The 271,817-nt window shown below is 39.6% G+C and overlaps 3 protein-coding genes and 1 long non-coding RNA gene across 10 annotated transcripts; 2 read left to right on the top strand and 2 right to left on the bottom strand.

The window, feature by feature from the left end:
* Nucleotides 1–41,907: 41,907 nt before the first annotated feature.
* On the bottom strand, nucleotides 41,908–58,286 carry LOC140595970 (uncharacterized). Its single transcript, XR_011997988.1, has 3 exons — nucleotides 58,246–58,286; nucleotides 42,879–42,957; nucleotides 41,908–42,035 (listed from the first exon to the last, which is right to left on the bottom strand). It is a non-coding gene; the product is annotated as an uncharacterized lncRNA (long non-coding RNA).
* A 1,735-nt stretch (nucleotides 58,287–60,021) lies between these two features.
* LOC140595969 (uncharacterized) lies at nucleotides 60,022–132,800 on the bottom strand. 3 transcript variants are annotated; one of them, XM_072742588.1, is made up of 5 exons: nucleotides 132,791–132,800; nucleotides 132,350–132,475; nucleotides 130,648–130,768; nucleotides 129,389–129,453; nucleotides 60,022–63,503 (listed from the first exon to the last, which is right to left on the bottom strand). In XM_072742588.1, exon 5 carries the CDS (start codon nucleotides 62,708–62,710, stop codon nucleotides 61,733–61,735), a length of 978 nt encoding a protein of 325 aa, XP_072598689.1. In that variant the 5' UTR covers nucleotides 62,711–63,503; nucleotides 129,389–129,453; nucleotides 130,648–130,768; nucleotides 132,350–132,475; nucleotides 132,791–132,800; the 3' UTR covers nucleotides 60,022–61,732. The 3 variants fall into 3 exon arrangements, with proteins under 3 accessions (XP_072598689.1, XP_072598690.1, XP_072598691.1); XM_072742589.1 differs by lacking the exon at nucleotides 132,791–132,800 and adding an exon at nucleotides 110,957–111,090; XM_072742590.1 differs by lacking the exon at nucleotides 132,791–132,800 and having other exon boundaries at nucleotides 60,022–62,542; nucleotides 63,322–63,503.
* On the top strand, nucleotides 132,393–176,468 carry LOC112929131 (sulfotransferase 1C1-like). Its single transcript, XM_072742591.1, has 8 exons — nucleotides 132,393–132,532; nucleotides 147,364–147,539; nucleotides 149,487–149,615; nucleotides 168,349–168,446; nucleotides 171,625–171,751; nucleotides 172,764–172,858; nucleotides 174,494–174,674; nucleotides 174,905–176,468. Exons 2-8 carry the CDS (start codon nucleotides 147,368–147,370, stop codon nucleotides 175,015–175,017), a joined length of 915 nt encoding a protein of 304 aa, XP_072598692.1. The 5' UTR covers nucleotides 132,393–132,532; nucleotides 147,364–147,367; the 3' UTR covers nucleotides 175,018–176,468.
* A 19,856-nt stretch (nucleotides 176,469–196,324) lies between these two features.
* On the top strand, nucleotides 196,325–219,160 carry LOC112929150 (sulfotransferase 1C2). Of its 5 annotated transcripts, none has more exons than XM_072741527.1 (9): nucleotides 196,325–196,525; nucleotides 201,649–201,897; nucleotides 203,506–203,683; nucleotides 204,140–204,265; nucleotides 210,676–210,773; nucleotides 214,918–215,044; nucleotides 215,495–215,589; nucleotides 215,722–215,902; nucleotides 218,352–219,160. In XM_072741527.1, the coding sequence occupies exons 2-9, from the start codon at nucleotides 201,808–201,810 to the stop codon at nucleotides 218,477–218,479; spliced, it is 1,023 nt and encodes a 340-aa protein (XP_072597628.1). In that variant the 5' UTR covers nucleotides 196,325–196,525; nucleotides 201,649–201,807; the 3' UTR covers nucleotides 218,480–219,160. The 5 variants fall into 5 exon arrangements, with proteins under 5 accessions (XP_072597628.1, XP_025866820.2, XP_072597629.1 ...); XM_026011035.2 differs by having other exon boundaries at nucleotides 217,021–219,160; XM_072741528.1 differs by lacking the exon at nucleotides 201,649–201,897.
* Nucleotides 219,161–271,817: the final 52,657 nt, after the last annotated feature.

The following is a 271,817-nucleotide window of genomic DNA, read 5'->3' as shown; positions in this document are numbered from 1 at the left end:
TAATTCATTTGTTCTGTTCCAGTTGGCAGAACTGAAAGAATGATTCTTAGAGCTAAGAAGAAATGAAATCCCTGAATTTTCTGCATTTTTTTCCTTTTGAAGTTCAACTAGACTAGTCTAACTTCACTATGCAATCCCATCTAGTGAAATATGCCAGTGAACATTAACACCTGCTGCAAATTGATGAAGCTCTTCAAAGTGTAGTGCCCTGGACAATAGTTAATTCAAAGTAAATGTTAATTGTCAAGGCAGACACAAAAGATTCCTTTGTGAATCTGCCTCCAGATCTGTCAGCTTCAATAGCATTTGTTCTTGAGATGGAAAAAATACATAGACCAGTAGGAGAAGGGAGATGAAGAATGATTTAAGAATTCCATACTTGCGGGATGAATCATGCTTACAGAGAGAAGGACATACTCTTCACTGCACTGTGAGATTAATGATATTAAAATTCAATATTAAGTTGCATGATCAAAATACTTTTCTGTTCATCACAATTAAACATATACAACTTTTAAAATTGAAAGTGAACTTTTATAATTGAACTATAAGCATACTAATGTTCTCTTCAATAAATAGAATATCACAAATGAGTGAAATATTTTTGAGGCATTTATCTTTCATTTATATGATATAGATTGCACTTTTGCCTTGAGAATGTAATCATCAAATGGCTTCATTACATCTCTACTTGATTAATGGATGTATTTCTTTCTATTCAAGGTCATAGTAAGACAAACAAGCCTGTGGAGAGCAGTGAACATGAAATTTGCCCTATGTTAAAATAAATTGTTTGTAGTTTTCTGGTTTAGCTCAGTCAAGTAAAGCATCAGAGAAAAAGAACAGTGAATATCTAAACAGGGCAAAAGACGGAACCGATGTCAGTCAAATGTCCTAGCCTCATAAATATAGATAATGCTGTCTCCAAATATAAGTTTAAAAAAAAAACTCTCTACTTAGGCATTGGCAAACACCTTCTTGAGAGAGTAAATCTGGTGACCTGAGACTAGAGAGATAACGACAATCATTTTAAAGGAAAAGATTCTATGACAGTTCTAGTCTGGTTTTTTCTTCCTTCAACTCTATTGTAACTTTTAACAGGTTGAAAGGAAATTATTTATTAAATAAAAATTGCCCTTCTTTTATACCTCATCTGGTCTTCAGAGCAGCAAAATGTACAATTCTGTCTTCACACATAAAGAGAATTGTTAAATATTTTAAGCTGTTTAGTAGAAATCTGTCATAAACTATAGGAGGAAATATGAAGTGGTTTAAAAAGTGCTGGAGTACTTAGAGTAAGACATACCTGCATCTGAAACAGGGACTCTCACAAGGTCACTGCCAAGGAGTCTTAACTGAAGGCCTGACTGTGGAAGGATCTATTACCAAGCTGATGTGGTTGCTGGCAGAATTCAACTCTTTAAGAGCTATTAAACTGAGGGCCTCCATTCCTAGCTGATTTTTGCCCAGATGCTACCTTCCATTCCTTGAGACATGAACTCCAATATGGCAGCTTACTTCACCAAAGCATGCAAGCCAAGAAGGCAATAGAGAGAGTCAACTAGCAAAACAGAAATCATAATCTTATGTAATTTAACCACAAAGTGACATCCCATTACTTTTGACATATTCTGTTGGTTAGAAGCAATTCAAACTCAAGGGATGGGATTTCACAATTATAAGTACCAAGTGGTAATCAATTGGGACCATCTTAGAGTTTCCTTGCCACAAATGGTTTCCTCCTTCAAGGGATTACCGTGGATATTAAGTCATATATCTCATAGTAAGCATGTGGTAAATGTTAATTCCTGCTTATTGCATAGATACTTTCTCTTCCTTGTCATTGTACCCAATTATTTTTGTTAGGGTTCTGTACCTACATTGTCTCAACCATATGGGTTTCCATGAATTATGTTTCATAGATTGCTTCAGTCAATTGATGAACTTCTTTCCTATAGATAACATTTGCCCTGATGCTTTCCATAGATTGGAAAGGAAGCTCCTTAATGGATTGGAGAAGAGACAGTGGACAGATCATGAACAGAGACAGAAAGAACAAAGAGCTTATAATATCCAGAGGAATGGTAGTCATGCACTGCAGGAGAATATTTTTGGAAGGCAGAGGTTTTAAGTAAGGAAGAATACAAAGAATAAGGAGAAAAGGGAGGAAAATAAAAGGAAATAAATAAAAATAAATTTTAAAACCATATCTGGATTTGTAGGTAAATCTACCACTTAATAATTATATTCTTGGGCAAATTTTCATTTAACTTATGTGAACCCTTAGTTTTTTCATCTGTAAAAAAAGATATAATAGAACTTCCCTCATTTATAAGCATGCTATGGAGCTCAAATTGAGATCATCTTTGTAAAGAGCTTCAGTAGTACTTGGAACATGGAAAACACTCAATAAATTTTATTATTATCATCATCATTGTCATCATTATTAGTAGTATAAAAAGACAAGTTGGGATTAGATTAGAGGAAACCTAAAATGCTGAGCCAAGGAAAAATTTGTATTCTTATTTAAAAGATGATTGCTAGTGGGCCTCAAAAAAGTCATGGTCTAAAAGGAAGTGCAACAATATTTTTAAATATAAATAGCAAAAACTTAATTCAAGGGAGAATCATCATTTTTATTAAAAGGCAGAGACTAGAGTGGCACTGAAGAGAACCCAGTTATAATATTTGAGTTAATAAATAATTGCCCACTGGCATGGTTTATGTCTGCTTTTTGTCTTGCTTGTACATCCTCGTGGACAGTGAAGGAAGACTTGGAAAATGTGAAGTGGATCAAATGGTCAATTCAGTCATGCAGAAAAACAAATAAATAAACAGAGTCAAACTTCATTTATTCTGAGTCTAAAAAGAATATTTGTTCAAAAACACAAACAAAACAAAACACTGTGCTGAGTTGTCTCCAGGTTTGTGAATGGTGGCAGAGGCAGATATAATGGAAAGCAGAAGAAAGTGACAACTCTGAGCAATTTGTCTTGGAACAAGCTGCTTTAGAAAATAATTACCACCCAAACAGATAGGGATACTCAGAGGTTGCTCATCTTCTCTCAAGTACTCTGTCACCATGTTTCTTTTTTTATATCTTGTAATATGTGCCAGAAATTATTAAGAAAACAGTGTGTGCCAGAAATTATTAAGAAAACTCATGCACACAAATGAAGGCTTGATTCTGTTCCTTTTAGCTTTAAATCCACATGGTCTAGACTAATGAGAGATCACAAAGGCTACCTTTCCTCTGCTATAAGGGAAAATGGAACTGAGAAACACTTACAGGAATGGGGCACTTCTCAGGAAGTAACTTTAGAGGATTTAGATTCAGTAAGGTCTTTTGAGAGATCTTGAGCTAAGATTCTACCATTTGCCTGAAATCCCTTTGCAAAATCACCAAGTGGAAAGCCCATTTCTACTTAAACACATAAGGTAAGAAATCTGCTTCCAAAACAGCCAATTGCATTTCCAGGCAGTTAGGCTGTTAAGCAGACCTGCCAGGTACTGAGCTAATAATGGGCTCACCTACAACTTCCACTTCCATGTTCCTGGTTATGTATTTCAGAATCAAACAGTTTTGTGTTATTCTTTGTCACAGTGCAGTGCCTGTGTTCATTTTTCACTGCCATTTTTTTCTAGAATATCATTTATATTTCCTCTATTTATACTTCCATAATCCTTTCATATCATCCATATAAGACACTTACTTCTGAGAACAAGGAAGAAAGTAAAAAACCTGCCCTGGAAGCTGGCAACTAGGAGCAATGTCATCTTTCACAATAAATGTAAACAATCCCAACAATAAACAGACAAGGTCACTCTGTGACCATGATGAAACAAGCCAAAAACAAGACCACTTTGTATTTTTGTCTGAACATGAAAGACAAGGCTTCTATAGCACCACAAAGTAACCAAAAACTCCTCTCCCCCATGAACATAAGTGATTATTGCTTTTTTTTTTAAAATCAAAGACAACTCTAGCCCCACATTATTCATTCTGTCTCCTAAGTAAAAATTAAGATGCCTCAATGTTGGCATCATCCATGTCTATTAAAGGGCAAATGGAAAAAAAAATAAAGGGCAAATGGATAAACAAAATGTGGTTTATCCACACAATGAAATAGCAATCAGCCATAAGAGGAATGAAGTACTGATACATGTTACAACATGGATGAACCTTGAAAACATTCTAAGAAACCAGAAACACATGCATATATATGATTCCATTCATGCAGAAATCCAGAATAGGGAAATCTATAGATGCAGAAAGTAGATTAGTGGTTGCTTAGGAGGTGGGGAAAGATTGAGGTATGGAGGTGATAATTAAGAGCACAGGGTTTAGTTTAGTTTAGTTTAGTTTAGTTTAGTTTAGTTTAGTTTAGTTTAGTAATTTTGTTTAGTTTAGTTTAGTTTTGTTTTGTTTTGTTTTCAGGGGTAGTGGTGGTAATGAAAAAGTCCTAAAACTGATTGTGATGATAGCTACCAATATCCACTGTGAAAGTAAATGAAGACCAACCAGATTAAAATGGACAAAGACTATTTATAGAGCTTAATAGAATGAAGGAATCAGCCATTATTGCTAGTGTTTGGTAGAGACTCAAAAGTAGTCAGCGAAATGGGAAAGCTTTATCATTAAGAGAAAGGGTGGTAGGCCAAATGGAGGCTGCTGGCTTAGGGCAATTATAGGTGAACTAAGTAGAAGTGAGACATATTATATGAGTGGTTAGGGGTGCATATTTGGCTTTGTCTTGTTGGTCCTGAGTTGGAATCGCACAAAAATTAGAGAAGCTACCAGTTACTAATTAAGTTCTGGCCATTTGTGGATGATTTTTAAATTTGGCTTTATGCACTGTCTACTATAGATAGTCACTTGATTTCCTACAAATCTGATATAGAGAGAAGGGTGACTTTCTGGGCTAGTTACTAAAGATAATGGATTGCCTTCCTGGTTGTTGAAAACTGTGAGCCAAAGTTTTATTTTTATATATGGTCTGAAATATGGCCCACTTGTATGTTCAATCTCTTACTGTGTGTATACTAAAAGATTTTGAATTGTATATTTCCATGGGTGAATTATATATTATGTGAATTATATCTCAATAAAACTTTTTTAAATTCAAAAGATATCCTGATCATCAAATTGCACCTGCTTCCTGCAACACTCAATCCAAAATGAACACTTGCCTCCCTAAAATCACCCAGCACACACCTCATCCCTATAGTATACCCATCCTTCCTTCCTCTTGTTGAAATGCCCATGATTTGTGTTCTATCTTGCTATAGCAAGTTAACTAAACTTTTTACTACACGTGTATTCCTGAAACTCTTTTGGCACTGGGCTTTATCCCTACTCAGTTTCTCTCCTGTAATATCTAGGTCTGCCCACACCATTCTTGCATCATGTTACTGAGAAATCCTTATGTATGGTTAGATCAGCACAAAAGCAAAAAACATCCTCATCTTGCCCATTATTGTCACTGAATTTTCATTATAAGAATGTAATGTGATTATTTCTCCGACTCAAAAAATGCAGAAACATCTATCCTCAGAGGTAACAAGCATCTCAAGGGAGGGAGAGGCTGATTATTTTTCTTCAATAATCAGACTCCTCTTTCTGAAATTATTAGAAGAACACGTTATACACACACACATTTCTAACACATATGTATCTATGTATGTTTTTGATGTGCATATGGATACATAACATTAACATACATATGTGTAATATAAAGCTATACCTCAGAATTAGCTATGAGCCTGTATTAACTCTCTTCAAACAAGCATTCATATGGAAATAGTCAAACATAAGGAAATTCGGGATCAATACTGAATAATTTTAGTAAGTCATTAACTTTATTATATCACCAGTAACACATTTATTTCAATTGTTGATCTAGTCTACACAGAGTGAGCAAAGCTTCTTGTATTGGTAACAAGCCAATTGGGAGAAGAGGAAATTCAGAGAAAGGAAAATATTTTTTCCATCAGCATTACCCCTTCAGGCTTTGTACTTGAGAATTTCACTTTTGGAACCATCAAGAGCTCCATCAGTTTTTCGCATTCAAGCTATCAGCAATATTTACTCATGAAAAGAGAAGCCCATTGTCACTGTGCTTCCTATATTTAGTGTCCATAAGCAAGATGTTGTGATATCCAGGCTATAAATGTTGATATCAACTAAACAAAGCAAGGGGTAAGATACTGAAAGTGTGAACATTCACATTCTACCTAAATTCCCCTTCCCCTTTGTACCCCAGACCAAACTGCTGTTCTCACAGAAGATCTGCAGATCCACATTGCTTCAAGTCCCAGCCCCATCCCATGCCCTGGACTTCAGCAGAGCTGCTAGGCTACAGGGGCATCTGAATTCTAGAAGTGGGAAGAAGACAACAGAACACAAGTGTGTGCACACATGTACATGCACACATTTACAACTATACATAACAAAACCTTAAACATGAACAAGATTAAGTTTCTAATGAAAGGGAGCTCCTAAGTCCAGACTGTCTCTAGCTGACCCTTGAGCCACAGATGTGTGTGATAAACTGAAAGCAACTTGCAGCTCAGGCTTAGAAAGCTCATCTAAAACCTGAAAATCCCACTTTTTTCTAATCCTTGCAGGCATTACACGTTAAGGATGTAAGGAGGCTAATCAAGGCATTTACCTGCCTAAAACAATTATTAATATTTTAAAGATTATAACAGAATCCAGAATTCTATTCCCTGACACTCAGAAGGTCAGGAATTCAATCCAAAATTTCTTAAACAGGATGATCAAGGAATATGTGATCCATCCCAAAAGAAAAGAAAATCAAAATAGTGAAGCTTGAGATGACTCTGATGTTGAGTTTATTAAACAAAAAAACTATAGGAGCTATTATAACTATACAAATAATGTAAGAAAAAAATATGTCCCAAATAAACAAAAAAATAGAAAATTTCAGTAGATTATTAGAAAATAAGAAAAAATAAGACAGAAATTTTATCATTAAATATTATAAGATCTGTTTGTTTTAAAACTCTCAGGTGTCTTTAATCGTGAAAGGAAGGGGTGCCTGGGTGGCTCAGTTGGTTGTTTGCCTTTGGCTTGGGTCATGATCCTGGATTCCCAGGACAGAGCCCTACACTGGGCTCCCTGCTCAGCACAGTCTGTCATTCCCTTTCTCTCTTCCTCCTCCACCCCCACCCAGCTCACCCTCTCTCTTTCTCACTCTCTCTCAAATAAATAAAATCTTTAAAAAAATAATGAAATGGATATGATTGAGAAGAGACTCAGTGAAGAAAAAGACAGATAAACGAAACCATTTACTCTTAAGAAAGAGGAAAAAAATTATTTAACTAGCAAAATCTCAAGCATTAGTGGGATTTTCAAAGACCTAACATATTCAATTAGAATTCCAAAAGGGAGGATAAAGATAATGAGACAGAAATTTTAAAAGATTGTAAGAAACAATGGTCAAAACTTCCCAAATTTTGTGATCAACATAAATTTACAAATTTAAGAATCTCAACCAAACATAATCAGGATAAATTTGAAAAAAAAAAAAAAACATGCCTAGGCACATTATAACCAGCTGTTACTAAAAACAAAATAAAAAAAATTATTAAAGTGAAGAATACTACAAACAGGGAAACAATGATTCAAAAGTTCACTTACTATTTATCAGAAACTATAGAAATCAAAGCACAAAGAAACAATATCATTAAAGTTCTTTTTTAAAAAGTTAATCCAGACATCTATAAGCAGCAAAAATATTCTTCAAGAACAAAGGCAAGGAACACTTCTGGAATAAATAAATTAAGGGCCTCCAAATATCTACCCTTTCATAACACACACACACACACACACACACACACAGGAAAAAATTATTAAAATCAACTTTTTAAAGAAAAGATTTTATTTATTTATTCATGAGAGACACACAGAGAGAGGCAGAGACATAGGTCAAGGCAAAAGCAGAGTTTCTGCAGGGAGCCCAATGCAGGACTCAATCATGGGACCCCAGGATCATGCTCTGAGCCAAAGGCAGATGCTCAACCACTGAACCACCCAGATGCCCCTCAAAACAACTTTTATATAACTCTGTAAATTAAACCAAGGTTTGCAACAATCTAAGGAGTCTTTTTTTAAAAATGGCAGCCAAATCTCAGTAAGAATATTGAGCTTTCTGACATTTTAACTTATCCTGTTCTTATCCTCTCCCCTCCAACTAGCCTTGAAAGTTGACAGCCTGGCAACTACAAGAAATTGCAACTACCAGGAAATCAGTAGCTTAGCAAGCATTGGAGGGTACAAAAGATGTTTGAAACCGACCAAAAAGCCCTACCCCAGAGAATTCTAATTATTTGAAGTCTGGTAGCCCCTGAAAACTTCATTCTCAAATCCTATATTTTATCTTTACCTGACTTAGATCTCAAAAAATGTGATGAGCTCTATTTCCAGAGCAACTATCAAAAAGGACCAGAGGCAATTGTTTAGCATTGCTGCTACCCAAAATGGTGTTACCATTTTAGACTAAGAGGCTGACAAAAATTAATAAAAGTAAAAACTGGGGAATGAGGTGTCCATAGGACACTTTGAAAAGCTCTGACATGTTTCTTGGGATCTAGAAGACCACATTCATCTGCCAAGCCATCCATGTGATCCAAAATACCAACAGAGCCCAAATCTCTCATCTCAGACTGAGCTTGAGGCTCTGCACAAACAGAAAGTGAAGGCTAAGGCAGAGTTGTAAATCACCTGATTGGAGTGTTGAAGTAATACCCACAACAAACATATAAGTTCCTAGACAAAGGAAGAACTATTCATTCACAGCATTAAAGGAAATCACCATAGCTGACCACTAAGCTGAGCAGAGAATTCAGCAGTTGCAAACATCAAAGAATATGAATCTTACAAAATTGGTTGATGAAAGTCACTAAATAAATATCACCAAAAACAAATATAAGACCAAACAAGTACAATAAAAACCCTAGGGGACAGGAGTGGCTCTCCCCCAGAGATGCCATATTACATTATCTTCAATGTTCAGGCATCAATGATAACAATTTAAAAAAAGAAAAAAAGAAATGCAAAGAAGTATGGCCCCATGAGGGGTGGGGGGAACAGGCCATGATTACTATCTGAGAGCAAGACCAGACAGTGAGCTTATTAGAAAAAGATTTTAAATCAATTCTTGTAAATATAGTCAAAGAACTAAATAAAATTATGTCTAAAAAGAACAAAATGTGAAAATGATATCTCATGAATTAAAGAAGATCAATTAAAAGACAGAAATTATTTAAAAAAACAAATAGACAAATAATAAATAACTTACCCTGAAAACTCTAATTACTAAAAAGAAAAATTTACTAGAGGACTCAATAGTAGATTTGGAGTGGCAGAAGAAAGAATCAAGAAACTGGAAAATAAATCAGTGGAGGTTGCCCAATCTGAAAAGAAGAACAAAGAATGAAGAAAAATGAATGTAGCCTCAGAGAACTGTGGAACAACTTCAAAAGAACTAGCGTATGATAATGGAAATCCTAGGAAAAAGGGAGAGAGATAAGGAGATAGAAAGAATGCTAGAAGAGATAATGGCTCCAGATTTCCCTCAAATTGATGAAAACCTTGCTCAACACATCCAAAAAGCTCAAAATTTCCAAATACAATAACCTTAAAGAAATCTACACCTAGATATGTCACAGTCAAACTACTAAAAGCCAAAAACAAAGAGAGGATCTTGAAAGCAGCAAGAGAAAAGCAACTCATCACATAAAAGGAATCCTTGATAAGGCAAACAGTTGATTCTTCATCAGAAGCCATGGGACTCCTAAGGCAGTGGGAAGACATAGTCATGTTTACTAAAGGGAAAAAATTATATTAATCAAGAATTCCATATCCCATAAAACTACCACAAATTAAAACAAAAATAAGATATGTCCATATAGGGACAGGCCTGCGTGGCTCAGTGGTTTAGTGCTTAGTGCTCCCTGCATGCAGCCTGCTTCTCCCTCTGCCTGTGTCTCTGCCTCTGTGTGTGTGTGTGTGTGTGTCTCATGAATAAGTAAATAAAATATTTTTTAAAAATATATGTCCACATAAACAAAAATTGAGATAATTCATTACTAGCATAACTGCCCTACAATAATAATAATAATAATAATAATAATAATAATAATAATAAAGGTTGTTCAGACTAGGCACCCACATGCAAGTACCATAGCATGTATTATTCTGTTTTTGCTGCAATAAATTAGCATAAATTTTGTGGTTTGAAACAATACAAATTTATTATCTCACAGTTCTGGAGGTCAGTTTCACTGGGTTAAAGTCAAGGTGTCAGCATGGATGGTTCCTTCTAGAGCTTCTAGGAGCACACTTTCCAGCCTTTTTCAGGTTCCAGTGGCTACCTATATTCCTTGGCTCATGGGCTTTTCCTCAATCTTCAAATATGTTCTTTTAATCTCTGTTTCCATCATCATATTGTCTTCACTTCTAATCTGATTCTTTTTGTACCTTCTTATAAGGGCCATTGTGATGACATACAGCCCACACAGATAATCTAGGATAATCTCAAGATTCTTAATTTAATCACCTCATCACAGTTTCTTTTTCCACCTAAGGTAATATTCAAAATTTAGGGAGATTAAAACCTAAACATATTTAATAATAAGTATTCCACCTCTTACACAATATATCACTTTGGGGGATGCAGTTGAAACTGTACTTAAAACTTTGCAGCTCTAAATACTTACATTAGAAAAAAAATATCCAAATACAATTTTCTAAATCTTATACAGCTGGCCATATAAGGCAGACTGATTAATTGCTATGACTAAGTAAATGGGTTGCCATGACTTCCTTTGTAGATAGAAATGAATGTCATAATAAAATCAAGTCATTCTCCCTACCACACTTCTTGCCTACCCCCCACCTTCAGAGAAAAACAAAAAGAACTCAAAATGTAGCTCTCATAAACCAGAAGGACCATAAAAGCTCTTTAAGAAACAAAAAATTTTGAAACCACTCTTGAATTGTAGTAAATACAATCCCAAAATATAGTTACATGCATAAATAGATTTAAATAATGTACACACGTGAACCTAAACAAAGTATTCACAAGTTTCTCTGAAGAGAGAAGAGACACTCAGGGTAGACCATACCTCCCCCCACCTCTTTAGAGAGCACTTTGGAAACGCTGGGCTTAGGATTCCTAATTTCACTTCCAAAGAATTTTGTATATGCACTGCTGAAATAATGTTATGAGCCAAGTTTTAATATAGAAAAGTAAAGACAGATGAGAGTTTTAATGAAATAAATTATAACTTGGAGGATGATCAAGAATTCAGTCTTGCTCAGCCTTTGTTGGGACCCTCTTTTGACCTTGTCCAAGGAAACCGAAAAGGAGCAAGCTGTGATGGATAATTTCTTTCAAAACTAAGAAATGGGGTCATTATGCAATGATAAATCAAGGGAAGAGTCTTTTCCAGTAATGTGATCAGTAATTCCAGGGTCAGAGCAGAGTACCGAGAAGAGAATCTAATGACGTAAGCGTATAACCTTCATGGCCTAATCATGTCTGCTACTAAAGTAGCTCAAATGGTATTATTTTTTATTATACTAGCAACCAACCAGCTGGGCCAAAAAGGGCAACAAACAAACCCAGGGCAATCACGTTCAGCCAGAAAGTATCTTATTTGGTTTCATGGCAATTGAATCTCTAACAACATCTCTGGTGAGTAGCTAATGAAATCCTATTCTCTTAACATCTAATCAAAATTCACAGCCAGAAGCAACATGGAATGAGCGTCCTGGCTAAAACATTAATTATTCTGGTGATAAAACTGTCTCAACAGTGGGCTTCAAGCAAACACATTTTTTTGTGACCAGAAATGCTTAAAGCATCATATTCACCCTTTGATGTTTGGACATTTCAAATTAGGTAGGAGGAAGGGCAAATAAGCTATCTACTTCCCGGCAGGTCCTACTGGGCAGCATAATAATCAGAGGAGAAAACATGTGAATTCACATCTCTTGTCCTTCACATTCTGAGAAAAATGGGACTTGGTCTCTAAAGGTCATGAGCATAGGAGCTATGCCAAATTAAAGAGATTAATTGTTTCAACCCCATTTGGTTAACAATAAGACTGTAGTTTTACTGCAGAATTTATCTGACAGAATAACAGTATTTGTTAAAATTAGAACGTTGGACCTATTCGTCTACTGTAATGTTTTCTCTAAATGTGGAAGTGTCATTTGCAAGGCCATGAACATAAAGTACCACAGACATCATCATCATCAGAAGAAGAAGAAGAAGAAAGAAACCAGTTCTTCACACTTAGTACTTGCAGAGTTCTGGGCGTGGTGATCTGAAGAGAAATCCAATATATTTTGCCAACTATATGGCCTATTTCCAGCTTGTTTTCTTACGGCAAATATACATGGCCTTCAACTGTCATTTGTCAGCAACCAACTTCTAAATTGTAAAATGTAAGGCTAATGAGCAATCTTACTTTTTACTGGTTGGCAAAAGTTTAGGTTAATATGACTGACAGTCAATATTAATAACAATACTTTACATTTACTAAGTGCAAGATACTTTTGTAAACACTTTCCATGGATTTAAGCCTTTTAATCCTCTGAGCCCTGTGATATATTATTGTACTAAGATATACTATTGTAGTAAGTTTAGAGATGAAGAAACTTGATGCTTAAAGGAATGTGTGACTTCCCCTAGGTCATATAACTAGTAAATTGAGGAGGAGGATTAGTAACCCATGGCCATATAGGTTCAGATCCTTTAATCTCTATCACCTTGGCAAAGAAATAGTAGCACAAACAAATCTAAAAGGCATTGAACTAAATATAAGTACACTCTTCCAAGCCCTTTAAGTAACTTAATTCTCACAACCCTATGAGATAATTATTACTTTTATTATTATCATTATTGTTATTGCTATTGTTATTTCTATTTTACCAAGCAAAGGAAAGAGACACAGAGGGTCTGTTAAGTGACCAAGGTCACACAGCTTTCTAGTGGTGGTACTGGAATTTTACAACTTTTCTGGCTCTAGAGTCTACATTCTTAATCATTCAGTGCACTGCTCCCAACACGATTATTCTTTGCTTCCTCCTGAAACATCTCTTGGCTTTTTAGGCAATTAATTCCCTTTTAGTGTGGTATGAATTGTATGATAATCTATAACTGGATTTTATGAAGAAGAAAAACATGGAAATCAGAAAATAAAGATCCTTATTCTGATGTAGTAAGATTAGTTACAATTAGTCTATATGATCTTGAAAGAGCTTTTTAATATCATATGGACTTGATTTCCTTGATTATAAAATGCTGGGGTATACTAAGTAATTTATGAGACCCTACCAGTAAAAACTTCTATTATTTTTGCTATTCTTTTAAGTGTATGAGTCTATGAGCACTCAACCTGCTATGAATCTTCTATTATTCTGTCTAAAATGAAAGCATGATTTACCATTTTTTTAAGATTTATTTATTTATTACTTATTTATTTTTAGAGAGTGAGCATGGGGGTGGAAGTACAGAGGAAGAAGGAGAGAGAGTATCTCAAGGAGACTGCCCACTGAGCACAGAACCCCATGTGGAGCTTCATGCCTAACCCTAAGATCATAACTTGAGCCAAAATCAAGGGTTGGATGCTTAACCAACTACACCACCCATGTGCCTGGACAATTTTTTTCTTGAGCCGTCTTCAACTATTCTTGGAGACTAATCTGGTATGTTTCTGAATAAATAAAGCTTTAAGTTTTCCAGGTAAAGTTGTAGTAAAAAACACAAATCACCTTTCCTGGGAATTAGTTCTAGCATCATTGTAATAAAGGGGAAGTCAATGAACCATTCTCTTCACAAATCTTGGAAGAAACCATTAGCATTCATTAACTATGGAAAAATGAACTTTCCAACATGAACTTAAAAATACCTTCCAAGCATGCCATAATTATGCAGACATCTTTAAATTTCCTTCTTCTAAAAGATAATTCTCAACAGGAAACTCAGAAGACATTCCTCAAGAGTGAGTACCAAAAGCAAGACATAATTACCATATTTCCTGGTCCTAGGTAAAACAACAAAGACAAAAAAAAACAAAACAAACAAACAAGCAAACAAACAAAAAACAGAATAGGAAGAATGGGAATGTGTTCGGGACAATGAGGCTATACAAGTTAGAGTTCTATCTGTGGAAGAAATCCACCTCTGAGAAGAACTATCCTCCAAGAGGGAGTTAAAGACACTTGAAGTAAAGAATCATCATTTTTTTTTTTAATGACAAGGTATACAAAAGTCATCCATGGTAACACTTCTTTTAAAAGCCTGTTTCTATTCTGATATCATTCCTGGAATGAAGTAAATGTTCATATTTTTGAAGGCAGTCCAACTAAATAACCAAAATATATCAAGACAGGATCGCTTGAGTAAATGTGCCACATCTGTACAATGGAAGGTTGCACAGTCATTAAAAATAATACCTTGGAAAAACTTATGGAACAAAAAAAAATACAAATTATGTATTTTGGATTTAAAAGTTATTCTCCAAAACAATAACTTGATTATGGTGCAATTTTGAAATGTGAAAATGTGTGCATATATCAGTGTGATAACTGATTTCTTCTGAATTATAATCATTATCTTTTTAGTTATGTGAATTTTCTGATTTTTTCCATAACTAACATGTATTAATCCCATAAAATAAGCAAATATATTTTTAAAGTATCCTAAGAGAAAAAAAAATATCCTAAGAGGACAGGCCTGTGTGCAATCAATAAGACACTATATGTCTTGCATAGCAGAATTGCTTAGCCTAGGGATTTATTGGTGCACATTAGACCTTCCCATGGGAAGCTGTTCTGCACTCCAGATCACTACTATTAGGCTGTCAATAAATAACCCTGGCTCAGTAAGCTTAATATGATCCACCTGTGGATGCACACTAGCTGAGTGGGACCAGGTGTTCATCTAAGCAGAGTCTTACACTGCCCATAGCTAACCATCCATTAGCACTGTGGAAGCTCTGGCATAAAGGATTGGAAAGCCATGGGCTTTTCAAAATGGCATCAGTAAAATAGCAATATGAAACCACCCATGAAATTTGACCCTGTCACTGGCAAGGTCAGATTTACAGCTGAGGCCAAAGAGTCTGTTGTTTCTCTCCTTGATTCACTTTTTAAAAAGAGAAAGCACATTAAATAGATCAAGATAAATTAGTGGCAGAAGTAGTAGAAACCAGGATAATAAAAGAAGCCAAGACAACAGCCACCAAACTAAAATATGCCCTAAAACAACTTTGATTCCTTTAAAATAAGTTCCTAAATGAAAAAAAAAAGGTGGCCTGAAAAACTCTTCACATGTATTTTTCTAAAAAATTATGTTTCCAAATGCCTTCAAATTTTCTAAATAAAAACAGAGGACATAAAATTCACTTATTACTGAAGATATAAGACATTGTCTCTTTCTTTATGGAGCTTGTAATCCAATCCAGTGGGGAGTATAAAAGAGTATAGTAGATTATAGTAAATATTGCTGAGAACTTTTACTTTTTTTAATAAGCAAGACAGAATTTATGAATGCTCAGTGTTTACTTTCTGAGTCTCTGATGCGCAAATTAAATTTTATGCACCATTATGTCACACTAAAACACACCAACAAGTTTTACTGAAATCGAGTAATTACCACTTCTTGGCTAAATATATAATTCCCAAATAAAGAGAAGACAACTTAGAGCAATGTTAGCTTGATTTCCAATAAGTATCAAAGAAAAAAATAAAGTTGTCTGACCCATAGTGATTGTTTCATCCCTGTACATATGACAGATACCACATAGCTTAGTTTAACTCAGGTCAACTCAATAAGTATGTATTGAATGCTAAATGGCTAAATTGCATAAAGGGAGGAGGAGGAGAGTAAAAAAGGTAATAGTCAATACCTATACCAAAAGTGAAATATAAGATATCTAAGTCATTATTTGTTATAACATTATCTTCTCTCAGCGTATTCCATGACAGGCTCTGCTTGCTATAAATTCCTTCTTATACCACCTTGACTAAATCCCAATTTTCTTAGGTTTATTAATATATTAAGTACTTAATATAGTAAGAGTATTCATTTTTCCAGGCTGCCTTTCCAGACTAACTGTATCCCCCCCAAAAAATTATTTACTTTGAATTTTATTCATATACCATATTCAAGCATTCACTCCCTCAGATTGGCCTATTTGGTGCTTCAAGATTTGTCTCTAGTTAGTTTGTGTCTGTTCATTTTATAACATCCTTATACCTGAAAGAAAACACAAAAGAAACTTCTTGCTCCCTGTGCCGAAGGTGCCTTGATCTGTGTGGAAACAAACCAGTTCTTGATTACATGCATACTGGAATGAACAAGAAAGTGAGTAAACATGTTTCTTGACCATCACTGTTATTCTCAACACGGTGTGGCTGGGTCCATATGCAAATGACCCAGACCTAGTCATTACCACTCCCTGCCCTCTGTTGACACTCCTATCTGCTTCCATAAACATAGTCCCTGACTTTACCATTTTCATCAGTTTCTTTATATTCAGAGACCAACAGCATCTATCAAAAGCAATGATGCCTTAACAATTAACTAATTGCTGATTAAACATTCAGGAAATTATTTTATTTTTGAACAAATATGTTACCATCAACTAGACTTTCTGTTTCCTATCTCAAAATCTTCTGAGTTAAGAACATCTGTTGGAAAATAAATTCACAACTCCTTAAGACATCATTTATTGCAGTTGCTATTTCATGCTGATCTTAAAGTCACAATCTTTCCTTTGGGTATAATCTTATAGCCATTGCACATCCTAAAGCTCCACTGACAATTATTTTTGCAGAAGAAAAAGCAGTAACTAGACTGATTCAAATCATTCAGAAAAGCATCTGTTACCAGGAGCTAAGGCAGCCACCTAATAGTCTCAGAGCCCAGGAGCAACATGTGGGCAATCAAATTTTGTTATTCTCTACCAGGTGGAAAATTGTATTTGAAATCTTTTTGAGGTTTGGACTGTAATAATGCTTCCCAAAAGGAGAATATGCCCCCCTAGATTTGAGTAAGTTCATGCTTACAATTATGTTATACTTTCTTGATGATGTGATCTCACTGAGTGCACATCAAAGTGGAGTTTGGAAGTATGGCTTCTACATCTATTTGGTTCTGATATAGGGTAGAGGCCACAATGTCATGAGATGTCCCTAAATTATAAATTCACATGATTCTGAAGAAAATCCTAATCATAATAGGGAAAAGAGATAACATCAAAAGCTCTTGAATCATACTCAAGTTTAGAGGCCTGAATAGTGGGGGTAGGAAGATGTGGGGTGAGAAAATGAGGGGAAGGATAAAGAGAGGAAAGCAATGGGGAGAAAAGCATTTATGATGGATCTGTTGCCCTAATTGCAGAACTGTGAGATACTTAGGAGTGTCATTGCTCCCATTATAAAATCCCAAAGGTTCTTTAAAGATTCTGCAAAGAAATTCACAGCTCTCAATCCTATACTGGCTGTTTCTCAAAATGTCCAGGACTTCTTTCTCTGGCCCACAGAACCTCTTAGGGCTTTTCCATACTGAAATGGAAGTCAATACCATATGAAGACAGATTTACACATCCGACCCTTCTTTCCCTTTGTACAGACAACACAACACCATCAACCATTCTTGTTCCAAATAAGAAATCAGAAGGATGACCCCCATGACCTTCAAAAATATTTCCTGGATAAAAACCAAGTGCCTGATTATTTGGGACCAAGAATTAATTTGCTGTTCATCCCAGCTTCAGTGTCTGCTCCTACTGCCCCAGTGTATTGCTTTAAAGGAGAAAAGGGTTGGGGGGTAATGTAATGAGAGACAGCATATCTATGAGACGTGCTTTCAGCACCTTGGACAGTTACCCAGTACCTGTGAAAAAGTATTTAGGAAACTGTCACTTGCCATTTCCTTTAAAGTTCTTCTTTAAAATCATTTAATTCTTACCCTACTACATTCAGGAATCCTTATGATGAGCATATGTTCCAGCAACATATCAGTAGTGTGAGAAAGTTTGTTTTCTAACAAATAATGATTAACTGATTTAACAAACACATTTTGAGTACAGTATTATTTCCTTTCAATAAAATTGAATTCCTTCTGTGACCTTTTTAGTCATAATTTGCTTTATGTAAAGAAATGTGCACATACATTCCATATATGTACGTTCAATTTTTGTACTTGCTAGAACACTAATAGGACACTGCATGCTGCAGCCAACTGATTAGCTTCACATTAAATTATTTAAAAATAGAGGTTATAGAATAGAGTCAACTAACTTGGCTAGAACTTTGAGATTAACTTTTGGGGGCCAACAATGTTTTTAGAAATACCACAGGAGCTTGTCAAACTCACCACTCTACTCAGATCCTTGTTAAGAGTATATAGTTTATTTTAGTTCCAAACATGGCTATTGGTCATATATTGTTAACTGTCTTGGTCAAAGAGAATGGATGTCAAACAAAGAACAACGAACAGGGAAAGAAATTTGGAGTTTTAATCTTGGAACTGATACTACATGGCCTTGGTGAGGCCCTTAATTCCTTGGATGTCAATCTCTTGAGACAGAATGTTTTAAATTAAATTTCTAAGTTTCCTTCCAGCTGAAAATTGGCGTTTATACCTATCTTATAATAGCCAAACAAACCACCTGAAATTAATAGTACTCATGGTTTTAAATGAGTCTACCATCAACTAGAGTTCAAGCAACATTTCAGTGTCCTATAGCTATTTAATGTTTCAATTTTAATGCAAATTATCATCATGACAATTTTCAATCCAGATAGTTCTATTTCCTATGATAAAAACTAGTCCCAGTTAATAACTTCTTAAACAAAAATGGAGGAAATACGTTTTTATATTCAACCTAAGGATTACACCTATTAAAGAAAAAAAAAACCTAGGGGGTACCTAGGTGGCTCAGTCAGTTAAGTATCTGCCTTCAGCTCAGGTCATGATCTCAGAGACCTGGGATGGAGCCTCCTGTTGGGCTCCCTGCTCAGCAAGGAAGTCTGCTTCTCCCTCTCATTTGCCACTCCTCTTGCTCTCAAGCTCACCCTCTCTCTCAAATTAAAAAAGAAAACATTTGAACTGACCAAACACAGTTAGAGATAAAACTCCCCAAAACAAAAATATCCATCACATTTTCCAGAAGACTCAGTTTAGATCTTTGAAGCTATTGCCCAAAAGCCAAGCCAGTGGAACTCATTAATTTGTCATTTTAATTCTGTTCTTGTTTTCTCAAAAAAATTAACTGAAGTATCATAAGACATTTGAAGATAGAAATTATTGCCCCTCTTTCCTTACGAATGCCTAGAAAAAGAGTTTGCTATGCCATACAGCACTTTTTTTAACAACAAGCTCTCTCTGTGGCTTCTACATGCAGGTGAGAAAGGTCCTCTCAATGGGGATCTGAGGGAGTCAGAGCTGCCTTTGTGGAATCCAGGGGAAGTCTGTCTGAGGGGTGGGGAACTTGCACAGAGTGTGTCCTCAATAAATGGCTGGGAAATTACAAAATCCTACTCAAATTTAAAACATAGTCTTCTGGGCAAAGATAGCCAGTTACAAGTTCTACTAAGAATTTTGATAAACACTGAAAGACATTACTAGTGCCAGTTGAGAAATCTGGAATATCATCACCGTTTTCTAATGAAACTTGGTTTATTTCATTTTTTCATTTTCATCCTTGTTTGGTTGTCTTATAAATTTGCCCATGAACTATTCTGCCAAAGCTAATCATGAGCCATACTGTTGTCACATTATGTTTCTTTGACTTGGGTATAAGTTAAAAAGATATTATGACCCAAAACAACAGGATACATGCAGCACCATACTGGAAACATTTTAAGTATTGAATAGCTTACATCTACACCAACTCTTTAATATGAAATACTATCACTTTTATGGGCTAACTTTCCTAAGTCGTTGGCACACTGTCAGGATACTTGTTAATCTTTTATTTTCAATGTTACTAAAATCACCATGAAAATTCCCTTACATAGATTAATAAGTCCAACATTAAGAACAGTAGAGTAGAACAACAGTATATCTATTTAAAGATTTCTATTTTTATATTATCTTTGCTCTACACATTCAGTCTGACTTTACTTAGCATAGTCATACTTCATTAGCGTGTTTGTGCATAGGTTTCCAAATTAAATGCAATTACTTAAAAGGAATCAATAGCACAGCTAAGACAGTTCAGGCCATGGTTGGTTCCTAAAATAATTCTCAATCTTTTTCACCACAGAAATGTTTAGTCAAGTTGGAAGAATATTTTAAGAGGCCCTAAATCAGATTAAGTGCTGGCTTTCAGGTCCTGATATCTCGGAATGCTGCCAGGTAGCAATCTCTGCAATTGAGTCATTTTGCATTAGGAGAGCTTGTTCTGATGAGGCCCAAATGACTCATGGTTTCTAATTCTTTTAAAAAGAGCCTTGAGACCTCCAATGTTAATTACATTATGGAACAGAGTAGAGGAGTATTGAATGGAGATGGATCCAAATTATGCATCTCAGGCTCCTGTCTGCAGAGTCACTGTGGAGTACAGCTTTGTCCTCATAGTGAAGGCATCTTGCTTAATGGCACCCACAGTTGTTGGTTTTTTTACTTTGCAAATATATCTTTAACAAACTAAATACTAGCTAAAATGACCTGTGTAATTAGAATGTATAACGTTTGGCCTCATCTGGCCCAGGGAAAGTAACAATGTTGGGAAGCAGCTGCAAGGTTTCTAAATGGAGTCTGGGATATAGATCCATTCTGAAGGAGGCATGTTATAAGAAATGGTCATTTCCCCTGAGTATAAATGATAAATCTGGTGGACAGCTTGCTCCAGACATCATTTGTCTGATGGAAGGAGATTTTGTTATGTTTTAACCAAACAGACACCATCTACATTAATCAATGATTGTTTGATTTTGGTTTTCTTAAGAGAATGAAATAAAGGAGTTTTGCTTAGTGAAATTTGTCTGGAAATACTGAGCTTTATCCACAAGAAAATCTCTTCGACTTCTCATTTTATACAACCGTTTTAGCAAGACATGTACCTTTACTGAAATAAAGGAATCAGATTATATCAATCCAAGACCTATATTCCCAGTTGCTGTGTAGACCATGCAGATGTTGGGCTTTATTTTCCATTTACCCAGAGCATGCTGGGATTATAAATGATCGAATGCATTGGGAGGGTTTTGGCTTTTTACAAGCTGCATAGAATTTAATTCTGTTAAATAATGAGGGCAACCCATACTGGCCACTCTAAGTTCTAGGAGCATCTTAGAGACAGAAGACAATATGAATATGAATTAGTACCAACTAATTAACTGGAATCCTTATAAGTCAAAAGGCTACCCATCTTAGGTACAAACCTGTAAAACCAGAGCCAGGATGCTCATAGCTGTGAGGAAATGGGCCCAGCACCTCAGACTTTCTGAATAACAACAAAGGGAGGGAGCTGTACAGAATGGTTTTCTTGAAGTGGGGAGACCAACCACAAAGGGAGAGAACAGCCCAGCATCTAACATGGCAGAGAAAGGAGAATGAGAAGTGGAATGGTTGAAAACAAAATAAAACAAAACAAAACTAGTGCCTGGGAATTTTAAGCCTCTTTAAGCCTATTCTGTCACAGATTCCTTTAGCCCTTGGGAATATCACAATAGTTTTATTTCATTTTACCTAATGACACAAATAGTTCATAAAAATATTCAAATAATAGTAAGTTAAAGCAAAAATATTCCTTAACTATCTTTCCTCAAATTCCATGAACCTCTCCAGGGGTCACCACCCAGACAAGGTTCGTACACCTCTATGACCCCACAGATGCTTGGGGATGGGAGGAATGTCGTATAACATCATCCTTTCTATCTCAGTATCCTTACTCTGCCTGGATGGCAAGATCAGTTAAGCCACCAGTTCTAGATTTCAGCTCAGGCTGGGATCTCTAGGTTTGAGATGGAGCCCATGTTGGGCTCTGCACTCAGTGCAGAGTATGCTAAATTTCTCTCACCCTCTGCCTCTGCCCCTCTGCCTCCCTGGCTTTCTCACTCTCTCTCCCTCTATCTCTAAAATAAATAAATATATTATATATATATATATGCATATATATAGCTCTAGACATATCATACAAAGAATAATACTGATTCTTTGTACTGACACCTAGTGGATATTGAACATTAAACTATCATTAGTTTACTTTTATGAATGTACCTAGTCCTATAAAAATCTTATAAAGTAATATTTATAAACTATTATAATTTTATAAATATTAACATTCCAAAAAATTATATATAAGCATTCTAATATGCCATTTTTATTTAAAAATTTGGTACATAATCATTGTAATTTATACTTTACCATTTAATTTTAATAACTATTTTGAATGCTTAAAAATACACACAAATTCTAATGTTTACATTTACTTTAGCATTTTATGAAATATATTTAAGTTTTATTTACTTTTAATCTATGGGCAGCCCCATTGGCTCAGCGTTTTAGCATCGCCTTCAGCCCAGGGCGTGATCCTGGAGACCCGGAATCAAGTCCCACGTTGGGCTCCCTGCATGGAGCCTGCTTCTCCCTCTGCCTGTGTCTCTGCCTTTCTCTCTCTCTCTCTCTCTCTCTGTGTGTGTATCTAATAAATAAATAAATAAATCTTTTTAAAAAAAGTTTTATTTACTTTTAATCTAATTGCATTTTACTTTTAATTTATTGCTTTCAATAAATTAAGTGAAATCTTAATTATAACATGGTGATTTCATTAAAATAAAGATAAAGACAATAAAAGTAAATTTATATTATAAATATAGTAGTGTGTGGATTACATGTGTCTATTTTATTACTCATCTGATCATTGCTGGTCCATCGACAAAACACCCAGGCATGTGCAATAAATAACAGTTTACCCAAAGAATACAAAAATTCTAGTTCAAAGGGACACATGCACCCCAATGTTCATAGCAGCATTATCAACAATAGCCAAATTATGGAAAGATCTCATTGTCTAATGAATGAATAAAGAATATAGATATACATATACCACATTTATCAAATTATATACCATATAAATCAAAAAAGAATGAAATCTTGCTATTTGCAATGATGTGGATGGAGCTAGAGAATATTATGCAAAGTGAAATAAGTAAGTCAGAGAGAGATAAATACCATATGATTTCTCTTATATGTGGAATTTAAAGAACAAAACAATCATGGGGGGGGGGGAGAGGAAAATCAAGATACAGACTCTTAACTATAGAGAACAAACTGATGTTTGCCAGAGGGAAGGTGAGTTGGAGGGATGGGTTAAAAAAGTGATGGGAATTAAGGAGTGCACTTGTTGTGATGAGCATTGGGTGTTGTATGGAAGTATTAAATCACTAAATTATATACTTGAAACTAATATTATACTGTATAAACATAAGTGTAAATGCAAAAAAAAGAATCATTAAATTCAGTTCTCTTTGATATTTTTGCAGACTTTCAGTTATATATACACATATTGTTATAAAATATGATTTGTAAAGGCAAAAGACTCCACATGTGTGTCTACATGTGCATGTATATATATATATGCAAATATACGTTCACTAGCTTGATTCATGATTCATGACTTTTAAATGTTTAGATACATGGCACATAGGCCTCCACTTGAGTTCATCTCAGATCCTAAAGTGTGCTGGGCCTGCTTGGCAGTGGTCATTTCTTACATTAGATTTTGTTTTATTTTGTACATTTATATTTGTATCTCACCCATTTGCAAAAAGTTTGAGGTAATACATAATAAAAACATGTATGTGTTCTTTAATGTAGTCAAAGCTTCTCATTAGGAACTTCATAGTGTGTCTGCCAAAAATACTCACTGTGAAAAAATATTGTAATATAAAACTTTATAAAAATATAAAAGTGCTAGAAAGGCAGGCTCAAAGAAAAGAAGAATCTATGAAATTCAACAATTTTTTTACTTTGTTGCTGGGCTTCTTACTAGCCTGTGCCCATATGAAAGCAATCAATTATTCATTTTTCCTTAAACAGAAAGTGCAAAACACAAATTTCTCAAGAAAAGGAAAATTCTAAAGGAAATTCCTCATATGGAAGTCCAGAGCAATATTTTTATAGCAAGTACTACACTAATATGTAGGACTAGCTACACTAGCAAGTACTAATATGTAGGACTTTTATTTTTGCTGGAAACTTACAATAAAAGAAGAAGTAAGTTAAAATGCAAGTTAAAGGAAATTCTTCTTACTATCCAGCAGGTGACCTTCTTATAATCCAATCCAAGAAAGATCCAAGTTAGTTTTAGAAAAATCCAGTTTACCATTGCCCACAAACTTGATGGTAGTTTTTTAAGTCTCTGATAAATAGGGCAAGGTTATAGTTATTTACACATTGCTTTTGACTGTTCTTGAATGCCACATGCAGATAAGGAACTAGAAATTGCTAGATTACAATAAATGCCCAATAAACAAATGCAGGGATGAATAAGATCAGTCCCCCCAGGACATAAATGGACATGGAGTGAATGGTCTTTAGCACATGCTGGAGGAAACCACGGAGGTCCTTTTGCTGGAAAGCTCTTTATCCCAACCTGGACCTCTGGGAATTGCTGGCTGGTCTGGAAAATAGTGTCCCACCAATTTGTGCATCATTATTTTCCTTCTTTAATTTTCCCAAAGTTCTTGTCTGGCTCCTGAAGCAAAATACTTTTGTGATAAATTGAACTTAATTAAGCCTAAGTTATATTAAAAGAGCATTTAGTTGCCAGCAAATCCATTTAGAGACTTAAAAATATTTACCTCTTGCTAAATATGACAGGTTCTGCATATTTAGTCAGAATGATAAAGTTTTCTCAGGAGTTGCAACCAGAATCAATTTGAGTGGTTTTCATAGTATGAACTATAACTTAATATTATCTACGGAACCCTGGGAGATATTTATCTTTCTCTCTCCTGCCCACTTCAGACTGACTCATCACACAGGACCCAGGTTAATCCTGACATGAACTTCCTGACTGTTCTCCATCCTCTCTCAGCAGGGCCTGGCCATGCTACATACTTAGGAAATTTTGATTGAAGTGCTGCCTTTTTATACAACTCATTTTTTATGGGTAACAAATAGGAGAATTCATTTGGGGATCAAAATAGAACATTTTGATGCTAGTCTCGACATTATCGTTGTAACTGTCAAAACAAAAACTGACGGGATGGCAGATCATCTTGTTAAAAAAGCTTCGCTTCAGCGGGTTGACACTGACAGGCAATTTAGTCCCACTGGACACTAGTTCCATCTCACATCAGGGCATCATCCAAAACTACATGTACTCATTCAATGCACTTTTTGTTTATGAAAGAATCTCTACGAGCTTATTCACACAAACCGGCAGTGGGTCTCACAAGTAAGATCACTAAGTAAGATAACTTTTAACGTTAAATCTATACAGATATAAAATTGTTCTTAACAAAACTCTCTTCCATGATTCAAGGAGCTCATATAGGATACAATTTATTTTACCACTGGAAATAACTGTTGAAGTATAAAAAGTCACCTTAGTATTTCATTTTTGCAAATTTACAGTCATCTTAATCTTAATTCAAACTTTTTATCCTATTTACAGATGTTATAATAAAATTAAGTAAAGATTTCACAACGAGACCTTATATACATGGGCCAGCTTCTCTTTTCACATGCAAAAGAACAAGTAAAATAGGAGAATCATCTCAGGCCAACTACTGTGCATAATGTCATAACAGTGTGAGTAGATATTTGTATTTCATGAAGCATATCTGTAAGAATTTTCATTTATTCAACCCACAAACATTTATTGTGTGCCAATGTTACAGGGACTGTGGACAGAATTCCATGAGACTGACCAGGGACAATATTATGCATTAGGTATCAGATTTCAGAATTCCTCAAATCTAAGTATTATCTTCAGTTGATATTAATTACATTTCAAAATTAAAATTGGTTCATTATTATGATAGTACAAATTCAGCATTGAGTAAAAAATAAATCTTTTTAGTGCTTAATTTGCCTTCAGTAACTCTTGGTTAAAGCTCCCAGCCACTGAGACCTGCACTGTGGCTTTTCACCTCAAATACTTCAATGAATTGGTCTCTAAGAAAGAACATGTGATGCTGATGGGTTCAGGAACGTCATACAAACTGCTGAAACAATGATCTTAATTTTTTAAAAATCACTCCTCCAAGGTAATAATGAATTGAATAATGGAGAAGTCACTAAATTAGATACCTGAGCTGGAAATATGCATAAATGGCTGTCAGGAAATCTCTAACAAGAAAGATAGTAATTCCACAGAGGCAAGCCAATAGCCATGCTCTGTCTTATTTTTCTACTTTAGCCAAAAGTCAGAGGATTATTGGCAGCAGAAAGAGCTTGGATTCTGGGCTCACCGAGACCCGGGATCAAAGTCTGATTTTACCTTGGTTTCCCCATTTATAACATCAGGAAGTTAAATCCTACCCTCCCAGGGCTGTTTAGAGTCACAGGAGTTGATAATATATGCCTGACATAATGTAAGACACTGAAAATACCCGGTTTCCTTCTCTCTCTCTTCTACAAGCCCAACTCAAAAAAAAAAAAAAAAAAAAAAAAAAAAGATTACCATCAGCACGCCCACTCTCCCTGCTGAGCATGCTGCATGCTGCAGAGTTGGACCTTACCTCACTGTGGAGCCCCTAGGAATTCCACCTCCAATTTGAGGAAATAAAATTTAAATGTGGAGAAGTGGAAAAACACTATTTAGCAGAAACTGTTTTAAGCCTGTCTTATAGATCATTTCATTTCATTCTAATTGTAACCCTCCTAAGTAGAGGCTCTAGTGACAGAGGAGGAAACTGAGGCACAGAGAGGTGTTCTGGGTCCCAGTCAGAAGAAGTTCTGGAATTGAGGGTAGAGAGCACTGCATCTACTCTGTGGAGAGAATATTAAAACTATCATTAAAACTGAAAGAGAAGCCAATATTTAGAGCCTCAGACACTGAAAAACACTTGAGTTAATTAAAGGAACTGTCTTACCAAAGCATCAATATATCTTTAACTCTTAAACTCATTAGTTTTTACCTGAGTTAGAAGATACTATCCAGTATTTCCACAAAAAGGTAGCATGTTGATTTTTTAGTAATGACCAATGGATTAGAAACATGCAGTCTTCATCCCTTATTCTCAGTTGGTCTCCAACAGACAAGCAAGGCTGGTCTGACCTCAGCAGGGCTGGAGCATCTGGTGGGCTAAGATGGCTCACTCCTGACCAAGTCAGTGGTACTTTCAGCATAATGGATTAAGCAAAGCTGAAGGCTGCAGAAGACTCAAGCCCATGGGAGAGCACCTCCTTGGGAGGTAAGATCCTCAAATCAAGTTATGGAGGAAACTTCAAACCCAACCTCTAAATGTTCTCAGTCTTTTCAATATTTGCAAACAATATAACTATTCTGAATGTCCTGTAGAGAAACTAGCACAGAAGCATTTAAGTCTAACATGTACATCTGAAAGGAGTAACCAAAACACGCTTTTATGGCCTTTTCCTTTGTTTTTCCAGCTTCTGCAATCAGTTACCAGTGGACCACCATACTTGCCACACAGCAAGCACATCCTAATTACAGCTGCCATTTTCACTGCCTAAAGGAAAAGCCTCCTAAGCACAATATCCAGCAGGCAGCCAAGTGGAATTCAACCTGGCATCACAGGAGTCATTTCTCTGCAGACTCTGGGGAAAACAAGCTGTCCTTCCCAGCACCATCCATTTTGTCCTAAAGCAACATTGCAGAGCTGGAAACTTAAAATAATCCAGTTAATGCAAAATATTTCCTCTGCCCCTCACTGAGCCTACTCTGAATGTGTGCCAAAATAGCTATTAGCGGTGATTAAAATTGTGAGACTACCTAGTGGAGATTCTCTCAGGAGCAAAGAGAAGTGCCTTTCCACCCCAAGCTCATCAACGCTAATGAAAGATCAGCTGAGAGCCCAGCCAGGCGTGGACTAAAGAAACCAGGAGAGAGACAGCTCAAGAACATTTCTTCTGATTAATTTACCAGTAGTGTATTGTAAGAGAAAGCCAAGCAGAGGTTCTGTTTTTTTTCATGTTGCTCTTTTTGATGAGAGCCAGAAACAAAACAAAGCAAACTCTAACTCTATTATAAACAGACTTCATCTCATTCTAAAACAAAGCCTGTTTAAACTATCATCACTTGCATGTGAGCAATCCTAGATTCACCCAACCGTGAGTAATAACCTATGCTTAGAATTATAAAACTAAAGAGCCGTCAAAAAATAAATAAATAAATAAATAAATAAATAAATAAATAAATAAAGAGCCATCCAAGATGGTGCCACCTCAGCTCTTCCTGGGAACATTCCAGATTCTCTGTTATCATACAATTATAGCTAGAAGACAGAGAGGGCAGCGCACCTCCCATATTTCCACCTAATTTTGTTTGGGTCCTAATAGCATTAAAATAAGAATCAGGCTTAGTATTCCTGGATAATCAACCCAATCCTGGGAAAAGGGTTAATATCAGACCTAGACCAACCTCTTTCACAGTAATATTTGAAAATGGTGTTCAGGAAAGTATAACATGTTGTATCTCTCTTATTTGTTGTGAACATTTTTTTTCTATGATATGGTACCTGAATTTGGGGACCATGAGTTGACAGGTGAGCCTTGGGCCTATGTAAGAGAATCAGGTAAAAATGATGGGAAACTTAGCCACAGCTTCTCTGTCAAGGTGACACACATACTGACTTTCATCTATAGCAGATGCACATGCTCCATAAATATGAAGGCACTAAAGACCCAGAGTACTCACTAATACTGTGCCACCCAATGAGACTGGGATGCTATGTAGACTGTGTTTCCTATTGCATGCTTCTAGAAACTATGTGCTGTACTAACTTATACCTATTGCATATTTTTTAATTTGATCACCTTTGGACCTTTACTCATTGCAATGCTATTGACCAGTTTTCCTTTGGTCATGGCAACATCTGAAGGATCTAAATGATCCTTATCAATTAAATTTTGTCGTTTAAGTTTAAGTTAGCCCAAAGCTGACTTGGAAATCCTAGATAAACTTGATATCCCTATTAACTCTGAACTAGCCCTATTTTCATAGGAACCAGAGGCACCACAAAAGACTTAGGATTTTACAAATTTGGTTGGATTCTCAGTCAAATGTTCAGAATTAAATAGTGACACAGAGAAGACACATACTTTTTATTAATAACAAGTTATGAATCTGTCATTTTGAATGTTTTTATATTATCATTATCCACAGTTATCCTCGGACTTATCAGACAATTGTCTCTGAAGTCAAAATCATCATAACTGTTGTGCATATACCTGGCTAAAGGGAGTGGTCTTCATAAGAGTTGTGCATATACCTGGCTAAAGGGAGTGGTCTCAAGTATAAAATAGTTAATAGCTTCTCTGAAGAGGAAGCCAGTTTGCACAACAAAGATAGTACATTTAATATTATCTGACATCCCCATGCCATATCCTATGCTGTAAGCTTCATGAAAGTGGATAGAAAACTCCATTAGCCCTCAAAAGGGGCTAAGTGTGTCAATCAGTGGTTAGTCAGGAAAACAGAAAACAATTTGTGTATTTTAGCTACTTACATTATCAAAGAATGTGATTCACAGGAACTTATTTGGAAGTCACTGCAAACCTTGCATTCCCATCTGCCTATGGCCTATTAGCAACTGCCAATGGAAAAAAATAGCTTCCTTTTTTCCCCTCCTTTTTTTTCCTACTCTCCAAACGTCATTCAGGTGACTCTTATTGGTGAAATGGAGGCTAGAAATATCAAAGGAACATGGAAAATATAGTTTTCATGTTTCTAGTCATTGGGATACAAATTAGAATTTAAAATATTTGAGATGGTATTAAGTATCAGTGAACAACATCTAGCATACTCAAAAAGATTAAATAAACTGCCCTAGAATGGACAAGAAGGATGCTGAGAAGTATTTACCTATCCTATAGCATTGAAAAGTAAAGTTGTAGAAATGGCTGCCAATTATAATATGATGAGATGATAATAAATAGCATGGCAACTAGGTAAACAAATGAAAGAAAAATAGTAGAGGAAGGAAGAAGGAAGCAAGGAAAAAAAAGGGAGAGAGATAATAAAAGAAAAATGAGGAACTAAAAACTCATTCTAGAAAAAAATTACCCAAGATGTGGAATAAACCTACAAATGCTTTAAGCTATAGAAGAATGCAGACTCAGTAAAACTTGAAAATTCCAAATCCAGATGATTAAACAGAAGAGTGAGATGGAAAAAAAAAAAAACAAGAAAGTGGGTTAAACATTAAAAGACCATTAAGATGAAGAGAAAGGGGAACCCTCTTATACTGTTGGTGGAAATGCAAAATGGTACAGCCACTCTGGAGAACAGTATGGAAGTTCTTCAAAAACTCAAAAATAGAGCTACCCTATGACCCAGCAATTGCACTACTAGGTGCTTATCCAAAGGCTACAAACATAGTGATTCAAAGGGGCACATGCACCCCAATGTTTATAGTAGCAATATCCACAATAGTCAAAATACGGAAAAAGCCTAGATCTCCATGAACAGATTAATGGATAAAGAAGATGTATAATATATACAATAGAATATTACTAAGCCATCAAAAAGAATGAAATCTTGCTATTTGCAATGACATAGATGGAACTAGAGGATATTATGCTAAGCAAAATAAGTCAGAGAAAGACAAATACCATATGATTTCACTCATATGTGGAATTTAAGGAACAAAACAAATGAACATAGAGGAAGAGAAGGAAAAATAAAATAAGATGAAAACTGAGAGGGAGGCAAACAAAAAAAGACTTAAATATAGAGAACAACTGAGGGTTGCTGGAGGGGAGGCAGGTGGGAGGAAGGGATAATTAGGTGTTGGGTATTAAGGAGGGCACTTGTTATAATGAGCACAGAGTGTCATATACAACTGATGAATCAGTACATTCTGTTTCTGAAACTAATAAAAAAAAAAAGAAGTTGTTGGTTGAGAAAAAAGACCATTAGAGATTCAACTGCTGTATTAGAAAGAGCAAAGCTATATATAGATTTGCTAAGAATCCAATTATTGGAAGTCAAGAAAGGCCTAAGGTAATAAAAGTAAAAGTAGAAAAAACATCTAAAGAAATCAGATAAAAAATAACAAACACATGAGAAATTTCAGGTCCAGAAAGCAATGGCAAAGCTTGACCTTTAGCCTCCTAATCACTCATGTTCCCCCGCCCCCCCCAAAAAAACATGACACCAAGAGGGAGGACAAATCCAGCATTTCTAGACACTAGGAAAATACAATCTTCAAATTACCTGTAACTAGAGAGAATAAAAAAGAAAGGAAAAGGAAACCTAGAGCTCTTAAGACAGCTCTAAGTGTGAAGCATGCAGAAGGGAAGGCTTAAAAGATTCCATGTGAGAAAGCAGAAGACTGCCCCCAAAAAGAGAAATTGCACCAATAAATACTTGAATAAGGAAAAAAGGGCCAGAAGGGGTAGCTTAGAAGAATTATGGCTTTTAGGAAGAATAGATATAAACAGAGGTAGTAGACCTTAAAGATAACTCAGTGAGGAAAAGGAGAAAATGACAGGGAAAATTAAGAATTTTGCAGAAATGAAAGACATGCTAATCCTTTCCCCCTTATGCACCACCAACATCACCATCTATAAAATAAACTGCACAGATGGGGCATAGTCAAACTAAAAGTTCTGTTCATGAAATGAGTAGGAATAAAGAAGAACAGATCACCTTCAAATAAAATGACTGCAATATGTCAGAAAATGTAAGGAAACGAATATGTACATAAATAGAAAAACTTTTCTGCTAATGAGAACACTTAACTGACAAACTAAACATTAAATTAGAGAAAACTGTACTAGAAAACTTCAAACTATATTGAATATCCTCAATCATTGTGGGGACATGGCAAAATGTCTTGAATCAAATAAAAAAGCAAAGAACAAAAATGCATATAAAAGCAGAAATAAATGAAATGGAAATGGATTTGAATTCAAGAAAGAAATAAAAGATAAAATAAAATCATACAAAATTGGGCAATCCTCGTGGCTCAGCGGTGTAGGGCTGCCTTCAGCCCAGGGGATGATCCTGGAGACCCGGGATTGAGTCCCACGTCGGGCTCCCTGCTTGGAGCCTGCTTCTCCCTCTGCCTGTGTCTCTGCCTCTCTGTCTGTCTGTCTGTCTCTCTCTCTCTTTCTCTCTCTCTGTATCTCTTATGAATAAACAAAATCTTTTAAAAATCATACAAAATTAAGATTAAATTACAAAATATCCAGTGGAGAACAAATTGAAATAAAAATAGAGAGCATTAAGAAATTTTTTAAAGAACAATGGAAGAAATATGACATAAAGAAAGGAATAAAGTGTCAGAAAGAAAGTGGAAAGAAATGGAAGATAGGCAAAAGTCGAACCTATATATAATGGGTGTTCTTAAAATGTATATAGACAATCAAGCAGAACTAATATTTAAAACTATAAATTCAAGAAAGTCTTCCAGAAAAAAAAGAAGCTCCTCAACATACATTCTAGCAAAACTATTACTTTAGAGATAAAAATAATAAGAATTTCCATCGTCTCCAGGCAAAGAAGAAGGTGGAGGTGCAAAGAGGAAAGAAAAAGGAAAAGAAAAAATTTACAAAGGGACAAGAATCAGACTGAGATATTTCAAAATAATATATAAAGAAAAACAACAGAGTGTATAATTTTGAAGAAACCTAAAGAATTTAAAAATTTTAACATTCATCCAACAAAACTTTCTAAAAGTAGTAAGGCCATAGACAAAGAGTTCCTCACATGCGAGAATGAGGGAATACATGAGCAGTTCCAAAAGAATCCAACAGAGAATGGCTTTCATCTAGCCAAAGAATGGCCCCAAAAACTACACAAAATGACTTACAGTGAGCATTTCATATTTTTAATTGAAGAACTAAGAACATGGTCATGTTTAAAGATAATATGTAAACATTATGTTCAGGCAAAGTAGAAAAAAGCAACTAAAAACAAGAAAGAACAGAAGAGGAAAAAGAAAAAGTAAGTTGTCAACAGGAGGGAAAGGGTACCATTTCAAGCTGTCAGAAGATGAAAAGTTAAGTCAGAAAAAAACATTAAGGGCACTATAAGTATTAATCCAAAGGTAACCACTATAATATTTTTACCTTCTTAAATATCAAAAGAAAAATTTTAAGAAACAAAATCACCACACCAAATAAAGAAATGGAAATAGTACATACAACAATATACAAATAAATATCTGCATAAGATGATGGACAAAATTGAGACCATACAAATTAGTCATATCAATAAATATGAACAAAATTAATGTGCTTGTGAAAAGAAAAAGATTTTCAAAATGGGTCATAAACCAACATACAACCTTCTAATATATACAAGATATACTTAACATTCAGTGATTCAAGTAGGCTAAAAATAAAGGGATTAATAAATATCTACCAGGCAAATAGAAGCAATAAGAAACCATGTGCTGGAATCCCAATACCAGACTAAGTAGACTTCAAGGCAAAGAGCATTAAATGAGACAAAGGACACTTTATAATAGTAAAGGGCACATTCCACATGAAGATCTGATGTTTATGAATAACTATGCACTAAATAACACAACAAACTCTAAGTGATGCAAAAAGAAATAGAAACACAGTAATGATAAAGATTTTAACATACCACTCTTAATAGGAGACAAAATAGATAAAAAATAAGTAAGGGTATAAAAGATTTGGATATATAGCAAACATAATTTGCTGGTAAGAAAGCATATTATTTCTTTTCAACTGCACATGGAATGTTTACAAAAATTGGAAATATACTGGGCACTAGTAGGAACATTTAGGAAAGCCTTTCTAAAAAAAACTAAAAGGAAAGCCTTTCTAACTATCACTAATATTCCAGATTCAGTAAAACATTGATAACTTTTACTACATAAAAATGAAAAGATTGCATAGTAAAATATACACCATAATCAAACGCAAAGGACATGACAGATTGAGAGAAAATATTAGCAACATAATATTACAGATAAGAGACTAATGTCCCTAATTATTTTACAGTGATATTTAAAAAAAAAAAAAAAAAAAAAAAAAAAAAAAAAAAAAAAAAAAAAAAAAAAAAAAAAAAAAAAAAAAACACTCCTAAGCAAGTTAGAGTAACAGGGTATAATAGATTTATCTTCCCCTGAAACAACTTTTTAAAAGCATAAAAAGCATGTGAGGGGAAAAAAGACAGTCATCAAGCAAAAAGTGTAGTAATTCCTGATATATGAGAAACAAATGAGGTAGGCCATAGGATAGTCCCATTTTATAGCCTTTAGCAAGTTTCCAAGACTTGGCACAAAGAGGAAAAACATGGATGGAGCTGACAGATTCCCAGCATTGAGTAAACAGAGCTCAGAATCAGGAACCAAGACACCAACAGTTTGTAGGGTAGAGTACTGGGACCAGAGAGCTGCACCAAGACAACTGCAAGGATCTGCAAAGTTCCCCTCAAGTATTCAGCAATAGTGACCAATATATGCTTGCCAGGGAACTATCCAAGGCCAAGAATCACATGAGAGGACTAGAAAGAACAATGTCTGGCATTCACAGAGGGCCAGAAATAGTGCCTACTCCCACAGACTGGACTAAGTAATCCTATAATTTACAAGGTTTTGAGTAAAGAACTCAAGAATTGCCTCAGTGTGTGGGAGAATAATAAGTACTAGAATAAGCTCTGCTGCAGATCTACCTAAGAAATCATACAAATGAGAGCAAAAAGATCAAGGTGTTTCTAAGTAACTTCACTATATCATTGAATAATGAAAGAAAAAATAAACTCAAGATTTACTGAAAAACAAACATATCCAGAAACCAACCAGGTAAAACAACCAGATAAGATGTATAATGTTTGACATCCAATCAAAGATTATCAAACATGCAAAAATCAGGAGAAGATGACTCAATATGGGGAAAACAAGCAATTGATTGAAATCAAGCCAGAACTATTACAGATACTAGGATTAGCAAATAGGACATGAAAAAGGTTCTAGTAGCCGTATCACATATGTTCAAAATGTTGAGTACAGACATAGAAGGTAGAGAAAGGCCCCGAAAACACTTTTAGAGATGAAAACTACAAATTCTAAGATGAAAAATTTACTGATGTAATTAACAGCCAATTAGACATGAGGGAGGGGGGGTATGGATCAGTGATCGTAAAGGTCTACCATTATAAACTATTAAAAATAAAACTCAGAGAGAAAAAGGAAGTTTAATAAATAAATAAATTTTTTTTAAAAAAGAAGATCATACACCAAGATCAACAGGATCAAATGAGATTCATCCCTGGAATATACGGATGGTTCAACATATGCAAACCAGTAAATGTGATACATTACATTAATAAAAAGATCGCAATCATATGATAATCTCAAAGAGATGCAGAAAAAGCCTTTCAGGGACCCCTGGGTGGCTCAGAGGTTGAACATCTGCCTTTGGCTCAGGGTGTGATCCTAGAGCTCCGGGATGGAGTCCCACATCGGGCCTCCTGCATGGAGCCTGCTTCTCCCTCTGCCTGTGTCTCTGCCTCTCTCTCTCTGTGTCTCCCATGAATACATAAATAAAATCTTTGTTTAAAAAGTCTTTGACAAAAGTCAACATCTTTTCAGGATAAAAACTCTCAACAAATCGGGTGTGGAAGAAACATACCTCAAAATAATAAAAGCTATATATGACTATGCACAGCTAACATCATCTCAACAGTGAAACGTTGAAAGCTTTCTCTCTAAGATCAAGAACATAATAAGGGTGCCCATTTTCTTTTTTTTTTAGGGTGCCCATTTTCACCACCCCTACTTTTTTTTAAATTTTGATTTATTTATGATAGTCACAGAGAGAGAGAGAGAGGCAGAGACACAGGCAGAGGGAGAAGCAGGCTCCATGCACCAGGAGCCCGACGTGGGATTCGATCCCGGGTCTCCAGGATGGCGCCCTGGGCCAAAGGCAGGCGCCAAACCCTGCGCCACCCAGGGATCCCTTCACCACTCCTACTTAACAGTTCTGGAAGTCTTAGAACAATCAGGCAGGAAAAATTTTTTTTAAAAAGGCATCCAAATCTAAAAGGAAGAAGTAAAATTGTGTCTATTTGTATAGGATACCCTAAAGAGACCACCAAAAACTATTAGAATTAATCTACTACTTTTAGTAAAGTTGCAGGATACAAAATCAGCATACAAAAACCAGTTATATTTCTATATACTGACAATGAAATATCTGAAAAAGTAATAAAGAAAATAATCCCATTTATAATAGTACCAAAAAGAATAAAATACTTAGAGATAAATGTAATCAAGGCAGTAAAAGATGTTTACACTGAAAGCTATAAGACATTGATGAAAAAAATTGAAGACAACACAAATAAATAAGAAAGATACCCATGTTCATAGACCGAAGATTTAATATTGTTAAAATATTCATACCACCCACAGTCTTAGGTTCATGTAATTCCTATCAAAATTCCAATGGTGTTTTTCACAAAAATAGAAAAAGCAATCCTAAAATTTATATGGAACCACAAAAGACATTAAATATTCAAATGAATCTTGGGAAAAAAAAACAAACCTGGAGACATCACACTTCCTGATTTCAAACTATATTACAGAACTATAGTAATCAAAATATTATGGTATTGACATAAAAACAGACACATAGACCAATGGAATAGAACCAAGAACCCATAAATAAAGCCACACTTATATGTTTATCAAATATTTGACAAAGAATCAAGAATACTCAATAGAAAAAGGATAGTTTCTTTGATAAATGGTGTTGGAAAAACTGGATATTCACATGCAAAAGAATGAAACTGGGCCCCTACTTTATACCGCTTATAAAAATTAATTCTTTTTTTTAAGATTGTATTTATTTATTCATGAGAGAGAGAGAGAGAGAGAGAGAGAGAGGTGGAGACACAGGCAGAGGGAGAAGCAGACCCCATGCAGGGAGCCAGACGTGGGACTCAATCCTGGGACTCCAGAATTACACCCTGGGCTGAAAGCAGGCACCAAACCGCTGAGCTACCTGGGCTGCCCTAAAATTTAATTCTAAGTAAAGACTTAAATGTAAGACCCGAAACTGTAAAACTCCTGGGAAAAAAAAAAAAAAGGAATAAGCTCCTTGACATTGGTATTGGCAATAAGTTTTTGGATATAACATCAAAAAAAAAAAAAAAAAACAAGCAACAAAAGTAATAATCAACAAATGGGGCTACCTCAAATGTAAAAGCTTCCCCTAACCAAAGAAGGAATCAATAAATGAAAAGACATCCTAAAGAATGGGAAAAAAATATTTGCAAGCCATATATCCAATAAGTTGTTAATATTCAAAACATGTAAGAAACTCACACAACTCAATAGCAAAAAGCAAATAATCCAATTAGAAAATGGGCAGAAAACCTTAATACACATTTTTCCCAAGAAAATATAAAAATGGCCAACAATACATAAAAAGTCACTCAGTGAAATGCAAATCAAAATCACAATGAGCTATCACCTCACACCTGTGGGAATGATTATTATAAAGAAAAGAGATACAAAGTTCTGGTGTGGATTTTGTAAAATGGGAACCTTTGTACACTGTTATTGGTGGGAATATAAATTGGTACAGCCACTATGCAAAGTAGTACAGCAGTTTCTCAAGAAATAAAGAAGAGAATTACCAAATGATCTAGCAATTCTACTTTAGGTATAGATGTAAAGGAAATGAAATCACTCTCTAGAAGAGATATCTGCAACCCAATGTTCATTGCAGCATGATTCACAGTAGTCAAGTCATGGAAATTTGGTCAATAGGTGCCCATCAACAAATGAATAGGCTATGAATATATGACAAATCTGGACAGTGGGATATTATTCACCCATAAAAAAGGAAATCCTGCCATTTTCAACAAGATAAATGAACTCTGAGGGCATTATACAAAGTGAAATAAGTCAGACAGAAAAAAATACATACTATATGATCTGTACTAGAAAGAAAAAAACCACTAGTGGAAACAGAGTAGATGGTGGTTGCCAGGGGCAAGAGGGTGAGACAGTGAGGGAAAGAAGTGAAGGTGGTCAAAGAGTACAAACCTGATGTTATAAGATGAATAAGTTCGGGGATCTAATGCATACATCAGTGATTATAGTTAACAATTTGGATTGTATACTTGAAAGTTGCTAAGAGAGCAGATTTTAAAAGTTCTCACCACACACACAAGAAATGCCATGTGAGGTGGTAGATGTGTTCACTAACCTTATTGTGGTAATTATTTCACAATTTATATGTATATCAGATCAATACTTTGTACATCTTAGACTTGCACAATGTTATATGCCATTTATATCTCAATAATTCTGGAAAAAATGAAAAACTCAAAAATGTTTTAAAAATAAAGCCACTTAAGGGACACCTGGGTGGCTCAGCAGTTGAGCATCTGCCTTCAGCTCCGGGTATGATCCTGGGTGTAGGGATCGAGTTCCACATCGGGCTCCCTGCGAGGAGCCTGCTTCTCCCTCTACCTATGTCTCTGCCTCTCTCTCTGTGTCTTTTATGAATAAATAATTAAAATATTAAAAAATAAATAAAGCTGTTTATTGGCCCTAGATGAGGGAGAAAAATTGAACATACCCTGAAATACAAGTCAGACATCAGGAATCCTGGAATTACTTATACCCAGACAGATGGATATCTAAAATGCTCATAGTAAGTAAGAATTTTAGTATCTTCTATTCAATAAAGTTTTAAATTTATAATGGGACTAATGTATGTTTTTATCTGAAGTCTGAGAGCCAGATTCTTAAATCCAGTTAAAGTACTTTGAAGTCTCCGGAGTATACATACTATGCAAGCACAAATGTCTTTCCCTGAGTAGCAGCATCTGCTCAGAAAGAGATAAATTATGTCATGTATAAGACCTTTAAATGAGTGGAAATTGATATAAACAGATATCATTGTAAAAACATAGAGCATTGCCATAATGTCACAATTTATTAGAATTGCTTTATGATTTATTCTCATAAAAACAATTACAAACTTAAGGAAGATGTTAATTAACAAGACAGACTTAAATACATGTTAGATAACTAGATTAGAAAAAACAAATATGGAATCCTGAAAAAAAATGCTTTTGATTGAATTATTTTATTTATTTGATTAAAAGTATTAGGACATGAAGTTTGAGGCAAGTGATATTAACCAGCAGAATCTTTCTCTATAGGACAAATGTGTTAACAGTACACTTATTTCAAGTCATTTTACTTTTGTTTTGACTTTTTATTTTTTAATACCTGGAAAATCTCAGGAGCACATTCATGCAACTGTGCAAATAGGAACTCAAATTTAAGACTCAAAATGTAAAGAGGAAAAAGCATAGATCTTATCTAGTTTCAAAAATGTTTTTCACGCATTTCAAAATACTTATTCCTAGCTTAGTGGAAGCCATTATCTCCCTGCTAAATATATTTTTTAAGTTAAAAACAATGAGGAAAGAAAATATGGTTTCGATAATCTCGTATAGAATTGCGCCCAAGACTTTCTTTGTAGTTTATTCTAAATAGCAATGGGGACAGTGTCCGGAGCCTGGGAATTATTTTGCCATCATTGACACATCATCACACGATGTGTAACTGGAAAATACTAGCAATTTCAATGTGAGAATGTGAACATTTGTACTTTGAAACTTCTTTCCTTTTTTGTTTTATTTTTGTTTTGCTATTTTTTTGTTTCTTGTTAGAATCCTTAATATAAGATCTACTTTCTTAACAGATGTGTAAGTATACATTATTGTTATCTCCAGGCACAGTGTTACATATCAGATCTCTAGAACTTATTCATCTTGCATAACTAAATTCTATACACATTGATTAATAAACCCATTTACTCCTTACCCCAACCCCTGGGAATCACCATTCCCTGCTTTTATGAGTTTGACTATTTTAGATATATCATAAAGTGGAATCAGAAATTGGATGTACACTTGGTGGGAGTGCAAAATGGCACAGCTGCCATGGAAAATAGTATGGGTTCCTTGGAAAATCAAAAATAGAACTAACATAGGATCCAAGAATCCTACTTCTAAGAATTTCTCCAAAAGAATTAAAATCAAGATCTCAAAAAAAGATATTAACACTCCCGTGTTCATTGCAGAATTACTTACAACAGCCAAGATGCGGAAACAACCATCAGCAGATGAACGGATAAAGAAAATGTGGTGTATGCATAAAACGTAATATTATCCAGCCTTAAGATAGAGGAAAATCCCGTACTGTGTGACAACATGGATGAACCCTGAAGATGTTATGCTAAGTAAAGTAAGCCAGTCATAAACTTCCCTTTTTTACAGAAAGTTTCCATCTCTTTCCCCTCCCTCTCCCCACCTCTACTCCTTTCTTTTCTACTTCTCTCTTCAGGTCCCAAGTCCTTCTCCTACAGGGCAATTAAAGTTTTGCTTAGAATGCAAGGCCAACAGATGCCCAAGTGCTAGCACTGTACTACCTGCCCCACTTCTGTTGTAACTCTCTCAAAGGCAGTTCAGTTGAACACAGGAGCAGTGCCTGGGAGTCAGGAGAAGTTCCTTTCATACCATCACTGCTCTGTGTTCCCTGAGTGACTTTAGTCATTTGAATACTAATGAGATTTAACAGGAGAATCAAAGACATCTTCTAGTTACTAACATCTCAAAGTCCAGTGTTCCTGAGACCAACAGGACTTCACAATGTAGAAACCTAAAGCTTATGGTGGAGCTCCTAGGGCCAAGTAAAGTCTGGGACTTCGTCATCCTAGTAAGGAAGGAAGAACTAGAAATGGAGGCAGAAAAGGGTAGAATGGCACCAAAGACACAAGCCAGCCTAACCACTTTGAATGAAGGAGGTCATGAGGGGAAGGGAAGAGAAGGAAACCAAAGACCCAGAGGGAGAGGAGGCAGTTAGAGACAGCTTGGCTTCTTTCCAGGTTCAGGAAATTCAGGAAACACGGCTAAAGTTTGTAAAGAGTTTCTAAATTAAAATGTGAGATATAGAAAGTGTAAGAGGAGGAATATGTGGAGAAGTTCAGGGACCCAGCCTGGAGAAAATACTTGTAGTGCAAGAGGGGATTAGCATGAGATGCCACCAATTCAATTCAAGTCACAGCCTGGAATTTTAAGTGTCTTGAACTCATGTATTCATTAAACAAATGATATCATGTATTCAGGGGTCACTCTGGGTCCACCATTGTACATGGTCCAGGAACATGATAGTGAACAGAGTCATGTGTGTTTACCCTGAAAATGTTCCTAACACATACCCTAACAATGTCTCCTCATTTCTGTAAGGACCTCAGCAAAATGCTAAAGATTGCACAACACAGAGGGCTTTTACTGGCTGAAGCCTAAGCCTAAACATAAGGACATTATTAACAACTAACAGAAACAATCAACTAACAGAAACAATGAATAGGAAGACATTTTCCTCCCCACTCTGAGCCTTGTACCTGGTGATACTCCGTGGGGCAGAAAGATGAATTATTGCGGTGTAGTCAGTTGTAACTGGGTAGAATTCATTCATGAGTGTGCCCAGAACACTTTCCCACAGAAAACAGGCCTCTGACTCTGTAAGCTTCCCTTTCTGGCATTAGAATCTTCCAGTGGCACAAACTGCACTTACAGTACAATCACAGATGCTTGTGATTCTCTTATTACTTTCAGAACTTCTTTTTTTAACATATTTTTTAAAGATTTTATTTATTTATTCATGAGAGACACACACAGAGAGAGAGGCAGAGACACAGGCAGAAGGAGAAGCAGGCTCCATGCTCGATCTGGGGTCTCCAGGATCACGCCCTGGGCTGAAGGCAGAGCTAAACCGCTGAGCCACGGGGGCTGCCCTTTTCAGAACTTCTTAAAGGCTAAGACTAAATGACCAAATGCTAAAGAGAAGAAAGGAATTATTGGTGGCAGCTTGACATCTATAAATTCAACACAGGAAATTTTAATAATTTAAGATGTTTACTTGCAGAACTCTCAGGTTAAACTACTTCAAATTTGGCAACTTTAATTCCCTTTCCAAAAGAAAAGGGAAATATTTTACTTGTGGACTACTTCAGTGAAAACAAAATCCAAAAAACCCCACCACTCCCCAAGTCCCCACCCTCATTACCTATCGTCCACACTAGCTGTTGGAAGAGACTCAAATGTTCAGTGAATTCTGTTAGCGATACCCACCTCTTGAGACAATCATGGACATAATTCTCTTAAACCAATTTCTTTTAGATTTCAGAGACTGCATATCTTGGCACCTAACAACTGTGGGAGTCTCCTAAGCAGCCTTATCACTAATCCTAGCCACCTCTATCATAATACACTTAATAAACCCAATAGGTAAAAAGCAACTTTTACTACATCTCTACCTTAAAACATATGTGCACACCGGGCAACCATATTGATTTATGATTATGTGCTTATGCTTTAGACAAATAGTGCAGCTGCATCTTTCCATAAAAAACACTCAGGAATACAGAGAAAATTTTATTTCAGTCAGCATTGCCTTGAAAATCTCCAAAAGAGATTGATAACATGTGACTTTGGAAGTTAAATTATTAATGGTTGACACAGGCTAAATAAAATGTTAAATCAGGGGGAAAGCCTACAGTGAAGTCAAGTTTACAGGAAGTATTATCAAATTAAAAGAAAAGTACGGCATCAATAATTCAACACCTGGTAGATTAAACATGCAACCCACACCTGCAAGAAAAATCATACCTGGTTTTTACCTTTTAGGGTTTTCGAAAATGATTTTTTTATTTGAAAAAGCAGCAGGGACATGTCTGTCTTAATCTTGTTCCTCCTGCTCTGGAATTAAAGAGAATAAGAAGGGAGAAATGGTGAATTTCAGAGATACCAAGAAGGTCATTTTCTCTCTCAAGAGGGCACTAGCTTTGCTAAAAATCAGATAGAAAGATTGAAATGTACAGAAAATTCTGACTTTCTACCCTAAAATAGAAATAATCATTTTGTTAGAAATAGTACAATCATTTTTAGATCTTTAAAGAGTGGGCTCTGGAAGGAAAACATGAAAAGTGAAGTATAAATATAAATATTACAACATTTTTGAAAAATTCCTTCCTAGACATCCAAAGCCAATACATACTATGCTCTCCTCCCACTCTGCTTACACTGGGACTGAGACCAGACAATGTACAAAAGTGAAGGCACAAGTGGGCAGCTTGGTCCTATGCATGGGCTAAACCCCCCCACCCCCCGCCACACACACACACACACTGAGTCTTCACAGTAGGTTCCCCCTGAACTGACGGTCACTTTCTATATTCTTCTGTGGACAGGGCCACCACAGCAAATGGCTTAGGGCCTCAGCGAAAACAGTTTTTTCCACTCTTCAGCCAGTACACACTGTGTAAATACCTGAATACCAGTTTCCTATCAATATGTGGCATAGGGCCACATCTCTGGGCCTGTCTGAATGACCGGGCCAGGAATGTTCACTGCCTTCCATCAGCTCTGATCAGAGTCACTAGCTTTATGCCCCCCTGGAATTAGGAATTCTGCTCCAGCTTCTTCTTGCTTTGTATTTGCCTAAGACGTGTCCCGTATCACCTCCATGACTCTAAACTCCTATATCAGAGCCATTGGGATTATATTCTTATTAAAATAAATGCTGAATGAATGACTATATTCCTTTCAGTAGCCTTATACCTACAACTGGAATATTTAGCAGTCACTCAAGGACCAAAATAAGAGAGGTGATTGGTATCTGCTTATCCCTCTCTGGGCTTCAGTTTCCTTGTCTTAACAGGAAAGAGGTTGAATTGGACACTTGAATGTTCTGAGCATGGCTCCTCCCTTCTACTTGGTACCTCTCAGCCTTACACACCAGGAAGCCTCACCTGCTTGTAGCTCCCCAACTACATCACACTGCCCCATACTTCCAAGCAAATGCTGATGTGGCTCCCCTGCTGGATGCACCCCAGCCCACTGAAGATGCCATCCTCCACCTTTTATAGCCTTGTCCATAATCCATACTTTTATGACTCAGCTCAGACATCAAACCATTCTAGAAATTTCATCCCTTCCCCTCTTCCAGCGTTAGTGCTCTCAGTCTGGATTTTGGCTCCTCTTCCAAATTCTCATAATATACTGAGTATGTTTTAAGCATAACGTGTGCCATCTATGTAATTGTCTGCTTTCTTGTACACCTGCATTAGACTGTCATCTTCTGGGCAGCCGTCTTATTCATGTGTGCATTCTTGGCACCCAGAAAACTTCCTGGAGGAAGGTTAGAACCAATGTCAATTAGAGGAACTGAAAGGAAGCAATAATGAGAAAAGGTATAAGTCACACTGTGTCTATTCAAATGCTTTACTTAACACTAGTCTCAGACTATGAGGATGGTTCTCATCTGTTAGAGCAGTGCCTGGTACATAGAAGGAACTCAATGGATATTTATTTCGTGGATGACAGAGGACTTTCTAATAGTTATCCTGGATGCTGGCATTGTCCTCTTCTTGGAGGAAAAACTGGTATTTAACAAAAACACATGCGCGTGCGCGCACACACACACACACACAATCTTTTGCATGAATGAAGACTCTACTTCGGTAAGGATAAAATTCAACACTAAAATTTACCCTAAACAAAGTGAGGAAACTTCTGTATAGGTCAATTGTTCTAGAAAATCACCCTTGTTTCTGGAAAACCAGAAAGGGAAAACACAGCCGTTAGTTACAGATTATTAAGGAATTGAAGTATTACTCATCTGAGTGCAAAACACCATTAATAACTGTTATAATCGTTACACTCTGAAATTTTAATATGTTGATATACTGAGTTAAATAAAATATTTTATTAAAGTTAATTGCACTTTTTATTTTACTTTTTTAATTCGAAATGTTAGAAGTACCTGTGGCTCACATTCTATTTCCATACGATAGCACTGGTCTAAGACCTGGTAAACATTTCTTATTCTTTATTTCCTTATACTATTTCATTTTTGGTAACAAAGCTTTGGAATTCATGACAACAGAATCTTCAAAGAACTACTCTGTCACCTTTCCAAACTAACTCAACCAAATCCTATTCATTCAAAACAGTGCCATCTACCGTGAGAAAACAGTAACAGCTCTCGACGTAATTTTATTCTGTGAGCCTGGCACAGCTAGTTTCTCTCTGGCTCATATTTACAATGAAACAAACATGTAGGAAAGGCATCAACTGTTTTTGTAAGTGACACTAGCACTTTTCATTGGCTATATCTTAAAAGAGAATTATTACTTAATAATATCCTGCTTAATTGTTCTTAAGACACCAAAAGTTAATGCTGGCCATTTTGGTTAATTATGTATTGCGTGCATATGTATGTATGTAGTTGTGCATGTGCATGCATGACTCTGCATGCACGCATATACTCATACTCATTTTCACTCCAAACATAAAGCATTCTTTCTGTGAAATGTGATTCTAGACACTTTTGATAATATCCATCTTTTTGACTTTCCATATTTTCCAGTTTTTCGGTAGAATAAGGAAAAGAAGGAAGAAGTAGAGAAAGAATAATAGGGAGGGGGAACAGAGGAAAGGAAGGGGGAAGAGAGAAATGTCTCAGAGCTGCTCCTTTTAGCAAAGAAATGTCAGTCAGGATAAAAGCCCTTCTGTCAGATAGCTTGGGGGAAGCATCTAGGAAAGTTCAGTAATGCACTTGCAGGATCACACATGCCCTGTCTCATACCTCTTACTAAAGACATTTTCCCCTGGAAGGAATGGATGGCATAGCATGCAGTAAAGGCCATGTTTTCCTTTACATTCATTCAATACAAAAGCTGTTTAGGAGTCCTCTAATATTGCCTAACCTAAAGTCCAGCTGGAGACTCCTTTTTGACACTGATTTTAAAGCTGATTCCTCAGGTCAGCCTTCAGATGTTCAAAGGCAATAATTTAAAAAAGAACAACAGAATTAATAACTGAGTTCTGCTTCATTTCTTCCTACCAGCAGGTACGCAGAGATTATTTTATGGCCATTGAACATCACTGCTTTCAAGAATGATATTTGCATACATATATTTCAGGTTTCAAAAAAACGCACTTGATGTAGGAGACCCCATTGTGCATGATGACCTATTTCTGGACTAGCCATCTCAACACAAAAGACAGATTTACATTCTGAGGATCTTACCAACCCAAGACCAGACCCGTGGGCTGAGCACTTCTTTATGTTGATTGATGGCCTTTTGCCACTCTACCTTATAGGCCGTGACCATTTGAAACTTCAAAATAGATGCAGTCAAACATAACAGGCTCTCCCGTTCAATGAAGCAGAGAGACAGGACTGGAAGTCAACCATTTCTTTCAGAAAAAGAAAATGTTCTGTCCAGACTAATCCTTCAGATTTTCAAACCTTCTGACACGATGCATGCCCAGTGCATACAAAAGTATCTGTGATGAATGCAGATAAAACTAACAATATTTCTTCTATACTGAAATATACAAATTTTAAAAATTAATAATCCAGCCTATTCTTTTAACTCAATAATCACTCATAATTAATTATTCTAAATAAAGAATTGTATTCCAAAATTCAGGGATTTGTTGCAATGTTGTTTACAATCTTTAAAAATAGAGAATTGGTTAGTAAATTATAACAAAGTAATGAAACACTATGAAATAATTAAAAATCACATTTTAGATTAGTTAAAACATATATGGATAATATGTCACATGAAAAGGGGTTTCCAATTTGTATGATATCAATTTCTTATCAAATACATGTATCAGTAGATTTACAGATTTAATGAGACTATGAATACAGACAGAAACGAATATAGCAAAACAAGACACTAAAATTCTATGCCTAAAAATGTTAGTAGTGGAATTAGGAGAGGCTTTTTTTAGTTCTCATACATGTTACTATATTTTCCCCCAATTTCCTGAAGTAATAAGTAAAGTTTATATAAGAAAAATATTCATAATTACAATCTACATAAATTTCTATCTCAATTTATACCTGTGTTTATTGAGTGTTAGCATCTTCTACTAATGTTTAAGAAATACTGAATCAGGGGATCCCTGGGTGGCGCAGCGGTTTGGCGCCTGCCTTTGGCCCAGGGCGCGATCCTGGAAACCCCAGATCGAATCCCATGTGGGACTCTCGGTGCATGGAGCCTGCTTCTCCCTCTGCCTATGTCTCTGCCTCTCTCTCTCTCTCTCTCTCTCTCTCTCTCTTTCTGTGTGTGACTATCATAAAATAAATAAAAATTTTTAAAAAAAGAAATATTCAATCACAGTATTGTTTAATTCTGTAATTAAGCACATATCTTACTATAATACATTTTTCATGTTTGAGGTGGCCTAAGCTCCAAAGGGCTAAGAGGTCAAGGCCTTGTTTGGATAAAGTATCAGCAGAGGGCTGCCTGGGGTTACAGAGCAGATAACAAAGGATGCCAGCCATGCTTTTTATTAAGCTTAGAAGTTCCTTAGGCTGCAGGGCTTATGAAAATTACAGTATCTAAATAAATTTAAGTTTTCAATTACCATTAACAAGCAGATAACTCTTAATCACAATTTGATGAAGGATGAAAAAACTGCCACTTCCAGGAATGTGCTTTTCAGCAGGTGTAGATTTAAAGAAGTAGAAGAAATAATGAAAATTGTCCAGGAAGAAATTACTTCCCCGATGCATCTCTTTTTTCTCTCATCCCAGTAAGCATGTCAGAAATGGGAAATGGCTAAAAATGCCAGATTAACATCTTTCCAATATATCAGAGGATAGATCAGAAAGTTTATAGCTGCAGCATAACTTATCCTACCTTAGTAATGGACATGAAGCAATGAGGGCCTTCCTTGGTTGGAGTGTAACTTTACAAGTCTTTAACAAATTCCAAACATATTTCATGTTTTACCAATGAGAATTATAATTTATGAGGCTCTAAAATTTAAACACAGGATATCTGTTTTTTTTTTAAATTATTTATACTTTTTAGAGAGAGAGAAAGTGCACAAGCAGGGGAGGGAGGTGCAAAGCGAGAAGGAGAGAGAGAATCCCAAGCAAGCTCCACACCCAGCAAGGAACCACATGAGGCACTTGATCTCATGACCCTGAGATCACGACCTGAGCAGAAATTGAGAGTTAGACCCTTAACCCACTGGGCCATCCAGGTGCCCCAGGACCTTTTATATTGACTTTGGGGCTTTTTGTAAGAATTGCTTGTCATTCTCCATTTGAATACCCCGTTTCTGAAACATTCTCCAACCTCTTCTATCCTGCTCTGTGCCCTGGGAGCAATCCACAGAGGACATCATCAGGGTTCCCTTGCTGACTTGTTTCCTAGTGGTTTCAGCCAGTGAATGACATCACCCAAAGGTCAAAAGACAGAGGAGAGAGATCAGGGTATTTACTTCCTATCTGTCCTGTACTCTAGAAGTAGCTATATAGTTTTATAACTATAGCTGCCATAAGGGGGCCCTTCTCCCATGGCTTCAGCTCTTACAGCAATTCTCTGTGTCTCTTTGCTCTAGGATTGTCAGCAATTTTATTCTAGTGCTAATTTCTCAGGGCCTAATCACTCCTTCTGGAAGTGGAAGGTCTTACTAATTTATACCAATAGATATTATATATAATAATATGCACATATATCAATATATATTCTTATAATATAAATGTATTATATTTATATATATAAATATATATATAAGGGAGCAAGCGAGGCCTATATTGTATATTATAAATATGATGTGTATTATATTACCTTATATTAATATCATATAAATCTCATATATTCTTATATACATATAAAAAGCATTCTAATAGTGTTAGATCAAGGAGTAAACTCTTTGGGATTTATCATGTTAGCACACCTTGCAGGGGGAGTGGTTCTGTTTGACTAGTTGAAGCCTGTTTCTAATAGTGACCTGAAAGCAATGAGTTGAGACATGGGAACTTCTCTAGCATATTATAATTCCAGGAAACTGGAAGCTAAAATAGAAATATGGAAGTGGGCCTCTAATGTGCAAGATTTGTAGCTACTTCCTAACCTTACCCCATAACGAAGCAAAAAGAAACACATTGATAAAAGGCATCAGCATACCTGAACTTCTCTGTATGGCTGTCCTATGCAGCCTTGAGATAATGATGAGAGATTTTGCTATCGACTGGGGTGTTCTAATTTCAATGAGAATAATGACAGCACAGGGTGGCAGAGACCCAGTTTTAAAGCTAAGCTATCAGAGACAGGGGGATCCTGGGTGGCTCAGCGGTTTAGTGCCTGCCTTTGGCTCAGGGCTTGATCCTGGAGTTCCAGGATCGAGTCCCACATCAGGCTCCCTGCATAGAACCTGTTTCTCCCTCTGCCTGTGTCTCTGCCTCTCTCTCTGTGTGTCTCTCATGAATAAATAAATTTTTAAAAAATCTTTAAACTATCAGAGACAAAGTTGGTCCCATTAGCATAACATACCACAATAAAGATATGGCAGTCAGGGTATACTGACACTTGGAAAAGTGTTTGGATTTATTATTGGTTCTTTATTAATTAAATAGATGGATGACTTTCTAAGGTATTCTTTGATTAATATAATCTGGAAATCACTATGTCTGATGACCAAAACAAAACAAAACAAAAAACTGAGGTGCTGGTATGAATCAACACCCAGATTCTAGACCAGTCAGTTCACATATTGTCAGCCCCTTGAGTGAAGAGATAGTCAGGGAGCCGCTAGGGATAGACCCAAACATACTGTAAATCTTCTTCAGTTCTTTTTCAGAGAAACCTGCAGCCATTTAAAAGGGAGACTATGGGAGGAGACATGCCCAGATCTTCAGGGTATTAGGTATTACCTCAGAAATGTTAGTTCTAGGGGACACAAACCGCATGGTGATCAAAAGTTTCTAGAAGGGCTTACAGAAATGGAGTTTTGCCCTAAATTTGTCTCACAGAGTGTTCTGCAGGCTCACAGACCCACTCTGTGTTCATTTCCCTCATTTCTGAACATGTAATTGGAATAAATATGCTTAGAACTGGCATAGTTACCACACTGAACACTTGACCTATGGAGTAAGGACTAGTGTGGTAGGAAGGACCAAGTGAAAGCTTCTGGAAGCATCTGCTCCACCTCTAAACAAAATAATAAGCCAAAAGTAACACTGAATTTCTGAAGAAATAGCAGAGTTTAGTGTTACAATAAAAGGCATTAAAGATGCAAGAATGATGAAACTTACTAGCACTTTTAAAATGACTGTGAATTATAAATAATAATTTATATGTTTGTGATTACAGATATATTTATTAAGAAAACTCCTGGCATCTGTTATGCAGATATTGACTTGGTATATCCTCTCTTTATTCAATTCCAATAAATCAGAATAAATTAGAAGCAGTTTGCCTTTACCTGGTAGAGACAGAAATACACCCTGATTGGTTATGACAACTCTCCTCTACCATTATATAGTTGACAGAGATCCTGATCATCTGATCCAGTATGTTAATAAATATGAATAGCAACAGGAAATAGTGTAAGAGCTGAGGTACCATGGTGTAAGAATGAGAATGAGAATGAGAAAACCCATGAAATTCAGCCACCTTCTCTATTTCTTCACTTGACAAAAATATCAGAAGCCTGTCTGGTTCTTGGACAAATATGAAAAATATCGCACACTGGCACAAAAAGCAAATGCAAAAAATACAAGACACCTGGAAATGTGTGGGAGGCCCTATGGAAGTCAATGTGGGAAGTGCACATAGCACACACACAGACCAATCTGGCCACTGGTTGGCCCTGTGATCTTAGCAAGTTTCTTCCTTTCTCTGAGCCAAGTTATCCTCATCTTTATGGAGAGAATAAAAACCCCTGTAGTTTAATGCTGATGTCAGGATTAAATGGAATGGAAAAGCAACATCATATAGAGGGTAAGAGGGCAGACCCCTGATATCAAACATCTGGACTTCTCTCCTGACTCCATCTCTTACTAGCTGTGTCACTCTGGGCAGACTACTCAATCTCTCATCATAGTTCCTTCATCTGTAAAATGGACAATGGTAGCATTTATCTTTAAGGTTCTGGTAAGGATTACATGAGTTGGTCCATGAGAACTCTGATTTCAATGCCTCACACATCCCTAATGTTCAATAAATGTCAGCTATGAAGTTGTCGATGATCTTGATAATGAACAAGAATAAAAATAAGGACTATTGAAATGCTCAAAACATAAAAGAGGCTTTTTCATGTATAACTCTTCCCATAATTCAGTGATCCACATCCTCAACCACCCTTTGAGATTAAGACTTCAACGTAAGAAAAATGATAGCACATACCAACAGAATTGTAAAGACATTCATATAGAAACTAGTCTCTGCCAGTCTAGTCAGAACCTAAGGTAATCAGATATGTTTATATTTTTTCATGGTTCATCATGCCCTAAGCCAATTCATCTCAAATTTTTCCAGAAATAATGCAACTATTTCATTTTTTTGAGACTGTTAGAAGTCTATTCAATACTTTTACTATAAAACTCTGCCCTAAATATCAGATCCAGGAGCTAAAGCATCACCAAGCCTTTCTGTAGGGTTTGATGACAAGTAAGAAAGATCTGTCCAGACCCATGAAAAATCACTATTTTTACTAAACAATATATTTCATATACCACCCTCAGACACTATGGAGGGAAGAAATTGACAGCTCTATGTAGCATGATTTAAGCATTCCAGAGATGTTGGCTTTATCATGAAACATAAATTTCTTGGCACTTCCATATTACTTTTTTATGTTGTAATATATTCAGAGAAAAATAACACGATAGACTGGGCAATAATATATCATACACACAAAAACACACATATAAACACACTTCCTGCCCTCTCTAGTGTGTATGTGTGTGTGTATGTGTATTGTGTGTGTGTATATACTAGTATATACATATATGTGTGTGTATATACACACTTGGAAGAGCTCATAGTCCATTATTGCACCTAGGTAATAATGCTGAAACTGAAAATATACTTTTATCTTTGTAATAAATCACAAGAGAAGAGTGGCTTTTTAAATAGTGATACCTCAAAATGAAAAAGTGAATACATATTTGTCCCAGGGAAAAAGTATGTATATGTGTATATATATCTGTCTCGATTATTACCAAAAGATCCCTGTTCTTCTCTTCTTTTTTTCTTCTTTATATTTCCTTATAATCAGGTTTTCCTTACATGCCTGCCTTGCTGTGCAAGAATATATGAGCCAACGTAATACCAGTGGTTCTCAAACTTAATCATGCATTAGAATGTCTTGGAGGAGAAGGTTGTTTTAACACAGATTCTTACACATGACTCCAAAAGATTCTGTCTCAGCAAGTCTGGGGTCAAACCTGAGGTTTTGGATTTCTAACCAGTTTCCATGTAATGCTGATGCTGCTAGTCAAGGCACCACAATTTAAGAACCAGCAATGTAGAATGATCACCAGCCTTACTTAGAGTCATGGAATCAGGGTCCTGTCTCAGCTTGCCTGTGTGACCTGAGGCACATTACTTAATATTCTTGGAGCACAGTTTCTCAATAGTGAAATGATGAGTTTGCAGTAGATGAACATCAAGATCTCTTTCAACACCAAAGATCCATGAATGTTATACTTTCATTGTGGCCTCTGACCCAGGTATGTTTCCACATCCTACTGGGGAGCTGCTCCTCCATCACACTTCGGAATTGTTTTGTTGGGGGACACTTGGGTGGCTCAGCAGTTGAGCGTCTGTCTTTGGCTCAGGTCGTGATCCCGGGATTTCAGGATTGAGTCCCGCATCGGGTTCCCTGTGAGGAGTCTGCTTCTCCCTCTGCCTGTGTCTCTGCTTCTCTCTCTGTCTCTCATGAATAAATAAATAAAATCTTTAGAAAAGGGGGGGGGATTATTTTCTTGGGATCAGTCTCCAGCAGTGGTTTGCAAAGGTGTTCAGAAGGAACAAGAGCAATTAAATATACCTATTTCCTATTTCTAAAAAGTAAAATGTTTTGCAACTCTCTGACTCCTTTTCATATACTTAGCAGAGAAAGGGTATACTGCAGGCTTTGGTTTCAAATGGCCAGTCCTTCTATTAACAATCAGAAGCAATATCCTAAAGATCCCCTTTTCTGTGCTGGGAGATGTTTGGTTTGAGAATAACAGACAAGCACTCTCTGTGCAGCAGCAAACCAGCTCAGGGAAGGTGTTCAATTTCGGAGTCTCCAGATTCTTATACCTCATTGATTTCACATCCAGAGGGCGCTCATGACTCTCCTGCATTGTCCAGTACAGCTGCACCCTATGCAGTCATAAATTACAAGTTTACCTATAATAATCCAATCAAATCAAGTAGTTCTGCTAAAGCATTTTTAGATAAGAATTTATCATATAGCATCCCTCAACAGTCTCTCTGGAATTATCCATCTAGGAAATCCCACCAATGTGTTAACAGAGATTTGTTTCAGGTAAAAAAAAAAAAAAAAAAAAAAAAAGGCTGTTGAGACAGTCAGGGACCTTGGGAACAAGCTTCTATGCACCCAGGGTATTCTTGATGTTTGCTACAGCTGTTCTTGCAGAGCAGAGTATGGACCAAGGAGGTAATCCAGACCAGTTCAAACTGATGGGAGACAGGATGGCACAGAATTTAACCTTTTATGGACCTTATTCCTCATTTTAATGCTAAAACACACACCCAGAGGTGGAGACTTAATATGCAAATGAGACTGAAGCACGTTCTGTCAACTGCACCTGCAGACTTATTTTTCTAGGACTCCCTGACCCTTCATGCTAAATCATCTCTCTGTCCTGGTCCCTTTAAAACTTGCCCTGGCTATTGTTCCATGAGCCAGTCTGATAACTTTGTGTGACTGTGTCACCATTCGGCTGCAGCTGTTATTACCCCAACAAAGCCTTGCCTATGCCTTTAAATTTGGGGTCCAGCACCATCTTTGCCATTGCTGGGTCCAAGGACCCGAGTCCAGTAACACTATGAGAGTGGAGAGAGTGAGTTACAGACCCACTACTGATTCTTTCCCACTACTTCCCACCATATGCAAAGATCAATTCCAGATGAATTGTAGATCTAAATGTGAAAAATAAAACAGAGAGCTTTAGATGACCTAGGCAAAGATTTCTCACCCAAGATACACACTGAAAAAAAGCCACTGATTATAAAAGAAAAATTAATAAATTAGTTTGCATTAAAATCGGTAACTTCCATTCATCTGGAAAGACACTGTTAAGACAATAAAAGAGCAAGCCACAGGGTTGGGAACAATATGGGCAATACATATCTGCAACAAAAGATGTCAAATCCAGAATATATTTTTATTTTTACTTTGTAAAAGATTTTATTTATTTGAGAGAGAGTGATCAAGAAACAGGTAGAGGAGGAGGAAAAGGTACAGGCAGACTTGTGGGGCTTGATCTCAAGTCCCTAAGATCATGACCTGAGCAAAAGCAAGAGTTGGCTACTTAACCAACTAAGCCACTCAAATGCCCTCAGAATATATTTTTTAAATGAACTGTTATAATTTAATAGGAAAAAGAGAAATCTTTTTATAAGCCAAAAAAAGGGAGGGGGGCTGTTCTTAAAACAGACTCTTTTCCACAGAGGGTATCCAAATGGCCAATAACTATATATCCAAAAAGCTCAACTTCATTATCAGGGAAATGCAAATTAAAACAACATAAAATAGCTTTTCCACCCACCAGAATGGTCAGAATATAAAAGATGAAAAATACCATCAATTGGTGAGTCTTATATGGAGCAGCTAGAGCTCCTGAACATTGCTGGGAGGAGTATAAATAAAAGGACCATTATGGAAAATTGGCAGGATTTCATAAAGTAGAAAATATGCCAGTACTATAGCCCACCAAACCCACATCTATGTACACAGTTAACTTAAATAAATACATATGTGCACTAAAATAAGTGGACTGGACTATTCATAAAAATGCTAGCACTATTTGAAGTAGGCATTAACTGAAAACAACCCAAAAGTCCAGACATGAACTGAATAACTACGTTTCAATATATTCATAGCATGGAATATAGTCAGAAATAAAAATGAACAAATTATAACTAAACACAACATAGAAGAACCCCCCCCAATACAAACTGAGTGAAAGAAGGTAGACACAAAACCTGTCATCTATTTAATCTATTTTTATTTCAAAACCAGAAAAAAATCAATCTATGGTGTAAGAGTACAGAATGGTAGTTATGTTTTAGAGGTGGGAGCAACAAGACAGAGAGGATATGACTTGAAGGAGCTGAGGAAGACTTCCGAAATGCTAGTGATATTCTGTTTCTTGATCTGTATATCAGTTACACTGAGGCATTTCCCTTGAAATCCACTGAACTGTACACCTTTCAAAATTCTATAAAAATTTACTAAAGAATGCAAACACTGAATTTTAATGTATTTATTTTTTAAGATTTTATTTATGTATTCATGAGAGACACAGAGAGAGAGGCAAAGACATAGGCATAGGGAGAAGCAAGCTTCCTGTAGGGAGTCTGAAGCAGGACTCAGTCCCAGGACCCTGGGATCACAACCTGAGCCAAAGGCAGATGCTCAACCACTGAGCCACCCAGGCATCCTAGAATTTTAATGTATTTAGATGAAGTCTATACTGTCTAGACCACTGTGATCCCCATCTCTGTTGTCCTGCCCTGGATCTGCCTCACAGTTAACTCCTGGTCCCTGAGGCATTTAAATTTGAGTCATGGGATAAGTTAGCTAAGGTATCTTGGCCCTTTCTCACCTCCTTAATCTTGTATTGTATATCCGATACACAGATATTATTTTCACATCAACTTCTTAAAAACAAACAAACCAAAAGTACTTTTTTCATCTCTGGGTGGACAAAGCTATGAAATGGGACATGGTCATCCTGTTGGCTGAAGCTTTGATTTAAATTTTGTGAGAGGTTATTCACATAAAATACCAACCCATTGTGTATATTCTTCTATCACATGATGCTGGAGAAAATTGCTGAAAATACAGCCCAAAGTTTCTCAGGTCACCAGGTGGTTCCTGAAATCCATGTGTACATTAACATTCATTCATTCATTTAGCAATTTCAAACAGACAAGATGAGAACAGAAGCAGACATGCCTTGGTTGACTAAGCAAACATCAATATCTGAAGTAGTAGCACAATGAGGCCCCAGAGTGAGCATCTGACTCCATATGAATGTTCCAGATATGATCTGTGACTTCATGGCTCATGCATGTCAAGCTTTCACTCTGCAGAAGGTGTCTGGACATCTACCCTATAACTGAGCATGTGTCTCTACCTGAACTGTATTCCTGGCCTTAACGTTTCAGGGTCTTGGTTAAGAGTACAAATGGAGGCTCCTATATCAAAAGTATAAATATTTCAAAATTATACATCAATTAGGCCTAGCCACATTTCTACATGGTTCTCATGGCTTGGTTCCTGAGGATTGTCCTTGTGACCTAGAAACCAGAGGAGCCATGGTGTCCCTCTGCTGCTTGAGAAGTTGGGGGTGGACGTGGAAGGGGTTACCTGGAGTGGAATGGATGAAAAGCCACCCCAGGACCAGGACTCAATGACTGGACTAGCCTAGCTTAAGGATTAAAACATGGTGAACCTCCTCCATGAACCAGTCAGTAGATTTCCCTTCACCATGCCTCATTTTTCAGATAAGGAATTTCCAGGCAATTCTAAGTGCCCTCAAAACCACATGCTTTGAACAATTGAAGGAAGGCACTCAATTATACAGGGTCCCAATCTCTCTAGACTTCCACTTAGTGTGATCTGGGATAGTCAAGTTTCAAAAATCTAGCAACTCTTTCTTAATTTCCAAAGAAAGAAGCTGCAATTTTCTCCTCCCACTGGAATCACTCAGGAGCATCTAGCCCTGCATTCTGAGTTTGGAAGAATAATCTCAACCAGTTATCCAGCTTTCAAAATGCGTACTAACAAAAACAGGGGAAAAAAATGTCTAAGTATAAGAGGAATTTGCTCAGGGCCTGTCTGATGGCTTACAGAATTGATGGGAGGAACAAAGAAGGTGGCAAGAAAACAAACAAAGTCATTCATAAAGACCATCTGATGAAAGTTTTACTCTTTGTCCCATGCTGTTAATAATCTCATTAACAGAATAAAGGAGAAAAATATAATCATCCCTACAGCTGCATAAAAATAACGTGAAATTCAAAACCAATTCACAATTTAAAATAAAAATATTTCTTAAGAATAAAGGGAACTGGGTAACTTCATAAAGGATAACTACCAAAACTCAGAGGCAAGCAGCATTCATAAAAGAAAAATTTTGTATTTAAAATTAGTAATCAAAAACTTCCCAACAAAGAAAAGTCCAGGATTCACTCGTGAATACTACCAAACATTAAAAGGGGTAATTCTGGTGCACCTGGGTGGCTCAATAGTTGAGTGTCTGCCTTCGGCTCAGGTTATGATCCTAGGATCCTCCCCTTCAGGGAGCCTGCTTCTCCCTCTGCCTATGTCTCTGCCTGTCTCTGTGTGTCTTTCATGAATAAATAAATGAAATCTTTTTATAAATAAATAAATAAATAAATAAATAAATAAATAAATAAATAAGGTAATCCCAATCCTCCTCAAATTTTTCCAAAAAAAAAAAAAAAAGATAGAAGAGGAGGGAACATTTCCAAACTCATTTTACCAGGCCAGCACTACCCTAATACCAAAGCCAGAAAAGGACACTCTACCAGAATAGAAAATAACAGACCACAATTCCTAATAAATATAGATGCAGAAATTCTCAATAAAATACTTGCAAGCCAAACCCAGCAGCACATTTAGAGGATCATTCACCATGATCATGTGGGATTTATCCCTGGGATGCAGAAATAGTTTAATATATACAACAATCAAGGTGAACACTATATTAATAAAATGAAAGAAAAAAATCATATCATCTCAGTAGGTGCAGAAAAGCATTTGATAAAATTTAACGTCCATTCATGACAAAAACTCTTAACAAATTAGATGTAAAAGGAATGTACCTTAACACAATAAAGGGAAGCCCACAGCTAACATCATAATCAGTGGTGAAAGACTAAAAACCCTTCCTCTAAGATCAGGAAGAAGACAAGAATGCCCACTCTCACCACTGTTACTCAACATAGGACTGGAAGTTCTCACCTCAAAAATTGGGCAAGAGTAGGAAATAAAAGGCTGTCCTTGATATGAATGTTGGCGATGATTTTGGGGATATGATACCTAAAGTACAAGCAACAAAATCAAAAATAAATAAGTGAGACTATCAAACTGAAATCTTCTGCACAGCAAAAATACACAATCTACAAAATGAAAAATAACCTACAGAATGGAGAAAATATTCACAAAACATATATCTAATAAGGGTTTAATATCCAAAATATGCAAAGAACTTCTACAATTCAATAGCAAATCATCATCATCATCCAACTGAAATGGGCAAGGAACCTCAACAGACATTTTCCAAAGAAGATTTATAATTGCCAACAGGTACATGAAATGATGGTGCTCAATATAGTTGATTATCAAGGCGATGCAAATCAAAATCACAATGAGATATCATTTCATACGTGTTGGACTACCTATCATCCTGATGAGGATGAGGAGAAAAGGGAAACGTTGTTGGTGGGAACATAAATTGATGCAGGCACTGTGGAAAACTAAAAATTAAAAATAAAACTACCATATGATCCAGTAATTTCACTTCTAAGAATATATCCAAAATGCTATCTGCACCTCTGTGTTCTTAGCAGCATTACTGACAACAGCCAAGACACGGAAACAACCTAAGTATCTATCAACAGATGAATGGATAAAAAAGATGTAATATATATATATATATATATATATATATATATATATATATATATATATTCACAAAATATTATTCAGTCAAAAAAAAATCATGGGTGAGCTTTGAAGGCATTACATTAAGTAAAATAAATTACAGGAAAGACAAACACTGTATGATCTCGCTTGTTTGTGGACTCCAAACACAAACAAACAAACTCATAGAAAAAGAGATCAGGTTTGTAGTTACCAGGGCAAAGAGGGAGGAAATTTGGATGAGGTGGTCACAAGGTACAAACTTCCTGTTAGAAAATAAACAAACTCCTCAGGATGTAATGCACAACATTATGACTATAGTTAGCACTACTGTATGGCATATATGAAAATTGTTAACAGAATACGTCTGAAGAGTTCTCATCACAAGGGAAAAAACATTTTTTGTGTCTATATAGATGATAGATGTTAACTGAACATGTGATCATTTCATAATATACTTAAATAAAATCATTATGCTGAACACCTTAAACTTACATAGTACTGTGTGGCAATTATAGCTCAATAAACTATTTTTTAAAAAGACAACATTAGGGACATCTGAGTGGCTAAGTTGGTAAGAGTCCAACTTTTTATTTCAGCTCAGATTTGATCTCAGGGTCATGAGATCAAGTGCTACATTGGGCACCACACTCATCACATCATAGAGTTTGCTTAAGATTCTCTCTCCCTCTTCCTCTCCCTCTCCCTCTACCCCTACTCCCACTCCTGCACTCTCTTTCTCTAAAAAAAAAAAAAAGATAATATTAATATCTAGTGTGTATATATATGTATATATGCCTATGCCTATCTACAATGGTTTTATATATATATGCCTATAAATAATACTGATACAGTTTGTCTTCAAAGGTAAATACTTCAAATGTCAAGTGCTTTGCAAATACTAGTTTATAATGTTTATGCTTAGGTTAGCATTCTAAGAACAATCACGGCATGTTGGTAGGTTCCTAAAATTAAGAGAAGCATCTTTCTCAGTGCAGAAATTCTTAGTACAATAGGGTCTGTTAGCTTCTGATCAAAATGTTACTTTTTTTCCTGCCTAATAGCTAGATGACTTTAATTGTTTAAATATCTGAATTACACACAGTTTGTTGAAGTTTATTTGAAGTTTCAATCTGCATGTGATAATTCTGCTCTTTGGAGATACTCAAGCCGATCCACTACATCCTTCATATAATGGGTTTTTTTTTGTTTGTTTGTTTGTTTGTTTGTTTGTTTGTTTCAAACACACGAGGGGTTATTTACAAGCTCGAGCTTGGGTCCAAGTATACCAGTCACAGCGGAGCCTGAGGTGGGTTTCAGCTTACTTTTAAGGGCTGTTCTAGGAGACATCCAGAAGGGGTGGAGGAATTTCTCAAGTTCTGTTTACATTCTGATATGGGGCTTTCCAGCGCATTGAGCTCTGTTCTCATTCTAATAGGGGCTTCCTGCCCTTGGCTTGGGCTCTGTTCTTATTCTAATATGGGACTTTCTAGGGTGTTAAGCTGTAAACTGTTTTCTTCCTGTAACTGAATAATGTAAACTTCAGCTCTTATTCACAGGGGCATGGGATGGTTGTACTTGTGCTAACGCTGAACTTAAAGTGGAATGGCCTTAATTTTCTCAGCCTCCACATTTCCCCCTCTCAGAGGAACCTAAGGAAGGACCCAATCATGGGTCCAGATTGCTCTCAGAGTGAGCCAGGGGGAATGATTAAACCAGGATTCCACCAACCTTGTTGCTGTTCTCGCTCCCATTTACATCTCAGTGAAGAAGCAACATCCCATGTTTAAGGCAGCGCATAACCCGCCCCCCACCCTTTGCTGTAAGAAGACGAAGTCTAATCCCCTTCTATTTTGAAGGACAACCTCAGACTAGGGAGTCTTGGAGGTGGGAAATAAGTGAGAATGGAGCAGTCTTAGCTTTAGGGGATTGTCCTTGTCCGGTTGGCTTTTCCATTCTGGAACAAAGTCCTTGAGAATGGTGTGTGGGTCAGCTGGCTGGATGTGGGTGTAGTGGACCCAGGGAGTAATCCCGTCGACCTTGAGAGCAGTGGGAGTGGTCAGGATCACGATGTAAGGTCCCTTCCAGCAAGGTTGAAGTGTCTGGTGTTGGTATCTCCGCATGTACACCCAGTCATCTGGCCGATATCGATGGGGGTCCGGGGGTGGCCCAGTCTCATAGAGGGCCCTCAGCTTAGGCCACACCTGCTCATGGGTTCATTGTAACATTTGGAGGGAGAAAAGAAGTTGGTGATCATCAAATTCAGCAAGCACCTCAGGTTTTAAATTGGGGATAATAGGTGGAGGAAGACGGAACATGATCTCATAGGGAGTCAGTCCCATCTTATATGGGGAATTCCTCACCCTATATAGGGCAAAGGGGAGGAGAGTCACCCAGTCCCCGCCGGTCTCCAGGGCTAATTTAGTTAAGGTCTCCTTTAATGTTCTGTTCATCCTCTGTACCTGTCCTGAGCTCTGGGGCCTATATGCACAATGTAATTTCCAATCTGCCCCAAGTATTTGTGCCTCTCCCTGTGTTACCATAGAGATGAATCCTGGGCCATTGTCTGATCCAACCCTAACAGGAAAACCATACCTCGGTCTTCCAGCAGTTTCTTGGTCACGGTCTGTGCCGTTTCATGTTTGGTGGGAAATGCCTCTGTCCATCCTGAAAAAGTATCTACAAACACTAGTAAATACTTGTGCCCCTATTTTCCAGGTTTTACCTCAGTGAAGTCCACTTCCCAGTAGACTCCTGGGCGGTCCCCTCGGAGCCGGGTGCCAGGTTAGATCCACGGCCGGAAGCATTAGTTAGTTAACTGGCATGCGTGGCAGCTTGCCACAGTCTGCTCGATCTTTGCTCGAGAGTCTTTAATAGTGATCTTTGCATGTCGTATGAGGTCTTCCATCTCCCTTGTCCCCATGTGAGTACTCCCATGTATTTCGGATAGGACTCGCCGTCCTAGTTCCTCTGGCAGGATGATGCTGGAGTCTGCGGCCCTCCACCAGCCACGCAGGCACTGGGTCATAGGCAAGTGTTTGATCCAGTGTAAGTCCGCATCAGTATAGTTGGGGGTGTCCGGCAGGGTCAGTGCCCCCGGATCGGGTAGCGTGGTTGCTAAGACCTGGGTCACCAAAAGGGTCACCTCCTTTGCTTTTAAGTCAGCTAGCCGGTTTCCCCTGGCTACTGGTGTGTCTGCCTTTTGGTGTCCCGGACAGTGGATGACAGCTAGGGCCTTGGGCAGCGAGGGGGCCCTCAGGAGTTCAAGAATCTCCGTTTGGTTTTTAACAGTCTTTCCCTCTGCTGTCAGAAGCCCTCTCTCTCTGTAAAGGGCTCTGTGGATGTGAGTGGTGGCGAAGGCGGACCTGCTGTCGGTGTAGATGTTTATTCGTTTACCTTCCCCCATGGTCAGCGCCTTGGCCAGTGTGGTCAGTTCTGCCCATTGAGCCCACCTTCCAGCTGCCAGTGGCTCCTCCCAGATGGTCTCCGTTTCCATGGTTACAGCTGCTCCCAAGTATCTGACTCCTTCTTGGGCAAAACTGCTGCCAACCGTGAACCAGGTGGCATCTGCATTCAGCAGTGGCTGGTCCTGGAGATCAGCTCTGATTTCATGCACCTGTGCCAAAATTTCTAGACAGTCATGCAGAGGGGGTTCCCAGTCTGGGTTAGGGAGACGAGAGGCATGGGGTATTGGCGGACCCTGACAGGGTCTGCCCCCAGCTTTAGTTCTATGCGTATGGCCGGTCAGTGCCCAGCCAGCCCGGTTCCCCCAGCTTCTGCCCATGCTTGGGGAAATTCCTGCAGCCAACGGTCACTGTCAGTCATTGGGGCTGAGGGCATTTGGTGGAGACGATATACGTCTCCTAAACTCAGGACAAGCACCTGAATCGGGTGCCCCTCCTTGTTTAGGACTTTTGCCCCTTAGGGGTAGAAGCAAATTTGTGCCCCCATCTTGGTGAGCAAATCCCAACCTAACAATGGGTAGGGACACTCAGGGATGACCATGAAGGAGTGGGATACCCAGCCCCTGCCAAGATCCACAGTTCTTCGGGTAGTCCATGAGTACTGTTTGGTGCCCGTGGCCCCTTGCACCCATGAAGTCTTGTTTGCCAATTTCCCTTGGGGATGTAATAAAACCAAATGTTTTTCCCCAGTGTCCACTAGGAATTCAACAGGTTGCCCTTCCACTTTAAGAGTTACCCTGGGCTCGGGGAGGGGTGCCAAACCCCAAATCCCCTAATCGTCCCAAGTTCTCCATTTGTGAGATCTTGGCAAGAGCCTTAGAACTTTTGTTAGGGCAGTTTTTCACCCAGTGGCCCTCTTCTTTGCAATAAGCACATTGGTTTTTGTTCAGCTTAGGGCACTCCTGACAGGGACCAGGGCCATCCTCCTTACCAGTCCCTGAAGCCAGCTTCTTGAGGTGCCTCCATCTTTCCTTCAGCCGAGTTGTGCAGTTTGGGGGGTAAAAAGGGTTTTAGCCAAGGAGGGGAATTCTGGATCATGTCCTGCCAGGCCAGGATGTTGGGCACCAGGTCAGGATGGCCGTTCAGTTTGTCCCTGAAGATCACGGCCTTAACCTGTAAGATAATAGGTAGGTGGAAAGTTCCTTCTCAGGGCCATCCCACATCAAAGGTTGGCCATTCTGATATGCAATAAATTTGAAATCTCCCTCTCCTTACGTAAACAGTTATGACAGTTAACAAAGACACAGTAACACAGACAAATGCGCAAACAGTTAACAAGGACATAGTAACACAGACAAACGTTCCAGTGCAGTCGCGGAGACAAAACAGACAATAACCCGAAGGGCTGGCAGCCAGCCCTCCTTACAGATGAGGACCTCCTTCCTCCTTACAGATGAGGACCTCATCCCCCTTACAGACGAGGACCCCCGCCCTCCTTACAGACGAGGACCCCGTCCTCCAGGCGGGGCAAGGGACGTCTCCTCAAGACCCCTGATCAATGGCCCGCCAGCGCATCCGCCTAAGCCAATGCCAACCCAATACAGATTGGAATTCCTACAGGTAAAAGTACAGTTTAGAGCTCTCAGAAAATATGTGCGCAAAAGGTGGGAGAAGTTGAGTGCACTCACCACGTATGAAACCCTCTGGATGGGGTCCTGGGGGTTTCTCGGATCCTGGACAAGCCCCCAAATGTTGTGCCCAAGATTGCAAATCTGAGAAACCACCGAGGAGCTGACACCGATGCAAACACATGAGGGTTTATTTACAAGCTCGAGCTTGGGTCCAAGTATACCCGACACAGCGGAGCAGGGACTTGGACCCATATTATGGTTCTTAAAATATTTGAAGATATCAAGTTCCCCCACTTGACCCCCTTCATCAGAGATTTTGAGACACCTATAAGCAACTTTGTTGCAGGTCAAGTCTATAAATTTGTTGTTCAGGCATAGTGCCAGCTTTTACTAATTATTGACCTTGTTACTCTGGACATGATCCTTGAATTCCCTGAACTAGAGAAAAGCAAAATGGTGTAGAGGCTGAAAACAGACACTGCAATGACAGGATCTGGATTTGAATCCTAACCCTACCTCTTGTTAGTTGAGAATTACTGAACACCACTCTACCTCTAAAGTTTCTTCACCAATAAAATATATGTAAGAATAACACCAATATCAAATACTTCTTGAGAGGCTTATCAGACATACCCATGTAAAATGTTTATCCAGTGACTGCAACATGAAAGCACTCACAATGACTTACTGTCAAACATTTTATTCTTTTAACAATAATTATTTGTACACAGAATTTTTAGTGACTGGTTATTCATTTAACAATTCCTAACAATGAGATAATTTTGCAGTTTTTTAATTTTAATATAACAGTGCAGTAAATACCTTTGTACATAAGCCTTAGTCTCTAAGTGAGTTAAAGTTTGTTTCCAGATATATAGCAACCAGTTCAACGAGCTTAAACTCATTAAGTCTCATACTGCTCAATTGTTTTAAAAAATAATACACCAATTTCCCCTGCCATCAACAATGGGTGAGTTATGACCATTTAACTGCATCTTCAGTAGTATTCAGTTGCTAATTTTTTAAGTATTTGCTGATATTTAGGAGCCTATCATTCTTTTTCAGATAGAAATAACTCAAATTTCTTGTAATAATTTAAATATATATTATATATATAAATATACATACGTGTATGTATGTACACACACACACATATTATACGGGTATATATCTTTGACCACCTGTAATCTCATACCCCAACCTTATTTAACTATATGGCAACTATTTGCCTTTAAAAAACCTTAAAAATCTGTTGAAATTCCTTTAGCAAATTCTTTTCTGGAGACATTCTTCCATATATTATCTGAATTTCTAGAATTCCTATCTTCTTTGGATTAAGGCAGAGGAACCCTTGAAATTACAGCTACAAGTGATGTGTATATATTAATAACCCTCTACGATAATTCTGAAGTGATTTTACCTCTCCTTCCCTCAGACAACATGGCCTAAATTAAACAGATTCTTATTAAAATACATATATTGCACATAGTATTAAATATACACATGACATACACTACATAAAAATACTTAACCATGCAAATTACTAATTAAAACTCAGGCAGAGTATCATTATACATTGTGTGTCCTAAAAATGGATTAAAAGCAAAGTATATGTAAAATTTTTTATTGATTCATAGTATACTCATTGAAAAGTCAGTAGGGAAATGCAAATCAAAACCACATGACATACGACTTCACACTCACTAGGACAGCTATAATTTTTAGAATGGAAAATAACAAGTGTTGGCATAGATGTGGAGAAATTTGGACTCTTCTTCTACTTTGCTGCTGGGGAAGTAAAATGTGCAGCCACTATAGAAAATTGTTTGACAGTTCTTCAAAAAGTTTAGCACAAAATTACCTTATGATCTAGCCATTCCCTTCCTAGGCATATACTTAAAATACTTGAAAACAGGTACTCAAACAAATACTTCTTCGCAAATGTTTATACCAAACCTAGTCACTTAACCAAAAGGTACAAACGAAGCAAATGGCCATCAGTGGATGAATGCATAAACAAATGCTGCATATACATACAATGCAATATTTTTCAGCCATAAAAAGGAATAAAAGACTGATACATATCATGATGTAAATAAATATCTAAAAACATTATGCTAAACAAAAGAAGCCAGACACAAAATATCACATAGAAGGACAATCATCATATGGTTTCACTCATACAGGGAATATAAGAAATAATGAAAGCGGGGATCCCGGGGTGGCTCAGTGGTTTAGCGCCTGCCTTTGGCCCAGGGCATAATCCTGGAGTCCTGGGATTGAATCCCGCATCAGTCTCCCTGCATGGAGCCTGCTTCTCCCTCTGCCTGTGTTTCTGCCATTCTCTCTCTCTCTCTGTGTCTCTCATGAATGAATAAATAAATAAAATCTTTAAAAATAAATAAATAAATGAATGAATGAATGAATGAATGAATAAATAAATAAATAAATAAATAGTGAAAGGGATTATAAGGGAAAGGAGGGAAAATGAGTGGGAAAAATTAGAGAGGGAGACAAAACATAAGAGACTCCTAACTCTGGGAAATGAACAAAGGGTTATGGAAGGGGAGGCAGATGGGAGGATGGGGTGACTGGGTGACTGGCATTGAGGAGGGCATTTGATGGGATGAGCACTGGGTGTTATACTATATGTTGGCAAATCAAACTTCAATAAAAAAAAGAATTATATGATTCTAATTATATGAAATAACTCAAATAGTTAAATCTATAGAGGCAGAAAACGAATTGGAGGTTACCAGGAGCTGCTGGCAGAAGGGAATTGGGAATGACATCTTATGTTGGGGGAGGTCATTGAAAGGACATGACCACGGGTTGACTGGTGAGCTGGCCCTCAGAGCTCCTCATGCCCTCCCCGTCCTTGGAATGTGGGTTCTGCTCGCCTTTTCCACTCCCAGAGACTGCTCCAAGTACACAGCCTTGAGTTAGTGATATGGTGTTGAGAACACCTGCACAGTACATGTGACTGAACCTATTAAGGTTTCTATTTAACTTATAAGATTCATTAAGCAGGCAGGTGAGGGTATCCATTTGTCTTGCTGTTGCCCAAGGCAAACCTCTCTTGTAAGTCCCCTTTGCTTATTAAAACTGCCACCTACCAACCAACCTGGAGTGACCTGCCTCTTTCTTAGTTCTCTCCTTGCCCTCCGAGTATGGGGGCCAGTTTCAGATTATACACAGGAAGCTGCTAAAAGGGTTGGGAACAGACACCTGAATGGATATAGAGTTTCTTTTTGGAGTGACAAAAATGTTCTGAAATTATATGGTAGTGATGGTTGCACAACATTGTGGAATGTACTAAATGCCACTGAATTGTTCACCTTAAAATGGTTCATTTTATGTTATGTGAATTTCAATTTAAAATTTTTTTTATTTTAATTAAAAATAATTTTTATCAATTTCTTAAATTTAACCAAGGAGGTGAAAGACTCATACTCTGAAAACCATAAGATGCTGATGAAAGAAACTGAAGATGAGACAAAAAGATATCCCATGTTCATACTTTTTAATTCAAAAAATTTAAAAATTACAGAGAAAAGATGATATATGTCCTGTTAAAGGTAAACATGATTCTCAACAAAGAATATGGTGTCCCTTGTGACACCAGGATCTATATCTTCCCCCCATAGTTTGTCCTGTAATTCTATAATCTTAAAATTATTGAAAAGTCAAAAAAATAAATAATCCAATGTCAATTTCACACTTTTATTTTTCAGTGTTCAGTTAATTTATGGTAATAATTTGTAAAAAGTACAAAAAGAAGGGCATCCTGAAGCTTGCAGGGCGCGGAAGGGGTAACACAATGACAAAAATTCCACTTTGTTGAAAAAGAGCATACTCTTCCCAGAAATGCATTTCATCAGAAAAATTTATTCAGATACATACTTTTTCCTTAAACTGAATTACTCTAAAATGTTTCCCAATATGTAGAAGAGAAAGAAAGTCACTGGCGGAACAAAGATCCTATTCTACATTTGACAAACATACTGAGAAAATGTATTTATTATTTGGCATGATTTATAATGTTCTCAATGTTCAATTAGTAAATATATTTGGAGCTACGTGCATGTTTGTATCCTGTTCTGCTTCTGTGAATTTCTAATGACTGAAAAATGCATCAGGTGACACCACCCTCAGTAGGGGCAACTTTGCATATGATGCTACACCTTTGGAACTGGAAAGAAAGCCTATTTGAAATGATCTCTTTCTCAATTATTTGTAGATTTCTGCAGATTATAATCATAAATCTATATATTTGACAAAACCACAAATTTGTACATCTCAAAGTGTCAAATACATTGCCACAAAAAATAACATTTTTGTTAAATTAACAAAGTTAGTATTGTCCATACAATTTATTTAGCTGAACAGAATACATTGAGAGAATAATAAATTATTTCTCTAACATACTATATAACTATTAAGACTAGAGCTTTAGGAATCCATGAAAAGTAATTACATTTTCAATACCGCAGTTGGATCAGAGATGCAGTAAATTAGTAGTTCCCAAAAGCTAATCAGTGTTGAAGATACTATTTCCATTTCTTCAAGAAGATATTCAGTTTTCTCTTCCTGTCTTAAAGTCTTTCATAATTTAATCCCTTCAGTAGACCATTAACTGAGCAAATATTCACGACAAATATTCATGCAAGTGTCTTGACTCATAACCTCTCCCCAAAAGAAGAAAGGAAAAGCAGTTTTTTTTTAAAGATTTATTTATTTATTTATGATAGACATAGAGAGAAGAGAGAAAGAGAGGCAGAGACACAGGAGGAGGGAGAAGCAGGCTCCAAGACGAGAGCCCGACATCGGGACTCGATCCCGGGACTCCAGGATCACGCCCTGGGCCAAAGGCAGGTGCTAAACCACTGAGCCACCCAGGGATCCCCCAGGAGAAGCAGTTCTAACAGCAAAATCAACTGTTATGTTCCACAGGGGAAAGCTTTTTTATTTTATTTTTTTTAAGATTTTTTATTATTTTAGAGAGAAAGAGCACAGCAGGGAGGGGGAGAGGGAGAGGGAGGAGAATTCCAAGCAGATCCTGCAGACTGTGGAGCCCAACACAAGGCTCAATCTCATGACTCTGAGATCATGACCTAAGCCAGAATCCAGCATCCAGTTTAACTGGCTGAGCCACCCAGACGCCCCAAAAGGAAAGGTTTTTTACATCTTCAACAAACAGACCTAGGCAGACATCAACTTTATAACGACAAAATACACAGTAAGTATGCAGGTCTTAACTTTTGTTTTAACACTTGCATAATGTTTTTCTCTTTCTCTCTAATAAGTCAATAAGTCAGTGTTTGTGAGTCAAAGCCGCTCTGTCAACAGGATTAATCTGAGTTAGCCTTTAACAATTTACTGAATAATACAAGGAAGAATAGTAATAGGATTTGCAGGCTTTATTGAAAGCTTTGCAGTACCCCTAAAATAGATCATGTTTACAATGTACATAAAACAGGAGAAGGAACACAGGACAGAGGGAACACAGGACAGAGGATCTATCAGCAGGTGATTATGAATTATATGAATAAAATACTGCTTCTTGAACTTTGGAGACCCAAAGCCATCAGTTCAGCACTCAAGGTAAAAATAATATTAATCAGCATATATATTGCTTACTTTGTTCTGGGCACTACTAGAAGTGTTTTACATATAAGTCACTTAACCCTTTGAAACAATTTGCCAAAAGTTGGTGTAAATCTTAACAAGAATCCATAACATGAGAAGACACTGAGCACAGAAAGACTAAGAAACCTCCCCAAGGTCTTAATTAATAAATGGAAGAGTAATCTGTGTACCCAGGGCACTTAGCTTCACAGATGGTGCTCTAATAGGCTTTGATCTACTGCTTCTTAATTAAGAACTAAATTTTAGGGGCACCTGGTGGCTCAGCAGTTAAGAGTCTGACTTCCACTCAGGTCGTGATCCTGGAGTCCCAGGATCGAGTCCCACATCGGGCTCCCTGCATGGTGCCTGCTTCTCCCTCTGTCTGTGTCTCTGCCTCTCTCTCTTTCTATCTCTCATGAATAAATAAAATCTTTAAAAAAAAAAAAAGAACTATATTTTAGAAAGAGATAAAGAAGCCATGATTCTGTCCCAAAGGTATAACTGAAGTTGTGGTTTGGGATGGTATCCAGGAGTCTTGCAAAATAGAGGACTGAGAGACATATTCATATGGAATTCTAATAATTAACTCTGCACAATTTTTTTTAAAATATAGGATGCTAGGAAGCATTGGATATAAAGAGTAAAATCAGCAATTAAACAGAAATTTAAGAACCAGGTGAGGGGTACAACACCTGAAGCTCTAGAGACTGTTCTAACCTCCTCACCCCCAATGACAGCCATAAATTTGTCTCAACAAATTCCTGCCCACTGACTCCAATATTCTTTCCCTGGAAATATACACACATACACAGGGAAATGGGGTACCTATGATTTTGGCACAGACCTTCTGATTCCCTAAAATGGACTTTCTCCTCAACCAGGTTGGGGAAGAAAGAGATGGATGTGTTTGCCTCAAGGGGCAGAGGACATGAGCTGCAATTGTTGCAAGTTCATGTCTGAGGGTGCCATTAAGGCCCGTTAGTACAATATGTGAGGCTCCCATCAAAGGTTGTCACTGTAATGTATAATGGATCGTTGGCTTTTATTTGCCCATTTATACCCACTCATTCACACTCTTACTAGCTGTTTGCAGAAGCCATGTGGGGAAGCAGGACCACTAAAATTTGTGGTCACCAAGGACAGCAGAGCTGGGACTTGTATTGTAGCTAGGGGCAAGTATATCAGCATCTGGTGGAGGCAGAACAAAGCCATTTGATGCAAAGTGCTCCTCTGAATCCGTAGTTCAAGACTGTAAGCCAACCCAAGACACAGCCTCCATCTACCTTCAAAAGCTCTGAAGAATCAGGAGTATTCCTCACCTGTTCCCCACCCATTAGTCATATAAACACATGTGTCTAAGTCAGATTCTTTGTTTCCGTAGCTGAAGCTCCATCTAGTGTACACCTGCTGTGCCCTTGCACAGTGTCCCCGGGACTTGGCTCTGGGTTCTACTGACTTGACTTTAACTGAGATCAATGTGCTGCTTCTGGTCCCTGATTCATCAGGGAAGCCTTCCAGATTTCAGAAATCTCTCTGGTACCTGCCCACCATGAAGACACAGGAATACGTGGGGACACTCAATACACATTCATCACACACACACACACACACACACACACACACACACACACACAAATGGCTCAGTGTTTGGGATCTTCAGACTGAGGGCTCTAAATAAAGCAATTATTTCATAGAGTAGACACCCAGGTGAGACATGATCTGGAACACAATGTTCACCTTCACAAGTTCGTCAATAAAATCTAACTCGAAGTCTCCCCAGCAGAATGAAAGACATTTGAAGAATAGTTGTGTTCTAAAATACTATTTTGCTGTGGCAGCAGACTACAGCTACTACCAGTGATGGAGAGCTTGACCTCAGGAGGGTGACAGACCAGGATTCAAATATCAGCCTTGTCTCTTTATTAGGTGAATGACTTAAGCTCTCTAAGTCATAGATTCATTGTAAAACAGGTACTTTTTACACTTGTTACTTAAGAATTAAGACAAGAACTTCTAAAAACCTCAGCACAGGTTATGCCATTAAAAAATGATACCTACTGCATTGTTAATATCAATAAGCAAAGCAGCCTGACTTGGAGAAGAAATTTCTATCATTTAGTGAAAACATCCAATTACAAAGTCCTCGTGTCAGGGCCATTGGGACACCTGATAGCAATAAAGGGAGAGCTAACTGTAGAGGCCTCTGAAGCTCTCAGCAGCTAGCAGGACTACTGTGAATTACCCAATTCCCATTGCAGCACCATTAGAAAACTCACAAAGGAAAGGTTGGATGGGGTAAATGCCCACAGAGCACAGCTGCATATTAACTTCACAATATAATTGAACTGAAAGGCTATTTAATTCAAGAACAAGTTTCAATGTCACATACATTACATATATTAAAACAAACTAACAAACCTTGGCTTCTATTATTTATAATAGCTTCCTGGGGTCCAGCTGGAGGGGTGGTTCCTGAACACTGACTCAGGACAAACCAGAAGGAGTCAGGCTGTCAGGCAGCCCTGGACAAGGGCCAGAAACTAATATACCTAGGCAAGTTCTCATGCATCAGGGCTTTGTCCTGGGAGCTCAGGTTCATCCTGTCGGGTTGGCCCATCCCATGCAGCTCTCTGGGCCTTGGAGCACCTTGGGGGGAAAGCGACCCAGGGGAGAAAGCTGTATTCAGAGTTTGGGCCAGCTGTGAGATGGATCTGACCCAGGGCAGGACAGGGCTCCACTTGCCAAAGCCCAGAGGTTCTGAGTCTCTGAGTATCTTCCTCAACTACAGCATTGCAAGTCAGTGCTTTAGGACTGCCTCAACCCAATGTCTAACTCTAACTATGATTTTGATGGGTCATCTATCCTGACACTAACTTTATTTTAAAATCAGTAAAACAGGGGGATCCCTGGGTGGCGCAGCGGTTTGGCGCCTGCCTTTGGCCCGGGGCGCGATCCTGGAGACCCGGGATCGAATCCCACATCGGGCTCCCAGTGCATGGAGCCTGCTTCTCCCTCTGCCTGTGTCTCTGCCTCTCTCTCTCTCTGTGACTATCATAAATAAAAAAAAAAATTAAAATCAGTAAAACAGTGGTAACACTAGTATCTGTTTTGAATTTCAAACCAAATAAGACAAGAATGCTGGAAAATATTAACTATGTATGAAACATGATAATTATAATTACAGCTGTCAAGCACAGGAGGCCCCACACATCTCTATGTATTGTCCAACAGGTTACCTATACTTTAAGATGCTTCCCCACACAGTAGCTCACCTCAACCTCACCTCACCTTAACCCTGAGAGTGTCCCAAGCAGGTCAGCATCCTCAACCTCACCAGTACTCTAACACTCTGGACTCTGCAAGAATGTGCAGGCTCCTCATAACTCCTCCTGACATGGCCTCCATGATCCCTCCTTCCTCCTCTCCTTTCTGTGATGGTCCTGGTAAGTGTCCTCTTTGGGCACCTTCATTCTCCTTATACTTCTTTCCTGATTCCCAGGAGACAACCACCTCCATCGCTCCCATTCACCCTTCGGACTTATGAATCAGTGTCCCCAAAGCAAGGCACCTTCCTAACATCCAGAAAATGCCCCCTTCATGTGTACACTTTTCTGAAGGCTCCTCACAATGACACACCCCCAACCCCAGCCCTCTCACACACCAGGATGCTTCATGGAGCCTCTCCATCCAGACCATTGTCTCCCACTTTCTAAACTTAGCTGACATATGCTTTTTCTCTCTAGCTGGAGAATTACCACCTCCAGCAGACACCTCCTTCAGGTCAGCTCTAACTGCCTTAGGATTTTTTCCATCATGTCATGGATATACCTTTCCATAGATATCATTTATCACTTTTATACAGTGTTGTAAAGTTTTCACTCCATTTTCATCTTAAAGAACTAGGAATAAAATTCAGGGAAATCTATCAAGATACATAGCAAAAGTTATTTCTTTACTTGTGCTAATCCCTCACCAAAACAGCATTTCCTTCATTCTATTATGAATGTATTACCAAAAGTATCTGTGACTTTGCCTTGAACAGAAAACACAGATTTTTCTTATTCCTTTACAGTTATAAAATATTATTTATGTTTATGACTACTTCTAGATGATGGTAGTTCTCATAGACCTGCATCTAGATCTTATTTAATATGTTAACAGAGAAGCATTTAGATTGCTATGTTCAGCACATTTGTTTTTGAAATATTTTTCCAGTTTTATTGAGACAAAATTGACATACAGAGAAATGATTTGACTTACATATGTTGTGAAATTATTATCACAGTGAGTTTAGTTTACACCCATTATCTCATGGACACAAAAAAAAAAGGAAAAAAGGAGAAACAAAGAATGAAAGAAAGAAAGAAAGAAGAAAGAAAGAAAGAAAGAAAGAAAGAAAGAAAGAAAGAAAGAAGAAAGGAAGGGAAAAAAATATTTTGTCCTTGTGATAAGGACTTTTAGGATTCACTTGTTTAACAACTTTCATAAATACCATACCACGATGTTAACTATAATCACCATGCTGTATATTACATTCCTAGTACTTATTTATCATATAAATGGAAATTTGTACCTGTGACCACTTTCACCTAATGCTAAAGGAAGTTCCTTGAGTGGAAGCAAAGGGGTGCTACTTAACATCATAAAAACATAAGGTATCAATGAGATCATTTGCAATTGTATTTTCCTGTGTGACTTCTCTTACTTGGTATAATTCCCTTGAACACTTCTTATAAGGCAAGTCTAGAACTAATGAACTCCATCAGCTATTGTTTGTTCAGGAAAGTCCTTATCCTTCCTTTGTTTTGGAAGGACAGCTTTGCCTACTATATGATTCTTGGTTGACGGGTTGTTTGGGGTCTTTAAATATCTTGAATACATGCTCCCATTCTCTCCTGGCCTGAAATGTTTCTGTTGAGGAATTTATCTTATGGTAGATTATGGAAGTTCCCATATATTTAATTTCTCTGTTTTCTCTTGCTGCTTTCAGAATTCATTCTTTTTGACCTTTGAGGATTTTCCTCTGATGTGTCCCAATGTAGCCCTATTTTGGATTCAGCCTATTTGGAGTCCTTTGGACATCATGGGGCTAGATATGCATTCTCTCCCCAGGTTTGGGAAATTTTCATCCAGTATTGCTTTAAATATAACTTCTGTCCCTTTTTCTTTCTCTTCTCCTTTTGAAATTCCCATACTACAAGTGTTGTTCCTTTCAATCATGTTCCATAAGGCCCATAGATATCCTTCAATCTTTGTCATTCCTTTTTCTTTTTGCTCCTTTAACTGAAAATTTCAAATGCCCTATCTTCTACATCACTGGTGCTTTCTTCTGCATCATTTAATCTGGCTGCTGACACTCTCAGTTGAATTCTTCAGTTCACTCATTGTGTTTTCAGCTTTAAGATTTCTGTGAGGTTTTTTCTTTTAAATTCTTTATGAATCTCTCATTTTTTTCATGCATTGTTTTCCTAAATTTGTTTGGTGTGTTTCTGTAATTCACTGAATTTTAAGAGGATAATTCTGAATTATTTGGCTAACAGTTCATATATCTAAATTTTTTTAGGGTCAGTTATTGGAACTTTGTTAGTTTCTTTTGATGCTGTCCTGTTTGTTTGTTTTATTTTTTTATTGTTTTTACTTTTTTTAATAGTAAATTTATTTTTTATTGATGTTCAATTTGCCAACATACAGAATAACACCCAGTGCTCATCCCGTCAAGTGCCCCCCTCAGTGCCTGCCACCCATTCACCCCCATCCCCCACCCTCCTCCCCTTCCAGCACCCCTAGTTCGTTTCCCAGAGTTAGGAGTCTCTCATGTTCTGTCTCCCTTTCTGATATTTCCTACCCATTTCTTCTCCCTTCCCTTCTATTCCCTTTCACTATTATTTATATTCCCCAAATGAATGAGACTATATAATGTTTGTCCTTCTCCGATTGACTTATTTCACTCAGCATAATTCCCTCCAGTTCCAACTACGTTGAAGCAAATGGTGGGTATTTGTCATTTCTAACGGCTGAGTAATATTCCATTGTATACACAAACCACATCTACTTTATCCATTCATCTTTCGATGGACACTGAGGCTCCTTCCACAGTTTGGCTATTGTGGACATTGCTGCTAGAAACATCGGGGTGCAGGTGTCCCGGCGTTTCATTGCATCTGAATCTTTGGGGTAAATCCCCAACAGTGCAATTGCTGGGTCATAGGGCAGGTCTATTTTTAACTCTTTGAGGAACCTCCACACAGTTTTCCAGAGTGGCTGCACCATTTCACATTCCCACCAACAGTGTAACAGGGTTCCCTTTTCTCCACATCCTCTCCAACATTTGTTGTTTCCTGCCTTGTTAATTTTCCCCATTCTCACTGGTGTGAGGTGGTATCTCATTGTGGTTTTGATTTGTATTTCCCTGATGGCAAGGGATGCAAAGCATTTTCTCATGTGTGTGTTGGCCATGTCTATGCCCCAAGATTGCTAGAATTCATAGAGCAGTTTGGCAGTGTGACAGGATACAATATCAATGCCCAGAAGTCAGTGGCATTTCTATACACTAACAATGAGACTGAAGAAAGAGAAATTCAGGAGTCAATCCCAAAGAGAAATTCAGGAGTCAATCCCATTTACAATTGCACCCAAAAGCATAAGATACCTAGGAATAAACCTAACCAAAGAGGTAAAGAATCTATACCCTCAAAACTACAGAACACTTCTGAAAGAAATTGACGAAGACACAAAGAGATGGAAAAGTATTCCATGCACATGGATTGGAAGAATTAATATTGTGAAAATGTCAATGTTACCCAGGGCAATTTACACATTTAATGCAATCCCTATCAAAATACCATAGAGTTTCTTCAGAGAGTTAGAACAAATTATTTTAAGATTTGTGTGGAATCAGAAAAGACCTCGAATAGCCAGGGAAATTTTAAAAAAGAAAACCATATCTGGGGGCATCACAATGCCAGATTTCAGATTGTACTACAAAGCTGTGGTCATCAAGACAGTGTGGTACTGGCACAAAAACAGACACATAGATCAATGGAACAGAATAGAGAACCCAGAAGTGAACCCTCAACTTTATGGTCAGCTAATATTCGACAAAGGAGGAAAGACTACCCACTGGAAAAAAGGCAGTCTCTTCAATAAATGGTGCTGGAGAAATTGGACATCCACATGCAGAAGAATGAAACTGGAGCATTCTCTTACACCATAGTTGAAGGATCTAAATGTGAGACAAGAATCCATCAAAATCCTAGAGAAGAACACAGGCAACACCTTTTTTGAACTTGGCCATAGTAACTTCTTGCAAGGTACATCTATGAAGGCAAGGGAAACAGAAGCAAAAATGAACTATTGTGACTTAATCAGGATATAAACTTCTACACAGCAAAAGAAACTGTCAACAAAACCAAAAGACAGCCTACAGGATGGATATCTTCTTACAGGAAGATATTTGCTAATGACATATCAGAGAAAGGTCTAGTATCCAAGATCTATAAAGATCTTATTAAACTCAACATCCAAGGAACAAACAATCCAATCATGAAATGGGCAAAAGACATGAACAAAAATCTCACCAAAGAAGACATACACATAGCCAACAAGCACATGAGAAAATGTTCCACATCACTGGCCATCAGGGAAATACAAATCAAAACCACAATGAGATACCACCTCACACCAGTGAGAATGGGGAAAATTAACAAGACAGGAAACAATAAATGTTGGAGAGGATGTGGAGAAAGGGGAACCCTCTTGCACTGTTGATGGGAATGCAAACTGGTGCAGCCTCTCTGGAAAATAGTGGGGAGGTTCCTCAAAAAGTCAAAAATAGAGCTACCTTATGACCCAGCAATTGCACAACTGGATATTTACCCCAAAGATACAGAAGCAGTGAAAAACTGAGACACCTGCACCCCAATGTGTATAACAGCAATGTCCACAATAGCCAAACTGTGGAAGGAGTTGTCCATCGAAAGATGGACATCGAAAGATGAATGGATAAAGAAGCTGTGGTCTATGTATACAATGGAATGTTACTCAGCCATTAGAAAGGAGGAAGACCCACCATTGGCTTTAACATGGATGGAACTGGAGGGTATTATGCTGAGTGAAGTAATTCAATTGGAAAAGGACAATCATCATATGGTTTCACTCATAGGTGGAATATAAGAAATAGTGAAAGGGATAAGGAGGGAAAATGGGTGGGAAGAATTAGAGAGGGAGACAAAACATGAGAGCCTCCTAATTATGGAAAATAAACAAAGGGTTTTGGAAGAGGAAGTGGGAAGGGGGAAAAGGGTTAGGGTAACTGGGTGATGGGCACTTGATGGGATGAGCACTGGTTGTTATACTTTATGTTGGCAAATTGAACTTCAATAAAAACAAATAAAAAAACAAAAAAAGGCAAAAAAAATATAAAGTATACATATTGTGATTTCCTGAATGAGAAGGCATAAGCCACCCACACAGCACTGGCAGGCAGCTCCTTCAGCATCTGAGTTCCCACCCTGGGGAAATGAAAACCCTAGAGTAATTTTGATTGAAGGTGCAGTTCCAGTACACCTTCATGAAGGAAGTAAGCCTAGAGATCTCAAAAATGAAGGAGCATAATGAGCCAAGGAGGGACATTCCTCCATCCCAGGTCACTACCAAGCAGAAGATCGAAAGCAGGGTAGGAGGCTCTTATTACTTACAAGGTGGTTGGGGTGGAGGTCACTGACTTTTTGTGGGTTAGTATTACTAATATAATACTAAGTATTTTGTATTTTATTTTATTTCATTTTATTCTTCTAAGTGTTTATTTTAAAAGGTGCTTTGGGAAAAGTAAAGCAGGATTTAGGATGGGGATCCTAACCCCAGGTCCTTATCTGAATTTCAGACCCTAGGTGTATAAGCAGGTTGTCATACTGTGAAATGCCTGGGCAGCAACTCGAAAAAGCTGTTTTCTCATCACAGCAGGGCTGTTGGATGGGCTACCTGGTTCCTCTGTAGCTCTGGTTAAGTTTCCTGGTCCAGCAGGCTGTAGGCTGTATTCAGCAATGAGCGAGGCTATGAATTAGTTTCTCTGCCCAACCATGGTGGAAGAACCAGCTGCAGGCCAAAAGGCTCTTTGTTGTGTTAAATCAGGGTGACCTGTGCCCAAGTTCCCTAAATGAACAGGGCCACTGACTTTGCTTTGCACATTATCGTGCCTGTCTGCTTGATAGTCCATTTAAACATTGCTAGGCTATGTAGCTTTTCAAGTGTTCTGTTCTGTTCAGGCTTTGTAATTGGGAAGGGCTAGAAGCTTTACCTAGCAGTGAGCAGGGCTATGACTCAGCTACTTTGCCTGGGCAGAGAAGGAGAACCTTCTGTTCCCAATACTGGCTTTGCTCTAGGGCAATCAACTGTATTTGCCGTGCTTGACCATTGCTGGGCTGCAGCACATCCAGGTATTCTTGCCAGTCTTTCTGGTTGGATGCAGCCAAGAGCTACATCCATTAATGGGCTGGGCTATGACTCAGCTCCCTTTCTTGTATGGAGCATACCATGTTCCCAAGCTAGCAAGGTTCTGTTTGAAGACCTAAAACAGGCAGACCTGCAGCCTGCCAAGTTCCCTAGTCAGATGGAACCATTGACTTGATTCAGCAGATGAGAAAGAAGCTGGTTGAGATTATTCCTTAGGCTCTGTAGGTATGAACTTGGTCTACCAAGATCTGAGTACTAGTTGTTGTGAACCTCTGCCTTCTTCATAATAACCACATTCCAGTGATCAAACCCTGCCGATTCCTCTGCAAGCCCCATGAGGTAAAACCAAAGTAGGGGCTCCCAAGGAATGACTCACCATGCTGAGGGAGCTGGATATCCACCCTGGACTATTTTTCCCCACTGGAGGACCAACAGGCTCAGGAAAGACCTCTCCCCATGATACAATGCCAACCTGGAGGAGGGGCTCTTACTCTTCTGATGTGGTCTGTCATGGTCTCTGTGGTGCAGGGGATGCTTCATCATCACCTTCATGCTGTAGAATTCTCTCCATGGTGTCTTGTCTGTGAATATTTGTTAGTTGTTCTTCTCATAAGGAAGTTAACATCAGAAACAATCTATGTTGCTATCTTGGTGATGTAGGCAGAATGCTCATGTACACGTTTTAACAACTATTTCCAAAGGATGGGGGCTTGAAGGCCTCTGATCCCTTCACTTACTTGCCCAGAGCAAAAATTGTTGGTACATTAAACCCTAATCACTATTCCGTTTACTAAATAGAAGTATAGAAAACTAAGTCAGAGAATCTCTCAACAAATAAAACCCTTAAGAGATTGGCAAGCCACACATTCTCCGCCTGTTCTGCAGTACGTGACATATAGGAGAGGCATACAGATGGGGGTGTACCTTGTCTGTTTAATGATAATTATTATAGTCTGTTACCTTCATTTCCTTCCTGTGAAAAATGGGAACATAATTATACACAATGGCAGAGGATCATGGGATGCTTACTAGTGCCTGGCAAAGTGTAGATCCTCAGTAAATAAGTAGTTAGGAAATAAATCCTTAGGAAAAAGTAAGACTGACTTCTGGCTCCTAGATCTTGACAATCTAGATTATTTGATCAGCGCCCACTTTAAGTTCAGGGAAATTTATAACAAGTATCTCTGCAAGAATAGCTAGACTCCTGGTTTCCAGTTCTGCCTGTAAGGAGTTTGGAAACTGCCACTTCCTTTTAACAAATAGAAACCTGAACAGACTGAACAATCAACAACTCTTCTTGGATCCATAAGATAGGCAAGGACACAGGGAAAACTTCTGCCTCAGGTGAGACTCGCAGCAGTAACCACCGTGAGAATCAGTGCCAGAGTAGGAAAGCTGGAATTGAAAATGGTAAGTTACTGGACGCTCAGTGTGGATAAGCCTGAGAGTTAAAAAGCCCAAAGACCCAGCTGGGGGGGAGATGGAGTATGCAATATTGTGAGATTTACCACCAAGAGCTCAACCAAGTTCTCACAGTATAGATCAGAAAAAAATCCCCTTGTGCTTTCAGCAGGAAAAGTGGAAATGGAAACATTTTGAAATACGTCAGAGTATTCTGTTCCTCTTAATAAGTTCTGCACTCAGGGGAAACTAGTGAACCAGAACCTAACCTGCCGGGGTTACAGCAGAGCCTAACCTACCTAGGGAAAGAAAATACCCATATCTAGTCCACTCTGGCCACCAAGCCCCACCTAAGAGGGGAGGAAAACTGAGAAATGAATAATTAACCTCAAAGGGTCTATGTTCCAAGAATATAGAAGAAGAAAAAAAAACCACAATGGCAACTGTGCAATATGCTTCTGAATCTGCCCCAGTTGGGAGAAGAAGGGGGTGTGGAGTGGAGATTCAGAGTCACTACTTGTTTTCATCATCTAGACCAGCACTTCTCTAACTTTAAGGTGTCTTGAACCCCAAAGAATCTCATTAAAATGCGAGCTCTGATGTAGTAAATGAGACAGGCCAAGATTCTACATTTCCCAATAATCTCCAAAGTGGCTAACTTTGAGTAGCAAGGTTAAAGGCTTGGGTTTTAATCACTGTACAGACAAAGGAGATGAGGCCTTAGGCCCAAGCAGTCCAGAGTTCAGAATTGAAACCCCTACATAGTACTAGAATTCTTTAAAAATGTGCACACTCAGTGAAAGGGTGGGCTAGTGGGAAAAAGTCTTACCAGCACAAAGAGGTGGCTAACTATCTGTAGATTACTTGTTATGTCTTTAACTTCTTTGATTTCTTGGCTTTCTCAATTTCAATCTTGATGTCATTCCTCAAAGATTAAGTTCTGAAATTCCAATAAGTGCCCCCCTTGATCTTTACCCTAGTGATGTAAAATTTATCAACTATTTTTTTTTGCCTCTCCTAACGTTCTAAGTTGCTTGCTAATTAAAGATTTTTATATCCATGATTTTTGCATCTCCCTTTTGTTTAAAGTTAATATCATCAACAATAAGTTATTCAGCAAGTGATAAAGTTTGCTTAACATTTGCTATGTGCTGATATTGCCCTAATTTCCTTGTACAATTTACTCATTTTTAGCAACCCTATGAGAAACAATAAATATTAGTCCCATTTACAGATAAGAAAACCTAGCCTTGGAGAGCTATGGAGGACTTCAGTGTCCTGTTAAACATGGAAGCAGCTTGAAGGTTATCACTCCCATCAGCATAAAGACAAAGCTGAACAAACTAAAAATTTACCACTCTTCCTAGAGTCATCAAAGAATTGAGGTCAGAGGGAAAAGTACTACATCAAAACTGGACAGACAATTATAGCTTAATGGCAACAAAGCCTCAGGAGCAGGAACTGCCGCAGGAGCCAAACTGAAGTGGAAAGCTTAAACAATTGCTGAATAACCAGAGGCTCAGTGTGGACAATAGCAATAGTTAAGACCTCAAGGAAGCCCAGGTTTAGAAAAATACCCCCAAACTCATATGAATTTTACCTCCAGGTACCAACATATCAGGTCTTCACAGTGAAGACTAGAGAAAAGCTCCTGTGTTTGCGGGGGCGGAGGGGGGGGGGGGGGGGATATGACTTTTGAAATATGCTCAGAGCTCTCTGTTCTCCTTTACAAAGTCCTGCCCTCATAGGAGACTATTTCTCCAGAGCCTACCCAGGATGGAAAGTTGAAAATACCCAGCTCCAGACACTCCACCCATTCACATGGGGACAAAGAAATCCTTAGCTACAACCCCTGTAGCCTTTCTGCCTCCTCTAAGGAAGTAGGGAGGAGGTTGAGAAGCAGTTAAAAGGTCACTGGAAGTTTCACAAAAAAATGAGACCTAATTATAGATATATAGAACACTTCCCCTCTTCCAACATTTCACTACCACCTTAGTTGGGTTTCTGTATAAACACAGGATATTAGAGCTAAAAGAACTACAAGCCTTAGACTCTATTCAAGGAGTCTCTAAGAAAAAGCAAAGACAATGGAAAAGATAGAAATGAAGACACTATATGAAACTGAAGTCTCCATTAAACTCAGCCACACTCTTAGCCAGATAAACATAAAACCTCACATTAACATGCTATTTACAATAGTTCCTTTTACCTAATACATCATGTCCAATTTTCAACAAAAATTTCCAAGGCATACAAAAGACAAAAACCACAGTCTGAAGAGAGTAAGTGAGTTTCAGAACCAGATCAGATATGGCAAAAATTCTGGAATTATCAGACTGAGAATTTAAAATAATTGTGGTTAAGGGGCTCCTAGCTGGCTCAGCCAGTTAAGCCTCCAACTCTTGATTTCAGGTCATGATCTTAGGGTTGTGAGATCAAGCCCCATGTCAGGCTCTGTGCTCAGTAGGGAGTCTGCTTGAGCTTCTCTCTCTCCCTCTCCCTCTGCCTGCACCCACTCTGCTTGTTCTCTCTCTCTCACACACAAATAAATAAATCTTTAAAAAATAAATAAAATAAAATAATAAAATAAAATAAATAAAATAAAATAAAATACTGTGGTTGATAAGCAAAGAACCCTCAAGGGAAAAGTGAGCAACATGCAAGAACAGATGGGCAATGTAAGCAGAGAGATGAAACTCTAAGAAAGAATCAAATACTAGAAATCTAAAATTAAAGATGAATAGCTAAGAGAAGTCAATCAGACATTTGAACACAAATCTGCCTAATTGTAAAGAAAAAACATAATCATCATATGCTAGAGTCTAACCCTCTTTTGAAAGTTTAAGTGAAGGGTGCTCCATCTGCTGGCACCTGAAGAGATGACACAGTGCAGAACAACTGAAGGATCCCACTCTTGGTATGTTTGCAGACTGCTATGATCTAGAACTTATCATTATATTTCTGCATAAGTTGTGTATTCTAATAACAAAATTTATACTGAATGACAGATGCCTTATTTTTCTGTTTCAGATGGCTCAAATCTCATAAACAAAAACCAGACAGATTTGGGTTTTTTTTTCCTTCTGTGCTAAGTGAAAGGTTCAGTTCCTTGGTGTGGAAGATGCCTTCCAGAACCAAAGCCCAGTAACCATAGACCTAGCCCCAGTAGCAAGAGCTACTGTATCTGAGCACAGAGATCAAACAACTCTCCAGGCATCCAGAGATGCTCCACCCTCTCATTAGTGCCTTAGTAGAATCAGGTTCCAGCCTCTGTCCTGACAACATCTGAGAAAAGGCTTCCAAGTGAGAAAAATATAGAAGAAATCCAACTAATAGAACAAAAAAGAAGAGGAAGTGAACTGAAGGAATTTTAGGGTTTTAAGCATATACTTCTTCACCACAAGTCCTACTGTGGTGTCTTAAAAACCTCTTTACTACCTCTGTGCAATTCAGCCCTTTTTCCTGTTTTCTGTAAAAATTGTTTTTAAAAGAATTTTAAGCTCTTTTAGGGAATATGCATGCATTCATCCAAACCACTTTCCTTATTCTAAGAAAATATTAAGATAGCATTGGCTCAGACTGTGCACATGGAATCCCCATGGTGTGTGGATGAGGTGCAAATATCTTTCTGACCCAAACCTATCATTTTTGTAAAAAAAAAAAAAAAAAAAAAAGCATGATAGCCACTTACACATAGCTCATATTTCTTTGAGAAAAGGCAGGGACAAAGATGTGTTACAGGGACAGGAATTTCTTGGAAAATGCAAGGGCAAGAGGTCTCAAACAGCTGACTGTCCATGCCCTTCTCTGAAAAGCTGAGAGGTATCTTTTTTATTTGTTTCTCACAGTTATTTACACTTTTTAATTGGATAAATTTTAATATATAAAAGTGTAGTTAAGAAATTTAAAATTCACCCACAATCCCAACACCTAAATATAAGCATCATCAATATTTGGCAACAATTATTCCAACAACTTCTCTAAGGGTACAGAAAGCTAGAAGAAGAGCTACAAATAGATACAATCTTTATTCAACATTTAGTGAGTACCTATGATGAGCTAGTTAGGCACTGGAGAAGAGATTTAGTAGAAAAGAGAGCCAAGAGTTTGCCCCAAATAGTTTACTTTAGCAATAATAAATTAACAAATGCATATGATATGTCAAGAGGTAATAAGGAAAAAAGAATAAGCAGATATTAAAATAAATGAGGGTAAAGCAGTGTTCTAAGCCAAAACAAAAAGACAAACAAAACATTTCATCCATAAGTCTTAAGATTGGAGTATACAGTGTCCCAAAATAGCCAGAAGGCCAGGGTAGTTGGAGCAGAGCAAGCAGAGGGGAAAGATGTGTGAGAGAAGGTCAGGCAGCATAGCAGCTAGGCACACAATATCATGAGCACCCTGAGGGCCTTGACTTTAACTCAGAGTGAAAACAAAGTCACCAGAAATTTTTAAGCAGAAGAAAGACATAAATTGACATATATTTTCACAATTATTTCTGTTGTTGCATGACAAATAGCTCTAAGGAGCAAGGGTGGGGCAAGGTGATAGGTCTTGAGGCTATTCCAATTCAGGGGAGAAATACTGGAGACTTGATGGGAAGTGACCATGTGATCATTTGTAAATATATTCGGGCAATATTTTGGGAAGAAAAGAATCTGCCAGGGAACACTAATATACCTCCAGCCTCAGAAACACCTGAGGATTTGACTAGCAGTTAAATTCTTTACAACACTAAATTAAAGAATGCAGAAAAGCTTAACAGATTCCAGACAAGTGAAAGTTTTGCTGCGATCACTATGTACTGAGCACAATATCAGACTGCATTATACTGACTTCAGAACAGTTATTTGTATAACTGATAAATTTTGAGACACAGTTACACTGATGAATGGGTATAAATCACATGCAAAGTATTAAAGCTAAGGAACCCCAGAACTTATGGCTTCACTGAGCTGAAGTAGAACACATCTACTTACTCAGTCTCATTTCTCATGACAACACACACCCATGCATAATGACTGGGATCCTTGGAAACTTCCCAGGAATACAAGACTTTACTATGTGGCATCTGTGTATACTCTGTCTGTCCTGTGTTGTTTCTTAAAGCTTAGAAAACTTGGTACTTGGAAAGTCTTTTGTGTCTTGGGACTTTCTCAGCCTGAATAAGAACTTCTTTGATTTTACAGGTAGACTGGACAGTTTGATGATGGATTGGATGCAGGGTATGAGCAAAGGAGAGGAGTCAAGAATGGCTCCAGGATGGAGAAACATTTTTCACTCAAGTGGATGTCAAAAGAAAGCCAGAGCAGCAATACTTAGATCAGACAAACTGAACTTTAAAACAAAGACCATAACAAGAGATAAAGAAAGCTACTATTTCATAATAAAAGAGACAATTCAACAAGAAGATATAACAATTGTAAATATTGTGCACCAAAAAAGAAGCACCCAAATATATAAAACAATAATAAACAGAAAGAAACTTATTGATAATAATACAAAAATAATAGGGGACTTTAACATCCCACTTCAGCAATGGACAGATCATCTAAGCAGATAATCAACAAGGAAACAATGACTTTGAGTGACACGCTGGATCTGATGGACTTAACATATATTCAGAATACTTCATTCCAAACCAGTAGAATACACCTTATTTTCTTTTCTTTTTTTTTTTTTTTTATTTATGATAGTCACAGAGAGAGAGAGAGAGAGAGGCAGAGACACAGGCAGAGGGAGAAGCAGGCTCCATGCACTGGGAGCCTGACATGGGACTCGATCCCGGGTCTCCAGGATCGTGCCCTGGGCCAAAGGCAGGTGCCAAACCGCTGCACCACCCAGGGATCCCTACACCTTATTTTCAAGTACACATAGAACATTATCCAGAATAGATCATATACTGGGTCACAGCTCAGTCCTCAACCACTACAAAAAGACTAACATCATACCACACATATTTTCAGAACACAATGCTATGAAACTTGAAGTCAACTACAAAAAAAACTTTGGAAAGACCACAAATACATGAAGGTTAAAAACATCTTACTAAAGAGTGAATGGATTAACCAGGAAATTAAAGAAGAAAGAAAAAATACATGGAAGCAAATGAAAATGAAAACAAGACAGTCCAGAACCTTTGGAATGCAGCAAAGGCAATCATTGGAGAAAAATATATTGCAACACAGGCTTATCTCAAAAAAACAAGAAAAGTCTCAAATACACAAATTAACCTTACACCTGAAGAAGCTAGAAAAAGAACAACAAATGAAGCCTAAAGCCAGCAGAACACAGGAAACAATAAAGATTAATTGCAGAAATAAATTATATAGAAACTTAAAAAAAAACAATAGAACAGGTCAATGAAACTAGAAGCTGGTTCGTTAAAAATTTAACAAAATTAATAAACCTCTAGCCAGACTTAACAAAAAGAAAAGAGGAAGGACTCCAATAAATAAAATCATAAATAAGAGAGGGGAAATAATAATCTATACCACAGAAATACAATTATAAGAAAATATTATGAAAAATTATATGTCAACAAATTGAACAGCCTAGAAGAAATGGATAAATTCCTAGAAACATATAAACTACAAAAACTGAAATGGAAATAGAACATTTGAACAGAACAATAACCACAAAAAAATGGAATCAGTAATCAAAAAATTCCCAATACAAAAGTCCAGGACCAGATGACTTCACAGGTGAATTCTACCAAACATTTAAAGAAGGAGTAATACCTATTCTTCTCAAACTATTCCAAAAAAATAAAATAAGAAGGAAAACTTTCAAATTCATTCTGAGGCCAGTGTTACCCTGATACCAAAACCACTAAAAACAAGAACTACAGGCCAATATTTTTGATGAACATGGGTGCAAAATTTCTTAATGAAATACTAGCAAACCAAATCAAAAAGTACATTTAAATAAGTATTCACCACAGTCACCTGAGATTTATTTCTGGGTTGCAAGTGTGGTTCAATATTTACAGATCAATCAACATTATACACCATATTAACTTTTAAGTATAAAAAAAACATATGATCCTCTCAGTTGATACAAAAAAAGCATTTAACAAAGCACAACATCTATTCATGTTAAAACCTTCAATAAAGAAGGTTTAGAGGGAACATACCTCAACATAATAAAGGCCATATATGAAAAACCCACAGCTAGTATCATCCTCAATGAGGAAAATCTGAGAGCTTTTCCTCTAAGGGATATCCACTCTCACACTGTTATTTAACACAATATTGGAAGTCCTATCCACAGCAATCAGATTACAAAAAGAAATAAAAGGCATCCACATCAGCAAGGAAGAAGTCAAACTTTTACTTTGCAGATGACATGTTATTCTGTATAGAAAACCCCAAGACTCCACCAAAAATGTACTAGAAGTGACGCATGAATTCAGTGAAGTCTCAGGATACAAAATAAACATACAGAAATCTGTTGCATTTCTATACACTAATAATGAAGCAGCAAAAAGAGAAATCAAGGAATCAATCCCACCTACAATTACACCAAATACAATAAGATATATAAGAATAAACCTAACCAGAGAGGTGAAAGACCTATACTCTGAAAACTAAAAAATACTGATGAAAGATATTGAAATGACACAAAGCACTGTAAAGACATTCCATACTTATGGATCAGAAGACTATTATTAAAATGTCTATAGTACCCAAAACAATCTACACATTCAATGCAATCTCTGTCAAAATACTAACAGCATTTTTTACAGAGCTAAAACAAAAAAAAATCCTAAAATTTGTATAGAAACAAAAAAGACCCCAAATGTCCAAAGCAACCTTGAACAAGAAAAGCAAAGTTGGAAGCATCATAATTCTAGACTTCAAATTATGTTACAAAGCTCTAGTAATCAAAACAGTATAGTACTGGCACAAAAATAGACACATAGATCAATGGAACAGAACAGAAAACCCAGAAATGAACCATAACGATATGGCCACTTAATCTTCAACTAGGTAATAAAGACTATCCAATGGGGAGAAGACAGTCTGTTCAACAAATGATGTTGGGAAAACTGGACAGTAACATGCAAAGGAATGAAACTGGACCCCTTTCTTACATCATGCACAAAAATAAATTCAAAATAGGTGAAAGATCTAAATGTGAGACATGAAACCATAACAATCCTACAGAACACAGGCAGTAATCTCTTTGACATCAACCATAGTATCTTCTTTCTAGATGTGTCTCCTGAAGCAAAGGAAACAAAAACAAAAAAACAAACTATTGGGACTTCATCAAAATAAAAAGATTTTGCACAGCAAAGGAAATAATCAACAAAACTAAAAGGCAACCAGCAGAATGGGATAGGATATTTGCAAATGAAATACATGATAAGAGGTTAGCATCCAAAATGTATAAAGAACTTATAAAACTCAACACCCAAAAAATTAATAATCTAATTTTAAAAATAACCAGAGAGATGCCTGGGTGGCTCAGCAGTAGAGCGTCTGCATTTAGCTCAGGGCCTGATCTCAGATTCCAAAGATCAAGTCCCACATCAGGCTCCTTGCACAGAGCCTGCTTTTCCTCCCTCTGCCTGTGTCTCTGCCTCTCTCTCTGTGTCTCTCATGAATAAATAAAATATTTAAAAATTTAAAAATAAAAAATGAGCAGAGACATGAATAGATGTTTTTCCAAAAAAAGACATCCCAATGGCCAATAAACACATGAAAAGATGCTCAATATCTCTCATCATCAGGGAAATACAAATCAAAGTACAATGAGATATTTCCTCACATCTGTCAGAATGACTAAAATCAACAACATAAGAACAAGTTGGTGAGGATATGGAGAAAGGGGAACACTTGTGTACTGATGGTGGGAATACAAAGTGGTGTAGTCACTGTGAAAACAGTATGGAGTATCCTCAAAAAGTTAAAAATAGAGCTACCTGACAATCCAGCAATTGCACTACTAGGTTTTTACCCAAAGAATACAAAAATACTAATTCAAAGAGATACAAGCAACTCAGTATTTACAGCAACATTATCTATAATAGTCAAATTACAGAAACAGCCTAAGTGTCCATTAATAGATGAATGGATGAAGAAGATATGATACATATATAATATATATATATAATGAAATATTACTCAGCCATAAAAAAGAATGAAGTTTTGTCATTTGCAACATGGATAGAGCTAGAGAGGATAATGCAAAGTGATTAAGTCAGTCAGAGACAAATGCCATATGATTTCACTTGTATATAGAACTTAAGAAACAAAACTGAGCAAAGGGGGAAAAAAGAGAAGCAAACCAAGAAACAGATTCTTAACTATTGAGAACAAACACTGATGGTTACCAGAGGGGAGTTTGGTGGGGGGGATAGGTTAAATAAGTTATGGGGATTAAGAATTACACTTGCTGTGATGTATGGAATTATTGAATCACTATCTTGTACACCTGAAATTTATGTTACACTGTTTGTTAATCTAACTGGAATTTAAACAAAAAGAAAAAAATAAGGAATGGCTCCAAGTTTTTGGAAATGAGCAGCTAAAAGTACAAAGTTGAGATTCACAAATACAAGAAAGATTCAAGAGGGATAGGGGAAACGAGGGATGCAAATCATGAGTTCAGATCGGGATGTGTTAAACTCGACACTTACTATACATCCCAGGGGAGTTGCCCAGTAGTAGCACTGGATATATGAAAACGGAGTTCAGAAAAGAGAAGGTATTTCATATTGAGTGCTTAGGTACTTGAATATTTAAATGTCAGGAAGAAGAAAATCAGTAAAGAAACTAAGAAGGAATGGCCATTGGGAACAGGTGACAACATAGCCTAAGAACTAAAGAAGGAGATTCAACAAGGAGGTTTCTCTGAGATTATCTCTGTCAAATACTGCTGATTGTTTAAGAAAATGACCAAGAGCTAAATGGCCTACCTAACTACTAGAAATTGCTAGGTGAAGTCATAGACAATACTTGAAGAGAATGGTGAGAATAGATGGAATGTCACAAAAATGGAATTTTACTGCACCACAAAATGTACTATTTATGTCCATTGTTCAGCTGAAGTGAAACTAGAGGGCTTGCTGAGCTTGAAGAGGATGCTTGTCACAGTTAGTAACAGTTATTTAAAAGCCAACCGGTAAAGTCAAGAAACAAGATTACAACAAACACTGAGCAGTTGGAGTTTTCGCTATTAATTACATATTCATTTTTTGTAAGTCAATTTTTGTTGGGTATATTACTGATTTTGTAATAGAAAAGGATATAACACCTACTTCTTTACTTTTAACTGTAGTTCTTACAGTTACTTAGTCTTGGGTCTTTACATAAATGAAGTAATAATGATCAATACCTGTCCTTTTACCATGGAGCCACCATACTCAATTTAAATTGATTTGCTGAATTTAATCATCAGAGTGTTGTTTGGTTTATTTGTTTTGTATTTTTGTTCTGTTTTCATTTTTTAAGAAAGGTTCAAAGCTAAGTTTCCTGAGTTCCTCTATGCTCAATCATTTTGTTTGTTTCTTTTGTTTTTGAAATGCAAGATGACTTCACCATCAAAAAGAATGAAATCTTGCCATCGCAATGATGTGGATGGAGCTAGAGAGTATTATGCTAAGTGAAATAACTCGGTTAGAGACAAATACCATATGATTTCACTCATATGTGCAATTTAATAAACAAAACAGATGAATATAGGAAAAGAAAGAAGAGAGAGAGAGAGAGAGAGAGAGAGAGAGAGAGAGAGAGGCAAACCATAAGAGACACTTAACTATAGAGAACAACTTGAGGGTTGCTGGAAGGGAAGTGAATGAGGGATGTGCCGAATGGGTGATGAGTGCTAAAGTGGGCACTTGTTATGATGAGCACTGGGTAATGATGAATCATGAAATTATATTCCTGAAACCAATATTACACTATATGTTAACTAACTAGAATTTAAGTAAAAATTTGAAACAACAATAGAAATGCAAGATGGCTTCATACAAAAAAATTTTTTGCTGCATTTTCTTCCTTTTAAAGTTTTATAGACATTGCTCCTTTACCTTCTGGAACTAGGTATTAGAATGAGAAAATCTAATACCAGCCCAATTTTTCTTTTCTCCAAAAGACTTGTTTCTCCTGACTGGGATCTACTTAGTTCATTCTTTATTTTTGACATTTGGTAATTTTACTAAGATACTAGTAGATATTGTTCTATCATGCTCCTCTCTGACCCCTCTCTAGATAATGCCTCATCTCAACTGAACATGTTTGTTTCTTGAGAATAGCATGCACCTGGTCACACTTCATACCTGGAAACTATTTCACTTTCATCTCCATAAAACAAATTCATCCTCCACGTTTCAGCCCAAATGTTGCTTCCTCTAGCAAAACTGCCCTGACTCCACTCTCAATGTTTTGTGCCCCTGCTATGTGCATTGCCAAAACATGGTGCTTCCATTTTCATGATATTCCTCTCACTTTGTGCAATTACTTTTTCATTGTCTGTCTTGTTCATATATTCTGTGAAGGCAATGACCCTGTGCATCTTGCCACCCATTCATCCTCAGTGTCTTTCATAGGCCTATTATACATCTAAGTTTGCACAGAGTAGGTCCTTCAAAGTATCTGTTGATTGGAGGAGTGAACTCACAAAACTATTAGTACATTTTGAGTCCATAGTAATTACTAGGACCTTTACTTACTTTTCTGTCTTGAAAATATTAATTGAAACTAAAAATGTTCTTTACGTCATTGAAAACAATTGAAATTAGTTAGCTGGCATTATCAGTAAAGATCAACATTACCTCAAAATTGAACAGACTTGTTATGGTTAACTCATTTTCATTTATAAATAAGGGTAAATTATAGGGTATCTGTTTCTTACTTCAAAAATATCAAATGCCTTTGGATGACAATATACATATGTTTACTTTAGCCTCCTCAAAAAATGTTTATACATTATTAGAACATATAAAATTTACATTCTTCTAGGTCACTCTAATCCCAAATGTATTTGGTCTTAATACTACTATTAATGAGATTCAAGATTCACATCTAATTCTTTTCCAGTTTTTTTTTCAATTATATTTTCAGTAACTAAATATATTCTAGAAGACTTCTCAAGAGGGTCTACGGACAGAAAATGCTTACCACTTTTCATCTAATGATCTAACCTCCACTGAAATATTGTTTTACCCTTTGCACATCATGGTCCATAACTTTAGACCCAACCATCTTTATCCTTCAGGTGAAAGGATAAAGGTGGTTAACCTCTCTTAGGGAACTAGCTGTGCTCCCTACAGACCTTCCACACAGACTCCCTTGGATTATCTGATTTAATTATGCTTGTTGATGCTTTCATTTAAAAACAAAACAAAACAAACTAAATTTCAAAAGTTTCTAAGTGGGCTATGCCATTAGAAACTTCAGTTAACCACTCACATCTAAGCTTACTGAAATTAAACATTTCAGATGGCTAACTTACTTGCCTTAGGTCAAATCGACCAAATGACAAAAGACAAAAGAGTGGATATTTAAACTGAAAGGAAATATATGATTTGGGGGCAAGTCTACATCTTCAAAATGCTTCAGAAACAAGAAAGAATACCTGACTTCTGCGGGAACTACTATTAAATGGATGGCAAGTTAAGGAATATCAATATGCTTTGCTATTGCCCAAGATGATAGTCATAATTCAAGTGGAGTTTTTCCAAAAATGTTCGATAAGATTAACTGTAAGAGCAGAGATATATTGGCCTTGATACTGAAGGGACATGGGTGGATAATATAAGTGTCTTGCAAAAGTTTACCTGTCAATGAGGCCATCTCAGCAAGATTATAGAAAAAGGACACAGACTGGAATCCAAACATCTAGATCCCTTTGAATGCAAATGAGCTGTGAATACAGGCACTCACTGTTGTTTATTCTTGGGGTGGACTGAGGCTTCTACTTACTGAAGGAGAGCTGTGGCTGTAATGGTAGAAGGAAATCTTGATTTTGTATTCCCCATTACAGGTGTCCCAACCTACCTATCCAACAATAGGGGCATGCATTTCACTGATCTCATTTTTAAACAGCTTTGTGAAGTTTTACATTTTACTCAAACTCCACTGTCCTCATCATCCCCAAAGTGCAGGAAAAATAAAGAGAAGTAATGGAATTTTAGACATATAATTATCAAAGGTCTTAAAAACCCGTGAACTTCCAAGGTCCAAAGTAATGCCAGGCTTGATGGCAATCATATCAGTCTTCTGCGGAACACACAGGCTACCTCCTTCTAAGTTAAGAACTGGCTTCCTCACCTCCGAGATTCCTTCCAATACTGGAAGGATTATAAACTTAGATCGCTATGAGGTACCTATTTATATGTTTGACTCATTTTTCTTTAGGGTTTTTTCTTGTTTCTTTGGAGACATTCTCTTATTACTGTGCATGTCAGATTCAGACGCAGCATATGTGCCTTCCCATTTTGCCTCCATTCTGTTAAGTCTATCATTAGAGCCTAAGGCTAACCAAGGATCTTTAATTGTGTTGTAGTAAAATCCACCCAATTTTCACATGACAACTTGTGTTTAATAAATGTATAGCAAATCATGAAGATATTTCCTTGCATTTTATCCTATCCTATTGGTTTCTGTGGTTAATATTTTAGACTTTAATACATTTGGAATTTATTTTTATGTATTTTATGAAATACTTTATTTCTCGATATATATACTGAGGAATTTGGCCCAAATTGGTTACAAAATAATGCCTTCCTGCCACTCATATTCATAAAGTCACCACTCTTACCTATAAATTCCTCATCACTACATGGGTAAAGAATTTCATTCCATTGATCTACCTGTCTTTCCAGCTCCAGTAACACACAATTTTTATTGCTGTGACTTTAAAATAGTTCCTAATACCTGGTAAGAAGATTGATTTCTGATTTGTTTTTCTTTCCCCAATTGTTTTATCTGTCCACATTCCTTTATTGTTCTACATAAGTTTTAAAATCAGTTTGTCAAGTTTACCTCAAAATCCTTTTGAAATTTTTATTGAGGTTGCAATCTGTGGATTAACTTAGGGAAAACTGACAGTTTTATCCAGTGTTTTCTTTAAGTCCTAAAAGTTTAAATCATTCCTTATAATCATTCATGCATTCTTCATGTATATTATTTGATTTTCATTATATTTTAAGATTTATATCTCTATGAAAAGCACTATTTATTAGAGTGCTTATGATATATCAACAACTTAGAAATAACTTATTGGTAGTGTTCTTTTTATTTATGAGTTCTCGCTGTAGAATTTCTCATTTTTGGAAAAGAACAAGTGTTATCTCTCTTTTTATCTCTTTTTTTTTCCTCATCTAACTCATTTTTTTCTGGACATTAGTATCATGTTGACCAGTAGCAATTATAGCAGGCACCCAAGTCTTTTTGCAGATCCTAAAGCAAATGCATCTAGACTTTCTTCATTAATCAGATATTTTATTTTTTTTGCAAATGGGCTATACCAAGTTGAAATTTTCTTCTAAACTTGGTTTCTGAAACTTTAGTTATCATTGTTCTTATTGCTGTTGCTTAATCATACACAAGTGGTAAACTTTTTGCCATGATAAAAATACTCAGTTCATGATTGTGGTAAATCACTTTGATAGATTTGGCTAAGGTTGAATTATTATTCTTAAATGAGTTATAAATTTTTAGTATGGTATTAGATTCAATTAAATAACATCTTCTTTAGGATTTCCATGTCTGGAAATTTCCATGTCTGGTTCCTAAATACATTTGTGCTAAGTTTAGAATAAAGTTTGCTAGATTCAGAATTTCTGTCATGAAAGAAAGATGACACAAACATAAGTTTCAGGTGGTTAAATAAAACCCTGTAGATCTGAATTTGAAATGGAAATGCCAATGTGAACTAATCAAATATTTTCTCCTCAAAAGCTACATATTCTTAACCATGACCAATGAAAAAGCCTAGAAACCAATGAACGTGATGGAAATGAGAACGCTTAGGCATTTTAAGGCTCCCTAGTCCCTTCCCTGCTAAGGACAAGTGAGGGCTCCTTGAAGGTAAGGCTGATTGCTAGTCTGGGATGAGAATGTCCCAAATGAGCCTGCAACTTTTTGTCATGACACATAGCATGTGAAAGGACTCAGGAACCAACCTGAAGAAACTTCCACTACCAAAGATGGGGTAATTTGGCAATCAATAACTATATCTGCAATTTATTAACACACATTACACATATTTAAATTTATTTGTCTTAATGAGAATGACATGTATGGAAGCAAAAAAATGACATTTTGTCCTGCTTCCAATACAACTAACAACTGTGCACATACCACATTCAAAAACAAACAAACAAACATTGTATACTTTAAAATGAAATGAATGAAAGGCCATTGTACCTGGCTGCTCCAATGGCAGAGAAGCAGGGCACCCTAGTTTTATCTGGTCCCCAGAATTCAACTAGATAGCTGTCCAAACATTCTGAACACCTGTGAACTCAACCTGAGATCCAAACAAGAATTGCTACAATTCTACAAATAGAATAGTGACCACTTTTTGCATGGCAGGAGATGCAGAGAAGTGAATCTGAGGCGACAGATTGGAAGATAGACTGAGGGAGGTGGGAGCCTCCATAAGCCTGCTACCGGAAAGTGATATAGCAGCTGAGCATAAAACTAGAACATCCAGAAGTGTGCTTTAGTGAGGGATGTCCCTGCCTGAAAAACACTCAGGCAGCAATACTGGGCAGAATTCTAGGTGGGACAGTGTGGTGTCAGGATTGGGGTTACAGAAAGAATGGTGGTGCCTGAGTGCAGCGGAGTTCCCAAGCATTGGAGGAGGGGAACAGGCTATGACCAACAAGCCCAGGTGTGGGTTTCCAGCTTAGTGTTGCCATAAACCCCAAGCCCCAGAACAATCTGGCAACTGCTCTCCTAGTGCAGACAGAAACCAGGGAGACAAAGGTGATTGACTGCTTTTCCCTGCACTGAAGAGTGGAGGCCACCATCCATTGCTCAGGTCCTGGGCTGGAGATTGGGTCACCACCATTTTTTTTTTGTCTTTCTTTTTTTTTTGTTTTAATAAATTTATTTTATATTGGTGTTCAATTTGCCAACATATAGAATAACACCCAGTGTTCATCCCGTCAAGTGCCCACCTCAGTGCCCATCACTCAGTGGCCCCCAACCCCCGCCACCATTTTTATTTTCATCCTGTAAAGTGGTGTGGAAAGCCTTTAGGGAACAAAAGCCACATAGAGCAATCCAGAGCCACTTATAGTGAGCATGGCCCCCTGGTAAGGGCAGCGCAAATCTGCCCAGGTAAGGGCACCTGAAAATCAGTGTGACAGACCCCTCTCTCAGAAGACCAGCAAGAACATCTGGCTAATATCAAGTATACCATTCACACAGAATGCAAAACTCCACCATTGGGGAAAATAGTATATAAGATTCAAGGATTTTTTTCTCATGATTCTTTAATTTTTTCATTTAAAATCTCTTTTTTCTTATTACTCTTTTTTCTTCTTCCAACTAGTTTCTTATTTTATCAGCTCAAATTCTTTTTTAATTTTCATTTTTACATTTACATTTTACATATATTATTAATTTTTGACTTCCTTTCATTTTATTCAATTCAATTCTCATTGCATTTCATTATAAAATTTTATTTTTGTATATGTATAAGTTTGTTTTTCCTTATAATTTTGGGATCTAGTTTCTTCTAACAAACAGACCAAAATACACACAGGACATAATGTATTATCCTGTTCTGCCCACCTTTTGATTATATTCTCTTTTTTCCTTTTTTATATTTTTCTTTTTTGGCTTTTGATCTCTTCTGATTTGTGTAGGTACACATTGCTGCTATATGGTTGATATTTTTGGATTTTGTTCTCTTGTTCATCTCTTCTTCTCTGAACAAACTGATAAGATGAAAAAACTCACCCCAGAAAAAGAAAGTGCTGTCAGGGACACAATAAACATGGATATTAGTAAAATTTTGGAGCTAGAATTCAGAATAATGATTATAAAGATATGAACTGGGCTTGAAAAAGCTATAGAAGACACTAGAAAATCCCTTTCTGGAGAAATAAAGGAACTAAAATCTAATCAGGTCAAAATAAAGGACATTACTGAGATGCAATAAAAACTTAAGGTTCTAACTGCTAGGATAAGTGAATCAGAAGAGAGAATCAGTGACATAGATAAAATGGTGGAGAATAAAGAAAATAAAGAAAAGAAACATAAACAACTACTGGATCACAAAGGCAGGGATCAAGAGATCAGCGACACCCTAAAGAGAAACAATATTAGATTAATTGCGGTCCCAGAGGAAGAAGTGGCAGGGGTGGGGTTGGGGGGGTGGGGCGGGCAGAAGGTATATTTGAGCAAGTGATAGCTGAGAATTTCCCTAATCTGGGGAAAAGCACAGGCATTCAAGTCCAGGAGACCCAGAGAACCCCCCATCAAAATCAATTAAACTAGGTCAACATTTCAACCGAATCTCAGAGACAAAGAGAAAATCCAGAAGGCAGCTCAGTCAAGAGGTCCATAACCTACAAGCGCAGAAACATTAGACTCACAATAGACCTATCCACAGAGACCTGGCAGGCCAGAAAGGACAGGGTGCTAAATAAGAAAAATAAGTAGACAAGAATACTTTATCCAGTAAGGCTGTCATTCAAAACAGAAGGAGAGAATAAAAACAAAACAAAACAAAACAAAACAAAAAAACACTTTCAGAACAAACAGACACTAAAAGAATTTGTGATCACTAAACCAGCCCTGCAATAAATATTGAAGGGGATCCTTTAAGCAAAGAGAGAGCCCAAAAGTAACACAGACCAGAGAGGAACAGAAACAATATATACAGAAAAAGTGACTTTACAGATAATACAATGGCACTAAATTCATATCTTTCATTAGTTACTCTGAATGTGAATGGTCTAAGTGCTCCAATCAAATAACACAGGGCACCAAGTTAGCTAAAAAAGCAAGAACAATTGATGTGCTGTCAGCAAGAGATCCATTTTAGACCTAAGGACACACCCAGATTCAAAGTAAGGGGGTGGGGGATTGAGAACCATTTATCATGCTAATGGTCCTCAAAAGAAAGCTGAGGTAGCAATCCTTATATCATAAACTAGATTTTAAACCAAAGACTGCAAAAGAGACGGGGAAGGACACTATATTATAATTAAAGGATCTACTCAACAAGAAGATATAACAGTTATAAATATTTATGCTCCTAACTTGGGAATAGCCAATTATATAAATCAATTAATAACCAAAGAAAAGAAACATTGATAATAATACAATAAAAGTAGGAGATGTTAACACCCCACTCACAGCAATGGACAGATAATTTAAGTGGAAAATAAACAAGGAAACAAGGGATTCAAATGACACACTGGACCAGATGAACTTCACAATATATACAGAACATTCTATCCTAAAGCAACAGAATACACATTCTTTTGAGTGCACACGGAACATTCCCCAGAAGAGATCACATATTGGGTCACAAATCCTGTTTTAGTCAGTACCAAAATATTGGGCTCATTCCCTGCATATTTTCAACAACAACTCTTTGAAACTGGAACAAATCACAAGAAAATTTGGAAGGAACTCAAATACATGGAGGTTAAAGGGCATCCTACTAAAGAATGAATGGGTCAACCAAGAAATTAAGGAAGAATTTTAAAAATTCACAACAACAAAAAAAGACAGCATAACTGTTCAAAATCTTTGCGATGCAGAAAAGGTGATCCTACCAGGGAAGTACATAGCAATACAAGCATTTCTCAAGAAATAAAAAAATTTCAAATGCACAACCTAACCTTACATGTAAAGGAGCTGGAGAAAAAACACCAAATAAAGTTTAAGCCAAGTAGAGAAGAGAAATAATAAAGATTAGAGCAGAAATCAATGAAATAGACCAAAAGAACCATACATAGAACAATTCAATGAAACTAGGAGCTGATTCTTTGAAAATTAATAATATTGATAAACCCCTAGCCAGACATCAAAAATAAAAGAGAAAGGACCCAAATAAATAAAAGCATGAATGAAGGAGAAGAGATCACAACCAATATCTAAGAAATATGAATAATTATAAGAACATATTATGAGCAACTATATGTCAACAAATTAGGCAATCTAGAAGAAATGGATGCATTCCAGAAACACAGAAACTACCAAATCTCAAACAGGAAGAAATAGAAAATAACCACCAAATAAATTGAAGCAGTAATAAAAAATATCCCAACAAACAAAAGTCCAGGGCTAGTTGTCTTCCCATGGGAATTCCACCAAACAAGAATTACTACCTATTCTTCTGAAGCTGTTTCAAAAAATAGAAATGGAGGGAAAACTTCCAAACTCTTTCTAAGAGGCCAGCATTACCTTGATCCCCAAACCAGAAAAGATAACACCAAAAAGGAGAATTACAGACCAATATCCTGCTGAACATGGATACAAAAATTCTCACCAAGATACTAGTCCATAGGATCCAATAGTACATTAAAAAGATTATTCACCATGACCAAGTGGGATTTATTCCTGGGTTGCAAGGGTGATTCAACCTCTGCACATCAATCAATATGATACACTACATTAATAAATAAAGGATAAGAACCATATTATCCTCTCAACCGATGCAAAAAAAGCATTTGACATAATACAGCATCTTTTCTTGATTAAAACTCTTCACACACACAAAAAAAAACTCTTCACAGTGTAGGGATAGAAGAAACATAACTCAGTATCATAAAATCCATCTATGAAAATCCCACAGCAAATATCATTCTCAACAGGGAAAAACTGAGAGCTTTTCCCCTAAGGTCAGGAACACGACAGGGATGTCCATTCTCATCACTGTTGTTCAACATAGTACTAGAAGTCCTAGTCTCAGCAATCAGAGAAGACAAAAAAAATAAATAAAAGGCATTTGAAGAGGCAAAGAAGAAGTCAAACTCTCACTCTTTACAGATGACATGATACTCTATGTGGAAAACTCAAAAGAGTCCACCTCAAAATTGCTAGACCTCATACAGGACTTCAGCAATGTCACAGGATATAAAATCAATGCACAGAAATCAGCTGCATTGCTATACACTAACAATGAGACAGAAGAAAGAGAAATCAAGGAATCAATCCCACTTAAATTGCACCAAAACCATGATACCTAGGAATAAACTTAACCAAAAAGGTAAAGGATCTCTACTCTAAAGTCTATAAAACACTCATGAAAGAAATTGAGGGAGACACAAAGAAATGGAAAAACATTTCATGATCATGGATTGGAAGAACAAATATTGTTAAATGTCTATTCTTGCCAGGGCAATCTATACATTCAATGCAATCTCTATCAAGATATCACCAACGTTTTTTGCAGAGCTAGACCAAATAATCCTAAAATTTGTATGGAACCAGAAGAGACTCTGAATAGCCAAAAGAAAGTTGAAAAACAAAACCAAAGCTGGAGGCATCACAATTCCAGACTAAGCTGTATTACAAAACTATAATTCGCAAGACAGTATGGTACTGGCACAAAAACAGACACATTGATCAATGGAACAGAATAGAGAACCCAGAAACGGACCCTCAACTCTATGGTCAACTCATCTTCAACAAAGCAGGAAAGAATATCCACTGGAAAAAAGACCATGTCTTCAACAAATATTGCTGGGAAAATTGGACACCCACATGCAGAAGAATGAAAGTGGAACGTTTTCTTACAACACACACACACACACACACACACACACCCTGAAAATGGATGAAAGACCTAAATGTGAGACAGGAATCCATCAAAATCCTAGAGAAGAACACAGGCAGCAACCTCTTTGACCTCAGCCACAGTCCCTGGCTAGACATGTCCCCAAAGGCAAAGGAAACAAAAGCAAAAATGAACTATTGGGACTTCATCAAGATAAAAAGCTTCTGCACAGCAAAGGAAACAGTCAACAAAACCAAAAGACAACCTACAGATTGGCAGAAGATTTTTACAAATGCTTTATCAGATAATGGGTTAGTATCCAAAGTCTATAAAGAAATTATCAAACTCAACACCCAAAGAACAAATAATCCAATTAAGAAATGGACTGAAGACGTGAACAGACATTTCTCCAAAAAAGATATGCAAATGGCCAATAGACACATGAGAAAATGTTCTGCATCATTTGCCATCAGGGAAATACAAATCAAAACCACAATGAGATATCACCTCACATCAGTGAGAATGGTGAAAATTAACAAGTCAGGAAACAGCAGATTGGTGAGGATGGAGAAAAGGGAACCCTCTTACACTGTTGGTAGGAATGCAAGCTGGTGCAGCCACTCTGGGAAACAGTATGGAGTTTCCTCAAAAACTTAAAAATACAGCTACCCTAGGACCCAGCAATTGCACTACTAAGAACAGCAATATACCCCAAAAATACAAATGTAGTGATCCTAAGGGACATCTGCACACCAATGTTCATAGCAGCAATGTCCACAATAACCAAACCATGGAAAAAGCCCAGATTTCCATGAGATTAATGGATAAAGATGATGTGGTGTGTATGTGTATGTATACAGACCAATTCCTATATATATATATATATATATATATATATATATATATATATATATATATGAATATTACTCAGCCATCAAAAAATGAAATCTTGCTATTTGCAACAATGTGGATGGAACTAGAATGTATTATGCTGAGCAAAATAAGTCAATCAGAGAAACAATTATCATATCATTTCACTCAAATGTGGAATTTAAGAAACAAAACAGAGGAGCATAGAGGAAGGGAGAGAAAAGTATAATATGATGTAATCAGAGAGGGAAACAAACTATGACACTCAACCACAGAAAACAAACTGATGGTTGCTAGAGGGAGTTGGGTAACAGGGGAAGGGCATTAAGGAGGGCACATGATGTAATGAACACTGGGTGTTCATATGAACATGGCATATACAACAGGTGAATCGCTGAACTCTAACCCTGAAACTAATAATACATTTGTGTTAATTAATAAAAGTAAAAAAATTTTTTAAAGAGAACATAATTTAATGTTTTGAAAGAGGATGGAGTCCCTTTGTCAATATCATCAAAATAAATGTGAGATAAAATCTATAATTTCGAAGCCAGACCTTATGATCTAATTCTGCAATTTACCCAAAGTCAAGTAAGTGTATCAAAACATATAATAGGGTGCACCTGGGTGTCCAGTGGTTGAGCAACTGCCTTTGCTTCAGGGCATGATCCTGGGGTCCTGGGAGCGAGTCTCACATCAGGCTCCCTGTGGAGAGCCTGCTTCTCCCTCTGCCTGTGTCTCTTCCTCTCTCTGTGTCTCTCATGAATAAATAAACAAAATCTTTTTAAAAAATGTATAATAATGTTCTACATTTGGACATGAAACTATTGGACATTCATACTGATCAATAAAGCAAGATTGGCATTTGGGGTAGAATAATTTCAAGAAAAATAAAACCTGTGTTCACCCTTAAAGGTGTACATATAGGTACAGTTTTATTCAAAATAGCCCCACAGTGGAAACAATTCAACTGTCCACCAATAGATGAATGAATAAACAAATTGCCCTGTATCTATCTATAAAACTGAGTTCTCACCAATGAAAAAAAAAACTACAAATAAGCACATTAACATGGCTGAGTTCCAAAATCATGATATTGCATGAAAGATGTCAGACACATGAGTAATATATATATTGTATGGTTCCATTTATATGAAATTCCAGAATGCATAAAACCAATTTGTAGTGACAGGAAATAGACTAGCAGTTGCCTAAGCCAGAAGAGGAGGGATATTTGCCTACAAATGGACACAATATTCTAAACCTGACTACAGTAATGGTCACATGGGTGTGTACATTTGTCAAAATTCATCAAACAATACATTTTAAATGAGTTCATTCTCTTCCATGTAAGTTTTACACCAATAAAGCTTATTTCAAAAAACTATGAGTCCATAATGACGTTAGAAAAAGAAAAAAAGGGATAAAAATGTATTTGCCACTATTGAAGATAACTATTATTCATACCTTACCCTAAAAATGAGTAACTAAAGAAAAGAATTTGGAGGAATTGTAGTTCTTTCCCAATTAATGGGGGAAGTTCTTGATGGAGGATTTACCTAGTAAATAGAGAAGAAATGATAGGATTAAAAATTTAACATCTTGCAAGCCACAATGAAAATTAGCTCAGGCAGTGTCAGGCATTCTGCTAAGTGAAATAAGCCAGACACAAAAAGACAAATGCTATATGGTTTCACTCATATGTGGAATCTAAAAAAAAAAAAAAAAAAGTTTAACTCATAGAAACAGGGAGGAAGTGGTGGTTACCAGAGGTTGGGGTATGAAATGTACTGATATCAGCTACTTACTCTCAAATGGTTCCATCAAACACAACAAATAAATAAAAGATGATAGCTAGATATATGTGGATTATGATAGATAGATGAATAGACTAGATAGATTCAGACAGATAAAAGAGAGGCTGAAGCCTACAGAGCAAAATGATTTTCAAACTTTGAATGTTTTGAGTGTGCTTTATACTAGGTTTCCAAGTTTTCTGTGAGTTTAAATTTTTTTTCACAATAAAAGGTATTCTAAGTCCTCCCCCAGGAAATTTTGTGACCACCTCATACCTAAGGGGAAATCTAATACAACAGAATGTTTCCTTCCTGCCTTTACAACCTCATCTAATTCCCAATTCGATTTAAAATAAATTTCCACCTCTCATACTCCTGTCTTTCTTCAAAATATTTGATTACTTAGGATGAAAATCCAGCAGACTAAAGAACTATTTCTAATGTTTTCAGGCACAACCTGGATACAGGAAATTTTAGACATGATTCCTAATGATGGCAATGTGGCAAAATGCAAACAAGCAACCTCTACTGAAGACATCCTTTTACTGAATTAGAATTCCCCTATGAAGAAACACCTGGTGAGCAATACGCAGCAAGATTGAAAAGGCTCTGACTGCAAGGTAACCAAACAACTCACAGGGCCTCAAAAACGGGGTCCTGTGGAGGTCTGGGAGAGCCTATTTCCTTCTTATAACCCAACTTACCTGCAGTTTAAGAAGTCAAGCTCTGGGTTTGGCACCAGCAGCATCTCCTTGTGTTCTTAGGTAATGATCTTTATCTTACTAACAAGTTACTCTTTCTACTTCTTTCCTTTCTGATTCCTAATGAATTGATGGAGAGTGCTCTCCTCCTTTTTTTCCCTATTTCCTGTGTTTAGATCAGTGAAAGGACCAGAAATTGGTTTTGAACTATTGTAAAAGGATGGGAATGATTCCTAAAGGAAAAAAAGAAGGAGCAGGAAAAGAGGAGAGGCATATATTATGGACTTTCACAGAATTCACTGAGGGAGCTAAAGAACTGTCCTAAAAGTCTAAACACCCAGAAAATAAGATAAAATAAAGAAATATTTACTTGAAAATAGGAAGAAAGGGAGGGATGGTTTACACATCTTTTTGAATATACAGCTATGGTCTCCTAGGGAAAAGATAAATAAAACAAAATCACTCTTTAACCTAAGACAAATGTGATTTCAAGGACTTCCCACGAGTAATAGGAATAGATGAAAAATATGAATTGTGGAATGCCTAGCTAGCTGAGTCAGAAGAATCTGCGACTCTTACTCTTGGGGTCATGAGTTCAAGCCCCACATTGGGTGTAGAGATTACTTAAATGAATGAATGAATGAATATGAATTGTTTTTCTAGATATGGCTACAGCTCTTGAAATGCCTCACTTATGAATGTTAAAAACACTTTCTTTCACATCAAATACCATCATCTTTCTAGAAATAAAACTGCAAGTTAAAAATCCTGATCTTTCAAATTTCTCTTAGCTTGATATAAATGATGGAATTGAAGGTATTTTCAAGCTCACATTTTCCTAGACCTAAGTCCTTAAAATCAAGGATTACATGAATTGAAATCTGTGGATATCCATTTTACTAAAATTCTGTTTCCTTTGACCCTATTTCATGATAACTCCGTTGCCAAAGTTTCCAAAATAATTTGTATTGTTATAAATGAGAATAGAGGAGTTAGAATCAATGGAAACACTTTTTAAAGTAAAACCTGTTTGCCTTGCTCTGCCAAAATATTAAAGGATCTTTTCCTAGCCTCAGAAGCAAAAGTGTAGGATAAGCTTCTCTTAGAGGGTTTCCTGCATCCATAAACCACCCAGCTGGATGGATTCAGACCTGTCATCATCTTTATCTCCTTTGCCTCCATATCTGCCACCTCATAGAGTCCAGTTTGTTCCTTAACACCTCTCCAATCAACCCCGTAAACACATCACTAGCAGCTTTACTCATGTCAGGCCACTCTTTGCCTCCCAGTTGTCTGCCTGCATTTCATCTTGACCCTTCCAACCTTTCTTTTCTGTAGTCAGTAATATTTGTAAAATACAAATCTGACCAAGGCATTTCTCTACTTTAACCTTCCACAGATGGATTAAAGATTGAATTCCAAGTTTTTCATATGACTTTCAAGGCCATTGGCAGCCTGGGCCCTGTTTCAGCCATTCCATTCTTGCTACAATCATCCTTTAACTCACAATGCTTCCCCACACCCTGGATCTTTTCATATGCTATTCATCTGACTCACATCCCCTTTCATCTTTACCTGGATAATAATTCCTACTTCTCTTCGGATCTTTACATAGACACTGCCTACTCTTGGAAGCTTCCTTTGACAACCCAGGGCTGGATAAGTTTCACATATATATTGACTTAAACGTGGGTATGTTTGTCCTATCATTGTATTCATGCATTGTCATTTTCTCTTTTCTCTTTTCTTGCCTGTCTCGACTATGAGTTCTTTCCTTTCTTGACTGACTTCCTTGAAGGAAAGGACTAAGCTGGGCACATAGTTGGACCTTACTTGTTTGCTCAGGCATTTATGATTGCATGAACAATCATAAATTCTCAATCAGCAGATTGCCATGCCACTCTCCTTATTTTGCCTGGATTCCCTGGGTGAAGCCAAAAGCAACTCAATTAAGAAAACAATTATATATTAGCAAAAATGCTCTAATTCTTGAGAAACACTGTCTGAGACATTCCTCAGTGAGATTCTTGTCAATATATCCAGGTTCTCTGGGTATAATGGAGGAAGCTAGACTCGATGCCCAATTTTCTCTGTTTCAGACCTGACCCCATTGAATAATAACGTATATTAATAAGAAAATCCCTCAAATTCTCTAAATTTCATTTACTTCACCAGTTAGAGGAGGAGAGTGTCCCTTTTCTTCTTACCTATCCTTAACATTTATAGGAGTCAAATAAGATAGTATGTGCAAATGCTTTCTCCTTCCCCAATTGTGAAGCTTTAAAATTCCTGTTCACCTGTCAACATACATCTGAGACTCATCACTTCATGATTCCTTCGCTGAACGCCTAGGAATGCTCTGTCACTTCTTCCTTTTGTGAGTACTTGGCATGTTATATTCGAATCATAATTTTACAGTACTGTGCTAACATCTTGTTCATCCTCCTACTATATAACCATTCTAAGCATAGGGCTGTTTCCTTGTCTCTATGCTCCACATGCCCCTCCAAGCAGCAGGGTCAACAAGATGGAATCTGTTAATTCAATTACTATTCTTAATTAATAAATGACTAAAATTTATAAATTATTACATATTTATAAGGTGTACTTAATCACTGTGTTGGAAAAGTCTTCTATAGTTTTGTCTTTCCTTTATGACTTCCTTTCCTCTCATTGATTTCCTCTCATTGAAATCCCAAGGATTGCCTAATATCTAAACTACTACTTTCACAGGATGACCTCATTAATGTCTGACTCTCAGAGCTTTGGAGGAGTTTTGTGAGAAATTCACACCTGGAAAAGTGGAGTGCAAATTGCTTTTGTGGTATTTTGTCTTTCAGGAGATTCTAACAATGAAGGGCCCCTGGAATCCTAGGAGAGAATGCCACTGAATGCTATCCTGAGCAACCAGTCCTATCTTGGGGAAATAGAGACTGGGGAAGCCAGGTAGAAGAGATTTTTTTTTTCTAAAATTGGATGCAAATGTAAATCAAGGTCAGTGCAGGGACTAAGGTAAAAAACTCCAAATTCTGGAGTTGAATTTTAAAAATTAACTTCAAAACTATGGAGAACTTATTTCAAATGAACTAAGGAGACTTATTTCAAATGGAAAGATCTACAGCAACAGAAGGTAATTCTAGGACTTCATGCCAATTTGATCTAACTGTGTTATTGAGCTGCAGACCCACTGTATACAGCCATAAAAGTTGCACACTGCACAACCACAGAGAGTGCCATTCCCATAGACCATATGTGCAATCTTATATGTCTTCTCTAGCAGGGTTTTCAAATTAGCATTAGCAGTTGTGGCCTCTTATCTTCAATATTAAGATCACATCTGGGCAGCTTAGGAAACTAGTGAACACTTTAGGGATATACCTATCAAAAAAGCAATTGACCAGAATTGGAAGGTGCCAAAACAGACTGAAAGGATCCTAAAACCTCCACAGAAGAAGATATCTCAGGGATACAACACTGTTTAGACAGAAGAGACTAGAGGGTTACATGGGTGATTTAGGATTTAAGGCCTGTATGTACCTTCTTCACATACGACTTTAAAGTAGAAACAAGTTTATAATATGTCATTACATTTTATATTGCAATGGAAAGAACTGAGACAAATGGATGGATCTCTGCTCCATATAATGAGTATCTCTCCAATAAGTATAGTTCCTATAAAGGAAATGACTAGTTTTTTTTGTTTGTTTGTTTGTTTGTTTGTTTGTTTTTAATTTTTATTTATTTATGATAGTCACAGAGAGATAGAGAGAGAGGCAGAGACACAGGCAGAGGGAGAAGCAGGCTCCATGCACCGGGAGCCCGACGTGGGATTCGATCCCGGGTCTCCAGGATCGCGCCCTGGGCCAAAGGCAGGCGCCAAACCGCTGCGCCACCCAAGGATCCTGGAAATGACTAGTTTTTAATATTGAGAGTGCCCAGTCTTTGGGCTTCCCTGAGTAAGCATCTGTCAGTATACTGGGCAAAGGATGGTTTTCAAGCAGAAAGTAGAACCAGGTGACCCTTAACTGTTCATCAAAGACAAAAATAATACATTGTCAAAAAAATCAAGATAACAGTATCTCAGAGCCCCTAATGACAATCCATTTATCTGATTAAATTTAATTAAATGTCCAAATCAGGAAGTATTTGCATTGCCCCCACAATTCATTATAGTCAAGCCTGACCATTATGACCAACACATTATAGCCAACCCTTATCCTGACCAACCCTTTCTCTTGAGGGAAAGAAAAAGACCAAAATGAAAGTACTTCCTCAATGCAATTTGTAATAAAACAGAGGGATCCCTGGGTGGCGCAGCGGTTTGGCGCCTGCCTTTGGCCCGGGGCGCGATCCTGGAGACCCAGGATCGAATCCCACGTCGGGCTCCCTGCATGGAGCCTGCTTCTCCCTCTGCCTGTGTCTCTGCCTCTCTCTCTCTCTCTCTGTGACTATCATAAATAAATAAAAATTAAAAAAAAATTTTAAAAAAAAACAGAAATCTATGGAAACATAAATTAAAAATAGTCCCTATCAATTATGTCACTCAGGTGAATTAAAAGACTCTGTCAAAACAACTTCTCTAGAAGCAAATATGATGAAAGAAGACAGACAGCTAATGATAAGAAAAATTACAAAGCTAGATAAGACTCCAATTGAGTACATTTCCCAATATTTATGCAGAGAATTTTTGAGAATAGTCATGGAAGAAGGATGCATGGGAGGGAGAAGGTATCCAAGGCTTCTCTTATGATTCTCCTCAAGTCCTGTGTTATGATAGCTCCACATGTCAATTTGCCTGGTCTATGGACCCAGTTAGTTAGCCAACCAATCTGGGTGTTTCTGTGAAGGTATCTTATAGATCTTATGAACACCTACATCAGGTAACTTTAAGTCAAGATTACCCTCAGTAATGTGAGTGGGCCTCATCCAGTCAACTGAAAGCTTAAGAGCAAAAATTTAGGATTACCAGATAAGATGGATTCTGCCTCAAGACTGCAATATTAAATCCTGCCTGCATTTCCAGCCTGCCAGCTTGTCCCATGAATTTCAAACTTTCTAGCCCTCACAATTGCAGGAAGCAATTCTTTAAAATACACACACACACACACACACACACAGAGAGAGACACACACACGTCATCTCCTATTGATTCTATTTCTTTGAAGAGTTCTGACTGATACATGTATCAGTCAACATGAGGCATGAGGGCTCTAGTCAGCCACAAACATACTTCTCTGTTCATACTGACTTAGAAAAGAACGTTTCAGCTACTTGCCTTCTTGATCTGTAGACTCTTTAATCTCTGAACAAAGTTTCACGTCTACTTTACACAATGCTTATAAACATAGCAAACATCCAATATTAAGATTACTTTTTTATAATTAGTCATATTGTAATATATACTATACATAACATATACATAATATGCTAATATAGTTTTTATAATTATTGTGCAGAGCCAACATCAGGAAGCTGCCACTTGTACCAATCCATCTGGTACACTATAATATCACCGGAATGAACTAAAAGTATGGTACTAGCTAACTAAGTTTCCATTCATCCCCCTATGATGTGTGAATGAAAATCTTTAAAACTAGTGAAAGAAAACCAATCCCATGTTTGCCAAGTAGGCAAAGTGCATTCATCATAATAAAAGTTATCCTCAGTGGTATCTCTCTCTCTCTCTTTGTTGTACCTCTTTCTGATTAATCAACTGTGCATTGCAAAGCACAGCTATGAGGTGAGAGCCACAGGAGGACCCTTGCTCTAACGCTGAGCTGCCAGATTCAGTAGTAGATCTGAAACTAAGTACTGTTAACCAGGAACAGGCGAAGTATTTCATTATTAAAATTGTATGAGACCCACAAAATGGTCTATGTGGACAAAGTCACATATGATAAATGCATATGATGAATATCCACCTTAAACTGTAAAGATGGATACAGCTTTTCTTAGTCGCAACTACCTGTCCTTCACTAAATAAGCTGAATAAAAGTGTTAGAAGCTTATTTCAAAGAGATGCCAAATTAACCGCATTGCTTTGGGTTTAGCCCTGGTATTGAGATCTAACGGTGCTCTTACCTCCTCTAGTGGTTCATGGCTCCTGGTATGACCACATGAAAGGGTGGTGGGCTGAAAGAGCAAGCACCAGGTTCTCTTTCTCTCTCTCTCTCTCTCAGACGTGAAAAAGATTAAGTGCCACTAACTGTCATTGATCAGACCCAGCGAAGCCTCTTGACAATTACTCCATACCAGAACCTGTCTTTTAAATTGGCCAACCTCTTCTTCTTTTTCCCCTTTTCATGACATTTTTCACTATGGCCAGAATCCAAAATGTGAGATCCACCAGCTCGTGGAATTTTTAGAGAAAATCTTATCAGAGGATGCTATAAATACGAACATCCACCATAAAAAAATAAATAAATTTTAAAAAAGAACATCCACCATACCTCCTCTGATGTCATGAACAAAATCCCATGGCAAGCCAGTCTACCTTCACACATAAATGATTTCACCATCTGCAGAATTCTTAAGGAAAAGTTGGTGGCATTTCTTTTAACTCAATTCTGAAAAATATTCTGCCCTGCAAGCCAAAATAATTGTAAACTTAATTTTCAGGAAGAAGTGCTATCTTTCAATCACAGTAAGAATCTCTACCCCCTTCATCCTGCCTTTTTGGCAAAAGCCCAGGCCCATGCTTCTCAGACTTGATCTATAAGGAGGGACCCTAGAGGGCTTACTGAACACTGACTACTGGCCTACCCCAGAGATTCTGACTCAATAAGTCCAGAAGGGTCAAAGTATCTGCCTTTTGAACAAGTTTCCAGGTGCTACTGCTGCGGCTGCTGGACACTTTGAGAACTTCTGTCCTTCATAAACATTAAGACCCAACTCAAGCATCACCTCATCTCTTGCATGTCTTGCATCCTCTGAGCAGCTATGGTTACTTTCCTTGCTGGGTCCATCAATATTTTTGTTCAGAGCTCATTTAGCCCCCAGCATGTAGCCTCGTAACTATTTATTTTCATGCCCATCTCCATGCAAAGACTATGGATTGTCCAGAAGAGAGTGTCAAGCTCAGTTTTGTTCCACTAGCACCTAACACAGTACCTCACATACCACAGGAACTCAGTGAACATCAGCTGGATGAATGAGCAAATGAATGTATGAATGGATATACAAATGAGACATTATTTCTGTCCTCAAGAGGTTAACAGGCTCTTAACTATTACTGAATTAGTAGAAGGTAAGAGAGTAACAAGGGGGCTATGACAAGTGGGTCCCAAATACAGTCCACCTGCCTGAGACAAAATTATCTAGAAAAGCCTAGCTTCTGTGATGCCATTCCTAAAGATTCTAATTCCTTGGTTAAAGTTAGAATCTAGAATTCCATAGTACTATCAAGCCCTTCTGGTTAATCAGCTTGCAGAGGGGTGGGAAACCACTGGAAAGAATTTAAAGAAATAATTAACCAGTTCTGCATTGGTTGGACTGCCAAGGTACACTGCTATCTAAATGCCACCTGTAAGGAATGAATTGTATTAGATTCCATCCAGTAAGAAACATCTAAGAAGGTAATACAGCCTTGTAAAGTATTTCACTGTTCCTGAGAGAATGAAATAGGTAGGGCTGAGGAAAGTCTGCAATAGTAACAAGCTGTGGACTTCAAGTTAGATGGCATCACAGAGCCAATAGTGGACAAGAGGCAGAACAATACAGTCCAGGTGGGCACCTCTGTGGGACCTGCAGAACTTGAAAAAAAGGAGCATGATGTGCCTTGTGCCATGCGATGGGAAGGTCAGGCTGGGTGAAGCTGAGAGATTGCCTGTGAATTTCTCTGCTGTCCTTCAGGGATGCCTAGAGGTTTAAAGAGCCATCTAACCTGGCCTTAAGTAAGAAATTTGGCAAGCTTATAAAAAGATGGTAAGGAACATACAGACCTTCTGCAGAGAGATCTGGAAAGAACTAGAAAACAGGAGACTATGATAAATACACTGCCCTTTATCATATTGGGCAAGGAGGTGTGTATGGAATGTGAAGCTTATTAGCATTTAGTCTCTTTCCCCCAAGAGGTATGGCTAGTTTGGCATAGTAATAAAACATAACTTAAAATACTGATCTGCTCCAGCGAATGAAATGAGTAGAGAGAAGTGGCTGAGCATCGTGAGAATTTTTTAAAATATATGTGTGTTGTTTTGTACATAACAGATAAAGCAAGAGCAATCATACGATGCATTTACGTGTATAATCTAACGTGTATTTCACAACAAAAGAAGAGAAAAATCTCATGAGTCCTCTTATTAAGAGAAGGGACAATGAGTAGGCATAGAGCTTTCAACTCCACTGACATATTTATGGATATACAACTTGCGAAAGGAAAGAGTTGATAAATAGGTTTTAAAATCACAATTTTAAATAGCAACCACTCCATGTATCTGATCTACAAACTGAGATTTGGGATGAAAGCATGGTGCATTGTCATTTCTCATAATTAGCTTGAGTCGCTCTAGTAATAAGTATAATCTCAGATTCACTATACATTTGGTGTTTCAACTATGCTTCAGTGAGGAGCTGACTTTTCATTTGACCAAGGAAAACCGTCCCATTTGAGGAGAAGCCACTGAGAGGGTTTATTGACCAAGAGCTGCCATCTGGGCAGAGGGCCTCAAAGAAACAGAGGCTACACCTATCTCCTAAGTGCAAGGAAAGTATCAAAAGGGAGGAATTTGGAGTTTTATTTTTTTAAACTTATTTTTATTTATTTATGATAGACATAGAGAGAGAGAGAGGCAGAGACACAGGCAGAGGAGAGGGAGAAGCAGGCTCCATGCCAGGAGCCCAACGCGGGACTCAATCCCGGGACTCTAGGATGGCGCCCTGGGCCAAAGGCAGGCGCGAAACTGCTGAGCCACCCAGGGATCCCCGAATTTGGAGTTTTAAACTCAGAAATAAAACCAGAGAAATCTAAAAAGACACTTCAATTACCATTTCAAAAGGTAATCAGGAACAACATACAGAGACTTCAGTGCACAGAACAACATGTGCTTGTGATTGCTGCTCCACTTGATTGTAGTAGTGAGACAGTGCTTTGTTCCTCACCCCAAGCAAAAGAAAACCAGGAGGAGTATATCCCATTCTCTAGCCAACTTAGAGGATGTCTTTAAGAAAAGAAAGCAAAAAAGAAAAAGAAAAAAAAGGAAAGCAGCTAGGCTCCAGAGACTGCTATAAGAAGAGAGGATGGAGGGTGTCCTGGGTGGTTTCCCTATCAGGTATCACTACCTCTACCAGCCCTGTAACCCAAACCCCTAAAATACCCTCTCAGAGTATTTCCACTATAACTCCATAAAGGCAGAGTAAAAATAGAGTCATCTATCATCTCTGAATTGGACTTAAAACCTAGTTACTGGAACTAGTAGACTTTGAAATCTGAGAAGTGAGAAGACATAATGAATAAAGAGCCCTGGGGACTAAGTCATGGTCCACATCCAAAGTAGACCTCAAACAAGAAGAGACACTGAAGGAAAAATGAATCCAGTTTTCCTACTGGGAAATCATTTCTCTGCTGATTGAAAATCAATTGAATGGTATTAGTAAAAAACATTTCCTATGTTACCACTTGGACTCCTTGAGTGCTCATTACCTGCTTTCTTCAAGGAGTGGATTATACCTGCATGGCCCTGCAGGTATTAAGGGTGCAGTACTGCGATTCGGGTGTGTGCCAGGGCTAATGTACTTGGGGCAAAGCATATTGGTTATGTGGTGCCAAGAACTGGGAAAGAACTGAGAATCCCTTGATGAAATCCCTTGATGAGGGTATGAACAAAGTTGCCATGTACTTCTTGTACATGGAGAGTTTGAGCTACTCTTTATCCTTCAGTACCATGTCTTGGCCGCAAACTGGGGAGACCTAACAGAGTTGATAGATATGTGGATGCCGGATAACCTCCCATAGAGGCTTCACCAGGGATGTTCCCACCTGGAGTGTGGAAGAGGACCAGTTTTCCCACACTTTTCCCTCCAATGGGCCTTATCATCACCCCTTAATTTTTGACAAGCTGATAGCCAATAGATTTTACTCATTTTCATTTTGTGTGTTTTGTTTTGTTATTGCTATTATGTACTATTCATGCTTTAGAGTTTTGTGTGTGTGGGGGTGTTTGCGAGTATGCGTTTGTGTGTGTGTGTGTGTGTGTGTGTGTGTGTGTGTGTGTGTGTGTGACTGATTTCCCTGTTCATAGCTGTTTACCTCTATTGAGGTAACATATATGTTACCTCATATTTTTTCTTACTGGTTTATAAGGTATGGATATGTTTATATAATATATATCTGCATGTGTATGTATATATTTAATTTCTCCCAAAGTTCTTCATTTACATTTAACTTGGTTTATGCTTTTTTTGTCATGCAGATGATTTTCTATTTTCTCAAATTTTTAGGATTTGTGATCAAATCCTACATTTATTTCCTTTAATGGTTTTTGATATTCATTTCAAGATTAAGAAGGCATTAGGGACACGTGGCTGGCTCAGTCAGTGGAGCATGCAACTTTTGATCTTGGGGTCATAAGTTTGAGCTCTACATGGGGTATAGAGATTACTTAAAAATAAAATCTTTAAAAAAAAAGAGAGAGAGATTTGGAAAGCATTCATCCATCTCTAAGGACACTTGCAGGTTAAATCCTAAATGTGTCTGTCCATAATCATATATAGCATGACGTAGGGATCTAAATTAATTTTTCCCCAATTTTCCAAACATTAACCAAGTAACACATTATTTCCTACTAATTTGAGAGTCTACCTTCATTCTTTCTGAAGTGATGATTACATATATTCTCTTACACTAATCTGCTTATCTATGACAATGCCAACCTATAAGAATAAAATTATCACTTCCCTTATTTTTGTTTTATAAGTTGATTTAGAATATTTTTCAAAATTAAAGAAGTTGTAATTTCATTGAAACTGCATTATAGAATAATTTTATATTCTTGCTTAAATTAAATCTTCACTTCCAGAAACATAGAATATAATTGCACATATTTACATTTTTTTTAAAATTTTTATTTATTTATGATAGTCACAGAGAGAGAGAGAGGCAGAGACACAGGCAGAGGGAGAAGCAGGCTCCATGCACCGGGAGCCCGACGTGGGATTCGATCATGGGTTCCAGGATCGCGCCCTGAGCCAAAGGCAGGCGCTAAACCGCTGCGCCACCCAGGGATCCCTTTTTTTTTTTTTTTTTAATTTTTAAATATTTACATTTTATAGAATTTTCTTCCTCTAATAATTTTTATATTGATATGAACATATTTTGTGAATTTTTTTATTTTTCACTTTCTTTGTCTTGAAAAGGATCTTCTTTCCTTTTTTGTTTTTAGCTTTTTTCTTTAGTACTAGCATCAAAAAAAGTCATTGATTATATGCATATATTTTATACATGGGTGTGCATGTGTGTGTATGTGCATGTGTGCATGCATATAGTGATCACTTTACCAAATTTTCATTAGCTCTGTTTCTGGTTAGTTTTCTTAGGTTTTCTTTGTATGTCAGTATCTTCTGGGCACTCCCAGAAGTGGATATGAGGCAATAATTTGAATATAAATGGTTTCCCTGGTAGATGAGGAGATTCCCACCAGAAAAGTGGGTGTGATTCAGGGAGGGAGAGGGAGACAGTGTGAGCTAGCCCAGATTCATAGAGGGCCACTAAATGAGCATCCCACAAAGAATCTCCAAGAAATCCTGAAAAGCACTCTTAAAGGAGGTCATAGAGAAGATGTGATTGCAGGTTGGCCCTGACAGTTGGAGTCTCCCAAGCTCTAGACATACTCCTCTCTGCCTCCAGTATATGGTACCAATTCTTTCATCAAGGTAATCAGGTTGATTACACCTGGCAAGATAGTTATTCATTTTTGGCTACTGTTCCACAGTCATGAAGAGGCAAAACTGGCCAGGGCAATAACAATAACTTTAAATTTAGTTGTACTTTTACCAAGTCCCTTTCAGAAGTGTTCTTCCTCTGGGGACTAGAAACTCTGGTCCAGCAGTCTGAAGTGGATGTTGTGAATCCTTTATGGTGGACATTGTAGGAGACACAGAGGTCCACACACTTTATTCCCATGTGCATAGATCCATTCACATTGCTCTGCCCCAGATCTCCAAATTTCCAATATTTAATCTTGCTTCTCCAAGACACTGGCCAACCTGTGGCCCATTTTCTTCTGCCCAGAAGTCCATGTATATTCTCAGCTCAGGACAGTTTTGCCTCTACACAAATGATGCTCAGAGCTCTGCTCACTGAGAATTCTTTTTTTTTTTTTAATTTTTTTTCGATTTTTATTTATTTATGATAGTCACACACAGAGAGAGAGAGAGAGAGAGAGAGAGAGAGAGAGGCAGAGACATAGGCAGAGGAGAAGCAGGCTCCACGCACCGGGAACCGACGTGGGATTCGATCCCGGGTCTCCAGGATCGCGCCCTGGGCCAAAGGCAGACGCTAAACCGCTGTGCCACCCAGGGATCCCAATTCTTAACCTCATTATAGTCTTGCACCATCCCAGTGATATGGAAATAGCCTATGACTGGATCTCAACAACATAAGGAACACACAGACTACAAATCCATCCTAATTCACATCTTTACTCCTTCATCAGCTGGTCATATGGAACTCTTCACAAGGTGATAAGAATGAGCAGGAGAGAAGATGAGACGACAGAAGAAAGTGTTGAGAATCTATTCATGAAACTGATGCCTTCTGGATCTGCTCAGGTCTGATCCCAGATGTCCATTTCTAATAAACAATGGATTGCTGCTTATGCAACTTTATGATATGATGGGTCTGACAGTACCTAGTTTGTGGTGAGCAGTTCTGCCTTCATAGTCACTTGACCTCTCGAGAACTGGTGCTTATGAGGGGGGCACTTGATGGGATGAGCACTGGGTGTTATTCTGTATGTTGGTAAATTGAGCACCAATAAAAAATAAATTTATTAAAATAAATAAATAAATAAATAAATAAATAAATAAATAAATAACTGGTGCTTAATCTGCTACCACTGAGTATGCTGTGCCATGGGCTGGTCTTCAGATAACAGCTCTCTACTGTAAACAACAAGACCTTGCTCCAGAGCCATAGGAGTGTGCACTGTGGATTTCTTAGTGGGACTTACCAGAAGCTCCACAGAGCATCTTTATCTTCCCTGGAAACAAACTATTTTCCTCTTCTTCTAAAACAGTGGTTCTTAATTGGGAGTGAGTTCCCCTTCCCCCAGGGGATATTCAATAGTCTGGAGAAATTTTTGATTTTCACAACTGGGGAGACACTACTGACATCTAATGGGCAGAGGCTAGGGATGCTATTAAATACCCTACAGTGCATTCCTCCTTCCCCTCAAAATATCACATGGATTGAATTGAGAAAACCTGCTTCTAGGGTATCATTTTGTAGCTGTGAGGGGTCATCCCAGCAGCAGCAGAGTAAGACTGGCTCCAGACCACCTTGTCAGGATGTTAAATTTGGAATCATGGGAGAGTGTCCTCATGAGTTAACTCTTTTCTAGTTCTATAGCCTGCCCACCAGGCCCCAGTCAACATACTTTATATCCACTCCCAAGTTATCTACCACTTTCTGGCCTCATCCTTCAACGCTTCTTATGTACAATCCTTTTCCCCCAGAAACAGGATATACCTTTCCCAATTGAGCCATAATGTGACCAATTTTGTAATACCAGAGTGTTTCAGGGAAGTACAAAGACTTGAGGTTGTCAGGATATTCCAGGTCTGAGTTTCTATGCTTCCTATCAGAGCTCTGATATTAGCAAAGCCCTGTCACAGCTGACACAGAGAACAAAGGCAAATAGATAAATGTATATAAAATTACATTTCCTTACAACTTGCAGCCCATTGACAAATACTTGAGACAGGCAGACCATGACATTCCTCCAGGAACTCCCAACTCTCTTAATATTAATGTTTTGCTAGAGGCAAAAACAATCTTAGCCTGACAATGGCAAGGCCTCTGGGATCCTTGTAAATCTTCTTTAATATATGAAAATCCTTTTGGAAATTTCCTTTGCTTCTCCCCATCATCTCACCAACTTAATAGTATATAATCAATCCCTCTTCATAATCCTAAGGCCACTCTTTCTGTTCATGGGTCCTGTCCCCATGCTTAAATAAATAAATAAATAAATAAATAAATAAATAAATAACCTTTCTTGCACTGAAAACATCTCAAGAATTCTTTCTTGATTGTTTGGTCCTGGACCTCACATCAAATCCCACCAACACCTGCACATTAAATCTGCCATGTCATTCTGCCACACTCATGATTAAATCCTTAGTGTACTTTTCTGCAGTGTTCTTTCTAGAAAAGGTAGATGGCAGTCTTTTTGAATGCTGCCAAGGAAGATGTCTTACTCCACAACAGGCCCTGAATTGGCAGCTGGCAAACTTGGGCCTTCACTCTATCCCTTCAGCATGTCACTGGAACAAACCACCAACCCTATGGTCCTTAAAGTTACTACTGCCATTCTCAGTTGATGCTTGCATCTATCCAGAAAATCTACATATATTTTGAATTTGTCACATATGCAATCATTAGCCACAAATGAATATGAAAAAAAAATCCCATTTACAATAGCAACAAAAAGTAAAATACTTAGGAATTAATATAATAAAAAGATAAATAACATGTTCATTATCAATAGAATATATCCAAAGAATATGATGTGATATATCTGGGCTAATGGCAGCTGTTTTTGTATAAACTTGTTGAATCACTATGGTTGTACACCTGAAACTAACATAACATTATGTGTCAGTTATACTCAAATATTAAATATATCTGTGTGTGTGTGTGTGTGTGTGTGACAATAATATATATCATGTTCTTGAAAGGCAAAACAATGTAAAAATGTTAATGGTACCACCTGGGTGGCTCAGTGGTCAGGCATCTGCCTTTGGCTCAGGTTGTGATCCCAGGGTCCTAGGATCAAGTCCTGCAACAGGCTCCTCACAGGGAGCCTGCTTCTCCCTCTACCTATGTCTCTGCCTCTCTCTGTGTCTCTCATAAATAAATAGATAACATCTTTTTTAAAAAATGTATTATGAGCAACTATATGCCAACAAATTAGGCAATCTGGAAGCAATGGATGTATTCCAGAAACACAGAAACTACTAAAACTAAAAAAGGAATACATAGAGAACATGAAAACACCCCTAACCAGGAAGGAAATTGAACTGGGAATCAAAAATCTCCCAACAAGGGACACCTAGGTGGCTCACTGGTTGAGCATCTGCCTTTGGCTCAGGGCATGATCCTAGATTCCCAGGATTGAGTCCCACATCTGGCTCCTTGCATGGAGCCTCCTTTTTTCCTCTACCTATGTGTCTGCCTCTCTCTGTGTGTCTCTCATGAATAAATAAATTAAATCTTTTTTTTTAAAAAGTCTCCCAACAAACAAGATTCCAAGGCCAGATGGCTTCCCAGGAGAATTGTACCAAATATTTACAGAAGAACTAATATCTATTCCTCTGAAGCTGTTTCAAAAAATAGAAATGGAGGGAAAACTTCTAGACTCTTTCTATGAGGCCAGCATTACCCTGATCCCAAAAATCAAAGGACCCACTAAAAAAGAAAATTACAGACCAATATCTTGATGAACATGGATGCAAAAATTCTCATCAAGATGCTAGCCAATAGGATCCAACAGTATATTAAGAGGATTATTCATCATGACCAAGTTGGATTTATCCCCAGAATGCAAAGGGGGTTCAACATTGATAAAACAATCAACGTGATAGATCACATCAATAAAAGAAAAGACAAGGGCAGCCCAGGTGGCTCAGCGGTTTAGTGCCGCCTACAGCCCAGGGCATGATCCTGGAGACCCAGGATCGAGTCCCACGTCAGGCTCCCTGCATGGAGTCTGCTTCTCCCTTGGCCTGTGTCTCTGCCTCTGTGTGTGTGTGTGTGTGTGTGTGTTTCATTAATAAATAAATAAAATCTTTAAAAAGAAGAAAGAAAGAAAGAAAGAAAGAAAGAAAGAAAGAAAGAAAGAAGAAAAGAAAGAAAGAAAGAAAGAAAGAAAGAAAGAAGAAAGAAAGAGAAAGAAAGAAAGAAAGAAAGAAAGAAAGAAAGAAAGAAAGAAGAAAGAAAAAGACAAGAACCATATGATCCTCTCAATAGATGCAGAGAAAGCATTTGAACAAAATATAGCATCCATTCTTGATTAAAGCACTTCAAAGTATAGAGATAGATGGAACATACCTCAATATCACAAAAGCCATCTATGAAAAGCCCACAGTGAATATCATTCTCAATAGGGAAAAACTGAGAGCTTTCCCCCTAAGATCAGGAACACAACATAGATGTCCACTCTCACCACTATTGTTCAACACAGTACTAGAAGTCCTAGCCTCAGCAATCATAGCAAAAAGAAATAAAAGGCATTCAAACTGGCAAAGAAGAAGTCCAAATCTCCCTCTTCACAGATGACATGATACTGTATATAGAAAACCCAAAAGACTCCACCCTAAGATTGCTAGAACTCAAACAGCAATTCAGCCCTGTGGCAGGATACAAAATCAATCCATAGAAATCAGTAGCATTTCTATACACTGACATGAGACTGAAGAGAATTAACAATCCCATTTACAATCCCATTTACAATTGCACCAAAAACCATAAGATGCCTAGGAATAAACCTAACCGAATAGGTAAAGGATCTATAGCTAAAAACTACAGAACACATCTTAATGAAATTGAGGAAGACACAAAGAACTGGAAAAACGTTCCATGCTCATGGATTAGAAGAATAAATATTGTGAAAATGTCTGTGCTACCCAGGCAATGTACATGTTCAAGGCAATCCCTAATAAAATACCATGGACTTTCTTCTCAGAGTGGGAACAAATAATCTTAAGATTTGCAAGGAATCAGAAAAGACCCCCAATAGCCAGAGGAATATTGAAAAAGAAAACCAATGCCGAGGGCAGCACAGGCCGGATTTCAAACTGTATTCCAAAGCTGTGATCATCAAGACAGTATGGTACTGGCACAAAAACAGACACATAGATCAATGGAACAGAATAGAGAACCCAAAAATGGGCCCTCAACTCTATGGTCAACTAATAGTCAACAAAGCAGGAAAGAATATCCACTGGAAAAAGGACAGTGTCTTTAAGAAATGGTGCTGGGGAAATTGGACAGCCAAGTGCAGAAGAATGAAACTGGAGCTTTCTCCTACACCATACACAAAGATAAGCTCAAAATGGTTGAAAGATCTAAATGTGAGACAAGAATCCATCAAAATCCTAGAGGAGAACACAGGCAACACCCTTTTTGAACTTGGACATATAACTTCTTACAAGATATATCTATGAAGGCAAAGGAAACAAAAGCAAAAATGAACTATTGTGACTTAATCAGGATAAAAAGCTTCTGCACAGCAAAAGAAACTGTCAACAAAACTAAAAGACAACCTACGAATGGGAGAAGATATTTGCAAATAACATATCAGACAAAGGGCTAGTATCCAAGATCTATAAGGACCTTATTAAACTCAACATCCAAGAAACAAAAAATACAATCATGAACTGGGCAGAAGATGTGAACAGAAATTTCACCAAAGAACACATACACATGGCCAACATGCACATGAGAAAATGCTCTGCATCACTTGCCATCAGGGAAATACAAATCAAAACCACAATGAGATACCACTTCACACCAATGAGAATGGCAAAAGTTAACAAGACAGGAAACAACAAATGTTGGAGAGGATGTGGAAAAAGGGGGAACCATCTTACACTGTTGGTACAGTCACTCTGGAAAACAGTGTGGAGGTTCCTCAAAAAGTCAAAAATAGAGCTACTATATGACCCAGCAATTGCACTACTGAGTATTTACCCCAAAGATACAGAATCAGTGAAATGCCAGAACACCTGCACCCCAATGTTCATAGCAGAAATGTCCACAATAGCCAAACTGTGGAAGGAGCCTCAATATCCTTCAACAGATGAATGGATAAAGAAGATGTACTCTATATATACAATGGAATATTACTCATCCATTAGAAAGGACAAAGGCCCACCATTTGCTTCGACATGGATGGAACTGGAGGGTACTATGCTGAGTGAAGTAAGTCAATCAGAGAAGGACAATCATCATGTGGTTTCACTCATATGGGGAATATAAAAATAATGGAAGGGATTATAAGGGAAAGGATGGGAACCTACTGGGAAAAATTTGAGAGGGAGACAAACCATAAGGGACTCCTAACTCTGAGAAATAAACAAAGGGTTGCGGAAGGGGAAGTGCATGGGGGTTGGGGTAACTGGGTGACGGACACTGAGGAGGGCATTTGATGGGATGAGCACTGGGTGTTATACTATATATTGGCCAACTGAACTTAAATAAAAACAAATATAAGAAAATTAATTAATTAATTTAGAAAACAAAAAATAGAAATGGAAGAAAAACTTCTAAACTCTTTCTATGAGACCAGCATTACCTTGATCCCAAACTGGTCAAGATACCATCAAAAAATTACAGAATAATATCCCTGATGAACATGGATACCAAATTCTCACCAAGATACTAGCCAATAGGATCCAGGAGTACATTAAAGGATTATTCATCATGACCAAGTGGGATTTATTCCTGGGCTGCAGGGATGGTTCAACATCCACAAATCAATCAATATGCTACACCACATTAATAAAAGAAAGGATAAGAATCATATGATCTTCTTAATAGATGTAGAAAAAGCATTTGACAAAATAGTGTCCTTCCTGGATTAAAACCCTCCACAATGTATAAGTAAAGGGAACATATCTCAATATCATAAAAGCCATCTATGAAAAACCCACAGCTAATATCATCTTCAATGGAGAAAAAATTTAGAGCTTTTCCTCTAAGGTTAGGAACACAACAGGGATGTCCACTCTCACCACTGTTATTCAACATAGTACTGGAAGTCCTGGCCTCAGCAATCAGAAAACAACAAGAAATAAAAAGAATCCAAATCAGCAAATAAGAAGTCAACTTTCATTCTTCATAGAAAACATGATACTCTAGGTAGAAAACTCCAAAGACTCCACCCCAAAATTGTTAGAACTCATGCAGCAATTCAGCAATGTCACAGGATATAAAATCAACACATAAAAATCAGTTGCATTTTATACATTAACAATGAGAGAGAAGAAAGAGAAATCAAGGAATTGATCCCATTTACAACTACACCAAAAACCATGTAATATCTAAGAATAAACCTAACCAAAGAGGTAAAAGATATATACTCTGAAAACTGTAGAACACTTATGAAAGAAACTGAGGGGACCCAGAGAGATGAAAAAACATTCCATGCTCATGGATTGGAAGAACAAATATTGTTAAAATGTCTATGCTAGGAAAGCCTGAGTGGCTCAGCGGTTTAGCGCTGCCTTCAGCCCAGGGCATGATCCTGGAGACTCAGGATCAAGTCCCACATCAGGCTCCCTGCATGGACCCTGCTTCTCCCTCTCTCTCTCTCTCTCTCTTTAAATCTTTAAAAAAAAAAATCTATGCTATCCAAAGCAGTCTACATGAACATTCAATGCAATCCCTACCAAAATAACACTAGCATTTTTCACAGAGCTGGAACAAAGAATTCAGAAATTTGTATGAACCAGAAAAGACCCTTAATAGCCAGTTATGTTGAAAAAGAAAACCAAAGATGAAGGCATCACAATTGCAGACTGCAAGCTCTATTACAAAGCTATAATCCTCAAGACAGTACGGTACTGACACAAAAACAGACACATTGATCAATGGAAGAGAACCCAGAAATGGACCCTCAATTCTATGGTCAACTAATCTTTGACAAAACAGGAAAGAATATCCAATTGAAAAAAGACAGTTTTTTCAACAAATTGTATCGGGACAACTGTTCAGCTACATGAGAAGATGAAACTGGACCATTTCCTTACTGCATACACAAAAATAAAATCAAAATAGATGAAAGACCTAACTGTGAGACAGGAATCCATCAAAATCCTAGAGAACACAGGCAACAACCTCTTGGACCTCAGCTACAGGAGCTCCTTGCTAGACATGTGTCCAGAGGCAAAGGAAAAAAAACAAAAATGAACTATTGGGACTTAATCTGAATAAAAAACTTTTGCATAGCAAAGGAAACAGTCGACAAAGCTAATAGACAACACACAGAATGGGAGAAGATTTTTGCAAATGTCATATGAGATAAAAGGCTAGTATCGAAAATCTATAAAGAACTTATGAAACTCACCACCCAAACAACAAAAAATCCAGTCAAGAAATGGGCAGAAGACATGAACACACATTTCTCCAAAAAAGACATACAAATGGCTGACAGACAAATGAAAAAATGCTCCACAATGCATTTGAAGCATTGCTCATCATCAGGAAAATACAAATCAAAACCATAATGAGATACCATCTCACACCTATCGGAATAGCTAAAATTAACAATTCAGGAAACAGCAGATGTTGACTAGGATGTAGAGAAAGGGGAAGCCTCTTACACTGTTGGTGGAAATGCAAACTGGTGCAGCCACTCTGGAAAACAATATGGAGGGTCCCCTAGAAGTCAAAAATAGAGCTACCCTAGGACCCAGCAATTGCACTACAGGTATTTATTCCACAGAATACAAAAATAGTGATTTGAGGGGGCACATGCACCCCAATGCTTATAGCATCAATGCACACAATGGCTAAAATATGGAAAAAGCCCAGAAGCCCAGGGACAGATGAATGGATAAAGAAGAAGTGGTATGTATGTGCAACGGAATATCACTCAGCCATCAAAAAGAATGAAATCTTGCCATCTGCAATGACATGGATAGAACTAGAGGGTTTAATGCTAAGCAAAGTAAGTCAGTTAAAGAAAACCAAATATTATATGACTTCACTCATAGTGGAATTTAAATAACAAAATATTTGAACATAGGGGAAAGGAAGGAATATAAAATAAGATAAAAATGGAGAGGGAGGCAAACCATAAAAGACTCTTAACTATAGGGAATAAACTGAGGGTTACTGTGGGGAGGTTAGCAGCGGAATGGGGTGTTTGGATTAGAGGCATTAGGGAGAGCACTTGATGTGGTGAACTCTGTGTGTTATATGCATGAGTCACTGACCTCACTGAACTCTACCCTGAAGCAAGTAATGCAGTATATGTTAACTAACTTGAATTTAAATTTAAAAAAATCAGGGGCTAACACTTGAACCAAATAAGGCTGACATCTTACCACAGTCTTCCCATTAAATGAATAGATTCCAGGGGGAGCTGGGTGGCTCAGTTGGTTAAGCATTTGCTTAACCAGTGCTCAGTTGGTTAAGCATCTGCCTTCAGCTCAGGTTATAATCCCAGGGTCCTGGGTTTGAGCCCCATATCAGGCTCCCTGTTCAGCAGGGAGCCTGCTTCTCCCTCTCCCTCTACCTGCAGCTCACCCTGCTTGTGCATGCTCATGCTCTCTCGCTCTCTCTCAAATAAATAAATAATCTTTAAAAAAAAATTTAAAATAAAATAAAACGAATAGATTCCTAATGAATCAATGATTTAAAAGCAAAAAGAAATTAAAGAATTACTTTGAATCTCAGAATAAAGAAGCTCTTGCAAAGCAGAGCACAAAACCCAGAAGCCATAAAGGAAAATATTGACAAATTTAAGTATGGATATATTTATATACATTAACTTCCAGAGAAACAGGCCACAAAGTTAAAAGACAAATGATAACTGGGGTATTGAAATATATGTGCAAATATTTGGTTTCTTAGATGTAAATGGCTTCTATTCAAACAGGGTATGTTTCTCCTCATAGACTAATAAATATCACAAAGTTGGAGAATACCTAGTGCAGAAGGGGTATGAGGACGCAGATAGATGCTCATCCTGTAGTGGGAGTGTACTTCTTTTCTTGGAGGAAATTTGACTGTACCTATCAAAACTTTAAATGTACATTCCCCTGCCCTACAATTTTGCAGTGCAGATCTGATCATGAAACTTTCCAAAACATAAGTCCAGAAAAACTCTCTACAGCCTAGGGGACTGCTTAAATAAACTATAGTGTATCTTTCCAATGGAATAGAGTAGTCATGCAAAAGAGTGAATGAGAAGGAACATCTGTAGGCACTCAAATCAAAAGATACATGAGCTTTACTACGCTTAGAAAAGCAAGATACAGGGGCACCTGGGGGACTCAGTCAGTTAAGGGTCTGATTTTTTATTTTGGCTCAGGTCATGATCTCAGAGTCATGAGGTCAAGCTCCAGGTTGGGCTCCATGCTCAGTGGGGAGTGTGCTGGAGATTATCTCTCCCTCTCCCTCTGCCCCTCCCCCCTAATAAATTGTTTTAAAAAGCAAAGTACAGAGCAGTGTGTTCAGGATGATCTCTCTGGATAAACAAGATAAAACAGAGAAATAAAACAGAGGTGATTGATAGATAAAGGATAAAAAATAGTACAACTACGCACATATTTGTGTAACCTCTTATTGGAAAGATACATTAGAAAACATTGACAATTGTTTACCTTTGGAAAAAAGAGCTGAGAGTAGAAACAGAGGGAAGAAAGACTACTTTCCAACCTATCTTGTCTTTGTGTTTTTTTGTTTTTGTTTTTATAGATTTTATTTATTTATTCATGAGAGACACACACAGAGAGAGAGAGAGAGAGAGAGAGAGAGAGAAAGGCAGAGACACAGGCAGAGGGAGAAGCAGGCTCCATGCAGGGAGCCTGACGTGGGACCCGATCCCAGGTCTCCAGGATCAAGCCCTGGGCTGAAGGCAGCGCTAAACCGCTGAGCCACTGGGGCTGCCCCATGCCTTTGTGTTTTTAAATTTTTTCTTACTTTCAGTTTTGAATTAATGTTAACAAGTTAATAGGCCATGGAATTATGTCAACTTTCATTTTCTTCCTATACTTTAGAGATTTTTTGAACTGAATAAATACCATTAGTTTTAAGCCCATCAAGCCATCAGGTTTCTTTAAAAAAAAAACATTTACTTATTCATGAGAGACACACACAGAGAGGCAGAGACATAGGCAGAGAGAGAAGTAGGCTCCCTCCAGGGAGCCTGATGTGGGACTCGGTCCCAGGACCCTGGGATCACAACCTGAGCCGAAGGCAGATGCTCAACTGCTGAGCCATCCAGGTGTCCCAAGCCATCAAGTTTCTATATAAATGTAGTTATTCATTCAGTAAATACATACAGATTGGCTACGATGTGCCAGGCACTGTTCAGTGACTGGGGACACAGAGCCATCAAGTCACATCTCTGCTTTAGAGAAGCTTATGATCTTTTTGGTGAGAGAGAGATGCTCATTCAGAGATTTACTGACAACATGATATCACGAAGTGTCATGGAGGTTCAGAGCAAGGGATGACCCTACATCTCCTGTTCACCCAGGAAATAACAAGTTTAAATCCATTATCCTGTGAGAATTGCTAAAATTAAACCCTTTACTCCACTAAGTGATAAATTATACAGTCACCTGAGGAGAAGGGCAAAAAACAGTGTAGATCAGGGGACTCAGGTCAAGGAGGACCACCATAGGTCAAGCTTCCCACCAAGGAGGGAAGCTTCAGCTGAGTCTTAAGGAATATCCATAGTAGCTTGCTGGGCTGATACACAAAATACCATAGACTGAGTGATTCAAACAACAGAATTTATCTTCTCACAGTTCTAGAGGTTAGAAATCCAAGATCAAGGTGTTGCCAGGTTTGGTTTCTCCTGAGGCTTCTCTCCTTGGCTTACAAATGGCTGCCATCTTGCTGTGTCCTCACATGGTCTCTCTCCGTGTGCTCTCTGCCCTAATCAACCCTCTTATAAGGACATGAGTCAGATTAGATTAGAGTTCACCTTAATGACTTCACTTTAACTACTCAAAGTCCTCATCTCCAATTATACATTCTGAAATACTAAGGTTTAGGACTTCAAGATAAGAATTTAGGGAAACACAATTCAACTCGTAACAAGATCCTGGCCAAAAGCTAAGTTGGGAGGTAGTCCAGGCAAAGGCAACTGTAACTTGCTAAAGATTGCAATGGAAGTATCATTTTCTCTTGACCTTTAACAAATGTGTCTGAATTTCTTTCTAGACTCTCTTTTGAGCTGACTAGTTCCCAGCTACACATTCCAAGAATGGTTACAAGCTGAGGGCCCGACACCCCAAGCCACTCAGGAGAGACTAGTTGCACTCATTTTCCTACTTGGTTAGGAAAAAGTCCTAACTATAGCTTTGCTGGGAAAAGTCTCTATGTCACAGTCATGAGTTTCCAAGCAGCCAAGCCTGATTTGGTTCCAGTTCAACTCTGGAGCGAGATTCACATGCTTTTGCCCCACCCAGCCTCCTAACTTGGCAATCATGAATCTTCCCTTGAGGAGACATGAATTCCTTGAAAATACCAACGCCCCAGGATGCCTAGCTGGCTCAGCGGTTGGGCCGGCCTTTGGCCCAGGGTGTGATCCCCAGTTTCTGTATCGAGTCCCACATCAGGCTCCTTGAGAGGAACCTGCTTCTCCCTCTGCCTGTGTCTCTGCCTCTTTCTGTATATGTCTCTCATGAATAGATAAATACCAACGTCCCGTAGAACACCTTCAGGACCCATCTCAACTAACTCCCTCTCTATACACTGTCCTGTGACCTCCTATCCAAACCAGGACAAAGAACAGACTCTGGGGACATGCAGATGGGTCATGACCCCTATCTCAGGAAGTCCATTAATTAAAGAAGAATCTATTAAAGAAATACACATTGAGGTAGTAAGTTTCCTGGGCGTGGGACTCCATCACTAGAAAAGTTTACTTTTCTCCCCTAAAATTTTTTGTTTTGTTTCATTTTGGTCTCAAATACAAACTTACCTAAAATTATAGTCCTGTCCCTTTCTGAAAGTTGAGTTTCGCTCAACTGCATTTTTCTTCTTCACCTGTAAGGAAGGAAGAAGTCAGTGGGCAGCCAGGACAAGCCCCATTACCCACACATCAAATGTGTTCACAGGCTCCAACATGCCCTCTACTTCCTCATAATTGGGTAAATAATTCTTTAATCCTCTTGTTGTTACGCCTGCCAATGATGAAATCATGTGATATCTCACAAGTAACTAGTGAGTCTAACTTTCTGTGAAAATGCTTCTGTTGTGGACAGAAATTAATTCAGGTATCCAAATAGTAAGCCAATACACCCCAACAGGTGTGTTCACTAAAAAGGTGCCAACAGGTAAGGCAGCTGGGATCTGTGACTGGTTTTTTCCCCATGCATGCCACAGGTCTGTAATAGCATTAACCAGAGTACACGTTCCCATAACTGTTGCCAAAACCTATACTCCAGAATGAGTCTATAAAGTGAACGCCTTTGTAACATTATTCCAAAGCTGAACAAATTCCAATGAGTAATTATGTGACTGCAGAAGAGTTTCTGAAATTCTCTTGCTCTTTGGCATTCCTGTCTCCTACCAACCATTTTCCAGCAGCAGTCAGCGTGCTCCTTGTCTGGTGTAAATCGCAGCTCTGGTTTTAAGCAAGGGACTCAAACCCTTCAAAGGGGTCCTCTTAATTTAGAATAAAACCCACACTTGTTTTCAGTCCCCAAATCTGCTTAACCTAATCACCATCTACTTTTTGATCTTGCCCCAGGTCAGTACACTGGAGCCTTCTATTGGCTCAGAACCTGGTAATGCCCTGAGTCTTAGGACCTGCTGCTCTGTCAGCCTGCTATTCCCTTATCGAGGCTGTTGGCTAGCCTGGCTTCCTTCCGGCTTCAATTCCACCACCTCCAAGAGCACTTCCATGACTCTCAGCTTCTTGGTCATGACCTCATTGCTCTTTATCATGGCTTTTCTTATTTCTTCATAGCACAGCACCTGCTACAATCTTGTTTATCATTTTGTTGTTATCTGTCTCCCTGTACCAGATGTGAAGCTTCATCGCATTCAAGAGATGCCTGGCATATGGAAGTTATTTAGTAACTATCTGTTGGACAATGGATCGATGCATGGATGGACAAATAAGGACAATTTATCTACCTAAGAATTCAGACAAAAGACTCCATAGTTTTCTAGTTCTGAACTATGTAAGTGCCTATACTCTGTATTTCCCTACATGGTACCCACAAACCCACTTACTATTTAAATTATTATAGTCCAGATGTGAACAGCAGTCCAGCCTTCACTGGTCACTTCTCCCTGAGGATTCATTCTGCCATCCTTCCCATTGGCTAGTTCAGTTAGAAGTCCTGAGGCATTTCTACATGGGTAGCAGAAGCAATTATTAAGTTTTATTTGTGGTTCACAATAGAACACATCATCCAGATAATTGTGATTTAAGTTCTGGGTGTGGGCCTCAAGAGTTGATGAATATTAACAGTGTTGTTGAAAGTTCAGAACATAAAATTTCCAGAAATTGCCAATCCTTGTAAAGAGATGTATATGATTTCTACCGTCTCACTCTTTTCTCCCCAGAACAAACAGAAACAAACAGATTTCATAAACTGAAATCAAACATATAGTATATTAGAATTTAGTTTTATAGTTCAGAGCAAGGATCTTTAGTAAACACTTGGCTTATCTATCTTAGTAGGTAAGATAATTGGTTTAACATATAGAACGTTAAAGTATGGTTTATTTAGACAGTTATGTTTACCACTCTAATTTCATAATCTAATCTAATTTTATAACATAAAGTCATTGCTTGAAAATGTGGAGAATTCAATGGATCTAATATATCCCATTCTGTCTGTTCAATGTGAGCATCTTGGCACTGAACTGTAATGATCACCTTTACACTTGAAACTTCTCTTTCCACTGTGGTAAGAACAGTATAGTGACCAAGAAGCTTTGAACCTCAACTTCCTGGCCAAAGATAGGATTCTGGGGGGTTAGTTAAGCTCTGTTAGACTTAGGTTCTTTATCTGTAAAATAGGAAAAATGATAGTATCTCTCTGGCATGATTATGGTCAGAACTTTAAAATTATAATAATACAAGTAAAGCACTTCGAAATTGAGCCTAATATATATTAGCCTTTAATAAGTGTTAGCTCCTTATTGTATGACTTAATTCATTTGGGGGTTCAGTTTCCTTGCACGGTAATTTCTGTAAGTGGGCAAATATTAAGTTTTGAAAATATCAGAAAAAATGCAATTTAAACTGAGTGAAATAAAATCACAAGCAAATGTAGCTATCACTTTGTGAAGTAAATAAAAGCAAAGAGATTTTTTTAAATGTGTAAGATAACCATGCAGTATGTCCAGAAGGATATTTTATGACTATAGAATTGTGTGAGGCACCCAGGGAGTCCAATGAAACAAACAAAACAAAATAAAAATGCTTAGTTTGCAATTATCAATGAATGGAATTCTAAACAAAGAAAATCCACTGCATTTTTAACTTTTGGCATATCCTATCAGAGCATTATGTACACTATAAACCAGGGATGGCAAATAGGTTTCATCTTTTAGCCTACTACTTTCAATGGCAAGTAGTGGAAGTGACTCTTTGGAACATTATTTAAGGAGGATTCTGAGGACACATCGGAGTTCATTGGAAAGAATTCCTTCATCAGTTCTCAAAGTACACTACAAGTACAGGAGGAAAAGTGACACTGTGCATGCCACAAAATTACTCCTCCTTATAATTCCAAATTTGCAATTCCAAAATAGGTTGCCAGTGTCAGAAAATGTATAGCCACAAAGCAAAAACAGTTTGGACCAAAGGTCTGTGTTGTCAGTGAGATCTGCTGGAGATAATCACCAGAGCTTTCATTGGTTATTTCCTTCACCACCTCTTTCCATTGTGAAGCACATAGATATAGCCTGATCCTTGACCTACCTTAAGCAGATCCTATATCAAGGGAACCGAGGCACAGGATCATTGTTGAGCCCTGCTCCACCGGCCCTCCGGATCTGTGGCACACGTCTGAAGCTTTGGAATCACAAAGCATCCTGGAGAAAACACCTAAAGCAAACAGAAAGGAAAGATCAAGGTCTCATAAAACTACTCAGCTGGAATCTTGTGAGTACTTCCTGAAAGTCCTTATATGAAATCACCAGATTAGTTTCCCTCTAGAACAGAGAGCAAGGTCGGGAAGATGGGAAAAAAGTCAATCACTCTTAAGCTCATAAAGGAAAAATATGTTTTTCAAAGATCTGAAGGAGAAAACAATTTTAGTCCCATATTCCCAAGGCCTCTGTCCATTGATCATATGGTGGCCTTACTGAATTAAAGTATAACTCTTTCCTCAAAGTTAAGTTAAATTCCCCCTGAGCATACTATTGCTAGGTCCTTTGCCTCCCTGCAGGTGGGAGACACTACTGCTCCACCTCCATGGAGTAAGACTTCCAATCTGTGTCTGTCAGATAACTGTGGCCATCCTTTAAAAAAAAAAAATGAGAGACACAGAGACAGAGAGAGAGAGAGGCAGAGACACAGGCAGAGGGAGAAGCAGGCTCCATGCAAGGAGCCCGACCATCCCAGGTCTCCAGGATCACACTCCAGGCTGAAGGCGGCGCTAAACCGCTAAGTCACCTGGGCTGCCCAACTGTGGCCATCCTAAAACAGGGGTCAGACCAACCAAGGACAGTCAGATCCCAGGTTCTCTGCCAAGAGTATCATCCTTGAGCCAGATTTCCCTGCTTGTTCACTGCAAGTTGTTTTGAAAAAAAAAAAAAAAATCAGGTTCACTGCAAGTTGTTCTGAAAAAAAGTTCAGCCCAGGCAACTGAAGACACTTTGCTCTGACCTTCTGGAATCACAGAAGGCCCAGAAAGTTCTTTATCAGGAGACTGGAAGGGCAATGGGCAGAAGGAGGGTCCCAGGCATAGAGGAACTTCTGCCCAGGTAGTCGTGACATTCCAAAGAAAGCCACAGGAGAAACAGGAGTTGGAGGTTGTACAAGGCATTTTATAATACCTACATCTTGCATAAACCAGGCTCAGAGGTTCTCTGAAAGTTTCACCCTTTACTTCAGTTGACCTGTTACTGAAGCTTCTCACCCCCACCCCAAGATGCCAGAACTTGGGTGGTGAGGAAAATCCCTGTGTGCCCAGCATGATTAAGTCTGCAGATTACCCTGTCACCTTCCAGAGCTGAACCTCTCCCCTCAAGTGGGCACTCATAGTGTCCTAGAGGGACCTGCCCCCCCACCCTGTAACCTCCTGAAAGCTGCTCTACAGGGCAGTGTGGGCTCCTGAGCCCTTCACCCTGCATTGGAGCCCCACAAAAGTGCGTGAGGATGTAGTAAAATAGATGCATAGGGAAGCAAGATGCATCCCTGGCCCAGCAGAACACATTCACATTCCACCAGGACAGGGCACCAGCCCCAGAGGTCTGTCGGGGCACTCAAAGGCTAGTATCCTGGGCAAATCTTGTCACACGCAAACCTTCATTGCCTTAGCTGTGATCAAGGTTGTATCCAAAGGACCTGAAATTCCCTTGGGAACCAGGATGAAAGTCCCACCTTCACAGTGTACAGAAGAGCTGACCCCATGCCAATTCCCTTTTCCCACAAGGAAATCTATAGGCTGGGACTTTGTCTGTAAGTAGCAGCAATGATGATGTACAGTTGGGGTTAGGGGTGGGCAGAAGGCAAGCTGTGATTCGAGAAGAAAAAGATGAGTCTTCCTGTTTGATGGGTGGATAAACAATTTCAAAGTCATTTAATGACAAGAATAAAAATCAGGCTCTCACCCTGTGCCAGTTATCAGACCAGCACTAGAGGCACCAAAATGAATAGAATGTTTCCTGGACTGGGAAGTTGAAATGAGTTTGTTTATAGACTTCCAAGGCAAAGTTTGTTTTTGTATGCCATGGAAATTGTTTTCACCAAACTTAATGTGTTTAGATGACCTTTAATTCAGGAAAGAATTTGATTTTTAAATAAATGTGGGTTTTGTTTGACTCAATGTAAGACTTTTAAAAAGTTTAAACGTGTTCAGGGAGGTGCTTTCTGCCTGTTTACAGAATAACAGGTTTTGTTGGTGTTTGTTTGTTTATTTGTTTGTTTTGTTTTGTTTGTTTGTTTGTTTGTTTTTACCTAAACCAAAAATAATAGATTAAGGAACTTTGTGTTCCAATAACAAAACAGACAAATTTACTTGAAACTCCTGCCAATGCAAACACCAAGAAACTCCATTACATACAGCAAACATTCTATTAAATGTGGAGCTGAGTATGAAGAAAGAAAAAGACAGGTACCCAGGAAAAAAGGTTTGGTGTAGCAGAGTACTGGCGCTGGGTGTGCTGGGTCAAATGCCCATCTCACGTTAATGCCTGTGAAGGTCAGGAGCGGAGACCTGTGAGAGCCTGGACACAGTTCCATTGTGAACTTGGGTCCCTCAGAGCACTCTGGAGAAAACTGGTCTCAGTACCAGGAAATAGTGAAGAAATTTAACTATGTCATTCTGGGTTGTGGATGAAACAGAAGTGTCCCCTCAGAATTTGTAACTATGAATCTGTGCTGCTACAGATCAAATTACATGACCCACTTGGCTCAGGAGCCCCCAAGACAATAACTTAATAGAAAAATCAATCACAAATTAGTAATACCACTGGGCCACCTGGCAGGAACACAGCCAAGGGGATCCCTGGGTGGCGCAGAGGTTTAGCGCCTGCCTTTGGCCCAGGGCGCGATCCTGGAGACCCGGGATTGAATCCCGCATCAGGCTCCCAGTGCATGGAGCCTGCTTCTCCCTCTGCCTGTGTCTCTGCCTCTCTCTCTCTCTCTGTGTGTGTGTGACTATCATAAATTAATTAATTAATTAATTTAAAAAAAAAAAAAAGGAACACAGCCAAAACCTTGACCAGACCAGAGAAGACTCGGACACATGTCCCCACAAAAAAGGATCTCAGATGCAAAATTACACCCTCACTTAGAAAGAACCAGCAGAAAGCACAGACAGCATATGAAGATTGCTTAGAACTTCAGGTAATAGGAATAGAAAGCCGTCAATACCTTAGAGTATAGGTTGGGCACAGCCGAAGAGACTTGTATGTTTAGAGAAGTAAATACCCCAAGCAGGCCTTTAGCAGCAGAACACCTTTTTTAAAAGCTAGACAAAATGTTTTTTAAATATATCTTTTAAAATGTATTGTTAAGCCAGCAAAACTTCAAGTAAAAATCCACAAGCATGAACGTTCCCCAGGAGGACCGGGGTGGTGGGGGGAAGGTGTCTGATGCTGAGCTCTGGCTCTGACAGCCAGGGAGGGGGGCTAGGAAAGGAAGCCCAGCGCCCCGCAGGAAGGGGAGCCTGGCAAGAGGCAGAACTTCAGGAAAAGCTCATCCTGACAAGATGGGAGGCAAGGGACCCCCTCATCTTGGCTTGAGGACCAGGGAAGGGGGGAGAAATCTCCCCACTCATGAAAAAATCACCAGCTGGCCATCACCCATGTTAGAAGCCCACACTCACAGTATCTTGATGTCAGAAAAACAAGTGAGACTTTTGTTTTTCTCCAATATTTTTCTTTAAAAAAATTTTTAAACTACATAGAAATTTTTTAAATAGTGCAAAGAATACCTGTAAATGTTCCCCTAGATGACCTAGTAAGATTATGCTGCACCTTCCCCAGCCCTACATACATGTATCTGTGTACATACACTTTGTGTATATATATGAACTAATGTATATATTATTTTAAAGAAACATCAGAATGTAAGTTGAGGTCACTGTTACACCCCCCCCCATGTACTTCAGCTGATATTTCCTAAAATGGGGACGTTCTCCTCTCTCATCGTAACACTGCTGGACGTACAGTCTGTGCAAATTTCCCAACTGACCCAAGAATGTCCTCCAAAGCTGCTTTTTGCCCTATTCAGAATTCAGTGAAGTTCCTTGCATTACATTTTGTTCCGTCTCTTTCGTCTCTTACAGCCTGGGACAGTACCCCTGGCCCAAACATTTTCTTTCGTTATATATTTCCCTAATGTTGATTGGTTTGAAGAACCAGGCTAGTTGTCTCACAGAACATCCCCCCACTGTGGTTGTATCCAATCATTTCTTCATGATCAAATGGAAGTTCAAACATTATTACCAGAAAATGCCCCACGTCGTGCCTCTGACATCTTGCTGCATCACAGCTGGCATATAATGCAGGTCATCCTGCTGTCAGGGTCGCTAACTGACAGTTGGTAGAGGTGACTCCCCTCCAGGTCTCTTCATTAGAAAGCATCTTCCCCTCTGTAATTTGCCGTGACTGGATGCTTCGAAACTGTGTGAATATCCCATTTCTCTCAACATTGTATCCAGTGGTGTTCAACTTCCACTGGTGCTGTCTTTAGATCTATCATTCCTTTTACATTTGTTAGCTGTATTCTTCCATAGAGATCAGCTGAAATGCTTAAAAAGCAGCCACACAGCCCAGCAAAGCAAACAAAAATATTTTCTGGAGGAACTTACCTTCCAAATAGGGCTAAAGAAGTCCCACATATAAAGTGTTACTGATTGTAAATTGCGCTGAGAAGGCAGAGCAAGTGTATTGAGCTATAACCTGCTGAATGAAGAGGTGCAGAGGTGCAAGCCACCCACACAGGGGCAACAGGTACCTTCCTCAACATCTGAGCTCCCTCTTTGGGCAAGTGAAAACCTTGGAGTCATTTTGATTAATGATCCAGTTTCAATGCACCCAAACAAAGAGAGTAAAGCCACAAGATTTATTATTTAGAGATCCCAGAAGGGAGGTGTTGCAATGAGCTGGGGGAGAGGCAGTCTTCAGGCCCAGGTCACCAGCAAGCAGTGGATTGAGAGCAGGGGAGCAAGCACCTCCTACTTACAAGGAGGTCGAGATGGAGGTCACTGGTTGTGGGCTTAACTCTAAGCAGTTATTTTATAAGATGCCTGGGGGAAATGAAGCAGGAAATTATGGTGCCAATCCTAAACTCAGGTCCTTGTCTGAATTCTAGATCTTGGGTGTGAGCAGGGTTGTCATACTGTAAAATGCCTAGGCAGCAAATCAAAATAGCTGATTTCTCATTGCAACTGACCCCGCGATCCCTTGGCATTAGTCTTTATGGAAAATCATGGGCAATGCCCAGGCAGCAGAGATAATAAAAGCCACTAACAGGGAGAGATTGGTCACCCAGTATATAAAACATGTGAGCAAAGCATAAATGTCAATCAATAGTATCATTGAACAAACCACAGTTTGAAATCCTGTCACACCATTCCCTTCATTTATTGAATTGACTTCATTATTGAAGTCCAGCCAAGGAAATAAGTCAGTCTTTGGATAAGGTTAAGGTAGATTTGATAACTAGGGTGAGATTATGGAATACTTGTACCTGTTGAGTTGTCTGAATTTGTCCCGAATCATCGATATATATATGCAGCAGGTGGTAGTCTTTATAGCACATACACCTCCTTGCTGTGTCGATAAGGAATCTAAAGCCAAACAGCTATCTAAAACCAACCGTCTGTACTAAGGAATCACTAAGGAGTGACTAACGAACAAGATGATTAGAGACTTCACAGGAAGATCATGGAGCCCTGTATGGTGACTGATAGGGAAGGGTCCCCTTGGGGTGTGTAGGAAGGTGACTCTGCAGCTTTGATTCTGTAAAGGTGCTGTGGTGGTGGTGGCATCTGCAGCCAGGGAAGGGTCCTCTCAACAGAAATTACATTCACTAACTCCTAGTAGGATGCATGATGAGGACCAATCTAACAAGAGTGGTGAGAGCAAGCCATTGAGTAAAGGGTTTCGGGGGGAGGGGGGCACAAGGTTGTAGAATTGGACACTACCTGGCTTTCCAAAGCTTAAAGTCACAGTAGAGAGGAGCCTGCCTCACAGTCAAGCGGCAAGCAAGGAAGCTTGGAGTAAACATAGCTAGCTCTGGAAAACCCCACTCAAGGGGGTTACCAGCAGGGAATTATGAGAAGTGAGAGTTCAGTTCACAACCAAGCTGGAGAGTGTTCACCATCATCAGCTGTCATGTATTGCTGGGTGCCATCTCTGCTACAGGCAAAGGTCCCAGAGGTACCATTCAAGATGAGGCTGTGTCATGGGTGAGGACACTGCCAAATCTTGAATCCTCGCTGTCCCTGTGGTCATGTCTCAGATTGCCATGCCATCATGGGCCTGGGTGTCATCATCTCCAGCATTGCCACAGGTGAAGGAACCATCCCAGAGGAGGGTGACTCAGGAGGGGCACTGAGGGGCCAAAAGGTCTCATGGATTCAAGATGCCCTGATTAAGGTTTGCTTGCACTGCCAGGAGCATTTACTGGTATCACAAATTCTCAGTAAAGTTTGGGGGCCCCCAGAGATGCACCTCACAAATGACTGAATAGTACTCTCTTCCAAGGCATGTGTCTATCATTGAACAGAACCATTGGAAGCACCTGGATAGCCTTGATCTAAAGAAAATTGTGTGATATGCTCCCAGCAGTTTAAGGAGTGGCCTGGTTGGTAGTAGCAGAGATGCATCTGAACTGCATAAACCTATCAGCCAATTAGGATTGAAATTAGGGCAGTGTAATGGCCTGTTTCTGGAGGCCAGGATGCTGGTGACCAAATCGGGCAGGGCTGGTGGCCTTTAAGCACTTGTGTCAGGGGTCCCTTAAATGTGAGAGAGAAAGCTTGACTCATCAGCTAGTATCCACATCTGGTGTCATCTCAGGCTCAAACCCTGAAGGGCTGACTTCAAACACTAGCCATGCCCCAACCCTGGGTGCAATTGCAAACGAGTGGCTGTGCTGTTTCAGCTTTTCCAGGGACCAGGAGAAGCCCCACCACCCAGACGGCACGGTACATGAGGCAGCAGTGAACATTTGCATTTTATAGTTTTCAAGCCTACACACTGATTGCCCCATATGGAGATTTATTCTGGGGCTGTTGTGGGTTGGCAACCCACTGGTGGCCTCCTCCAAGGTGAAGTAGGGCCAACTATAGTGACTGTTGCACCACACTGCCATCTTCTAATGTTGCTGGTGTCAGCCAACCTGAGAGCCTCTTTCCCCCTTTTAAGGATCCACACTCTTCTGTTGGTTGGTCTGGGTGCAACTGTTTCCACTTCCTATGGGGAGGTGTGTTTAGGAGGAATGAGCCATCCACTAAGCCACTACACTTTGGAATTTCAGCTGGAATTTGCATGTCAAGTGTGGCCCAGCAGCAGAGGGGTCTTCGTTTTTCTACTGGGCTAGGACTGTCTATAACCAGGGGGTGATCACTAACCAGGTATCCCCCATTGGGTCACCAATGAATATTGGAAGGAGAGATGATGTACGTTTTATTTTATTTTATTATTTTTTATTTATTTATTTTGAGACAGAGCTAGAGAGCATGCACAAGCATCTAGCATGCAGAGCTAGAGGAGCAATGGGATAGGGAGAGAGAATCTCCAGCAGAGTCCACACCGAGCACAGAGCCTGAGGCAGGACTCAGTCTCACGACTCTGAAATCATGACCTGAGCCTCAATCAAGAGCAGAGTGCTTAACCAACTAAGTCACCCAGGAGCCCCATGATTGACATTTTAAATTGGTATGGGATTCAAAATTGTTGGGAAACTTGTAAATAATCTCCTCCCATAAGATGAAGGCAGCACATTCCCCTCTGATAGCAATCAGGCAGCACAGCCAGGCAAGCCCAGTTGGTGTAAGGAGAGTGGTAGCCACATGGCCAAAAGTTTAAAGTGTCACTGCAGCAAGGAAGCCCGTTTAAGAGTCCATGTACTGCCCTGGAACTTAAGGAGCAGGGATTTTAAAAGACCACTGAGAGATTCAGTAATGCCAGAGGCCTGCGATGGTAGGGGAGGTGAAAGTTCCATTGGACGTCCTGCAGGAGAGCCTAGGGCCATGTTATACGGGCAGTAAGATGAGATCCTTGAGCTGAGTCAGTGGTGCCAAGGAGGGCTGAATGGGGGCAGGACGGACTTAGGAAAGAAAGACGATCTGTCCTGGTGGGTGTAGCCAGCAGTAGGCTGGGAAATGTATCTACACACGTAATAGTGAAGCAGATAGTGCCAGTGACAGAGGCAGTGGTCTATGAAATCAAAGGGCCAGTGGCTGAAAGGGTGGTCCTCCCCCCACCCCCCCACCCCCCTACCCTCTCCCCACCCCCGCCTTGCAGCATGACCAGTTTCCAGTGTTTGGGTTAGGAGTGTCATTTGCAATTCAGAACAATGCATTTGCTAGGGCTGCCACAAGTGTGGTGCCCTGCTGTCGGCCCAGACCAGTGTGGCAGCAGCACTCTCGTGACCTGGAGATGTGGGAGCAATATGGAGTGTGGGAGTGGTAACCAAGAAAGGCCAGAATGGTGGAGCTGAGGAGTCCCGGTTTAACACGGGGTATGGGGAGCCTGCAGAGTGGTTGGTAGGGTCAGAGGTTGAGAACCCAAATGGCTGGTGACCCAGATTAGAGGAAAGGCATATGCCTTGTGGTTAAGCATAGCCTTTGTGTGGTCATTTGTATGCACTGAAACCTGGGTAACTTTCCTTGGCAATGGTTCCTGGGCAATGTCCCTCCCAAATAGGATGGCCTTGAACATGAAAATCATCCAGCTGCCATTGACCCGACCAAACTGGAGACAGTTAACAACTGTCCATGAGTCAAAAAAACCCTAGACTAGAGGCTTGTCATGGGAACCTCCTCTGCACACCCATTTGTACCACCCCCAGCTCAATAAGCTGAGCTGCCCCACATGCCATCTTTGATAAGCATGGCGCTGCCGGCAGGATAGCACACCGCCACTCTCTTTCCAACTGGAAAGGGAATTCATAAAATAAAAGGGAGGGCTGGGGAAATCACATAGACTACAGCCAGAGAAGCAAAGCAAAGGAAAATATGAAGGAGAGGATAAGAGATACGAAGAAAGAATCAGAACGTCAGACATAAAGCCAGTTAGTTCCACAAGGTAAGAACAAAGACAGTGGGAGAAAGACAATATGTGAAATACTGAAAATGTTCAAAAATCTATGAAACTTAAAAATACTTGATATCAAAAAGTACAAGTTCCAGGAAAGGTAAATAAGAATAAATACAAACTTAGATATTGTCCCAGAAACTTGAGAACACCAGATAAAATACTATTTTGCAAAGTAGGGAAGAAAAACATGTTAGAAGAAAAAAAAAGAACTATTTAAGAGACAGTGGATTTCTTAATGGCAGAAAGAAACCAGGAAACAATAAAATGAGTAAGCCTAGGAAAATGTATACCAGGAAAAAACACTATCTAAAGAGTAGCTGCCATAGTGGCCATTGGTATCAGACACACAAAACTTTAAGAAAATAGCGGTATCAGAAATAAAGGTGGCATTTCATAATAACAGAAGGAAAAATTTACTCAGAAGGTTAAACTTTTGAGCTAGTATGCACTCATTAGCAGATTCAAAGTATAAAGAATAACAATTGAGAGAAACACAAGAAGAAATTGGCAAATGTTATAATCTTAGTAGCTATTCTATTCCATAAATGTTGAATCAGACTAAATAGAGTAAAGCTACTGAAGACTGTTAATAACACAAATAACATGTGTAAGCAGAGAAATGAATAGATGAGCAGAGGCCATTGAATATTGACTCACAGTACAGTCATGAGAATAAATCAGCCAGAGCTATTCAAATGCTCTCCTGCTTAGGCATAATGCCATTAAACAGTTTGTAGTCAAAGTTCCCCAACTGTCCCAAGAATATCTTGTTTTACAGTTTTTTTAAATTGAGATCTAATCAAGTTTCAATCAAAGCATCTGGTTATGTCTCTTTAGCCTCCTTTATTCTAGAACAGTCTCCCAGCCTCTGTTTTTGATGACCTCTGCTTCCATCATCACAGTCCCTTTTTCTGAGTCTGATCCCCTTGCCTCTCTCATGTAGGACCTTGTGATTATATCAGGCCCACCTGAATCATCAGGAATAATCTCCCCACCTCAAGACTCTTAAGTCCCTTTTCCCACGTAAGGTGACATATGCATAGGCTCCAGGGATTAAGATGTAGATATTTGGGGGCCACTCCATTCTCTCCAGTGCTGTGGGATTGCAGATGAAGTTAGTGAAAGGCCTGCTTCCTGCTCAGACGTCAAGATAAATGAAATGTGTTCCTCTGCGCAGACACATGGATATCATGCTAATCCTTGGCAATAGCATTCAACTGCAGCCTCCCAGCCCCCCAGTGCAGCACTGGAGGGGTCAGGCCTGGGTTGTAGGAGTTACACCAGTCTCCTTTGGGGGAAGAGGTAGGAACTTGAGTCATATTTCTGGTCTCAGGGCTCTACCTAGTTACATTCACAAAATTCTACAAAGAACTGTGGATTGACACAAAGGAGATAAATAACAGGTGTACGCTTTCCAAACTTAAAACATCAGTTCTTTATATACTCTGTGCTATGTGACTTGAAACAGGCGGCATCTATTTTTTTCCTCGGAGAGACCTGAATAACCTGATACCTTCCCTGCAAAAACATGTTGCATAAAGTGTAAATAGAGATGTATGAGGATGATGTGCTGTATGGTAACAATATATGGTCAAAGCACAGTGAAGTTGCATTTTAGAGTGTCTAGAAGAATAAATTGGACATTGATTAGCCAGGGGCAAGGGCATAGATACACAAAGGCAGGGTTGTGAAAGGTTGAAGATCACTCAGGAAATGGAAGTAAGACCAGTGTGGGTCCAGCACAGGACATGATGGAGAGAAAGAATGATGGCACATGAAGAAGGATCTCCATTGGGACCAGATTCTCTCTTCCTTGAGGCCATGTTTGGAATCACTGGTACAGTCATATTTCTCTACACTTGGAAAAAATGCCATTTTTTAATATCTCAAACTTCTACCCAAACCTGAACAATTTCTAAAAGAACTCAGGCAAAACAGGCATTCCATTTACGAGGAAGCAGTAGCACCAACAGGTATGGCAGGCAACAATTGCTGACATCTGCTCCACTGGCCTGTTTGAATTTTCCACCGTTGGAGTCACTTCTTGAAGTTCACACTATGTCCCACGGCCCTTGTGAAAGCCAACCTGCCAGACTGGTAACCTGTTAACTTTATTTTTAAAACACATCATGAGTGCTGCAAAAAATACGTGCAGCAGGCCTGGGTGTGCCTCAAACAGACTACATATCTGTGAAGCATCCAGTTGGCTTGAACATTCTGGGTGGATAGGAAATATTTTTATACAAAACATTAATAGATATATCACAAGGAAGAATGGAAAACTCATTTTAACTTTTTAAAAAGATTTTATTTATTTATTTGAGAGAGAATGAGCAAAAAAAAAGAGAGAGAGAGAGAGAGAATGAGCGAGAGTGGCAGAGAGAGAGAGCATGAGTGGGGGGAGCAGCAGAGGGGAGGGAGAAGCAGACTCCCTGCTGAGCAGGGAGCCCAACCAAGGCCTCGATCCCAGGACTCTGAGATCATGACCTGAGCCTAGACACGTAACCAATTGAGCCACCCAGGTGCCCCTCATTTTAACTTTTTAATGGACCCTATTTTCTAAAATGTTTTTAGGTTCACAGCAAAGTTGAGAAGTTGGCACAGAGATTGCCCATACACCCCTCCTCCCACATACCTAGCTTCACCACCAAAGACTGCGTTCTGGTTCAAGATGGCAACGTAGAAAGATCCTGAACTCACCTCCTCTCACAAACCGCTGAGTCCATAGTTACAAATGAAACAATTTCCTCTATAAGCCCCTAAAGGCTGGCTGAGTGACAGCTACACATCGGGCAAATGGGAAGACCAAATTGAAATCGGTAGGACAGGCTGGGACAAAATCTCACTATAAATCCTAACTTCACAGGATCCCTGGGTGGCACAGTGGTTTAGCGCCTGCCTTTGGCCCAGGGCACGATCCTGGAGACCCTGGATCGAATCCCACGTCGGGCTCCCGGTGCGTGGAGCCTGCTTCTCCCTCTGCCTATGTCTCTGCCTCTCTCTCTCTCTGTGTGTGTGACTATCATAAATAAATAAAAATTAAAAATAAAATAAAAAATAAATCCTACCTTCAGCGCCACATCCCACAACTGAAAGGGAACTCAAAGCTCAGGGCTTCTCCCTAAGGAACAAAGTGTCTATACCCCACATCAGGCACAATTTTTAAGGCATATACCTCAGAGATGAATCTCCAGAACATCTAACTTTGAAAACCAAGGACTATGTCCCAAGACTATGTAGGAAACTGAGAAACAGCTCTTCAGGGGCTCATGCACCCAGACTCCCCACCTCGGGACCCCGCAGCACAGAGGCAGCAGGTCACACCCAGACTTAAAGCAAAGGAGGCTCACATGTTTAATAAGAGTAACAAACAGCAAGTGATGGTGAGGATATGGAGGAAAGGGAGCCTGTGCCCTACGGTTGGAAAGGTAAATTGGTACAGACATTGTGGAAAACCGTATGGAGATTTCTCAAAATATTTTAAAAAATTGATCTACCATATGATCCAGGAAATCCACTTTTGTGTATTTATTGACTTTAAAAAGATTTTATTTATTCATTTGACAGAGAGAGAGCACAAGCTAGGGGAGCAGCTGGCAGAGGCAGAGGGAGAAGCAGGCTCCCCACTGAGTAGGGAACCCAATGTAGGGTTCAATCCCAGGACCCTGGGATCATGACCTGAGCCAAAGACAGACACTTAACCGACTGAGCCACCCAGGTGCCCCCACTTTTATGTATTTAACCGACTGAGCCACCCAGGTGCCCCCACTTTTGTGTATTTAACGAAGAAAATGAAAACATAATTAAAAAAATATATGCACTCCCATGTTCATTACAAAATTATTTATAATAGCCAAGATATGGAAATAACCTAAGTGTTCTTCAATGAATAAATGGGGGGGGGTGTGATATATATGTATATATTCCATATATATGGAATATAATAATAGTGGAATATTATTTAGCCAAAAAATAAGAATAAGGGGCACCTGGCTGGCTCAGTCTGTAATCAGAGTTGTGAGTTCGAGCCCCACATTGGGTATAGAGATTACTTAAAAAAAAAAAAAGAAAGAAAGAAATCTTACCATTTGCAACAATATGGATAGACCTCAAGGGCATTATGCTAACTGAAGTAAATGTGACAGAGAAAAACAAATACTATAGGATCTCTCTTATATGTGGAATCTAGAAAAAATATGCATTTTTAAAACTGGGCTCATAGATATAGAGAACAGATGGTGGCTGTCACAAGTGAGGGGAAGGTATTAGGAGAAATGGGTGAATTATTTGGTTACATAAAATGAATTTTTAAAAATATCCCCCCACAAAAACAATAAAATAAAAGTTATTATAAAAATTATATCTTAAAAAAGGTAAAGAGCAAGCATGATGGAAGAGGTATGTAAGATACAAAGAAGACCCAATTAAACTTCTGGAAATGAAAAAAAAAGAAAACAATTCAAATACAAACAACACTCTGAACAGGAGAAACACCAGACTGGACACTATTGAAGAAAAGATTAGTAAACTCGGAGATGTAACAATAGAAACTATTCAAAATGAAGGGGTCTCAGAAAGCAAAAGCATCCTGTAAATGAAATAGTCACTATTTTATTTGACTTTTGGCTAAGGAAAATGTTCATTTAGATATGCAGTTAAGTCAGAGGCAACTTAGAGTTACAGAGTGGACCCCCTCATTTTACAGATAGGAAAGCAAAATTCAGAATTAAGATCAAAACCAGAGTCTTGCACCCCATAGTAGGTCACAGAGTATCAGGTGCATATGAGTCAATGTTTTCCACTTACAAAGTCTTCTTTAACCTAGTTAACAAAATTCTCATAAATATTTCAAATTGCGTTTACTCTCTTTAAGGGCCTCAGTTGTCTGATAATAACAAAAAGAGAAATTCTAATTACTTCACTAAATCTTACAAATCTAGTAAAATTAAGCTTATGAATTGATTCTTAAATTCTCCTAAACTTTTTTAAATTAGGTAAAGTCATCTAACCTTTGAATCTAAAATCCCAAGTCTATATACTAAAATACTCAATAACACATTAACTTCTCATTGCAAGCCTCATCTATTGGATATTCCAGTATGTCAAAGTTGCTTCTACATAAAAAGTATTTACGAAATGTGCCAACATTACTCTTAAAATTAGTAATACTGTGGTTTGATTTAATGTGCTACATTTCTACAATAAATGTAAGATTTCAAGAAATAAAGTTAGTTGCGAAGGGAATAGTTATGGTATCCCACGCCTGTGGGGGCTACTTCCCCAAGCAAATTGGGGTTACTTCCTCAGCTGGCGGCTAATTCTCTTCAGCCAGCGATTGGGGGCAGGGAGTCACCCCTAGAGCTATAGATGCACATGGGGACTTTTATTTAATCCAGACCTGCCACACTGAAATTCTGATGGCCATTGTGCTGAAAGGGAACCCTAATATGAGTTTATTTCTGCCCCACCTGCTCTGTGACTTGTGTCAGCTCTAGAGCTATTGATAAATTCACCAACCCACCGCAGCCCGCTTCACTGCTGGGTTGTAGAGGGCCAGCCCAAGTGCTGATTCCATTCTGGCCCCTCTTGTTGCTTCAAACTTGACAAGGGACTGTGAACTCCGTGGTCTTCTGGCCTGGTCCCCTCCTGTCACTCAGGCCTCAGACAGGCTATCTCTAACAAGCCCATCGATACTCATCAGGTCTGGCACATCTTCCAATGTGCTTTTCTCTGAAATATATTTGTGTCTTTACCATCCAGATACCCTGAAAGGAAGCTATTGAGAATGCTTCTGGCTCCCCTGTTTTGACTTCTCTCACTTAAATTAACATTAAGCATAGTAGTGAATGCCCACTACTCTCCTCTCCTAACTTCTCACTCTCTTCTCCTAACCTACACCTCTCCTAACTTCTTCAGAGAATATTTTTCTTGGCAGGAATGACTGTTTTGAGAATTGACCTTTCTTTTAAGCACCTGTCTGTTATACCTACATAGAAAGATGTCCCTGGAAGAAATGAAAGATCCCAAGCTGGTGGGAAAATACATAGAACCAGAAACCAGAGAAGTGAATGGAATCCTTATGACCAAGATAATAAGTGATAATTGGGACAACATCTGGAATTTCCAAGCAAAATCTGATGATCTCCTCATTGCATCCTACGCAAAGTCAGGTAGGTTTGGGAAACTCACAGTGGGGAAGCCAAGCTGTAGAGGAGTGGTGATGCGTGGAGGGCCTCCTTATTTTAAAACTGCGAAAAATAAATAATAAATAAAATAAAATAAAATAAAATAAAATAAAATAAAATAAAATAAACTGCAAATTTTCACCAGAGCTGGCCCTGGGAAAACTGAAACCAGACTTGCTTCTGAGCTCCAATTCCCCAGGATCCAAGGTTCTCCTGTTTGTGTAGGTCCCTGATAAAGAAAGAGATTGCCAGATCCTGAATTACGAAGTTATTTAAAAAGCAGAGTCTGAGAAATTACATAAAAGTTTTCACAGTAATCTTGCCAAGCCATTCCTGGTTCCCATCCAGCAATCTGGGAAGTGACCGCACTCTTTGCCCATAAGAAGCATCTCTTAGTGGGGGACACTAACATGGAAATGAGGGCTTTCACCCCAATATAAAACATTCTTGAAGCTTTAACAAGTTTGGAAAAGTTTCTCAGTGGCCATTAAACTCCACAAGAGGAACTCTCGGTATTCATTACCAGAAAGATTTCAGAAGAGGGTCCATTTACCATAGTTCTTTGAACCTTCCTTGGAACATTTCTGTCCCCGGTGTCTGGGAAGTCCCTCCTTAGCCTCACTCTGTTCTCATGACTTAGCATTACTTAAACTAAGGCAGGGGCTTCCTGTCAGCAGGGCTCAATTTCTCAAGAATCTCCTTTTCTGTCTCCTTTGCCCTGGACACTTCTCCTGCCCAGAACTGAACTTGGATTTGCATTGCACCTTGGAACAGGAATTTTTTTTCAGCTCATCTTTGAAATTATGCAGTCAATCTCAAAGCCCCTCAGGACATCCCCCAAGTCTCCAGCCTTATCCCTACCTCCCCCACCACCTCTTACCCCCTGGGAACCTATATACAATAGGTTCCAATGTGGAAATGTGACTGTCTTTATTCTGGTTCCTGAGGTTCCCCACCTGGGAGCCTGAGATGCCCTGGCTTCTTAATGCAGATGGACATTCCAGTCCTGCTTCAACACTTCACTCCAAAGCTACCATCTCAACGGAGCCTTACTGACGCCTTCGGCAGCAAGTTGACTGTCCTCCTCTGAACTCAGACAGTCCTTTGAATATTCTTTTTGCCCCTTATTCTATAGTGTTCATCTTCTAGTGATCTGTGTATATGTCATATGTATCAGTGAGCAGCAGGTCTGCCTAAGAGCAAGAGAGACACCAAATACTTTTGATGGGAAAAGGAAAATGGATATCGGTGGACAGTGAGCACAGTCTAGCTCTTTGCCGGCCTATTGGCACTCCTCTTCTGTGTCAGTTAAGAGTCAACTTGGCTACAAGTGTTAGAAAACCCAAAAGAAAAAGCAGCCTGGTGATTAGTAGTCAGGATTAAAATGTTGGCTGCATTATCGAAGACCTTTCTGACTTCCTCCACACATTCCAAAAAGCAGCAAGAAGGTAGGAAAGGAGGAATAAGGTCATGTTCCTCGTCTTGAAAGACAACTTCCCAAAATGACATGGCCATGTCATGCAAGAAAGACTGGAGAATATTACCTTTGAGGCAAGTAGCCATATCCCCAGATGAAAATCAAGGATCTATTAATTTGAGAAAGAAAGGAAGAATGAATATAAGCTAGGCAAAAGGTAGTCTCTGTCCCAACTTATCTAATCCAAAAAGATTGTAAACTTGTTAGGACAAGGACAGTGGTTAATTCATCTTTGCATCTTCCTACATGCATTTGATTCAATATTCATTCGTTCAAACTATGTTTACTAGGTGCAAAGCCCTGTGTGAGGCACTGGGGATTAAAGAGGAAGTGATAAGTGAGCTGCTTCTGCTTAACATTCAGCATATGTGAATTTTACTGCATACATAAATAATCGAGGAAATGAATTAACTTGTGCAGTGAGTGGATGAAATTAACAATAACCAATACTCTAGGCACAACCTGGACACAAGAAATTGTGGACATGATCCAAAATGACGGAGATGTGCAGAAGTGCCAGAGGGCCAATACCTTCGACCGGCATCCTTTCATTGAGTGGGCTTTACCCCCACCCCTCAACTCAGGTAAGTTTGCCCAAATAAAACTCATGAAGCTATAACTAAGACCCCTGACCACTGTGCTAGGTCAGTTTGCATCTGAAAAGAGAATTATTTCTACAGCCTTCTGGAAAAAATTTCCAAGGGACACCGGGAAAGCAGTAAAGGTCAACATACTCCCTTCAATGGAGAAATTAGACTTCCAAATCTCTATTCTAAAATATATGATTGGGTAGCATGACACAGCACATTCTCTACTGGTGACTGGGAATTCAAGACTGATGATGAATGTATAACAGAGAAGGCAGGGTGATGATTCCTAGCATCCTCTTTCATCATGCTCCCTTCTTTTAGAGGATTGTCTTCAAATATATTTATCTATAACCTGTCTACCACCAAATCAAACCAAATTATATATATCATTATCATCAACAACTATATTTCACTTCAAAGATACTAAGAAATATAAGACACAGACAACACCCTTAAAAAGCTTGAAATCAATTAGAAATAAAGGAGATGGGTACACCTGGGTGGCTCAGTGGTTGAGCATCTTCCTTTGGCTTTGGGCATGATCCTGGGGTTTTGGAATCGAGTCCCACATTGGGCTTCCCACAGGGAGCCTGCTCCTCCTTCTACCTATGTCTCTGCCTCTCTCTCTGTGTCTCTCATGAATAAATAAATAAAATCTTTTTTTAAAAAAAAGGAAATAAATGACGTGTTTTTATAAAGTAAATAGTGGCAAAGAGTAGCTTTTGTAATAGGAGGTCACCCAGCTTTTGTAATAGGAGGTCACCCAGTGCTGAGGTCATCCAAAGCCATAGACTTTGGAATCAAACAATTCAGCTTCAAATATTTTATCTAGGGGACACTGAGCAAATTATTAACTCTCAAAACCTAATATTTCTTCATTTTTAAAGGAATATCTATTAAAAACCCCTAATAGATTGAGCCAACTATTCTAGCACATTTAGTTCAAAAAAATTATCTTTTTTCCCATTGAATAACCTTGGCCCCTTTTACAAAATCAATTAACTATATGTATATGGGTATATTCTGGATTTTCTATTCTGTTCCTTTCCATCATGTGTCTACCTTTATAACAACACCACCCCTTTGGATTACTTTAGCTTTATAAGTTTTGAAATTAGGTAATATAAAATCTCCAAATTTTTTCTTCTTTTTAGAAGTTGCTTTATTTATTTCAGGATCTTTGTTAATTCTAGAATCAGGCCATAAGTTTCTACAAAAAAAAATCTGATATTTGGGTGGGATTGCATTGAATCTATTGATCTATTTGGGGAGGACTATTACTCTTACAAAGTCAGGTTTTCTGATCTGTGAATGTGGTTTATCTCTTCAATTACTTAGGCCTTGTTTAATTTCCCTCACAGTGTTTTGTACCTTCCACCACTTAAGTCTGGCACATCTCCAATCGAATTAAGCCATAAATATTTTTGTTTTATGCTACTATAAATTGTATTTTTTAGTTTAATTTTTAATTATTTGTGGCTCATATTCTGAAATATGATTGATATTTGTATTTGACCTTGTACCCTGCAAGTGTACTTGTACTAGCTTATTGGTTCTAGTAACTCTTATACATTCTGTTGGGTTTTCTACATGAACCATCATGTGTTCTGTAAATAAAGAAATTTTTACTTTTTCCTTTCTAGTTTGGAGATCTATTATTTCTTTTCCTTATTTTCTTGCACTCCCTGGAAACTCCAGTGCAATGTTGAACAGAAATCATAAGAAAAAAAAAAGAAATCATTAGAGCAGACATCCTTGTCTTGCTCCTGATCCTAAGGTAAAAAGGCATTCAGGTCTTACCATCAAATATGATGCTAGCCACACCTTTTTTGTAATGTTACTACAAAATGGCTAGAGTTATTCTTTTCTATGGCTGAGTAATATTCCATTGTGTATATATACACCACAACTTCTTTATCCATTCATCTATTGATAGATACTTGCTCTGCTTCCATAATTTGGCTTTGTAAATAATGCTTCAATAAATGTAGAAGGGCATTTTGATAGGGCTTGCATTAAATATGTAGATTGCTTTAAGTAGTATGGATATTTTAACATTTTTTCTTCCAATCTATAAACATGGAATATCTTTCTATTTTTTTGTGTTGTCTTCAATTTCTTTCATCAATGTTTTACAGTTTTCAGGGCACAGATCTTTTAGCTCCCTGGTTAAGTTTATTCCTAGGTACTTTATTATTTTGAGCAATTGTGAATCAAATTGCTTTCTTTATTTCTCTTTCTGTTGCTTCATTATTCTTGTATAGAAATGCAACAGATTTCGTACATTGACTTTGTATCCTGTGACCCTACCAAATTTATCAGTTCTAGTAGTTTCTTGATGGAATCCTTAGGTTTTCTATATCGTATCATTCACCTGCAAATGGTGAAAGTGTCACTTCTTCCTTACCAATTTGGATGCCTTTGTGTACCACTTTTCTGGTTTGCTTTTATTTTGAGTTTTTGTTTTTGTTTTAAAGATTTTAAGGATTTTATTTATTTATTCATGACAGACACAGACAGAGGCAAAGACACAGGCAGAGGGAGAAGCAGGCTCCCTGCAGGGAGTCCAATGCGGGACTCAATCCCACAACTCTGGGATCACCACCTGAGCTAAAGGCAGAAGCTGAAACCACTGAGCCACCCAGGCGTCCCATTGACTTTTTGTTTTTTGTTTAAGAAACTTTTAATTTTCTTCCTAGTGATTGGTTGCCTGTGTATTATTATCCCCTTTTATAAGTACTTAATCCTCTTTTCTCTTACTTAAAGTTTACCTGATCTGCCAGTTTCAAAGGAATTTTTTAATTCTTTCGATTACTTATACAACCACAAATAATCTCACTCTAAATTTTAAGTTGCATTTTTTCTACTTTGTTGGAAACTAAGATTTACATGTTCTTCCACCCATCCCCTTACCCTTTTAAATTTTAGTTCTAGTATTAAATATTGTGAAATGCTCATCATCAAGCCTTGTAATAATGTTTTCCTAGTCATCTCTCAGGGGAATTAAACTCACCCTACTAAATAGCTCAGGAATATATATATATATATGTATATATATATATATATACATATATATACATATATATATTGTATTCTGTGAGTTCTTGCAATTTTTAAAGATTTTATGTATTTATTCATGAGAGACATACAGAGAGAAGCAGAAACATAGGCAGAGGGTAGAAGCAGGCTCCCTACAGGCTCCCTACAGGGAGCCTGATGGACTCGATCCCAGGACCCCAGGATCATGACCTGAGCCAAAGGCAGACATTCAACCTCTGAGCCACCTAGGTGTCCCCAGTTCTTGCATGTTTTAAACTTTTTTCTATAATCTTGCTACTTGAAGCACAACTTGCTTGGGTATAATATCTTTCATTCACACTTCTTTAAGTTTCTTAAAAATGTTGCTGTGCTGTTTCCTTGCTTTATATGCTATTTTGGAGAAGCCAGTTTAATTCCCTTGACTTTATGAATCATTTCATCTGGAGACACTAAAGATTTTTTTTCTTAAAACACAATAATTTCACTTTGGTGTGAAATATGGTGCCAATAGGCAACTTTTTTTTATATATGCATGGTTAAGAAGATGTTGTGAGGGGGCACCTGGGTGCTCAGTCATTTCAGCATCTGCCTTCAGCTCAAGTCATGATCCCGGGGTCCTGGGATCCAGCCCCACATTAGGCTCCCTGCTCAGCAGGGAATCTGCTTCTTCCTCTCTCCCTCTATACCACCCCCTTGTGCATGCACTCCCTCTCTCCTAAAGGAGAGGGAGAGGCATGCATGATTGTGACACAGCTTTGTGAGAACCCCATCCACGATGCATGTAGATTCTAGGCACATTGAAAGGCTCATTGTAGGGACATTTTGTGGATTGCAGTTTATAATCCAGTGATAGGTCCATTAAAACTATGGTAGGGTGGTGAGAGTATAAACCTGCCAGCCAGATGGGTGTAATTTGATTACATCAGTAGGGCCACTCAGCCTGGGATATAATTTGAGGTATGGTGTAAGGATGGAATGACTCCTTTAAGCACCGCTCCCACTGGCACCATTTAATATAGAGGAAGATGAGCTCTGGGTCAGAATCCACATCTGGTAGCATGCTAAAAGAAGCTCTTCTAATAGGGCCTGCCACCCTTGGTGCCCAGCCATTCCTCAGAACAATTGTGTGCCTGGCTGACTTTTTTCCAGCACAGATATGGTTAGGCTGGAGTGATCTACCAACAACCCTATTACCCAGGCTAGCCACAACAGTGGCACTGCCGTATGTGAAGAACACTGACTCTCTTTCCATGTCAGACACACAGTCCAGGGAGCTTTTCAAGCTGCTAGAGAGGCTGACAGTGGGGATGCCACCAGCTGCACCTCCATTATCAGTGGGCAAGAGGTTGAGTGTGAGGGAGATACGTCTTCCTATTATCTGGAAAGCCCTATAATATCAGATTGAGCCCTTTTTCGAGGGTATAATTTTTATTTTAACAGTGAGGTCTTAGGAGCCATGCTGAGCCTCTGCTGGATTGAATCCCTGACCCAGTGCAGGATGGGAACTTGTTGCAAAACAGTGTGGGCTGTGAATGCCTCTGTCTCTAAAAGGGCTCAGGAAGCTGTCAAAATTTGGTGCTCAAGTTGCATGTGCTAGGCTGCCATGGGAGGCAGATCTTTGATCCAGATCCCCTGGGCAGCCAGATAAAGCTGTGCTCAGTCCAGAGACTCCACGAAGCCTAATCCGATGTCTCCATTGATTCAACTCAGAAGTCTGAACCCAGAGAGACTAAAGAAAGAGCCTGCTGTATGCTTGCTAGGCCAGCTACAAAGCAGTTTGGTGAGATTATCCCAAATGGAAAGAAGCTAGTTTGCATCTAACAGCACAAATAGGCTTTAGTAAAGTGGTGAGTGTAGAATGTGTTGCCCCCAAAAGGTGAAGGAAGACACCTAATATGTGCTGTGCCTGCCAAAATATAATAGGAGGCTTAATTATGAGAGGTTGATGTTTTATAGTGAGAGGGATTTCACAGTTCTCAGCTGCCTCCTGATGCTAAGAAACTTGAAAGAAATGGCTGTTTCTTGGACCTTATGCAAGGTAATGGCCCATCCTCTTTGCTATAAATGTGTTACTACATGTAAGTCTTCTGGATGGCATCTTTAAAGGGCTCTGGAAGGAGAATGTCACTTATATAATACCAAAGGTGACAGCAAGTTAGTTTGAGTGAATTTAAATCTTGTCTGCATAGGCTATATGTAATGGCAGGGGTACCTAAATAACCCAAGGGCAGCCAAATAAAGGTTCAAGGTGCCCTTGAAACTGAAAGCAAATTGAAGTTGGGAGTCTCCCATTGTCGGGACTGATTGAAACACATTGGCTAGATCTAGGACAGCACAGTAAGGACCCCAAAGTTTTGGGGTAGCACCTACTATCTCTATAATACTGGGAATGAGAACCTTAATGGCAGAAACCTATGCATTTAAGTTTCAATGGTCAATTGTTAGTCTCCATTCATTGGTGACCAGTTTTCACACTAGCCAGATTGAGCTATCAAAGTGTGGTGTGGTGGGCCTAATGACCCTGGCATCAAGTGTATCTCTAATGACAGACCAAAGGCCCTGTGTATCTTGCTTGAGACAATACTGTGGTGTATTTAGTGTTTTCTCTGGAAGGGGGCAGTTGGGCAGGTTCCCATTTGGCAGGTCCTATGAGAACTCTAGAATTTGTGTTTGTTGCATCAGTCATGTCATAAGGCAAGGGCACCCATGCCTGTAATAGGAAAAAAGAGAGCCATGGAGGCCACCACCACTGGCAACTGTTTTGGAAATATGGTGCCAATAGGCATATCCAACTTGATTTTTACTCCCTTTGTGGTTTAACCTGCTCAGACTCGTAGGCTGTATGAGGTTCCTTCAGGGAATTTAGAAGTATTACCTAGAATTACTATGACTTGAGCTCTGATATTTAACAGATCCAAGAATGTCTGATTACTGCCTTAATCCCTGTGGACTGGCAGAGTCATGAATAGGTGATTGTCCCCAGGAGATTACAAGCTCCAGCAGCTGTTCCATTCTAGGATAATACTCTGCAGATTTGTCAGGGCCACAGGTCAGTAATATTGTTTGGCGTAGAAAGAACTTTGGGACCCTCTGCCAGGACCTGGATTATTGAGATTGAGCTCTGTTGCAAGATAATCACGGGGTTTTGAGAGGAGCTTGTGCCAGAACTGTCCAGATATGAGATCACTGGAGACCTGCAGCTAGCAGAGCTGCCAAAATAAAGCCTAGTACTATTTAGGGCCATCCTGGGTGTTGATGCCTATTGGGACTGGCATGGGGATTACAGGACCAGGTGGTGGGAAACATGCTGGCCCTAAGATTTTGGGCATGATTTATGGACTGTAAAATTTCAGAATTTGGAACCACCTCCCTTATGAAGAGCTGTCATGTCTATCCCCAGCATGGCCTCTTGAACATTATGGGAAGTCCCCGTAAAATTAAGTTTGGCCCTGTCATTCAGTAGGAGAAGGGGATGCTCCTTAGAAGAAGAATTCTCTAGATTCAGGGTCAATTGAGGGTCCCTCAGAACTGGAGATGAAACCAGATTATCTGAATGGGTTGCTATATCCAATGGAGTGATAGACCCACTGAACCATATCAATCGTATGGGGATGGAGTTGGACTTCACTTAAGGCCTTCCCCTGGCTTTGAGAGTTTGTAGTATTAACTATGTTAGAAGGGCAGGCTCGGTCCTAAGCCATTAAAATCCAAGTAAGCACTGAAAGAAATTGAGGAAGACACAAAGAGATGGAAAAATATTCCATGCTCATGGATTGGCAGAATTAATATTGTGAAAATGTCAATGTTACCCAGGGCAATTTACACGTTTCATGCAATCCCTATCAAAATACCATGGACTTTCTTCAGAGAGTTGGAACAAATTATTTTAAGATTTGTGTGGAATCAGAAAAGACCCCGAATAGCCAGGGGAATTTTAAAAAAGAAAACCATAGCTGGGGGCATCACAATGCCAGATTTCAGGTTGTTCTACAAAGCTGTGGTCATCAAGACAGTGTGGTTCTGGCACAAAAACAGACACATAGATCAATGGAACAGAATAGAGAACCCAGAAGTGGACCCTCAACTTTATGGTCAACTAATATTCAACAAAGGAGGAAAGACTATCCACTGGAAAAAAAGACAGTCTCTTCAAGAAATGGTGCTGGGAAAATTGGACATCCACATGCAGAAGAATGAAAGTAGGCCATTCTCTTATACCATACACAAAGATAAAGTCAAAATGGATGAAAGATCTAAATGTGAGACAAGATTCCATCAAAATCCTAGAGGTCAACACAGACAACACCCTTTTTGAACTTGGCCACAGTAACTTCTTGCAACATCCATCTATGAAGGCAAGGGAAACAAAAGCTAAAATGAACTATTGGGACTTCATCAAGATAAGAAGCTTTTGCACAGCAAAAGATACAGTCAACAAAACTAAAAGACAACCTACAGAATAGGAGAAGATATTTGCAAATGGCCTATCAGATAAAGGGCTAGTTTCCAAGATCTATAAAGAACTTATTAAATTCAACAACAAAGATACAAACAATCCAATCATGAAATAGGCAAAAGACATGAACAGAAATCTCACAGAGGAAGACATAGACATGGCCAACATGCACATGAGAAAATGCTCTGCATCACTTGCCATCAGGGAAATACAAATCAAAACCACAATGAGATACCACCTCACACCAGTGAGAATGGGGAAAATTAACAAGGCAGGAAACAACAAATGTTGGAGAGGATGCGGAGAAAGGGGAACACTCTTGCACTATTGGTGGGAATGTGAACTGGTGCAGCCACTCTGGAAAACTGTGTGGAGGTTCCTCAAAGAGTTAAAAATAGACCAGCCCTACGACCCAGCAATTGCACTACTGGGGATTTACCCCAAAGATACAGATGCAATGAAACGCCGGGACACCTGCACCCCGATGTTTATAGCAGCAATGTCCACAATAGCCAAACTGTGGAAGGAGCCTCGGTGTCCATCGAAAGATGAATGAATAAAGAAGATGTGGTTTATGTATACAATGGAATATTACTCAGCCATTAGAAATGACAAATACCCACCATTTGCTTCAATGTGGATGGAACTGGAGGGTATTATGCTGAGTGAAATAAGTCAGTTGGAGAAGGACAAACATTATATGTTCTCATTCATTTGGAGAATATAAATAATAGTGAAAGGGAATAGAAGGGAAGGGATAAGAAATGGGTAGGAAATATCAGAAAGGGAGACAGAACATGAGAGACTCCTAACTCTGGGAAACGAACTAGGGGTGGTGGAAGGGGAGGTGGGTGGGGGGTGGGGGTGACTGGGTGATGGGCACTGAGGGGGGCACTTGATGGGGTGAGCACTGGGTGTTATTCTATATGTTGGCAAATTGAACACCAATAAAAAATAAAATAAAAACAAAACAAAACAAAAAATCCAAGTAAGCAGAGGATAGGATTTTCCCTCTATATCTTTAGGACCTTTGGGTTTGGATTCTCCTTTGTGATTAGAAATCCCAGTTATGACACTGAGATCATCCTCAGCTACAGCTTTTGCTTTAACTCTGGTTGAATTAGTCTTAGAACAGCCCCTTGTGGGTTGGAGGTTAGATCACCTGTGTCTCTCCAGAATTTGACCTTCAGGCTTCTTTTTTTTTTTTTTTTTTTAAGATTTTATTTATTTATTCATGAGAGACATAGAGAGAGGCAGAGACATAGGCTGAAGGAGAAGCAGGCTCCCTCTGGGGACCCCAGGATCACCCCCTGAGCTATAGGCAGATGCTCAACCACTGAGCCATGCAGGCGTTCCTGACCTTCAGGCTTTGGGAGTCTTTAAAAGGTTAAACATTTGAGGGTTCTTGTAAATACTGGCTAGTTGACTCATGACTGTGGGTTAAGTAATAGCTGCAGCCTGTATTAAACACTTTCAACAGCCAGTCAGCCTGTTGGACCCTGGCTCACGGGTGCCAACGTGTCCCGGTGGACGCCCCAGAGACTCAGACCCCAGACAGGCAGATGCAACAAGCAAGAGGGTTTATTGAACGTTTGCGCAAATGGGCTCTCCGCCTCAGAGGTGGCAGAGCCCCGATTGGCAATTACAGGCATCTTTTAAAGGCAAAAAAACCGCGGGAGTAGCATAGCATTCGGGTTATGACATGATTGATTTCTTTGAAGGTCAACACGACCATGTTCAGGGACTTTTCCAGTCAGGGCGAGGGGGGGGATAGTTTTCTTATCTCGGAAAAACAGAATGTTTTTGTTGTTTGAATTCATGGGAGGCGCCTGGATGGGCTGCCTCAGGGTTAGGCCTGGTCCCACTCATGGGGGTGGGGGTGTGGGGTTTCTTCATTCCCTCCTCTTTGTTTGGACTGATTTTAACCTTAAAATCTTAGGGAACTTTTATTTTTTCAGTTTGAAGGGTTATTGTTGAGTTGAGTTAGTACCAGAGCTTGGGTAATGGACAATCTTTCTCGGATGAACTGGAGCAGCCGGTTGAGGATGCAGGGGCCGAAAGTTAGCAGCAGGAGCAGGATAACTAGAGGGCCCATAATGGTAGAGATTAGGTCGGTCATCCAGGGAGACTGGTTAAACCAGCCTTCAAACCAGCCCTGCTGGGCCTCCCGGTCCCTTTGTCTTTTATTTAGCCTATTTCTGAGTTTGGCCATGGAGTCCTTGATGACTCCAGAGTGGTCGGCATAGAAACAGCATTCCTCTCCCAGGTCCGCACACAGTCCTCCCTCTTTCAGGAACAGTAAATCCAAGCCTCTCCTGTTTTGAAGTCCTACTTCTGAAAGTGAGGTAAGGGATTGCTCTAACTTAGAAACGGACTGCTCTAGTGCCTGTAGATCTTTATCTACAGCGGCTTGGAGTTCTAAATAACGTCGTGACCCCTGGGTCAGAGCAGCTGCGCCAGTACCCACCCCAGTAGCGACCCCTAGTCCTAGCATAACGGCCAGGGTAGGGAGACAGGCTCGCGCTGAAAACGGGTGGGATGTCTGTCATATTGATTTTTTAGAGTTTCAGCAGGGTGATAGAATACCCTGGGCATAATCTGCACCATAACACAGAAATCCTCAGAGTCATTTAGGACCTGAGCAGATACACAGGGGGTGAGGCCTTTGTTGCATGCCCACCAGGTGCCCGACTGGGGCACCAGGTAAAAGTCAGTCCCTAAAATCAGGGCGGTAGTATTGCAGAGTTCCTGGTAACCCCGGGTGAGTATAGTTAGCCTTGACAGTGATGTAATCCCAGGAGGAGGAGGGCCTCCCATCCTGTGTCTCCCGTAGTCTCGCACCCCCAATTTTTACAATAGAAGTGTTCCCCCCCTCCACAGGTGGGATTTAGCCTGCGATCTCTGTGGTACCCGGGACAGACATAAAAGGAAAGAGTGCTTAGCATGGCCCTTCTGTCAGGCGTGCCACATTCTCTCCATGGGTCTAATCCCAGTCGCCCTGGGGGGGGGGGGGCTTTCTTGGTTGGGGGCCCTAGAGATGTTGAAGTATCCCTCTAGGTCCCATGGGCTGGGGGCCCCTATGGTTAGCTTACATAAGTCAGGATATAGGTTAGGCCACCAGGTTCCCACGGGAGCAGTCTTTAGTTGTGGACCAGACCTCGTCACCCCCAGACGTTAGTACCTGCCAGGTTAACCTTTTGGGGGCATGAGGGTTACCTTTGGCGGGGGTGAAGAGCGCTAGGAGAGGTAGGAATATAACAATTGTCATTGAACAATTTTTGAAAGTCTTATCTTGAGCGGGTTTTGGGTGCGGTGGAGCTTCCATTGGAGTGGCTCGCCCGGTCCGTCCTGGCTGGCGTCAGCGGTGCTCGTTGATGGGGCGCACTTGATATGCGAGGCATGGACCCAAGCAGCAATACCGTCTACTTTTAGGGCGATTGGGGTGGTTAGTAGTACAGTGTATGGGCCCTTCCAGCGGGGCTCAAGGGTCCTGGACTGATGTCTCCTGACGTAGACGGAGTCACCGATCTGGAACGGGTGTGAGTTGGTTGCATCTCCAGGGCGGTAGACAGCTGCAAGGGGTCTCCAGATCTGGTGCTGGATAATCTGGAGCGCCTTTAGCCTGTCCTGTAAACCGGGAGTGTTAGCAATAGGGTCAATAGCAGAATCTAGTAAGTCCGTCACTGGTGGGGGACCTCCATAGAGAATCTCATAAGGAGTTAGTCCATGGCGCGTGGGAGTGTTCCGGACTCGGAACAGGACCAAGGGGAGGAGTTGGACCCAGTCTCTAGTGCCAGTCTCCAATGTCAATTTGGTTAGGGTCTCTTTAATTGTTCTATTCATTCTTTCTACCTGTCCTGAGCTCTGGGGTCTGTATGCACAATGTAATTTCCAATTTATCCCCAGTAATCTGGCCACCAACTGACTTACCTGGGAGATGAAGGCAGGGCCGTTGTCCGACCCTATTACCTTGGGCAGTCCAAACCGGGGGAAAATTTCTTCTAGGATTTTCTTGACAACCACCTGGGCAGTTTCTCGTCTGGTGGGGGATGCTTCTGTCCATCCTCCTGTGGGCCTAGTGCAGCGGCTCGTGCTGTTTTATTGGCCATCCTGCTCCCCTCTGCTACTGGGTCGTTGCTGTGCTGATGCCCCGGACAGTGAATTATACCCAATTTTCTGCTGTCAGTATAAATGCTGACCTTTTTGTCCTTAGCCTTTTTTAGGGCCTGAGTTAAGGCTATAAGCTCCGCCCTTTGAGCTGAAGTTCCAGGCTTTAGGGCACTGGCCCAGATGACAGTTTGTTTTTTGTTTTTTTTTATCTACCACGGCCGCCCCGGCTTTACGTTCACCATTTCGTAGAAAGCTACTCCCATCTGTGTACCAGGTTGCTTCAGCATCTGGCATAGGCTGGTCCGTCAAGTCCCCTCTGGTGCCATGGACCTCGGCTAGGATCTGGTGGCAATCATGCATTACCAGGGAGGGGGACTCAGTTTCCGGAAGAAAGGTGGCTGGGTTTAGGGATGTAGCCGTTTCAAACCGTATCCGCTCGGAATTCAGTAACATGGCCTGATAATGGGTGACCTGAGCGTTTGAGAGCCATCGATCAGGGGGCTGGCGGATGACTGTCTCTATGGCATGGGGGGGCCACCACAGTGAGGGGTTGGCCAAAGGCCAACTTATCTGAGTCTTTTACCAGGACTGCCACAGCCGCTATTATTCGGAGATGTGGGGGCCATCCTGCAGCCACGCTGTCTAATTTTTTGAAAAGTATGCCACGGGCCTTTTCCAGGGTCCCAGTTTCTGAGTTAGGACCCCTTTGGCTATTCCTTTGTGTTCATCAGCATATAGCGTAAATGGCTTGGTTACATCTGGGAGGCTCAGGGCAGGGGCAGTCAATAAGGCCCTTTTTATTTTGTCAAAAGCCAATTGTTGCTCCTTTCCCCAGTGGTAGGGGGTGTTGGATTTCGTGAGAGGATATAGGGGAGCTGCCAGCTCTGCAAACCCTGGTACCCAGAGGCGGCAGAACCCGGCACTGCCGAGGAACTCTCATAGCCCTCTGGCATTAGTGGGTGCTGGGATCAGGGCTACAGCCTTTTTGCGGCCCTCCGTCAGCCACCTCTGGCATCCTTCCAGAGATATCCCAGATAGGTCACTTGTCTCTGGCCTATTTGGGCCTTTTTGGCAGAGGCCCTATACCCCAGTCCTCCCAGTCTCTCGAGCAGGGTCCCCGTACCTTTTACACAATCCTGTTCTGTCTTAGCCGCTATGAGCAAATCATCCATGTACTGCAGGAGAACGAGGTCTGGATGGCCAACTCGGAAGTCTGCCAAGTCCTGATGCAAGGCTTCGTGGAACAAGGTGGGGGAGTTTTTGAATCCCTGTGGTAGCCTTGTTCAAGTGAGTTGTCCTGAGAATCCTGTCTCAGGATCTTTCCATTCAAAGGCAAAACTAGGCTGGCTTTGAGAGCTTAACTTTAGGCAAAAGAATGCATCTTTTAGATAGAGCTCAAGGGTCCTTCTGCCTCAGTTAAAACTGAATGTTGAGCTCTCGTAGCAACCAGGAAGGTCACTGGTTGGCCCCCCACTTTAAGGGTTATCCGAGGCTCGGGGGAGGGCTTCTGGCCCTGGCACCCCTAATCTTCATCCTCTAGGGACAGAACGGGAATGGGCTTCTTCTTAGGTCCCTGTGTTTGGCCCTTCTTTGGACAATTTTTAACTCAGTGTCCTTTTTCCTTGCAGCAGGCACACTGGTCTCATTCAACCCGTGGTTTTCTTTTGTCTCCCAGGTCCTTACTCTGTCCTGACTTACTCTGCCCTGAGCCCTGTACTATGGTGGCCAGTATCCCAGTCAGTTCTTTATTGCGTTTCTTTTATCTCTTTTATTCTCTCGTTCCTTTTGCTCTTTACGGATCCTTTCCTCCCTTTCCTCTGGGGTGTCTCTCTCTCTCTCTCTCTAAGTCCTGTAAGGTGTACCCCTGAAGTCCCTCCTACCGTTGTAACTTATTACAAATACCCGAGGCCGATTGTCCGATGAAGGACATGATTACATCTGGTTGTCGATCTTTGGCCAAGGGGCCAAAGGGGGTGTACATACGGTAGCCTTCCATTAATCTTTCCAGAAAACCTGCCGGCATCTCATCTTTTCCCTGCACTATAGCACGTACCTTTGCCAAATTGGTGGGGCGTCGCCCTGCCCCTTTGAGACCCGCTAGGAGTACCTGGCGATAGAGACGGAGCCGCTCCCTACCAGCAGCAGTGTCGTAGTCCCAGGTCGGGCGAACCAAGGGGAAAAGGTCCTCAATTTCATTAGGCAGCTGGGTCGGCCTCCCATCCGCCCCGGGGACGTTCTTCCGTGCTTTGAGGTAGACGCGCTGTCTCCTCCGTGGTGAGGAGAGTCTGCAGGAGCTGTTGGCAGGCATCCCAGGTTGGCTGGTGGGTCAACAGAATTGACTCAATTAACCCGGTTAGCGCCTGGGGGTCTTGGGAAAAAGTGGGGTTATGAGTTTTCCAATTGTGAAGGTCAGAGGCAGAGAAGGGCCAGGATTGCATCTGGCCGCCTACTGATCGGAGGGGATGTGCCTGGGAGGTCCAGACGTCTTCCGACTCTCCCCGTGCTCTCGTCGAAAGTGGAGGCGACTGGAGAGCGGGGGTGAAGTGAGGGGTCGCCCCTCTGCCCCCGTAGAGTCGGGGAACGGAGCTGAGGGAGCGGAGGGAGAGGTAGAGCGGGGAATAAGGGGAGTGACGCAGGGAGGGGGTGGGGGTCTCGGGCCCGGTCCCCCCTGAGAAGGGGTGAAGCATTTTATCCAGGGGGGTGGGTTTTTAGCGAGATCCTCCCAAACTATGATGTACGGCACCTGATCGAGGTGCCCACTGGGTCCTGGCTGAAAGACCAGGGCCTTCACCTGCAAGATAACACCAATGTTAAAAGTTCCGTCCCTGGGCCACCCAACGTTGAGAGTCGGCCACTCTGAGAAGCAGAAGGTGACCCATCTTGTCTTCTGACTTCGACCGAAAGATTGTGTGCCCGGCCGGCGACTTCTCTCCAGTGATCTAGAGTGAGGCTTAAGGGGGTGGTTACAGTCTGTCCCATGGGTGTAGAGAAGAGGTGAGCGGTGAGGAAGGGGACAGAGAGAAAGACACAGAACAAACAGATGCACACAGATGACAGGACCGGCACGGCGGATTCAGATGGGAGCCGTCGCGAACAACGACCGTCCCTGAAGAGGAGGGAGTGCCGGGGCTCGGTTCCTCTTCCAGACCACTCCGGAGTCCGACTCCGGAGGGGGACCAGGGGTCTCAGGGCACGTCTGCCTCCCCCGCTGGTCCAAATACAGAGTACAGCGTCCTGCAGGCACAATACAGACCCGGCACAATACAGACCCGGCCAGTCAGACGAACGGCCGAGACAGATATGACATTAGCGAGCTCGGTCTTACCTCCTACCGGTCTTAGGATTGAGCCTGGGGGCATCTCGGATCCCGGACGAGCCCCCAAATGTTGGACCCTGGCTCACGGGTGCCAACGTGTCCCGGTGGACGCCCCAGAGACTCAGACCCCAGACAGGCAGATGCAACTAGCAAGAGGGTTTATTGAACGTTTGCGCAAACGGGCTCTCGGCCTCAGAGGTGGCAGAGCCCCGATTAGCAATTACAGGCATCTTTTAAAGGCAAAAAAACCGCGGGAGTAGCATAGCATTCAGGTTATGACATGATTGATTTCTTTGAAGGTCAACAGGACCATGTTCAGGGACTTTTCCAGTCAGGGCGAGGGGGGGATAGTTTTCTTATCTCGGAAAAACAGAATGTTTTTGTTGCTTGAATTCATGGGAGGTGCCTGGATGGGCTGCCTCAGGGTTAGGCCTGGGCCCACTCATGGGGGTGGGGGGGTGGGGTTTCTTCAAGCCCCTTTTCCTATCTTATGCTCTATAGTCTTTTAAAATATTTTTAGTCTTAAGGCATGTAAAGTTTCAAATTTCAGTTTCTAATTCCTATTAACCCACCCCCAGATTTGATCTTGTGTATTGTCACTGTGGCAGACATCCCCAGTGGCCAGTCCCAGCTGCTTCCCTCTCCAAGGTGTCCTAAATCCACCTCATTGAGTTTGGGATCAGCCTCAATTAGCCCAGCGGTGGCAGGATGATTAGGGCTGGCCCCTAGGCCCCAAGAGTATAGAGCCAGTGCCTTGGCATGTTGGTACATCTTGACACTGATCAGTGCCCATGCCACCTTTACAAGTGTTTTACATTTAGTGGGAAGCTGGCTACTTTCCTCGGCACTTTAGTTGGTGCAGGTACCAGGTGCTCAGGTCATTTGTATTAGGCCATTAGATTTTGTACAATACACACCAGGAGTGGGACCATGTTACCCCTGGGGCCAGGGAACAAGGCTCCACAGCAGCAAGGTACACAGTGACAGAGGGTCCACAGGCCCCAGCCACTCTTGCCTTTTTGAGGGGCCACGACTTCCCCAGTGAGGGCATCCCTATCATCCAGGTTAGAACTCAGAGTCCTAGTGCATCCCACAGGCACAGCCAATCAAGTCAGGAGAGTCTCCTCTTAGGGGCACTGCATCTCTATCTGGTCTCACACTTGGGCAAGGTTTACAACTCACATGTTCCCCTCTATTAACTAAGCAACAGACCTTGCGAAACTCTTAGCCAGTTGTCCCTAACAGTCAGCAAGTGGGTCTGTGCTAAGAGCTGAGAATCACACTCAAAGTCTAATACTTAGCAAGTGCGTACCCCCTGGGCATTAATGAAAGGAAAACACATCTACATGCAATTAGCAATACTCTTGAGGTTTGATAGAACTCTGGTTGCTTTTGGGGGAGCTTGTACTTTTGGGATGGGAACTTCAAGCAGCCTCTCTGAATGGATGTATGCAATAGCACAAAGCAGTGCACAAAGTCCAGTAGGCAATGGACTCCTACCACCTGAGAAAGCCAGTCGATAAGCCATTTGCAGCTAATATTCATTTCTCATTATCAAAGGGAAACTGACTCAGTCTTACCCTGCTTGTGAAGCCAACTGTGACTTTGTTAAATTAACATTTGTTAAGTAGAGCCCCAGGTGGGCTGGTGAGCCTCAGTTCAAGAAAAGACCACAGGGAATTGAAATAGAGAGGTTTACTACTCCCAGGTCTTGGGGGAAGCACAGGGCATGTCTCAAGGGGCCAAACAGAAAGATGAAGACAGGATGCAGGCAGAGAGACAGGACCTGGGACACATGCCCTTATTAGGGTCCACAGAAGGAAAGCTTTGGGGTTTCTGGGCTAAATCCAGATTGGTCAATTCAAACCAAAAGGAGCAGGGTTTAGGTAAACTCTGCAGGGGTCTTATCTAAGGGAGTGCCCAAGGGAAAGGTCCTGGGAGGCAAGGAGACTGTTGATCCCAGGGCTATTGGGGAGTTTCTGCAGGCTGTTGTGCCCCTGGGCATGAGCTGGCAGGAGGGGCAGGGTCAGCTCAAAGCCCCTGCAGGTCACTTAGCCACACAGAATGGATGACAGGGTAGCAATATTATGGAGTAGTTTAGCCAAAATCTCGACAGAGGCAAATTCAAGTCTTGTTTTCCAGAAAGCTTTTTCAGGTTACAGGTTTAAATATTAGTTCTATTTCACTGTTTTCATATTCTTCTCAGGAACTGCAGTTTATGTCCAAGTTAGAGCTGCTGTGCCTGTCTTCCAACTCAAACACCTTCTCTCTGACCCTTTTTACTTATTTATTTCCTCACTGCCTGTCTCCTGGTTGTCTCTTTCTTTTTTTCCAACACCTTATATTAAATTTTCTTTCAAACCTATTCTTCATTGTCAACCTTATGATTTAATCCTCACTTCTTATGTTATTGTGTCTTTTTTCTTATATTTTTCTCCTGATTTCCATTGAATCTCTTTTCAATTGTCCCCTTTTTCTCTTTTTGGGGGGAGGGGGTGAGACATCTATTTTGGTTCATAATTTTCATATTTCTGAGATATTTGTTCATATTTCCAAATGTTTGTTTGGGATATTTAATTAAGTTTGGAGTGTCATGTTACAATTTTTTTTAGGTTTGTAACTGGGTTTGAGGGTAGCATTTTCATCAGGTTAAAGGCCTTGATTTGCCTTTCCTGGTTTTTATAGTAGTTTTGTATTAATGAGATCTACTTTTTTCTGTTTTTATTAATTTAATTGCCCTAGTTCCTAGTTTGAAAGCACGCTCTTTTCTCTGAGCTGTCCTCTGCTGTGCAGTTTTGCTTACAGGTGGTGTAGTGGTGGACAGGGAGGAGGAATTAGCATGCCGTTTCTTTCACTTCTGCAGGATTTTTAATTTTCTTCCTTATACTTCCTTCTTTCCCATCACTGCTGGGTCTCTAGGGGTGCTTCCCCTTCTCTATATATCTGATTCTCCACCAGAAGTTGTACTTCTCCAACCAAGGCTGCCACTCTGCCTCCCTTGTGAGCCCTTCCCCAAATCTGATGCTTTGTGTGGCCAAATCCCAGCCTGCATTTGGTATTTTAACATTCAGCATTGGGCATTCTGTTTCCAAGGAAGATTTTATCTGTTATCTAATTATCCCTTGCCTCTCTTCTGCTTTCCACAAAGTCTATTAAGCCTCCCCCTCTATGGCTTTCCACACCCACAGACTAACTGATTTCCAGTCCTGGCTATCATATTTACTAACTTGAAGATATTATTTGACCGCTGTAAGGCTCAATTTTTCATCTGAAAATATATGCCAGCACAGAGCACAGTGCTGGTGTTTGACTGGTGGCTATTGCTATTGGTCTGTAAAGGTTAAAAGAAAGACTGAAGCTATTCACATGGAACTGTTAGCCTTGTAGAACTGGCCAATAGCCCTCCTCCCTTAAGAGGGATGTCAGCTTTTTTCCAGCTGCCTTTATCTACTTCCCATTGAAGTAACAGAAAAGCCCCAAAGGACAAATATCCAAGTAATTATTGGGGTCAGCAGCCTCCGACCTCCCAACACATCTTTATCCTCCCACACAAGTACAACCAATAACCAGCAAATAAGGAAAGTACCGTTGCCTGCATGGTTTCTAGTACCTCATTAGTGCTTTCCTCTACCTGAATGGACAGTAAAGGTGTCATTAGGAGGGGAGCATTTAAACATATAAGCCATAATTTTAGACAGGGACAACTATTTGGTAAATCTCATTACAGATATTTAACAAAATAATAATATTGAATTCATGGAGCTGCTGAAAAGTGTTTAGCTAAATGGTGTGGCCTTCTTTCCCAGGTCTGGATTTGGCCAAGAAAATGCCTTCTCCTAGAACTATGAAGACTCACCTGCCTGTTCAGTTGCTGCCACCTTCCTTCTGGAAAGAAAATTCAAAGGTATGAAAAGCCAACTTTTCAAACCCAGTTTTGGTCAATATGGACAGACAATGTCTCCATAGAGGTGGAAACAAAGATATTGAAAAATCAAGAACCAATGGAGGTATAGGGCAGAGGGTGACATTACTCCCATATTCCCACATACTGAATGCTGGATCCAGCTTTTCTTCCAAATATTATTTCTGGGTACATGCTAGAAGGTTTTCAGACAAAATCATTCTAGTTGGTTGCTGATTAAGCCACAGCCAAAAGAGAGCAAGTGGTGAAACAAAGACATATTTCCTGAAGAAGGCGATCATATTAGTTCAAATCATCTAAGAAGGAAAAAGCCAAGGCCAAGGAAGAGAATTTATTTAGGTAAAACCTGTGGAGGGAAAGGTAGAGCAAGACAAAGGTGGATGGACAACCATAAGACCATGATATTACATTGGCAACCCTTAGAGCATATCTCATGGAGCAAACTCCCAGGAACTTTTACACCTCTATGCTCTCCATTTTCAAAACTTTCCATTTATTTTGACACTTCCAAATTTGGATTCAATGTGGAATGTACATCGAATATACCAGTGTTTCTTTTTGATAACTGCTTCACTGGTGAGTCTTAAAGTCAATGAACTATAGAATATAAATCAAATATTGATTTATACACTTGCCACAAAAAGTGTAGCCATCTAGCAGAATCAAATCAAATGTATCTAGCTTGTATCAGCTAGACATGTCTTATCTCTGGGAGCAAGGTACTTTAGAAACCCAGACTGAATGGATGCTAAGGAGGGCACTTGATGGGATGAGCACTGGGTATTATACTATATGTTGGCAAATTCAATGTAAATAAAATATTTTTAAAAAAAGAAAGAAGAAAGAAAGAAAGAAAGAAAAAGAAAGAAAGAAAGAAAGAAAGAAAGAAAGAAAGAAAGAAAACCCAGACTGAACCCTTACCACTGAAACCGTTAAGAGTTGTCTGTTAGCCAAGATACTCTCTCCTCTGTGCAGTGCTCAGATACACAGTGCAAGTGATTGTTTTTGACTCTCTTTTTTTCTGGACTTCTCTGAGTCACCAGCTCTCCATCTTGCCCATCTCCAAGCAAGGTACAATACAATTGAATAGGATTCCACATATCAAAGCGCTATCCCATTACTTTTTTAAAAAAGATTTTATTTATTTATTCATGAGAGACAGAGAGAGAGGCAGAGACATAGGCAGAGGGAGAAGTAGGACTCAATTCCAGGACCCCGGGATCACCACTGTGCCACCCAGGGGCCCCACTATCCCATTCCTAGATCTGCTTCCCTGAGATTATACCCAGGTCACCTTGACTTGTGAAAACTTCCTGCTTTAGTCACACAGATACATAACTTCACTCATATGTGACTGTTGCTGCTCAAGAAGCAATACTATTACCAAATGATATTGTGGACTCAATGTCAGAAGACACAATAACATCTTGTTAGTCATCATACTAGCATCTTCTTTTTGTAAAACCAGGCCTCTTAAAAATATAAAAATCTCAATGACAGCACCTCTTTTTATCTATACAGAATTGTGGATTGAATAGGAAGTAACATTAGAGAGTTTAGCCCAAGATTTTCATTTTATGATGCAGTGGTAAGTTAAATAACCATCCCCTAAAGATATCCATGTCCTAATCATCAGAAACTGTGAATGCTACACTATATGGTAAAATGGGCTTTGCAGATGTGATTATGCTGAAGATCGTGAGATGAGAAGATTATCCTGGACCCTAAATATCAACACAATGATCCTTACAAAAGGGAGGCAAGAAGATAAAAGGAAGACGTAGATGTGACAAATGAAGCCAGGGTTTGAGTCAAAATCAGAGGAATGCAGGTGGCCTCCAGATGCTAGCAATTGCAAGGGAAGAGATTCTCCCCTAACCTCACCAAAGGGGACTAGCCCTGCCAACAGCTTGACCTGAGCCTAGTGAAATCTAGGCTCCCAGAACCATAGGAGAATAAATGTCTTATTGTTTTTTAAGCCACTACACCTGTAGGAATTTGTTACAGCTGCTGCAGAGGACTCACACAGATGGATCAGCAGAAGGTGTATTGGACGTTAGGTCACCCTGGGTCATCTCACTCCCACCACGAGCACACTGAATATGTTCCCTGTCTAGCCAGACTGCCCCTTCACAATTACTCAGACTTACAAAAAGCCAATAACCAACACAAGCATTAAGAAATACATTTACATTATGACAAGATGGTGCAACTGTGTCACATTTTTTGGTTCCCTATATGCTCTCATAAATATCAGAGAAAAATTGAGCAATAGAAAAAGAGGCAGAGAAACAGTCCCAGTTCCTGCCTCCAAGGCAGCAGTCTGTGGAAAGGCAGTCAGAAAAGCCAGAGCCTGGGTTGATTGCCTGAGAGGAAAATGTTACTGGGTGAGTGGTTCTGTTGGACACAGAAATTCTGTTCAGTAGTGAGACTTAGGAAAATGCTTGAGAAACCCTTTATGTGCTCTTCTTCCCCAGCTCTGCTGAGAATGCACATAGCAGCACAGGTGGGCATGGAAGTCTGGGCAGTGAATGGGAGAAAGGGAACTGCAGGACAAGAAGCCAAGGGGTCAGCTCTCCCCAGCCAGACCACCTCCCTGCTTTTCCAATGAGAAGAATCATCACAAGCAGGTCCAAAGAGAGACTTAGCACTGCCCTCAAAAATCCTACAATCTTGCCACAAATGAAAATTAGGAGCAATCATTCATCTGTAAGGCTGCAGCTCATTGTATGTAGAGAAGACTAGACTAGTCAGCTAGGAGACTAAACTTTAGCTCCCCCATGCAATAACCTAGTTAGACTCCTTGCTTAATGCAAGCCAAGAAGGACCTATCCTTCATACACTGGAAAATACCACAGTGGCTTCCTTAGCCTCTAGGAATATTATTGTTAGGGGGACTATAGTATTTATTATGCAAACCAGGATACTTTTGAGGGGGGTGGGACATGCTCCTAATCATTATCTCAGACCATACATATACAATGGAACTCTGGCTGAGCAAACTGAAAGATGTGGTCCTCCTGCTCATAGAAAATGCATGCATGTTCAGTTACTCATATGGGATAATCTAAGATTCTTCTAATAACGTGGTCCTGTGCACTGAGCTATAGTATTTGTCTTGTTTTCTGTCTGTCTCAATCCCCTTGCTGGCTGATTTCAGATTATCTATGTGGCTAGAAATGCAAAGGACTGTCTGGTATCCTACTACCATTTCTCAAGAATGTGTAGACTGGTACCTGACCCTGGTACATGGGAGGAGTATATTGAGGCATTCAAAGCTGGAAAATGTGAGTAAAAGGAAATTATGGGTTCATGTTTCCTCATTTATTCTTCACATTTCCTTGTTCACCACTGACATCAAAAAGGAAAGGTTTTCGTTGAATGATCATGGTCATCAAGGTCATGGGAGGATGTGGATGGCACATTCAAACTGGATCATTTGGGGAGAATTTAGCTAAGAGACTCTTTAGAAAGCTATGGGCAGAGTTTAAGGAAATAAACAAGTGACAGTGCAGCATTCTGTGGTGAGCACCAACAGGGTGCCATTGCGTCCTGAGAAAGGACAGAGTCCCTTAACAGTAGCTGAGGCCTTCAATAGGGGAGAGTCCACCACTCTCCCCTAGTGAGCCAATAGGAAGGGCATCAGGGATATAAACACACCCTTCTCACTCCTGCCTCCAAAATCCTCTCAGTGCCTTCTACCGGCAAATCCCAGGTGGAAGCCTGAGCACAAAAGAGCCCATTGACAGGCACTTGGCAGGATGAGCACTGGGTATTATGCTATATGTTGGCAAATTGAACTCCAATAAAAAAAAAAAAAAAAAAAAAAGAGCCCATTGACATAGTCCCTAGAGGTCAACCTCACGGGGTGGAAGAAGGTGAAGGGCCAACAAAAGATACCCAGTGCACCTCTCTTCCTCCTGGTCACCATTATAGAGAGCAAAGATGTCCAAATATCTGGTAATTATCGATTTTTCAGAGTGAAAATCTGCCCACAAGGAGACAGTATTGCATAACACTAACCTAGACACAATGCAGTGATACCGGGGAAAGAAAAATCATGAGCCCTGGCCACTACACACTATCTCATGTGGTAGTACATTCAAGGGCAGGAATATAAACCAAGGAATCCAGGATACTTTTTATCATCTCCTTAAATATTAAAAAGTCCTTGTCTTCTGCAAATAGGACTTCTGGCCAGGGTCTGTGTCTTCTTTGTCCCTTTTACTTGAGATATCCATGCTCATTTTGTAAGTTTCAAGTTGATATTGATTCCCCCTTTCTCCTTGTTCCCTCCAGTGCTGTGGGGTTCCTGGTATGACCATGTGAAGGGATGGTGGAATGCGAAAGACCAGCATCCTATTCTCTACCTCTTCTATGAGGACATAAAGGAGGTGAAGTGCAGCACATTCTCCATTAGACCCACTATGTTCTCCAGTGAAGCAAACCACATATGGGACCCTGATGTGTGGACTTGCCCATAGAAGAACCTTCAGTGCAAGTCCTTTCTCTCCATGACACTCTTCCCAACTCAGTTTTATACTCAAAAGCTCTAACTACTTTCCTGCTCTTCTCAATCTTCTTTGCTTCAGCTCACAACTTCCAGAAGATCCTTCTACCTCAGGAAATGTCACATGCCTTTATAGTCTAATGAATCCTGATACTCATGAACCACGTGTCTTCACCTGTGAAATGGGTATCATCTCACTTTGTTTCTCACAAAATACTATAAGGATTTATGAGATCACATTCGTAAAGTGCCTAGTTGTGTTCGGTGAATACTCAGGGAGAGTCTCCTTCTCCCCACTCCACACCCCAGACCCACATCACAAATGAAGTTTAATGCATATAAATGTTGGCAGGATTGGTCCCACATATTGGGACAGAGGACAGATTTCTCCTTTTCTTTTCTTTTTTAAGATTTTATCTATTTATTCATGAGAGACACAGAGAGAGAGAGAGAGAGAGAGGCAGGGACACAGGCAGGGGGAGAAGCAGGCTCCACGCAGGGAGCCCGACATGGCACTGGATCCCGGGTCTCCAGGATCACACCCGGAGCTGTAGGCAGCGCTAAACCGCTGAGCCACCCAGGCTGACCGATTTCTCCTTTTCAAGTCATTGTATGAGAAGCATGACAAATTCACTCTCATAACCCAGGTGAACAGTGTCCTATAATTATAAACTACTTATGATGCCAATGCCGAGGAATCTAATCAAAAGTGTAACTCCTTGGGGCACGTGGGTGGCTCAGTCGGTTGAGTGTTCAACTTTTGGTTTCAGCTCAGGTCATAATCTCATGGGTCATGGAATTGAGCCCCATGTCTAGTTCCACACTCAGTGGGTCGACTGCTTGAGGATTCTCCCCCTCTGTCCTTCCCCCTGCTCTCTCGTTCACTCTCACTCTGTCTCTCTCAAATGAGTAAATAAATCTTAAAAAAAAAAAAAAAAGAAAGAAAAAAAAAGCTATAGCTCCTTTTCTGCAACTCAACAGAAAGAACCAGTGCATAAGAATTTGCATTTCTGGGTCAACTTAAGATCTTTGTATTCATCCCCTTACTAGCCTCCTACCAAACTCACAGGCTCTTTTGCCATCTTTTATACCTCAAATACGAGAGTGTCATACCGTGCTTCACCAGCAACATTTTTCCGTCCTTTATACAACCTTTCCTGATCTCTACCAGGAGTCATAATTGTTCTTTTCTTTTTTTTTTACAATTGTTCTTTTCAACAAATCTCATGGCACTCGCTGTGTGCAAGCAGCATGTTTTCTGGGCGAGGTTTTGCTGTTAGTTATGCTTATATCCATCTCCCTGTTGCAGGGTGAGCCTCCTAAGGGAAGGAATGGCTTTCAACTTTGTGTCATGGCAGCACCTGGGATGGTATAGTGCCTTGCACATAGTCATCACCTGAGGGATAGTTGTTGAATATATTTGAACTGATTCCTTAATTTCCTCTCAAATACTATTGGTCCAAACAGAATATCCTGAAAATCCAAAATTATTTGCTTTGTATAACTGATCTGCATACAGGATCCAAAGCGGGAAATTAAGAAGATTTTGAAGTTCCTGGAGAAAGAAATGCCAGAAGAAACTCTGAATAAAATCATCTATCACACCTCCTTTGATATAATGAAGCAAAATCCGATGGCCAACTATACCACTTTGCCTACCCCCCTCATGGATCAATCTATTTCCCCTTTTATGAGGAAAGGTAAGATTTATATTCTCAAATGCCAGCTTGGACTCTGTAGTACCCATGATCTGCTTAGATTTTTCAGTAATGTCTCATGCCCCATTATTCATTCCTTTCAATGACACTACTGCATAATTTTTCAGAGGCAAACTTCCTTTTTTCCCCCCATTCTTGTGTTGGCTCCAAGGATGCGTGCTCCCTCTTCCCTGTACTCTTCTGGCAACTCCTGAGACTTTGCCTTGTTTTAGGGATGCCTGGGGACTGGAAGAACCATTTCACTGTGGCCCAGAATGAAGAATTTGACAAGGACTACCAGGAGAAGATGGCAGGGACTACCCTGACCTTCCGCACAGAGATCTGAGAACAACAGGGGAATCCATCAGTCACGACCTCCTTCGTAGATTTTAGACATTTGAGCCTCATAATCAAGAATACTTAAAACTACCATACCCGTCCTCCAATCCTGAGCTTTCCTGCACTATCCATAGATTCTATGCCACTATAATATACTTCATCCAAATGTAATCAGATCCTGGGTAGATGTTTGATGAAATCAAAATCTGGGTAGAAATTTTAAATTATACTATGTGATTATTTGCATAGACACCTCTTTATTGAGTTGCACTAACCTGGGCACCATACAGCGATGCAGGGTAAAGAAAGATTATGATCCCTGACTGCTACACTCTGTCTCATGTGGTAGTAAATTCAAGGGCAGAACTATAAAACAAGGAATCCAGAGTACTTTTTATCATCTCCCTAAATATTTAAAAGCCCCTGTCTTCTGCAAATAGGACTTCTGGCCAGGGGTCATTGTCTTCTTTGCCTCGGTCTCTTTTACTTGAGACATCCATGCTCATTTTGTAAGTTTCAAGTTGATAGTGATTCCACCCCTCTCTTGTTCCCTCCGGTGCTGTGAGGTTCCTGGTATGACCATGTGAAGGGATGGTAGGATGCAAAAGACACATGGCATAATCTCATCACTAGCTCACAATAGCCTGACTGCCCAGATGCAGAACTCATTAAAAGAGAGAAATAAAGGTGGAACATCAACCTAAGAGAAAGAAAGTGAATGAGAAGCAGAGGAAGAGAAGTGAACACTATGAAGAATGTATAGGGAGAACCAGAGTTTAGCCCTAACCATCAAGAATGAGACACAGAGGATGACCCAGCTCTTGGAAGTACTAGGTTATGAGGCACAGATGGTGCTAGTGAGCTGTGCTTGATTCAGGTGGTCTCAAGTTGGATATGGTCTCAAGACCAAAGAGAAAAGCGAGAGTGGGTATGAGTGATGAGCAGCGCAGGACAAACAAGAAACAGTTTACTTCTGAGGCCAACTCAAGGCTGGAAGGCAGAAAACAGCTTATATTTCAGATGGGCTTCTTAGAGACAAAGGGGACAAATCCTTAAATTGGCCTCCTGTCCCCCAAATAAAACAAAATACAAGCACCACGTGCACTTTAAGAAAATCTTAACTACCACATCTCTGGAAGGATCACATTTCATGCTTCTTAAAAAGAGGCTCCTAGCAAAATTGTCAGGACCACCAAATTATTCAGGCACACATATAATCATATTCTGCTTCTTTTTCTTTTTCTTTCATTAAAACCAGTCTCAAGGGGCCCCTGGGTGGCTCAGTAGGTTGAGCGGCCGCCTTAGGCTCAGGTCATGATCTCATGCTCCTGGGGTCAAGACCCATATCTGGCTGCTCAGCAGGGATTTTGCTTTTCCCTCTCACTCTCCCTCCATGCTCTCTCTCAAATAAATAAAAAGCAAATGAAAGTTTAAAATAATAAAACTTGTCTCAAGGAAGTGTGTGGAGTCATTTACACAAGTAGTGCAAAGATCAGCGTGTTATTTTAAAAGAATGGTGGGCATTTGCTTCAACGTGGATGGAACTGGAGGGTATTATGCTGAGTGAAATAAGTCAATCGGAGAAGGACAAACATTGCATGTTCTCATTCATTTGGGGAATATAAATAATAGTGAAAGGGAATATAAAGGAAGGGAGAAGAAATGTGTGGGAAATATCAGGAAGGGAGACAGAACATAAAGACTCCTAACTCTGGGAAATGAACTAGGGGTGGTGGAAGGGGAGGAGGGCGGGGGGTGGGGGTGAATGGGTGACGGGCACTGAGGGGGACACTTGACGGGATGAGCACTGGGTGTTATTCTGTATGTTGGTAAATTGAACACCAATAAAAATTAATTTATTAAAAAAAAAAAGAATGGTGGGAAGGTGCAGCTTGTGCAAGTGGGTGCACCACTTAATCATAAGATACAGGAAAGTAGCAAGTCCACCCAAGAACAAAGAAGGCCATTTGCATTCTTCCACCATTCTGCTTTCTAAGGTAAGCATGAAAATCGTGAACCACATGACAATCCCATGCAGTATCCGCGCAGAGTGTTGAGGTGCTCTGAGGAAAGACTTCTGGATGTCCCTCTAAGAAGCAGTACACATGTTGCAGGTTCTAGAAGCAGGCAGATGGGCAGAGCCAGGACCTGTGGTGGGCATGGACCAGGCTAGCAAGGATTCTAAAATACAGGGTACAGATTTCAGGCAGTAGCAGGAATAGAGTCCCCAGCCAGAAGAGTGGCTAATGGATAGCTCTCCATGCATTAGGTCACCCCAGTGAACCCCTGCACTACCAGGGTCTTGTGGCTAACCAGTTCCCCAGGAGTAGCCATGGGGGGGAGGGGAGTCATGTTCAAGTCCAAAGTTTAGCAGAAAAAGCTGGACCTGACTGGCTAGGGTTTAAGTCCACACCGTGCTCAAAACTCCACAGTCCCTCATGGCCTTAACCAGGAGGCCACTAGCTCCTTCATGAGCTCCAGGAAGGTGGAGAACATCCCTGACCACCACCAGGATCAGCAATGTGAAGCAGGGAAGAATGGGGATGTGCAGAAAGGTGGGCTGGACAAGCTCCCCATACGAGGTTCTGTGCACAGGGTTGGCTATGACACCCAACAGTAAGCTCATGTGTCCTTCCCGGCACCCTGTGCTCTGAGCCCAGGACACCAACACAAAACATGTCCCAACACTGCCCCCTCAGGTCCCAGGAAGATGGGTGGTCAGGTTACCACCTTGCTTCCAGAAGCAGCAGAAAGCTGCAATTTCCTGCTACAATTGACCACAGGTTGCCTTGCAAGGCAGAGCATTCTCAGGGCTCTCCAGAAGCCTGTGGTATCCCCTGTTTATGGTTGGTTTCCAAAAGCAGACCCTGGAATGAGGATTCCTGTGCGAGTAACTTATTTCAAAAGTGTTTCTAGGAGAGGATCATCAGAGAGTGGGGAAGGAAGGTGGGGAGGGAGTCTGCACAGTCCCAGCCTCATCCTCAGGGGCTCCAGGAGAGCCCCTCCTAGAGGCAGGGCAGGGAGCTGGGCTTTCGTTTCCTACCCTCAGTCCTTCCCTGTGGCTACCCTGAGATATGTCAGCTCCCAAATTCCTGTGGTCTCAGAGCTTCTGGGCAAAGCCACCCCAGTGCCCAAGGGCAGACTTCCTTCTCTGAAGCAGGCCCAGGCCTATAGGAAGGACACACACAGCTGAAGCCTGAGGCAGAGGCTGGTGGTGCCAGTCCAAGGGAATCTGGGCAGGGCACCAGGAGCACTGCTCCATTTCCAGAGAACTTCAGTGAAGAGGAGCCCACCACTGAGTGAAAAGCACACCACTGGGGCAGTGTCACCAAGAACCTTGAGCTCTACATAATTGGACCACTTCATTCTGAAGCTGGGAACAAGGTAGTCGGGGGGGGAACACAGGGTGAGGACAGAGGCTGATAAGTGTGAGGAAGGATAGCAGTGGCAGTACACGTGGGATTGCTGTGCCAGCTCAGCGTTATGAACCCTGCCTTGGCCTTTGCCACCCAAGCTGGCAGTGTCTTCAACTGCAGGTGAAAGTCCCTCTTCTTTTTCCCCCCACATGCTGCTCCCTGACACATTATGTGTGGCCACTCAGGTGGGAACCTCCTGGAACCTGAGCACACACTCTAGTCCCCTTCCATGGGGCAGAGGGTAGGGGGTCCCAGGAGATACTATACAAGTCCTACTGTGATCAGGGGGACAGAGTCAAGAGTTAAGTCTGAAATGGGGGACTGAGACAAGGCTGCCAGAGAAGATGGCCTGGAGGGACAGGGAGAGGGGACGGGAGGGGTAGGGAAAGTGAGCAGTAGAAAGGATTTGTCTGATGATGGCAAAATTCCTAAATGGATGAGCACCACCAAAACTAAAGGGACAAAACACCGCTTTAGTTTCTGGGCATATTAAAGACTTATTAAATACTTAATTTCTGAGAGAAAGCTGAAAAATGTTAAACTTTTCTACTTTCCCACTTCACATTGATTTTATAATGAAACCTCTTATTGAGATACATACATACATAGATGGTAGATAGAGTTACAGAGAAAAAATTTGAAACCATTTTAAAGTGTATTTGATTGCATGGGCATTTGTTAATGTCTGCATGCCACGAGATTTCACAATAGGGTTTGCCTGGCACATCAACCCCAGCAAGATGTTCCTGTCTCCCAAAGATTTTCCTTTACAAACAGCCTTCAGGCTGGTGTGCAGTTATGTCATCTTTGGGTCTAAAGCTGAAAAAAAAAAATACTTTGAAATCATAAAGCAATCTGCACACAAAGCTTCATACAGCGAGCCTAATGACGTGATAAAAGACCTTGGATTTCAGCTTTGTTTCCAAAATAGTGTCATAAATGTTGGCAATCGACAGAAGTGGAAGTCCTCCATTTCTCAGCCACCTGACTCATGTTTCTCGCTCACACTTAAGAGAGCATGGTTACACATTAGTCTGTCAACTAATCCCTGTACAAATATTTCTTTTTTTTATTTTATTTATTTATTCATGAGAGATACACAGAGAGAGGTGGAGACACAGGCAGAGGCAGAAGCAGGCTCCATGCAGGGACTCGATCCCTGGTCTCCAGGATCAAGCTCTGGGCTGAAGGTGGCACTAAACCGCTGAGCCCCCCAAATATTTATTAGGAGCTGAGATTCATCATAAGAGAGAGCCTGAAGATGACATGCTTCCATCTGGTTTGGAGGTGGAAACAAGAGAATCATCTAAGGCTCCTTCCGGTCTAGCGTCTGTGAATGTGAAATTCAAATTTGAATATATTCTGCTCCCTTCAAAAACTCCTATCCAATAATTTAAATACCAAGATGTTATGAAATAAAGTTAATACTTAAATATTATGGTGTAAAGTCAATACAGCTTATATTACAAATAAGGGGATGAGAGACGGAAAAAATAAACATGATATGTGTACATAAACACAAATATATTCATAACAAAATAAGGAGGAAATTCTTGTGACAGTTACCATCTTCATTTCTGTAACTGGCAATGTGGTCATGGCTGGTATTCCTAACTACCTTCTTCGACTCCATATTCTCTTTGCCTTCCGCAGGCTCCTCAACAGGTTGTGGTTCTTTTCCTGGTGGGGTGACCCAAACCCCCATTCCTGAAGGTTCTGGTCTATTAGTAGTACTTCTGGATTATATTGCTGCAGTTTTTCAAAGGCCTTAATCACAGGACATAGTAACAGTAAGAGGTGTTCTAAAGGAAGTGCCATGTTCTAGACTCTTCCTCACCTCTGTTGTGGAGTAGTAGCAAAGCAACTACTTTCTTTACCTGTTGACTCAGAGGCATGAAAAGCCCAATACAGCCTGTAAGTAATATTAACTTCTAGTTCAATGGTATCATTTTTGAGTCTCCTGGTGGAATCATCCCACCTGTTGAGACTGAGGCCTCTAGACCCGTAGATCATAAACTTACAGGAACAGGAAGCAAAACTTTGCTAGTGGGTCTCTAGGTATAACGGCAGGTGGTACCATTATTCCCATTCCCACCCTCTGATTCTGGGACCCATGAATCCTGGCTATGGAAGAAACAGCAGCGTCTGTTGAGTGCTGATTCAGAGAATGCACAGCCTCCTGAGGGACCTTGCCCCAGCCTTGCAAGATGTGGCCACCCAGTTAGCACTGTAACTGAATCTTCAGAAGGCTATTCCACAGTTCCATCAAGACAGCTGCTTCAGGATGGTAGGAATGGTAAGACCAGTGAATAGATTCACTTCACTTGCCATGAAATGATCCCCTTGATCAGAAGCAATGCTGTGTGGAATACCTTGGTGATGCAGAAGGCATTCTATAAGTTCATGGATAATAGTTTTGGCAGAAGCAGTGCATCCAAGGAAGGCGAATCATATTGTAACAGCACTCCAAACCAGTCTTAGGCATTACCTTGCTTCAAGCTATGCAGTCCTTACTTGCTGACCTAAACCCCATAGTTTGTAGCAGAACTATCCTACCTCCCTTGAGATCCTTCAGACCTGTGGCCTTGAGGAACAAAGGACCAGAATATCCAGAAGATAAGGCCTGACCACACTTGAAAACAGCCACCATGACCACAAGGTCCTTAGTAAGAGACACCTGGGAGTCTTGAATCTCCGTACAAGGGGAGGAGTCCAGACTGCCTTGCCAGGACACAGCTCGTTGAGCTGCAGAGGTATGCTTTACTGATAGAAACCTGGCAGCCTTGATTATTAGCAGAGCAGAGGAATCTGGAAGCCTTGCAAGCACAAATGATTAGTTGCTGAGCATCAGCTTCTCCTGCATGTAGCCCCTCCCCCATTCCTCACACTTTCCACTGGTTCCCCTACACAGGGAGGACGGTCTTTGGAATGTTAGTCTACCAGCTTCCCAAGTTGCCGGCTTCCTGAATAAAGCAACTTTTGCTTTCCCACCATTACCAGTCTCTCAAGTATTGACCCAATTCAGGCTCGAAGCTGGGTGTAGATCCTGCTTATTAAGATTCTCCTCATTTTCCTTCTGCTCCTCCCCACCCCCTCTAAGGCAAAAGAAAAAGAGATGAGTGACTATTTGAAGAGATTGATTGTCAAGTCTTTACTCCAAAATCCGAACGCCTACAATTCACCTATAGGAGCCCATCAAATGCTCCAAAGCATCCTTTTCTGCCGCTACCACTCCAAACACCATTGGATCTGTCAGATCACATGGCCCAAATGGCAGAGCAGCTTGCACAGCAGCCTGGACCTGTAACTCAGGGTCTTCTCTTATCCTGGGCCCCACTCAGAACTAGCAGCTTCGTCAGGTCACTCAGTAAGTGGGCTGGAATAGCACATCCAAATGGGCAATATGTTGCCTACAAATCCAAGGAGGCACACAGGCATCTTTTTTTTTTTTTTTTTTTTTTTTTTTGCTTGTGGGAAGGTCCAGAGGCAACAACTTATCCTTCACCTTAGAAGGAATTCTCGACATGCTCTGCACCACTGGGTTCTAGAAATTTCACAGCTGGAAAAAAAAAATTGAAAGAAAAAAAAAGAAAGAAATTTCACAGCAGGAGAAAGCTACTGAATTTTTTTAAAGATTTTATTTATTCATTCATGAGAGACACAGACTGAGAGAAAGAGGCAGAGATACAGGCAGGGGGAGAAGCAGGCTCCTCACAGGGAGCCCAATGCGGGACTTGATCCCCTGACCCAGGATCACACCCTGAGCCAAAGGCATGCTCAACTGCTGAGCCACCCAGGCGTCCTAGCTACTGAATTTTTATTGAATTTATTTCCCACCCTCTGACATGCAAGTGTCTTACCAATATGTCTAGAGGAGTGGCTGTTCTTGCTCAATAGTCCAATCAGCATAATATCACCAATGTAACTGATCAGTGTGATGTCTTGTGGAAGGGAAAGGTGATCAAGGTCCCTGTAGACTAAATATGACATAGGGCTGGAGAGCTGATATTCCCCGGAAGTATGACAGTGCAGGTGTACTGCCAGCCTTGCCAGCTGAAAGCAAATGTTCTGGTAGTTTTTATGAAGATAAAGTATGGAGATAAAAGTATTTGCATGGTCAATAGCCACATACCAGGTACCAGGCACTGTGTTAACTTGCTCAAGTAAGGAAACCACAACGCCTGGTACAGCAGCTACAATTAGAATTAATACCTGGTTAAATCCACCATCATGCTCTAAGCTCCAGCTGTCTTCAGCACCAGCCAAATAGGAGAGTTGACTGGGGACCTGGGGGGAATCATCCTTCTAGTCCTTGAAGATAGCATTAATCTCTGCAATGTCTCCATGAATGTGATATTGCTTTAGGTTTACTATTTTCCTGGGTGGAGGTAGTTCTAGTGACTTCCACTTGGCCTTTCCCACAACAGCCCTCACTCCACAAGTCAGGGAATGAACATGAGGATGAATTCTGCCAGCTGCTGAGGATGCCTATTAGGCATTCCAGAACTGAGGGAAATAATCACAGTATGGGTGTGAGGACCCACAGAACTGATGATGTGAGACAGAACTCTGTCAAACAACTGACTTCTATAAGCCCCTGCTCTGACTGGAGGACCATGGTAATATTCAGTGTCTCCTGGAATCAGTGTCAATTCAGGGACAGTGTCTAGTAGTCCCTAACAGGTCTGATTATTTCCTTTTCTCCAAGGCATCATTACCTTGATAAATAAGTGGCTATAGGTCCCTTTCGGGAAGGCTGGTAGAAAGAGTAATGGTATATGTTTGATAGTTTATCAGAGTCCCTCCTCAAGAGAACCTGGCCTTCCTTCACTCTGTGATTCCAGGTCTCCAAACTGACACGTCTCTGATTTGACTGAGGAACCTTAACTTTCTGTTCTGATGAGTGAGGTTAGACTTTGTTTATTTGACCTAGAACTTTTCTGCTTATAAAGTTCAAGTGAGAATTTAACAGGCCTCCTGTTCATTTCACTTCTAGAGATACCACAATCAACTAGCTAATGCCATTTGGTCTGTACATGTCAGAGTATTCTAAGCACTCAGCTCTCCTTTATGGTAATTGTGTCAGTGAGCCTTCTTGCTCAACTGCAGACACCAACGGTTAAAACTGGAAATGGAGAAGACAGCTTAACTCATCTCTAACTGAAACCCATTATGCTTATTTCTTATCACACTTTCTTCAGACATTGACAAAGATATTTTGCAATGACTGTACCAAGCCTCACCCTTTTGTTTCCTGAGTTAGTTACTGTGATAGATAGATTGGTAACCACATTCACCTTGTCTCTGGTTGAGTGCCACCACTTGGCCTCACCACCCCAGAATCCAACTACTCCCCTTGCATTAGGCTCCCTAGTTCACTGTCTACAGTTTCCACAATGACATGGAATCTACAGTCACTGAGCTCTGATGCCAGGGCTCTTCTCATAAATTTATTCCTCACATTTATGGTAAACAGGATGCCTTCTGGACCCTCCCAGTGTGACTGAATAGGTCCTAAGTGACAAATCCACCCTAACATTTCAGTCCTCCCTAAGTCTTCAAATGTCTTCCTCTATATTCCACCAATGCAGGCCCAGAATTTCCTGTTCTCCCAGAGTGGTCTACCTCTTGGCTCATGCTTCAGGCAACCAACCAGACAGATGCAGCCCTCCCTAACCCCTAGAGTTGCAGCAGTAAATGTAGAATCTCTACTTAGTGGGCCCTCATGTATGAATTTGGCTTAATTAAACTTTATTCTCTTTCCACCATTACTCCTTAGCCTTACATTCAAGTAGTTCTTAGAGACTGTAATGCACCTCCTCATGGGTCACACTTCACTTTAAGGGGCCTGCTGGAACTTAAGTCCAGTCAAAGGTCTAGAAGCACAGAGGGAGCTAGAGTGGGTCCTAAGGAGAATAGTCAGTATCTCGCAAGGCAACTGCCTCAGGGGATGCCAATGCAGTTTCCTTAGGCAATGCAAAATCCAATTCCTCAAACAGAAGTAGAGAGGCTATTCTACTGGGAAAGAAGAGTCATCAGAATTTAAGGGCTCAAAGTCTCCAACTCCACCAGGGTCCTCCCGCACAACCGCTTTCCAACTTTCAGAGTTCCATTCCTTCCTAGTCAATACCCTCACTTTAACAGTAGATAGCCTACGAAGCTGGGTATTCAGTTTGCATTGTAAAGATTGCATTGCCTTGCATTGTAATCCAGCAACTTGCAAGATGAGATCGTGGGTTTGGTTTTCAGCATCTTAGCCCTGCAGGTATAGGATACGAGGGCCTCTTTTGGGGAAGACATAAAGATTTCAGTTCATGTACATGGCACTTGAGCTGGGAATTCAGGCCCCTGAATGTCTCATTTTCATTACATGTTTTGTCCAGTAACATTTTTGTCCAGTGACATTGCAAGGGCCAATCTCATTATGCTCACCAGTTTATAATGACAACTGTTTGAACATATCACATGCACGATCACTCAGATCTTTGTTTCTTCCAAGTGTTTGGTTAGGAGTATCCAATGGTGATATTTTGATATCTCTACTGCTAAATATTGCCATGAACACATTGTGAGTGTTCTCTTTACTACTGGAAATAGAATCATTAATGTCTTTAAATCTTATCAGATTAGACAGCTAATTCCAGAAAATCCCAGGACCAATTTGAAAAATTCCTTATTAAGATTCTATTCCTCCAGAACTATTCTTGGTACCAAAATCTTATTAGTCAGAATTGTCCAGAGAAACAGAATCAGTATATGTATGTATTAAAGAATTAGCTCATGCAATTATAGAGGCTTGCAAAACCAGTGTTCCAGTGCAAATCCCCTTAGGCAGGAGAACTCTTTCTTAATCAAGGAAAGTCAGCCTTTTGTTCTATTCAGGTCTTGAACTGATTGGATGAGGCCCACTCACATGATGGCAATCTCTGTTACTCAGTCTACCAATTTAAATGTTAATCTCATTCAAAAAACACCCTGCAGAATCGGCCAGAATAATCTTTCACCACTTTATGGTTCAGTCAAGTTGACAGATAAAATTTACCATCAAAGATATCTAGGCTTGCACATCAAAGTCTTTCTCTCTAGTAATCCCATGTTAGTCACATGCTGGGGCCAGTAATTTCCATGTCTGCTGATATTCTCTTTCCAGTTTCACTCCTGCTGCAGTAGCACATAATTTTTGCCTGGATTCTTAGAGCAGTCTTGTAATTCCAGCCCTTTACTTTCTCCAAAACATTTTTTTTTTTTTAAGATTTTGAGAGAGGTAGACAGAGATAGCAACAAAGAGTGCAAGTGGGGAGAAGAGGAAGAAGCAAGCTTCCTGCTGGGCAGGAAGCCCAACATGGGACTCAATCCCAGGACCATGGGATCATGACCTGAGCTGAAGGAAGATGCTTAACCAGTTGAGCCACCGAATCACCCTTCTCCAAATCATTTTATAGTCTACTTCATGTTATTCTTAAAAAGCAGCTCCAAGTGTGCCATTCTCCTGCTCAAAACCTTTCAGCAGTAATCTACTGACTACCAAAGTAACCACACATTCTTTGTCATGAGAAACTTAAAAAGCCACAATAGCATATTTCCATTTCTCTACACATTTGGTCAACATCGTGGTTCCCACATTTTCTGATTTCAGGATCCCTACACACTCTTAAAAATTATGGAGAACTCAATTCCAGGTGTGCAGGAGTTATGATGGTGGAGGAATAGGGGGACCCTAAGTGTGGTTTCTTGAATACAACTAGATAGTTATCAAATCATTCTGAATACCTGAGACATCAATTGGAGGTCTGAGAAAACTGCAAATCTACAAGTAGAAAAGCAACCACCTTTTGGAAGGTAGGAGATGTGGAAACTTGACTCCAGGGTGATATATCTAAGGATATGAAGGGAAGGAGTCTGCTTAAAGAGGTACTGCAAAATATTATAAGCAGTGGAGTGCAAAATTGGAACTTCTAGAAGTCTGCTACAATGGGAGACATGCCTGGCTTAAAGGTGCTCAGGTAGGGAAGTGGGGTGGAATCCCAGGTGTGACAATGTGGTTGGAGGATCTCCAGGATCACAAGAAGGAGGGATACCAGAGTGCAGCACTGTTCCCAGGAATAGGAGCAAGGAAGCCAGATGAAAAGTGAGTCTAGGTGCCAACTTTCTGCTCTGTGGTGCCATAAACTGGGAACTGCTGCATGGTTCTGCAACAAATTTCCTGGGAGGGGTCCAGCAAAAGGCAAACACATGGCCAGATGCCTCCCCTCCCTGAACAGGAACAGGACAGGCTGCACCAAATGAGTCCTTAAAATTTGGAGTTTTGAAACTTAGTCTTGTGCTTGAGATAAAAAAGCTCAGACACAGCCAGGGTGAACACAGAGTCCTGGTGGAAACTGGAGACAAGAGGAATTAATTGTTCTTCTGTGAGGGCTCAATGAAGAGTAGGCAGCACAAATTTTCAGCTCCAGGGCTAGAAAGCAGGGATCTGCCATATTCATCCCACCAATCAATGCTGAAAGCATCCAGAGAGCAAAACAATGCCCCCTAGTGGAATTTGAAGCCACATACACTGAGCTCTGCTTGGGCACACTGGAGGCACATTTCCGCTAGGTCAAGGCCACCTGAGAACCAGCCCAACAGGCCCCTCCCCAGAAGACCAGCACAAAGAACTCACCAAGCTTACTGATCATAGAGGGCTGCAAAGCTTCAGCTCTCATCCTCTGCACTTTTATTCTTCATCTTTTTAAATTTTTTCAGTTTTCTTTTTTCAATCTCTTATTTTTTAAGCTTTTTTTATATATACTTGTTATATATTTTTGTTTCCTTTCATTATATTATAGATATATATCTATATATAGATATAGCATAGAAACTATATATATATTATTATATATATAGTTTCTTTCTTTCTTATTTTGTAATCTAGTTTCTTTTAACAAGCAGAGCAAAACACACCCAGGATCTGTTGTTGTTGTTTCTTTTTCTTTCTTTTTTTCCTTCCTGGACAAAATGATGAGATGAAGAGAGTCATCCCAAAGAAAAGAACAGGAGGTAGTACACACAGCCAGGGATTTGATCAATACAGATATAAGTAAGATGTCTGAAATAGAATTTAAAACAATGATTATAAGAAAACTAGCTGGGCTTGAAAAAAACATAGAAGACACCAAAGAATCGGTTAATGTAGAGATAAAAGAACAAAAATCTAGCCAGGCCAAAATTAAAAATGCTATATCCAAGATGCAGTTCCAAGTGGAAGCCATAAGAACAAGGATAAATGAAGCAGAACAGTCAATCAGTGACATGGAAGATAAAACTATGGAAAATAACAAACCTGAAAAGAAAAGGGAAAGAAAACTATTAAATCTAAAAGTAGACTTAGGGAACTCAGCAATTCCATAAAGCAAAATAATATCCATATTACAGGAATTCCAGAAGAAGAGTGGGAAAAGGGGGGCAGAAGGCTTATTTGAACAAACTGTAGCTGAGAACTTCCCTAATGAGAACTTTCCTAATCTGGGGAAGGAAACAGGCATTCAAGTCCAGGAGACCACTCAAAATCAGTAAAAATATGAGCACCTGGGTGGCTCAGTCAGTTAAGCATCTGCCTTTGGCTCAGGTCATGATCCCAGGGTCCTGGGATTGAGACCCACTTCAGGCTCCCTGCTCAGTGGTGAACCTGCTTCTCTTTCTCCCTTTGCTGCTCCCACTGCTTGTGCTCTCTCGCATGGGTGCTCTCTCGCTCTCTTTCTCTCCCTCTGTCAAAATAAATAAATAAATAAAATATTTTTTAAAAGCAAAATAGGTCAACACCACAATATATTATAGTGAAACTTTCAAATTACAAAGATAAAGAGAAAATTTTGAAGCAGCTCTGGAGAAGTCCTTAAGCTACAGGGGTAGATAACATAAGACTGGCAGCCAACCTGTCCATAGAGACCTGGCAGGCCAGAAAGAATTGGCATGATATATTCAATATGCTAAATGGGAAAAATACACAGCCAAGAATACTTTATCCAGCAAGGCTGCCTTTCAGAATAGAAGGAGAGAGAAAGGGTTTCCAAGACAAAATCTAAAGGAATTCATGAACATTAAACCAGCCCTGCAAGAAATATTGAGGGGACTCTTTGAGTGGAAAGAGAGACCAAAAGTAACAAAGACTAGAACAGAGACAAACTACAAGAACGACAACTTTACAGGTAATACAATGGCACTAAATTCATATCTTTCAATAATAACTCTGAATGTAAATAGGCTAAATGCTCTAATCAAAAGACATAGGGTATCAAAATGGACTTTAAAAAATACCCATCAATATGTTGCTACCAAGAGACTCATATTAGACCCAGAGATACTTCCTGATTGAAAGTGAGGGGGTGGGGAAACTTTATCATGCTAATGCAAATCAAAAGAAAGCTGGAGTAGCCATTCTTATATCAGACAAACTAGATTTTAAGCCAAAGATTATAATAAGAGATGAAGGACATTATATCATAATAAAGAAGTCTGTCCAAAAAGAACATCTAACAATTATAAATATTCATGTCCCTTATTTGACAGTAGCCAAATGTATAAATCAATGAATAACAAACTTAAAGAAACTCATTGATCATAATACAATAATAGTAGGGGACTTTAACATCCTACTCACAGTAATGGACAGATAGATCATCTAAGCAGAATATCAATAAGGAAACAAGGGCTTTGAATACACACTGGACCAGATGGACTCAACCAGATATACTCAGAGCATTTCATTCTAAAGCAGCAAAATACACATTCTTTTTTTAAAAAAGATTTTATTCATTTATTCATGAAATACACAGAGAGAGACGTAGACAGAGGGAGAAGCAGGTTCCAGGCAAGGAGCCCGATGTGGGACTTGATCCCAAGACCACAGGATCACACCCTGAGCCATAGGCAGGTGCTCAACCGCTGAGCTACCCAGGTGTCCTCACATTCTTTTTTTTTTTTTTTTAATTTTTCTTATTTATTTTAGAGATAGAGAGAGAGAGAGGGAGAGAGGGAGAGAGAACAAGCAGTGGGTAGGGGCAGAGGGAGAAAGAGAGAGAAGCAGCCTCCTTGCTGAGCAGGAAGCCTGATGCCAGGCTTCATCCCAGAACCCCGAGTTCATGACCTGAACTGAAGACAGACACTTAACCAATTGAACCACCCAGGCACCCCCAGAATACACATTTTTTCATGTGTATATGGAACATTCTCCAGGATAGATCGTATACTGGGTCACAGCTCAGTCCTCAACCACTACAATATGATTGACATCATACCATACATATTTTCAGACCACAGTGCTATGAAACTTGAAGTTATCCACAAGAAAAAACTTGGAAGGGCCATAAATACACAGAGGCTGAAGAATATCCTGCTAAAGATTAAATGAGTCAGCCAGGAAATTAAAGAACATTTTTTAAAATATGTGGAAACAAATGAAAATGAAAACAGTTCAAAACCTTTGGGATACAGCAAATGTGTTCCTAAGAGGGGAGTATATAGCACTACAGGCCTTCCTCAAGAAGCAAGAAAAGTCTCACCTTACTAAAAAAGCCACCACAGCATATTTCCATGTCTCTATTCATTTGGTCTATACCAGTGGTTCCCACATTACACCTAACTTTACATCTAAAGGAGCTTGGCATTACTTTAATTCCCAAAACCAGAGACTCCTCTAAAAATGAGAATTACAGACCAATATTCCTGATGAATATGGATACAAAAATTTTCAACAAGATTCTAGCTAATCATATCCAACAGTACATTAAAAGGATTGTTCACCACGACCAAGTGGAATTTATTCCTGGGCTACAGGGATGGTTCAACATCCACAAATTAATCAATATGCTAAACCACATTAATAAAAGAAAGGATAAGAACCATATGATTCTCTCAATAGATGTAGAAATGCATTTGACAAAATACAGCATTCTTTCTGGATAAAAACCCTCCACAGTGTAGGGATTTAGGGAACATTCCTTAATATCATAAAGACAATATATGAAAGACCCACAGCTAATATCTTCAATGGAGAAAAACTGAGAACCTTTCCCCTAAGGTCAGGAACATGGCAAGGATGTCCACTCTCACCACTGCTGCTTATACAGTACTGGAAGTCCTAGCCTCAGAAATCAGACAACAAAAAGAAATAAAAGGCAATCAGATCAGCAAAGAAGAAGTAAAACTTTCACTCTTAACAATGACATGATACTCTATGTAGAAAACCCAACAGTGCCTGGGTGGCTCAGTCAGTTAAGTATCTGCTTTTGGCTTACATCATGATCCTAGGATCGTGGGATCAAGTCCCACATCAGGGCTTCTCCCTCGCCCTTTGCCTGCCACTACCTACTTGTTCTCTCTCTCTCTTTCTCTCTCTCTCTCTCTCTCTCTCTCTCTGCCAAATAAATAAATAAAATCTTAAAACACACACACACACACACAAAACCCAAAGTCTCCACCCCAAAATTGTTACAACTCATACAGGAATTCAGCAATGTCACAGACTATAGAATCAACACACAGACCTCAGTTGCATTCCAATACACTAACAATGATACAGAAGAAAGAGAAATCAAAGAAGCAATCCCATTTATAATTGCACCAAAAACTACATGATACCTAGGAATAAACCTAATCAAAGAGGCAAAAGATCTATACTCTGAAAACTATAGAACATTTATGAAAGAAATCCAATGGAAAAAAGACAGTCTCTTCAACAAATGGTGTCAGGAAAATGGGACCAACTACACACAGAAGAATGAAAGTGGACCATTGTCTTTTACACTATACACAAAGATAAACTGAAAATGAATGAAAGACCTGTGAGACAGGAATCCATCAAAATCCTAGAGGAAAACACAAGCAACAACCTCTTAGTCCTGGGCCACAAGCAATTTTTTTGCTAGACATGTTTCCAAAGACAAGGGAAACAAAAGCAAAATGAATTGTTGGGACTTCATTAGGATATAAATCTTTGCACAGCAAAGGAAATAATCAACAAAACTAAATGGCAGCCTACAGAATGGGAGAAGATTTTGCAAAAATCATATCAGATAAAGCTAGTATCCAAAATCTATAAAGAACTTAGAAACTAACCATCCAAACAACAAAAAAATCCAGTCAAGAAATGGGTAGAAGACAGGAACAGACATTTCTCCAAAGAAGACATATAAATGGCCAACAGGCACATGAAAAAATGCTCAACATCATTCATCATCAGGAAAATACAAATCAGAACCACAATAAGATACCACCTCAAACTGGTCAGAATGCCTAAAATTAACAACTCAAAAAATACGAGATGTTGGTGAGGATGTAGAAAAAGAGTAACCCTCTTACACTGTTCGGTGGGAATGCAAACTGGTGCAGCCACTCTGGAAAACAGTATGGAGGTTTCTGAAAAAGTTAAAAATAGAACTACCCTAGGACCCAGTAATTTCACTACTAGGTATTTATCCAAAGGAAACAAAAATAGTGATTCAAAGGGGCACGACATGCACCCCGATGTTTATAGCAAAAATGTCCACGATAGCCAAACTATGGAAAGAGCCCAGAAGTCCATGCACAGATGAATGGATAAAGAAGATGTGGTATACATAGGCAATGGAATATTAGCCATCAGAAAGAATGAAATCTTGCCATTTGCAGTGACATGGATGGAACTAGAGTGTATTATTCTAAGGGAAATAAGTCAGTCAGAGAAAGACAAATACCATATGATTTCAGCCATATGTGGAGTTTAAGAAACAAAATAGATGAACATAGGGGAAGGGAAGGGAAAATAAAGCAAGATAAACACAGAGAGGAAGGCAAACCATAAGAGACTCTTAAGAATAAGGAATAAACTGAGGGTTGCTGGAGGGGAAGGGGATGGGAGATGGGATAATTGGGTGGTGGGCATTAAGGAAGACACTTGATGTAGTATGGGGTGTTATATGAATGTTATATATGAATGTTATATATTCATATGTTATATGAATCACTAAATTCTACCCCTGAAATTAACAATACATTATATGTTAATCAAATTGAATTTAAATATTAAACAACTATTGAGGGGTGCCTGGATGGCTCAATCGGTTAAGCATCTGCCTTGGGCTCAGGTCATGATCTCAGGGTCCTGGGATTGAGCCCCCCTGCATCAGGGTCCCTGCTCAGCAGGGGAGCCCGCTTGTCTCTCTCCCCCTACTCCTCCCCCTATTTGTACTCTGTCACCCTTTCCCTCCAATAAAGAAAGAAAATATTTTTCAAAAATTTTTGAGGACCCCAAATAGGTTTCATGTATTACGTAAATGAAAAATTTCTAACAGTAGTTCCCATATTAGAAATTAAAGCTGAGAAATAAAAAAAATAAAACCAAGAAATGTTTAAAACACAGGAATACCTAATACTCATTCCATTATCCCATTTGTTGTCAAAATAATGGCATCATCAGAGATAATATAGCTCCAGAAAACTGCACTGTACACTCCTAAAGAAAATGAGTCTGTAAAATGCAAACATCATTTATAATTATAAAAACAGTTTTGATCTCACACACCCTATAAAGAGTCTCAGTGATCACCAGGGATCCCCAGAGCACATGTTGGAAAATTGCTGCTCACTGTTCAAGTCAAACAGGATTAGTCTATTCTCCCAAACAGACCTAACACCTCCCAAGCTCCTCCTCCTTAATGAGACTGTTTCCTCAGTCAGAATCCTATCTGTCCCACTACCTCTAATCCACATCACGAGACTTCTTTCTTTTCCTTTGAAAGAGGAACTTACATGTGATTTCTTTTGTGCAATTTTTCATGATGGGCCACCACCGTTTGTGTGTGTGTATGTATGTGTGTGTGTGTGTGTGTGTGTGTGTGTGTGTATGTTTCCTTCTTCAGACTCTTCAAAGTATTTTATTTATATCTCTTCTATGGTACTTATAACATGGTCCCTTCCATTATTCCTGTTTATGTATTTATCTTATTCCTTCCTAATACACACCTGTTGTTCTCACTTTTCCAACACTAATTCCTCCTTCTCCTATTACCATCTCAATTTTGCTTTGGCAAACTTCCCGCCCTCAAGTGTATACTATTTCATGGGATTAGCCATCAAAGAACCCCACCTTTCTCTGGACAAAGGGTAAAAACATGAGCCAAACTAGGCCAGTCAGATACTTAGCTTTAGAATTTTAAATATGAGCAGACACTGGATTTACTTGGTGCTCACTCAACTTGAGAGAAGTGCCCTGAAGAGAGATTTTTCCTTAGGTATTCTACCTAGATTCTTACAGCTGCTTCACTTCTTGCCCTAGTTCTTTCTCTTTTCTTTTGGTTTTGTGACCTAACCTGTATTTAAATAAAATATTTGCGTCTAACTTAACCATGGTCAGTTGGTGTTGCTTGCAAACAAGCCCCTCTTCAGATTGCCCCAGAGTTCTTCCCCCGTCATACCTATCATAGTACAGCCCTCCCCTTCCCCACCAGTAGTTAGACCCAACCCAGCATGTAAGACTGCCCTACTTCATCCAATCCACAAAGTGAAGTCCAAGGGTTGCCTCTACCCACCACCTCCCCTCTGTCTCTACCTGGTGTTTGACCATCTTCACTTGTCATAGTTGGAACTCTCACTCAACTTCCCTCTAGGCTGCATCCAACATCACCTACCTCTGCCCCAAGTCCCTATGTTCCATTAATGCCTCCCCTCCCTGACACTGCAAGTTATATCTGCTTCTGAGCCAAAGTGTCACTGATCAATCATGCCCATAATCTAACACTCAGAATGTATTTCTGGAAGCAATACAAAAATGTATCCAGTATGAAAAGTAAAAGAGCAGGATGAACCAGGAACTACACATGAACACATTGAAAATCATGTTGCCACCATCCTGTCCTGCTGTACTGCTGTGGAATATAGTGATTCAGAAGATGATTCAGAATTTGATGAAGTAGACTACTTGAAGTAAGAAAAATACATTGATGAATATTATAGAACAAAATGCAAGCTTCCTTTGTGGTGCTTGTTCTTTGAAAATTCTTGATCATTCTAGTGTTTTTGCTTTCTTTCCCTTATGATAACCCCTTTCCTCAATAAATTTTTATTTCTAAGGAAATATTAGAATACATTTCAAACTAAATGTTTTGCAGTGGCTTATCTTTTTTTCCCCCTGAAAAGACCTAATTCGGTCAAATAAGCCACTAAGTATTAAGCGTGGAAACCTCTTGCTAGAGTAACAGATTTAATGGGGTCTTTTTGATAAACATTAATTATGCACTTTGTGAGTTTTAATTTAAAGAAAACCCATAAGATTGAAATCTTAAGGGCAGCTGCATCTATTTATATGTCATAATGCATTTCCTGATGTTTTAAAAGAAGAAAAGCTGCCTCAATGATATGAACAACTCAGAAAGTGCATGCAGCTTGCAGTGCTGAATTCTCTTAAGGAAATACTTGAAATTTTTTAAATTATTTTATTGTTTTTAAACACTTATCTTATTTGAATGTTTAGTATTATCCTCTCCCCATGTATACAATTTTATGTATACACCCAAAAGAAATGAAAAAGATCGATATGTTATATTCCTCCTCAGAGAGTAGATTTGATGGGGGAGAAACAAGCAGTGTATGTTTGTCCTGGACACAGACCCCCCAGAATTCTCTGTAATGTCTCTCCCACTGGTGGTCACCCTCTGCTTGAACCTCTGTTCATCTCTGCCTCGGGCTATACAATGGAAAGCATGGCCCAACACCACTTCCACTTCTTCTGAGACAAGGACACAGGCCCTTTTGTTTGTTTGGTTGGTTGTTTTAATTGAGACATAATTGATGTACAACATTGTATTAGTATCAGGTGTACAACATGATTCCATAGTATTGTGAAATAATCACCACAATAAAGCTAGTTAATATCCATTACCACACATAATTATAAATTGTTTCTTGTGTTAAGAATTTTTAAGATCTACTCTCTTAGCAACTTTCAAATATGCAGTACAGTATTATTAACTACAGTCACCGTGCTGTATATTACATTCCAGGACTTACTTATTTTATAACTAGAAGTTTGTGTTTTTTGACCACTTCCACCTTCACCCATTTTGCCCATCCCACATGCTCCACCTCTGACAACCACTAGTTTGTTCTATCTGTGGGTTGAATTTGTTGAGTTCTCTTTTTTATTTTTTTTAAGATTCCACATTGGGACACTTGGGTGGCTCAGTGGTTGAGCATCTGCCTTCGGCTCAGGGTGTTATCCCAGGTCCGGGATCAAGTCCCACATCGGGCTCCCCATGGGAAGCCTGCTTCTCCCTCTGCTTATGTCTCTGCCTCTCTCTCTGTGTCTCTCATAAATAAATAAATAAAGACTTTTAAAAAAAGATTCCACATATAACGAAGATATAGTATTTGTATTTCTCTGTTTTGTTTCACTTAGCATAATAGCCGCAAGGTCCATCCATGTTGTCACAAATGGCAGTATTTCCCTTTTCTATGTCTGAATAATTTTCCAGTGTGTATATGTATATCACATTTTCTCTATCCATTCATCCACCAATGAACACTCTTGAATATTTTAAATAATGATGCAAAAATCAATGTACATGAATATATATCCTTTTGAGTTAGTGTTTTGTTTCCTTGGGATAAATACACACTAGTAGAATTGCTGGATCATATGGTAATTCAAGCTTGAGAGAGTGCTCTGTCCTCTCACTGTGGTCTGATTTTCATGGAAGAATGTTCATTCAGTCATTTCCTTCCACAGTTAGGAATTAATTCACCTTGTGTTGCACTTTGAACAGAAACCCAACCCTGACTCTGTATACCTAGGTGTGTTCAATGCTATCAAAAGTAAACTTTTTGATTAGGGCCCTAAATAGGGTGACAAATGAATTACTGGGTAAGAAAGCTATAGCAACCCTACAGGCTACACGATTGCCAAAAATGTAGCCACATGCCTCCATGGTGGGATCAGTGGTGAATGGACCTCCATGTTGCCATTTTATCCTGGATCAAGTTGCTCAAACAGCCTAAAGGTGAAGCCTGGTAAAAGTCTCTAAGGAATATCTAGATCTGGTCCCCGACTTCCTTGCCTGAAGATATACCACTTGCCTTTAAACACCAACTGTAAGTAATTATAAAAACGGAGAGAGATTGTATTTGCAGCTCTTCTGTTAGTCTTTTAAATGAAATGGATTAAAATATTGAAAATGAAATATGTTATTAATTTTGAAAGGGGGTTAGATTGTTAGCTACTTGAAAAACAAAAATAAAGTTCAGGTGCATTTGACTCCTAAGAGAAATGGTTTTTTACTTCTTTTTTATTTAATTACTTCCCACCTTTATTGACATATACTTGACATATTACATTATGTAAGTGCAAGGCATATAGTGTCAACACACTATATATACTTACATGTTTCAAAATGATTACCACCATAGCATTAGCTAACACCTCCATTATGTGACATAACTACTATTACTTTTTGGAGGAGAGAAAATTTAAGGTGTACTCTCTTTTAACAACTTTCAAATTCATAATACATTATTGTTAACTATACTCACAGTGCTGTACATTAGATACCCAGAAATTATTCATCTTACATTTGGAAGTTTATACCCCTTGACATTTTCTCTACCCTCCAGACCTTGGTAATCACCATTCCACTCTCTAATAGTTCAGTTTTTTAGATTTCACATATATGTGAAATCATGCAGTAGTTGTCTTTATCTGACTTATTTCGCTTAGCATAACGTGCTCAAGGTCATTCCATGTTGTCACAAATGGCAGTGTTTCCTTCTTTCTCATAACTGAATAATATTTCAGTGTGTGTGTATGTGTGTGTCCCATCTTCTTTATCCGTTCATCTGTTGATGGACACTTTGGTCATTTCCAGGTCATGGTTATTGTGAATAATGCTACAAAAAAACATGGAATAGAGATGTCTCTTCAATATTCTTTTTTCATTTTCTTTGGATATATACCCAGAAGTGGAATTACTAAATCATAAGGTAGTTCTATTTTTAATGTTTTGAGGAAACTCTATATTGTCTTCCACAGTGGCTGCGCCAATTTACATTCACACCAACAGTACACAAGTTCCTTTTTTTAACATACTTGCCAGCACTTGCTATTTCTTCTCTGTTTGATAATAGCCATTCTAACAGGTATGAGGTAACATCTTATTATGATTTTGATTTGTATTCCCCTGATGATTAGTGATGTTGAGCATCTTTTCATGTACTTGTTGGCCATTTGTAGGTCTTTTTTAGAAAAATATCCTTCAGTTCCTCTGGAAAAGAAAAGTTTTTAAACAGTGATATTGCTCCACACTCTGAAATATCAAAGTGTCCTTTACACTTAACATATAAGACCACAAAGATGAGCAAACAATTCCTTTGAAGGAGAAGATGAATTATAAGTGATTTAGAGATGTGACCCAGAGAACATATGGGGAAGGGACTCAGGAGTAGGCTGTTCTTTGAGAAAGTATCTGTGGCCCTTTGTGTCCAGATATTGAGGCTGGAGCTCTGACCTCAAAAAAAAGTGACCCAATCTGAAATATTCCTCATGTTGTACCAGTGCTACTTTACAATCACCAGAAAACAAAGCTATAGAAGATGGACTTAAAACATGCTGTACTGGTGTTTAAAAGCCTGCACTAGGGATGCATCCTGCTAGGGTTCAAATTGTGGCTCTGATGCTATGATCCAGAGTAAGCTATTTACTCCTCAAGTGCCTCAGTGTCATTGTGCTGTGACAACAGTAGCAGCCACCTCACATTAATTTAAAGGTCTAAATTAAATAGTTAAAAATCTGAGAGGTACCTGAGTGGCGCAGTTGGTTAAATGTCTGCCTTTGGCTCAGGTCATGTTCCCCACACTGGGCTCTCTGCTCCATGGGGAGTCTGCTTCTCCCTCTCTCTCTGCCTGCTGCTCCCTCCTACTTGTTCTCTCTCTCTCTCTCTCTCTCTCTCTCTCTTTCTGTCTCTCAAATGAATAAATAAAATATTTTTTTAAGTTTTAAAAATGTGAGGTTTTTAGAATGGTGCCAATTATATGATATATTATTGTGCCATCATCATTAAATGTCATAAAAATATTTTAATTTAAAGAAAAGAAGATGCTAACAATGAACTAAGGTGGTTTATTAAAGTTTGTTCACCAGAACATAAACACATTAAAGAACTATACTATAACATCAAAACAAAACAAAACAAAAAACAATACTACTCTCATTGGCTGACATCCACATCATGGAGATGTACATAGAAATAAAATATCATCCTAGGTAAGTCTGCCATGTACCTATACAACTATAAAGTTTAATGACTATCACAATTTCTGGAAAGAAATATATCAGAATAGGAATTTGTAGAAGAACTGAGGCCCGAGAAACAGCAGCAGTGACCAAGACCCTGTCACTGATTCCATAAACTGTTAGACTCAGAGGTACAATTCCCCACCACTGTGGAAGTCATCCACACTCTACCTGTTGTGAGGCACGAACCCAAAACATGTTCCTGAAGTTCTTCCTTCAGAAATCAAAAATTCCGAAAAAAAAAAAAAATTCCGTCCTTCAGTTTACCCTCCACAATCTGTTTCTATGAAATTACCCCAGGCACTCTGAAGAACCAGAGTAAACCCACCAGGTTTGTTTACATAGATCCCTCAGTTGAGATGCAGAGCTGAGGAGCATTTTAAAAATAAAAATAAGACTATTCTTTGGAGAAAAATATCATTATATTCTGATTACAGAAAAGCATCCTATCAGTTGAAAATTGGGAAAATACAGAAAAGAACAAAGAAAGGAAAAGGCAACTGTCATTGTATCCTAGTTACTCATCATCCCCAAAACTTGACAAATCCTATCTTTTCACTTTTACACATTCTAGTGGTTGGATAGTTGTATTGGGGGTTTAATTTTTTATTTAATTTATTGATTTGATCTATTCTCTGGTAATTAATGATGTTAGTATCTTTTCATGTATTTCTTGGCCATGTCATATTTGTGAAGTACCCTTTCAAGTCTTTCGCCCATTTATCTCTTGGGTTGTTAGTCTTTTCCTCACGGATTTGAAGGAGTTCTGTGTATAACCTGGATATGACTCTTTTGAGAAATACTTTCTCCTACTTTGTAGATTGCCTTTTTATTCTCTTAAGGTGTTTTTGATGAACATAGTTCTTCACTTTAATTTAATCCAGTTTCGTGATTGTTTTCCTTTATGGTAGATGTTTGTTTTAGTCTATTTAATAAAGGTTGGCTTTTCCAAAGATCATAGAAATATCCTTTCATGTTTCCTTCTAAAAGCTTTATTGTTTTACTTCTCACATTTAGATCTATCATCTGCCTAGAATTGGTTTTCAGGTATGGCATAGGATGAGGTGAGAATTCAGCTTCTTCCAGCTCGATATACAATTTCAAGCACTATTTATTGGAAAGGTTGTGCTTTCCTCTTCTCCTTTGCAGTGACACGTTCTTCATAAACCCAGTAGCTGTCTCTGTGTGCGTCTGTTTGTGGATTCTCTCTTCTGTCTCATTGGACTATTTGTCCTTGCACAAGTACCACACTGCCTTAATTCATGTGCTCTTATAGTAAATCTTGATATGAGGTCGTTTCAGTTAAAAGCATTCAGATTTGGGGCCATAAACAACCAAGGGATAACTTGATCTGAACTCACAAAACTTAATTTATATGCTAAGTTCATGAGAAACCAAACAAGAAGAGGCCAGAGGTGAACAGATCTGCTAGAAAATTCTGCAATATCATACTTCATCTGAGGGGGATGTGGAAGAAGCCAACATGTGGAGCAGTTTCTAACCGCAAATTCTTTGATTGAAAGAACCACAGGTTTATTCACTGCTTACAGTTGCATTCCGTAACTATATGTTAGATTAATAACCGATATTGTTAAGTAGAGGGCCTTCCCCATCCTTAGTCGAAGATGATGTTTCAGGTGTGTGTGCTGGTGCTACCATGACCAGCAGACAGCTCGCAACAGGCAAAACACGCAGCACAGGGTCGCTCTGATTTTGGCAGAACCTTACTTAGCAAGTGGTTGGAAATTATGGTTTTGTGAGTTAAATAGTTAATGGTAGTTAATGTTGAGAACTTATGAGTCAGCCAAGGTTCCAAAAGTTAACAGCACTGGAGTAAGTGAGGTTGTCAAAGAGAAGAGAGCAGAACGAAGAAAAATGGATCGAGATTATAGAAAGAAAAAAAAAAACTTTGGAAAACAGAAGGAAGAGGTGTCAATGAAGAAGCATCAAGGGGTTCAGAGTCAAAGGAGACAAGAAGACATTGGCAGGAGGGTTGACCAGGGTTTAAATTCCAGGAAGAAAAATACTAGGTCACAAATAAGATTGGGAGTCAGCAGGACTGTAGCGGTTCAGAGATTATTTACCACAGGGATGGATTCTAATTTTCAGGTAGCCAAGGCCATTAGGGAATATACTCTGCCTCCATGGAAGTATGCCCTCTAGGATAAGGCACGGTAGAAATAAATACACACATAGCTGGACTCTAGATTTCCATTCTCTATGCATTCAGGTTTGACTGAATACACTTTGGGAAGAAGGCATTTTAAAGCATTTGCCCCGGGGGCGCAGCGGTTTAGCGCCGCCTGCAGCCCAGGGCCTGATCCTGGAGACCCCGAATTGAGTCCCACGTCGGGCTCCCTGCATGGAGCCTGCATCTCCCTCTGCCTGTGTCTCTGCCTCTCTCTCTCTCTCTCTCTCTCTCTCTCAATAAATAAATAAAACCTCTCTGTTGCTATGAATAAATAAATGAAATCTTTAAAAAAAATTAAGCATTTACTATGTAGTAGGTAAGGTGTTTTCATTAACATTGCTGTTTTTAATCTTAAAACATTAGTTGGAGACAGGAACAGTCACCCTCATGCTGAAAGTGAGTCAGACTAAGAAGCCAAGCAAAGGAAGGAGAACACTAAGGGAGCAAGAGTCTATTTGGAGCTGGATGCATCTGTTCCTGAAGCCAAGTTCCATTTTCCCACAGGTCCAAGTGTTTTAGAGTCTCTGTAGCACCAAAGGAGCTGCAGCAGCGTGAAAGCCACGTTCAGCCACCAGGCTCAGTTGCTGGCAGGCATGCACAGACGCTAGGCAGTGAGCTCAGAGGAAGGAATGGTGTGTTCATCCAAACAGCCCTGAAGTTCACATAAACTCAAGGGAGCTGAGATTTGCTGAGAGGTCAAAGCCACATTTGACCTTGTTTATATTTCTTTCACCTCAGGCCAGGTCACAGGGCTTGTTCCCGTTTAGTACCAATTCTCACAGAAATGGCTCCATCTTGTGTTGATGCCAAGAGCTCCCAGAGGAACTTTACCTCCTGAAGGCCCTGAGTGCCTCAGACAGTAGTAGTTTGAGCCTCTGCAATTGCCATACCCAGGGAATGCTGCCCTGCTTCCTTGGAATGCACTTTATGTGCCCACTGACCCTTGATCAGAATTTTGGGCTGCTGATTTTCAGCTGGAACTTGAAGGTAAGAATATGGCTTAGAAGAAATCCTTAACTTGATGATTTTTTTTTATTTCTATTATCATGATGTAGTTACTGCTGTATAGACAGAAGTGATTAACTAAAGCCAGAGAAAGTTTTAAGGAACCTAAAAGGTAAAAGAGATTTATAACCAAGATACCAACCTAACAGTGGAAAGCCTAGAAATTCAGGACCCAGAGGCAAAAATCTCCAAAATCCCTGTCCTATAATACCATCTCTCCTTCCCACCTGGATCTTCCCCTACATGCTGAACCTACAAAGGGGATTAGACCAGGTCCCTGAGCTCCAGGAGAACTAGACATGAAAACAAGTAATTGCAGGGCATTTACATTTCCTAAAAGGCTCTAAAGTCCTGGCACTCATTTTATGCACCAATTAAAATGAGTTTATTTATACAAGGCACTAAGTCCAGCACACGGCTATCTCAATAGCCAATTATTCTGGAGTAATATGGCCCACTTCTCCTGGTTTCCTCATTTTGTGCGTTTAAAGCAAAAAAACTTGGGACACCTGGGTGGCTCAGCGGTTGAGCATCTGTCTTGGGCTCAGGAGTGATCCTGGGGATCTGGGATCAAGTCCCTTGCAGGGAGCCTGCTTCTCCCTCTGCCTATGCCTCTGTCTTTCTCTGTGTCTCTCATAAATAAATAAATTAAAATATTTATTTAAAAAATATAGTAAAAAAACTTAACTCAAGAAATGGGCAGAAAATTTAAGTGGATATTTCTCCAAAAGAGATATATGAATGACAAATAGGCACATGAAAGGATGCTCAACATCACTAATAATTAGGGAAATGAAAATCAAAACCACAGTGAAACATCATCTCATACCTATTAGGATGGCTAACATAGAAATTAAAATTTTTTTAACATATACTTAATAAATAAAAATAATAAACAGAAAATAATTAGTGTTGGCAAGGCAAGGGTGTGACAAAATTGGAACACTTGTGCCTTTCTGGAATGTTAAATGGTGTAGCTAATGCAGAAAACAGCATGGCAATTTCTCAAAACTTTAATGTTCTCAAAAACATAAAATTATCATATGATTCAGCAATTCTAATTCCAAAGAATTATAAGTAGAATCTTGGAAAAATACTCGTTTACCAGTGTTCATAACAGCATTATTTACAAAAGCCAAAAATTAGAAGTAACCCAAGTTCCATGCATGGATGAATGGACAAACAAAATGTCACATATACACATGATGGAACATTATTCAGCCTCAAAAAGAAAGGAGATTCTGACCCCTGCTACAGCATGAATGAACTCTGGAGGCATTTGGCTGAGTGAAATAAGCCAGTCACAATAGGACAAATAGTGTGTGATTCTATTTATATGCAGGGCCTAGAGAAGATCAATCTATAGAGACTGAAAGTGGAAGGGGATGGGGTAAAAGGGCAATGGGGAGTTCACTGTTTCATTTTGGGAAGATGAAAAAGTTCTGGACATGGTGGTGATGGCTGCACAACAATGAGAATGTACTTAATGCCACTGAACTGTGTACTTAAAAATGGTTAAAATGGTAAATTTTATGTTATGTGTATTTTACCACAATTATTTTAAAAGTGCCCTCTGTCTTCTGCCCACAGGGACCTCCCCTCTCGTTGCAAGACAGTATGGCCCTGGCCACAGCATTGGAGGCACAGCTACAACTGAGAGAGGTGGCAGGCATCCCCCTGCAGGCTAGCACTGTGGACAACTGGAACCAGATCCAGAACTTCGAGGCCAAGCCAGATGATCTCCTCATCTGTACCTACCCTAAATCAGGTGATTGTGGGACCAGGGGGACAATCAGACTTCAGCTTGTGGAGTCAGCAAGGGCTGCTCACATCAGTTAAAATCCCCCTCAATACAGTGCACTCATTCAAGGAAAGCTGCTCCTTTTCACTGGCCCATGATGAGGTGATCTTGGGATGCTTAGTGTCCCTGGGTTTAGCCAGGGTCAAGCATGATAGGGTTAGGGGACCCAGCCTGCTGTCCTCTGTCACGGACAGCTCTTGGGTGACGGTGTCATGTGGCTTTGCCTCTGCTGCTCTTTCTCTTCATGGAGACTTCGTCGGTTTTTCTCACATAGACATCCATCTGTCATAGCTGACAGGATCCTGACCTGAGGGGAGGTTGAACCAAACATCATTAGTCTCCACATCCCCTTTTCTCCCCCAAACACTTAAGACAGATTGTCTAACAGGTTTCTCCTTCTCATCCTTTCCACATGGGCGCCAGGGACTACATGGATTCAGGAAATTGTGGACATGATTGAGCACAATGGAGATGTGGAGAAATGTCAGAGAGCCATCATTCAACACCGCCATCCTTTCATTGAGTGGGCTCGGCCACCCCAGCCCTCTGGTGAGAGCTCCCTGCGTACTGCCCTGGCTCCTTTCTTTTAAGATCTTATTTTTTAGAACAGTGTTAGGTTTACAACAACATAGAGGCACAGAGATTTCCCACACATGCACAGCCTTCTCCATTGTTCAATATTCACTCCTCCCCCAGATGGTGTATTTGCTACAATTGATGAGCCTACACAGACATGTCTTAATCACCCAAAGTCCATAGTTCACATTAGGATTTGCTCTAGATGTTGTATGTTCTTTGCTTTTGGACCAATGTATAATAACGTGGATCCAACAATGTACTACCATACGGAGTAGTTTCACTGCCCTAAAAATCCTCTATGTGCCCCCTCGTCACCCTCCCTTCTCCCCAGCCCCTGACAACCACTGATCTGTTTACTGTCTCTACAGTTTGCCTTTTCCAGAATGTCATATAGTTGGAATCATACAGTACATGGACTTTTTAGACTGGCTTCTCTCACTTAGTAATGTGCACTTCAGTTTTCTCCATGTCTTTTCATGGCTTCAGAGCTCATTTCTTGCCAGTGCTGAATGCGATCCCATTGCTTAGATGTACACAGTGTATTTATCCTACTGAAGGGCAGTAGGCTCTCCTGTGGCTCTCCTTCTTCCTTTCTCTTCCTCTCTCTCCTGTCTCTGTTTTCTTTTCTCCTCTGTTTTGTCTCTTTGTTCTTCCTCCCCTCTCATTTCTATCACCATGGGTTTCCTCCTCCTTTCTTCCTCTTTGTTTCTTTCTACAAATTACCTAAGGTTGTTTGCCAAAAATGAATCATCAAGTAAAAAGGAATCTGCCTTATTTTCTTTTTCAACGCTCCCTCTGACCATTGCTGCTGTAGAACATACAGAGAGGGTGGAAAGCTATATGTGGAACACTTCACACTCTCTTCTTTCCTTACTCTACCCATACAAATTCCCAGTGGAGTCAAGGAAGTGCCAGATAATTAGCAAAAATAATGCATTTGCAGCCAACTATTTCTGTTCTGTAGGGAAACTTTTTAGAGTAATACTCAACCCAGAAATTTTTTTCTTCACACCAAAAAAAAGACAATCAGAAGGCAAAAGAAGCCATTCCAGGTAACAGGCAGCTACTGGAAGCATTTTGCAGAACAAATATAGGAGGAAGGCCTACTTTTCTGTTTCAGCATTGCGTAGTTCAGCACAATAAAAAAAAAAAAAAGGAAACACACCTAGCTAGAGCCACAAAACTATAAACAATACAACTCTAGTGTGGAAGTTTAATTTGGACAAAGTGTGGACAGATAAATCTACCAATGCCTTGCCCAGCTGCTCAGACTCCTCTGGTCCTTAGTTCCTATCCGTCTGGTTGACCACTAGCTTAGCAATCCAATGCCTGGTCTGACCCCTGCTCTGAACTACCTGTGGGGCTCTGACCCCACACACAGGGTCAGAGCCCCACAGCACTGCCTGCTTAATTGTGATCCCACTTTGGCAAAGTCAATATGTGTAAAAAGGTTAGGGCAGTACCTGGGACAGAGTAGATCTTATTTAAGTCTTAAATACTACTGACCATGTCTTAGCTAAATCCTTTGCCCCACAAGAGCGTGTGTTCCCTGAGGCATCCAAGCCCAGTGTTTGATCTCATTTCTACATCCCACACCTGCCACCATTGTCTTACCTCTGACAATTTGGGGTATTAAAGAGAGGGGGAAAAGGCCTAAGCATGATTTCTAGTGAGGATTCTTGACAGTGGGGAGCAAAGTATCCAGTCACTAAGTTATCATAAGAAACAGGATAGAACTTATCTGAAGGCAATGCCAGCAGCTGCAGAATTCAAGAAAGGTCGATAACCAAGAACCGAGCATGGCACATCATATACAAACCAAGATAGTTTCTTAAAAATCAAAGTGCCTCATGTCCAAAGAGATGACAAGCAGTTAAGTCTTTACAGTCTTTCCATCCAGGCAGTGGTTTTATTTCAGAGTACATGATCCCTGCCACCAAAGACAAGGACTTACCATTAGGAGGGTAGGATGGTTGCCAAAATAGACTGATGGGAGCTGGTCAAGTATACTGGCCACACTCAGAGGATTCAGGAGTGGACGAACACTGCTGGATATAGTGCAAGTTTGTGTCCCACATAGCCAATCTCCTTCCCAGGCCTCCTTCCACTCCCCCTGCCCCCCACACTACCACCACCTACTGCTAGAGAGCTGTTTTACATCAAAGGTATTGCAGGGCTGACCTAATGACAGCAGGGCTGGGAAGAAAGAATATATAGATGAGATCTAGGAATAACCCTTTCAGCTCAACAAGCATTTATACTACAGGCCCTAGGCTGTACTTATAAGACTCTACACTTCCACTTGCCCTCAATAATCCATGATCCAATGGAGGAGACAAATGCAGACCATATGATGACAAGCAGTGGGTATGTTGGGTGGAGTTAGCATAGGATTTCATAGGACTTCACCATTGGCAGGGTAAAGAATGGGCCTGAAGACCAATGCCTGGGAAGGTGACACCTGCAGTTACAAGCTGCTACTGCTATTGCTGTGTCTCTCCTGCCAGACTGCAAGTTCCTCACGCAGATAATGAGAGCCAAAAATGACTCCCTTGGCTCCCTTCCTTCATGTGTCAGGCTCAGGAATCGACTCTGTGGCCTGAGGTGTGTTCACGGACACTCTCTCCTGCGCTTCTCAACCCCAACCCTAAGGCTGAGCACTCATGTCAGTGACAAGGGAATAAGGCCACCCAACCAGCTCCTCTGAGGTACTGATGTGAGAGAGAGAGAGAGAGAGAGAGAGAGAAATGTATAATTTACCTGAACCTGTGAAAAAAGACATTCATGGATGCTCCACGTAAAGCCCTAAACCCACAAAATTTCTGTCTGCTGTAGGGGTTCTTCAGCAGTAAACTTTGAAACTGGAGCTGGGTCAAGCCGGCTGGGAGAGCTGCATGTAGGAGGAGGAAAGCCTAAGCCTACCAGCCTCCTTCCCACATAGAGGTCATTGGGCCCCAGAACAAAGGGGCAAACATGCTCAGGTCATCACAACCTCTCTCTCTCTTCTTCCTTCTCACCTCTCTGTCCTGTACTCCCTCTGCACTTGGGCCTCTGGAAAGCCCCATTAGTTTCTTGCCTGGCTATACATTTAAAGGCTGTTTGTAGTGTTTCAATCAGATTTTGCACGTGTTTTATAACAGGACAGGTCTTCATAGTGTCCAGGCCACCATACTACTAGCAGTGGAAGTGTCTGGAGAGACTCTTAAAGAGCAAATGGGACCAACCGGGTGCCCAGAGACATAGACAAGAAGGAAGGGGCCTGGAGCAGCAGGATGAATGTAGATAGCTCTGAAGGGGAACATGTGAGCAGGAGACATGACAGAACATGAGGAAAGGAGCTAGAGACAGGACAGTTTTACACGTCTTGCTAAGGAATATAAACTTTAACTATAAACCAGTGGTTTTTAAAAATAAATAAATAAATAAACCAGTGGTTTTCCAATTTTTCTTTTCAGTACCAGGATTTTTTTATTTAAAAAAAAATTTGTTGGGGCCCTGTCATCCAACAATTCCACCTCTGGGTATATGCCCAAAAGAACTAAAAAACAGAGACTGGAAAAGATAACTTGCACACTCATGTTTATGACAGCATTATTCACAACAGCCATGGATGGAATCAACTAAAGTGTCCAGGACAGATGAACAGATAAGTAAAATGTGATACATACATGCAATGAAAGACTATTCAGCCTTAAAAAGGAAGGAAGTTCTAACACTGGCTACAACATGAATAAACCTTAAGGATATTATGCTAAGTAGAATAAGCCAATCACAAAAAAAGATAAACACTATATGATTCCACTTTTATGAGGTAGCCAGAGTAGTCAAATTCATAGAATCAGAAAGAATGGTGGCTGCCAGCGGCTGGGAGAGGGTGGAATGGGGACTTAGTGTTTAACAGGAATGGAGTTTCAATTTTGCAACATGGAGAGTTCTGGAGGCTTCTTGCACAACAGTATGAATGCGCTTAGCACTACTGAACTGGACTCTTTAAAAGGATTAAGATGGCAAATTTTACTTTATATGTATTTTACTACGATTTTTTAAAACTACTAGGGATTCCCAACATATAAAATAAGCAAAATCAAAAATGACCAGAATGAAGCACATCCTTTCAACTCCACTTTGAATCCAGCCTCTTAAACACATAGCTTGGGGAGCAAACGTGAAAAACCACCTTGAGTATGGAAGGTTTCCAAACAAGAGTCACATGGTCTGAGCTGCTCAAAAGCAGCAACAATCTGAAAGCACCAGGGAGCATTTACATTTTCAGGTGTAGGTAACAAGACCAGTTCCAGACCTACTCCCTCCTAGGGTGAAGGGCCTTGTCTTCCTCCTCTTTACTGTGACCTGCAGAGATTCTTGCTCCTCCCAAAGCCCGGGAGAATAACCAAAGCCGTAATGCTCATACAGACCACTTGGACAATTTATATCAGCAAGAGGGCAGTTTGGACTAAGTGGCCTTCCCGGGGATCCAGCTTTTTACAAGTCAAACATGACAACAGCACTCTCAGGATGTCTGTCAGGGGCATCTCCTTCACACCTTTCTTTCTACCCCATGCCCATCTTTGGAAAACCAAGCACTCACTGGAGTACTCAGGGATGAAGAGATATGGAAAGCCAGTGTAGAAGGTTGCTCCAGAGCTTAACTTGTTGATACACATTTACAATAAAATGCTTCTTTATTACCAGGTTTGTTTCCCTCCTACATTCCAGCAGCCTTTCTGACCCTTCATATAGAGGCATTTCCCATCAACTACATATCAGAGTCCAAATTCAGTGTGTCCCTGGACAGCATCAATGTACTCCAGATCCTTGGGGCTGATTCATTTCTCATCACTAACTCTGTTCACTTTGCATAAGCCTGTGATTCCACTAGAATCTAAGATTCTCTAAGATTTCTCTAAGAAGCTTCTTAGAGAAAAGGAGCATGTCTTCTTTAACTTTGTTGCCTTTCCGCTGTATTAGACTCAGACCCCAAATCCAACATGTGTCTGACCGGGGCTGGGGGGTCCTTCACACCAACAACAGACTCTCTATGACACCAGCCAGGTGTCCTACAATTCAACTCAAATCTGACACTACCTACCTGCAGATGGTATCAGATCTCACAGGTGAAGGGCTCACGAAACTGCTCTCCCTGCACTTTAGGTGCCAACTGCAAGTAGTAGATTCCCAGGTTACCCACAACTTCTGTCCAACTTTACTACTAATCAGGTGTTCCCACAACCCTCTCTTTGGCTAGATGGAAGAGACACCTCAGACAAACCATAGGGAGAGGACTCGAAGCTTCTATGCCTTCTTCAGGCACCATCCTCCCCAATCTCATGTTCATCAACCCAGGAGCTCTCAAACCCTGGACTTTGGGGATTTAATGGAGCTTCATCACATAGGCATGATCTATCATTTACTTCATTTTCAGCCCTTCTCCCCTCTTTGGAGAAAATTTCAAGCTTCTAATCATGATTGGTTTTGCTGGTGACCAGCCCCCATCCAGGAACCTCTCCCCTGGAGTCACTTCATTAGAATAGGACACACCTGGGGCACCTGGATGGTTCAGTCAGTTGAGTGGCTGACCAGATTTCAGCTGGGGTCATGATCTCAGGTTGTCAGCTTGAACCCTGCATCAGGTCTGTGCTGAGCAGGGAGTCTGCTTGGAATTCTCTCTCTCTCTCTCTCTCTCTCTCTCTCTCTCACACCATCCACTCCTCTCCCTGATGATGCATGTGCACAGTCTCTTACTCTCTCTCAAATAAGTAAATAAATCTTCAAAAAAAAAATAAAGAACAGGACACCCCTAAACCCAAACAACAGGGGTTTCAGGAACTCTCTACCAAGAAGCAGGGGCAGAAACAAATATAAATTTTCTATTATCTCACATCGCCTAACCTCAGTCTAATGCAATGATTGCACAGAGCGGGTGCCCAGTCAGTGTTTTAGAGTACAGAATGGAAATCACGACTCACATGCCATGAAGTACATGTGTTTTTAGAGATGAAACAAATGACTAACACGTAGGTCAGGTACATGGCAGCCTACTGCAGACATGCAGGGATGGGCGCTATCTAGAAGGCAAGAAAGACTTGCACTCTAGTCCCCTTGGCTCTGCCACAACAAGACCTAGCTTGTCCATTCTCAGCTTTCATCTCCTCATCCTTAAAGTGGCATATTAATTGAAGCTCCCTTCCAGCTCTCTAGCTGTAGGAGTCTACAAAAGTGGTAGTCATCTCAATAATCTCATTATGAAATCAAAAAGGAAAGTCAAGAGATAAGCAGAAAAAGGGAAGGGAGGTGTTAGGACATTCTGGACAGAGCCCAAAATGTAAGTTTCCCCTGCAATGCTTGTACTATGCAGATGTTTCCTCTTGATTTACTTAAAGGGGTGGAAAAGGCCAACGCAATGCCCTCTCCACGGATACTAAGGACTCACCTTCCAACTCAGCTGTTGCCTCCATCTTTCTGGGAAAACAACTGCAAGGTAAGACAGCAACAGCTTCCCTGGGGACAGGCAGGAGACTGGGGCCTCCTGGGAGCAAATCATCCAGTCCCTAACTCACAACAGTGTCATTATATTTACTCTTCCGCCATCTCTGATGTATTGACTGTTGATCAGCAGGAAAATAAAATGTAAAGTTCTATCTATACTCAGCAGGATATTCACCTGAAGGATTTCAAACAAGACATGAAGGCAAAAGCCAGACTGAATTTTTGGTATGAACTGGAGACACTGAGTGTTCAGTGACGCAAGGTTGTGAGCAATTAAGAGAAGAAACAGAGCAGAGAAGAAAAACTGGGGAGAAAGAAAAAAACCCCTAAATATGTTTAAAAGGGTGGAGCAATGTTTCTTAAAGGGAGCCTTGGCTCTGGCCTCTCATAAAATCTGGGCTCTTTATTTATTCTGGGACTTTATTTATTCTGCACTCCAGTGCCTAGTCAGCTCCTGGCACAAAGAGGACATTCAGATGCTGAATGACAGCAAGTGAGTGGCTGTAGAGTGAATGGAGGTGAGGGAAGAAACTGAGGTGTCAGCCAGCACTGGTAAGAAAGTTTTCTCCAAAGTGGGAATGAAGGGGACAAAGGACTAACATGGATGTATTTCTAGGGGACAGTAGCAATCACGGGAGTCCTTTCAGCCCAGTTGTCTCAGGGAACAAGAATCTCCACTTCTGGATTATAGCCAGCTAAGTACCCTGAGAGCTTCTGTACGAAACACCTTGCAATAACACATAACACACGACAAGTTTCCTTGTAAATGTGTCACTGAGATCCAGAGAGGAAAGGAAATCTCTAAGCTCCTCAATGGAAAGGAGAGGTCACTGAGCCTGGAGCTGTGCTGCAGGTATTTGACGACCTGAAGAAGCCAGCAGCGTGGGATTCATGGCTTGGGTCTCATGGAGTCAAAGAATGAATCTCAAGGACACAGGAAAATGAGCAAAGCAATAGACGTCTATTAAGCAGAGATACAGAGCAAGCTCTCAGAAGCGAGCGGGGTCCTGACAGGGTTGACACCAAGGGCTTGTAGTGGGAGTTTTTATTGAGAACCTAGCCTGGGACCCATGGCCTTGAGATTCTTGTGCTGTCTTGGTTTGAGGAGGGACTATTGATAAGACCTTAATGATTTATTTCTTTGTGGTCTGGGGAGTTTCTGTGATTACTTAGTAACTATCAAAGGGGGACACTCCCTAACATTTTGGAGCTGGGGAGCCAGGTTTATCTTTTTTCCTGTTTTTGCTGCTGTATCTCTGTTTCCTTGGGATGGGTGGGAGACTGACTCTGGGGCCTCTCAATGGCTTTGGGATTTATGGGAACCCACAGATCTATGGGAGCCTGACTTTGGGCCTTTCCCTTATCTTTCCCTGCCTAGCCGCATCTGCCCCTAACTCATTCCTACATCAGCTGCACTGGGTCAAAGCCCAGAGCAGAAGGAATCAGAAAAGTGAGGAACCAAAGCTGGGACAGCTGAAGGGCCTCATCCTCAATGGGTGGATGGAGGGAGCCAAGGCAGACCCATGGAAACCTCTCTGTCTTCACCTGGGCTCTCAGCTGCCCTGAAAATGTGTGGCCATAGGCCTCCTGTCTCCAGGAAGGAGGTTCAATGTTATAATTCTTGCATTGTCCAAGAAGCCCCATGCTGAGAAACTAGCATAAGGTGGTTCCCACTGCCAACCTCCCCAGGATGACCTGCAGAAACAAACACTGGGGGACGTAACTCCAGCATGGGCCACAAGGGCCTGCTTGAGTTCACCACCTCACATTACAAAATAAAGAAAGGAACAAGCCAGCAAGAGAAAGTCTGCAAAAAGCACAAACAGCAGGGGTAGACCTCGAGGACTTCAGATATTAAAATGATCAGATATAGAAATGTAAGAATGTTGAAGTTGTGTGAGTAAATGAAAGATTGAATCAAACATAAAAGAAATAAGATACTATTTTTAAGATAGAATTTGTTTTACTAAAGTAAATAAATAAATAGGATTTCTGTAACTGAAACAATATATAAACATTTGCTATAAAAATTCAACCATAGATCTCTGGTTTGCCAGCACCTGGGGTGACTCTCCCTCAGGGACTGGGGAGGGCACAGTGCCACAGGCGTGGAGGGGCCGCCGAGCCTCAGACAGACCACCAAGCCCCCAAGGGGGCGAGGGCACCAGGGCTGGTTAGAGAGCTTCATGAGTGGCAGGGTGGCCATGGGGACAGAGACCCTGCTGTGGGTGAGGGAGGAGGAGCCCTGTCCCACGTCATCTACCCACTTGCTTCTTGGTCTCCTCCTGTGCAGTAGGACCCCCATCTCCGAGTCTGCACCTGCAGGACTGACTTCCTCCCTCTGTCTCTGCATTTGTGGCCTTCAGCTTCGTCACCACCATCTCTGCTTTACAAAGATACAAAGCACCAATCTTAGAGATTAAAATCGCGTTCCTAGCACCCGAACCAGCAGCACAAAACTGGTAGTAGAACCCAAGCCCTGACAATCAAATTTCCTCTCAGTGTTTGTGGGATGTGAGATTGCCATGAAAATAATTTTTGTTGCCACTTACTGTCATGCATCCTTCACAGAATGTGTTATTGATCACCTGTGGCTATTTCACATCAGTTTCTTAGTTCTTTTCTTTCTAGCCCTTTCCATTTCTGGATTTAAAAACTAATAAAAAAAATAGTAATACACTAACACAAATTCAACAACAGGTAAAATGCAGAATAGACATAGCAGAAGAGAGAATTGGTGAACTTACAGGGGGAAATGGGAAGAAGTTTTGAGGAGAGAGCCTTGTGATTTGAGGTGAGAAATATGACAGGAAGATTGATAAAATGAATATCAAGCAGTAATGAAGCCTCACACCTGAAAAGCACCAGGGTCCATCAGGAGGCAGAGGGAGCAAGGGTAAAATGTGGGCAAGAGCCTTTATTGTAGTTTCTGATGGAAGGAATGGGTGAGACAGGTAATCAGGCTTAGGACTGGGTACTTTGGGTGATTTCTGGAGATGCTGGGGCATAGGGACTGCCCCTGGTTATATGGTCCTGGCCCTGGGGTGATTAGAGCAGATGGATTGTGACCCAAAGCATGAAAGCCCAATAAGGGAGATAAAGGCTCCAGACTGGTTGCCTTACATGCAAAAAATGAGTTTGATAGTGAGTTGTCACTATCTGTAGTAACCGGCTAAACCTGGCAAAAGCAGTCCCTCTAAGGTCAGCAAGGCCCCAGGATGTCAGAGTATCAGAATGCAAAAAATGTCACTATTGACATTTTAAGCCAGAAAATTCTTTTGAGGGAGTTGGGGTGAGGGGCTCGCCTGAGTATTATAGAATGTTGAGCAGCATCCCTGGTCTCCACTCATTAGATGCCAGTAGCACTACCACCCCCAGTTGTGACAACCAAAAATACCTCCAGACGTTGCCATAGGTTGCCTAGTGTGCAAAATCATTGCCAGTTTTAGGGTTAAAAAAAAAAAACAGCATCACTATGAAATGACTAGTCACAGATCTGAGGTGGCTGGCCAGTCAACAAGGCCAGCTTGGGATTTATGCATCAGAATTTGAGTGGAGTACGTAGCAGTCACAATGAGATCAAAGGTCAAATTAGGTTAAAGCCAAAGGCTGGGAGGGTAGAAAGATACAAATTGTAGTCAAAATGAAACAGGATGCTTTGTAGAGCAGGAGTTGAGTGATTTGAGATGAAAATAATAGAGTTGATGAGAACAGGAGAAAAATAAGACCATGAAGCCATTCCGATTTTCCAGGACATGGAGATGAAGGTATTAGGAGGATCATCAGCAAGCACGTGGAAGCTTCTGTCTCATGGTAGTTCATAGTTGCTAGAGAAGGATTGGACCCTGACAACTGAAAGGGCAATCAGGAGTTAGGCTACTTACCAGGACTGAGTTTGGAATAAAGAGGAGAATCAGCAGAGAAACAGGGACAGCCAGAGGAAGATGAGGTCATAGGTCAAGTGGAATCAGCAGAGAAGCAAGAACAGCCAGAGGAGGAAGAGGTCACCAGCCAAATTGAACTGCCAGCACAGGAGAACTGAACCAAGTGTGCAAAGCATGAAATTCACCTGAGTGAATTCTGTGAAAATTCACTTTTCATACCATCTTTTACCCACCTCTCTTCTTAACCCAAAGTTCCTTTATGTAGCTCGAAATGCCAAAGACTGCATGGTTTCCTACTACCATTTCCAAAGGATGAATCAAATGCTTCCTGACCCTGGTACCTGGGAAGAATATTTTGAAACCTTCATCAGTGGAAAAGGTAAAGAATAATCCTTCACATCTTTGCATGCCCACTCCATGTAGGGTCAGTCTAGGAATCAAGCATAGCATTTTGAGTCCTGAGAAGCTTATGTTCCTCCTTAGGCATGTCCTACCTCAGACTGGGACTTGGAGGCACAGGGTGGCTGAGCTCAGAATGAATACCCCCAGGCCCAGCAAATATCTCTCACCCAATCTGAAAGCCTTTATGCTAGGTCACTTGACCTGTAGAGTCACCCTCCTTCCAAAGAGTATCCTTGTGCTGATGTCAGGGCATATATGATTATACAGAATAAATAGGAAGCCACGTTAGGTAGCATGTTGGGATAAATTACCCCGAGGCTGTACCAGACCACATCACCCTCCAACTTAAACACATGTGGACTCAGGACATATCTGAGGCTTTGGATGATCCTTTTGTAGACTGTTCTGTTTCCTGTGTCTGTTACAGTGGGCTGGGGTTCCTGGTATGACCATGTGAAGGGATGGTGGGAGATAAAAGACAGATACCAGATTCTCTTCCTCTTCTATGAGGACATAAAACAGGTGAGTAAAAGCCCTTCAGGAGGACTGCTCCAGGCTGTCTCAGGGCTGTGCTTCTAGGAGGGACATCCTGAAGAATTTAAGTGCCATCCTGATACCTCCTTCCATTCCAATGTGATGTTACTATCACCACAGGACCCAAAGCATGAAATTCAGAAAGTCATGCAGTTCATGGGAAAGAACTTGGATGAAACAGTGCTGGATAAAATTGTTCAGGAGACATCATTTGAGAAAATGAAAGAAAATCCCATGGTGAATCGTTCCACGGTTCCTAAATCTATCCTGGACCAGTCCATTTCCCCCTTCATGAGAAAAGGTTTGTGTGGCCTCCAATACTGTCTAAATACAAGTATAAATGAAACGCTCAGTTTGTCTAGTAATATGCTGTCTGCTTCTTAGCAAGGAGATGTTAGGTTTTATTAATTTCAAGAAAAAATATTTGGCTTATTAGGAACAATTTACCACTAATAAGATGGGGATTTGATCCTGGCTGGCTCCCAACACAAGGGGCTTTTTAGGAGGAGTCATGTACAGGTGTAAGGGAAATGTGGTCTCACAGGTAATTAAAAGCAGGAGCCACTGTTGGTCTGGACCTCATGGGGATCCCTGAATCTCAGGGTCAGGACCTCAGCAGTAGGAGGGTACAGCTCTTTGCCCGAAGTCTCCCCCACTTAAAGGACTCAGCTGCCCTCCACATGTCTGCCACGAGTCCTTCCTCCATTGATCAGTTTCCCATCTCTCTGCCAATTACACCTTTTTCCTACTTTCTATCTTCTGTTGACTCAGCTTCTGCTCTCAGCTTGGTCTTGATCATGGCCCAGACATGCTCTATATCATGACTTCCAACTATAACTACCGTTGAGCACTGCCTCATTCTTTTAATATTTCTTAGTTTCCAATTCCCAAAAGAGGAATTCTAATTGCCCCAGCTAATATTTTTTTGAGAAAAAAAAACATTCTCATCTTTCAAAAGTTCCATCTCATGGCCTTTTCCAGTCTATCTTCATCCTCAGATACAACCACCATTATAATTTCTATCACTACAGATTGATTTAGCCTGTTCTTGGACTTCATATAAATTAAATCATACAGTATGTACCTTCTTGTGCCTTGTGTCTGTCACTCAATGTAACATTTTGATATTCCTCCATGGGGCTATGTCAGTAGTTCCTTTTCATTTCTGTGCAGTGGTCTATTATGTGAATATACCACAGGTGGGGTCAAGGCACCAGCGCCTTTGTGCCTTGGCATCAATAGTATCCCTGAGCTAGGAGCCCACCCCCTGCACAAAGCACCCCAGGGCCCTTCTCAGAACTGAGAGCTGCAGTGGATGGGTATGCATTCAAGGGGAAGTGGAACAAGGCAGGAGTGTTTTATGGCCCCAGAAACTTTCCATCAGAGTGACACCTGCATCTCGATTTTTTCCTTTTCTAGGAACTGTGGGGGATTGGAAAAACCACTTCACTGTGGCTCAGAATGAGAGATTTAATGAAATCTATAGGCAAAAGATGGAAGGAAGCTCAATAAATTTCACAGAACTCTGAGCAAGACATACATAGAAAGTCCTTCAGCCCAGCCAGAGTATCTCTGAAAGCATTTTGTAAAGTACACAATTATGGTGCCACTGAACCTGTGATTACTGCGTACTAGCTTTATTTTTTTTAGAAGGATCATGTCTAATGCTTATTTTCTCAACCACTCTTTCCAAAGTAAGAAATAAAGAGGCTTATTCAACAAAGTAAAATATAAGACTTGAATACTGCAAGGATTCTTTAGGTCTCCATCATTCTGGAAAGTTCATCCTTGTTTTTTAGTCTGTAATATACCTTGGGCATAAATATGAAAATATTAGTTTCTATCTATTTTGATAATATGGAATCTCCAACATCTATCTTGGCCATTCAAGAACACTCCAGCTGTGCTAGTTTGTGGGGTTCCACCTGATTACCATGAAAGGGACACTCTGACGGCAGTTCTGATGCAGTCTACTCTGTGAAAACATGTCCCAAGTGCCATCCCTGGTGAGGAAGGAAAGGGAAAGGCACGGAGGGAGAGGCCAGAAGACCAAACACTGATAAGGAGTCATAGTGCTTAATTACAGAAACAGAAGGGGTGTCCATTCTGGAGCCTGAGTTATATCCTGGCAAAAGCAGAAACACAGACGGAGGAGCAGCACCAACAAAGTCAGCCCAGGCATGGTTGTCAGACTTGGAGATAGTCTTTTCTGCAACGCTGTGCCCTCTGGAGGCCGACATTACCAAGCTTCATGCCCTTTTCACTGGTTTCCCATACTTATCCTGCTGAAGCCCTGTTGCTTCATATTTGTTGATTTACTTGTCTATTTCTCCCACCTGAATGTAAATTCTTTACCATTTGGTTCCATGTCTTATTCAACATCTCACTCCCAGTATGCAATGCAATGCATGGTACATAACAAGTGTTCTGCAAGTACTTGGTAACAAGCAAATGAATGCATAGATGAATAACTACAAGAAGGTAGGCACATTTCAGATTACAAATTCCCAACTTTGAGTCCCAACTAGTCGCATTCCAAAGCTGAGGGCAGTAGGTGCTCCTGCTTCACCCGAGGGGAAGGCAGTAAGAGGTTAAATTAAGCCCAACTACAATTCTGACTGCTTTTTATTATCACCCACCTCTAGCAGCTCTAAACAATGTCAGTGATAAAAAAAAAAAATACTCTGTGGTGAAGGAGGAGGATCTTCTATTAGCCCTAAATTCTATTTATTTTTATCTACATTTTTTAGATGGAGGTGCAAAGAGAGAGGAGAGAGAATCCCAAGTAGGTTCCATGCCCAGTACAGAGACCACCGTAGGACTCGATCCTACAACCCTAAGACATGGTCTGAGCCAAAATCAAGAGTTGGATACATAACTAACAGTTATTCAGGTGCCCTCTTGACCCTAAATTCTAAGCAATTGCTTGGTCACTACCACGTTTTAATCATACATATGTAACTTCAAATTAGTGCCTTCTAATTGTGTAAAAAAAAGCTGTCTATATCCCCCACATTTGGCAATTTTAGATTGTAAATTTTTTTTGCTATTTGGTTTCATGTCTGTTTACATCCATATGGAAGTTAATTCAGAGAACACCCAAGCACAGAGACAGCTTCTGTAACTGACACACAGATGCAACTCGGCCTGCTTCCTCAGGGTAAGTTCATTACAGCTCAGGATCCTTCAAGCTCCCTTCAGGTACAATTCGCATCCCTGTTGTGTATGAACATCCCTGTGTTTAAACAGTAGTAGATTCAGAACAAACACTGATAGCATAGTTATTATAAGAATGAAGAAGCAAATTTTGAATTTCTTCAATTCTATCATGCTTTGTGACTCCTTGGAGTTTTTGTTTGTATTCAAAATTTAAAACGGTGAAATTTTTAAAAATGTGAACTGCAAGGTATAAAATTTTTGTTTAATAAGTACAGAATTTTGTTGTTACGGGAAGTAGTTTGCTAATTTTGAATACTATCTGTAAATGGAAATTTACTCTCTTCTGTAATTATTAGTAATGGTTTTAAAACTCAAGAATGAATAAAGAGAATGAACATCACCTCAGTGGTATGATTCAGTAATTGAATTGTACAGGAAATGTAGTTCATCTTTAGGAACAGGACATTTCCTGTCCCCCCTCCCTCCACCCCACCAAGAGAATACTTATAGAAATTTTCAACAGAAGAAAACCATGGTAAAACTGAGGGATTCTGGGATGCCTGCATGGCTCAGCAGTTGACCACCCGCCTTTGGCTCAGGGTGTGATCCTGGATTCCCAGGTTCGAGTCCCACATCGGGCTCCTTGCAGGGAACCTGCTTCTCCCTCTGCCTGTGTCTCTGTCTTTGCGTGTGTGTCTCTCATGAATAAATAAATAAATAATCTTTAGGAAAAAACAGAGGAATTCTAATGAAGATTAATTTTTAAAGAAGAAGAGGAGAAGAAGGAAAAAAGGAAAGAAAACAAAAAGAACAACAACAAAAAAGACAAGTTACCTAACCCCACATGACCAGTTTAAATTGCTACAGGCCTTTAATCCAGTTTCGAAGAATGTCAGAATGTCCCTCAGCCCAGTCACAATGAGACCTATTCTTAGGTCTCCGGTGAACCGTTTCAGAGTGTGCTCCCACTCTGCTTTGTTATGATGTAATAAAATAGAAATTACAGTGCCTCAGCTAGAATCAACAGCACTGTAAGTGAAATCACACCCCATCCTCTCTTTCCAGTGAGGTATTTCCTTCCTAGCCAGCTGACAGCTAGAACCACCCCAAATCAGACAAGCTTGTACCTTTCTGAACATCTCTAGTGAGACAACCTACATCAACTAAAATAAAATATTTTGCCCTCTCTTTGTTATTTTTATTTTAGAATACCATCTCCTAGTGGCCACAGAGCAGAAAGGCCAAATTCAACACCCCAAAATGGATGATGTGCAGGGAATTTTGCTGACCAAAGCCATGTATGCCTCTTGAGACAAAATACAGCACTTCCAGCTGGGCCTAATGATCTCATTGCCACATATCTTTTTTTTTTTTTTTAACTTAATTTTTTATTAGTTTTGGATAGTGGAGCCTTAATCCATTTTTTTAATGAATTTATTTTTTATTGGTGTTCAATTTACCAACATACAGAATAACACCCAGTGCTCATCCTGTCAAGTGCCCCCCCGCAGTGCCCATCACCCATTCACCCCCACCCCCCGCCCTCCTCCCCTTCCACCACCCCTAGTTCTTTTCCCAGAGTTAGGAGTCTCTCATGTTCTGTCTCCCTTTCTGATATTTCCCACTCATTTCTTCTCCCTTCCCTTATACTCCCTTTCACTATTATTTATATTCCCCAAATGAATGAGAACATATACTGTTTGTCCTTCTCTGATTGACTTACTTCACTCAGCATAATACCCTCCAGTTCCATCCACGTTGAAGCAAATGGTGGGTATTTGTCATTTCTAATGGCTGAGTAACATTCCATTGTATACGTAAACCTCATCTTCTTTATCCATTCATCTTTCGATGGACACCGAGGCTCCTTCCACAGTTTGGCTATTGTGGCCATTGCTGCTAGAAACATCGGGGTGCAGGTGTCCCGGTGTTTCATTGCACCTGTATCTTTGGGGTAAATCCCCAACAGTGCAATTGCTGGGTCATTGCCACATATCTTAACACAAGTGTGCAAAGGTGCTCGGGAAGATAGGAAGGCAGGTTGTGCAAAGCCAAAGAGCACATCTAAGTATCAAGCCTTTACTCACATACCCTCATGTATAACATAGGGTTATTGCTCACTCATGTCACCTCCAATCTCCTGGTTATTCCCATTGGCAGAGCAAGCAACAGCTTGAGTAGTGCTAGGCAATATGCACCCAAACACCAAAGTACTGGCACAGATGTATGCATGCACACAAACACATACAGAGTCAGGCAGTATTGTCATCTATCCCTGCCCAGGAGTGAGATGAGTACATGTGAAGTCAGTTTTCCTAAACCTGCTACCTTCTGACCCTGAGCATTCCCCTAGCTCTGTTTCCTTATAATTTTATTTTATTTTAGATTTTCTCCTCATATCTTCTTACTTCTCCTTCCATTAGCTTTTGATTATGGAAGAGGAAGAAGAGAAATCAATCGAATTCCTCGTCAGTTGGTGATGTGTATAAAAGAGATAAGAGGCACCCCACACCCTTGAGAAAATGCTCTAACCCCTCTGGTTTTCATTTCCTTACATACATAATGAGGAAGTGGAAGAGAGTGTTCTAAGATACTTGCATCTATTGTTTTAATAAAAATTTACTGAATTTTACAGTGTGCTAAGCACTGTGCTATGTATGACTAGAGATCTGACGATGAGTAGATAAATCGTCCTTACTCCTAAATATAAGAGAGACTAAGATGTGGATCAGTAGAAAGAGAAAGTCCTGCAGCCTCAGACTCTTCCACTTATAAGCTGTGTGATCTTGGACAAGTTAATTAACTTCTCCAGGCCTCCCATGTTGCCCAGGTCCCCAGTTTGAGCACATGGGAGGATGGTGGGTTTAGTCTTCCTTGGGGAATTAGGAGGTACCCATGAAATGTGTTAGTGGAGATGGGACCCCCAAGAGACCTCTGGACTAGAGAAGTAAATAAGAGAGTCACCAGACCATGGCCAGGCAGTGAAGCCAGAAGAGAGACTGTGATTGACCATGGAGAGCATACAGATTGAGAAAAAGGCCCTTCTCTGGAAGCAGAGTGCATTGATCAATATTGATCCCAGCTCCCAGTGAAAGGGAAAGGCAAAAAAGCAAGGGCATTGAGAGCACTGGCAAGAGTAGCTGCAGAGATAAAGGAAGAAAGGAGGGACAGACTGGGAGCAAGAGTGGTGACAAAAGGAACTGATGGCAGCAATGTGTTTGGATGAACAGAGGAAAGTGGAATCAACTGTGTCCAGACCACTGACTTGTGGAGGGCAGGCAGTTAGGGAAGAGCATCTCTCTGTGACCCTAGTTCCCAAGACATGCTGGGGGTAAAGTAGTTATTGATAGAGTATTATACTATTAATTATATAAGCAAGACTTCAGAAGGAATGTTTTAACCCAGTTACAACTTATAGGATTAAATGGTACTGGAGTACTCTTGTATGTTCATTATTCCGACACTACTCAACATCTCCAGATGCTTAGTGATAAACTGTGATGTGCACGATAATGCTCTGTTGCTAATTGTAGAGAACATTTTGACTCTATTAAGTAAAATTAGTTAAGATCTCTCCTTGAAAAGATTGATTAGTGCTTATCCTAACTCATCAAATGTAATTTAATGTAATACGTTATTATTGTTTTGAAGCAATTCTGAAGTTTAGCTCATTCTTTAATTTACATGTCTTCTCTCTCCATTTTCAAATTGGTGAGTTATTCCCAGTTGTTATCGGGTCTTGTAAAGAAGCCCCAGGAATGGCTTGGGTACCATGTTACTGGCTACTTACACACCATAGCAAATCATACTTTGCAATGGAATTTAAAACCCCTTGACCATTAAGCCAATAGGCAACTCGAAGATCCCAAGGCTATCTCAATTCACAGCATTCAGGGTGGGTAAGGAGTTGGGGTAACTGGATGATGGGCATTAAGGAGGGCACTTGATGGAAGGAGCACTGGACATTATATGCAACTGCTGAATCACTAAATTCTACCCTGGAATTAACATATATGTTAACTAACTTGAATTTCAATAAAACAAACAAACAAAAAAAAAAAAGACAACATTCAGGATTCTGAGTCCTAGTAGCTTCCATGGCCCTTAGAAATTCTTCCATGCCCTATTGAGAGACTAGCCCTTTCTGCATTTAATGGAAGGGGTGATTAAATAGAAACAACTACCTAGTGAGCTTCAGACATTTTAAATACCAGTAATCTCCTGTCTGAATTAGAATCCCTCCTTCCCAGCTCACTCACCATCACTTCCAATTACTCTGCTTTTTAATTGCTGTCTTCAACTTGTAAATACCTAGGTCTGAATCAATTCATCTTTGAGTTTTCTCCCTTTTGAGCCACAGAACTGCTAGACAAAAACTGTCTAAGAAGGCTACAGAAATCACTGCAAATTCCAGTGTCTCTCCTCAGCCAGAACGGTCACTGCCTCCCCATTTCCTTGTCTCTATGACAAGCTTTCTTCTGACTTTTCAAAGTCTGAGCCCCCAAAGTCCCCTAGCAACTATCTGGATCTCCTATCTGGTCTCTAGGACAGATAGGACCCTTTTCCCACCCAAGACTGACCATGCCATCTGTGCTACAGCTCTCAACCACCCCATCACTTCCCTGGTGTCCTTTCAATGATCCCTTTTCTCATTTCTTTGATGGCTTAGGAGGGAGGGGTGTCTCCAAGGAGCTTTCAAAAATTCTCCCATTTTTACAAAACACAGTGTATTGAATTAATTATTAGAATAATTGTTTATTCTTTGACTTCCTTATTAGAATGTAAGTGCCCCCAGCGCAAGGATCATATCTGTTTTATTCAGTATTATATACCCAGTGTCTAACGGGTGCTGGATAAGTATTTGATGAGTGAATAAATGAATGTAGGAACTTAAGAGCAGAGGAGCAAATCAAGAAGGAAGTGGTCAATAGTGGCCAACTTACAGAGAGGGCAAGAGAAAAGAAAGTTTCCTTTGGGTTTAGCAAGGAGATGGGCATCATTCATTCTGGAGGTCCCCAGAGATTCACAATGAGTGGGTGTAAGGAGTGGGAGCTTGTGCTGTGTCTGCCTTAGTGAAGGTCTGGAGCTGAAGCAGTGGAGATTTGCACTTACTATATATATCAAGTATTACAGTATTATATTTTTTTAAGTAGGCTCCATGCCCAGGGTGCCAGGCATTATTATTCTAAATACTTCCCATGTATTCCTTTAAAAGATTTTATTTATTTATTCATGAGAGATGCAGAGAGCGAGACAGAGACATAGGCAGAGGGGAGCCTGATATGGGACTTGATCCCAGAACCCCGGGATCACGACATGAGCTGAAGGCAGATGCTCAACCACTGAGCCACCCAGGTATCCCTACTTTCCATGTATTAATGCATTTAGTCTTCACAACAGCCTTGTGAGGTAGCTGCTATTTTATACCCGTGTTACAGAGAAAGATACTGAGAACAGAGAGGTTATGATTTGCTGAAGGTCCACTACTAATAGGTAACTGAGCCAAGATTTGAACTCAGGAATTCTCTTTCTAAAGTCTATGCTCTAAACCACTAAGCTATAGTGTGTGTGTGTGTGTGTGTGTGTGTGTGTGTGTTCCCTGTTTGGACTACTTCTGGTATATGTATCTGAGGTAAAGGATGGAGTTTAAAAGACTGTGGTGGACTAGCATGGGGAACTGGCCATATTTAATAACTGTTTCTACAGAAATCCATTCTAATCTCATCTGGAAAAAACCTACTTATAAACTCTTCTTTGGAAAATGATTCAACTTATGTTCATTGTCTTGTCTTTTCTCCTCTCTCTCTCTCCCTCTCTCTCTCTCTCTTTCTGAGGTATCCAAATATGTGCCATGTTTCAAAACTGCTTGGTCAGTATCATACCAGGTTGCTTGGGGAAAAGTGGCAAAAGTGAGGTTTAAAAATAAGCAGATCTCTGTTATTCTAGGCTATACTAAGTAATGTGGGTTTGAGTTAGAGACCCATCTGCCTCTAACACATTTTTTGAAGTCCTCAAGACCTCTACAACAATTTCTTAGTTATTAATTTGAGTGGCAATTTAAAAATACAATAGGCATGCTCTGGATTATCTAAATGATCACTATATACCCTAATTCCTGCCACATGGTCTAAGTGTCCTCATTTGCATCTATGTCAACAACCCCTTTCTGCTGAGTGCTACTACTATAATTATTGAAGATTAACAGGATGAGAAATGGAGAGGGGGACTTAAATGTGACTAGGGCACCAGGTGAAGGCTAATGTATCAAAGATTTTAACATGCAAAATGAAACATAAAGTACCAAGCACTAAAAGAAAACAAAAAAGAATGTTTTTTATCATCTAGAAGAAAAGAGCTAAACATTACACAAAACCCAGAAGCCAGGAGTGAAAAAAACTGACAAAATTAATTGCATGAAAAATAAAAACTTTTTCAAAATTTAAGAATAAGTAAAACAAGTTTTCAGAAGTTGACTGAGCTACTGCAATGCTTCACTAAAGACTCTGAAAACTCACCTTCCCATGCAACTACATGCAAGATAAATTTGAAGCAGAAAATAAAGAGAGTTGGATTTCTCCCATAAGAATCTTGGGATGCCTGGGTGGCTCAGGTTGACCACCTGCCCCTGGCTCTGGGCGTGATCCAGTGGTCTCAGGATTGAGTCCCACATCAGGCTCCTTGCCTGGAGCCTGCTTCTACCCTCTGCCTCCGTCTCTGCCTTTCTCTCTCTGTATCTTTCATGAATAAATAAATAAAATCTGTAGAAAAAAAAAGAATCTTATTCCAAAACCATTGTCCAGTCATCCCCATGTTGTGTCCACCAGGAGTACCGAGGAACAGATCGATTATGGGGCCCGCATTCATCTTCCATGTTCTTCATCCTTCATTGATAAGGATGGGCTCAGTATACACCTATGTTGAGAAGAGGGAGAGGACTAACATATATTAGGCTCAATTTTGAGCATCTATCAGCCCCTCAATAATGTTATGAGGGGGAGGTACAAATGAGCACACTATAGATCAGAGGTGTCACACAACTTGTCCAATAATAAACACAGGAAGGTAGAAGAGATGTGCTATTGATCCAGATCTCCTTGACCTGACAGCCCATGATCTTTCAGCCACCCCACACTGCCTACTCTATGCCTCTCCTACAACCACATTTTTCCTAAACTCATATACAGCTGGCCTGCTTCTAGCCCTGAAGTAATGAGTATGTATTTAAGTGATCGGAAGATGGCATTGAAGAAATCTCAGAAACCATGTGTTCTATTATCCTCTTATTTTAGTTTGCTGTAGCCAAACTGTCTCTTTCAGGGGTCTAATGGCACCTACAAGTTCTAGTCATTCTGACACTTGATGAAAACTGGATTACTTTGTCAAAATTTTATAATCATCAAAATGACTTTCCATATTGAAGCCTATATTGGTGCAGGTGCATTTTCACATACATCTTCAGTTGGTTACTAAAGAATTTGTTTCAAGTTTCTCAGAGCCCCAAGAGGCCATTTATCGCATTCTGGTCTAAGTAAGTGCTTGCTTACAGAGAGTCTACAGATGGGTCCTTCGCACTAAGTCAAGCTCCTGCCCTTCCCTTTCCATGAGACAATTCTGTGCCCTTTGACAGCCTTATCAAGATCAGCACTTTATACCATTCCTGGTTCTCCAGAGTACATGCAGGGCTTTAATCACTCCACCTTGCTGATCTTAGTACATACTCCTGTGTAGAATGGAGTCTAAATAAAAGAAAAAAATAATTGAAGACAAATGTCAACATAATGTTAGTGTAGACAAAGCCAGTTCTGGGTTGATGGTAACACTAAAATTAAAATAATTATAACAGCAATCTGGTGAATACCAAAATGAAGAGCTAGATATGGTGTTCTGGGAGGAGAAAGGTAGGAGTTCATAAGTCCTTGACAAAGAGGGTTGACAAGGGTAACAGAGGAGTTAGGTCGTGAGGAGTAAACAGAAATTTGCAAGTGATAAAGGAAGGAAGTGCATTCCTGTTTACCAGAAAAGCATAAACCAAGACTCTTACACTTAAGAGAATACGCACAATGTCAGAAATGAGGTTTGGAAGGTAGACAGGAGCACAGGGGAAGGGCTTCATTGCCGCACTAGGATGTTCAGACTTTGTCTTACAGGTAGCTTGGTCCCACTGAAGAATTTATTTTTTTTAAAGATTTATTTATTTATTTATTTATTTATGATAGACATAGAGAGAGAGAGAGAGAGAGAGAGAGGCAGAGATACAGGCGGAGGGAGAAGCAGGCTCCATGCTGGGAGCCCCACGTGGGACGCGATCCCGGGACTCCAGGATCACGCCCTGGGCCAAAGGCAGGCGCTAAACCGCTGAGCCACCCAGGGATCCCCCACTGAAGAATTTAAACAAGAAAGTGAAAGGAGCCCGTTTACACTTTAGACAGTTCCCCTGGGGTGTGGTGGTGTGGGGGGTGAACAGAATGGAGTATGACTGAGAGCAGGATGTTAGTGAGGTGATGGTGGCAACAGTCCAGGGAAAGAATTAGGCAGATGTGAAGTGAGGCAGAGGCAGTGAGGAAGATATGTTCCAAATGTACAAAACCGACAGAATCTACATACAGGACTTGTCAAGGTTTGACCGTGGAAAGAAGTGGAAAAAGAGACATCTAGTATAATTTTGTGATTTTAATTGAGTTAAATGTGGTACCAGTAATGGAGAGAGGGAATGAAGGAAGAGAATAAGTTTGTCTGAAGATGAATTGAATCAGAGCCCACTGAATCTTAAATATCCACAACACTCAGGTGGAGACACAGACACAGGAAACTGTAGCTTAGGAAACAGGCATTGTTTAAGGACAAATTTGTGAATAATAAATATATGAGATTTACAGCAGTGGAAGAAGATGGCAAAAAAAATAAAACCAGGAAAAGTGAACAAAATGAGAATAAACACAGGCTTCTGGCAGAGCCCTAAAAAAAATGAACATTTAAATTAAAAGTTTTAGACTTTTAATCCTAACAAACCCCATGGAGAATCTGAAGGAGTTTTATCTCCACTTCTGACAAAGTGCACATCTACACAGAAGTTTACATAGTTTAGGGCCATACATTTTTTAGGGCCAGTGTTAGTTTGCAAAACCCTCAGGAGCTTCCTGGGTGCACTCTGAGTACAGCCTCCATATTTGGAGGGCAGGGAGAGACCAAAGAAAGAGGCAACCACTCCAGATTGGTAGACAGTAGGTTTCATTAGCAAGAGAATTTTCATATAAGCTTGTCTCAGGCAAGATGAATAGATTCCCTGCACCCACCCAAATCTTAAAGTTGATATACAAGCGTCAACTAGGTTCAGTCTCATATATCATCCAACCACAGCATTATCTCAAGGCTGTGTCCTTGAGTGGACTCTGGGATCAGGAAAGGCAAGCAGAACCCACATTCCCAGGACAGGGGCAAGGGTGAGGAGCCTCCAATTATCAGCTCACGGGGTCAACTGGCAGTTATCAGCTCACGGGGTCAACTGGCAGTCACATCCTCTCAATTACTTCCCTCAACAGAGAGGCACAGTCCTCTTGATTTAAGAGAGGAAAGGCAGAGCAAGACACACTGGAAAAAATTAAAGAAGAGACACAAAGAAGGTGCTACTGCAGAAGGAAGGAGGGTAAGTGTGACCTGCAATCAGTGGGCAAGGGGAAGTGGAGGGCTAGTCAAGAGCCAGTTCACACAGGGCCTGGCACACCAGGTCTGGGATTCTGAGCTTAATCCTAAGAGCAATGTATAGATAATGAAAAGGTTTATACAGGGGAGCAACTTGATCAGATTTGCATTTTCACAAGATTATCCTGGCTAACCAGAGGATGAGTGGAAGAGAACAAAGATGTGATTATTCCTTTTAGGACTTCTAACTATGAACACAGAAACTACAAACTCAAGGCAAGTCATCTGAAATTACTCTCTTAGAGGAACAAAAAGGTATAGAATAGAAAGAGTAAAGAAAGTCTGTGGGTCATATAGAATACCATCAAAAAAAAACCAAAAACAAATATACAATCACGGGAACACCAGAAGAAGGAGAGAGAGAAGAAGAAAGAAAGGGCAGAAAGCTTACTTAAAGATATAATGGCAATGGCTGATGGAATTTAAGAACAAAACAAATTGGGGCACCTGAACCAAATTGGTTCAGTCAGTTAAGCAACTGACTCTTGATTTTGGATCAGGTCAGGATCAGGTCATGTGATCAACCCATGTCAGGCTCTGTGCTGGGTGCAGAGCCTGCTTAAGATTCTCTCTCCTTTCCCTCAGCCCTTCATCCCCTGCCCTGATCTTGCTCTCTCTCAAAAATAACAGACTGCTATAGGGGTGCCTGGCGAACTCAGTCAGTGGAGCATGCAACTCTTAATCTCAAGATTATTAGTTCCAACTCCCATTGTAGAGATTACTTTAGAAGAAAAAAAAAACTCTTAAAAAAATAATAAAATAAAATACAGACTGCTATAGGAGTTGCCAGGCCCAGAAACCAGTCCACAACCTCCACAGATCACAGATACCAGTGAACAGCTTTAGCCATAGGAGTGGGTACCAGATTCATGGCCAGAGTTTTGAAATGAAAGCTGAATGAATATTGAATATAGAAAGTTGCAGAAGATTTGTGGAAGAGAAGTATTGAGAAAGGAATTTAAATGTCAAGCTACAACTGGAATGGATTTACTTAAGTTTAAAAGAAAAAAAAGAAAGAAAAAAAAAGAGAAATATCAAAAGAAACTGGTGTGAAATTAGAATTCGGTTTTCTCTCTGTTAAAAAAAAAAAAAAAAACAATGTTTTCTGAGATTATTGGCCTGCTCTTAGTAAGAAATTGTAAACACACTTTATCTTTCCCTTTTATATAATGTCTAGAAAAAAGACTGTTTGACATGTTTTTATAATGTTTAGGACTCCTTGAGAAAACTGAGTCTTCTCTATTAAAAGAGCTAAGTTTGTTATAACCATGTAGCTTTTTACATATGTTAAATTTCATGGGAAGCATTCTCAAATAAAAAGTGATGCTAAACTCCTTTTAGGATCTATTTGTATGAAATTCCTAAAATCCTATGTCCTGGTATAATGGTATGCACTACTCGATTGCATTATAATGAACGGATCTTTAACCATGGCCGTTTTTCAGTCTTTTGCGGATGTTATTGTTTTATTCTGATGCTTTGGCGGGGGGAAAGTTCCTGCAGAAGCTTTATTTCAAGGAGATTCTTGGAAAAGACTTTAACAAGCACAGGTTTCTGATAACTAAGATCAATTTGCCTTCACCTGGAAGGTGACATGATTTGACATGGGGTCCCAGTGAACAGTCAAGAAAAATTCTTCAGATGTTTTCGGTTGGAAAAAAGGTGTTTTTATTAGATCACGGGACAGGACCAATTGACAGAAAGAGCTGCACTAGGATTGTGAGGATCGATTGATTATATACTTTTAAGTTGGGGAGTATAGAGACAAAGCTTCCAAAAGGATTTTTGTATGTTAGAGAAGACTTAAGGAAGCTTCCAAAAGGATTTTTGTATGTTAAAGAAGACTTAGAGGATCCAGGAGACCTGGCTATTGTCAGGCTAGGGTGGTTTTTTCCTCCAGCAAGACATGAACATTAAGATAGTTGGGAGTTCCTGAAGGAATGTCTTGCTCTGCCTGTCTCAAGTATTTGTCAGTGGGCTGCAAGTTATAAGAGATTTAATTTTATATACATTTCTTTTGCCTTTGTTCTCCACATTCTCTAGGAACTCAGCTGCCTGTTGATAACCTTACTAAGGGCAAAAGGCAACCTTAGCTTAACATTATTCCAACACCCCAAGATCTCATGAGTCTACTTTAACATACAAAAATTCTTTGGAAACTTCATCTCTACCCCACCAAGATCCATGTTGGCAATCATCCCCCAAGCTTATGACCCACTGCTATACATCTGAAAAGTCTCTTAACTGGGGTTCTGCTGGACAGCAATAAATGACCTTTTTCTTACAGTAGCTAGCCCCCTCGAGGTCCTAGAAACTTTGCTTCCAAAATTCCTTACAGACTTATGCTATCCCTTAACCTCCCCTCCCAACTTGAAAGTATATAATTAGCCACTCTTCATAATCCCTTGCAGCTCTTTCTGTCCATGGGTCCTGTCCCCATGCTTTAATAAAACCACCTTTTTACACTGAAGACATCTCAAGAATTCTTTCTTGGCCATCGGCTCTGAACCCCACCACTTAAACCACATCAGGCTGAGCTCAGAGTGATCTCATGAGCAAGCCCTAGCCATTAACCCTTTGGACTGATGGGTAGGCTATTCTAAAGGGATTAACCCTATGGCTCAGATAACAATGGAAGGCCACCAGGTGGATGATTATGAATAAGCTTGTATGGCGTCAGGATATGTGGAAAGACACTTGAGTCCATCTGCAAGAGCCTGAGGTGGTTCTCATCATTTTTTATTTCCCAGCTCAGACACTGATACCCCTTGGCAATCAGGAAGCTGATCCCTTAGCTCAGGTACAAGCTGTAGCTACTGAATCTTCAGTAGCTACAGCAGATTGGCTGCACAGGAAGAGAGGACACCACAGTGCCCAAGTAGCATGGCATATTGTCAGGGATGCCACATTGCCTTTGAAGTACTGTGACTTGGTTAATGCAATAACAACATGCCATGTGTTCTAAACAATACCCAAGGCAACTGCTAACAGAATCTAGGGTTATCCACTGGAATTCCCAGCTGCTGAAGGACTGGCAAATTGATTACATTGATCCCTTCCCTCAGAGTGAGGGTTCTAAATATGCCTTGGTTTGTGAGGACACCGCATCTGGCCTAACTCATGCTTTCTCCTGCTGTGTGCAAACCAAGCTGCCACCATCAGGGACCAGAGAAGCTAAATACAATGTGTAGTAGCAAATTAAATTTTTTTTTTTGCAAATTAAATTATTAACAGGTAAAACAAGCTAAGCCAGGTGGACTAAAGTATCCTAGCCTTTAATACATTTAAATGACTAACAAACAATTCAAAGTTCTCATATTCCTTTACCAGTCCTAAAACTTTCCCTGTTCATTTCAAATGACATATAAAATATTGGCCTTTGTAAACCAAAGTCCTTCTTAAAGAAACTTGCATTCATTCTGTTTCTTAAAGTTATAAATCTTACCATGTCTTTGAAATTTAAACAGCCTACAGTCTCCTGAAACTAAAGGGGGGAAAAGGAAAAAAGACTTTTTCAAATACAACTTGCTAGAAGGGCTCACCTGCCCAAATTCTAGATCTCAGCCTCCTTACGAAAAAGACAAATCTCAAAAATCTTCTCCACAGTAATCAATAACCAAAAGTTCTCTGCATCTGTCTGCATGTTTATTTGTCTATTGTGAATAATTGGCATTTTCTACCTTCAGATGATATTGCTAAAATTAATTTGTAATAGAGTTGTATTTATTTGGCTTAAAGAAAATTAAGTGCTTATATATAAATTTAGTATTCATAAAATTTCTCAAAAATAAAATAGAAATATAATCTAAATGAATTTCAGGTTCACATGGTCAAGGAAAATATTTGGTATTAAAGCTAATTCAGGTGTTCATCTAATTAAAATAGGCATGTCTTTAGAATTATTAAATACAAAATTTTATTCTACAAAATTGAATTATTAAATTCAAAATAAATACAAAAATTTATTTTAAATTTACTAAAATAAGCTCATGCTATAACTGTTACAAAATTTGTCACCAATAATTTGCTATAATAAAACTTTTACTTGAAAATAGCTTCAGGTGCCTGGCTCAGTCAGTTATGCATCTGCCTTCTACTCAGGTCATGATCTCAGGGTCCTGGGATCCAGCCTTAGTCTCCCTGCTCAGTGGGGAGTCTGTTTCACCCTCTCCTTCTGCCCCTTCTGCCCCTTCTGTGCCCTCTCCTTCTCTCTCTCAAATTTTAAAAAACTTTTAAAAAAATGAAAATAGCTTCTAAAATCTTTTTGGTAACCTGAAACCTTAAAATTTTGCTAAGTTAAGTGATAGGTTAAGTTAAATTCATTGAATATCTAAATTATTTCAAAATAAGATAAAATAATGAAACCGAATACTAAAGATAGATTTATACATTTTGGCTCCCTTATTAAAAAGAAAATAAAGATAAATTTGGGTCCATTATGAACATTTTTTTGTGTTTCATTGAAATATTGTAGTATTAAAAGCATATCTAGAAATTATGAAATATATTGATCAATTTGCCAGTCTAAATATAACACAGTTTACAATCACTTACTACTTAGTTTTCACTAGAAATTAAAGTTCCTCAGGGTTAACAATTCTAATTACATATGTGGCTAAAGCTACTAAAAATCATAAGAGAAACAACTCCAGGCTAGGATACTTTAGTCCACCTGGCTTAGCTTGTTTTACCTGTTAATAATTTAATTTGCAAAAAAAAAAACTCCAACTTCAAAGACATGGTAAGATTTATAACTTTAAGAAACAGAAACTCCAAACTACTTTCAGTAGTAGATATGAGGAATGGAGATACTCTTTTTGGTTGGAAAAAAAGAGAAAGTAATTTTTAACTAAAGTAAGGCTACTTATTTGAAGTAGAACATAAGACAAAATCTTAATTTAAAAAAAAGGAGGAGATGGTATTAAATGTTTATAGAAAAGGAACTTTTAAAAGGAAATTTAATGTATGGTTAGACCTGGTTATGATTTCATTAAGTAAATAAGATTTAGCATCAAATGTATACTGGTGCAAAATTAGAACTGTGTTTTCTCTCTGTTAAAAGAACAAAGTTCTCTTAGACTATTGGTCTACTTTAATAAAAATTTGTAAATAAAAGGATTTTTCTTTTTACCTTTAATAAAATTTACCTTTAATAAAATAAAACAAAGATTCTGTGTTTTCTTCTTCATCAGGATTACTAGTACTTGAAAAAACTATGTATTTCCATAACATTAAAAGATCTAAGTTTTTCTCACAACTATGTTATCTTCTGTATTTTCCTTTAGAATCTTTTACTGTTACTTAGGTTAAATAGATAATTAGGTGTCAAAATGAAGTGTGATCCTATCCTATTCAAATGTTTGAATCTTTTGATTTTTTAAAAGTTTTTATTTAAATCCCAGTTAACATGCAATGTAATATTAGCTTCAGGTGTACAATATAGAGAGATTTAGCACTTCCATATACTACCCTCTGCTCATCACAGTGCATTCTTTAATCACCATCACCTATTTAACCCATCCCCCACCCACCTCCCCTCTGGTAACCATTAGTTTGTTCTCTATAGTTAAGGATCTGTTTCTCAGTTTGCCTCTCTCTATTTCTTTCTCTTTGCTTGTTTGTTTTGTGAAATCATATGGTATTTGTTTTTCTCTGACTGGCTTATTTCACATCAAAAAATCTCATTCTCTTTGATGGCTCAGTAATATTCCATTATATATATATATCACATCTTTTTTAACCATTCACCAATTGATGGACACTTGGGCTGTTTCCCAATAATTTGTCTATTGTAGATAATGCAACTAAAAATATTGGGGTGCATGTATCCCTTTGAATTAGTATTTGTATTATTTGTATAAAAACGTAGTAGTGCAATTGCTGGATTGCTGGGTAGCTCTATTTTTAACTTTTTGAGGACTCTACATACTGTTTTTACAGTGGCTACACCAGTTTGCATGCCCACCATCAGTACATGAGTGTTCCCCTTTTTCCACATCCTCACCAACACTTGTTGCTTCTTATGTTGGTGATTTTAGCCATTCTGACAAGTGTGAGATGGTATCTCATTGTAGTTTTGATTTGCATTTCCCTGGTGACTAGGAATATTGAGCATCATTTCATGTGTCTGCTGGCCATCTGGATGTCTTCTTTGGGGAAATGTTTTTTCATGTATTCTGCCCATTTTTTAGTGGAATTATTCATTTTGATGGTGTTGAGTTTTACAAGTTCTTTATATATTTTGAATACTAACATTTATCAGATATGTCATTTGCAAATATCTTCTCCCATTTGGTAGGTTCCCTTTTAGTTCTGTTGATTGTTCCCTTCACTGTGTAGGAAGTTTTTATTATGATGAAATCCCAGTGGTTTATTTTTGCTTTTTTTTTTTTCTCTTGCCTCAAGAGATATATGTAGAAAGAAGTCACTATGGCCCATGTCAAAAAAGCTACTGCCTGTGTTCTCTTCTAGGATTTTTATGGTTTCAGGTCTCAGATTTAGGTCTTTAACTTATTTTGAGTTTATTTTTGTACACAACATAAGAAAACAGTCCAGTTTTATTCTTTTGCACATTGCTGTCTAGCCTTCCCAACACTGTTGAAGAGGCTTTTTCCATTGGATATTCTTTCCTGTCTTATCAAAGACTAACTAACTGACCATATAGTCGTAGGTTCATGTCTGGGTTCTCTATTCTATTCTACTGATGTGTGTGTCTGTTTTTGTGTCCGTACCATGTTGTCTTGATGATCACAGCTTTGTGATATAACTTGAAGTCCAGAAAGGTGACGCCTCCAGCTTTGCTTTGCTTTTTCAAGACTGCTTTGGCTATTTGGGGTCTTTTCTGGTTCCATACAAATTTTAAGATTGTTCGTTCTAGCTCTATGAAAAATGCTGTTGGTATTTTGATGGGGATTACATTAAATGTGTAGAAAGCTTTGGGCAGTATAGACATTTTAACAATATTTGTTCTTCTAGTCCATGAACATGGAACATCTTTCCATTTCTTTGTGTCATCTTTAATTTCTTTCAATGGTGTTTTATAGTTTTCAGAGTACAGGTCTTTCACCTCTTTGGTTAGGTGCATCCCTAGGTATCTCATGGCTTTTAGTGCAGTTGTAAATGGGATTAATTCCTTAATTTCTCTTTCTGCTGCTTCATTATTGGTGTATAGAATGCAACAGATTTCCGTATGTTGATTTCGTATCCTGAGACTTCACTGAATTCGTGTATCAGTTCTAGTAGTTTTTTTGTTGACTCTAGTAGGAGTCTTTTGCATTTTCTACATAAAGTATTATGCCAACTGCAAATAGTGGAAGCCTGACTTCTTACTTGCTGATTTGGATGCCTTTTATTTCTTTTTATAGTCTGATTGCTACGGCTAGGACATCCAGTACTATGTTAATAAAAATGGTGAGAGTGAAGCCCCATCTTGTTCCTGACCTTAGGGGAAAAGCTCTCAGTTTTTTTTTTCCCATTGAAGATATTAGCTGTGGGTCTTTAGTATATGGCCTTTATCATGTTGAGTGTATTCCCTCTATCTCTACTTTGTTGAGAGTTTTTATCATGAATGGCTGCTGAACTTCTCGTCAAATGCTTTTTCTGCATCCATTGAAAGGATCAAGTGATTCTTAACCTTTCTTTTACTAATGTGATGTAACACGTTGGTTGATTTGTGAATATTGAACTACATTTGCAGCCACTTGATAGTGGCGAATGGTTAATGTATTCTTGAATTTGGTTTACTATGCTTGTATTGAGAATTTTTGCATCTATGTTCATCAGGGATATTGGCCTATAGTTCTCTTTTTCAGTGATATCTTTATCAGGTTTTGGTATCAGGGTAACGTTGGCCTCATAGAATGAATTTGGACATTTTCTTTCCTTTTCTATTTTTTAGAATAGTTTGAGAATAAGTATTAATTCTTCCTTAAATGTTTGGTAGAAGTCACCTGTGAAGTCATCTGGTCCTGGACTTCTGTGTGTTGGGAGTTTTTTGATTACTGATTCAATTTATTTGCTGGTTTTGATCGGCTCAAGGTTTCTATTTCTTCTTGCTTCAGTTTTGGTAGTTAAATGCTTCTAGGAATTTATCCATTTCTTTCAGGTTGTCCATTTTGTTGGCATATGGTTTCTCATATTATTTTCTTATTATTGTACTTTTGTGGTATTGGTTGTTATTTCCCCTCTCTTATTTGTGATTTTCTTTGTTTACGTCCTTTCTCTTTTCTTTTTATAAGGCTGGCTAGAGGTTTGTCAATTTTATTTACTTATTTAGACTTCATTTACTTGAGAGAGAGCAAGCTAGAGAGAAAGAAAGCACGCAGGCATGGGGGGGAGGGACAGGCGGAGGGGCAGGGGGAGAGGAAGAAGCAGACTCCCTGTGAGGAGCCCAAAGCCATGCAAGGCTCAACTCAGATCCCCTTAATAATGACCCAAGCTGAAGGCAAATGCTTAACTGACTGAGCCACCCAGGCACTCCAGAGGTTTGTCAATTTTATTAATTTTTTCAAAGAACCAGCTCCTGGTTTCATTGATTCTATTATGGTTTGTTTTGGGTTTCTTGGTTTGTTTTTGTTTTTTTGTCTTTTATTTTTAGTTTCTATATCATTTATTTCTGCTCAATTTTTATTATTTCCTTCCTTCATCTGCCTTTAGGCTTCATTTGTTGTTCTTTTTTAGCTCCTTCAGGTATAGGGTTACATTGTTTGAGATTTTTCTTGCTTCTTGAGGTAGACTTGTATTGCTATATACTTCCCTCTTAGAACTTTTGCTACATCTCAAATGTTTGGGGCCATTGAGTTTTCATTTTCATTTATTTCCATGTATTTTTAAATTTCTTTCATTTCCTGCTTGACCCATTCATTTTTTAGTATCATGTTATTTAACCTCCATGTATTTGGTCTTTCCAGACTTTTTCTTGTGGTTGACTTTAAGTTTCATAGCATTGTGATCAGAAAATATGTATGGTACAACTTCAGTCTTTTTATATTTGTTGAGGCCTATTCTGTGATCTAATATGTGATCCATTTTGGAGAATGTTCCATGTGCACTTGAAAGAATGTGTATTCTGCTCTTTGGGATAGAATATTCTGTATATATCTGTTAAATCCATGTGCTCCAGTGTGTCATTCAAAACCAGTGTTTCCTTGTTGGTTTTCTATTTAGGTGATCTGTCTATTGATATAAAGGGGTGTTAAAGTTCCCTATATTACTGTATTATTATTGAAGAGTTTCTTTATGTTTGCTATTGTTTTATATATTTGGGTACTTCTATGTTGGGTGCATAAACATTTATAATTCATAGATCTTCTTGTTGGATTGTCCCTTTTATTATGATATAGTGCCATTCTTTGTCTCTTATTACCATCTTTGTTTTAAAGTCTATTTTGTCTGATGTAAATATTGTTACTCTGGCTTTATTTTGACATCCATTTGCATGCTTGATGTTTCTCCAGCCTCTCAATTTCAATCTCCAGGTGTCTTTATTTCTAAAATGAGTCTCTTGTAGTCAGCATATACATGAGTCTTCTTTTATCCATTCTGACACCCTATGTCTTTTGATTGGGGTGTTCAGTCCATTTACATTCAAAGTAATTATTTTTTTAAGATTGTATTCATTTATTCATTAGAGACACGGAGAGCAAGAGGCAGAGACCTAGGCATAGGGAGAAGCAGGCTCTTTTTGTCACGAGCCCGATGTGGAATTCCATCCCAAGACCCTGGGATCATGACACCCTGAGGGTGCTCCACCGCTCTGTGCCACCCAGGTGTCCTCAAAATAATTATTGATAGATATATATTTATTACCATTTTATTACTTGTTTTGTGGTTGTTTCTGAAGAATTATTCTGATCATGACTTGTATTTCTCGCTTTGGGTGTCTCCTGTCCACTCAAAGTTTCCTTTAATATTTCTTGCAGGACCTGTTTAGTGGTCATGAACTCCTTTAGGTTTTGTATGTCTAAGCAACTCTTTATCTCTCTTTCTATTCTGAATGATAGTCTTGCTGGATAGAATATTCTTGGCTACAGAATTTTTTTTATTCAGCACTTTGAATATATCATGCTACTCCCTTCTGACTTGCCATGCTTCTGTTAAAAAATGTTCAGCTAGTCTTATGGGATTACACTTATAAGCTAAGGACTTCTTTTGTCCTGCTGCTTAGTCTTGGTGTTGGCCTGTTTTGTTGTTTTTGATGGAGGTTCTCTCTGACTTCTAGATCTGGATGTCTGTTTCCTTCCCCAGATAGGGAAGTTTTCAGTATTATTTCCTCAAATAAATTTTTCCCCTTTTTTCTGTCTCTCTGATTTTTCTGGGACTCTTTTATTATCTATGTTATTACATTTGATGAAGTCATTAAATTCCCTAAGTCTATTCTTAAGTTACATAATTCTTCTTTTTATTCTTGTGTTAAATAATTCTTCTTTCTTTTGTTCAACTTGATTACTTTCTATTACTAGTCATTCTAGGTCACTATTTCATTCCTCTGCTTCTTCCAGCCTATTCTTCTTGTATTAAGCCTGTTTCTAATTATTGCAATCTTCATCTCTGATTGATTCTTTTTTAACTCTTTTATCTCTTTGCTAAGAGTCTCACTGATATTTTCTATTCTTTTCTTAAGCCAAGTGAGTATTCTTATGATTGTTCCTTAAAATTCTCCATCAGGCTTGTTATTTATATCTGTTTTGTTTAGATATCTGGCCATGGACTTATCTTGTTCTTTAATTTGGGATAAATTCCTCTATCTTTGCATTTTGTCTAAGTTTCCGTCTTCTTCTCTGTGTTAGAAATGCCAGTTATATCTCCTGCTCCTGAAAGTAATAGCTTTATGAAGAAGAGGTCATGTAGTGCCCAGGGTGTGGTGCGTCAGGTAGTGTCTCTGGTATGTGCTACATACATTCTGCTGCTGTGTTTTGGCTGCTCTATCTTTCAGGCCAGTCTATTGAAGATGCTCTCCTTGTCTGCTAGGGCAGTGTTTGGTCCCTGGCCTGAGTATGGCATTTTTACTAGGTGTGCTCTGGTCTGCTTATAAAATGAGACCTGCCACTACCTCCATCAGAACTGCGGAACTCTCTGGTCAGGAGACAAGGTGTGGGCAGGGGTTTGTGCTGGACTTTCTGGAGAAGGGCCTGCTACACTGGGGCTGAAGCAAATCTGACTGAGAAGGGCAGTTCTATGGGAGTGGGAGCACAGAGAGGTGGGGTTTTGTGTAAACAAGTTAGGCAGCCAGTGTCTGTGCTGTGCATCTTCCTGCAGGTGGCTTTGTGATTATACTGAGAGGTGGGGGAGGGAAATGGTGCCTGCCAGCTCCTTTGTTCCCAAAGAGGTGAGTCCATGAATGCTGTCTCTCGGTGATATGCTCTGAGAAGAGTGAATCTCCACTCTGTGTGCTCCGGGTGTTCTTCAGGTCACTGTCTCCATGCTCTCTGACCCTGGGTTGTTTGCCTGCCTTGTCTCCAGGAGCAGCACAGTGCCCTCCAGGCTCTATCCCAGCCAATTCCCCTGACCTTTAAAACACCAGGCTTTAAGCCCTTCTGGTTGCAAGAATTCATGAGATTCAGCCCCTCTCATTTTCCAAGCCAATGGCTTTGGGGAAGTGTTCTCCAGTGTGTTCCCCTGTGTGTTCCTCAGTCTTTCTCACCTTTCTCTGTGGCCAGAGTTCTCTCCTCTCCACAGCACTGTGATCTCTTTCTTCCCTAAACCCTGTCTCTGTACTTCCTACCTTCTCTGATGTAGCCTCTTCTCTCCCTTTCATGGTGGAGGTTGTTCTATCAGTCTCCAGATCTATTTCTGGGGTATTTAAGATGACTTGATAGTCATCTAGTTGTATTCATGGGACAAGAGGAGCCAACCGTCCTCCTACTCCACTGCCATCTTCCTTTTCTCTCTAAATGTTCTGATTTTTTTTTTTTATAAACCTCCCTAAGTCAAATTCTAACTTTAAATTTTTCTAGAGGGTCCCTTGAACATTTCAAAAGTTTTGTTCCCCTCATAAAAGAGAAATATTCAACAGTTAGGGTTATTTGGTATATTAAATTACATGGGAAACATTGTCAAATAAGTGACACTAAACCTTATTTGATTATATTCTTTTAGATATATGTTATTACAATAAATGTTTTACAAATTTTAAGAAACTCCTAGAAATCTGATATGTCCCATTATGTTATTATCTTGAAGTACTGTGTATTGCAGAAATAAAAAAATTTCCTTGTCAGTTGCATTGTAATTAACTCTAAGCAGATCCTTAGCCATGCTATATTTGTCTTTTGTCATTTACAGTTTACAGTTACTGGTTTACTCCAATGCTTTTGCAAATGTGTTTTATCTTCAGAGAGATTCATAGAAAGGACTTTTAAAGATATAGGTTTCTGATCATCTTATGATCATAAAACTGAACTGGGTAAGAATTTCTGAAACTAGTGAAAAGGCTGGATTCAATTAGAACAATAATTGGGTACCTGGATGATTCAGTGGTTGAGCATCTGCCTGTATTTGGCTCAGGTCGTGATCCTAGGGTCCTGGGATTGAGTCCCGCATCAGACTCCCTGCAAGGAGCCTGCTTCTTCCTCTACCTCTGTCTCTGCCTCTCTGTGTGTCTCTCATGAATAAATAAAATCTTAGGAAAAGAACAAGAATTAATAACATGGTACTAAATGCACTACAGACAATAATTTTAATTTTATTTTTTGTTTGAAACATTGTTGACTTTTTAATGTCTTATTTTTCTAGATTTAAGAAAACCTTTTCTCTTAAGCTAACTGATTTAAAGCAACTTGATAAAACATACCTTTGTGAATAAATCAAAACATTAATTTCTGTCTTTCAGAAAGACCTGTTCTTTCCAGAATTTGGAATCTCAGAAAAGACTACTTTAGGATCTCCTTGGAAAGGACTAGAGTAGGTTCTCCTCACTACCCAGATATCAGTCAATCTTCAGCAACTTAAATTTTGGATGTGTATCTCACAGTTGAAAAAGGCTCCACCTGACATTTAGTCCCATACAAGTTTTGGAGATTTCCCAATCAGATTGACTAGTAAGAGAAGTGACCGATATCAAGGTAGATTGCCTCCATTGGAGATACTGGATTAATATTTCATATTTTAAGCACAAAATCTTTTCTTCTTCCCTTTCTTTCCTTTATTCTGACAATAGCCTGGAATGAAAACTCCATTATTCATATCTCCCAGGCCACTGCTAAAGGGAGTAATCCTAGCCCATTAAGTTGTTGGATTTGTGATTAAAAAAAAAAAAAAAACTCCTTTCCATTAAAAGTGCCACTTTAGTGGAAATGATTTGTGTCAAGGTGATGGGGGAAACACAGGGCTAGCTGAGGACAAGGCACAAGCTTTGGGCAGCACATTGACAAGTCCTGGAAACAGGCAAAGGAACATTACAGACTCAACTGCCTCAATGTTCATACTTTGCTAAAGGCAGAAGTCAATCTTAGCCCAACCCCCAGGAGCCTGTAAGTCTATTTTAACATACAAAAATTCCTTTAGAAATTTCCTTTATCTCTAAACCCCCAAAATACATGTAGGCAATCATCTTCCAAACACATGGCCCACTGATACACATCTGAAGAGTCTCATGACTCAGGTTTTATTAGACAGTGATATGACATTTTCCCAGAAATAGCTAGCCCTCTCGAGGTCCTGGATTGGATAATATGAAGAACCATGATGATGATGATGATGATGATGATGATTTTTATTATGGCAATGTTGAACATGATAGGGACAATACTCAGATTAAACACCCAGCATACCAACTGTATATTTAATAAGACACTTATTGATTCTACAAAAAAAATATCTGAAATAAACTACAAACTATCTCCACTTCCCTGCAAACAACATGTTCTTGAGTAGAACATATGACACAACATACAAATATTATAAGTGTGAATCACAGGCAGATTGCTCTTCTGGTGATGAGACAGGAATCTCTAAACTAATATATGCATTGGGCTGAATGAAGAATAATGTAGATATAAACACCACCAAATGGGGGCAAGAGCATGGTCATATCAATTTAAAACTATTTGTTACATTAATAATATATAAAAAATTGGGCAGCCCTGGTGGCACAGCAGTTTAGCGCCGCCTGCAGCCCGAGGTGTGATCCTGGAGACACAGGATCAAGTCCCGCGTTGGGCTCCCTGCGTAGAGCCTGCTTCTCTCTCTGCCTGTGCCTCACCTCTCTCTGTCTCTGAATAAATAAATAAAAATATTTAAAAATAATAATAATATATAAAAAAATGCCAATTGGAACAAAATTGTGCTCTATTTGTGGAAGAAAACACATAAAGAATCAATAGATGACTGGTGAAAACCAAGAGTGAGAAGCAAAATATTAAATTCAAAAATTTGGGAAAACATAGAAAAAACATTTTAAAATTATAGAGATGACTTTACCATACAGAACACTAAATATATAGTTTCAGCCATAGGTAATGATGATCCTTTAGGAGTAGACATTGTCACAGCATATCCACATGAATACAGTTGAGCAACTATATCTTTAAATATAAATAAGCCCAAACTTGATCATTTATTATACTCCCAACTTACAGCTTTTAATTCATACTTAGCTACTAGAAAATTAACTGTAGATCCATGGGCACTATGTCCAGATTTTAAAAGAATAGGGACATTTCTTAAGGTATATAGAGAACATATAGGAAACAGCATATAACACATATCATTATCTTTGGTAGTATACACTAAGCTTCTATCATCAGATTTCTACCACAAGAATATAGGAACCTGTGCTAATAAAACCTTCATGGTCATATTGGAACCTACAGTACTAACCTATACCTTGAAATTTAATATACAGAACTTACAATCCAGATATAGATTCCCAATTTTATACATCTTAATTTATTCCCAACTTACAACTTCTATCAAAAACAGATTCACTAAAATGAAGGTAACCTTTACAGTTCCTTCTTGGACCAGTAAGAGGCTTAATTGGAGAAGCAGTCACAAGTGCTTTTTCTCAATTATAAATTGATGAAATCACATTAAATTTTTAGAATTTTGAAATCAAATAATCTCAATTTTATATACATGCAAAGCAAGCTGCAAAGGCAGCTTTCTCATCACTGGACACAGAGACGGATAAAATTAGCAATATATTACAAAACATAAATGAATTTCATATAAAGGTAAATAGAGCCATAGAAATTCTTCATAAAGTAGTTGGAGGAAACACTAAAAATAACAAAATACTAAAAAATAACATGAAGGATGTTTCTCTAATTGTAGAATGTCGGTTTTCACAGTTAAGATTGGTTGATACGTGGAATACTTTTAGGACAACTACAATCTTGGGGGCAATGCTGGTCACCTAAGATAACAGACAACCAAATCAGAGAGAAAGTAAATAATGACATATCCTAAAGGCTATGGTTCCTTAAGCAACAGTGAAATTAGCTTATTGACACTTAAAGGAGGTAACATGACATTGAGTTACCACATTTCTGTGGTTCTCCAATATTAAAAGAGGGACTTAATCCTACAGGTCACAGAAAGACCCTTTATGATAGAAAAATGGTATCCCAGGATAGGTTTTTTGTGTTTTTTTAAGATTTTATTATGCAAGGAGCCCGATGAGGGACTGAGTCCCGGGGAATCCAGGATCAGGCCCTGAGCCAAAGGCAGATGCTCAATCCCTGAGCTACTATCCTGGGCGTCCCCCAGGGGACGCATTTCCCTAATGACTAATGATGATAAGGATTTCTTATGTGTTTATTGGCTATTTGTATATCTGTTGGTTTGCAACCCTCTCAGGAGCTTCTGACGTATAATCTGATATTAGTCTCCAAAGGCAGAAGGCAAGGAGAGAAGACCAAAGAAAAAAGCAGGTCATTCCAGGTTGGCAGGTGTCAGTTTTAATAAGCAAATAGGATTTACATATGAGACTTGTCTTGGGCAGGAGCAAGATGAATGAACTCCCACCACCAACTACCAAATCTTAAAAATTTATATAGAGGCCCTAACTGGGTTTAGTCATTGTACAGGTATTCTCAACACCACATCACTAACTCAATGCTGTGTCCTTGGCATAGCCTCTAGAAGTGGGAAAGGCAAGAAGAACCCATATTCCAAGGACAGGGTAAGGGATAAGGAACATCAAATCACCTGGGTCCAGCTCACATATTGATCAGTGATTATGTCTTTATGGGGACAAAAGGAATCCCTCATCTGGTGACTCGTGATGCTCACACCATCCGTTATCCTGATCCCCACATCAAGGTGAATGACACAATTCAGATTGATTTGGATACTGGAAAGATTATTGATTTCATCAAGTTTGATACTGGTAATCTGTGTATGGTGACTGGAGGTGCCAACCTAGGAAGAATTGATGTGATCACCAACTGAGAGAGACACCTTGTTTCTTTTAATGTAGTTCATGTGAAAGATGCCAATGGCAACAGCTTCACCACCGACTCTCCAACATATTTGTTATTGGCAGAGGCAACAAACCAGGGATTCTCTTCCTTGTGGAAAGGGTATCCACCTCACCATTGCTGAGCAAAGAGACAAGAGACTGCTGGCCAAACAGAGCAGTGGGTAAAATGATCCCTAGGTGACGTGATTGGAAGTCTTTAAACTTAAAGAGTCTACAGCAGAGAAAAAGAAAAGTAAAGTTAAAAATGGAACTACCCTATGACCAGCTGTTTCACTACTACTAGGTATTTATCCAAAGGATACAGAAATAATGATTCAAGGGGGCACATGCACCCCAATGCTTACAGAAGCAATGTCCACAATAGCCAAAAGCAAAATTATGAAAAGATCCCAAATGTCCATGGACAGATGAATGGATAATGAAGATGTTTCTGGTTTTTAATTAAGTTATCTTTTTATTTTGAGTTATAAGAATCATTTATATATTCTGAAGACAATTTCATTTTCAGACATAGGATTTTCAAACATTTTTTCCTATTTGTGGGTTGTCTGTCCACTTTCTTGATAGAATCCTTTGAGGTACAAAATATTTTAGATGTGATAAAGTAAAATTTATCTATTTTTTATTTTTGTGCTGTGTTTTTAGTGTCATATTTAAGAAATTGCCTAGGAAGGGCGGGGCAAGATGGCAGAGAAGTAGGGTCCCCAAGTCACTTGTCCCCACCAACTTACCTAGATAACTTTCAAATCATCCCGAAAACCTACAAATTCAACCTGAAATTTAAAGAAAGAAGAGCTAGAACGCTACAGAGACAAGAGTTTTCACTTCTAACAAGGTCGGCAGGCAGAAAAAAATTTTTAAAAAAATTAAAAAGAATACAGGGGGGGAGGGGCCCCCATGAGGATCCGTGCTAAGGCCTGTGACGAAAGCCTCCCAGGACAAGAAAGCCCAGTCCCGGAGAAGCAGGAACTTTAAAAACCCATACCAGATTCTTTCCAGATGGAAAGGCACTTAGCAGGGAACTCGGGGAGAACCGCAGGAGGGGCAGTGGAGCCTCCAGCCTCCCAGGGTCACTAACAGAGGAAGCGCGCCCGGGGAGGGCGCACGCTGCACACCACAGCCCATCTCGGTAAAGGGCTGGAGCGTCCGCCCAGCGGGGCCTCGGGGAGAGGCTGGTCGGTCAGGCAGGGCCTCTGGGTGGAGGGGGCTGCGCCCTGCTGCCTTCAGGCGCCCCGGCCCCAAGAGCGAGATTCCAGCAGCGCAGGCCCTGGATCCCAGGGCTCCAGGGAACACAGCCCAGGATACTGCACTCCCCCCAGGACAGGCAGAGGTGGGGATGGCACAGGACAGCAAGGACTCTCCTGCCGCCGGCACCCACAAGCTGTACAGATCAGCACCCCCCACCCCAGGAGCATCCAGGCCAGTGTGGACTGGGAGGCTGTGGTACTCCAGAGCTGGAGAGCTGGCTGCACCGGTGTTGTTGTTCCTCCTGGTGTCACCCTGTGCCTGGGAGGGGTGGGGCTGCCAGGGGAGAGAGGTCTCACAGGTGAAACAGCTCCCATTGAGCCGTGCACCTGGCAGGGGTCGGGGCAGCTCCCTGGGGTGCACACACCTGAGAACCAGCACAGCAGCACCTCCCACAGAAGACCAACTGGAACGACAGGGGAAGAGCAAGTTATTGACCTAGCAGTGCTGGAAAGCTGCAGGGGAAGTCAAGGGATTTACAGTATATAGAACCAGAGGGTCCCTGGCCTGAGCCTGAGCCCTGGCCTCACGAGTCGCCCTCTGGCTCTCAAGCAGCATGAGCTTCACCACCCGCTCCACCTTCTCTTCCAACTACTGGTCCCTGGGCCACCAGGTCCGGCCTATCAGTAGGGCGGCCAGCATCTATGAAGGCATGGGGGGCTGGGGCTCCCGGATCTCCGTATCCAGCTCCAAAAGCTTCCAGGCGGCTGGAGGGGTTTTGGGGGCCCGGCTGCGGGTATGGCTGGGGGTCTGGAGGGCATAGGGGGCTTCCAGGGAGAGAAGGAGACCATGCAAGACCTGAATGACTGCCTGGCCTCCTACTTGGAGAGGGTGAGGAGCCTGGAGGCTGATAATCAGAGACTGAAGATGAAAATCCGGGAACACCTGGAGAAGAAAGGCCCCAGGTCGGAGACTGAGGGCATTACTTCAAGACAATCAAGGACCTGAGGGCTCAGATCTTTGCAATTGCTGTGGACACTGCCCGCATCATTCTGCAGATTGACAATGCCCAGATTGCTGCTGACGACTTCCACGTCAAGTATGAGACAGAGCTCAGGTAGACTACATTCTTCCTCCACTACAATTTCTTCAGCACCACCATCTCCCAGTACCCCCCCTTTTTTTCCTCTTTTCCTTTTCTTTTCTTTTTTTTTTTTTTTTTTTTCATTCTTCTTCTTTAGGATCCCTGGCCCTTTATTTTTTACTACTTTGTTTTAAAATTTGTTTTTCACATTAGTGGTCCTTTTTTTTTATTTCTTTCTGATCATTGTTTTTAATTTCTGGTTTCTGACCTTGGCAGAATCAGCTAGGGTGAAATTTACTTAGGTCATGGTTGATATTCCTGACACAGCCCACTCATACAGCCACTCTGCACTGAGCAAAATGACTAGAAAAAAGGAAGAACTCACCACAAAAGAAAGAATCAGAAACAGTACTCTCTGCCACAGAGTTACAGAATTTGGATTACAATTCGATGTCAGAAAGCCAATTCAAAAGCACAATTATAAAGCTACTGGTGGCTCAGGAAAAAAAGCATAAAGGAACCAAGAGACTTCATGACTGCAGAATTTAGATCTAGGGATCCCTGGGTGGCGCAGCGGTTTGGCGCCTGCCTTTGGCCCAGGGCGCGATCCTGGAGACCCGGGATCGAATCCCACGTCGGGCTCCCGGTGCATGGAGCCTGCTTCTCCCTCTGCCTATGTATCTGCCTCTCTCTCTATCTCTCTGTGACTATCATAAATAAATTTAAAAAATTTAAAAAAAATTTAAAAAAAAAAAAAGAATTTAGATCTAATCAGGCCAAAATTAAAAATCAATTAAATGAGATGCAATCCAAACTGGAGGTCCTAATGATGAGGCTTAAAGAGGTAGAAGAAAGAGTGAGTGACATAGAAGACAAGTTGATGGCAAGGGGGGGGAAACTGAGGAAAAAAGCAAAAAATAATTAAAAGACCATGAGAAAACGTTAAGAGAAATAAATGATAGGATCAGAAGGAAAAAATCTATGTATAATTGGGGTTCCAGAGGGCACCAAGAGGGACAGAGAGCAGGAAAGCATATTAGAACAAATCATGGCTGAGAACTTCTCTAATTTGGGGAGGGAAACAGGCATTCAGATCTAGGAGATAGAGAGGTCTCCCCCTAAAATCAATAAAAACCATTCAACACCTTGACATTTAATAGTGAAACTTGAAATTCCAAAGATAAAGAGAAAATCCTTAAAGCAACAAGAGACAAGAGATCTCTAACTTAAATGGGGAGAAATATTAGATTAACAGACGACCTCTCCACAGAGACCCCGCAGGCCAGAAAGGGCTGGCAGGATATATTCAGGGTCCTAAATGAGAAGAACATGCAGCCAAGAATACTATATCCATCAAGGCTCTCATTCAGAATAGAAGGAGAGATAAAGAGCTTCCAAGATACACAGAAACTGAAAGAATATGTGACCACCAAACCAGCTCTGCAAGAAGTATTAAGGGGGACCTCTGCAAAAGATATTTGCAAATGACTATCAGATAAAGGGCTGGTATCCAAGATCTATAAAGAACTTATTAAACTCAACACCAAAGAAACAAACAATCCAATCATGAAATGGGCAAAAGACATGAAAGAAATCTCACAGCGGACGACATAGACATGGCCAACAAGCACATGAGAAAATGCTCTGCATCACTTGCCATCAGGGAAATACAAATCAAAACCACAAAATAAAGAGGAAGCCCAAAGAAATAATCCACAAAAACAGGGACTGAATAGGTATTCCGATGACACTAAATTCATGTCTTTCAATAGTAACTCTGAACATGAAATGGGCTAAATGATCCCATCAAAAGACGCAGGGTTTCAGACTGGATAAAAAAGCAAGACCCATATATTTGCTGTCTACAAGAGACTCATTTGAGACCTAAGAACACCTCCAGCCTGAAAATGAAAGGTGGAGAACCATTTACCATTCAAATGGTCCTCAAAAGAAACCTGGGGTAGGAATCCTCATATCAGATGAATTAAAGTTTATCCCAAAGATGGTAGGAAGGGATGAAGAGGGACACTATTTCATACTTAAAGGATCTATCCAACAAGAGGACCTAACAATTATGAATAAATGAAACTGAAGAAAGAGAAATTAAGGAGTCAATCCCATTTACAATTGCACCCAAAAGCATAAGATACCTAGGAATAAACCTAACCAAAGAGGTAAAGGATCTATACCCTCAAAACTACAGACACTTCTGAAAGAAATTGAGGAAGACACAAAGAGATGGAAAAATAGTCCATGCTCATGGAATGGAAGAATTAATATTGTGAAACTGTCAATGCTACCCAGGGCAAAGTACACATTCAATGCAATCCCTATCAAAATACCATGGACCCTCTTCTCAGAGTGGGAACAAATCCTCTTAAGATTTGTGTGGAATCAGAAAAGACCTCGAATAGCCAGGGGAATGTTGAAAAAGAAAACCAGAGCCGGGGCATCACAATGCCAGATTTCAGGTTGTACTACAAAGCTGTGGTCATCAAGACAGTGTGGTACTGGCACAAAAACAGACACATAGATTAATGGAACAGAATAGAGAACCCAGAAATGGGCCCTCAACTGTATGGTCAGCGAATATTTGACAATCAGGAAAGACTATCCACTGGAAAAAAGACAGTCTCTTCAATAAATGGTGCTGGGAAAATTGGACAGCCACGTGCAGAAGAATGAAACTAGACCACTCTCTTTCACCATACACAAAGATAAACTCAAAATGGATGAAAGATCTAAGTGTGAGACAAGATTCCATCAAAATCCTAGAGGAGAACACAGGCAACACCCTTTTTGAACTTGGCCACAGTAACTTCTTGCAAGATACATCCACGAAGGCAAAAGAAACAAAAGCAAAAATGAACTATTGGGACTTCATCAAGATAAGAAGCTTTTGCACAGCAAAGGATACAGTCAACAAACTAAAAGACAACCTACAGAATGGGAGAAGATATTTGCAAATGACTATCAGATAAAGGGCTGGTATCCAAGATCTATAAAGAACTTATTAAACTCAACACCAAAGAAACAAACAATCCAATCATGAAATGGGCAAAAGACATGAAAGAAATCTCACAGCGGAAGACATAGACATGGCCAACAAGCACATGAGAAAATGCTCTGCATCACTTGCCATCAGGGAAATACAAATCAAAACCACAATGAGATACCACCTCACACCAGTGAGAATGGGGAAAATTAACAAGGCAGGAAACCACAAATGTTGGAGAGGATGTGGAGAAAGGGGGACCCTCTTGCACTGTTGGTGGGAATGTGAACTGGTGCAGCCACTCTGGAAAACTGTGTGGAGGTTCCTCAAGGAGTTAAAAATAGATCTGCCCTACGACCCAGCAATTGCACTGCTGGGGATTTATACTAAAGACACAGATGCAGGGAAACACAGGACACCTGCACTCCAATGTTTATAGCAGCAATGTCCACAATAGCTAAACTGTGGAAGGAGCCTCGGTGTCCATCGAAAGATGAATGGATAAAGAAGATGTGGTCTATGTATACAATGGAATATTCCTCAGCCATTAGAAACAACAAATACCCACCATTTGCTTTAACGTAGATAGAACTGGAGGGTATTCTGCTCAGTGAAGTAAGTCAATTGGAGAAGGGCAAACATTATATGGTCTCATTCATTTGGGGAATATAAAATTAGTGAAAGGGAATAAAGGGGAAAGGAGAGAAAATGAGTAGGAAATATTAGTGAGGGAGACAGAACATGAGAGACTCTTAATTCTGGGGAGTGGAATGGGAGGTGGGCAGGGGGCATGGGTGACTGGGTGATGGACACTGACGGGGCCACTGGATAGGATGAGCACTTGGTATTATGCTATATGTTGGCAAATCAAACTCCAATAAAAAAAAAATATACCAAAAAAAATTGTCTAGGAGCAACTGGATGGCTCAGTCAGTTAAGTGTCTGCCTTTGGCTTAGCTCGTGATCTCAGGGTCCTGGAATTGAGCCTCCCTGCTCAGTGGGGAATCTGCCTCTCCCTCTGTCTCCCCCTACCCACTCATGCTCTTTCTCTCTCTCTAATAAATCAATAAAATCTTTTTTAAAACTGTTACCTAATCTAAGGCCACAATTATTCTACACTTGTTTCCTTCTAAGAGTTTTACAATTTTAGCTCCTACATTTAGGTCATTGACCCATTTTGAGTGAATTTTTTATATGCTGTGAGGTAAGGGTCTAATTTAGTTCTTTTGCATGTGAATATCTAGTAGTCTCGGCAGCATTTGTTGAAAAGACTTTACCCATTGAACAGTCTTGATATTCTTGTCAAATAAAAATTAACCATATTTAGATGAGTTTACATCTGCACTCTCAATTCCATTCCATTGATCTATATTTTATCCTTATGTCACTATCACACTGTCTTGACTACTGCAGCTTCAAAATATTTTGAAGTCAAAAATGTATGCCCTCCAATTTTGTTCTTTTCCATGGCTATTTTGACTATTCTGGTTACCCTGCACTGCCACATTAATTTTAGGACCAGCTCATCAATTTCTGTAACAAAAGGCAGTTGGAATTTTGATAGGGATTATATTGAATCCACAGATCAATTCATGAAGTAATGGTATTTTAAAAACATTCAGTCTTCCAAACCATGAACATGAAATGTCTTTCCATATTTAGGTTTCAATTTATTTCAAAATTTTATAGTTTAATCCCTACCTATTTATTCTTTTTGATGCTATTCTAAATGGAATTATTTTCTTTTTTTTAATAAATTAATTTTTTATTGGTGTTCAATTTACCAACATACAGAATAACACCCAGTGCTCATCCCCTCAAGTGTCCCCCTCAGTGCCCGTCACCCATTCACCCCCACCCCCTGCCCTCCTCCCCTTCCTCCACCCCTAGTTCGTTTCCCAGAGTTAGGAGTCTTCACGTTCTGTCTCCCTTTCTGATATTTCCCACACATTTTTTCTCCCTTCCCTTATATTCCCTTTCAATATTATTTATATTCCCCAAATGAATGAGAACATACACTGTTTGTCCTTCTCCAATTGACTTACTTCACTCAGCATAATACCCTCCAGTTCCATCCACGTTGAAGCAAATGGTGGGTATTTGTCGTTTCTAATGGCTGAGTAATATTCCATTGTATACATAAACCACATCTTCTTTATCCATTCATCTTTCGATGGACACCGGGGCTCCTTCCACAGTTTGGCTATTGTGGACATTGCTGCTAGAAACATTGGGGTGCAAGCGTCCCGGCGTTTCATTGCATCTGAATCTTTGGGGTAAATCCCCAACAGTGCAATTGCTGGGTCATAGGGCAGGTCTATTTTTAACTCTTTGAGGAACCTCCACACAGTTTTCCAGAGAGGCTGCACCAGTTCACATTCTCACCAACAGTGTAAGAGGGTTCCCTTTTCTCTGCATCCTCTCCAACATTTGTGGTTTCCTGCCTTGTTAATTTTCCCCATTCTCACTGGTGTGAGGTGGTATCTCATTGTGGTTTTGATTTGTATTTCCCTGATGGCAAGTGATGCGGAGCATTTTCTCATGTGCATGTTGGCCATGTCTATGTCTTCCTCTGTGAGATTTCTCTTCATGTCTTTTGCCCATTTCATGATTGGATTGTTTGTTTCTTTGCTGTTGAGTTTAATAAGTTCTTTATACATTTTGGAAACTAGCCCTTCATCTGATATGTCATTTGCAAATATCTTCTCCCATTCTGTAGGTTGTCTTTTAGTTTTGTTGACTGTATCCTTTGCTGTACAAAAGCTTCTTATCTTGATGAAGTCCAAATAGTTCATTTTTGCTTTTGTTTCTTTTGCCTTCGTGGATGTATCTTGCAAGAAGTTACTGTGGCCGAGTTCAAAAAAGGCATTGCCTGTGTTCTCCTCTAGGATTTTGATGGAATCTTGTCTCACATTTAGATCTTTCATCCATTTTGAGTTTATCTTTGTGTATGGTGAAAGAGAGTGGTCTAGTTTCATTCTTCTGCACGTGGCTGTCCAATTTTCCCAGCACCATTTATTGAAGAGACTGTCTTTCTTCCAAAGGATAGTCTCTCCTCCTTTATTGAATATTAGTTGACCATAACGCTCAGGGTCCTCTTCTGGGTTCTCTATTCTGTTCCATTAATCTATGTGTCTGTTTTTGTGCCAGTACCACACTGTCTTGATGACCACAGCTTTGTAGTACAACCTGAAATCTGGCATTGTGATGCCCCCAGCTATGGTTTTCTTTTTTAAAATTCCCCTGGCTATTCAGGGTCTTTTCTCATTCCACACAAATCTTAAAATAATTTGTTTTAACTCTCTGAAGAAAGTCCACGGTATTTTGATAGGGATTGCATTGAATGTGTACTTTGCCCTGGGTAGCATTGACAGTTTCACAAGATTAATTCTTCCATTCCATGAGCATGGACTATTTTTCCATCTCTTTGTGTCTTCCTCAATTTCTTTCAGAAGTGTTCTATAGTTTTTAGGGTATAGATCCTTTACCTCTTTGGTTAGGTTTATTCCTAGGTATCTTATGCTTTTGGGTGCAATTGTAAATGGGATTGACTCCTGAATTTCTCTTTCTTCAGTCTCATTGTTAGTGTATAGAAATGCCACTGATTTCTGGGCATTGATTTTGTATCCTGCCACGCTACCAAATTGCTGTATGAGTTCTAGCAATCTTGGGGTGGAGGCTTTGGGGTTTTCTATGCAGAGTATCATGTCATCGACGAAGAGGGAGAGTTTCACTTCTTCTTTGCCAATTTGAATGCCTTTAATGTCTTTTTTTGTCTGATTGCTGAGGCTAGGACTTCCAGTACTATGTTGAATAGCAGTGGTGAGAGTGGACATCCCTGTCTTGTTCCTGATCTTAGGGGAAAGGCTCCCAGTGCTGCCACATTGAGAATGATATTTGCTGTGGGCTTTTCATAGATGGCTTTTAAGATGTTGAGGAATGTTCCCTCTGTCCCTACACTCTGAAGAGTTTTGATCAAGAATGGATCCTGTATTTTGTCAAATGCTTTCTCTGCATCTAATGAGAGGATCATATGGTTCTTGGTTTTTCTCTTGCTGATATGATGAATCACATTGATGGTTTTACGAGTGTTGAACCAGCCTTGTGTCCCGGGGATAAATCCTACTTGGTCATGGTGAATAATTTTCTTAATGTATTGTTGGATCCTATTGGCTAGTATCTTGTTGAGAATTTTTGCATCCATGTTCATCAGGGATATTGGTCTGTAATTCTCCTTTTGGTGGGGTCTTTGGTTTTGGGAATTAAGGTGATGCTGGCCTCATAGAACAAATTTGGAAGTACTCCATCTCTATCTATCTTTCCAAACAGCTTTAGTAGAATAGGTATGATTTCTTCTTTAAATGTTTGATAGAATTCCCCTGGGAAGCCATCTGGCCCTGGACTCTTGTGTCTTGGGAGGTTTTTGATGACTGCTTCAATTTCCTCCCTGGTTATTGGCCTGTTCAGGTTTTCTATTTCTTCCTGTTCCAGTTTTGGTAGTTTGTGGCTTTCCAGGAATGCTTCCATTTCTTCTAGATTGCCTAATTTATTGGCGTAGAGCTGTTCATAGTATGTTTTTAAAATCGTTTGTATTTCCTTGGTGTTGGTATTGACCTCTCCTTTCTTATTCATGATTTTATTAATTTGAGTCTTCTCTCTCTTCTTTTTAATAAGGTTGACTAATGGTTTATATATCTTATTAATTCTTTCAAAGAACCAACTCCTGGTTCTGTTGATCTGTTCCACAGTTCTTCTGGTCTCGATTTCGTTGAGTTCTGTCGAATTTTAATTAACTCTCTTCTTCTGCTGGGCATAGGGTCCATTTGCTGTGTTTTCTCTAGCTCCTTTATGTGTAAGGTTCGTTTTTGTATTTGAGTTCTTTCCAGTTTTTGAATGGATGCTTGCATTGTGATGTATTTCCCCCTCAGGACTGCTTTTGCTGCATCCCAAAGATTTTGAACAGTTGTATCTTCATTCTCATTAGTTTCCATGAATCTTTTTAATTCTTCCTTAATTTGGTTAAGGAAGCTAGTTGACCCTTTCATCTTTTAGCAGGATGGTCCTTAACCTCCACGTGTTTGAGGTCCTTCCAAACTTCTTGTGATTAAGTTCTAATTTCAAGGCATTATGGCCTGAGAATATGCAGGGGATGATCCCAATCTTTTGGTATCAGTTCAGACCCGATTTGTGACCCAGTATGTGGTCTATTCTGGAGAAAGTTCCATATGCACTTGAGAAGAATGTGTATTCAGTTGAGTTTGAATGTAAAGTTCTGTAGATATCTGTGAAATCCATCTGATCCAGTGTATATTTAAAGCTCTCGTTTCTTTGGAGATGTTGTGCTTAGAAGTCCTATCGAGGGTAGAAAGAGCTAGATTGAAGTCACCAAGTATAAGTGTATTATTATCTAAGTATTTCTTCACTTTGGTTATTAATTGGTTTAAATATTTGGCAGCTCCCACGTTCGGGGCATATATATTGAGGATTGTTAAGTCCTCTTGTTGGATAGATCCTTTAAGTATGAGATGGTGTCCCTCTTCATCTCTCACTGTAGTCTTCGGGGTAAATTTTAGTTTATCTGATATAAGGATGGCTACCCCTTTTGAGGACCATTTGAATGGTAAATGGTTCTCCAACCTTTTATTTTCAGGTTGTAGGTGTCCTTCTGTCTACAATGAGTCTCTTGTAGACAGCAAATAGATGGGTCCTGCTTTTTTATCCAGCCTGACACCTTGCGCCTTTTGATGGGGTCATTAAGCCCGTTCACGTTCAGAGTTACTATTGACAGATATGAGTTTAGTGTCATCATGATATCTATTCAGTCCTTGTTTTTGTGGATTGTTCCACTGAACTTCTTCTTAAAGGGGAATTTTAAGAGTCCCCCTTAAAATTTCTTGCAGAGCTGGTTTGGAAGTCACATATTCTTTCAGTTCCTGCCTGTTTTGGAAGCTCTTTATCTCTCCTTCCATTTTGAATGAGAGCCTTGCTGGATAAATATTCTTGGTTGCATGTTCTTCTCATTTAGGACCCTGAATATATCCTGCCAGCCCTTTCTGGCCTGCCAGGTCTCTGTGGAGAGGTCTGCTGTTACCCTAATATTCCTCCCCATAAAAGTCAGGGATTCTTGTCTCTTGCTGCTTTAAGGATCTTCTCTTTATCTTTGGAATTTGCAAGCTTCACTATTAAATGTCGAGGTGTTGAACGGTTTTTACTGATTTTAGGGGGGGATCCCTCTATTTTCTGGATCTGAATGTCTGTTTCCCTTCCCAGATTAGGAAAGTTTTCAGCTAGGATTTGCTCAAATACATATTCTGGCCCTCTGGCCCTTTCAGCACCCTCGGGAACCCCAATTAAACGTAGGTTTTTCTTCCTCAGGCTGTCGTTTATTTCCCTTAATCTGTCTTCATGGTCTTTTCATTATGTCTCTTTTTTCCTCAGTTTCCCTCTTTGCCATCAACTTGTCTTCTATGTCACTCACTCGTTCTTCCACCTTGTTAACCCTCGTCCTTAGGACTTCTAGTTTGGATTGCATCTCATTCAATTGATTTTCAATATCTGCCTGATTGGATCTAAATTCTGCAGTCATGAAGTCTCTTGAGTCCTTTATGCTTTTTTTCTAGAGCCACCAGTAGCTGTATAATAGTGTTTCTGAATTGGCTTTCTGACATTGAATTGTAATCCAGATTTTGTAAGTCTGTGGGAGATAGGACTGTTTCAGATTCTTTCTTTTGAGGTGAGGTTTTCCTTCTAGTCCTTGTAGTCATTTTGCTTAGTGCAGAGTGGCCAAAAACAAGTTGTATTGGGAAAAAGAGAAAAAGAGAGAGAGAGAAGGAAAGAAAAGAGAAAAAGAAAAAAGAAAACGAAGGAAAAAAAGGAAAAAAGAGAAGAAAAAGAGAAAGAAAAAGAAAGAAAGGAGAAAAAAAAGGGTGGGGGAAGCAATCAGAAATCAAAAAGAAAGAAAAAAAACAAAAAGACAAAAAACACAAGGGAGTATCTTCTGATTCTTTATACTTTAAGTCCCTTGACTTCCCCTGGACCTGGTCCGTCTCGCTGGTCTTCTGGGGGAGGGGCCTGCTGTGCTGATTCTCAGGTGTTAGCACTTGGGGGAGCTGCTCTGCCCCTGCCTGGTGCAGGGCTCAGTGGGGGTTGTTCGCCCCGTGAGGCCCCGGGAGGAAGCCACAGTGGCGGGGGCAGCTCTACAGCCCTGGATTCGGCCCCCGCAGTAGCTCCGGGGCTCTCCGTCTGCAGGGCCTGGGGGCTCCCGGGCGGGGCCGCTGATCTGCTCAGCTCGGGGCAGGAGCGTCCTCGCTGTCCTGGGCCCTCCCGGCCTCTGCCTGTCCCGGGGAGGCCGGATCCTGGGCTGTGTCCCGGCGCCCTGTGCTCCGGGGCCTGCGCTGTTGGATTCGCGCTCCCGCCCCGCAGCCCCCTCCGCGGAGCCGCCGCCCGAGCCCCTCCGAGCTGCTCCGGGTCCCGCTGAGCGCTGCAGCCCTTAGGGAGCTCGGCGCACTCTCCTGCGCTCGCCGCAGGTGCCTGTTAGTGTCCCAGGGAGCCCGAGGTCACCCCCGCCCTCCTGGGTCCTGCTCCAACCCCCTCGAGCCCCTTTCCGCGGGGAAGGTCGGTGCAGCTCCTGCTCCTCCGGGACGGGGCTCTCTTGTCCTGGGGACACTCGCCCCGGCCTCAGCCCGGCTCCTCGCGGGGCCCCTCCCCCTTGGAGGCCTTTTGTTTATTTCTTTTTCCCCGTCTTCCTACCTTGATAGAAGCCGAACTCTTCTCACTGTAGCGTTCCAGCTGGTCTCTCTTTAAATCTCAGGCCGAATTCGTAGGTTTTCAGGATGATTTGAAGGTTATCTAAGTAATCTGGTGGGGACAGGTGACTTGGGGACCCTACTCTTCCGCCATCTTGCCCCTCCTGGAATTATTTTCTTAATAGAATTTTTGGTTTGTTCATTACTAGTATATAGAAATGCAACTGTTAGGCAGCCTGGGTGGCTCAGCGGTTTAGGCCAAGGACCGAGTCCCATGTCGGGCTCCCTGCGTGGAACCTGCTTCTCCGTCTGCCTGTGTCTCTGCCTCTCTCTCTCTCTCTCTCTGGGTGTGTCTCTCATGAATAAATGAATAAAATCTTAAAAAAAAGAAAAAGAAAAGAAATGCAACTGTTTTCTGCATATTGATCTTGACCTCTGTTGCTTCACTGAATTCACTTATTAGCTCTAATTTTTTGTGGATTCTTTAAGGTTTTGTGTATGTAAAATCATGTCATCTGAAAATAGAAATAGTCTTACTTCTTCTTTTCTAACCTAGATACATTTTATACTTTTTTCTTGCCTAACTTCTATAGCTTGAACCTCAAGTACAATGTTGAATGAACATAGCAAGAGCAGACACTCTTGCCTAGCTCCTGATTTTAAAGGCAAACATTTCAGTCTTTTACCAATAAATTAGTAGCTGTAGCATTTTCATAAAGGCCCTTTATCAGGTTTAGCAAGTTACTTGCTATTCCTTGAGTGTGGAGTATGTTTTCATCATGAAAGGGTGTTGCATTTTGTGACATGCTTAGTTTCCTATAGCAGCTTTAAGAAATTACTACATATTTGTGGCTTAAAACAACACACATTTATTCTCTTACAGTTTTGGAGGCCAAAAGGCTGAAATCAGTTTCAGTGGGCTGAGAAAAAGTTTTCAATATGGCTTCACTCTCTCCAGAGGCTGTAGGGGTAAATCTTTACCTTGTGTCTTCCAAACTCTTGTCGGTGCTGACACTCCTTAGCTTGTAGCCACATCACTCCTATCTCTGCACCATGGGCATATATTGCTTTCTTGTCTGTAAACAAATCTCTCTTCCTTTCCCTTGTAGGGGTAAAAATGACACCATTTAGAGCCCATTCAGAATCCAGGATAATCTTCCCATTTTAACATACTCAATTACAACATCTTCAAACTCCTTTTTCTTCATACAAGATGACATTTACAGGCTCCAAGGATTAGGACATGGATAACTTTTGGGGGCACTATTATTCAGCCTAATATACTTTCTATTCCTTACTTGTATATTTTTTTTATCATGAGAATGTTGGATTTTGTCAAATGCACTTTCTGCATCTATTGAGATGCACTTTATTATAAATATTGTATATTACATTGATTATTTTTCATATTTGAACCAATCTTGTATTCCTAGGGTAAGTCCCACTTGGTCATGATGCATAATTATTTTGATATGCTATCAGATTCAGTTTACTACTATTTCGTTGAGGATTTTTAGATCTATATTATATATTAATAAAGATATTTGTTTATGATGTCTTTCTCTGGCTTTGGTATTAGGAATCCTGCCAGCCTCAGAGAATGAACTGGGAAGTCTTCCCTCCTATTCTAATTTTTGGAAGAGTTTAGAAGGGCTGGTGTTCATTCTTTAAACACTTGGTAAAGGGCAGCCCGGGTGGCTCTGCGGTTTAGCGCCACCTTCAGCCCAGGGTGTGATCCTGGAGACCCAGCATCCAGTCCCACGTTGGGCTCCCGGCATGGAGCCTGCTTCTCCCTCTGCCTGTGTCTCTGCCTCTCTCTCTGTGTGTGTCTCTTGTGAATAAATAAATAAAATCTTTAAAAAAAAATAATAAACACTTGGTAAAATTCACTAGTGAGGCCATATTACCCTGGGCTTTTCTTTGCTGGAAGTTTTTTGATTACTGACTCATTCTTTTCACTTTTTACAGGCCTGTTCACAGTTTCTATTTCTTTGTGAGGCCATTTCAATAGTATGTGTTTTTAAATGAATTTGTCCTTTTCAACTAGGTTATCTAACTTACTGATATACAATTGTTAATGGTATTCCCTTATCACACTTTCATTTCTGTGAGGTCAATAGTAATGAAAAATGGAGTCCTCTTTTATCTCTGGTTTTAGTAATTTGAGTCTTCCTTTTGTCTTGGTCAAGATAGCTGAAGATTGTCAATTTTGTTGATATTTTCAAAGAACCAAGTTTTTATTTCATTGATTCTATTTCCTTTGTCCTGCTTCTTTATCTCTAATGTTTATTATTTCCTTCCTTCTTCTTGATTTAGGTTTAGTTTGCTCTTTTTTTTTATAGCTACTTAAGGTGGAAAGTTAGATTATTGATTTGAGATATTCTTTTTAAATATAGGAATTTATAGCTTGAAATATCCCTCTGATCACTACTTTCACCACAACTCATACGTTTTGGTATGTTCTTATTTTAATGTATTTCAAATAATTTTTTCTAATTTCCCTTGTGATTGTGTTCATTGAGCCATTGGTTATTTAGACAAATGTTGCTTAATTTCCACGTATTTGTGAATTTTATTGATTTCTAATATAATTTCATTGCGACTGGAGAATACATCTGGCATTATTTCAATTCTCTCTCTTTTTTAAAAGATTTTATTTATTTATTCATGAGAGATGCAGAGAAAGGGGTAGAGACATAGGCAGAGGGAGAAACACGCTCCTTGCAGGGAGCTTGTTATGGGACTCTATCCCAGCATCCTGGGATCATGATTTGAGCCAAAGGCAAAGGCTCAACCACTAAGCCAGCCAGGTGCCCTATTCTCTTAAATTTACTGAGGTGTTGTGTGTGTGTTTGTGTGTGAGTATGTGAGTCTATGTGTGGGTGGTCCACTATATGGTCTATCATTGAGAATACTCCATGTGCCCTGAGCACAATGTGCACTGTTAGCTACAGTGTCTACAGATACATTAAGTCTACTTGGTTTTTAGTGTTCTTCAAGTCTTACATTTCTTTGCTGATCTAATTTTTCTAGCCATTATTGAAATTGGGATATTGAAGTTGCCAACTATTATTATTGAACTATTTCTCCCTTCAATTCCATCAATTTTACTTCAATTCTGGCAGGTTTGGGGGCTCTGTTGCTAGGTTGTAATATGTTTATACTTATATTCTTGATCTTCAGTCGTTAATGAATGTCTTCCTTTGTCTCTCATAGCAACTTTTTTCTTAAAGCCTTTTTCAACTGAATATAGCCACTCCAGCTCTCTTTTGGCCACTGTTAGCATGAATTATCCTTTTTGTTCCTCATTTCCTTCTGTACTGCCTTCTATTTTTTTAAGCAAATATTTTGATTGCCTTATCATTTATTTAACTCTATGTTTTGTAGTTATTTTCTTAGTGGTTGTCCTGAGGATTACAATCAACACCTTAATTGGGGATCCCTGGGTGGCGCAGCGGTTTGGCGCCTGCCTTTGGCCCAGGGCGCGATCCTGGAGACCCGGGATCGAATCCCACATCAGGCTCCCGGTGCATGGAGCCTGCTTCTCCCTCTGCCTGTGTCTCTGCCCCTCTCTCTCTCTCTCTCTATCATGAATAAATAAATAAAATCTTTAAAAAAAAAAAAACACCTTAATTTATAGAAATCTATCTTTAATTTAAGTTCATTTGGGACACCTGGGTGGCTCAGCTGTTGAGCACCTGCCTTCCACCCAGGGCGTGATCCTGGAGTCCCAGGATCGAGTCCCACATCAGGCTCCCTGCATGGAGCCTGCCTCTCTTTGCCTATGTCTCTGCCTCTGTGTGTGTGTGTGTGTGTCTCTCATGAATAAATAAATAAAATCTTTTTTAAAAAATAATAATTTAAGTTCATTGTTTTTTATATTCCTCTTGTTCAGATCTGGTGTTAGGACCCTCTAGTAAATTTTTTTTAAGATTTTATTTACTTATTTATTTATTTATTTATTTAACAGAGTGAGAGCACAAGTAGGGGGGAGCAGCAGGCAGAGTGAGATGGAGAAGCAGGCCCCCTGTTGAGCAGAGTCTGATGCAGGGCTGGATCTCAGGACCCTGGGATCATAGCCTGAGCAAAGGCAAATCCTTAACCAATTGAGCCACCTAGGTGCCCTTAAACCATTTTCATTTTAATTATTGTGCTTTTAAACTCCAGAATTTCTATTTGTTTTCTTTTTAAAATCTCCCTCCCTTTATCAATATTCCTTATTTGGTAGGGCACCATTCTCTTACCTTTATCTATTTAGCCATGATCTCCTTTAGCTCTTCAAACATTTTTAAAATAGCTGATCTCAAATCTTTGTCTAGTAAGTCCAATATCTGGGTTTACAGTGACAGTTGGCATTGGTTGGTTTTTTTCAAGTGTATAAGTCATACTTTATTATTTTTCTGCATACTTTTCATTTTTGTTGTTGTTGAAAATGGAAAATCCAGGGTTTCATGTGAAAATGTCAAAAATTTTAATTAGTAATTTTAAATAAAGTCCAAAAATATACCTGATGACCTGATCTGGCAATAGGCTGCCAATTTGTGAGCTTTACTCAAACAAAAAAATAGAGATGATGGTCAGAGAGATAAATGATAGATAAATAGAGAGATAAAAACTTTATAAAAAATATATAAATATATTTTACTTGGCTAGGATGGAAATAAATAAAAACCAGTAGACTTTTTAGATTTCTAAGTGAACTTATTAGGTATTTTATATGCAAATCCCAAGGTCTTCTTTATACAATTTTGAATTTGAAGGCCCACAAATAAAGTATCTTATAATACATATAAGAAGAATGACCCAAGGGATGCCAGAATGGCTGGGAATCATTCAATTAAATTCTAAAATGTTCACATTCTGCAAGCAGATAAAGCCCAAAACCATTTTTGCAGCTTTCAAATTAATGCATTATCTTCCCCAAGGACTCTGAAAATGCATTTCCCATGTGACTATTATCTCCATCATTGTGGGAGAACAACTGTAGAGTAAGTTTGGAGAAGAACAATATATCTAGTACTCAGATTCTCTCTGGAGAGAATTTCAGAATGCTTCTAAAGTGTCAGACCCATTGTCTCTACAGCACTGTATTCAGGGTGTGAATTAACCAAAAATGGCTATAGAACCAAGAATGATCTCCACATAACTTAGCATCCCTAGCTTTTCTCAGTAAGCTGAAATCCAACAGCAACTTCACAGTCACGGTATCTAAATGTTTCCTAAAACAATCATCATCTTAATCAATCCTTCAGTTAATTTGTTCCGGAACTTTATCACACAAGAACAAAATTTTAAAGCAGAAATGACCCTAGAGATCATTTTCTTCAATCTCTTCACTTCTATTTCATTGCCCAAAACTATCAATTCCAAACTTTAAAAGATGCAGATTTATCATTGAATTCTAAGATTCTAGGAATAAATTTTAGCTTACCCCATGTTTATGCTTCATTATTTTATAAATAATAAAAATATAACCTAATGTTTCAAAATCTTACAGGCCATTTTTCTTCCCAGAATGGGGTGCTGCTTTTTGTACTCACTTTCTTTTTTTTTTTTTTTTAATTTTTTATTTATGATAGTCACACAGAGAGAGAGAGAGAGGCAGAGACACAGGCAGAGGGAGAAGCCTGCTCCATGCGCCGGGAGCCCAACATGGGATTCGATCCCCGGTCTCCAGGATCGCGCCCCGGGCCAAAGGCAGGTACCAAACCGTTGCGCCACCCAGGGATCCCTTGTACTCACTTTCTATTTAATTAGGAAACTATATTAACTGTTTGAAAATCCAAGGGAGTCATTTAGTACCTTTGATAGACATGTGACTGACATACTCCAGGGAACCTACAAATAACATGAGTGAGGCCAACTTACATCATCAATCTTCCCTGAAAATTATCTGGTACATTCGATATGGTTGTTCTCCATTTATGAGTAATAGTTCACCATACTCCAAATAGCACAAGACTGAATCAACTCTGTCAGCTAGAATCCACAAGCAAAGACAAGATCAGCTGCTACAGTAGTTGCTGTGTTATCCTTGACATGTCTTTCTGTATGGATGTGGAATTAGCATAAGGAAAGAAAAAAAATGTGGGCAAATATCACAGTGCTCATAGCTGATGTAATTTAATGCATTGCCTCTTCCGAGGATGTTGATCTGGTGTACCAGTTCCAATAACCCAGCAGAGTCCCTTTAGCGTTTAGTACCACCCGAGAGATCACATTAACATTCTTTTTGACCTAAAACACTCATGCATTGCCCACTGCCAAAAAAGTGGATCCGAATTTTACTTTTTCTGAAGCAATGTAAAATTGATAGTTTCAAAACCTCCCCAATACACAGAAAACTAAATTGCCCCTATCTAGGAACAAACTCACAGTGGGCTTACTTACCATTATTTTTTTTGTCATATCCTTTTTAGCATAACAATTAGCACTATATACTTTATCATTTCTGAATTTATAAAGTACTTTCCTAAACTATACATAACTTTTATTTTTAGTTAATTGCATATCTACCAAGAAACTTAAGTTGACAACACCAAAAACTCTTTGCTTTGGGGTAATTCAATGTCATTGGATAAGATCACATATTTAATATATCATTTAATATTCAGTGTTTATTACATGATGTTCAATTATTTGTTTCCACCGCTACCTCCCCCCACTACATTATGAGGCAGCAGCAGCACTGACCATACTTCTTGTTTCCTCACATAAAACATACTTCACATATAATAAATATTTCATAATTTTAAGTGTAAATATAGTGTAAATTAAAGTGTAAATACAGGGACAAGCCATACCTTTTGCTGTTGCTCTCAAAAAACACATATAAAGGACACTAAAAATAATGCCATTTTGCATATATCTTTTTCTATTTTGCAGTCTTTTGTCTTTGAAGCCAAACTTTTGTATTCAAATCCCAGGTCTGCCACTGACAGGGTGTATAACCTTGGACAAATTCCTCAAATTCTCTGCTCCAGTGTTGTGTCATCTGTAAAATGGGGAGAATATCGGTTATCTATTTCATGCAGGTGTTGTAGAGAATAAATGAGTTATTCCATGTAAAGAGTTTAAAACTGTGCCCTCCATAAATAAATACAATTAACACAGAGGTAGGAGTCAGAATGCAGGCTCTTCTGATCTTTCATGTGATCAAGGTCAAAGTTATAGAACAGCTCTGATCCAAGGTTCCTTGATGTTCATCATCATCATAATAATATTTATATATATGTTATATATATATTATATATATATATGCTGTCTGACTGTCTTTCTCTTGAAAGACAATCTTTCAAATTGTCCAATAATAATTCTTTCCCTTTCTCACTAAGGTGTTAGGAGGAAAACAACTTTTGAGACACTTTAAATCTCCAAAATAGTTCTATATTATAATTAATTATAAACTGTTTTAATTTTTAAATAACTTTCTTATTATAAAATAATGCATAATTATTATAGAAAATTCCAGAAGTCTATTAAATTATATATCATCCACCTCTCAGAGATAACTTTAACATTTTGAAACACACTCTTCAGGTTTTTCTATACATGTATTTTCATGTTAAATTATCATTTCTGGCATGTTTCAGGGACCATTGGAGGCTGGAAAAAAAAGTCACTACTTAGTGGTTCAGAATAAACAATGTAATGAAAACTGTGAGAGAAAAGTGGCTGGTTCTTCTCTTTCTGCATAAAGCTCACAAAAGTAAAGCTAGATATCAAGACCGGTCATAAAGACAACCTCATTATTTATACTGACCAACTACAATGCTGTTGAAGAACAGTTTTTCTTTTTTTTTTTTTAATTTTTATTTATTTATGATAGTCACATAGAGAGAGAGAGAGAGAGAGAGAGACAGAGGCAGAGACATAGGCAGAGGGAGAAGCAGGCTCCATGCACTGGGAGCCTGACGTGGGATTCGATCCCGGGTCTCCAGGATCGCGCCCTGAGCCAAAGGCAGGTGCTAAACCGCTGCACCACCGAGGGATCCCTGAAGAACAGTTTTTCAGTGCAATTAATTCATATAGTGTTTTGTAATGCTTAAGAAATAATAATCTAAAACAAAAGGATACACACTAGCTATTTTCTGCTTATATGGTAGGATCTGGCTTCCCAGTCTTGCCCGGTCCCTTCCCCAGAGTTAGGGATATGACAGCAGCAGATGATTCATGGAGAGAAAATTTACCCCAGAGACTTTGTCTCTACCAGGTTAAATGTTCCTTCTTCTAGCCTTGGACATAAGCCAGGTTTGATGACATAAATTAATAACAACTGAACATTCACTTCAACTTGAGGATGAGTTCAAGAATATACCAGAACTCCAACTAAAGGGCTTATCTCATATTAGTCTTAGAAAGGAAAGTCCTGGTAATAAAAGCTGGAATATGGATACTGCCTTGTAAACGTCAGATACACCACGAAGCTGAGTAGCCAAACTTACTGTGAAAATCAAGGGATCTACTGAAGGCAGCACCCAGGGTGATAGCTCCCTCACAAAGAGAAGGAAGAGGAATGTGCTCTACACCAAAGATAAAAGGAATTTTTGTATAAGGAATCTATATGTCAGACACTGTGGTATTTATGTCTAAGTTCAAATTCATTTTGAATCTCCAGCAACACATGAGATAGGTAATATTATTCACATTTTACAGACAAGGAAACTGAGACTCAGAAAATTAAATAATTTTTCTGAGGCCTCACAGACAGAAAGTATCTAAACTGGAATTTAAACCCACATCTTAAAGCCCTCATTAAAAAAATGTAGACCCAACACCATTTATTAAGAACATGTTTGCAGACTTGCCAAATGTTGTATATTATTAAGCTAATAGCAGTTACAGTATTGTTTTTCCATGAATCCCTTAAGACATTAGTTTAGGAATTATCCCCAAAGGTATCTGATCCCTGCTAGACTGGTTTTTCCTCAAAACCAACTCTGCAGAAAACTGAAGTAAAAGGGCTTGTGGATTATAGGGACAAACCCTATAATCCTGAGAAGCCCTGAGGAGACCCTTCACTGACTTTAGTTGGAGTAAGGGTTGGGGATGGGCAGCAGCCTGGGACAGAAGGGTGACTGGAGGAAGCAAAGACAGAGGAGAACTGGTAGAGGAAAGCTGCTAATCTTTTTGCATTGGTCTTTCTCATATTTTGCCTAGGAACCATCACTGCCTACTCCTAAAGAAAGTGACAGCAATCCAGACCACCCATGTCAGTAGCCTCAAGTCACAGGGCAACCAACAAGCCATGCTGCAGTGAGCTATTGATGATAATATTTACAGACAAAGCAGTATTTGTCAAGTGTCATTCCCCTACCCCTTCAAACCCCCAGAGCTGCTGGGTGATCAGAAGGAGACGGCTTCCTCCAGCAGCTACTTCACTGTAAGGGCTTCAAAGAAAAACCCTGATTTTCAACTTTTCTTTCTCATCTGTCTGTATGGGCGTATTTTTCTAATTTTTCTTAACTGATTTAATTTATTTTTGAAATAAGGAAAATAAATAGTTACCCTTTTATCATAAAGAAAATAAAATTAAAGCATTCTGAGAAAGATTTTAAAAACCGAAGATGTGGGGTTCCTGGGTGTCTCAGTCACTGAGTGTCTGACTCGGTTTTGGCTCAGGTCATGATCTCAGGGTCATGGGATCAAGCCCTGAGTTGGAGTCCGCACTCAGAGGGGAGTCTGCTTCAGGATTTTCTCTCCCTCTCCCTGCACCCCTCCCCCTACTTGTGTGTGCTCTCTCTCTCTCTAAAATAAATAAATACATCTTTTTTTAAAAAAACAATACAAATGAAAACAGTGAGCTACACCTTCATATCTATTAAACAAGCAAAAATTAGAAAGTCAAATAACATATTGCAGATAAAATGTGCAGAAGTAGAGCTACCCAGAAGAACAATTTGGTAATACCTATGCAAAATAAGTAAACAAATATTATTTAACCCAGAAATTCTACCTGTTAATATATATCTCAAATAAATGCTTAGGCAATTCCATAAAGGAATGTGTATATGGATATTCATGTTCATGTTCCTTGTGCCCTTATGTTTTGCTGGCTAGGAGTTGAAGGCGACCTGTGCTCAGTGTCAGGAAAGTAAATTGGGTGAAATGTGGTGATGCACGTTCTGGGATATCAGAAAACCATTAATTACAAGCAACAGATTTACACATAGCAGCAAGAAGATATCTCTAAAATATTGTGCTTAGAGGAAAAAAAGTAAGTAACCAAATGAGACAGATAGATAGATGATGATGATAGATAGATAGATAGATAGATAGATAATCCCAATATAGTTTATATAAATTTAGAAATACACACACTCTAACTGAAAATATTCATATTGTAAGAACATTTACAAACCACAAGATATGTGTTAAATATCATGGATTCTATGGGAGGAGGGCAATGGGGGTGAGGTATAAGGATAAAAATAAGAAAAAATATAAATAAATAAATAAATAAATAAATAAATAAATAAATAAAAATAAGAGAGAGAGGCCTTGCATAAACCAGTGATAATAGCATGCCATGAACCATTATCTCAATTCTTTCTACCCTCTGTGTGGATAATCCACTTCTATCACTTTCCATCATTCATGGGACTATTGAAAAGAGTCTTATTACAGAAAATGCATGGATGGTAGGCATGGACACTGAGATGCTCATCAGGCGATCTGAATCTGATATCCATCAGTGTTATCATAACCAGTGAGAAGTAGTAAGGTGAAGGAAGTTTTCCTTGCCTATATCTCCCATCAAGGACATCTGCCATTTAGAATTCCCCTTAGTTCACCATCTTCTGCTGCCGCCGCCCAGGACTCACACTAGCATACCCTCGTGTGGATATGTGGGAACACAGAGATGTTGCAAAGCACTACACGAATGTGAAGCATTATAACCAGGTCTCTCCACACTACCACTTGATTTAGCCATCATTTATTGCTCTTCCAATTCCCTAGATATTCTCTTAAGTAATAAGAAATAAGTGAGAAGATAATGAGATATACCTGGGAATCAAACAGTCTCCAAAACACCCTACTAATTTTTACCTCACTTCGTTGCTGTGAGACCAGCAACAGGAGACATCCAGACAAGTAAACATCCCAACATAGTCAATGCATATGAATCACCCAAGAGGTGATTCATCCATTTCAGAGATAAGAGGTACTGAAAGAGGGAACTGGAAGAAAAGGGGAGAGAGGAGAGAAGAGAAAGGAATAGAAAGAGTAAAGTCTTTGTTTTTGGTATTTCAGTAAGTACTAAAACATTTCAAATTACTTGTGTTTAGTGCCTCTTGATAGAATTGTGTCATGATAAATGATGTGAAAATAAAAAATAGTAAAAATTTTCATTGATTCTGCTACTTAGTTTTGTTTTTTTTTTTTTAAGATTTATTTATTTATTCATGAGAGACACAGAGAGAGAGGCAGAGACACAAGCAGGGGGAGAAGCAGGCTCCCTGCAGGGAGCCCAATGCAGGACTCAATCCCAGGACCCTGGAATCACACTCTGAGCCAAAGGCAGACTCTTCAACCACTCAATTGCTGAGCCACCCAGGCACCCAAGTAATCATTGTGGTTTTGATTTGCATTTCCCTAATGATTAATGAAGTTTCAAACTTCCCAAAGGAAGAGTGAATTCCAGAGAGGTCTTTAGTTTTGGCACACTTCACATGGCCTAGTCGTATCAATGGCAAAATAGTCACAATACCTTCCCAAGGATTAAAATGCTACTTTTGGTGACTCCAACCTGTAACAATCATATAGCATGTGTGACTTCAATTAACTATCCTAACCTTTAAGGACTTTTCGTGGCCACATTTTGCAAAGCCTTTTGTTTATTTCTAGATAGTGCCTCCACCAATATACAGGTTACACAACCCCTTCCTCAAATAAGTCATTCATTCTAAGCAAACACTCCAGAGAGTTGGAAGTTAACATGTAAATACCGAGTTGCATTTTAAAGCTCTCTAAAATGTGCAGTTGACTTCACTGTCATAACTGTAAGCTGCCATGCTAGAGTATTGGAGGCTGACAGCATGGACCGAGGGCTGAGACTTCACTTGTCTTCCTAGAGGCAGTTACAGCCAGACCCAACACTAATCTTATATGCTTATAGCAGGGCACAGATGCTTAAAAATCACTTCATCTTATATTCTTCCTCTCCAGACTATAGATCTCTGTGAAATGGAAGGTGCTTGCACTCTGCAGTCAAATGAATAGAATGGATTATCTCTTTACCACTAGCCTCTGAACTAGAGGCCCTTTTTTTAACATCTCCAGTTTCCACCTAAATTTGAGACACAACTTCCCAATTCAAAGAACTAGTGCAAAGATTAAATGTGACACTTGCTGCCACCCTGAAAACTCTTCATAGCTGCCCCTTACCTACATAGTACCTAACTTATAAAGCTCCATCTGCAACATCTAAGGTTTTGCAAGACTGGGCCCTTATCCTCCTCTTCCTACAGCACTCCTTGCACTCCCTTTACCCTCCAGCAGTGCTGCCCACCTTCCCCTGAAAACATTTCACCTTTCTGTGCTTTTGAATATGCAAGCTCCTCTACCTAGAATCCCTTGCTATCTCAGTCACTTGGCCAACATCCTTTAGACCTCAGTTTAATTGTCTTCTCTATTCCAGAAGATCTCTCCCAAGTCCAGTCTGATTTCAGTGCTCCTTCTCCAATGCTCTAGAACACTGTTTCCATACCCCTCATTAAAGCAAATATCGTACTATATTCTAATTGCTTGATTGCATATCTACCTCTACACCAGACTGCAAATTCCCTGCGAGCAGAGACTTGTCTTTCCACTGAGGTAGACACAAGATCCTACACATGGAAGGCACTTAGAAACTGGAAATTCCTTTACCCCTCTTCATCTCTGAGGATCTCTTAATCAATGGCCAAAGTCTCCTGCTCTGGGTCTCCACCCTTTCTTCCCATTGTCAATGCTGACTACTACTTCCTCTGATCTAATTTCTGAAAGCAGCTAAATCCTGGCCCAGCAGACACATGAAGATTTGGAAAGACACAGCAGGGAAGTCAGGAAAGAGAGACCAGTAAAATTCCAAATTCTATACATACCCCCACTGACTATCTTTTGTTAACCTTCTGTTTCCTTGTAGCAATAAACATCAAAGCTTGAAAAAGAGAAAGAGCCTGTGTGCTTGTTTTCAAGTGAGCAAGGAGGGAAAGGCAGGGAGAGTATACCCCACTCACTCTCCACTTCCTGGGAACAGAGGTAGGTGGTAGCTGCTTCACAAAAAAAAGAAACTACTGAGGACCTAGGAACACTGACAAAGCAAAAACAGCCCCCAGTTCAGAGAAGATCTTCTTGTGGTTCTCACAAACTGTTTCAGAGACAACAGTGCCCCTTCCCCTTTAGGGACTTTACCAGTCTATCAGAATTCCAAACATGTTAGCTATGGCTGCTTATCTGCCATTCCTGCCTTTATTCACTGATATTGGGAACTCAAAACCCCTTTTTTTGGCACCAAAATATTTTTCTCTCTTTTTTCATTTGAGTAAAGTGGGTATTGGAGAATATGCTGTATTGGGATATGCTGTAGCGCAATGAAGTAAGCTTCTCCTGAAACAGCAGTATGAAGAGGCCCACATGTGCCCACTATCTCTCCCTGCCCCTAAATCCCTCCACACTAATAAGGATAGATCAGGCATACATAAAAGTCTTGCCTAAGACACTCAACTTATACCAATTCTGTTTATTCATTGCATTTCATACTGAAATTTTTATGTGTCATTTCCTTACCCATAGTCACAATGGAGTAGTGCCATCTCCACAAAACAAGCTGAGTAAATCTCTAGGCCTAGAAGAGGAACCTGCAAATATGCTAATAACTGAGAGGTGCAAACAGCACACATTTGCCCACAGGCCAGTAGGAAAGAGTCTAGAATTCACTCAGCT

This window comes from Vulpes vulpes, chromosome 16 (assembly GCF_048418805.1).
Source record: "Vulpes vulpes isolate BD-2025 chromosome 16, VulVul3, whole genome shotgun sequence".
Taxonomy (NCBI): Eukaryota; Metazoa; Chordata; class Mammalia; order Carnivora; family Canidae; genus Vulpes; species Vulpes vulpes.
Note: the sequence above shows the minus strand (reverse complement) of the source record. Positions and strands in the feature narration are given on the sequence as shown.

Bases quoted from the DNA above. Each gene is read 5' to 3' on its own strand.
- LOC112929150 (XM_072741527.1), top strand. From the start codon at position 201,808: ATGCTGCCCTGCTTCCTTGGAATGCACTTTATGTGCCCACTGACCCTT. The intron at 203,684-204,139 runs GTGATTGTGGGA...CATGGGCGCCAG, and splicing joins CTGTACCTACCCTAAATCAG to GGACTACATGGATTCAGGAA. The intron at 215,590-215,721 runs GTGAGTAAAAGC...CTATCACCACAG, and splicing joins TCTATGAGGACATAAAACAG to GACCCAAAGCATGAAATTCA.
- LOC140595969 (XM_072742588.1), bottom strand. From the start codon at position 62,710: ATGGGCAGAAGCTGGGGGAACCGGGCTGGCTGGGCACTGACCGGCCAT.
- LOC112929131 (XM_072742591.1), top strand. From the start codon at position 147,368: ATGTCCCTGGAAGAAATGAAAGATCCCAAGCTGGTGGGAAAATACATA. The intron at 149,616-168,348 runs GTAAGTTTGCCC...CTTCTTTCCCAG, and splicing joins ACCCCCACCCCTCAACTCAG to GTCTGGATTTGGCCAAGAAA. The intron at 171,752-172,763 runs GTGAGTAAAAGG...TGTTCCCTCCAG, and splicing joins GGCATTCAAAGCTGGAAAAT to TGCTGTGGGGTTCCTGGTAT.